At 49.8% G+C, this 209,935-nt stretch overlaps 5 protein-coding genes across 22 annotated transcripts in view; 3 read left to right on the forward strand and 2 right to left on the reverse strand.

Annotated features, from left to right (window-relative positions):
* Positions 1-13,438, reverse strand: part of Prkar1b (protein kinase cAMP-dependent type I regulatory subunit beta) — a 115,283-nt gene extending 101,845 nt beyond the window's left edge. The window contains exons 1-2 of one of the 2 annotated variants that reach the window (XM_029477559.2): positions 13,340-13,438; positions 10,743-10,941 (exon numbers count right to left, since the gene is read on the reverse strand). In XM_029477559.2, coding sequence (XP_029333419.1) covers positions 10,743-10,919 — 177 coding nt within the window. In that variant the 5' untranslated portion in view covers positions 10,920-10,941; positions 13,340-13,438. Of the gene's footprint in view, positions 1-10,742; positions 10,942-13,031; positions 13,179-13,339 lie in introns of those variants that run through there. The other variant, XM_021162955.3, reaches the window with a different exon arrangement.
* A 19,560-nt stretch (positions 13,439-32,998) lies between these two features.
* Positions 32,999-71,418, forward strand: Dnaaf5 (dynein axonemal assembly factor 5). The gene is made up of 13 exons (XM_021162954.3): positions 32,999-33,677; positions 34,324-34,508; positions 35,660-35,784; positions 36,177-36,295; positions 44,969-45,201; positions 46,428-46,640; positions 50,351-50,494; positions 54,796-54,964; positions 58,832-58,979; positions 62,704-62,854; positions 66,334-66,490; positions 69,397-69,588; positions 70,430-71,418. The coding sequence occupies exons 1-13, from the start codon at positions 33,089-33,091 to the stop codon at positions 70,564-70,566; spliced, it is 2,562 nt and encodes an 853-aa protein (XP_021018613.1). The 5' UTR covers positions 32,999-33,088; the 3' UTR covers positions 70,567-71,418.
* A 13,553-nt stretch (positions 71,419-84,971) lies between these two features.
* Positions 84,972-132,376, forward strand: Sun1 (Sad1 and UNC84 domain containing 1). Of its 15 annotated transcripts, none has more exons than XM_085837378.1 (23): positions 84,972-85,123; positions 99,109-99,205; positions 105,425-105,616; positions 107,710-107,894; positions 109,059-109,085; positions 109,188-109,367; positions 112,232-112,429; positions 113,660-113,725; positions 113,998-114,108; positions 116,371-116,472; positions 116,795-116,888; positions 117,412-117,470; positions 117,584-117,729; positions 118,387-118,626; positions 119,545-119,631; positions 120,941-120,984; positions 121,904-122,015; positions 124,103-124,357; positions 124,818-124,902; positions 127,713-127,828; positions 129,112-129,279; positions 130,662-130,754; positions 131,008-132,376. In XM_085837378.1, exons 2-23 carry the CDS (start codon positions 99,129-99,131, stop codon positions 131,119-131,121), a joined length of 2,751 nt encoding a protein of 916 aa, XP_085693504.1. In that variant the 5' UTR covers positions 84,972-85,123; positions 99,109-99,128; the 3' UTR covers positions 131,122-132,376. The 15 variants fall into 15 exon arrangements, with proteins under 15 accessions (XP_085693504.1, XP_085693506.1, XP_085693505.1 ...); XM_085837380.1 differs by lacking the exon at positions 84,972-85,123 and adding an exon at positions 94,968-94,990; XM_085837379.1 differs by lacking the exon at positions 84,972-85,123 and adding an exon at positions 96,159-96,277.
* Positions 132,377-134,955: 2,579 nt separating this feature from the next.
* Get4 (guided entry of tail-anchored proteins factor 4) lies at positions 134,956-152,077 on the forward strand. Of its 2 annotated transcripts, none has more exons than XM_021163547.3 (9): positions 134,956-135,203; positions 145,187-145,265; positions 145,585-145,666; positions 146,214-146,363; positions 148,349-148,487; positions 149,724-149,864; positions 149,947-150,022; positions 150,123-150,195; positions 151,739-152,077. In XM_021163547.3, the coding sequence occupies exons 1-9, from the start codon at positions 135,040-135,042 to the stop codon at positions 151,825-151,827; spliced, it is 993 nt and encodes a 330-aa protein (XP_021019206.1). In that variant the 5' UTR covers positions 134,956-135,039; the 3' UTR covers positions 151,828-152,077. The 2 variants fall into 2 exon arrangements, with proteins under 2 accessions (XP_021019206.1, XP_021019207.1); XM_021163548.3 differs by lacking the exon at positions 134,956-135,203 and adding an exon at positions 136,026-136,151.
* A 2,626-nt stretch (positions 152,078-154,703) lies between these two features.
* Adap1 (ArfGAP with dual PH domains 1) lies at positions 154,704-209,528 on the reverse strand. 2 transcript variants are annotated; one of them, XM_021162774.3, is made up of 11 exons: positions 209,295-209,528; positions 190,662-190,792; positions 184,969-185,060; positions 175,555-175,637; positions 163,387-163,499; positions 162,173-162,319; positions 157,700-157,783; positions 157,417-157,479; positions 156,545-156,616; positions 156,144-156,372; positions 154,704-155,903 (listed from the first exon to the last, which is right to left on the reverse strand). In XM_021162774.3, the coding sequence occupies exons 1-11, from the start codon at positions 209,374-209,376 to the stop codon at positions 155,875-155,877; spliced, it is 1,125 nt and encodes a 374-aa protein (XP_021018433.2). In that variant the 5' UTR covers positions 209,377-209,528; the 3' UTR covers positions 154,704-155,874. The 2 variants fall into 2 exon arrangements, with proteins under 2 accessions (XP_021018433.2, XP_029333882.1); XM_029478022.2 differs by lacking the exon at positions 190,662-190,792 and having other exon boundaries at positions 209,295-209,383.
* Between the last annotated feature and the right edge of the window lie 407 nt (positions 209,529-209,935).

A 209,935-nucleotide genomic window follows, 5' to 3' on the forward strand; every position in this document is an offset into this window, starting at 1 on the left:
AGAATGGAGAGTCACTTACCCACAACTCCTATCTAGATAGAACAGGACTCCAGCCAACTCATTTGTACGGGCATCTGTTTTACCTTGTTGAGCATAAGCCTCACACTGTCTCAGAAACACAATGTCAGGCCACTGTAAACACCAATGGAGAAAGTAAGTGAGTGAGTGCATGAGACTGAATGAATGAGTGCGTGACTGAATGAATGAGTGAATGAAAAGGCGGCATCTCATATCATATAGGCCTCACAATGCAAGCTACCACTCAGTCACCCAGCTACCCTGTAATCAGGATGATCAGGAATGAAGATGCAGAGGTCATAGTGGCCCCCCTGTGAGGGACCCCTGAAAGCCCTTCCAGGATCAATGGGAATTCAGAAAAGTGTCACCCCAAATCAAGACATGGGTGGCAATGGGTAAGTCATAATGGCCTTAGCTATGGGGTGGAGTCAGGGACAAATTCTGGTTTCACAAGTCCTTAGATAGTGGGGCTATATTAGCCAAGTCACCTCTCCCAGACCCATGGCAACTGGAAACATCCAGATGTTCATGGGTCGCCCTGTGCCTGTCAGTGGCTTCTATTGCAGGAGAGTGTGGCTTTGCGCCCCTAGGTCCTCCCCTGAAGACTCACACACACCATCACAAAGACAAGCCACCTCTCTTACGTTACCAGGGCCTCACCCTCTAGTTGACACTACTGGTCCTGGCAAAGAACATTTTTCCATCTCAGCAGACAGGGGTCAAGTTGAACAGGATACAGGTGTTTCAAAACATCAAAGCCATGGGTTTCTCGAGTCATCCGGGGAAAGCAGTGCATGGCTTTGTGCCAGCCAATCTCTCCTAACCTTGTCTTCTGCTTTCCCTCTGGCAACATACACACTTCCTGTCTCCTGTTTTTACTCTAAAGCAGGACAGTCAAGGTCAGGGGTTAGGACAGGCTTTCCCAGTCAAAGGAATTTTCCTAACAAGTGTGGGAACAAGTTTCCAGAAAGCTCCTTCAGAATGTGCTCAGAAATGAAGTGAAAGGGGACTGTCCCCATCCTGCCCCCCTGGGGACCAGTCAACTTCCTGGGCTCTGGAAATGGTGTTCTCCAACTGACCACAGTTTTCCTACACACCCAGGACAAAAACCACAGACGCCAAGGGGTGTGGCTGGACTCAACAGAGGTTTGACCCCTCTGAAGGAACTCAGCATACCCTTGGGAGACAGACAGAATTCCTCAGTCCCACCAACTTCAGCTGTCTATTTTTCTGCTCTGGAGAACAAGATTCAGGAGGGTCAGAGAGAGGCCATTTCTGAGGGGAGGCACCCCGACTTGACAAGAGCATCCACCTGGGACAGGGAAAGCATGGGGAGCCATTTGTGGGCAAAGCCCCAGAAGAGTTCCCCATATAAGCTCAAGGCTATCCCTCTGTATTCTGAAGCCCCAGGTCTAAAGGAGGGTATTTGAGGACCTGGTTCTCCTCAAATCCTACCAGAGTAGGATGGTCATAATCATGGCATCAGGAATCCCAAGAGCCTCTGGGATATAGGATGGGAAGCTACAAGTAGATCTGCCCATGTGGGGAAACTGAGGACAGAAGGGGTTAAGCACCTGGTTTGGGGGAGGGGGTGTTACCTCACCATTCAGCACCAAGAGTAAAAAAGACACCCAATTCTTCAAATATTTATGAAGCACCTACTGTATACCAATCCTCACATAGAAACTAAAACAGAGATGATGCAAGGGGAGAGAATCCTACCCCAGGTTTGGAAGAAGACAGAGGGATTCTGGGAAGACGAGCCTTCCAAATTGTCAACTGTCATCCTTAAAAAGAAGGTCCAGGAGTGCGGGGGTGGGGGGGGTGCCCAGCTGAGTAGTTTTAAGTCACAAAGGGCCACCTCCCTGCCAGCACTGTTCAGAAATTAAGCCTCTTTCCCCACCTGAGACACAGGGAGTTTCTGCATCACCTGACCACTCTTGCCAGACAGTTACCACTTCATTAGTCTCCTGTGAAACTTGTGTTTGACTGTGCAAATTACCACCATTTGTTCCTTCAATCTGCAGTGTGTGGGGGGGGGGTGGGGGGGAGTAGGATCTTTCTATGTAGCTCAGGCTAGCCTCAAACTTGAAGCACTTCTCCTGCCTCAGTTTTTCAGACAATTCTCAGGAATTACAAACCTGTGCCACAATGTCTGACATGCCTGTACCCTGCTTTGCTGTTCTGCTCTTTCCTTGCATCTCTGATCAGACACTGGAGGCTGATCAATGTCTCTCCTCCACATAAAATGTGACTTAATAACAGGGTGTTTGATGTGGCGCTTCAGGATGAGGGAAGAGTCATGAAGCGGTGATACCTGGGCACATGAACTAGCTTGTGCAAAATCTGTAAGACTGTTGGTAGTAAAAATTAGGACTGACTGAGGATGTAGCTCAACTATGCCTAGAATCCCCAGCTGGAGGCGTGGCTCAGTGGTAGAGCACCTGCCTAGAATCACCCAGTGAGGGGTTGGAAGTGTGACTAAGTGCTGTCTCCAGCATGCATATAACAAGCCAGATGTGAGGTCACACGCTTGTGTGGCTCACTGGCCAGCCACCTCTGGAACTCCAAGTCTCAGTAAAGAGACTGTGTCAAAATCAAGGTGAGAAGAACAGCTGAGGCTGACTTCTCACTACCATGCATGTGCAAACATTTGCGTGTGCATATGTATACACATACAAAACTTAAAATTAAAAAAAAAAATAGGTGCTAATAAGGGCTCGGCCAGGGAAGTGTTTATTGTGCAAGCCTGGGGACCTGAGTTTGGTCACTAGAAGCCGTATAAAAATGGAAAGAGACAAGAAGACAGGAATAAAGTCACAAAAACCAGAGATGACAAAGGAAAATAAATGGAAGGCTTAAACCAACCATATTGATTATATCAAATGCCTATGATCTACAAATGAAATGATACATGCACATCACTTAATGCCTATATAGGAATGAATGGGACTTAGTATTTTAATTGTAAATAATATCAACACATCAGATCAATGGTAGATATTATCATATTCAACTTAAAAACCTAAAACCAAGCCAGGTGCAATAGTGTGCACACCTCTAACCCCAGCACCTGAGAGGCTGAGGCAGAAGGATCATGTGTTCAAAACCAGGCTGGGCTACATTAGAAATGGGAATGTGACTCAGTTGGTAGAGGTCTAGCTACATTGAGTCCAGGGTGGATCCCCAGCACCACCTGACAGAGGGTGATGGTGGGGCCCACCATCTTTGCACTCAAGAGATCAAGGTTATCTATCCTCAGCCACATAGTAAACTTGAGACCAGCTATGGCTACAAGAGATACTGTCTCAATCAATCAATCAATCAATCAATCACTTAATAAACATAATTAAAGAAAGGGGAGAGATAAACACACAACTGATGCTGGAGTCTCAATAGTCCTTGTTATTGACAAAAGATCAAAAAACTAGCAAGAATGCAGAATGTGACTAGGGAGATGGCTCAGCTGGTAAAGATACTTGCAGAAGAGGAGGAGGAGGAGGGTGGAAGAGGAAGAGGGGAAGAAGGATAGGAGGAGGGAGAGGAGGGGAAGGGGAAGAGGGAGGGGAAGCAACTTCTCCAAGTTGTCCACTGACATTTACAAATATACCACTCGAGGCACCAAGCCCACACACATACATGCACACTCACACACAATAAATTTTAAAATAAAAAAAATTTAAATCTATATGTATGAGATGCACACCTTTAATCCCAGCACCAGCACGGCAGAAGCAGGTGGATCTCTGTGGATACATGGTACCACTGGTCTACTGAGTGAGTTCCAGGACTCCATAGTGAAACCCTGTCTCAAAAGCTCATTTAAAAACAAACAACCTTGGGCTGGAGAGTTGGCTCAGCGGTTAAGAGCCCTGACTGTTCTTCCAGAGGTCCTGAGTTCAATTCCCAGCAACCACATGGTGGCTCACAACCATCTGTAACAGGATACGATGCCCACTTCTGGTGTGTCTGAAGACAGCTACAGCGTACTCACTCATATGCATAAAATAAATAAATCTTAAAAAAAAAAAAAACAAGCCGGGCGGTGGTGGCGCACGCCTTTAATCCCAGCACTTGGGAGGCAGAGGCAGGTGGATTTCTGAGTTCAAGGCCAGCCTGGTCTACAGAGTGAGTTCCAGGACAGCCAGGGCTATACAGAGAAACCCTGTCTCGAAAAAACCAAAAAAAAAAAAAGTAAAAAACAAACAAACAAACAAACAAACAAAACGCCAATGCCGTAACCCTGAACTCTCAGTTAAAGCTGCACAGAGCTCTACCTGATCTCCTCAGGTGCACAGGGAGGAGCCACCCCAAAGCCACACTGTCATCGGCCAGAAAGCACACATTAATGAACTGAAAAGGTCTGGAGTCGTTCAGTGCTCTTGGACCACAGTGAAGCTAGACCTGAATCACGGAGTCCTCTGGAAAACCTCCAGATATTGCAAAAAAATTAAACAAAGAAAAAAAAATCTTAAGGAAGAAAACAAAGCTTAAGTCTCTGGAGAGTCAGGAGAGATCCTGGGCGGAGTGAGCCATGGAGAAGAGACGTCCGGCATCAGAGATCCTGAGCGGAGTGAGCCATGGAGAAGAAACGTCCGGCATCAGAGATCCTGGGCGGAGTGAGCCATGGAGAAGAAACGTCCGGCATCAGAGATCCTGAGCGGAGTGAGCCATGGAGAAGAGACGTCCGGCATCAGCACTGTGTCAGTGCTGTCAGCCTTCCCAAAACCGTGCTCACAGGAAATGTGTGCACTCCGATGTTTCCTTTCAAAAAGAATTAAACTGCTATTTTGGCATTTCACTTTAAGCTTTGGAACGGATATGGCCATCAATACAGCACAAAGAAGGAAATCATAAAAATAAGAGCAAACTCAACATCAAGTGTAAAAATAAATAAATAAATAAAATAAAATAAAATAAGATCTGGAGAGTGGATGAAACTGTCTCCTTGATGATACCAAGGGGCTGGCGCCATGGCTCAGTGTAAGACCAACGCTGGCTCTTGCAGTTGGCCCAGGTTCAGTTCCCAGCCCCTACACGGCAGCTCACAACCATCTTTAACTCCAGTTCCTGAGGATCCAGCGCCCTCTTCTGGCCTTCCAGGCTACCTGCCATGTGTTAACAATAGAGAGGCACTAATCGCCGGTATCAAGAAGGAAATGGGGGAATGGAGAGATGCTCAGATGGCCTCCCTGGAGGCTCTTCCAGAGGACCAGAAATTAGTTCCCAACACCCATATCAGGGGGCTCACAACTGCCTGTAACTTCAGCTCCAGGGGATTCAACACAATCCTCTGTGTGCAAACCTGGTAACCCAGTGCTGCCATGAACCTACATGTGTTGGTAATTTTAAATTTCTCATAGAATCATCTGGAAAGTCTCAAAAGTCTCAGTGAGGAATTGTCCAGATCAGGTTGACCTGTGGGTGTGTCTCTGGGGAACTGTCTTGATTTCCCTAATTTGGGCTGGAGAGGTGGGCTGGAGGGGGATGGGCAGGGAGGACGGGGCACGCCCACTGTGGGTGGGGCCGTAGTCTGGGATTAGAGCAGTGGTTCGCAGTCTTTCTAATGTCATGACCCTTTAATACACTTCCTCATGTTGTTGTGACCCCCTAACCATAAAATTATTTTTGTTGCTACTTCATAACTGTAGTTTTGCTACTGTTATGAATCATAATGTGAATATCTGTGTTTTCTGATGATCTTAAGTGAGCACTGTGAAAGACTCATTCAACCTCCCCTACAAGATGTCTTAACCCACAGGTTGAGAACCACTGGTTAGGATCAACAGAGAAGCCAGGTGACGTGGTGGCATAAACCTTTAATCCCAGTATTCAAGAAGCAGAGAAATAATATGTCTACATAGTGGAGTTCCAGGCCAGCTAGAACTACAGTGTGAGAACTGCATCCCCACCAAAAACAAAACCAAAAACCAGACAGAAAGAGTAGAGAAAGCTGGCTGAGCACTAAGCCTTCATGCATTCATGTTTCTCTCTATCTTAGATGTAGCTGCCCCCTCAACCTGCACAGGCACACAGCCATATATACTCACACACTCACACACTCACACACACACTCACACACACATACATGGAATGCTGACCCATTATACACTGAGCAGTCATTGGAAAGGATGTCCCCACAGAACAGATGACAAGTAGAGAAACATGTAGAATATAAAACTGCCACTGTCACATGGCCCCACCCAGCTAAAGATTGTTTAAACAGCACACCCAGCAGAGAAGGGGTGTGGAGGGAGGGTGGCTCAGCTGGCAAGAGGGTTAGCTTCGCAAGCATTGGGCCCTGAGTTCGAATCCCTACCTATGTAAAAAAGCTGGGTATGGTCTTTAAGCCCAGAACTCAGGAATCAGAGGCAGGCAGATCCCTGAGTTTGAGGCCAGCCTGGTCTTCAAAGCAAGTTCCAGGACAGCCAGGGCTACACAGAGAAATCTGATCTCAACAAAACAAAACAAAACAAAACAAAACAAAACAAAACAAAACAAAACAAAACAAACAAGCTGGGTGTGGCTGTAAGCTCCTGTAACCCAGCTCTGGGCTTGCTAGCTCCAGATTGAACGGAAGACCCTGTCTCATGGAACTAAGGTAGAGAATGACGGAGAAAGTGCCCTACATCTGTAGGACAGCACATGTGCATAGACACCATAACAAACACACAAACACAACAACGAGAATAAATAACACATTCGGTAAAGGCGGGAGCCTTAATGAAAGAGTTTTTATATGTTCTCTCTAATTCGAAACTTAAAAGATTTTCTTTTAGGCCGAGCGTGGTGGTGCATGCCTTTAATCCCAGCACTTGGGAGGCAGAGGCAGGCGGATTTCTGAGTTTGAGGCCAGTCTGGTCTACAAAGTGAGTTCCAGGACAGCCAGGGCTATACAGAGAAACCCTGTCTCAAAAACAAACAAACAAACAAAAGAGATTTTCTTTTATAGTGATGGATGCTTTGCTTTGTTTTTGTTTTGTTCTGAGTTCTATTTTCGTGACAGGGTCTCCCTATATAGCCCAGGCTGACCTTAAGATTTTGATCCTCCTGCTCAGCCTCCTGAGTGCAGGGATGACAGGCATGTACCGCCAAGCCAGGCTTATGAATTCTTTTTCAATATTTTGGGGGTGCTGAGAGGATGGCTCAGTTAGTAAGGTGCTTACAGCGGGAGCTTGAGGGTCTGAGTTTAGGTCTTGGGCACATTTGTAATCCCAGCACTAAGGAGAAGAGGCAAGCGACTCCCTGGAACTCAAGCCAGCCAGCCTAGCTGAATGGGTGAGCTCTAGGCTCAATAAGAAAACCCTATCACAAAGCAATAAAGTGGAACAGGATTAAGGAAGACACCAACACTGACCCCTGACCTCCACACACGGGTGCACACGTCATCGGTACCTGTGTGCATAGGTACACGTGAACACATACATTCACACAGATATACATTAATTAAATGACAATTAAAAAAATACATTTTGGGCTGGTGAGATGGCTCAGTGGGTAAGAGCACCCGACTGCTCTTCCTAAGGTCTGGAGTTCAAATCCCAGCAACCACATGGTGGCTCACAACCATCCGTAAAGAGATCTGACTTCCTCTTCTGGAGTGTCTGAAGACAGCTACAGTGTACTTACATATAATAAATAAATAAATAAATAAATAAATAAATAAATAAATCTTTAAAAATATATATATATATATATATATATATATATATATATATATTTTTTTTTTTAAGCCAGGCAGTGCTGGTGCATGCCTATAATCCCAGCACTCGGAAGGCAGAGGCAGGTGGTTCTCTGTGCCAGGCTGGTCTACAGAGTGAGTTCCAGAACAGCCAGGGCTACACAGAGAAAACCTGTCTCAAAAAAAAAATATGGATGGATGGATGGATGGATAGATGATAGATAGATAGATAGATAGATAGATAGATAGATAGATAGATAGGAAGGAAGAAAGGTAGGTAGGTAGGAAGGCAGGCAGTCAGACAAATAGACAGAGATTTTAAAAAGTGTTTTCAGAGCTGGGTATGGTGGCGCACGCCTTTAATCCCAGCACTGGGGAGGCAGAGGCAGGCAGATTTCTGAGTTCGAGGCCAGCCTGGTCTACAAAGTGAGTTCCAGGACAGCCAGGGCTACACAGAGAAACCCTGTCCAAAAAAAAAAAAAAGTGTTTTCAGGAGTTGGCTAAGTGGTTAAGAGCAGTTACTGCTTTACAGAGGACCCTAGCTCTGTTCCTAGCACAAATGCCTAAAACTCCAATTCCTGGGGATTTGACACCCTCTTCTGGCCTACAAAGCCACCTTCGGTTATGTGGCATACACACGCACACACACACACATACATAGTTAACAATAGCAATAACAATAAACTTTAAAATATTTTGATAAGTGCTATTTACTATGTTATTTTTTCCAGAGTTAGGGGTAAAGCCAAGGATTTTCACAGCTGTATGCCAGTTAAGCACTGGACCCTTCCACTGAGTACCACCCCTCCACTTGAGATGGAAAGACTGTCTTAAAGAGAAAAACGAGGTTCGGTCTTTTGAGTCAGGCATGGCAGTGATGTCTGTACTCCCAGCACTCAGGGGCTAAGGCAGGAAGATCATAAGCCTAAGACCAGCCTAGGCTACATAGCAAAACCTTGTTTCCAAAAAATACACAGTATGAACTAGAGATGTTTCAGCAGTTGAGAGCACTTATTCTTGCTTAGGACCTGAGTTTGATTCCCAGCACCCACATCTCACAATTGTCCATAACTCCAGTTCATCCAGGGGATCCAATACCCTCTTCTAACATGGTACACAGGCATGCATGCAAGCAAAATACTCATAAGTAGAATAAATAAATATCAACAAAATATTTATGTTAAATAAATTTATATTATGAACATAAAATAGAATATATATAATTCTTAAAAATTAAAAACATAATAATAAATAGTAGTAGTAGCAGTTGCTTTAGGTTGGAGCTATGATTACAGGAGGCCACCATGAAAAGTGCCTAGCAGCAGATGGTTCACAAATGCTCAAAAGCAAGTCGCAGCCTGATGAGACTCCCCACATTCCCATCTGGTCTCCAACACACTGGGACAAGGGATAGTTAAATGACCTCAGGTGACACTCAGCAATACTCTGGGTGGGGAGCTATGGTAAGGATGAAGCTGGTACCCTAGGAGGAAACCATGCGCTCATGATAGGAATCCTGCTAGCCACTCATCCCAAGCAGAGGAGGAGCCCAGGAGAGGGGCTGGGGGACTGTGAGGGATGTCATTCACTGAGGAGTCAGTCAGGAGCACCTGTGTGCTCAGAACAGTGGGGCTAGACCGGTAAGGTAGCGTGTACTGATAATCCTTGCACTCTGAACGCAGAACTCTGGATGCAGAAGGATTGTAAGTTTGAGGGGAGCCTGAGTTGCGTAGCATGACAGTACCACAAAGAAAGAGAGGGAGGGAGGGAGGGAGAGAGAGAGAGAGAGAGAGAGAGAGCGCACATGAAAGTGCTTCTTCCCATCAAACATGTCTGGGGCAAATTCCTCCATCCACACTTCAAGTCCAGCATGCAGATCAACATGGACCTGGACTACACACCCCAGCCCCATCCATCACTTGCATGATCAGCTGCTTGCCTTTAATTTGTTTTTATGTACATGTGTGTGTGTGTGAATGTGTGTGCACAGGGAACATATGTGTGCCAGTGGAAACCAAAAGAAGGCCCCGGATTCTGTGAGAATGGAGTTACATATGATTATAATCCACCAGGTGGGTGTTGGGAATCAAATCCGGGTGCTGTGGAAGAGCAACCAGTGCATGCTCTTAGCTGCTGAGCCAGCTCTTCACTCCTCTCCCTGGGATCTGGGGGCTTGGCAATCTGGCTCTGATGGCTGGCCACTAGACTTTAGGATGGTTTCTATCACTAGCCCTCAGCCAGACAAAGTGGTCCAGGCCTGTGATCTCAGCACTGAAGAAAATGAAGCAGGAGGATAGTGGCAGGTATCAGACGAAGCTGGACTACAACGTGAGATCTTCTTAAGACATACACACATAACCAGACTTCATCCCCATCTGGTCCATATGAAAACTGCCAGCGAGTCCTGGCTAACCAGGTTCAGATAAATAATCCCTGAACCAGTCAGAGTTCTGAAGACTGTAAACCTCAAAGAAATAGAAAGCGAGATTGTGGGACCCAAAGATGAAGCCAAGGCCAAACAAAGAAGAGTCAGTGTCAAGTCAATCGAATTAATGGGGATGTAGCCCAGGGCCTTATTCATGGGAGGCGAGGGTGGGGGTCCAGCCTCTCTCACTAGGGGATTGGAGGCAGGTGCTCTACCACTGAGCCACACCCCAGCCCCTCACTGGGGGATTCTAGGCAGAGGCTCTACCACTGAGCCACACCCCAGCCCCTCACTGGGGGATTCTAGGCAGGGGCTCTACCATTGAGCCACGCCCCCAGCCCCTCACTGGGGGATTCTAGGCAGGGGCTCTACCACTGAGCCACGCCCCCAGCCCCTCACTGGGGGATTCTAGGCAGGGGCTCTACCATTGAGCCACACCCTCCAGCCCCTCACTGGGAGAATCTAGGCAGAGGCTCTACCATGGAGCTTCAGCCCCAGCCTTGCTTCCCATGATCCTGACAGATCTGGGATATAGGGACATCACTATCTTGGAATTCCAAGGAGGGACTTGAAGCAGCTTTGCCCAGGCCACCTACAAAGGATACTAGGGACACTGACCTTCTCCAACTTCTCAAAGTGCTCCCGGAGGAATCGCAGTGGCCGGTCCGGCTTGGCAACACAGAGGTGCACAATGCATTCTTTGAGCACCTGCTGGATGCCATGTTTCTGCACGTACATCTCGCATCCTTTCAGAGAGTCCTCGTCCTCCGAGTGGAAGCATGATGGGGAGGCCATGGTCAGAATGTCTTCTATGCTCCTGTTACAGATGACACAATCAGCTTTAGGAGGTGTTGGGGAAGCCAAACTGTTCTACCATAAACTTTATAAAGTACACGTGGGCTGGGCCTGGTGGTACAGGCCTGTCATGCCAGCTACTCAGAAGAACACAGGAGGATTGTGAGTTCAAGGTCTGCCTGAACAGGACCAGCCTATACAACTTAGTGAGCCTATACAACTTACTGTCTCAAAGTAAAAAGTAAAAGAAGCCTGGAATGGGCTTAGAGACTATGACTTAGTTGGTAAAATACTAGCCTAGTATGCAGATTTCATCCCCTGCACCAATGAACTCCGCAGTGATGCATAACTATAACCCTAGCATTCCTCAGCACGGAGAGACATAAAGATAAGGAGTTTAAAGCCAGTCTTTGCTACATAACAAGTTGGAGGCTGGCCTGGTCTATGTAGACTTTGTCTTTAAAAAGAGGGAGGGCAAGCCGGGCGTGGTGGCGCACGCCTTTAATCCCAGCACTCGGGAGGCAGAGGCAGGCGGATTTCTGAGTTCGAGGCCAGCCTGGTCTACAGAGTGAGTGCCAGGACAGCCAGGGCTACACAGAGAAACCCTGTCTCGAAAAACCAAAAAAAAAAAAAAAAAAAAAAGAGGGAGGGCAGGGGAGATACTGGCAGGATGGTTCAGTAGATAAAACATCTAAGGCCCAAGCATGAGGACAGAAGGTCAGATCCACAGCACCCACAGAAATGCCAGGTGGGCATGGTGGCCTACAGTCCCAGTGTGAGTGAAGTGAAGCCAGGGTCCTTGGGGCAAACTAGCTAGCTAGACTATCTGAATCGGTGAGCTATGAGTTCAGGGAGAAACTCTGCCTCACTGTATAAGGTGGAAAGTGGTCAAGGAATGCACCCAAGACCAACCACTGGCCTTCTACACACACACACACACACACACACACACACACACACACACACACACACAGAGAGAGAGAGAGAGAGACACGAGAGAGAGAGAGAGAGAGAGAGAGAGAGAGAGAGAGAGAGAGAGAGACACGCACACAGAACATTTAATTTAAAAAAGAAAATTAACATAGGGTTGTACATCAGTGGAAGAGGGCCTCCCAGCATGTAAGGTTTATTGTTAATGATTAACTCCAGTGTGTATAACGCCAGAAGTCACATTTGTCAAAGGATTTTCTCGGTTGAGTTGGTTCATCGCTCAAAGGCTCAAACGCCTTCCTTACTTCCGAACAGATTCCTTCAGGGATGAAAAAGATCGAGTACGATTTGCATACGGTTCTCTCTCCATTTCTGAGAATTTTCAGGTGGAACAAGTTGGGTGTTTGGCGCCCCCACTATGCAAACCATGATGCTTCATTTTTTTCATCCACCCTCTCCCCACTTTTAAGGTTGATGTTGTCACGATCTAAGGCCCCAGCGAGGGTGGGTGGGGCGCGGGGGGGGTGCTGTCAAAGGATTGGGGTGGCTTGTTTCATGAGAAAGGCAAAGAGGGTAAAGAAAACAATGGAAGTGAGCTGAGGGGTGGGGGGGGGGGGGCTTGGAAGACAGTAACAGAGGCCCGAAGGCTCTAGAAGGCTCTAGTGAGTGTCCTGCGCAGTGTTGAGTCACAACGTCCAGGTCATCGCCCCGCCCCACACTGATTGGAATCATCCAGCCTAGAGGCCTTGGGGTTTGAGGGGACCCCATGGCGGATGAGGACGAGGAGGTACACCTAGCCTCAGAAGGATGGGGAATCATACACACACACACACACACACACACACACACACCGTGACTCGGTCCCCAAACCCTGGGCCCACCAGAGGAGAGTTGGGGACGCCCCCAGATGGTGGTGAGTGCAAGGCACCTCCAGACCTTGGTGGGTACAGGGGACCAGCCCAACCCTGTCCTGGGAGCTTTTACAAAGGCCTAGTACCACCTTGGACGCCAACAGTTCTCCTCCCCACCCCCGCCTCCACCCGCGTAGCCCCGCGGGGCTGATTGCGCCCCTCCCCAAATCCCTCGCGTCCCCGTGAGTCCCCCACCCCACCCCAGTTCCCGCTGACACCCAGCTCCAGATAGGGCCGGGTCCCTACACAGACCCCACCCCAGCCTGCGTACCTGTAGATGCGCGGTGCCCGAGGCCGGAGGCAGCTGCGCGAGGACGCGGGGACGCGGGGACGGCGAGCGGGTCCCCGCACTGCAGCGGCGCCGCCCTCCGCCCGCCCCCGCTGCGCGTCGCCGCCGGCCGCCAGGCCCCGCGCACCGCGCCCGCGCGGGTCGCCCACCGACCGCTGTCCTCCCCAGGGACCGCCCCACAGCTGTCTCTGAATGCCAGGGACACACCAGAGCCGCGTCCCCGCACACACACAGGTCCTGCCGCCCGGACCTCCTACCACCCCAGTCCTCTCTTCCTAAGCTCGCCCGACCTGGCTGGCGCCGCTCCTCCCGGGGCCCAGATGCTCTCTCTGCTCAGGGCACAGTGGCACGGTGCTCTGTCTGAGCTGTCACTCTGAGTCTCATTCAGTGCCTGCCCACTCTAAAGCTGAGGCCTGTAGCAAAAATTAGCCACCACGCACGCATCCTGTCCTGTGCCATCTGCTCCTGTGGGAACAGAGTCCATCTTCTCCCAGTGATCTGAGCTGCAGGAGGAAGGATGAGATTCGAAGGTGCTGGAGAAGACATCTCCAGTCTTCTGGCCTGTCTATATCCTCCAGTCCACCACTTATCCCCCCACTCACCTGTCCCGACTCACCTGTGCTCACACCCTGTTCCCCAATCTGTTCTTCCATTCACCAGCTCCCCCCCCCCCCCCCGCCCTCGTCTATCTACACTGACCAGCTCCCTGAATGTGTTCCTCCACTCACCTGCCCACATTCCCTATCGTTCAGGGGTGCCTCATTGCCCAGCTGCCTGATACCTCTTGCCACGTTCACCAGCCCTCCTCCTCCTGACACACATGTCTCCACATGGCCACCAACCTGGCCTGTGCTCTCAGCAGGCAGGGCTGGCGGTGGCCCACACCTCTTCCTGCCAATGTGAAGGGACCCTGCTATAAAAGGACTTGCTGCTTTGGAACAGAGCTCAGTTGATATCGTGCTTGCCTAGCATGCAGGAGCTCAGGGTCCCATCACCAGCAATGCACCAACATGGTGGCACACACCAGTGATCCCAGCACATGGGGTGTATCGATAGGAGGATCAGCGCAAAGGCATGTTTGCCTACAATAGCAAGTTTGAGGCCAGCCTAGGCTACATGAGGTTCTGTCTCGAAAAAAATCAAATCTAGAATGAAATTGATAATAAAACAAAACAAGTATATGGTAAAATAATAAAATAAAAAGAAGACGCAGCTCAGCCAGGCGTGGTGGTGCACGCCTTTAATCCCAGCACTCGGGAGGCAGAGGCAGGCGGATTTCTGAGTTCGAGGCCAGCCTGGTCTACAGAGTGAGTTCCAGGACAGCCAGGGCTATACAGAGAAACCCTGTCTCAAAAAAAAAAAAAAAAAAAAAAAAAAAAGAGAGAGAGAGAGAGAGAGAGAAGATGCAGCTCACACTTCCCCGGCCTTGCCCTCCAGCCTGCCTCCCCAGATCTGTCCACCTGAGTGACAGACATACCTAGTGGGAAAGGGCCTTTTTTTTTTTTTTTTTTCAAGAATTCAAGTTCCATCTTACCAAAACGAAAACTTGCCTTTCCTAAGTAACTCATGTGCTGGTACCTGCCAGCACTCGGATGGGGTCACCTGCCTTCTCCATCACCCACTTCCCTCTCTAGCCCCAACTTCTCCTGGCTCCTGCAGGGATGCAGAAAGCACTGAGCAAAGTCAGCAAAAAGGAGCCAATTTTTATCCTGGAACTTGGGCTGTATGGGGTTGAATCCTCCAGGGCTGCTCCCCACTCTCCTCCTCTTCCTTTGTTTGTTTGTTTGTTTGTTTTTGGTTTTTTGTTTTTGTTTTTTTGTTTGTTTGTTTTGTTTTTTGCTACTAACCCAAGGCTAATCTCAAAATCACTAAGGATGGGCCTTAAACTCCTGATCTTTATTCTTCTACCTCTGAAATGCTAGGCTTGTAGGCATGTACCACATGCATAAATAAGGACTGGGTTTTCTCCCCTGGGGGCCCCACCCCCACCCCTAAGGGGCTCTCTGTTTTTTGAAGTTCCCTCTAAGGACCACCCTTTGTGCTGTTCCTTGTGAGAGGTGGGGTGACCCTCTCCAGTGAACCTGAAGAACAGTCCTCAGATCACAAGGCACACACACGCGCACAAGCAGACGTCTACTGAAGTACACTGCCTGAGAGGCAAGTCCCCTTGGGTAGAACTGTCCTGTCACAACAAGAACCCTTGGTCAGGGGCTAGCCATCAGGAATTATGGAACCATCCAAGAACCAGGTCCCTGGGCCTTACAGCAATGTCTGCTGCTGTGGCCCCCTGGGAAGGCAGCTCCTGCCATTCTCGGTTATGTCTGGGTTACTCTAGTAACCTAGTCCAGGGACCTTGGCTTCTTCAGGTTCCCTTCCTGTAGTGCTGGGGATAGAACCTGGGGTTCCCTGGCCAGCCACTCTAGCCTACTTGGGGAATTTGGGCAAGGCTGGCGAGAAAATCCTATCTCAAAAAAGAAGATAGCTTTTAACTAAGAACTGGGAAGGTAGAGGCAGGGGCATTTCTGTGAGTTGGAGGCCTGGTCTATGCAGTGAATTCTAGGCCATCCACGGCTACACGGTGAGTCACCCCCCCCCCAACATGCCCCACCGCATGCCACAAAATGAACGTTGGTTCCCCAGCACCTGGAAACTGGAAAATAGAAACTTGAGCCTAGGCTACCTAGAGAGGCCCTGTCTCCAGATCGTAAGTAAAATAAATAAAAGGCAAAAGAAAAAAATGTCACTGAGGTAGAGTTGCTGATCTTATTTACTCATGGTGCATGGTGAGGGGCTGTTCTGTGGAGTTCAGAAAGGAAGATGGCTCATTAAACCATGGTCTTTACAGAGGCGGCATAGGCATGACTCTGTGACATGGGCCCTGGAGATGACAGTGTGGGTGTGGACCCCGTCTCTGGCCCAATTGTCCAGTGTACAGAACTCCTCCCAAAGGAGCAGGAAGAGATGACTGACACTCACCAGGGGATGCTGGGAAATGCTCATGTCAAGGCAGAGAACGTGTGCTGAGGGGATGCAAACCGAGGGGAGGTGCAGAGCACAAAGCCCAGCTTCTCCCACATTCAAAGTCTCAGTCTCAATTATATTTTTGGCTTTGTGAGGGTGGGAAAGAAGCACGAACCATGTGTGAATTGTACTTTAAAAATATTTACCTCTTCTGGGCTAACACGAGATAGAGTATCATTTTGTTTATTTTGATATTTTATGTATATATTCCTGAACACATATGTGTACAAGCATGAGGACGCCAGAGTTGGACCCTGTGTGTCTTCCTCTATCACTTTCCACCTCCCCCCCATATTTGTGTTATGTGCACACATGCATGCGTTTGTGCTCCCCCCCCCCCGCCGTGTGTGTGTGTGTGTGTGTGTGTGTGTGTGTGTGTGTATGGTATGGTATGTGAGTGTAGGCATGCATGTGCCATGAGGTCATGTGGAGGTCAGAGATCAATTTTGAGAATTTGGTTGTCTCCTACCAGGGTCCCAAGGATCAAACTCAGGCCTATGTAGTAAACTGCTTTACCCACGGAGCCATCTCACCAGCCCCATTTTTGATATCCTGAGACAGGGTTTTGCTGTGTAGCCCAGACCGACTACAAACTCAAGAACCTCCTGTCTCAGCGTCCTGGGTAGTGGGATTGCGGGTGTGCAGCACTGTGCCTGGCTCCTGATGCTCTTTCTTGATAGTGGGCAGCAGCAGCAGCAGCAGCACTTTCAGCAGGATCTTTGATTGATGGAAAGCCTGATACTGAGCAAGCGGTAATCAGGCTGTGTTGCTGGGAGTGGGGGTGCTGGCTAGGCTAGGGGGTGTTCTGTGCATTCTGTTAGTAAACCACAGGTTTCTCAGAACCTGAGTCTATGGCAGTCAAGTGGCTTGTGTCAGTTGTAACTGACAACTCGGTCCACTCCTTGAGAGTCACCTGATTCTTCTCCAGATACCTGGAATGCTGGGTATGCAAATGAGGCCACTGGGAAGGAGTCCCTGCTGAGGCAGGAAAACAAGCAGATGGGGGTGGGGGAAATACACCTTGATGTGCCATCAGGTTTTCTACCAGTGAGCCACACCCCAGCCCCTCACTAGTGGATTCTAAGCAAGTGCTCTACCACTGAGTCGTGTTTTCAGTTCCAGGCCTGGCTGGGTGTGGACCTTCTGCAGACATGTGAACTGGTGAGAAATGCCCCTGCAGCGGAGCAAATAAGACTTTGCTTGAGCAGCGCTTTCTAATACTTGAACTTTACACTGTTCGTTGCACTCATCTGGGAAGTGGATCCCACTGGGGACTCCTGGACACTGATCCTGTCTTGAAGGGGCAGGCTTCACGACAGCCCAATGGTAATCCCAGCACTTTTCTTGAAAAACAAAACAAACAGAAAGCCATCCGAGTCCCCATTGGTCCTAGCCCCCAGACTCAATCCCATCCCCCAAAGGGTACATGCTTTGGAGTTTTTCCCAGGGATGCACGGGACTTGGTTTTACTCCACCAATATGGTAAGATATCCACCCTGTGAACTAGAAATTTCTAGCTTCTTTGGAAAGTCATTATGTCAAATCATGTTTTGCTGGGGCACACAGGTGACAGGATGTCTTGCAAAAGCCAACATGACACGTGATGAAGGAGTATAAATATGACCTCACAGACAGTGAGCATTGTTTTGTGAGACTGGAGCATTGTTTTGGTTTGCTCTGCCTGGCTAGTCTTCGTTATATAGCATTGATGAGCTCTGCTTGTGGTAGGTAACCCAGCCATTGAGAGAAACCCAGCCAAAGAACTGCTCATGAGGTCCCTGAAACGTCTCACCACTTCAGTGAGCCTTGCAATTTCTTCAGAATTGAACTACAGCTGCTGGTCCGTGCTTGCTGTCTGTCTACCAAGGGGACTGGTCTACAGCTGCTAATCTGTATTTGGTGTTTGCTACAGGACTGAACTGCTAACAGAGAAAATTAAGTTCCCCCTCCCCCCTGTAAAGAACTATTGCTAAACAGGTCCACTTCCCCCATATTCTAACAACTTTTCTTTTCCACTCCCTCCGTGGGTGGTGAGCTAGAGGGAAGGTTGAACATTTATTAAAAGTAGGTTACAAAAATTCTATGCCGACAATCCCGTGTGTGGTCCATGTCTAGCTTACATGAATACTGATATCAGTCTGGCTGGGAGACTGTCTCCCTGAATGGTTTTAAAGATGCCAGCAGACCTGCTGTGAGCTCACGTGCAAAGAGTCATATGGCAAGGGACTGGTACAGTCTCTAAGGATAGCAAAAAAGGGGGTAGGGGGCCAGATCTAACTGCCAGGAAGTGATACTACCAAAAAGTATGGGAAAATACCTATCCTGGTCCTACCTAGGAAAGGACCCTGCACTGGCAGTGATGGGGCCTTCAGAAGACCATGCCAAGCTCTGCCTGGACATTAGCCTTCAAATACCATGAAATAGGTGCTGCTTCACACCACTAAATCTGTAGTCATATGTTATACAACTATAGAGATCCAATTCAAAGCAGGAATAGAAGAAAAGATGCTGGGAATGAAGTCTGTGTAGAATTCCTCTATAGGGGGCTGGGGTGTGGCTCAGTGGTAGAGCCCCTGCCTAGAATCCCCCAGTGAGAGGCTGGGGGCGTGGCTCAGTGGTAGAGCCCCTGCCTAGAATCCCCCAGTGAGGGGCTGGGGTGTGGCTCAGAGGTAGAACCAATGGCTTAGCATATGCAAGGTCCTGGGTTCCATTTCTTGCACTGAAAAACAACAAAAACAACAAAAGACTAATAAAACCAGTATAGGAATTCAACATATAATTTGAAGACAGGAAGTTTTAAAACAGCGATAACTAGCACAATTGGCAAATCGTTAAATTGGTTAAAGTGAAGAATGGTTTTAGAGGACTTTTACAGCACCTGAGTGATTATAAGATACAGCAAATTTCACTGATCACTGTAGTAAGATAATGCAGCCCATTCTTCCATAAAAGTCACATCCCCAGTGACATAGAACAAAATATGTATAATAGTGTTAAATGGGGACATGTTTCTAACAATGCAAAGGAACGGTTATCTATATACTTTTATTTAATAGTCAATATTTTTTACTTTGTTTTATAGCCTTTATTCTTAAGTTGTTATTGTTGCATACATACATACATACATATAAATATATAAATAAATCCTGCTGAATCAAAAAAAAAAGAGGTTAAAATAGAATTCAAGTGAAAAAAAAGCTAACCCAGTTACAAGATTAAGGAAATTCGTAATAGTGCAATAGAAGTCGTTAAACACATTACAGAAGTCACAAGTGTTAATACTTGGTAATCTGATGTATTACAGTAAAAAGTCATGCATTAGTAAAAAATTCCCACCAGTCAGAGTATGGCAGCAAACACCTATAAGCTCATCACTCCCAGGGCAGAAGGATCACAGGGCGGAGACCAGTGTGACCTCCAGAGTGAGATCATGATTTAAAACAAACAAACAAACAAACAAACAAACAAACAAAACACCCGAACATTTGAAAGGCAAAACGGAACTCTATTGCTAGACATGGTGGCTCATGCCTGGAACAGAAATAGAGACAGCAGGGGTGGGCATTCAAGGCCAGCCTGGGTTATATAAGATAGTCTCTATATAGAGTTGGTCTGGTGCTGCTTATATTCAGGAGGAGGAGCAGGAGGAGGAGGAGGAGGAGAAGGAAGAGGAGGGGGAGGGGGATGAGAAGGACAAAGTTTATATATACTTACATATATATAATACTTATCATAAAGGGGGGATTTTTAACCTCCCTGGATATTAAATAAAATTTGATTAAATCTGCAGAGACACCATTTGTAAAAGTATTTTATTTGTATTTTTCAATTTGTGTGTGTGTGTGTGAAAGAGAGAGAGAGAGAGAGAGAGAGAGAGAGCATGCAGTGCCCACAGAGGCCATCTCCCCTGGATCTGGAGTTAATAGTCAGTTATGCGCTTCCTGATGTGGGTACTGGGGCACTCAAGCCTCTGCAAGGGCAGTATAGGCAGTGGTGTAGAGACACCACTTTTAACCTATTGAGGAAAAATATTAATTGTAAAACAGGCTGGGAAGATGGATCCGTGGGAAAAGTGTTTGCTTTGCGGGCCTGAGCTCAGTCTCTAGAAGTTACACAACAACAACAGAAGAGATGGGCAGTGGCGCACACCTTTAATCCCAGCACTTGGCAGACAGATGCAGGGACATGGATAGAAACCAGAAGCCATCAGGGGCCAAGTCCCACCTTTTAGAGCCCATTCCCCCAGAGGCAGGGTCTCTAGGCCAGGGCCAGTGTCTTGGCCTGGCTGGAAACCAGCAAGCCCTAGAAGTCTGTCCTCGGAGCATTTGTGGGGATGCGGCTTGTCGTGAGGTGTTGTTGGGATCAGTGTTCCAGTCCTCAGAAAGAGCTCGTCAACACTGAGCCATCTCTCCAGCCCCATGTTAAATATTTATTGTGTGTGTGATTGTGCAAGCACATGTATGTCACAGAAATATGCCAGGCAGTGATGGTGCATACCTTTGATCCCAGCACTCTGGGAAGCAAAGTTGGAGGTCAGCCTGGTCTAAAGTGAGTTCCAGGACAACCAAGGCTACAACCAGCGCTACATAGAAATCCTATCTCCAAAAAACAACAATACCAAACCAAACCAAACCAAACAAAACAACACAGACAGGACAACACAGACAGGGACCTGGTGAGATGATGTCTCAGCACGTAAAGGCACTTGCAATCAACACTGCTCGTTTGAGTTTGATCCTTGGTACCCAGGTGGAAGGAGGGAACCAACTCCTGCAAACTGTCCTCTGACCCACACAGGCACACCATGGCATGGGGACACACACATCCAAGAACCTGATGATATGGCTTGGTGGGGGTTTGGGGGGAGACACAGGGCTTCATACTTAACATATGTATGGAGGTCAGTTTATAAACATCTTTAGAGTACGAATGCAAAGCTTGCCTTCTGTAGTGGTCCCCCATTGACTAGTCCTCATGAGTCCTGGATTATCTATGCAGTCCTGTATCTTTTTGCACATAAACCAACACAGCTGTTTACCTGTTTATATTGGCTTCTTTGTAAAAATGCATGAAGCCAGAAACACTGGGTGGGTGCTAGATAACCACAAGAAAGAGCTCATGAGGTTATTGTACGATGCTATGTGTCTGTTAAAATGATGAAACAATTCTGCATGAATTAAAATAAAACCATCTCTCTCTCTCTCTTTTTTTTTCCCTTCTCTGTGAGCTTCAACATTTTGGGATGGGTGATTCATTAAACAGCAATGTTACATAATCGCCACCACCTACTTCAGGATCATTTTGCCCCCAAACATGCATATGCCTTCCCCTGCAGCCTTGGTCATCTGCCAGTGTTGCTGTCTCTGTGACGGATTCCTCCATCTGTTCAGGATTGGCACCGGAGCCCGCCAGCCCTGTGGCAGCTTCCCTCCCCTTCAGTCCACTTACCCATGAAATAACTCAGCTACCTCACTCGCTCATGTGCTTTAGCCCAAGCATAAACCTTCATCCTGGGGTGAGCAGCAGCAGCCTTCGTCCTATTCCACTTCCCCAAACTTGGTCCTCCCTCCACAAAACCACCACTCTGCAGCAGCCACTGGACCTCGCTCTTTCCCCACCCCACAATTCCAGGCGATGTTTCCACCAGGCAGAGCCTGCTCTGTCCCCAGTGATCCTGTCCACTGTTCCACTGTCGTCTGTTGTGTGGCTTTTCCCAGGGAGATGAACATAAGTCTATCCATTCCAGAGAGGACACCAATGGACAGAGAGACCAAACTATCCCATCCACGTCTACTTCAGTGACTCAGTTGTTTTAACTGGTAATACACACGCTTGGGCAACTCAGAAGCCACGACACTATCACCATTACGTCCTCAGAGGGGAAGGGGACGACAATACATAACTGCCTTCATCAAGTCCGTGGCCACCTACAAATCCTCACAAGGGGCGGGGCCTCACAAGCCTCGCCCCTAGCAAGCATTAACTGCCTATAAAATCTTTGGAAGGGGCGGGGCCCCAGAGCCACACCTCCCTAGCAATCATTAACCATCTATAAACCCTCACAAAAGTGGGGCCTGCTGAGGCCCCCACCCTGCCTCAGGACTGAAAGTTGAGGATCCAGTCTTGTGAAGGTCTTCTGGTGATCACGCTGCTGACAGATGAAGAACACAAGGGCTATGTCGAAGCCAGAGGACGATGGTCTGTACTGCACTATCCCTGGACCCTGGACAGGCAACTCCCCAAGGCAAGGAGCATCAGCACCTGCTTTGACTCTGTGGTGGTTTGAATGAAAATGGCCCCCAAGGGCTCTCTAGGGAGTGGCACTATTAGGAAGTGTTGGAGGAAGTGTGTCACTGGGGGTGGGCTTTGAGGTTTCGATTGCTCAAGCCAAACTCCGTCCCATGCTCTCTTCCTGCTGCCCGTTGACCCAGATGCAGAATTTTCAGCTACCTCTCCAACACCATGTTTGCCTGTGTGCAGCCCTGCTTCCTGCCATGAAGACAATGGACTAAACCTCTGTGTCTTATAGTTAGGGTTTGACTGCTGTGAACAGACATGATGACCAACACAGCTCTTATAAAGGACAACATTTAATTGGGGCTGGCTTACAGATTCAGAGGTTCAGTCTAGTATCATCATGGTGGGAAACATGGCAGCATCCAGGCAGGCATTGTGCAGGAGGAGCTGAGAGTTCTACATCTTTACCTGAAGGCTGCTAGCAGAATACTGACATCCAGGCAGCTAGGACTAGGGTATTAGAGCCCACGCCCACAGTGACACACCTATTCCAACAAGGCCACACCTCCCAACAGTGCCACTCCCTGGGCCAAGCATATACAAACCATCACACTCTGACCCTGTAAGCCAGCCCCAGTTAAATGCGCTGCTTTATAAGAGTTGCTAAGGTCATGGTGTCTCTTCACTGCATTGAAACCCCTAACGAAGACACCCATCTTTCACTCAGTCTTAGCTGAACACCTGGAAAGTGTCTCTCACAACCCAATAAATGTATGTCAGGAGAAACAATAAATGAATGAACCTGAGTTAATTTTGCCAAAATCTGTTTACTGGTTGAGAAGACATACTTCTTGGAAGACACTTGAAAAGCCCTTTTCCTTGCTTTTTGAGGGTCTTTAAAATATATGCAGTGCAGGGAGTTAAGCAGAATAAATTTAGACGGCCTTGTTATATTTTGGCTGGAACATAATTTAAAAGTTCCATATTTACATTAAGATAGAAACCCAGTGTAGGTTTGGTGAGATGACAGTTCAGTGGCTAAAACTGCTTGCTTCCGAGCCTGATGATTTGAATTTGAACCAACTCCCAAAAGTTGTCCTCTGAACATCATACATGTGCTATGCCACACACACACATTAAAAAAAGAAGAAAGATATAACCCATAAAGATGTCAACTCCTACGTGCTAGAGGCCGTAACGTAAGGTCATTAAGATCACATCAGACTTGGGAGGAAAACATTTGTCTTCCTCCACGGGGCTGTTCTGTGGGATCCAAGGGACAGACCAACCTGCCCTCCCCCTTCTCACTCTGCCATCCCCTCCTCAGATGGCCAGTCTGCCCCCCAATGGAGCATACATGGCAACTCGGGTGCACAGCACCAAGTCCGCCATGCTGCTTGCCTTCTGTAAGCCTTACCCGTCTGTGCACGACTCACTCAGGAGTTGGTGAGCCATCACTTCCTAAGGTTGACTCATAGTCCTCTGTGCATCAGGTCAAATGTGCCTTTTTACCAGTGACAGACATCTGGGTTGTTTCATCTTGTGATTAATGCTACGGAGAACATGGGTGAGGGCGTAACCACGCAGCCATGGCAGAGTACTAAGGCTACTGGTAAAGACCCTGGGTCCCATCTCCCAAGACCAAATCAAACAAACAAAAGATGGTTGTGCAAATATTAATTCAACTCCCAGGTTCTGCTTGAGTTATTCAGAAAAGAGTTGCTCGAGGTCAAGGCGATCCTATGGCTTTTGTTTCTCCTGCAGCTGTGAACTGACCCAGTGCTTTAGGGCTGCAAGACAAGAGCCTTAACAACGTGCAGCACTCTCGTGCTCACGGTTGCTATTCTGGAAAGGGCTTCTTCACAGCAGCCAAAAGATAAAAGCAACCTATATCCCAAGAGATCAGCAAAACCATGCAGTATGCACCACCCCTCCAGAGGCCTGCAATCCAGCCCCAGAAGAGGACCAGGGCAGGAAGATACCTCCTCAGCTCCCTAGCTCTCTCCTACAAAGAGGATACTGGTTTGAACTGCAAAGTAGGAAGCTTTAAGCAGGTTCACCAGGCTGCCCCAGTACTGGAGAGTTCCAGCCAGAAGGTATCCTCCTTGTAATGTTGTCCTTTGGAGCTTGGATGCACCTGTTCTGATGGACAGGAAGCGGCTGTGCCAGGTCTCTTCAACTCAAGAGCTGTGAATGGCTGGGCATTCTCTTTCTACCACTTTCCACTGGCATGCCTGGAATCCAGCCCAGACTCCACAGCAGGTTTGCATGCATGGGGAAAACTGTTGCTGGCTACTTTAGCAAATACACTTCCAAGAGTTTTATAGATCTGATTTATGTGGTTCCCTTCCATTTCTAATTAGCTGAAGGCTTATCTGTGTCAATATCACCAAATGCTGCTAGCATCTATGGAATCTGATAGTTTTAAACCTCATTGCAGCTGAAGATGACCTTGAACCCCTGATCCTCCTGAGTGCTGGTTTAAATAGTGCTGGGGATGGAACCCAAGATTCATGAATTCCAGGCAAGCACTCTCCCAACTGAGCCACATTTGCAACCCTGAATTATTTTTATTAATTTGCATTAGTATCAGCTCAATTTGATTATGTCTTAACCCTTTTTTAAAAATTCATTATCTTGCCAGGCAGTGGTGGTTCATGCCCAGCACTAGGGGTCAGAAGCAGGTAGATCTCTGAGTTTGAGGTCAGCTTGGTCTCCAGAGCAAGTTCCAGGATAGCCAGGACTACACACAGAAGTCCTGACTTGAAAAACCAAAAATAAAATAAAATAGATAAAAATAATTATTTAAAAAATAACTATTTCTAGATTCACTTGTTAGTGTTTTCTTTAGGATCCTGGCATCTGTACTCCATTAAACAGCCCATCAGGACTTCTGTCTTATGACCCTGTGAGATTTCAGGTGTAATGCTGCTCTCATGAAATGAACTGGAAGCATCTCCTTCCAGCCTCCTTGAAAGATTATAATTGCTCATTAAATGTTTGAATTTCTTGTCAGCAAAACCACCTGGGCCACGCCTGGAGAGATGGCTCAGTGGTTAAGAGAACTGGCTGCTCTTGCAGAGGACCTGTGTTCAGTTCCCAGCACCTACATGGCAACCCACAACTACCTGAAACTCAGGTAGTATTCAGGGGGTCAGATACTCTCTTCTGGCCTCAAAGGGCACTGAACACACATGGTAGACCGACAGACAGACAGACAAAATAAATCTTTTAAAAACAAAAACATCTGAGGTATAATCTAGACTATGAGGAGCTTTTAAATTATGAATACCATTTCTTTATGTTTCTATTCCTTTATTATTATTTTTTTGAGATAGTCTCATTATGGAGCCCAGGACAGAATAGTGTCAGCAGTAGGTCATCCTCCTGCGTCAGCCCCTGAGCAGAAGGATCACAGGTGGGCAGCAACACACCTGGTTTCTTGTGTTCGAATGTTTAAAGTTTTGTTTAGTGTGTGTGTGCATGCATACACATGTATATGTTTGCGTGCATGTGTGTGTGTGTCGTTCAGTGGACAAATTGGAGCAGTCACTTCTTACTTCCCACCTTGTAAATCCTAGAACTGGAACTCAGGTTATCAGCGTTGCACTTTATCTGCTGAGCCATCTTGCCGGCCCAGGTATTTTAATCACAGACACCAGTAGGCTTCTAACTTATACAGGGTGTTGTAATGAGTTACCCTGAAGATGACAACATGGTGACATGCTCAAAAATGTTTCTGGCTGATGCTGGCACAACCAGTCACTCCTGGTTTCTGTTTCTGTGTTGTGTACTCCGCTGTCGCTGTTTCCTGAGTTTTCAGCTGACTCTCCCATCTCCACCTCAGATTTTACCCCTGGGGATACAGATACACAGTACCACACCTAGCCTTTTATGTGAGTTTTGGGGATTAGTTTTTTGTGACGAGCACTTCTGCCCACTGCACCATCTCACCAGCTCCACTCGTGGGTATTTTCCTGTTCCCATGATGCACCATTCCCGTGCTTGCCTGCTGCCCACTGTGTTCTTAGATTTCAAGGCTCAATGTGGAGCAGAACAGCACACAGCCAGCACTTTCTAGGGCTCTACTTTATAATGTCTTTGAGTCAACCACCACATTCAGTCCTGTTAGGGGCCACTCTACGCATTACTGTATCTAGGAGTGACAGAGCTGCCTACCAGTGTGTTTGCCCAAGTATAGCATGGAAAACTTAAAATTTAACTTTTCTTTAAATAGAACTATAACTACTTTCTACAGGAACAACCACCACCCCATGTTAAATATTTGTTTTTTTAATGTTTTGGGGCCAGTGAGATGGCTTAGCAGGTAAAGGCACCTAATACCAAGTTAAATGGGCCTGAGTTCATTCCATGACCCACACTGTGAGAGAACTCAGTCCTGCAAGTTGCCCTCTGACTTCCACACATGCTTGTGTACACGTACACACACACACACACAATGTAATTTAAGCATTTAATTATTTTACTAGCATATATTATACATTTCATATTTCATACATGTACATGGTGTAGTTCAATCAAATTTGCCAAAGACTATTAGCCTTATCTGTCTTCCACAACATTTTTTGCTTCAACTATCAATAATGAAGCAATCACACGAAGCTGGGATGTAGGTCTATTGTCAATGGCAGAAACCCATTTGAGTGAAGTCTGTAATGAATAGCTTGGCTTATGAATCTGGAGGCTGAAGGCCAAGACATTGCATCAAATGGCCGTCTGGTTGGCAGAATCCCACGGTAGCAACAACATCACTTGACAATACGAAGAGAATATTTCTGTTACAGTTTGGGATATGCAATATTTCCCACAGCCTCCTGTTAGCACATTTGGTCCCCAGCTGGTGGTACTATTCTGGGACATTCCAAAAACTAGGATGGGGAACTGATGTAGGACATCAGTAGGGGCATAGGTCTTGGGACCTTTTTTCCCTTCTGACTGTTTTCTGTTTGACAAAAGGTGACCAGTTCCCTCTGCCATATATCCTTGTTGCCTGATGGTCTTTCAAGCCCATGGAACCAAGCATGTATGGACCCAAACCCCTGAACTCATGAGAAAAATCAACCCTTTTTCCTTTAAGCTGTTTCTGTCAAGTATTTGGTCACAGCAATGAGAACAGTCTATATATGCATATTTTCCCTGCGTGCGTGCATGTGTATGCATGTGCGTGCATGCCCTGTGTGATAATTTAAGTGGGGAAAATGTCCCCCATAGGATTTGGTATTTTATACCTGGCCCCCAGTTGGTGGCGCTGTTGGGCAGGTAGAGTAGGGACCTGGAAGACAGTAATGTTGAGAGTAAAGGAGACTACAGAGGCCCAGCTCAAGGATAAATTTCAAAGAAATGGACTAATTTCTTTGGCAGAGCACATTTCAAGACAGCACAACACTGAATCTGCAGTGTGATTGTTACTGGTAACACTTATGCACGTCTATAGTGTAAGATGAGTGAGGCAGAAAGAAATACATAATGTATGGTCTGAAACGGAGAAAGACCATTAGGAGGCTTAATGTTACAGACAGCCCATGTCAGAGGAGATAAGCACCATTAGGGAGAGGCCTGATCCACACCAGAACAGAGGGAAAGGTACACTTGGGGGATGACCCCACCCAGCTAAGCTTTCAGATTGTGAAAGCAAAAGGCTTAAGTTTTCTACTCCTAGAAAGCAATAACAGGGGCTGGAGAAATGGCTCAGTGGTTAAAAGTATGGGTTGCTCTTCCAGAGAAACTGGGTTCAATTCCTATCACCGATGTGGTAGCTCACAACCATCCAGCTTTGGAGGATGCAATGCCCTCCCCTGGCCTCCCAGAGCACCAGCCACACTTCTGGCATACAAATGTGCTGGCAGGCAAAACACCTATACACACATTTTTTTTTTTTTTTTAAGTATCAAACAAAAGCAAATATGATTCAAGGAGGACAGGGTTTGTCCCAATCACTTGGCAGTGTCCTCCAGGAGGCGCTGACTTTAGACACATGGAAGATGTAAGACCGAAAGCCTGCAGGTTCTTCCTCTGTGGTCTCAGGGAGCCACTGAGACTAAGCAGTAAGTAGTAGGGAAGTCCCTGCGGGAAAGTCTAAGAGACCACCAGGTGACACTGCAAGTATGAAACCTAGGTTGGAGACCCTAAAATACTGGAGATGCCAGAGCCATGGGCTGTCAGAGAGAGAGATACAGAAAGGGAATGACATAGCCCAAGCAGCAGCAAAGCTGCCCATGAGAAAGTATGCCACAGGCAGCGGAGCTGGAGAAGCAGGGCCATCTAAGCCCTTTGACACCAGAGATGGAGGCTGGGTTTGAGGTCTAAAAGCCGTGGTCTACTTCCAGCTTGGTCTCCGCTTTGTGACTGTGCATATGCGCCCTCGGCTCCCTGCTCCTGACACCATGCCTCCTCACCATGATGGACTCATCCCTCTGGAACCAAAAGCCAAAATTATCTCTTCCTTCTCTAAGTTACTGTGGTGGTTTGAAGAGGTATGGCCTCTACAGACTCATGTGTGTGAATGCTTAGCCCTTGGGGAGCGGCATTATTAGGAGATGTGGCCTAGTTGGAATTAGTGTGTCACTGTGGCTTTGAGGTTTCCTATGCTCAAGCTCCACCCAGTGTGGCACACTGACCCCTTATGCTGCCTGTGGGGCAAGATGTAGAACTCTCCAGTCCTCCAGCACCATGTCTGCCTGCATGCAGCCATGCTTCCCGCATGATTGACAATGGAGTAAACCTCTGAAACTGCAAGCCAGCCCCAATTAAATGCTGTCTGTCATTAAGAGTAGCCATGACCATCGTGTCTCTTTGCAGCAATGGAAGCCCTAACTAAGACAGTTGCCTTGGTCATGGCGCTTTATCACAGCAACAGACAAGTGACTAATATACCTCTTCTCATAAAGTCACCAGGGTTCAGTCATGGGGACTCCTCCCTGGTGACCTTTTCTAAGCCCCATCACTTTCCCAGGTCACAACTGCATCACCATCCCACCTCTTTGTACAACACAATGGGGATTAAACTTCAGTATACAAAACTGGAAAACACTCATTATATTCTGCCACGTGCAGCCAGCAGCTTCTCTTCAGCCATTCTGCTGTGCTCCCCAGCTATCTGGCGATCAGTTTTCTCCTGTTTCCACTGCGCTTGGGGGAACTTCCTTTAGACGCCCTTGCAGACAGTTCTGTTAGCAACGTGTTCTACTGGCTTGTCTCTGTCCCTGAGAATGCCCGATTCCCCCTTCATTCCTGGAGCTTTTGCTTGACAGAATTCACAGTTAACAGTTTTCTTTGCAAGCGTGAAGAATCCTGTGCCCTTCCTTCTGGCTCCTGCAGCCACAGAGAAGCGGCCAGATCTGGTTGAGACTGCTTCTCTCCTACCTGCAATGTGTCATTTCTCGTAGAGAAGCAAGGTTTTCTTGAGTTGCCAAATGTTTAACTAAAGCCAGGTGTGATGGTTCATGTCCGTAATCCTAGCACTTGGAAAAGCGAACAGGACTGGCGAAAACTCAAGGACAGCCCACAGTGTAAGACCTTGTTTCAAAAATATAGAGAAGGTCATGCGTGCATGCCTTTAATCCCGGGACTCAGGAAGGAGAGAGGCAGCCAGCCAAAGTGAGCTAGTCAGTTCCAGATCAGTCTGGCCTATAGAGTGAGTCAGTTCTCTCTCTCTCTCTCTCTCTCTCTCTCTCTCTCTCTCTCTCTCTGTGTGTGTGTGTGTGTGTGTGCGTGCTACATGCACACCAATGGCAGGATAGATAAGAGGGAAATAAAAAGGCTAACTATGATGTACCTTGGTATGGGTTGCTGGCAGATTTACCATATCAAGGCTTCCTCAGCCTCTTGCATCTTTCTTTGACTCAGAGGCATCTATAGCCATTACTTCTTTTAGCCCCACAACTCCGCCTTAATGTTCTGGAGTGCTGACGAAATTATCCCACTAACTTCTGAGACTCAGGAGTTTGATTTTTATTTGAGACAGGATGTATATTCAGCCCAGAACCTTCCATCCTCCTGCCTTGGCCTCCTCAGCGCTGCAATCTCAGGCAAACGCCACCAAACTTGGCTTAGGCTCACACTTCGTACTATTTTCTTTGTTCTTCAGTTCCAAGAAAGTTCTAGCACTCCGTCATCTCCAGTCTACCACTGTATCCTTCTAATGATGGACAGTGTTATTCTGGTTGTTTTCTCAGATTCTATAATTTCAACTTGGCACTTTACAATTTCTTTTTCTTTGCTAAATTTTTTTTTTTATTTTAAATGAGTTTGTAATCACTTTTTCTTCTAATTGCTTCTGAAAGCGATTTTCATGGTTGTCGACAAGTCCTTGGCAGATGGCTCATTTTGGCATCCATTTCAGTGAGCAGCCTTTTTGCATTCACATTGCGAATGTTCTTGGAATGATAAGCGGTTTTTTCAAATGTACGCTGGACATTTGGGTTACTCTGTTTGGAGACTCCTGGTTCTTCTACGTTAGCAGGCAGCTAGCTGCTAATGCCAGCGTGTGGCTGTATGTCACATGTGCAATCTGGCCTGCCGCTGTGGCCTCTCGTTCCAATGCTGGCTTTGTCTCTGGCATCCCCGCTTTGCTCTCCTGGTCTGTTTGAGTCTCTGGCACGGGTGGGGCTCCTTGGTCCCTGCTGGTGTCATCTGCAGGGTTATGAAGGCATCTCTGGGGTCTATCCTACTGAGGATGTGGGTCTCCTGCTGACAGGCAGCTTCACAACACTACCTATGTGGTCCCCACCGGCACCCCCATGTGCAGGCAGGGTCAGGTGAGCCTACAGGTGCTCTGACACTGTCACTGGGGACAGACTGTGGACTGGGACTGGAACACTGGTTAAAGTCTCTGCTGGGCATTGTTCTAGGTCTCTCCTGCCACTGGCCAGAGAGAGGGGTTTCCCAGAAGACTTGCCCTGTATCTCTTGGCCATCGTGTGGGCCTCTCTGGGGCCCTGGCTCAGAAATCAAAGAAAAAGGAAACACAGCCCAAGTTCTGAGTTCCAGGCCAGTGTAGTTATTTTCAACTCTCAAGTCCTTTTCCTACTGGGTGTTTCTTGTGGGATATTTAGTTGTATTTAGATGGAGGGAACAGGAAAGGCGAACTCATTACTGCTCACAGGACCTACAGGCCATCCCTGCTGGTCCATCCCAGCCTTCACAGCAGCCACAGGCATCCTTAATAGTGCAGACTTAGCTTTCAGTGTTCTACTTAAAGCATCTTCCTTGGCTCCCTGCAGAGAGACAAAGGCTATCCTGGCTGTCCTGCACATTCCCTTGTTCCCTACAAGACACTTCTCCTTCCCCTAAGAGTTCCCCTGGCCACAGACAAGCACCATCAGCTTCAGCTGCCACGGCCGACCACAACCCTCACATACTGGGATGCTGGGCTAAGATGAAGTTGGGAGGGCTGCTTCCCTGGGCTTGCTGTCTGCCCACCTAACATTCACAAAGCCTTCTCAAGGCTTGCACATCTAGGCTTAAGACTTTGACATACGAGTCCATGACACCTCTAACACCAAGCCTTTGCTTGGCCAGGCACCTCTCTTCACAACTCTTTTGCTACCCCAAGCAACTTTACATGGTTTCCCTAAAGCTTCCACACCACATTCAAAACACCTTAGGGTTCACACCGATTTCCCACAAAACTAATGTCAACGACAAAAAAGGCCAAATTTGTTATAAAACCCAACCCCTAACATTATAGGCCTGTTCTCAGATGTGACTCATCTGGATGCCCAGGTCATGCAACACTGAGTCAGGACTAAGAAGTGCCCAGCGGGGGTCCTGACCACTGACAACCATCTCTGACCCCCCTAAAACACTTCCAGCCATCGAGGATACTGCATGTCTAAACTGAGGTCAGACAGCGTGGCAGATCCACACTTGACTTCTTAATGACCTCTGAGGAACCCAGTAAGGATCAGCCATATCTACACCATTAGAAAGAACCTCAGCTTAAGCTGCCCCTGGGGAAAGGAACCTAAAGGTGCAGGCTTGCAGAAGCTTGGCCACTCTGGCCAAGTTTCAGACTCAGGCACAGGCCAGCCCCACTCTTGGCCCCGCCCCTAGCCATTTGCCACGCCCTAAAGCCTGCGTCCCACCTGTCAACCCTTGTCTCGGGCCCCTCATTTCTCACACTTCACCTTAATCAGACCCACACCCCAACCTCGAGCTTTATGTCCCTTCTCCAAACCTGCACCCCACCTATTATTGAAACTTGTCGGCCAGCTCCGCGGCCCATGCCCCGCCCACCTACCCCCCATCCCAGTCACTACTCCTTGCCCCGCCTCCTTCCCGTAGACCCTTATTCTTCGCCCCGCCCACAAAAGCCAGGGCTCCGCCTGCCACCTCCTGCAAAGCTCCCGAAGTCCACACCCCGCCTATTTGGTTCTTTCCCCTCCCATTATCCCTTATTCCCCTCTCTTTACACTAAGCCCCTACCCAAGAGGCCCGTGTCCCACCTACCAACCCCCCCTCGTACCGCCCACACCTCCTTGCGGAATTTGCTGCCTTCTGCCTCGCCCTCAAGGTTCGCGCCTCGACTCCGGAACCTAGCCAATTACACTTGCTTCTCTTAGCCTTTCTTGTCCTCCGGCCCCGTCACTCCGCCCTCTAAGCCCTTTGCCCGCCCACTTCCCCTGGCCCCTCCCCCAGCGTCACTCCTAAGAGGCGCGCACTCAGCCTCGAGCAACCCAGGCAGCCGGAAGTCTTGCCGTAAAGCGTGCTCGGACCAACGTACTAGCGCCGGTTCCCTTGGAGACAGGCAACGCGCTCAAGATGGCGGCGCCGGCGGAGGCGGAGGTGGCCGCGGCCGCGGGCTTCACCGAGGCGGCTGAAGCCGCGGAACTGACCCGCGCGCTCGGCCGCCTGCTACCGGGGCTGGAGACGGAAAGTAAACTGGGACGGCGGCGCGCTCTGGAGGCTCTGGAGCAGGCACTGGAAGAGGCGGTGCGGCCCGGCGCGGATTCCGCGGCCTTCCAGGGCCCCTGGTCCCGTCTGCTGCTGCCGCGCCTGCTGCGGCTTCTGAGCGATCCGGCCGAGGGCTGCCGCGCGCTGGCCGCTCACCTGCTCGACCTTGGCCTGCGCCGCGCCGCGCGGCCCCGCGACGCTCTGCCGCGTCTGCTGCCCGCGCTCAGCGCACGCTTAGCCCGACCTGAACTCGCGCGGCCGCCGCCGGAGCCCTGCGAGGAGCTGCGTCTCGCCCTCGTGCAGCTGCTCCACCTCGCCGTGGACCTGGGCGGCGCCGCGCTCGCGCCCCACCTGGACGACGCCGTGCGCGCCTTGCGGGCCGCGCTGCTCGACCCCTTCGCTGCGGTGCGCCGGGAGGGCTGCGAGTGCGCAGCCGCTCTGGCCCGTGCCACTCCGGGTGAGCGTCGGATCCGCTTCCCTGGTTACCTAGATGTCCAGAAACTGAACTAAAGTGGGCTGGTTCCTTCGAAAGGTCATTTCAGATAGGAGGGGGCACGAGACAAGAGATCTCACCGTGTAGCCCTGGCTGGCGTCAAACTTAACGATGCTTCTGCTTCAGCCTAAAGTGCTAGACTCTCAGACCTGTGTCACACCCATTTCATGATCATTTTTATGCTGGGTTATGGAACTCATGTGGGAAAGGACAACTGAATTCAGTTTCTTTACTGCAGTGTCTTCTCTGTCTCTGACTCGGGTCACTAACTTCCTGGATGAAGGGAGGCTGCTTCTCGTTTATTTCTACCCTCTATCTACAGCTCTGCTTGATCAGGGCCTTTTCCCTTTTTTCCTTCTAGACTAGAGTTTGGAAAAGTAAGAGGCCCTGCCTAGTGTTTAAAGTCTTCCTGAGGGTAGGGGGGAGCCAACCTTTTGAAATAGGTGTATATATCCCTCCGGATGCCTGGAGCATAAGCAGCTCCCAGCACCACTGGAGAGGAAAAGTGGGAGCTGAGGCTAGCAGAGGCCAGAGGAAGGTTTGATGGTAGCCACAGAACAGGGCCCCATGAAGCTGTATCCCATAACCAGCAGCCTCCCTAATCCCACAGAGCACTTCCACATGCAGTCGGAGTCCCTGATAGGCCCCCTGATGCAGACCATCTCCCACCAGCACTGGAAGGTCCGGGTAGCCGTTATCGAAGCCACGGGCACTGTGATCCAGTTTGGCAGTGGGAACTCAGTGGATGATGTCCTTTCCCACTTTGCTCAAAGACTCTTCGACGACGTCCCTCAGGTACTGGGAGTTTTCTGCTTGACAGTCCTGAAACCATGTGCTTCTGTTAATAGAAGTGCCCTCGTGTGCTCATCCACTGGGAGGATTTCAGTGCAGGGCCTAGTGCTTAGGGCCTTGCCGGGAAGGACAGAACGGAAGTCCGGTGCTGGGGTGGTCTCCATGCTGGTGGGGGCAGACAGGAGCCCTCCAGATGTAGACAGAGCACTCACTGGCTTTCAGAACACAGGCCTGTCTCAGACCTTAAGCTGTTGTAGCTTATGGTAATGTCCCCTACAGAGAAAGGACTGGAGGTAGGCAGGCTCTGTCTCCAAGGGAGGAAACAAGTGAAGGGGGGAGCACATGACCCTGGCTAGGTGGGAAGAGGGGAAGCGGGCAGCATGCTCCAGAAGCTGTCCCCATCACAGTCAGACCCTCCACACAGTAACAAGTTGTGTCCCCTCCCTTTGATGACCACGTTGGCCTGAGTGTGTCAGGACCCTCCTGCCTCCACACCTGCGTCACTTGTGCAGGTGCCCAGCCTGCATGTCCTCCCCCATCCTGCTGTAGGCTCGCAGCCCATCTTTTTATCTTGTTTGATTGTATATCTCTCTATCACGTCATTCACATGTGTGTGATTCACCCACTCACCTCAAACTTGTGAATTGAGTTAATCATCTCCGGGTTGGGATAGTAGCTCAGACGTAGAGCACTTGCTCAGCATGTACGAGGTGCTAGAGCCCGTCCTCTGTACCACACACAGCCTTGTGAATTACAGCCACAGTGTTGGCACGGTTGTCGCCTGTACCCAGTTATCCTCGTTCCAGCCGTAAGCAGTTCTCCATGTATGCCTCTCCATTTGCTTGCTATAGAATTGTCATAGAGTCCTGTCACATGTCATACAAGGTGCATCTATCATCACTACAACCCATAAAACACCCAGGTATCATGGTGACAAGACTGCAAACGCAGTTATATTGCCAGGGGACAGTGAATCCACAGAGGACAGAGCTAGTGGGTGTTACGAAGGTCTGGATCAGCAGTGATTCTCTCATTTGTCGGGGGTGGGGGCGGCTGTGCCCACCCCTGTTTCAGGACTAATATCCCCACAGCAGGACTCTGAGCCACCCTTCCCAGGAACTCATGAGTGATGCTTCTCTATTCTCTTGCGGCAGGTCCGGCAGGCAGTGACCTCGGTGGTCGGGGGATGGCTGCTGAATCTCCGGGACCGCTACTCCTTCCTACACAAGCTCACCCCACTGCTGCTCAGCAGCTTCAGTGATGAAATGCCTGAGATCCGGTAAGTGTCCCGCCGGGCAGGTGGCTGGCGTGGTGTCCCCTACCTGATTTGGAACAAGAGCTTCGCTCCAGAGTTGCCCAAAGAATCTGCCTGTGCCCTTATTCCATGTGTTATGTGGTCTGTGTCATCTGACCTGTTTCCCATCATTAAGACCCTGTTGGACCTTTTTAGTATTTCAGTTGGGCCCATAGGTGGACATCAGGCCTCTGCTGGTGTTGTCACCATGTAGTCAGAGCTTGTCTGAAGGCCACTCCTGCCAAGTGATGTGTGTTACCTCCCCCTTCTCCCCAGCCCAGCAGGTGTTCCCTTGAGGCTTCTGTGGTCAGGGCCTTCATGGACGGGGTCTCCCGGCACCCAGACCTCACCGCCACTCCTGTGTTGCTGTGTTGCAGGCAGACAGCCACCAGCCTGTGGGAGAAGGTCGGGCTGCAGTGGCAGCAGGAGAACGAGGCAGATCTAAAGGACAAGCTGGACTTCGCCTCACCTCCTCCTCCCAACTACCCTGAGCACGGTGAGTGGTGCTGCTGCGGGCACAGCCCTGAGCACGGTGAGTGGTGCTGCTGCGGGCACAGCCCTGAGCACGGTGAGTGGTGCTGCTGCGGGCACAGCCCTGAGCACGGTGAGTGGTGCTGCTGCGGGCACAGCCCTGAGCACGGTGAGTGGTGCTGCTGCGGGCACAGCCCTGAGCACGGTGAGTGGTGCTGCTGCGGGCACAGCCCTGAGCACGGTGAGTGGTGCTGCTGCGGGCACAGCCCTGAGCACGGTGAGTGGTGCTGCTTCGGGCACAGCCCTGAGCACGGTGAGTGGTGCTGCTGCGGGCACAGCCCTGAGCACGGTGAGTGGTGCTGCTGCGGGCACAGCCCTGAGCACGGTGAGTGGTGCTGCTTCGGGCACAGCCCTGAGCACGGTGAGTGGTGCTGCTGCGGGCACAGCCCTGAGCACGGTGAGTGGTGCTGCTGCGGGCACAGCCCTGAGCACGGTGAGTGGTGCTGCTTGAGAAGGCACTAGTACCTGAGGTACTGCTGGACCCAGTGTTTGCTAGGTCCCTGTTTGGAGATCACAGAGAAGGGTGCCACCTTCCCTGGATGGCAAGCAGTCCCAGCCTCTGTCCTGTCTCTCAGGACCTGATTTTTTTTCCCCACCTCTGGGCTTGTTTTTAAAGAAGGGGAGGACTTCCCATAAACATCCAGATGTCCTGTCATCTGTCCACCACTCCCTTCTGAGCATGTGCAGGGACCTGTAGCTGGGCCAGGCCTCTATAGCACTACTGAGAGTTTCAGGAATGGCACCTGGGCAGGCTTCATCCTTTCATCGAGAGCCAGCTAAGCCTGCAGGTCAGGGATGAGTGGCATTTGTCTTCCTGTGTGTGTTCTGAACTCGGGGCAGTCTTCTAGTGGCACCTGTTTGTCCTCACATAGTCGTGACTTGAGCCCATGTTTGTGGCTGTCTAGCAAATTCTGCTGCGAGGAGGGTTTCTGCCTACAACCTGGCTTCTGCCTTATGGGCTTTGACCTCCTCTGTTGTCAGGCAAGCACATCTCAAAATCAGCCAGGGTTACATCCTGACAAGGACAGAAATGTAACCAATGACAGGCACTGTCCCCCAGCTCCTGGGTGGCTTCTTCCTAGCCCCAGAAGAGGGATCAAGATCTGGTGGGCTGTGGACATAGCAGTGACGTTGAGGCTGCTCCTGAATTCTGTTCTGCTGAGTTCCTGAGTCCGGGCCTCCCCCTCCAGTCAGCGTCTCTGCTCCTGAGGGTCTTCCTTGCCCTCAGAAGCTGGCAGAAGGAAACCAGTTCTGAGAAAGGTACAGGCAGCAGTGTAAGCTGGGTTTGTTCTCATTTGATAAGTTAGGTTGAGAGTGCAGTTTTCCAGATGTAGAGCTGAGGTGTGGAAGCTGTTTGTGTGTTTATCTTTTTGTGTGTGTGAGATGATGAATCAGTTTCAAGCTCGAGGCCTCACATGTATGATACCAAGTCTTCTGCCACTGTGTTACATCCCCATCCTGGTTTTTGTGCCACAGCTGAACAGCTCTGCCCTTGCTGTCCAAGGTTATGTCACAGAGTTGGCAGGCAGTCTAGCAGTGTCCACGGACAGACTGGCCTTGAAGTGCAAGGAAGTCCCTACCTCGACTGTAACATGAGCAAGGAGAGTGTGGGAGGTAGTGACTGTCTTGCAGAGATACCACGCTGGACTTGTGCTAAGTGAAAGACTTGGATGTAGCGGCGTGGAAGGCTTGCTTGTGTGCTACGTGTCTGCACTGACCAACTTCCCAAGCTCAAAGTCTGCAAGGCTCTCTTTGGTATAAGTTAGGGGCGAGCGAAGCTTGTTTCTGGCAGTGGTCACAGGCATCTCATGGTTCTGGTTCTGAACTGTTAGAGCGGCGCTGCTCAGCTCATTCTTTATCCGAGCAGGGTGGATTTAGAACTTGAGTCACCACAGCCAGCAACACAACACTGGGTTTCACGAGTTTGATCGTTACCCTTTGAAGTTACTTCAGTGTAGGATTAGAGTTGGAAGTTCAAGTTTTCATGATTGTGCAGCATTTTGTCCATCAGGCCTTACCACTTATACTCAGACCCTCACCCTAGTCTTCCTTGCTGTTGTCCCTCCCTCCCCTGAGCCTGGCCTCTGCCTACCTTCCTGAGACCTGTATTGTCCTTGACTGAGGGGCTGTGTACAAATACCCCTTACATCCCTAAACTGCCTGTTAGAGCTATGGATTTGTGACCTTCCTCAGAAAACATGCCTGAAACCAAGAAGGGATGTGTCCATCACTGGGTCATCTCTGGTGCCTTCCTGACTACGGCCACTGGGTGTCAAGTCATGCTCTCTTGTGGCCAGACATCTCTGCTTGGGGCAGCGCATCTTCTTGTCAAATCTTAGCCCCATCACTGCGCCTAGCAGTGACCCTCACTGCTTCCTAGGTGGGCTTGAGCTTGATTTGCCTCCACTCCAAGAGGCAACTGAAACAGTCAGTATTCAGGGTCAGAGGCACTCAGATGAGTGGCTGAGATATGTTCTCTACATTCTTCCTGCCGCGGAAGGGGGACTTGAGCATACCAGCATAAACTGCCTGACTACAGCTGAGCCACACGCGCTTACAGTTACCAGTGCCACACACACTGGGGTTAGCTCCTGGGTCAGTTTAATCAAGTTCAGGCTTCCCCGTGCCTAGGACAGAAAGGAAGCAATATCAATACCTCTACCATGGTTTATGCCCAACTTACAGACACATGGGAGGTTTTAAATTTTTTAAAGATTTATTTATTTTTATTTTATGTGTATGAGTGCTTGGCCTGCATGTGTGTATTTGTACCGTGTGCATGCCTGGTACCTGTGAAGGCCACAGTTGTGAGCCACCAAATGTGAGTGCTAAGAACCAAAATCAAGTCCTCTGGAAGAGCAGTGAACACTCTTAACGACTGAGCAGTCTCTCTGGCCCCTTGTTTTTGTTTGTTTGTTTGCTTGCTTGCTTAAGCATTACTTACTTTATTTACATGCATATACCGTCTTCAGACACACCAGAAGAGGGCATCAGATTCCATTAGAGATGGTTGTGAGCCACTGTGTGGTCCTGGGACTTGAACTCATGACCTCTGGAAGAGCAGCCCCTCTTCCCCCTTGTTTTTATTTTTAGTTGTATGTTGGCAGCATGGATTTGTGTACTGCCCTTGGAGTCCAGAAGAAGGTGTCATATCACCTGGAGCTGGAGCTACAGGTGGTTTTTCAACTCCTCAGCAGGGGTGCTGGGAACCAAAGTCAGGTCCTCTGCAGGAGCAGCAAGCACTCTAACCACTGAACCGCCTCTAGCACCTAAACCTCCACTTTGACCTATTTATTTCTTTTAACCATACTAGTGGCTGTGGCTGTGCACAGTGTAGGGGTGGACTCCTGTGCACAGGAGGTTAGAAGCCAACTTTGTGGAGTTGTTCTCTTCCATCCTTATGAGGGCTCTAGGGATTGAACTCCGGTCATCCGGCTTGCATGGCAGAGGCCTGTACCTACCCAGCCACCTTGCGTCCTCAAGTCCCCACTTTTACAATGACGCTGGGTGGGGCAGCAAGGAAGGCTGCATGCACTTCACTGCCTCCAAATCAGTTTTCACTGAATAAAGTGTCCTCAAGTTCCTGCAAACCGCCAGGGGCAGGGCTCTGGTGACAGCACCTGCCAAGTTTTTTAGTGATGGTGGCAGCAGCGGTTGCCTTTGAAACATCTTTCTCCTGGAATTGTTTGCTGGCCGTGCTCAAGTGCTGAGGGCACAGGGAGGACACAGGGTCTTTTTCTTTCTTTTTCTTTCTTAAAACAAAACAAAACAAAAGAGCTGGTCTGGGTCTGAGCAGGGTCCCTGTGAGTGTGTGTCATTGTGTCCATCCGTCGGCCTGCCCTGCCTGCATTCCATCCGGGTGTTTGGGATACAGATTTGAATAGGACTAGAAAAGGAAAAGCGGCTAGCACAGTAGGAGCTTTTTCCTCTTCCCAAGGGCAGGTCCTTCTGCCTTGGCAACACACAGTGCAGGCCTCGTAGACAAAAGGGAACATTTCCACAGAGGTCAGATTCCCCTGCTCCCTCTGAAACTGGGAACTTTGACCTCTGCACCAGCTTTAATCTTCCTGCCCCTCTCCCCAGTCCCTCCAGGTGGAATCCCCTTTGCTTCACTGAACCTGGCATGGCCTCACCTTCTCCATGGGTCCTGGCACCTGTACTGATGGCTGCCTGTTGCCATGGTGTCTGGCTTTGCAGATGTCCATAGCTGCTCTACTGAAGGGTCCATTTGCAGATGTGGCCTGCTATCATGTTGTAGTTAATCCCTCAAAGAAGGTTTTTTTTTTATACACAGCACTAAGGTCTCTGTGCTTCTGGACTTGGACTTGAGTAAATGAGACTGGGACCTTAAGGCCTTCCTCCCTGCTTACGTGTGCTAACAGATTTCTAGACAGATGCAGGACCACTGACCTAGCCTGCCTAAAAACCAACTGGTAAATAATGAGATCTCGGAGGGAATCTAAATTGAAACAAGCATGGCTGGCAGAAAACCAGCACAAGGACACTGAGAAAGTAGTGGAGGCTTCTTAGGATGACAGGCATGGTGCTTGTTAGCACCCACCCCACGGTAGACACTGGACAGTAATGAAACTCCCCCAGCAACATTCTCTATATGAGCTCCAGAGGAAAACAGCCCACATGTACCTGTCTGGGAGAGACTAGGTGAGGTGGCAGGATGGGACATTCCTCAACCCAAGTGGGGGAGAACACACGTGTCACAGCTGGAATGAATCCTAAGAGAAAGAAGCCTGTTTACATAGCAGTCCCTCCCACCCTCACCTCCCAGCCCCAAAGAAGGAAACATGGGCACATAGGAAACAGTGTCCTAAGTAATGCTGTCAGCCCAAGACAGAGGGGAGTCCTGACATTTGGGGATGTTGATGAGGGGGACTTCTGCATTCATTAGTCAGGGTTCTCTAGAGTCACAGAACTTATGGAATGACTCTGTATATTAAGAGAATTTACTGGAATGATTTACAGCTGCAGTCCAACTCACCCAACAATGGGCATCTGTGAATGGGAAGTCCAAGAATCTAGTCACTGCTCAGTCCCATGAGGCTAGTTGTTTCAGCAGGTCTTCTGTAGAAGTAGGTTCCAACAGACGTGCTGGCAAGGAAGTGGAAGCAGGGGAGGAGTGAGTCTTCCTTTTTCCGTCATCCTTATGTAGGTCTCCAGCAGAAGGTATGGCCCAAATTAAAGGTGTGGACCACAGGGCCTGGATTTGGTACTTGCTTTGTCCCAGGCTGGCCTTGAACTCAGAGATCTGCTTGTGTCAGTCTCCTAGAGTTAAAGGCATGTGCTACCTTGCTTGGGCCTAAGATTTTCATGGCCACTATGCCTCAAGATCTTGATCAAAAGCATGTGTCATCACTTGTCAAGATCAAGGTCAGAAGCCTGTGTCTTCCAACCTCAAGATGTAGATCACAGGTGTGCCCTCCATTTCTGGATTGTAGTTCATTCCAGAGGTAGTTGACAACCAGGACTAGCCACCACCAGCATCTACAGGAATGTGTAGAAGAGTTACTCGGTACTTGTAGGTAGGGAGGTAAGGTGTGAGAATTAGCTTGGGGTTTTCACATTGCATTTATTGGAGCTGGCGAGGCACTTCAGTAGGAAAAGGAACCTGCTGCCTGAGTTTCATCGCTAGGGCCCACGTGGTGGGGGAACCTGACTCCCACCAGTTGTCCTCTGACTGTCACCTGTGCTGTGGCAGGCATTCACACAATAAACCATGTGTGAGAATGTACAGGCACACAAAAGGCTTGGCACCCATGTATTGGTCATAGGCCGACTGTGGAGTTGGTCCTAGCCTCCCACCTTGTTTGGGAAGCAGGATCTGCTGTTTGTGCGTCTGAGTTAATTACTCCAGTTACTTGGCCCAGGAGCTTCTGAAGGAGACTCCTGTCTCTGCTTCTCATCTCTCCACAGACAGCTCAGATTACAGAAGCATGCCGCCAGATACGGCCTTGTTCTGCTTTTAAACATAGCTGTAGGGTTGGAACTCAGATCATCAGACTTTTACCCTCCGAGCCATCTCCTGGGCCTTGGCTTTTGTTTATTTGTTTACAGTGCTGAGAATTGAACCTAAGACCTCATACCCCTGCCCTCTTTTTACTTGTAGTTTTGGTTTTCTTTATGAGGTATAGCCCAGGCTGGCCTCAAACTCGGCCTGTAGCTGAGAATGACTTTTGACTTTTGATTCCCCTGCCTCCATGTCCAAAATGCTTACTGATATATACCACATTGCTCTCATTTTGTGATACTGGAAGTGGAACCAGGACTTCACGCATGCTAATCTAAGCAAGCAGTACCAAGTGAGACATATTTAGACAGGGTCTAAGTTGCCTGGACTGCCTTGACCTTGTGAGCCTTCTAATTCAGCCTCTAAAGCAGGCCTGGGAAACCACTGGCAAAACCCAAGCATTTTCAGGTGGTACTGAGTGTGCACCCTGCTTGTGCGAGAGTAGGTTAGTCAGTCCTGGTTCCGAGTGATGGCTCAGCTTGTGTTTGAGAACATTAACACGCATGCTTTTTTACTTAGTGTTTGACTTAGTTGTTTTTAACATTTATCTATGTTTGTGTCAGATTTATGACAATTATGTTTACAGATATTTGTTATAGTGATTATAAGAAAGTAAAAGTGGCTAGGCATGGTGGAGTTTGCCATCCTAAGTGTAGGAAAAGCTAAGGCAGGAGGATTGCTGTGAGCTTGAGGCCAGCCAGGGAAGCATAGTTAGACCTCTCTCAAAAAACATACTTAATCCTCCCAATAAACATAAATGGAAATAACTGGGCCAGTGATTCCCAATACTGGGTCTACATGGTGCTGAAGCATTCTGTAGGTTCCAATGTCCTGGAACCAGTGGAGTGCTCTGTATAGTGGAAGCATTCATACCCATGCTGTCCTGTAGAGCAGCCTGACCACAGCCCACCAGACTCTGAGATTAGCACAGCACGGGTGCTGAGCTGTTTAGTGTATGTAGACTACATGCTGGCAACTGCACACACCGAGAGCCAGTGCTAGCTGAGCTGTCCCGTCCTCCTCCTTGGCCAGGTTTGGTGGCAAATGCCTGAGGGCCGAGGCGGGAGAAGTGAGTGCAGTCTAGGCTATCAGGTGCAGTGCGTTCAGAGGGAAACTTAGGGAAACCTGCCTCAAAGAGGCTGAACATGTAGCTGAGAGACACAGCATTCATCTAGAATCCACCACTAAGGGCCTGGGCAGGACATGGCTCAGCAGTAAGACTTGACCAAATCCACCAGTGAGGAGCTTGTGGCTTAGCAGTAGACTACCTGCCTAGCATCCCCCATGAGGGACTGGGGATATAGTTCAGTGGTAGAGTGCTTACTTAGCAAATGTGAGGTTGTAGGTTCAATCCCTGATGCTCACGCGCACACACAGTATTCAGAAGATAAAAGACCAAGAAAGCAATTACTATTTGTGTCCAGAACATACAGAGAACTCTCAGAACTCAATAAGAAAAACAATTCAAAACTTTTAAACAGACAGTATTTGGAAAAACCTCACCCAGGATGGTAATACAGAACCACCCAGGATGGTAACAAATAGCACAGAGACTGTATGCGTGCTTGGTGTTGGCATTGGGGAATGGAAATTGGACCTCCAGAAGATGCTGCTAGATGCTTCCAGGCTACCTTGAAGGCTGGCTGTGGCATGGCAGGGGAGTCGAGCAGTGTAGAAGCTAGGCAGGTGCTCTCTTCTAAGGCCTACCTATGGTCTAAGGCCTACCTATGGTCTTAAGGCCTACCTATGGTCTAAGGCATACCTATGGTATGGTGTAACCAGACTAGGTACTGACACCAAGAAAGGTAAATAAACGCCTGACCCCATGAGGAACTGAGTGCTAGGGTCCAGCACAGCACCTTTAAAACAGCCCCAAGTCAGGACTGAGCTCTCGGGAGATGAATGTGGAAATGGGTGTATTCACGGCATAGATGACTCCCACAGAGTCTGCTGTACAAGTCCACTGAGTGAAGATGCCAGAGAGAACACTAGTGCAGGATGCAGGGCTATTGGGTCAGGCAGGGGAAGCCCTAGAGTTAAATTTACTTCAGGGTTTGTGGTGACCGTTTGCAGGTGTGTCCCACTGTGGTTTCTTATTGTCATACTTCAGTATAGCCTTACTTTTTTGTTTTGTTTTTTTGAGACAGGATTTTTCTGTGTAGCCCTGGCTGTCCTGGAACTCACTCTGTAGACCAGGCTGGCCTTGAATCAGAGATCCACCTGCCTCTGATTCTGGTGTGCTGGGATTAAAGGTGTGTGTCACTACTGCCTGTTGAAAAATACTTCACATCATGACTGTGACCCTCACACTTTTCCTTGGGGGGGTGTACGGTGGGTATTTTGATTTAGTTGATTGACTAATTTTTTTGTTGTTTTGTTTTGTTTGAAATGGTGTCTCACTTTGCACCCCAGGATAACCTGGAACTTGTGTAACTCAACATGGTCTCAAACTTACAGGAATCCTCCTGCCTCAATGCAGTTGCAAGCTGCCAAGACTAGCTCTCCTTTCTGTCTTGAGACATTCTGAACTCTCAGTCAGACTGAAGGTATAACTAGCCACTTTCTGCAGCACAGACCCTGAAGCTGGTTTTGTGGGTTCCCATTTTCTCCCTCTAGAGAGCCGCCCTGGCCTGGGCTGCCGAGAGCTGGTCTTCAGGAACCTCTCCAAGGTGCTTCCTGCCATCTGTCATGATATCACCGACTGGGTGGTGGGGACGCGGGTGAAGGCAGCACAGCTGCTGCCGGTGCTGCTACTGCATGCAGAGGACCACATCACCCAGCACCTGGAGATCATCCTCAGAACCCTGCATCAGGCGTGCACCGATGAAGAGAAGGCTGTGGTCAGCAGTGTGAGTGTCCTACCATGCAGTGGCAAAGCTCTCAGCCCTGTAGAAGCAGTTCTGTAGTCACCAGCTGGGTGAAGGTGTAGACCTCTCCTCCTGCCCTTCTCACCTCCCCCATAGTCAGCCACTAGCCTGGCCCTGGTGGTGCCCTCCAGGCAAACTTTGTTTCACCTTTGATTTCACAGGGCACATGCAGCAGGCTCTGCTTCCAGTGACCAGGCTGTCAGCAGCTGGCCTAAGAGACTGGCTTTTCCAGCCCAGGCACACTTATGTCATTTCCACACAAAACTTAGGGGGTCGGGGGAGAGAATCTGTTCATGTGTGTTTACATATGCATGTGCAGTTGTGTGCATGCTTATGGAAGCCCAAATCTAACACTGGATATTAGCTGCTGTCCACTGATTGCAGGATCTCTCACTAAAGCAGGAGCTCATAGATTCAGTTAGTCTTACCTAGCCAGCGTGCTCTACGGTCCCCTGTGTCTGTCTCCTGGGTACTGGGGTGACAAGAGGCTGTCATCCCTTCCCTCCTCCTGCATGGGTGCTGGGGGCCCGAATTCTGATCACCAGGCTTATGCAGCAAGCACAGCATTCTCTGAGCTTCCTCTCCAGGCATTACCAGGAAGTGTGTGAGCAGCTGCTTTATTGGCAGAATGAAGGATTTTCTATCTCCCAATATGGTTTATGAAGGAGTGAGAGGGACTGGTGAGAAGTGCTGTGTACAGGCGTGTCTGTGTGCTGCCCCTGTCTGCTCCATGATGCAGACCTGGCTGGGACCACAAGCTTTGTGCCTCCCTCTCCAGCGACTCCAGCCCCCTCACTGGCAGCCCTCACTGCTGCCCAGCTCTGTGTTGTGTCTTGAGTGAGTATTTTGTTAATGCAAACAGCAGCGAAGGGCCTGTGGGGCTGGTGTGCACTGCCCTGCATGTGCCCTGCATTTGGCCCTTGTCCTTGCCACTGCTGAATTCCCTAGGGTGCGGAGGCATTGGTTGTATGAATGAGACACTTAGGCTGCTGGTGTCAAATGAAGCAGGAAAGCCAGGTACTTCAGAGCCCTGGGTCCCATTTGCCTTGGTATCCCCCATGAGAGAAATGAGGGTGTATGCTTCCCCACAGGTCCTGTAACTCATGCCCTATGACAGGCGAGGCCCTGTCGGGTAAGCCCAGTCACCAGTGGGAGCCCTGGCTGTGGCCATATTTGCAGAACTCTGCATCTTCCCTTCTTTCTTGCAGTGCATAAGAGCCGCAGAGCTCATTGGCACCTTTGTCAGCCCGGAAGTATTTCTGAAACTGATCTTAGCCATGCTGAAGAAAGCACCCTCTGCCTCTGGCCTCTTGATCCTCGCTTCTGTCATCCGGGGCTGCCCCCGGAATGCCCTCCAGCCACACGTCAAGGTCATAGCCACAGAGCTGGCCCAGGAGCACATCTGCCAGGGGTCTGAGAATGTAAGTGGGTATCTGGAAGGGTGGGCATCAGGCTGTCCTAGTGCTGGCCACTCTCTGAGTGTAACTGCTGATGCTGGCTGATGCTGCCACAGGTGGCAGCAGCACACTCAGGTGCCAGTGGCAGCAGCCCCTATTCAGCCCTGTAGCCACCCACAACAGGCAGCCATTTAAGTTAAGATTTCCTCTTGTTAGTGTCAGTGGTTTGGGCAGCTCAAGATACATCCATCTCCCAGGAGAGTCCAGCCGGCCTTGCTGCTGTGGGTGGTCGTAGGTCAGGGACACGTGTCTGAGGGAGTCCGGGGACTACACAGCACATCATTGGTGTGAACACACATCCTCAGGGGTGACCAGGAGCTCATTCTTGTACGTGTCACTCAGCACTTGAATCCTATGTTTGAAGTAACCACTTGTGACCTGATGGAGAGGTTTGCTTTAAGCTGAGCCAGAGCAGCCTAACCTGGACTTGACCACTGGGATGTGTTCTGGTTGCTTCTACTCAGGGCAAAATGAAGGTTGCTGTGTTGAGGTATGTTAGGTATACCCTCTCCTCCAGCACCTTGATCTTCCTCTTGGGAAACTAGGTTCTGCTCCCTGGCCAGCATACCTGTTTAGGCCTTGGTGCACCCAGAGATGGCTAAGCTCTGAAAAAGCTGGGCTGGAGGGATGAGCACTGACTGACAGATGTCAGCCCTGATGATCTGTGCAGCCATTTCTGTTGTCTGAGTGAAAGACCTGTGGGTGTGGTGTCACATACTGGTGTCTTAGTTACTTTGTCAGTGCTGGGATGAAATCCTATGATCAAGGCAATTTACTATAGAAAGTATTGGGGTCTTATAATTTCAGGGGGTTAGAGTCCATGGACATCATGACAGGAAGCATGGCCACAGGCAGACATGACACTGGGGCAAAAGCTGAGAACTGGCATTTGATCCACAAGCACGAGGCAGCGGGAGAAAGTTAACTGGGAAAGCTGTGGACTTTTGAAACTGCAAAGCCACCCCAGTGACACACCTCCAACAAAGCCCTTCTTCCCAGCCCTTTCCAGACAGTCCACTAACTGGGGTCCGAATGTTCAAATCTATGCGCCTACGGGGCCATTCTCATTCAACCCATACACCTATAAGTCCAGAATTGAGGAGGATGGAGAACAACCTGGGCTACATAGTGAGAAACTAAGACATTTGACTTTTAAATAACAAGATAATAAGGGAGCCCCGTGGGAACAGGACTGGAGTCCGAGGGAGGAGTGAGGGCAGACTATGTTCCTGCACTCACCACTCGGTGTCCGTGTTTCCCAGAACTCATCTAGATAAATTGCCGATCTGTCAGCTGTGTGTTTCCCTGGATACACAGAACATTCCCCCTCTGGAAGGTGTGGCTTCAAGTCTTAAGGAAGTTGTGGCCACTTGATTTTTTAGTGTCGCTTCCAGAGAATGTAGATCTGGCCTGTCAGGCTCGTCTGTGCTGCCTCTTAGCTGACGGGAGAATTACTGTCCAGCCTTCTAGCAAAGGAGGTTGATGTCTTTTTTAAGGTGTATTCTGCTTTGTACATGTGTACATGCGTGCAGGTGTCCATGGAGTCCAGAAGAGGGCTAGGAGTCCCCTAGGGCTGGAGTTACAGGTGAGTGTGAGCCACTGGACAAGAACGCTGGGAACTGAACTTGGATTCCCTGCAGGAGCAGTACAGATTGTTAGCATTGACCATTGTTCAACCGAGAGGAAACTGACAAAGCTTGAGAGCAGGGTAGGACCCAAGAGGCCCTTCTCCTTCCAGTGTGCTAGCATGTCCTCTTCCTAGGTCCAGGGACTCTAAGGCATCAGAGAAACCTAGGCTGGGCATGTTACTTTCTTGCCAGATCGGAATTACTAGCAAGAAAGCACAGGTGTTTAGGTGGGCTCACAGCCCTTGAACTTGGAAGTTGACAGCTCCAAGTGCTTCCCTACCCACTTCATGTGAAGTTGTTTGGGATGTTGGATTTCTGGTCATGAGAACATGATAAGAACAAACTGAAGGCTGGTAAGATTTCTCAGCAGGTACACTCACTTCTCTGAGGGCTGGTGTGTACGTATGTGTGCTTTTATTTATGCCTGTCAGTGCCATTCCTATTTATTGTGCTCTGGAATAGACAAGGTAGAGGAATGATAAAGGACATGAATAGACAAGGTAGGAATGATAAAGGACATGAATGCAGGAGGAAGCCTGTGGGATTTCTGCTCCCTGCATCCTGTGGTGAGTGCTTCACAGGGTCCTACTGGCCACCCAGCCATGGGTCCACAGGAAATGCACCTGAAGCCAAGTGGAGCCAGGAATGTGCAGCTTCACCTTCAGCATCTACATCTGTTAGAAAGCTTGTGATAGGCATCTCTGGGGTGCAAGCTAGACAAGCACTCCGCCAGCCAAACCATAGCCTCACCCCACTGTAGGTAAGTGGATCAAAGACATCTGGTCATTTCAGCATGGGAATGTCACAGAGTTGTTCAATATGAGGTTTGGGGGGTGGTTGATTGGTTAGGTTGTGTTTTGTTTTGTTTTGTCGAGACAGTCCTGTGTAGCCTAGGCAGAACCTTAACTAGATAGCGAATTTTGGGCTTGAATTCTTGATCCCCCTGCCTCCACCTCCCTGATCATGAGACAACAGACCTATGAATGAAAAGGGGAAAAAGAAAAGAGAACAGGTCCTCTCCTAAGCGGCTGAGGTTTTATTGTACATTGAAGGGAGGGCAGAGGTAGAGACAGCTGGGGCGGCCTGAGTGAACATTTCCCGGCAGGCTGAACTGGGCCTTGTGAGGAAAGGGAGAAGAGAGCCTGGAGACCAAGAGTCCAAGCAAGAGGCCAGCATAATCGAAATGGCTAGGTTCTACAGCAATCAGAGATGTTGGGGGAAGGAGACTCAGCCCAATCCCTAGGCTAGAAAGTTTGGGGTAGGGAACGGGTATGCCAGCCAGAATGTCCATAACAGGTACTGGCGATGCTAAGGGAGGCTGCACTCACCTGCTCACCTGGGCTCTCACCCGGGAAGGTAGAAATCCCACAGACTGCTTTTCTGCATGTGTGTCCTTTCTCATTCTTTTTTTTTTTTTTGAGACAGGGTTTTTTTGTATAGCCCTGGCTGTCCTGGAACTCACTCTGTAGACCAGGCTGACCTCGAACTCAGAAATCTGCCTGCCTCTGCCTCCTGAGTACTGGGATTAAAGGCAGTGCACCACCACTGCCAGGCCTTTATTCTTATCCCATGTCTGTTTCACAGGTTCCATAAAGCACAGAATAAATACGAATGGCAGTTTTAATTTACCAGTGAACATTCACAGTGTGTATTCTTTGTTTTGTTTTGTTTTGTTTTTTGTTGTTGTTTTGAAACAGGGTTTTTCTATGCAGCTCTGGCTGGCCTGGAATTCGCTTGTAGATCAGGCTGGCCTCGAACTCCTGAGTTCACCTCTACTCCCAAGCGCTGGGATTAAAAGCATACCCCACACCATCTGCTGGCCCACGATATGTATTCTTTATCCCTCTGAAGCTTCCCTGTTGGCCCACTGTGCTGCCCTTCTCTGTGGCTGTGCTCAGGTCAGGGCCTGCAGCCCTCAGGTGGGGTGCAGCTACTTCTCTGGCTCTTGCTGGGTGTGTGTGTGTGTGTGTGTGTGTGTGTGTGTGTGTACCACACTGATAGTAGGCTGTGGAGGGAGGGATGCTGACTCCCACTGTTGTCTTCCAGAATCTCTACCTGGAGCATCTGCTGCTGTGTGTGCAGGCCCTGCTGTCTGTCTGTCAGGAAGACTGTCGTGCTGCCAGCCTGCAGCTCCTGGAGGTGCTGGTGACAATAATGTCAGTCTCCAATGCCGTGGGTCTTGAGAAGAAGGTAAGGGCACAGCACCCTGCAGCCGCAATCTCTTTCTACAGGAAATGTAGTTGTCTTCTGTTAGTCTCTAGCATGGCTGAATTTCAGACCTGGGGCAGGCTTGACTAGCAAAGGTGAACGAATTCAGAATATTTAGAAGGAGTCTCTCACAAGGTGGTCTCCAGGGAATGACCCCTTTATATAGTCATATTGGGATGCTGGACGGACCCTCGCTGCCCTTCCCTCTAATCTCTTGGTGCTTCAAAATGTTCCTGATCAGCCAAAAGCTATAGAGAAGGCTGATGGCTGTGCAGTGTAGCACAGCTCTTGGAGTTATTTCTGTCCCCTTGAACTCTGCATTTAAGTTTTAATTTTATTTATTTATTTATTTATTTATTTATTTTTGCTTTTGTTGTTCTGTTTTTGGTTTTTCGAGACAGGGTTTCTCTGTGTAGCCCCGGCTGTCCTGGAACTCACTTTGTAGACCAGGCTGGCCTCGAACTCAGAAATCCACCTGCCTCTGCCTCCCGAGTGCTGGGATCAAAGGCGTGCGCCACCACGCCCGGCTGTTGTTCTGTTTTTTAGATGGCCTTATTATGTAGCCCAGGCTACCCCTGAACTTCTGAAGGCAAACTTCTGTCTCACAAATAAGGTGGAGAGTAACTGAAGTAGGCACTCAGCGTCAGCCTGTTTTCCCATGCATGCGTGCGCACGCTCACGAACACATAAATCTCTAACATAGAATCCCTGTGAGCCTCAGTAACCATATGGGCCAGATGCTACTTCTTCAGAGTGAACCCAAGCAAGGCTCTCAGCCACCACCCTGGGCCTGCAGGAGGCTTAGGTTCCTGTGGAACCCTACCTGAGGGGGCCTTTTCCTCTCTTGTTGGGGACTTTCTCTATTCAGATTCTTCTCTGTGAAGAAACCTTTGCAGAGAATATGTGTCATATGTCATCAAAGACAGCTTGTCACTGATAGGACTATGAGTTCTAGCAAGGCTGTGCCTGTAGGCCGCAGAAAGGAAGCCAGACCCATCAGGTCAGGAAGAGATATATATGGCCCACTGCCCTGGGGAATGTCAGGGACTGCCTAGTGTATTAAACCCTCCTTCAGCCCCCCACTAGCTTTTGTGGTTGGTTCCAGAGCAGCCAGCGAGTAGTTTCTACCCTGAGATCTGCTCTGGGTAGGAGAGCTATGCGGGGAGGATGCAGGCAGTCTTCAGTGACCGATGTTTTACAGTTTGGGAGATTTGGGTGGTAGCTTTGTTGTGGGTGTGAGGGTGGAGGGTTGTTTGTAGCTGGGGGTGGGGCTAGGGCCTTTCATGTCAGCTTCAGTGTTGCAGGGCTTTTACTTTGGGTTTTTGGCTTTTTTAGCTGTGTACATACCTGTATTTGTATGTGGGCATGACCACATGTGTCCTGAGAGGCCAGAGACATCGGATCCCCAAGAACTATAGTAACAGATGGCTGTGAGCCCCCTGACATGGGACCCTAACACAGGACCTCTACAAGAGAGCATTGGGCCATCTCTCCAGACATGGGTTTTTGTGTTTGTTTTGGTTTTTTGGTTGGTTGGTTGGTTGGTTTTTTGACACAGGGTTTCTCTCTGGCTGTCCTGGAACTAACTTGGTAGAGCAGGCTAGACTCAAACTCATAGAGATCTGCCTGCTTGTGTCTCCTGAGTGCTGGGATTAAGGTATGCATCACCACGCCCAGCTGGACTTCTGTTTTTTTTGTTTTTTTGTTTTTTTCGGTTTTTCGAGACAGGGTTTCTCTGTATAGCCCTGGCTGTCCTAGAACTCACTTTGTAGACCAGGCTGGCCTCGAACTCAGAAATCCACCTGCCTCTGCCTCCCGAGTGCTGGGATCAAAGGCGTGCGCCACCACGCCCGGCTCAGACTTTTGTTTTTAAACGTGGTCTTTCTGTGTAGCCCGGGCTGACTTTGAACTCTTAATCTTCCTGCCAGAGCTATCTATAAATAGTAACATGGTTTTGGTTTTTTTTTTATGCTCATATGTGTGTGTGTGGGCATGTGTGCTTTTCCATGTGAGTATGTGTGTGAGTGTATGTGTGCATGTGCATGTGTGTATGTGTGAGTGTGTGTGAGTGTGCGCATGTATGTGTGAGAGAGTGTGTGTGTGTGTGTGTGTGTGTGTGTGTGTGTGTGTTGATGGCATTCCTCTGGCATCATCAGAGTTTGAAAGATTTTTTGATTTGTGTATGTGTGTGTACAAGAGTGCAGTAGCTGCAGAAGATGGACGAAAGCTTCAGATTCCATGGAGTTAAGAGTTGTGAGCTGGGGGCTGGAGAGATGGCTCAGTGGCTAAGAGCACTGACTGCTCTCTCAGAGGTCCTGAGTTCAAATCCCAGCAACCACATGGTGGCTCACAACCATCTGTAATGGGATCTGATGCTCCCTTCTGGTTTGTCTGAAGACAGCTGCAGTGTACTCATATACATAAATAATTTTTTTTTTTAAAATTCCTTTAAAGTTGTGGATATGACCTATTTATCATGGTGCTGGGAACTAAGTTTGGGTCCTCTTCGAGAGTAGTATGTGCTCTTAATTGCATAGCCATCTCTCTGGCCCTACCTATTTGCCTATCTGACAATCTTTTACTGGCTCACCAAAGAGACCAGGCCAGCCAGCAAGCCCTAAGGACCACCATACCCACTCCATCTCTGCCTCCATTGCTGAGATTATAGGCATACACCATCATGCCTGGCTTCTCATATGGGTTCTTGAGACCAGAATCAGGGCCTCATGCTTACAAATGACTAAGCAATCCTCCCCCTCTACTCCAAGCCCTGTCTTTAAAACTACTTTGCCCCTTGTTCATGTGTGGTCAAGTCCCTGTTAGCATAGGCTCTGAACTCACCTTTAGGAAACACATGCATGCACAAACATGCTTGCATGTGGGTTCGTAGACACACACAAATGAGCTGGGCACTTTGGGCTGCTGAGTGGATGGGTTTGTGTCTGTTGTTACCTGCTGGAGAAACAGCACTGACAGAGGCGGAAAGTGTTGTGGGGAGGGCTGATGCCCCGATGTAGCCCTGCTGTGGCCCCTGCCTGCTCTTTGGTGGGCTTGTTCTACAATACTTACTTCCTGGTCAGATGTTTCTGTTTAGCTGATGTTTCCTATATGTCTTAGACCTCAGATGACAAGAGAATCTCTAGGGATGGAAAGCTTTAAAAAATAGACTCCAAGCTGGGTGCTGCTGGTGCGTGTCTTTAGTCGCAGGTCTCCGGAGGCAGAGGCAGTTGGATCTCTGCGTTAAGAGGCCAGCCTGGTCTACAGACTGAGTTCCAGGACAGCCATGGATACTGTGAGAAACTGTATATCAAAAAAAAAACAAAAACAAAAAATAGGGCTGGAGAGATGGCTCAGCGGTTAAGAGCATTGACCGCTCTTCCAGACGTCCTGAGTTCAATTCCCAGCAACCACATGGAGGCTCACAACTATGTAATGGGAATCTGAAGACAGTTTATTCACATACATAAAATAAATCTTTAACAAGAAGTATTTTTTAAAAATGCTAGCCACTATGGGGACCGGTGAGATGGCTCCTCATGTCAGGTTGCTTGCCCCTAAGCCCGACAATTTGAGTTTGATCCCTGGATTCCAACGGTGAAAGAGAGCTGACTCCTTCAAGTCCTCTTCTGACTTTGACACATGCATACCCTCTTCCCCACAAAGAACATCAGTAAATGTAAATGGAAAGAACAACTGGACTCTAAAGTTAGGGCTATAACTCAGCTAATTTACCTAGTATGATATAGCATAAAACTGTGTGTTAGCACATACCTATAATTCCCATTCTCAAGTTAGAAGCAGAAGGTCATCCTGGCCAGCCAGGCTGCATGAGATCCTGTCTCAAAAAGTCAAAAATACTTTTTTGGTTTTTTGAGACAGGGTTTCTCTGTAGCCTTGGCTATCCTGGAACTCACTCTGTAGATCAGGTTGGCCTCGAACTCAGAGATCCAACTGCCTCTGCCTCCCGAGTGCTTCGATTAAAGGCGTGCACTGTTGCCACCACCACCCAGCCTAAAAATTAATTTTAATTTAAAAATCAGTCTGGGGGCTGGTGAGATGGCTCAGTGGTTAAGAGCACCGACTGCTCTTCCAAAGGTCCCGAGTTCAAATCCCAGCAACCACATGGTGGCTCACAACCATCTGTAACGAGATCTGATGCCCTCTTCTGGAGTGTCTGAAGACAGCTACAGTGTACTTACATATAATAAATAAATAAATGAATCTTAAAAAAAAAAAAGAAAAAAAAATCAGTCTGGTCCCATCCTTTGTGTCCCCTTTTGTAGGCCCAGAAGACCATGGACACACTGGCTGAGGTGGAGGATATCCCCAGCAGTCAGGACCTCTACCGAAAGCATGTGGGTGCACTCCTGGAGCGGCTGACAGCCTCGCATGGCGAGTGGGCAGTGCACTCTGTGCAGTTGCTGAAGTTCACTGAGCTCCTCACCCAGGCAGGTGAGCCGAAGGGCCCTGGCCTTGACCCCAGCGTAGTTCTTTTTCTTTTTCTTTTTTTTTTTTTGGTTTTTCGAGACAGGGTTTCTCTGTATAGCTCTGGCTGTCCTGGAACTCACTTTGTAGACCAGGCTGGCCTCGAACTCAGAAATCCACCTGCCTCTGCCTCCCAAGTGCTGGAATTAAAGGCGTGCGCCACCACCGCCCGGCCCCCAGCGTAGTTCTTGTTCCAGTGACAGGGCCTACATAGCTCAGGATGGCATCAAACCAGGTCTGCTCCTGCCTAGTCTTCCCACATGCTGGGATCACAAGAATGAGCCACTGAAGCCAGGAGAAATGTCTTCCTCGGGAAGCCTGGAGAATAGGGTGTGCCGTGGTTTCTTTGGCAGCTTGTGTTCTTTAGCTCTGTCTGGTTTACAGTGGGATCCAGCATCTCTAGCCACAGAGGCTTTTTGCGGAAGTGAGAAAGAAGCATTGTATTTTTATTTTGTTATTTTTTGTATTTTTAATTCCAAGAGATGCAGCCCCCTTCACAAAGCCTTCAGCTCTGAAGGAAAGGCTGTAGATACAAGAGGCACAGCCCCATTCCTGTGCTCCCACCATGCAGTGTGGCACATCTTTGTGCATATGCCAGAAGGTCTTGTTTGCTGCAGTGTTAGAGTATGGACAGTGAGAAGGCAGAGGTGGCACTTACAGGACTGAAGAGATGGCTTTCAGTCAGGTGCACACACATTCATGCAGTCATATGTATGTATAATATAAAATACAAAAATTTTAAAGGCCAGGCACGGTACCATGTTCCTGTAATCCTGGCACTGGGGAGACAGAGGCAGGATGGTCCTTGGGCCTCGCTGGCCAGCCAGTCTACTCGCTGGCCAGCCAGTCTAGGTGATTAAGGGCGCCCTGGGTGCAGTGGAAGGTGTTTCTAAAATGAAGTGACAAGCACTTGAGAACACCTGATGTCAAATGCTGGCTTCCATGTGCTTGTCCGCACAAGGAATGACAAGAGGCCATCCCACTCCCTGAGAGGACCTGCCTTGCTGGATGGGGTTGCTCCTGGCCCTGTGAGCCTGGATTATGGGAAAGTCCTACTCCATCCATCCTTCAGGACCCCCTACCCTTTCCACTCCTGGCATGGGTGGTCAGTAGAGGGGGCCCTTTGTACTCAGCCTGGCTGCAAGTAGGGACATTGTTACAGTTTTAGTGTGGCTTGGTGAGTGCCCTTGTGTGGCCTCCAGTTCAGTCCTTTCCGATTGACCCAGCTCCCTCTGGGGGCCATTTCCCACCACCCTCTGCCCCCTAAGCTCCTGGGTCTACTTAGTGTCTGGAAGGTGGAAGGTGGGCATCAGAGCCTACATGTCAAGGGCCTTTGAGACTTTCTGTTTTGACTTGCTGAGATATAAAGACCAGAAGAAGAACTCACTCAGTGCAGCAGCTCCTCCTGTCCCTGTCAGTGTCCCAGAACACTGAGGGGCACACTTCTCTGATGTGACCAATGGCAGAGTACACCCAGGTCTCCAGCCAGGAGCTGAGAGCGCAGCTCTGTCGTTGCCTGTTTGCAGTGTCCAGTCCCAGGAAAAGCTGGACTTGCACTGCAGCACATTTCTCTGGGTGGACTTGTTTGGTCGTGAGGACCTGGTCTCATGCAGCTGAGACCAGCCTCAGACTTACCATATAGTGGAGGATGAACCTGAAGTCTTCCTTTGCCTCCACCTCCTAAGAGCCGGAGCTACAGGTTTTCACCCTTGTGCCTGCTTTATGCAGTCCTGGGCTGGAATCTAGGACCATAGGTGTTCTAGGCGGGCACTCTAAGCACAGATAGCCCAGGCCTTCACTCAGTGGCGATTTTCTTGACAGACAGTTGCTTCTCACTGGAGCTGAGGTGAGAGTGGGCTTTCCTCTCCTGCATCCAAGCCCTTTATCCTCTGTGAATGAGACTCCAGCCTGAGCTCTTGCTTTTACTCTGAGTGCTGGCTCATCAGTTGCAGGTTTCCACACATCTGCCCTTTGATGTTGACAGTCTGGGCAAACCCCTGGCACTCTCCTGTGCCGCTTGGAGCAGTCCTCTGGTGCTCCTCCATGCTGGAGGGATCCTGCTTATCGTGTCAGACCGGCAGCTGCTTTCCCTGCTGCCATTTTTTGTTTCCCTTCTCCTCAGACCCTCAGAGCTGCAGGCAGATGACGCTGCTGCCGCCTCCATAGGCCTCTAGTGCCACTTTACAGACACTTAACCTACAGGGGTCTGAGAAACTGCATCTTGAAATGGGAGATTTAGATGACTTGCCGTGTTGTCTGGTGGTAGAATTAGCAAATTGTGACTGAGACTATGCTAAGTCCCATTTAGGGCCGGGGCATAGCTGAGAAGTGTCCGGGGGTGCGTTCTGGAGAGTTAGCTATATATGTCCAACTCTAGAGGCTGGGCAGTTCCAGTCACCAGGCAGTGAGCCCTCAAGTAAGAGTTTGCTTATGAAGTCTTTGTGACCTGAGGAAGGGTGGCTGCAGGGAGCAGATCCTGCAGTGGGCATGGGCATGCTTTGATTTTTTTTTTTTTTTTTTTTTTTTTTTAGATGTCTCTTGACTTTAGTTTTAGGAGTTTAGATAAGTAGGCCTTCATTGAGGACCATCCCAGGTCCTTGTAAAAATGCCAGGCATTTTGTTTGTTTGTTCATTTGTTTGTTTTGTTTTTCAAGACAGTGTAGACTGGGTAGCCCTGACTCTACTGGAATTTGTAGAGTCACTCACTCAGTGCAGCAGCTCCTCCTGTCCCTGTCAGTGTCCCAGAACACTGAGGGGCACACTTCTCTGATTCATTTATTTATTTGTGTAACCCAGGCTGGCCTCAGACTCAGAGGTCCACCTGCCTCTGCCTCCTGATTGCCGGGATTAAAACTGGGTGCCACCATGATGATGTAATCTTGCCCCTTGGAGAGGTAGAGACAGACCGATCTCTGGGACTCCGTGACCAATCAGCCTAGCCTAAGCATTAAGTCTCAGGTCCATGAGAGACCCTGCCTCAAAACAAGAAGGTGGATGGTCACTAATGAACAATTGGAGACTAAGATATTGTCTCAAGTTCAGGGCCAGTCTAAATCCTGTGTCAAAAGAAAAAGGGGGCTGGAGAAATGGTTCCACCATTAAGACCTCCTCCTGCTCTTGCTCTCAAGAGGCCTGAGGCTTGGCTCCTAGCATCCATGTCACGTGGCTCTAACGCCTGGGACCTCAGCTCCATGGGGGCCACAGCCTCAGGCACACATGAACAGTAGTAAAAATAATGAAGTTATTTTTAAAAAAGATTTATTTATTACGTATAGTATTCTGCCTGCGTGTATGCCTGCAGGCCAGAAGAGGACATCAGAGTGAGCCACCATGTGGGTGCTGGGAATTGAACTCAGGCCCTCTGCAAGAGCAGCCAGTGTAATCTCTGAGTTCTCTCTCTAGCTTCCCCAAGTTAAAAAAAAATTTTTTTTAAGAAAGAATTTAGGGGACTGGAGAGATGGCTCATCGGTTAAGAGCACTGACTGCATTTCTGAAGGTCCTGAGGTCAATTCCCAGCAACCACATGGTGGCTCACAACCATCTGTAATGAGATCTGACTCCCTCTTCTGGGGAGTCTGAAGACTGCTATAGTGTACTTATATAATAATACATAAATAAATCTTTCCAAAAAAAAGAATTTAGAAGTTGTAAAGAGAAGCTGGATTTGTCTTGGTCACATAGGGAGGGGGATGCTGGAGTTAATCCTTTGTTAGTGTCCTCAGCAGTTGAGAGTGTGGCATGTCAGGATGGCCTGGGGCTTGCAGGGCTCCTACCCCAGCAGTAAGGCCTGGGAAGCCATCGGTGGCCTGCTGCATCCCCTGTTCTCTTTCCTAGGCCCGGCTGTGGGAGAAGCGCTGCAGCATGTGATCCCCACCCTCAGGGCCTGTCTCCAGCCCTCCACAGACCCACACATGCGCCTGAAGCTCTTCTCGATCCTGTCCACGATGCTGCTGAGGCCTAAGGACACTGTCGATTCTCAGGGGTAGGTCAGCCCTCAGGTCTGTGTACAGCCCACGTATGTGTTGGATAGGTCTTCCCACGATGCCCTGGGCAGGGCCCCCGAGGTCTAAAGTCTGGGCTTCTTGGTGGTCTGTATCTCTAGAATCCACCCCACTAGGTAAACAGTGATCTTGGTGAGTATACCACAGAGACAGACACAGACAGTAAATCAAAGTCACTTTAGAGGAGTCATTAAAATTCCATCAAGTGAGAAAGTTTTAGGGCGCATTAACTATTAATGGTTTCTGTTTCGGCTGTTCTGTTTTAAAAGGCTTTTGGCACCTTTCAGACCTAACAGACCTGACTAAATTAGCATTGATGGTGAAGGCTTAAGGGTAGTCTGTTATCTCAGAAAAGCTCAGGGGCAGCTCTGCAACCTAAGAGCCTCCGATTTTATGGCTTTGAAGTAAAGGGAAAGTGGAACAAAGAGCTTAGGAAAGAACAGTCTCTCAGGGGGGGAGGGAAGCAAGCCAAGACCCAGCAGCTCATCCTGGAGAGGAGGGTAGAGCGAGGAGCTACACACACACACACACACACACTCCTTGGTTCATTGAACAGACTAAGATTCAAATCACTCTAGGACCTCCCAATCCTGACCCTTGGCATCCTGGGTCTTGTTGATGGAGACCTGAGAACTTAAGCCCTGTGCAAGCTCCTGGGATGCCACCTCTCCCCGCCCCCCACCCCCCAAAAATCAAAAAACAAAAACCTGTCACTGAAACCATAAAGTTCCCTATGAGTTTCTCGTTCTAACCTTTCTCATTCTAACCTTTCTCCACACTCTTAATGTGGGGCTGACTGCCAGCCTCTCACACACGGCAGGAAATTCTGTTTCCTGTGATCTAAAAAACCTCAGGGCTGAAAAGGGACCATAAAAAGGTATTAATGAGCGTCTTGGCAACAGGCCTTCAGGCAAGCGTGCACACAGGAGTGAAGTGAGAGAATGGCTGAGCTGCCACCAGGCTGTAGCCTTTTCCACACACCCAGTGTGCTGAGGAACAGTGCCACCCCTGATCCACAAACACAGCTGCCAGGTTTGGGCCAGGTTCCCAGTGACACACTTCAGACCTCTCCAGGGATCAGGTCAGTCTAGAGAATCCAATTATGCAGATGAGTTACTGAGTGAGAGATTGCTACTGTTTGGGTAGGGACAGTTTGAAAATAGCATTGTCTTTAGTAAGTTCTATTGCCGTGACGGAACACCATAATCGAAAGAGATTTAAGTTTATTTTACTTGTACACAGTCCATCACTGAGAGAAGTCAGGACAGAAACCTGGAGCTAATGTAGATGCCACTGAAGAGGGCTGCTTACTGACTACTTATTGGCTTGCTCTGCCTGCTGTTTTATAGCACATGAGCCCGGTGGAATGGACAGGTTCCTCCCATCTCAACCACTAATTAAGAAAATGCCCTGCAGGCTTGCCTACAGCTAGATCTTATAGGGGCAGTTTTTCAGTCGTAGTCCCCTTAGAATTAGTCTCTCAGCTGAGTCTAGTTTGTGTCAAGTTAACATAAAACTAGTCAGTACAAAATATTATTGGTTTTGATTTATAAATCACAGAATGATAGAATGAAAGGTTGGTTGTCCAGTCAAGACTCAGTCTAAGGCCAGGCGGTGGTGGCGCATGCCTTTAATCCCAGCACTCGGGAGGCGGAGGCAGGTGGATTTCTGAGTTCGAGGCTAGCCTGGTCTACAGAGTGAGTTCCAGGACAGCCAGGGCTACACAGAGAAACCCTGTCTCGAAAAACCAAAAAAAAAAAAAAAAAAAAAAAAATTGGGCCTGGAGAGATGGCTCAGCAGTTAAGAGCACTGGCTCTTCGCTCCTGAGGTTCTGAGTTCAATTCCCAACACCCACATGGTGGCTCACAACCATCTGTAACAGGATCCAATGACCTCTACTGGTGTGTCTGAAGACAGCTACAGTGTACTCATATAAAACAAATAAATCTTAATTTTTCAAAAAAAAAAAAAAAAAAAAAGCCGGGCGTGGTGGCGAATGCCTTTAATCCCAGCACTCAGGAGGCAGAGGCAGGTGGATTTCTGAGTTTGAGGCCAGCCTGGTCTACAGAGTGAGTTCCAGGATCAGCCAGGACTACACAGAGAAACCCTGTCTCGAAAAACCAAAAAAAAAAAAAAAAAAAAAAGACTCAGTCTAAGGATGCCATCTCTGGCAGGGAGTCAGGATTCTTAGAGAAGGCTCTCTCAGCGAGCCAGAGTGGTAGCACCACCACATCCCACTACCACACAACCGGAGACTCCCACTCCCGACCCCTTCCTTGCACTCTTGCCTGAGCTATGGAGATGCCTGTGAGAGAGTCGGAGGGGACTACAGAAAGCTCTACCCAAGCCACTGCCTTTGCAGATGGCCTTTGCTTCAGTGTTTGTGGTAGCCTTGAAGTAAAATTTGGTGTAAATTCTGGGCTAGGGCCCAGTGGGGTGATGCAGTGAGTAAAGGAAATGTAATGTAAAGTTAAGAAACAAAATTGGGGCCTATGGCCTAGGAATGTGGCTCAGCTGGTAGAGTGCTTCTCTAGCTCACAGGAAGCCTTGGGTTCCTTCTCCAACACTGCATAAACTCAGAGTGGTGGTGTCCGCCTGCAACCCCAGCACTCAGAGTGGTGGTGTCCGCCTGCAACCCCAGCACTCAGGAAGTGGAATCAGGGGGAGCAGGTATTCCAGGCTAGCCTAGACTACATAACAAGACCTTGTCTCAAAAACCAAACAGACAGACAGACAAACATGAGCTGGATGTGTGGCTCAGTTGGAAGAAGGCTTGCCCAGCATTCTCCAGCCTTGTACAAATTGGGTGTGGAGGAACACGCCTGTAGTTTCTGCACTCAGGCAAGAGAATAAGACATTTAAGATCATCATCTTCAGCTATATAGGAAATTTGAGTCCAGCCTGGACTACATGAGATCCCATCTTTTTAAGTTAAAAGTGAAAGTAGGTTATAGACCAGCAGTGGTGGGGAGAGAAGTCATGAGCAACTGGCAGACTGTCTGCTCTCTGAAGGGTGAAGCCCTGAGCAGTTTGTTAGAGAGGGCATGACAGACAGTTCCCCTTCAGGTAGCCTCACATTAGCAAGACCTGCTGGGCATCTTCTGTATGAGAGTTCTTGTTAATAAACGAAGATGTTTTGTGTGTGTGCAGGTACCTGAAGAGGCTCTTTTAGAGGACATTGTATTGCCCTGGAGCTGTAGTCACAGGGTTGTGAGCCACCTGACGTGGGTCCTAGGAACCAAACGCAGGTCCTCTAGAAGAACGGCAAGTGCTTTTGAGCACCAGGCCGTCTCAGCCCCGTGTTACTTCTTTTTTGGTTTTGTTGGTTTTTTTGAGACAGGGTTTCTCTGGTAGCCCTGGCTGTCCTGAAACTCACTCTGTAGACAGGTTGGCCTTAAACTAACAGAGATCCTCCTGCCTCTGCCTCTAGTGCTGGGATTAAAGATGTGTGCACCATCACACCCAGCCCTTATTTCTTGCTTCCTTTGTTTTACTGGCACAGATGGCAGTGGTCCAGTGGGTGGTGACGGAGATGCTATATGACCCACATAGATAATCATGGTTGGTGCAGCCCTAGAGCACAGAGCCCCCTGAAACCTACCACCTTGTGGAGAGGCACAGGGTCAGGTCCAGTTCCATTCCCAAACTGAAGCTTGTCCTCTAGAGTAGTCTGTTTATCCTTCCTCACTTGCCCTCTTGTTCCAGACAGTTCCATGGCTATTTGGATATGGTAATAAATGACATCCTAGCCCCCAACCTGCAGTGGCATGCAGGGAGGACAGCTGCAGCCATCCGGACGGCTGCTATATCCTGCCTGTGGGCACTCATCAGCAGTGACATCTTATCGGCCAAGCAGGTAAGGACAGCTGTGTCCACCCCAGTTGTTTGTCCATGTGTGTATCATGACCTTGCAGAACTGTGTCTTTCAATCAGCACAGAAAGCTCTAAAGGGCTGAGGTCTGTGGGGCCAGATCAGGGCAGGGCCCAATTCTCTTGCCCTGGTTCTCACATCTCCTTGAAGGATCTGGGATCTGGTCTATAAACTGTCTTAGTTTCTTATCCTGTTGCTGTGATAAAATACCCTGACAAAAGCAACTCAAAAGAGACTAGGGATATACAAGGTCACAGGTCTATGGGGAGATGACATGCCAACCATACCTAAGTTTGGATCCCAGCATCCATGTAAAGAAGCACATGGGTGACCAGCATTGTGAGAGCAGAGACAGGGTTCACTGACAGTCTAAGCTCTGACTTCGGGAGAGACCCTGTGTCCATATAGAAAGTGGTGGATGGATGGAGAGATGGCCCAGTGCTTCAGAGCCCTTCTGCTCTTGCAGAGGACCCAAGTCCAGTTTCTAGTACCCATGTCTGGTGGCTCACAACTGCAGAGAATCTGATGCTCTCTTTTGGACTCTGAAGGCATGCACATGGTGCATGTATAGACAAACAGACAACACACATAGAAAATTGTGTGTATGTATGAGTGTGTGTATACACGGTGGAGAATGATAATGAAAGATGCCTGGTATCAATTCCTGGCCTTCAAAAGCACATAAGCACACATATGCATTATGTCTGCTGCAACTGCACACACAGTGTAGCATGTATTATTAAGATTAGTGTCAAAGAAAGTTCTCCATCAGATACTGGGTGAATGGTCTCCGAAGTCAGTTTCTATTGAATGCTCTTCACAAAATTCCAAGCTTAGGATGAGGGATAGCCCTGGGCTCAGTTCTTACCACACACAGAGTGGCAGGCCAGGCCTGCATTGCTCTAAGTAGGGAAGTGAGCCAGGAGACTGACCCATGGAAAGCTGAGGCTTCTGCTTCTGCATGGGTCCTCTGCCTGCCATCCGCTCACGGTGTGTGAGCGCCCCCTGCTGACAACAGAAGGTTGTTACCTAACTCTCACATATTGCACTCCACAGTGGGTAGGATCTGAAGTACTCGACTGACCAAATTAAAGCAGAAATGGTTAAGATGATCTGAACTTTAGAGAAAATGCGGTATTTCTGTTCTAGAACAGCAAAGCTGCAGGCAAAGCCCTCCCCTTGTGTTGTGATCCCTTTCCTCCTGACATGGATGCCCTCCCCAAGATCCCCCCCATCTCCCACTGGTACCCTATCTAGTCAGCCCCTGCCGTCACCCTGCTGCCCCGCTGCTGTCTTGCATTTATTACTCCACTTGCAGAAGCCCTTCTGCTTCCCTGGAAAGTGTCACAGAGGCAGCCACTTGGTGGCAGTGCACTCATAACTCACCAGGTCCTCAGCCCAGGGCATGCACCACACTGCTTGTGCCCATCAGCACCTCCTTCACTGGCACCACCTACACTCCCATCCGTTTCACCTCCTCAGCAAAGGTGATTCCCTCTTGTTGATCACGAGAGCCCTGCTCAGGCTACTTACAGACCTGTGAACCATTCACTGGTTCATGCCTCCCTCATTCTCGTGTCCCGTGAAGCCTTATATATGCATCTAAATGTGGTTTATCTCCCAGGCTTGTCCCTATTACATGCCAGGCAACGGTTCTGCATTTGAGCCACGGGCCCAAGCCTCTGGGGGGGGGGGGGTGTTAAGCAAGTATCTGTGGCTAATCTGTGTTCCTAACGGATTTTACTTTTCATTGGGAGGCAGGGTCTCAGTAAGAGTCCTCAGCTGGCTTTGAACTTCCTCTGTAGTCCAGGCAGACTGAACTATGAATCTCCTGCCTCACTAGGCTATGACAAGGCTTTGCCCAGCTTTTCCTACTTTCAAAACAAAATTCCCTGTCATAGCCCTCACAGCTCCCATCATTCCCTGCCTCTTCTCGCCACCAAACCCCTGGAGAATTGCCTACACTTCAAATTTTATTTTAGTAGAGCAAAGGGTTCTTTTTTTTTTTTTCTTTTTCTTTTTTTATTTGTGGTGTGTGTGTGTGTGTGTGTGTGTATGTGTTCGTGTTTGTTCATGAGTGCCAGAATTAACTTTTTAATATCTGTCCTGGCTAGTTTTTTTTTTTTTTTTTTTTTTTTGGTTTTTTCAAGACAGGGTTTCTCTGTATAGCTCTGGCTGTCCTGGAACTCACTTTGTAGACCAGGCTGGCCTCGAACTCAGAAATCCGCCTGCCTCTGCCTCCCGAGTGCTGGGATTAAAGGCGTGCGCCACCACGCCCGGCCCTCCTGGCTAGTTTTATGTCAGCTTGACACAAGCTAAGATTCTCCCAAGAGGAGAAAACCACAATTGAGAAAATCCAGCTGTAAGCAGGCAAGCCTGTAGGACATTTTCTTGATCTAGGATTGATGTGGAAGGGTCAGTACATTGTGGTTGGGAACACCCCTGGGCTGGTGGCCCTGGGTTCTAAACGAAGGCAGGCTGAGCAAGCCAGTAAGCAGTATCCTCCATGGCCTCTCCATGCATCAGTCCCTGCCTCCCCATTGCCTCCCGAAGCAGACTGTGATTTAGGATATGGAAGCCAAATAGCCCTAACAAAAGCAGCATTGGAAGTCACTCCTCACATGCTGTCCACCATGGTCTTTGATGAAGGGTCTCTTCCTGGCATGGCACCGGAATGCAGATATACACCACCATACTCAGTACGTCCATGAGTGCTGGGTTGATCTCAATTCTTCAAAGTTCTCTACCATCTCAGCGAGTCTTCTTTCCAAGCCCCTTATGGGTTTTTTGTTAGTTGATTGGTTTTTCCATTGGGATGGTTTTCTGTAGGTCAGGCTGTCTTAGAACTTCCTGTTTAACAGAGCCTGCCCTTGAAGTGCTGGGATTACAGGTGAACTCTCTGTAATTCACATGGTCTGCTTGCCTTGTGTGGCCTGGCCTATCCTGTAGCACTCTGAGCCGATAATAAGTGACTGATGGTGGCCTGTAATCCCAGCCCTCGGGAGGCAGAGGCAGAGCTCTGAGTGTGAGACCAGCATGATCTACAGAGTGAGTTCCAGGACAGCCAGGGCTACACAGAGAAACCTCGAATCGAAAAACAAATAATTAATAAATTCAAGTGATTTAAGTGATTCAAGGGCCAATGAGGTGACTTGGCAAGTGAGGGCACTGACCATCAAGCCTGGCCAGTGTGCTGAGTGTGCTCCCCAGGAGCCGTGTGGTTAAGGGAGAGAACTGACTCTTGCAGATTGTCCTCTACACGTGTGTACCTGCACACTTGCACACCCACAGACGTACACACGGAAAATAAGCAAAACTTTTATTGTTACAAACAAAACCAAAAAGATTCAAATCTACTTGTAGGTGTGATTCGCAGCATTCGAGCTGCATTGCCTGGCCTTGAGCACTGGTGTGCTGACAGCATGGGCGGTCCCATGTTCCTCACACCCATTTGTGGCCTGCAGGTGCAAGAGGCACAAGAGACCCTGATGCCACAAGTGCTGGCCACGCTGGAGGACGACTCCCAGACCACACGCCTGATGTCCTGCCGCATCATCAACATGTTCCTCAAGAATTCAGGGGATACCATGGAGCCAGAGAAATTCCTCAAGGTCTATCCTGGTAAGACACACCCCAGGGTCTGATAGATGGTCCTCAGGACAGGTGGTCTTAGAGGGTTGAGGGCACACCCCTCATGGTTCTTATTTACAGTGGCTTGCTATTGTCTTAATGTGACACACCCCACATTATTTAGTAACTTCTTTTATAGTTAGACATAGAATATTTCTTTTTGACTCCTGATTAAGTTGGTGCTGGGTATCCATATGCCACCACAGTGACAGATGAGCCAGTACTGACTGAGCATCCCGCTTGAGAAGCAAGAGATGGGCATTATTGGAGATGGAGGCCAGGCTCTGTTTCCAGGACCAGTAGGGTGTAGCCAATAAAGGTGAGAGACCCTCCTTGAAGCAGAAATTGTCCAGGTTCCAGTTTAAAGTATATATATATATGAAATAAGGTTTCTATCTGCCATTGCTAGAGAGAGCAATCTACCTGGAGCTGGCATGATGTGGGCGGCTGCATTACCTGTCTAGAGCCAGCCTGAGCACCAAGCCAGTTAGAGACAGAGATAATGAGGCTGTCAAAGCCAACAAGATCCCAGGCGGTGACCCGGGACAGTACTGTACAGAACACAGCACAAAAGGAACAGACGCATCCTGAGGAGCAGTGAGTGTGAGGGAACGTGGGGGAAGCCAGCACAGAGATGCTTAAGTCTCCACACTAGCTTGCTGACATTCCCAGCACAGTGCAGGGCCTGATAGATGGTCCTCAGGACAGGTGGTCTTAGAGGGTTGAGGGCACACCCCTCATAGTTCTTATTTACAGTGGCTTGCTATTGTCAAAAACCAAAATAATAACATCCTTTAGAGGCAAGTCAAGGCCTGGCCATTCTTGCACACTGCTCTAATCCCAGCATTTGAGATTAGTGCCTGGGCAGGGGCACTGTTGCAAATCCTAGGCAGGCCACATAGAAAATCCAAGCCAGCCAGGTCTACACAATGAGACCCAGTCTCAAAACAAACAAGAAAGCCAGGCATGGTGGCACAAAACTGTAATCCTAGCACTTTGGAGGTGAAGGCAAGAGCATTGAGTTCAAGGCCAACCCTAGCTTCACTAGCCATTGTCTCAGAACAAAAAGCCCTAGGCTAGGCATGCTAGGTGTGTGCCTTTAATCCTAGAACTTCCAAGGCAGAAGCAAGCAGATCTCTGAGTTCAAGGCCAGCCTGGTTTACATAGCAGGTTCCGAACCAGCCAGGGCTAATCAATGAGATCATCTCCCCCACCACCACCCCCCTCCCCGACAGGGTTTCTCTGTGTAGACCAGGCTGGCCTCGAACTCAGAAATCCTCCTGCCTCTGCCTCCCGAGTGCTGGGATTAAAGGCGTGTGCCACCACCGCCCAGCTGAGATCATCTTTCAAATAAAAAGTCTCCCAAGAGTATTAGATAAACTCTGAAATGGCTGAAGGAGAAACGAGTGCGTTAAAGGCCTTTAGCTCCCTAACACAGCCTCTGGCAGGAGGAACCAAGGCGTATTTCTCCAGGGACGAAACGGTGGCTCCAGAAGAGATGGTGACCAGGGTTGAAGGCAGACTTGGATTCTCAGGCCTAGAGAACAGAATGGCTGAGGTGGGAGAAATCTCTACCAGAAAACCCCACAGACTCTGCAGGCGTCTCACATTAAGTTTCTGATTGTTTTGTTTTTGTTTCCACCCACAGTCTGTGTGGCTCTACTTTTTAGCAAGCTTGGCTAATGCTTGCTGCCGACTGCCAGGGCTGGTGGCTTCCCACTTTGGAGGGAGTGCCAGTGGGAGAGTGCACACATTGGGCACAGCTCCTGCTCTGCCATTATGGCAAGCAAGCACAGCGCTGCACCACATTGCGACTTCTTAGTGCACGGAGGAGGCTGTTGTGTAGGTGCCCTGGACCAACCCTGAACAGAGGACAGAGGGGACTGCTCATAAAGGGCAGTGTCAGCTGCCCCCAGCCTATTCACCCTTGCAAGTTAGCCCCGTGAACATCAACCCCCTGTAATTCCAGAATTGGTCTGGGTGCCCCCAAGCCTGGGATGGGTGAGTCCTTGCGCTCAGGTTTACGCCTCAGCTGGCCTTACTCTCGTGACTCGGACTCAGTTCTCTGTCATCCTGAGGTGTGTAGATGGTTTCCTTCTGTGCCTGTCCAAAGTATGTGAGCAAGAAGCAGCCAGAGCCCAGCATGTTAGGGACCCCCACGAGTCCTTCTTTCAGGTCCCTGTCCTAAAGCCTGTGCTCCTGGCAGGCAGCCTTGCACTCTGCCTGTGCAGTGATGCTTTTCATGCCTTCAGGAAGCCAGGGCCAGCCTGCTCATGATCAAGGGTGTCTGGCAACATAAACTCAATGTTCTGGTACAGGGCTAAGAGCCTTCCCAACTAACACTCAGCTGTTACCCATTTGTGCATTTTCCAGAGCGTTTGTATTATAAAAGTAGGTTCCAGCCAGGCAGTGGTAGTGCACGCCTTTAATCCCAGCACTTGGGAGGCAGAGGCAGGTGGATTTCTGAGTTTGAGGCCAGCCTGGTTTATGGAGCAAGTTCTAGGGTAACCAGGGCTACACAGAGAAACCCTGTCTTGGGACAAGAAGTTTCTGCCTGTCAGGAAAGGTAGATCTGGTTTTGGCAACAGGCAGCCTGGTGAAGGACTTCCCACAGAAACAAACCAAGGGTGACAGTGTGGTGGGGTTGCTGGCCTCAGGCTCGTGAGCCTGCAGCAGGTGTGAGGAAGGTCAGCCCCATGCTGTTTTCTGGTGTGCGCCTAGGTCGTCATGGGGGTCTCAGGGCTGATGGGACTGAACAACTTCAGTGAAGAGAGGGCCGTCAGTGAAGATGCCAGTGCTGAGGCCTCTCCTCTTCTGAGAGATGGATTCTTGGGCCCCAGAGAAAAGGCCCTCCACGTTTGCACCTTGGCCCTCACACCTACTCCCACTCCCCACAGAGCTCTTGAAGCGCCTAGATGATGTCTCCAATGATGTGAGGATGGCAGCTGCTTCCGCCCTGCTCACCTGGCTCAAGTGCATCGAGAGCTTGGATGGGAAGTCCGCCTATCAGAGTAGCGTTCAGTTTCTGTACCGGGAGCTGTTAGTCCACCTGGATGACCCAGAGAGTGCCATTCAAGACACCGTCCTAGGTGAGCTCTCCAGGCTACAGTCTGTAGGACCTGTAGCTTCTAGTGCCCTGAGACCAGGTATGTGTGCATGTGAGTGTTTGCCTGTGCACATCTGTGTATCCATACATGCAATAGCCATGAAGGCCAGAAGAGGGCATTGGATACCCTCGATCTTGAGTTACATTCAGGTGGTTGTGAACTGCCATGTAATATGAGAATCAAATCCAGGTCCTCTGGAAGAGCAGCCAGTGCTCTTAACTGCTGAGCCATCTCTCCAGCCCCCACTTTTTTATATTTAACACACACACACACACACACACACACACACACACACACACACGGGACGGGGTGGGGGTGGGGCATAAAGGAATAAAAATAGTAAGACTACTGTTACAAACAGCTTAGCATGACGCAGGAAGGCCAGCCTCTGGGTGCTGCTGACTGAGGGGAGAGTGGGAGTAGTGGTTGCAGGGGTGAGGGAAGACTCTGGCTACACTGAAGCCTCTTTGGCTTCCTTGGCTTAAGCACCTGCTGGAAGAGATGTGCCATTTGTTTGTTCATAATAAAATCACTTCAGGGCCAGCGAGATGGCTTAGCAGATAAAGGCACTTGCTGTCAAGGGTGGACACCTGAGTGCCATCCCCAGAACCCACATGGTAGAAGGAGAGAACCCTCAAAGGTTTCCCCTTGAGTTCTACATGCATGTAAGAAGGTGGTTTCAGCCCTGTGGGATCTACCCAGCAGCCAGAGAGAAAGACTGCCAGCTCTGTAAAGCTGGGAGATGGGCACCCAGCTCTGTAAAGCTGGGAGATGGGCACCCAGCCCACTGCTGCTGGACTCAGGGTTCTATGCTCTCTCCTAGAAGTCCTCAAGGAGGGCAGCGTCCTGTTCCCAGATGTGCTGGTGCGGGAGACGGAGGCTGTCGTCCACAAACACCGCTCAGCTACCTACTGCGAGCAGCTGCTGCAGCACATGCAAACCATGGCTGCCGCTCGGTGACCGTGTGCATCAGCTACTGAAGGCAGACAGTGGTGGCCTGCAGACCTCGCACTTAAGACACCGTGTCCATGGCCTCGGGCCATCCTTGGGCCCCTACCAGCCACCAGATGGTGCTTGAGCATCAGCTTCTGTGTTTCCTAAGCGGATTTCTGGGGTTTTGTAACATGCCTACTTTTCACAGAGGCCTCAGACAGCTAAAATTAAAGTTAAATCCCCCCCACCCCCACCAAACACACACACACACACATGCCAGCTTCCCAATTAGCTGCTTGAACATAATGTTTTTATCACAAGCCCCAGGGGTCCTGGGCTGCTTTCAGATTCACCATAATGCTCTTCACATTGCAGGAAAGCCAAACGATTGTAAAACAACCAACCATCCACTTCCTCTGGGCTCTGTCCCATCATCCTGTGCTGAGGACAATGTCCAGTCTTGACTCATTGATAAAGTTTCTCCCAACTATTTTGGTATTTGACACAGGGTTTTCTCGGTGAGGCTTTGGCTATTCTGGAACTCTCAGAGATCCACCAGCCTCTTCCTCCCCACACTGAGACTGAAGACTGCACCACTACCACCCTACTCCTCCCGGTGTTAAACACACTGGGATGCCTTGCAGTGTGGGTGCACTGTCCTGGGGTGCCCGTGGGTAAAGGATAGACTAGGAAACCAGCCTTCATCCCTACCACTTGCTGTAGCAGGCAGTAAGGTGGCCATCCTCCAGTGTCTTTTCCACCAAGTGCCTAAAGATTTCTATGTGGTTCTTAGCCGCAGCCTGTATTTTTGTTAAGACAATGTTGGGGAGGGGGGAGGGTATCCAACAAATTTTAACATTTCTGCTTTGCCATTTATGGAATTAAATTATTTATTGTAGTTATTTGTGTGGCCATCTGTGTGATTTGACTGATTACACTACATCCGTACAGACAGCTCCTGTCTCCATATGTTGGTGTTGGGGTGGTCCAGCCTGAGGGATGCTGGCCGTGGACTCCATGGGATGGGCCCCTCTAGTGACAGTCATCACTGGCTATGACCTGCATTCTGATATGAGGTAGCTGGAGGGCCGAATAAGGCCCAGCCATCACCAGGGTAAGCAGGGTACCCCAGTATGGTCCCGAGTCAGGCTGGGCATCCAGGTGGGTGAAGGTTGGCCTCAGAGTGCCTGGCCCAGGGACTGCAGCCTGAAGCTGCGTTCTTTCCATCTCCCATTATCCTTTCTGCCTGGATGTACAAGATTGTTCAGCTCTTTGTTTTATCTATTACAATCTTGTATTTGTCAGAGAGTGCACATAGGCTACAGCGTACATGTGGAAGTAGGACCTGAAGGACTCAGGTCTCTCCTTCCACCATGTGGGTCCTGGGGATTGAAGACGAGTTGACAGGATTGGCAGCAAGCACCTTGGCCTGCTGAGCCATCTTGTTGGCCGGAGCACCAGGCATTTTATTTTATTTATTGTGCATTACTGAGTATTGAACTTAAGACTTTGCCAATGTGTTCTACCCATAAGCCATGCCCCCAGCCCCTCACTTATTTAAGGCAGGAGTCACCTCCCTCCACCCCTAGCTCAGCATCTTTGCAAAGAGATATCCAGTAAGTATTTTAGGCTTCATGGATCTTCCAGATCAGCTGTTGCTGGGGCTCCAGCTGTACTCAAAAGCCTTGTGGATACATTGCTCATGGTGTAGACCTGTTTCCCATTGCTCCAAACATAATGGCTGAGTCAGATTGGGGAGGTAAGTCCCATAGAGTCGGGGGTTATTTGTAGCTGCTTTATTGATCTGAAGTTAGAGTGGGCAATTAGGTGACAGGCACACACCACAGCACCACCTCCATTGAGGCAGACCCGTTTTGAGGAGCCTGTGGGTGGGGCGAGCACTCTTAACCACCATCACATTAGCATCATATAGACACTTGTTAGCAGTGCAGACAGGCCATCTCACCAGCTGCCTCCTTAGAAGGGAAGATGCTCAGTTGGAAGAGAAGCCTCCCTAGGGTGGAGGTGGGAAAATGAGGTCAGGAGCTGTGTCCTATCCTCCTCATGCCCACCTTTCCTTTTGAAAAAATGAAAACCCTCAATGAAGCCCATGTAAACAACTGGATTTCTTTTCTTTCTTTTTTGAGACAGACTTTCTCTGCATAGTCCTGGCTGCCCTAGAACTCTGGAGACCTGGCTGGCCTCTACTCAGATCTGCCTTCAGAGGACTGGGATTAAAGATGTTTGCCACCTCTGCCTGGCTAACAAATGGGCTTCTTAATGTGTCAGAGCCAGTGAGACAGACAGCTCAGTGGGTGAAACGACTTGCTGAGCAAGCCCAGTGATGAAAGGGTCAGTGGAGAGAATGACCTCCATATATGCAATGTAGCATGTGTGCCCACATGGATGGTACACAGGAGTGTATTCAAGGGCAAAGGCACCTGTCACCAAGCCCGACAGCATGAGTTCAATCCCTGGGACACACATGGTAGCAGGGAAGAACTGACTCTGCCAAGTTATCCTCCGACACTCACAAAGACATGTTGCATGCCCTCTTTGCAACACGCAAATAAATACAATTTAATTTTTAAAAAGGAAAAAAAAAAAAAGGCCAAGTGGTGGTGGTGCGCACCTTTAACCCCAGCACTCAGGAGGCAGAGGCAGGCAGATTTCTGAGTTCAAGGCCAGCCTCGTCTACAGAGTGAGTTCCAGGACAGCCAGGGCTATACAGAGAAACCCTGTCTCAAAAAACATAAAAAAAATTTAAAAAAAATTTTTTTTTAAAATTAGAGGCCAGCCTGAGATATATACAGAGTGAGTTCAAGACCACCTAGACTTTGCCTCAATATAAAAAGTAAAACAGGCTAGGTGAGCCCAAAAGATGACTCAACTGAAAAGAGTGCTTGTCACTCAAACCTGACGACCTGAATCAGTCCCCAGGACCCATGACTGAAGGAAAGAACCAACTCATGGGAGTTTTCCTCTCATCATCTGTGTGCTGGGGGCGTGGCTCAGTGGTAGAGCCCCTGCCTAGAATCCCCCAGTGAGGGGCTGGGGGCGTGGCTCAGTGGTAGAGCCCCTGCCTAGAATCCCCCAGGGAGGGGATGGGGGCGTGGCTCAGTGGTAGAGCACCTGCCCAGAATCCCCCAGGGAGGGGCTGGGGGCGTGGCTCAGTGGTAGAGCCCCTGCCTAGAATCCCCCAGGGAGGGGCTGGGGGCGTGTCCCAGTGGTAGAGCCCCTACCTGCCTATCATGTGCTACCAGTGTACCTTTGGTTCAATCTCTTCCTCTCACCAAGATGTAAATGTTAGCTTGTAGTGGTGGTATATATAGGCTTGTCATTTCAGCTTCTCATAAGGCTGAAGCAGGAGGATTACATAATAAAGAATACAAAACCAGCTTGGGCAACTTAGTGAGAACCTACCTAAAAAAAAAGGAGAAGAAGGAGACGAAGGAGAAGAAAAAGAAAGAAAGAAAGAAAGAAAGAAAGAAAGAAAGAAAGAAAGAAAGAAAGAAAGAAAGAAAGGAAAGAAAGAAAGCCGGGCGTGGTGGCGCATGCCTTTAATCCCAGCACTCGGGAGGCAGAGGTAAGCGGATTTCTGAGTTCGAGGCCAGCCTGGTCTACAGTGTGAGTTCCAGGACAGCCAAGGCTACACAGAGAAACCCTGCCTCGAAAAACCAAAAAAAAAAAAAAAAGGAAGGAAGAAAGAAAGAAAGAAAGGAAGGAAGGAAGAAAGGAAGAAAGGAAGAAGAGGAAGATGGCTGGGGTGTGGGTATAGCTCTGAGTCAGAGTACTTGCCTAGCATTACAAGGTCCTGGGCTCAATCCCCAAAAGAGAAAAGAAAAACAGCCAGGGAGGTGGCTCAGTCCTGAAAATGCCTGTAGCACAAGCATGGGGAGCTGCGTTCCGATCTCCAGCACCCATGTAGAACAGTTCATCTTCCTCTCTATAACTCCAGCACTAAGGGACAGGTTAGAGGCAGGAGGAGCTCAGAGCTCGCTGACCAACCACTCTAGGCAAGTCTGTGAGCTCAAGATTGAGTGGGAGCTTTCCTATCTCAAAAAATAAGGTGCAAAAGAGCTAGAGAGATGGCTCAGGCCGAGGGTGATGGCTGCCCTTCCAGAAGACACCAGTTTGATTCCCAGCTCCAACACTGGGCAGTTCACAATCTCCTCTCACTCAGTCTAGGAGATCTGCCACTCTCTTCTGGACCCTGAGACCACCTGCACTGCCATGCACAAACCCACATGTAGGTACAGACATATAAATAATTAAAATTTTTAAATAATAAAACTTTAAAAAAAAAAAAAGGTGGATATAACCATGTGGTGGTAGCACAAACCTTTAATCCCAGCACTCAGGAGGCAGAAGCAGGTAGATCTCTTGAGTTCAAGGTCAGCCTGGTCTACACAGCGAGTTCCAGGACAGCCAGAACTAATTACAGAGAAATCCAGTCTCAAAAACAAACAATACCAACTAAGATGATGCCCGACAGTGGGCAGTGGTGGCTCATGCCATTAATCCCAGCACTTAAGAGGCAGAGGCAGGCAGATCTCTGAGCTCTTGAGTTTGAGGCCAGCCTGGTTTACAGAGAGTTCCAGGACAGCTAAGGCGACGCATAGAAATCCTATCTCAAAACAACAACAAGAAAAAAAGATTATACCTGATGTCAACCTCTGGGCTCAACAGACATGCACATGTGGGTTGTGCAAGCACACACACAGACACACACACATGCTCACATGCACGTGCACACACAGGAGGGAAGCAGTCGGCTACATTGCATCTGTAGCTTTATCAATTGTCCTGTGTCCAGTATTAAACTCCCGGCGTCTATCACTTCTGTGCCTTAGTTATGTAACATGCTAATGTTATAAGGAGTCAAGCAGAACAGACCAGAATGCTCTGTACCAATTTTTCTATTTTTGTGTTTAAGAAGTCCTAAAATATTTTCATGTAGGGATTAAAATACATACACAGATGGGCGAGAGCAACTAGAACACTCATCTTTCTCCTAAGTGGGTGAGCAAGCGCTGTCTGGCCCGTGTCTCAGGGAAGGGGAGACCCCTGTGTGATCAGGATGGTGCACTTTGGTGCCAGGTCTGTGGGCACCAACTGAGTTAAAATAAACGCCCTGGGGAGGAGTAAGCTTAGCAAGTTAGAGAAGTGGTAAGGAAGCCATCCCACAGGCCTCCACATGGGCTAAGGGAAAACAGGGAGAGCAGCCAGGAATAAAGTCATCAGGGGCCTCTACCTGCATCTGTTAACATCCCTCCCTCCCTCCCTTTTTTAAGAGAGTGTCTCTTTATGTAGCCATGGCTATCCACTACATAGACCAGGCTGGCCTGGAACCCATAAAGATTGGCCTGACTGTCCGCAGAATGCTGGAACTAAAGGCGTGCAAAACCCTGCCTGCCTTTGTTACCTTCCTCAAGTGCCTGGGTAGCAGGGAGCAACCCAGATTTGTGCTCCATCCTCATCCTCTGCCTCCCCACAATATCCCAGCCCCACACAGACCACCTTTCCCTTTTCATGGTCAAAGTCACGCCTTACAGTTAGAATGTGTTTAATATGTGTGTGTGTGTGTGTATGTGTGTGTGTGTGTGTGTGTGTGTGTGTGTGTATGTGTGTGTGTGTGTGTGGTGTGTGGTGTGTGTGTGTGTGTGTGCATGGTCAAAGTCACGCCTTACAGTTAGAATGTGCTTAATATGTGTGTGTGTGTGTGTGTGTGTGTGGTATGGTGTGTGTGTGGTGTGGTGTGTGTGTGTGTGTGTGTGTGTGTGTGTGTGTGTATTTTTGGTTTTTCGAGACAGGGTTTCTCTGTGTAGCCCTGGCTGTCCTGGAACTCACTTTGTAGACCAGGCTAGCCTCGAACTCAGAAATCTGCCTGCCTCTGCCTCCCAAGTGCTGGGGTTAAAGGCTTGTGCCACCATGCCTGGAGTGTTAAAAATATTAACATTTCAGTGGTTCCTATGTAAATTGATTTCAAAGGCTACAGCTTGACTAGACATTCTGCCTGCAAGTCCTAGGATGGTTCAGCAGGTAAAGTACAGAAACTGTAGGCTTGAGTTCATATTGCAGGAATCCATGAATAAAGCTGGAGTCCTATGTAAATTGATTTCAAAGGCTACAGCTTGACTAGACATTCTGCCTGCAAGTCCTAGGATGGCTCAGCAGGTAAAGTACAGAAACTGTAGGCTTGAGTTCATATTGCAGGAATCCATGAATAAAGCTGGAGTCTGTGTATAATCTCAGCACTCCTAAGATGAAATGGCAGGCTAATCCAAGAGAATATTCTACAAGCTCACAGGCCCGGAGTACTTAGTACAGCAGCAAACACCCAGAGGAACTATCTTTAAAAATAGGGTAGAAGGCAAGGACCAATACCCAAAGACAAACAAGAAACAAAAGAAATATAAGAAGGAGCTGATGAAGTGGCTTCATGGTCATAGGGACTTGTCACCAAGCCCGATGACCTAGTGTTCCATCCCAGGGACCCACATGGTGGAACTGACTCCTGAAAATTGTGACCACGTATGTACCATGGCACACATACACTCACATAGGCTATACTTCCATCAGAAACATTTTCTGCTTGTGGTTCATTTATCAATCAACTAGTAAAGTAACATTTTTCTTCCACTGATATGAAATGTCCTAAAAATGAATTAATTTATATGTATATATATTTTTCCATGATTTTCTCAAAATGCTGTAGTTTGGTCTACTATTTCCATTCATATTTGTTTGTGTATATTTATTTGTTTTGTTTTGTTTTGAAATACTCTCATGTAGTCCAGACTCATCTCACACCTGTTAGGTAGCTAAAGCTGACCTCTGATCGCCATGCCTCCCTGAGTGCTGGAATTATAGGCCTGCGCCATCTTTCCTGGTTTCTGTGGTGCTGGAGATGAAACTCAGGGCTTCCTAGGCAAGCACTTTACCAACTGAGCCGGATCCCAGACACATCAGAGGTGTGTGCTCAGTTTTGAAAGAGTCTCACTATGTAGCTCTAGTTCTAACTCTCGTTGAACTCCTGGAACTATGTAAAGCAGGCTAGCCTTGAACTCACAGAGATCCATCTACCTCCCAAATGGTGGGACTAAAGGCATACACCACTACGCCTAGCTATTCATTTTGTTCTGTTTTAACTTGAATTATAATTTGTATTTCCCTAAGACTGGGGATCTTGGCCACCTCTGTGTGTGGTAAGTTATTCTTAAGCATCTCATGGCATATCTGGTCAATTTTTTTCAACCCATTTCTGGTGCCTTTTACTAAGATAGCCAAGTCCCTCCACTCTCCCTGGGATTCTGATTAGCACATTCTCAAAAACCTTTCTGCACCCCCTTCCCTAGAAAGAAGTAAGCCCCTTGGTTCCAGAGACTTTGTTCTCCTGCAGGTTCCCTGGAGCCTCCCGTTTAGAAACCAGTGGCTCCCTTGGCTATTTTGGGTGACTTGGTTTCCTTGTCAGGCCTCTCTCCTGAGCTAGGTGTGCAAGCAGAGCCTTCCAGGCATCATCCATTCTAAGATGCTGGGACCTCCATAAGGGCCACACACAGGAATCAGCTGCTTGGGACACCTGGCCCTGCTCTGAGAGCCTGCCGGTTAAAGATGATGCCCTTCCTCTGCAGAGGAGGACCTGGCTCTTTGCACTTGGGCCGGAGCATCATGCCAGTTGCCAGTTGTTCTAGGCTCCAGTATGAGAGAGCACAGTTGTTTCAGCACAGAGATTAGCTTAATCCCTGGAGTGCCAGGCATGCCCCCAGCCTCACCCAGCCTCAATTCCATGCCTATTCTCGGATACTCCGCCTACCCACATTCTACAGCTTCCGGCCTACTGAAATTTGCCTGAGTCCTGTGGGTGTTCCTGTCCTTTTCTTCGGCCTACTTTATCCCCTATCTTCTCCACTTGTTGGGCACAGGCTTTTTAAACCCGGGGATGTTTGCCTGAGATGTTTCCTCTTCCTCTTAGGCTGTGTGCTGACAGGGTATAAGCCGTTAGGTCGAAAAGCAGTGTCTAACAGAAGTCACAGACACTACCTGTATTTAAAAGAAACAATGGCGTGGACCTCACAGTTACAGGAGCCAGGCTTGTTACCAAATGTCTGTGACCCCCATACTGGGGAGACAAGGGCAAAAGGCTCAGGAGTTCAAGGATAACCTGGGCTACATAAGATCCCATGCTAAAAACAAAGAAAGACCAAAACATGTCCAAAAGTAGAGTTCCTTCTGGGTGGTGAGATACAAGTGATTTTGTTCCTTTTCCTTCTCTCCTTCCTTCCTTCCTTCCTTCCTTCCTTCCTTCCTTCCTTCCTTCCTTCCTTCCTTTCTCTCTCTCTCTCTCTCTCTCTCTCTCTTTTTTCGTTTTTTGGTTTTTTTTTGGGTTTTTGTTTGTTTGTTTTTTTGAGATGGGGTTTCTCTGTGTAGCCCTGGCTGTCCTGGAACTCACTCTGTAGACCAGGCTACCCTTGAACTCCGAACTCTGTCTGCCTCTGCCTCCCAAGGGCTGGGATTAAAGGCGTGTGCCACCACTGCTGGCTCTTTCTCTTTCTAAAAGAATTTTAGGGGCTGGAGAAGTGGCTTAACAGTTAAGAGCACTTGTTGCTCTTGCAGAGGACCCAGGCTCAATTCCCAGTACCCACGTGGTGACTCACAACTATCTGTACCTCCAGTTCCAGGGGATCTGATTTACTCTTCTGACCCTTCAAGGCCACTGAGCATCGTGTATGGGAGCACATGCATGATGACAAGTGTGTGGAGGTCAGAGGACAAGTTGCAGGAGCCAGGAGCCATTCCCTCTTTTCGCTATGAGGGTTTCGGGATAGAATGAGACCATCAGACTTAGAAACAAACACTTTTTATTGGCTGAGCCATCTTACCAGCTCTCTCTCTCTCTCTCTCTCTCTCTCTCTCTCTCTCTCTCTCTCTCTCTCTCTCTCTCTCTCTCTCTCTCTCCCCTTTCTCTCTCTCTCCCCCTCCCAGGGGGAGTTCCCTATGTAGCTAAAGCTGGCTTTTAAGCAGTCCTCCTGCCTCAAGCTCTTGAGTACTATATTACAGCCCTGTACCACCCTGCCTGGCACTGTATCTGGCTGAGAAGGGACAACCAGTGCTTTACCCACGAGAGGGACAAAAGTCTTTTGGGTCACAGAGTAGAAGAAACTAGTTTTACTTAGTGAGGAAGACCCAAAGAGGAGAGGGCAAGGTGCATCCAGGAATTGAAACTGGAAGGCGTCAAGTTGGAGATCCCAAAAAGATCAGAGAGTGGCTAGGGTTTACCTGCAGCCAGCCAAAGTTCAGAGACACGAAATGTGGAGGTCAAGGGCCCAGGAGGAGCCTGGCATGATGGAGCTGCCTTCAGTCGTGTGGCTGGCCAGGTGCTAAGAGTGCAGCCAGGAGCTGAGGTCCAGGAGCCTCAGAAGGACCTGGAGCTGTCTGGCCTTTGGCAGCCTGGGCTCTGGCAAAGGGCTGGGGGTGGGGGGGTGGGGGGGCAGACATCCTTCTAGAGTTTCACTGAAAAGAGAAATGAGGAAGCCAGCAAGGGTTTATTTTGTTTCTAGGACACAAACCTTTTGTTGTTTTATAAAGTGTATGTGCATAAGTGTTGGGCCTGTATGTATACCTGTGCACCATGTGTATGCTTGCTGTCTGCAAAGCTCAGAAGAGGCCATCAGATCCCCCAGAACTGGAGTTGTGGATGGTTGTAAGCTGCTGTGCGAGTGCTGGAAATGAAGCTGTGTCCTCTGCAAGAACAACTGCCAAGCCATCTTTCTAGTCCTCTTTTGTTATTTTGAAATTAATATGTATATATTAGAATTATTTATTTTATTATTTTCTATGCATGAGTAGCTCCCTGGCAAAGGGACCAATCTAGAGTCTTCTGGTGCTGGGGCCTGTGAGACAGCTTAACAGGTAAGGGCTCTTGCTGTACAGGCTTAGTAAGCAGCCAGTTCTGCTGTGCTGTGAGTGTGTGTGTGTGTTTGTGTGTGCGTGTGTGTGAGAGAGTGTGTATGTGTGTGGTGTGTGTCTTGTTATTGTTGAGCCAGTTCCTGTGTGTGTATGTGTTTGTGTGGTGGTGTTTGGCTGTTTGTTTGAAAGTGGGTCTTAGTATGAAGCCCTGGCTGTCGCTGAACTCAGAGCTCTGCCTGCCATCTTCTTCTGACTGCTGGGATTACAGGCATGTGCCACCAAGCCCAGATGACATCAGTTCTACTTTTGGAATTCCCATAAAGGCATGAGAGAAACAAGTCCAACGACCGCAACAATAACACTAAAGAAATAATTTGGGCGTGGTGGTGGCGCACGCCTTTAATCCCAGCACTCCGGAGGCAGAGGCAGGCGGATTTCTGAGTTCGAGGCCAGCCTGGTCTACAAAGTGAGTTCCTGGACAGCCAGGGCTACACAGAGAAACCCAGTCTCGAAAAACCGAAAAAAAAAAAAAAAAAGCCGGGCGTGGTGGCGCACGCCTTTAATCCCAGCACTCGGGAGGCAGAGGCAGGCGGATTTCTGAGTTCGAGGCCAGCCTGGTCTACAAAGTGAGTTCCAGGACAGCCAGGGCTACACAGAGAAACCCTGTCTCGAAAAACGAAAAAAAAAAAAAAAAAAAAAAAAAAAAAGAAAAGAAAACAAAAACAAAAACAAAAACAAAAAAGAAATAATTTGAAAACAAGAATAGGGTGTGGCTCTGTAGTAGGGCACTTGCCTAAAATCCCCTAGAGAGAGGCTGGGGGCAGGGCTCCAGCTTATCTGGGGCTTGTGCGAGGCCCTGGGTTCCACCCCTAACACTGGGTGCTAAGATGGAGCATAAGTGTGGCGGAAGCTCCTCTGCAAACAACATCCTGTGAGCAGGGCTCTGGATCGTGGTTTGGAACTGCTGTCAAGGCTAGGCTTGTCTCAACTGACTTGCTGTGCCCCTCCCTGCCACACCCAGAACCACAGTGGGACTAGGAAACGCCCTTGACCTCTACAGGGAACCACCAAGAGCTTAAAAAAAAAAAAAAAAAAAAAAAAGTCCTTTGTGGTGCCTCCTGCCCCAAAGCCGAAAGCAGAAGGAAGGGAAGTCCGATTGCTTCCTTAAGAGAAAGGGATTTCCTGGGCTAAGTGGCTTTCCCTTTGGAGTCTCTGCTGGCCCCGCTTTCTGATCTCTTTGCTGCACCTGCCCCAGAGACTGGCAGCCTCCAGCTCCGGTGTCTAAGCCTCCTCACACCTGGAGTCAGGTTCTGTTTACCACTGAAAGACTGATAGGGTGCCAGAGTTGGTGTAAGCTCACAGGCACTAGCCTCCCAGCCAGCCAGCAGTGTCGGGCAAGGGGAAGCTACTCAAATGCTGCTCTAAAAAGCAAAACAAAAACAAGAAGAAATTCAACAACAACAAAAAAAAAAAGGAAAATGGGCCAGAGGGCAGAGTTCTCGCCAGCATACACAAGCACCAGGATCCATTGCCAGTACGCCATCCACCAGGTGTGGTGGCACACAGTATGTAATCCAGGATTTGGGAGGAGGAATTAGGAAGATCAGAAGTTCAGAGTCATCCTCAGCTTCATAGTAAATTCATGGCAAGCCTAGGCTATGTGAGACCTTGTCTCAAAAAAGAAAAAAAAGAAAGAAAAAGAAAAGAGGAAAAAAAAACTGGAGGGGGGCTGCACTGTTGGTTTGGCTATGGCTGTCGTTTTGTCAGCAGGAAGTGGCAGTGAGGACATCCCCTACTGTTGTAGGTCACACTGATGCTGGACAGCAGTGTCCTGGGGGTTATAATTATGGCAGCCCCTTTTGCTGTTGTTTTGCTGTTTTCAAAAGCCTTAATTCCTGACATTGTTGCCCCTACCTCTCAAGGGCTAGGATTCTCAGTATGTGCGACCATAGCTGGTTTATTACAATTCTTTTTTTTTGTTTGTTTGTTTGTTTGTTTGTTTTGAGACAGATTTTTTTCTGTGTAACCCTGGCTGTCCTGGAATTCACTCTGTAGACCAGACTGGCCTCGAACTCAGAAATCCACCTGCCTCTGCCTCCCAAGTTATTATAACTCTTATATATACCTAGGAAGATGGGTTTCCTCCATCTCTGGCAGAGACAAGTGAATCTCCAAGTTCAAGGCCAGCATAGTCTACATAGTAAAGTCCAGGACAGTTAGAGCTACATAGACTCCATCTCAAAACAAAACAAAACAAAACCTGGGCTGAAGAGACAGCTTATCAGTTAAAAGCATTTATTGCTCTTTCAGAGGACCCACGTTGTGTTCCCAGCACCCACAATATCGCTCACAGCCATATGTAACTCAAGCTCTAGGAGATCTGATACTTCTTCTGACCTGTGTGGACACCAGGCACACACATACACAATGCAAACAAACACTCATACACATAAACAAAATAAAACAAGTCAAATTAAAAAAGACAAAACCGCTAAATATCCACAAAGACACCTACCTCTGAATGCACAGAAAGCTTTAATCACAACAGTTCTGACAAAATCCAAATGTCCAGCAGCTGGCCCAGGCTTCAGCAAACAATAGGCTCTCTGGCCTGCGGAGCCAGCCAGCTGCCCTGCCAAATCTACCCACTTTACTAATGGTGGACTTCAATGTTTGCCACAAATATCCATGTGGCCCGAAAGCCTCTAACATTTATTACAGAAAAGTCTCTCAACTTGCCAGTGGAAGAAATCAACACATTGTCAAACGCTTGCCATATAAGGAGGCGAGTGTGTGCATCCTGAGTGACTCTCACAAGCTGCAGCAGCAGCCTATGTGGGCACATGCCTGTAATCCCAGCACTGGGCTGGAAAGAGAGGCATCCAAGCCATCAATGGCAACAGACCCTGTCTGTGTGTAGATGTGTGCACATGCATGTGCCTGTACTAGTGTCTTTCCTTAGGAACCACCATCCACCTTGTTTTCTGAGACAGGATCTCTCACTGGGTTGGTTCTCATCAAGTTAAGTTAGTTTGGTGGCCAGCAAGCTCTAGGGATTCCAGCACTGAGATGACAAACATACAGCACTAGGCTTTTGTTTATTTGTTTTTTGGTGGGTTTTTTTTTAGGGGGGGGGAGGTTCAAGACAGAGGTTCAAGACAGGGTTTCTTCTGTATAGCCCTGGCTGTCCTGGAACTCACTTTGTAGACCAGGCTGGCCTCGAACTCAGAAATCCGCCTGCCTCTGCCTCCTGAGTGCTGGGATTAAAGGCGTGTACCACCACGCCCGGCTTTCTTACTGTTTTTTTTTTTTTTTTTGGGGGGGGTGGCTTTTGTTTTTTTTAATTCGTATTCTGAGATTGAACTCAGGTCTTTATGCTTACAGTGCAAACATTTTACTAACTAATCCATTTTCTCAGCTCCAGACCCTTTCTAAAAAGTGTAAAACCAGCCAGGCATGGTAGTAAGTGCTACTGGTCCCAGTGGAGGCAGGCAGAGCTACATAGCAAGTTCCAGGGCAGCCAGGACTACATGGAGACCCTCTCTAAAAAAATAAAAACAAAAATTAATTAATTTTTTTAAAATGTAAAAGCCAAGGTCTGGAAGGACGGCTCAGCCATTAAGAGCACTTGCTGGTCATTCGGGGACTGTAGTTTGGATGCCAGCATCCCCTTTTGGATGCTCTGGGGCATTTGAGACCTTTGCAGGCACACACACACACACACACACACACACACACACACACACGTGCGCGCGCATTCATCATCCACTTCAACAGACATACACACAAACACACTTTTAGAAAAGAGTGAAAGCCAGCCAGCTGCCTGTGGCATATGGTAGTAATCTCAGTGCTTGGGAGGATAAAGCAGGAGGATTGTGGCAAACTGGAGGTCAATCAGGGCTATGTCGTGAATTCTAGGCCACAGTGAGACAGTTAAAAAAAGGAAAAACCAAGAGGGGCGTGGTGGCACACGCCTGTAAGTCCTGCTTCGCAGAGGCAGGCTGATCTCTGCGAGTTCAACGCCAGTCTGGTCTACTGGAGAGTTTTAGGGCAGTCAAGGTTACAGAGTAAAACCCTGCCTATAAACAAAACAAATGCAATTCAAGGTTTTGCAAAACTGCGCAAGTTGAGAGAGGGCCTGGTGGGTGGAGTCCCCAGGAGAAAAGGCTCTGGCTTCCAGCCCGCAGGGCAGGGCAGGGCAGGGCAGGGCAGGGCAGGGCGTCAGAGGTTTCCTGCAAACGCTACGCGGGGACAACAGAGAAGAGGATGTGTTTGGGAGCCCACCGCTCCTTCAGCAGGAGTCGGGTCTTCTGGGCCCACTGAAGCCCTGCCTGGAACTCAGCGCGCGCGGGCGCCTTTGCACACAATCCTAATTCTAACGCCACCGGAGAGGAGCAGCCTCCCTAGGTGCGGCCCCTCAAGTCCCAGCGCGCCCGCTCCGCCCACTGACGCCACACGTCCCGCCCTTTCCCCGCCCCCCGCAGGACCGCGGCGGGTCAGCGGCCGCCCCATTGGGCCTGGAGTTTCAGCAGACGCGCTTGGGATTGACGGACGTTCGCGTCGCTCCCGCCTCCGATCCCGGCGCGGCGCGCGATTGGCTGTAGATGTGGGGAGTCTCTGGTTCCCCGGCCTGGGCGGTGCGGACGAGGCCTGAGGCGGCGGCGCGAGGCAGGTGAGCTGCGGCCAGCGGGCCGGGGGGACGAGTAGGCGGGGGGCGCTGCGGACTCCTCTCGGGCACTGGGGACTGTCTCAGGGCGGGCCGGGATGTAGGTTGCAGGGTTCGGCCCCAAGTGGGAACCGCCAACTGGCCACGACGCGCGTGACGCCCTTCGCGTTGCCAGGCCGCGCGCCCCGGCGCCCTGAGTCCAGTTGTCTCGTGTGCCCGGGCACTCTGGTTCCCCCTCGCCCCGGACCCCTGCGTGTTGGGTTCCGGGGTCTCCTGCCACCCGTCGAGGCGCACCCACGCAGGCGCCAATCCGGGGGCGCTCCCTCCTGGGGCGCAGGTGTTGTAGGTGCGGCGATGGGTGCGGGCCGGGTAGCGAGTCCCTGGCCTGCACACCCTGCCACCAGCTTGTTATCCCGAGTTAGTTGCCTTCGCCCCCAGCCCGGCACGCAGGACGGTACCAAAGCTGGCCCGCTGGAGCTTTTTTGGATGCAGCCGGGGGACCCGATGCAGTCAGCCGGGCGAACTTTGCTGCTCCCCGCTGTGTAGAGTGAAGTGTAGTCCTGCGATGTGCGCCTCGCGCCTCCTGGACCAAATACTGATTAGATTTTACTATTCCGTCCATTGCACCGGTGTCGAATTTTAACCTGACTGTTCATACATTTTAGATCCCTCCTAAGGTCTTTTCTTTTTTCTTTCAGCGTCCCAACCTCATGTTCCTTTTCTGTCCTTTGTTTGTGTGTGTCAGGAGACAGGGTCTCATTACGTACTTCTGACTGTCTTCGGCTGTGTAGACCAGGCTGGTCTCACAAAGATCCGGACTGTCTCTGCTTCCTAAGTGCTGGGGTAAAAGGGATGTGTGCAACTAAGCTGGCATCTTGAAACAGGTCCTCAGGTAGCCCAGGCCCGCCTAGAATTTACTATATAGTAGAAGATGACCTTGAGTTCCTAACCCTCTTGCTTCCACGTACCTAGGATTAGATCACAGGTGTGCACAGCCCTGTGGGTCCAGCCCTGGGTACATGTTCTTGAGCAGAGTTGCAGTAACTTCTGGTTCTTCTCTCTTTTGGTTTCCTCGGTCAGGTCAGTCTTGAACTCTTTGGTTTTTCGAGACAGGGTTTCTCTATACAGCCCCGGTGATCCTGGAACACCCAGAGATCCACCTGCCTCTGTCTCCCAAGTGCTGGGATTGAAGGCATGTGCCACCACCGCCCGGCTCAGGCCTGCACTTTTATAGCATGCAGGCTGTGGAGAACTCTACCCAGGCTGTGGGTACTGCGCATGAGTCTATGCTCTAGTCACCTGAGGGTCTGATAGTAGGATCCTCTGCCTTACCTTTTTGGTCTTTTGGTTTTTGTTTGGGGTAGGCCTTTGGTAGCTCCAGCAGGCTCTTAGTTGAAATCCGGATGCTTGTGCTTCCAGCTCCCCACTGCTGGGATCACACGTGTGTGATACTGTGCCCTCACTGGAGAGTTGGGCCAGAGATTTGGAGAGATACTTTTTATTTCCCTAAGGTTGGTGGCCTCAGTTTATTTACCCTTTGTTTTTCCTGGGAGAGCAGAAAGGGGATGAATGTGAAAGCCAGCTGCTGTGTGTGCTTGCGTGCGTGGGTGGGTGGGTGACTCCCCTTTTAACTGTATACAGCGTTATACAACTATCACCATTATCTAGTTCCACGACTTTTCACCACCTTAAAGGTAAAGCCAGAGCCCACCCGTTTTCCTCCTCCCTGTCCGTTAGCTTCTGCTTACAGCCTGTGTGTATGCCTGTTCTAGTTATCTCATTTAAGGCTCATCCGTGCTGTGTAGCATGTGTCCCTATTCTATTACTTTCTGTGGCTGAATTGTTTCCCACTGTATTGCCGGACCTATAAAATATTTAAGAAATACTTTCTATCACATTTTATTCACATGAATGTTTGCTGAGGTCAGGGGACAATTTACTGGAGTCACTTGTCTCCTTCGCCTGTGTAAGTCCTGGGGGACTAAACTCAGGTCACCAATTGTGGTCGCAGTCACACTGAACCTCCTCGAAGGCCTGCTCCTCCTTACTAAATCCTGTTTATCCACATCAGTGGATTATTTAGTGCTGCCGGGAACATGGGAACAAGTTTGTGTTTGAACATCTGTTTTCGTGTGTGTGTGTGTGTGTGTGTGTGTGTGTGTGTGTGTGTGTGAGAGAGAGAGAGAGAGAGAGAGAGAGAAAGAGAGAGGGAGAGAGAGAGAGAGAGATTGTGGAGGCCTAAGGTTAATGATGTTGGGTGCCTATCTCAGTCATTCTCTATCTTTGTTTTAATCTTTTGTTTTGTTTTGTTTTTTATTTTCTTCAAGACAGGGTCTCACTTTGTAGTTCAGCTGTCCTGGTTCTGTAGACCAGGCTGGTTCCTGAACTCAAAGATTCTCCTGCCTAAACCTTCCAAATTCTGGGATTAAAGGCGTGCAGCACTTCCTTCCTTAATTTTTAAAACAGTGTCTCTCACTGGAACTTTAATTTTTTTCTTTTTAAAATTTTTCGAGACAGGGTTTCTCTGTGTAGCCCTGGCTGTCCTGGAACTCACTCTATAGACCAAGCTGGCTTCAAACTCAGAAATCCACCTGCCTCTGCCTCCCAAATGCTGGAATTAAGGGCGAGCGCCACACTGCCTGGCAATGTTTGTGTTTCTGACTCTTTACTGGTTAGGCCATGACTCCAGCCCCTGAACACCTGTTTTTAGTTCTTGGAGTACAGACCTAGGAGTAGACTTGCTGGCTCACATGGTAGCTCTATGTTTAACTCAGTGCAGAGCATCCAGTCTGCTTTTCCGCAAAGCTGCATGGTTTACACTCCCACCCACAATGTGGGAGACAGCCCACTTTGTCCATATCTTTCCTAATGCTTGGTTTCCTTCCGTCCGTCCACCCACCCACCCCATCTCAGTGAAGTATATCTTTGACTTTGGTCTGCATTTCCCAGATGACACAGGGATGTGTGTGGACTTTTGTTTTAGGTCCTCATTGGCCGTCTGTATGTCTTTGGAAAGATGCCTGTTCTGCCCTGTCCCAGTCCATGTGCACATGTGCATGTGTGTAGACCAGGCTGACTTGGAACACATGGTCTACTTGCCTCTTCCTCCCAAGTGCTGGGATTAAAAGTATGATCCATCATGCTTAGCCTTTCCCTGTCTTTTACTTAGGTTGTCTTGATGATGTGTGAAAGTTGTTTATACATTGCAGATACACATACCTGACTTGCAAGTACCACCCCACCTCTGTCTACATCGCTCTTTGAGGTAGCAGCTCACCATAATCTCAGACTGATTTCAAAGTCATGGTCCTTCTGCCTCAGCCTCCTGGGTGCTAGTATGACTGGAGTTTGCCATCATGCTTTGCTTCACCTTTGACTCCTCCCCTAATTATTACGTGTGTGTGATATGTATGGGCATGTGTGTGTATAGTCAGAGGCCAATTTTGTGGATTAAGTTCTCTTTCACTTTCCATTGGTCCTGGGGATGAACTTGGGCATCAGGCTTATGTTGCAAATGCTTTAACCATTGAGCCATTTGCCAGCGGTGGTCATCTTTTTGATAGTGTTTGTTGTGTTGCTGTTTATTTGTTTGAGGCAGGGTGTCATTGTATAGCCTTAGCTGGCCTGGAACTCACTCTGTACACCAGGCTGCCTCAAATTTAAGAGACTTCTCTGCCCGTGCCTCTTGGGCATTTTTAATGCTTGACGTAATAAAGTTCTGTTTTCTTTAGGTGGGTGTATTGCAAACCCTAGGTCATGAAGACTTGTCTTTTTATGTTCTTTGTAAAAGTTTGATAGTTTTTGTGGTTCTATTTAGGTTTTTGATCTGTTGTGAGTTCATTGTGGGCTATGATGTCTGAGGGTCTGACTTAATTCTTTCCATGGAAGCTCAACCGTTCTAGCAGCATTTGCAGAAAGAGACTTTCTTCCCTTGTCAGTTGGCCTCAGAAGGCAGGTTAACCTTTGACCCTGTATACTTTCTGTTGGAGTATGTCTGCCTGTATGCCACGGCTGTTTGGCCTGCAGTGGATTTCTCAGCTCAGCTCCTTTTTCCAGACTTACCTGTTCTCTGGAACCTTCTGCAGTTCTGTGTAAATGAGGAACTGCTTTGCCGGGGTCTGCAGAAACGGTCCTGGGATATTGACAAGGGTCACAGTACATCTGTGTATCCTTTGGGCAGCATTGCTTGTCAGGATAGTGGGTCTTTCTGCTCTTGGACTTTTTACATTTCCTTGTGGCATTCAGTGCCCAGCGCTGCCCTTGGGAGGTTAAATTGATTCCCAAGGCCTTTTCTTGCCTGTACGGTCGGAAGGAACTCTCAGTTCCACTTAGCCTTGTTCCTTGCTAGCATGAGAAGCACAGCTAGCTTTGTGTGGCTGTGCATCCTGCCACTTTGCTGAATTTGTTAGCTTTAGGCTATTCTGTCTATGAACTCCTGTCAGCTGAGAGTAAAGGCTGCCTCACTGTTACTGTCTTTCCGGTCTGTACCCCTTTTCTCCCCTTGTCTTGAGTAGTTGCTCTGGCTTGAACTTTGGGACACTGTGAGATCCACTGCTGCCTTGTCCTGTTCCTTCCTGCACTTGGGAAGTCTTTTCGCCTTCAGGTGTGATGCTGCCTGTGTGCTGCATTCAGGGAGTTCCCTTCCAGACTGACCTGGCTCGGGATAAATGTGTGCTCCTCCTGCCTCTACAGGATTACACCACCACACCTGGTTTATGCAGTGCAGGGATGCAGCCCAGTGCCTGTGTATGAGAAGTGTGCATTCTACCCCCTGAACCACACCCACACACTATGATATTTTAGCAAGGTGGGGTCAGCTTTGTACCTTTGGAGTTTTATCTTTAAAGAGCTGAGAATACAGATGTGAGCCACTGCACTTGGTTATTGAATATTGTGTTATTCATGAAGGGGTGTGGGGATTCTCTATACCTACTACCATGCACATGTGGTTTCGCCTGAGGGCATCTCCAACAGACTTCATGTCTGACCACCTCCAGACTCCTAGTTTCCTTAACACCCTCACTTCCACATGTCAAAGGGGTGTCACTAGTTCTCCAGTCTTTGGAGTTCTACAATGAAAACCAGGCACTTTTGCTGTTCCAAAAGCTCCATTTCTTTTGGCTCTTTTTTTCTGTTCCATGCATATTTGCCTTTCCAGGAAATCTGACACCTGTGTTCAACACCTAATTTGTTCCGTCTGTGGGTGCGTGTGCCATACGTAACACCTAGCTGGAGAGAGTGGAGAGGAGAGCTGGCCCAAGTCGGTTCTCTCCTCGCACCTGCATCCCAGGGATCCAACTCAGGTCACTAGGCTTTGTGACAAGTACCTTTGCTTACTTGAGCCATCTTGCTGGCCCTATGCTCATCTGTCACAAGGGGCATGCTGACTGGAGCTTACTGGGTGACCTGTTTTCAACGACCTGTTTAATTGGCGTGTGCTTCACCCTCTGTGTTTGTGAGCACAGCGCTCTCCCAAGAACTCTGCTCCTTTTGGGGGTCACATCCCATAAACCAGGCCACTCTACATTTGCTCCCAGCAAACAGTGGCACCAATTTAAAAGTCAGCCTCAGGACACTTGCCCTCCCTTAAAGGTCTCAAGTAAGGCAAGAGAGCCCCAGGGCTGGCAGGATGCCTCCCAGGGCACTAATCCCTCGGCTGCTACTCCTGAGTGCCTGGAGAAGGGAGTGCCTTGTTGTTCTGGTGAATGCTCAAGGGGATCCCGGCTGAAGGGTTGCCATGCCACCTTCTTGACTGAAAACATGCTCTTGTTTTCTCCTCCCTACTACTGTCCAAAGTCGGAATGCACTGCCGTTCTGGACCTCCTACCCCACTAGATTTTCCGATGGCGAATCTGAGAATGCTAGCTCTGCATCTGAAACCGGTCCCTTCCCAGGTGACAGATGAGCAGCTCTCACTGAGGTGCTGGTCTCTGATGGGTTCTGCTCATCAAGCAGTACAGTCTTCAGTGGTCAGACAGGTGCTCCCTATCTTTTGGAGGTGTGGGTCATAGATTTTAGTGTGGAAACACAATCTCTGACAGATGCCTCATGACCTATGCAGAATTAAACTGCAAGTCACAGACAGGTGGTATGAAAGGGCTTCCTGGACGGAGGTTCCCCAGCATCAGAGAGGATTCCCTCAGGGCTGGTGTGGTTTTAGAGTGCCACTGCTTGCCTGCCCTGGAGCTGCTGCTGCTTTCTGCTTTGTTCTTTTTTCAATGTTGGGCACTGAACCCAGGTCCTCACACACACTTACCTGCTTAGTCCTGTCGCTGAGCTGTATGCCCTGGTTGTAGTCTTTTTTATTTTATTATTATTTTTTTAAATTCCTTTGGGATGAGGTCTTAGTAAGTTGCTCGGGCTGGCTAAGTGTTCTGTAGGACAGGCAGAGCTACTTGAGATTGTCCTGGCTCAGCCTTTCAAGTAGCTGGTGTTACAGACCTTTCCCACCACACCAGGTTTTAGTACTGATGCTTTTTATTTATCTGTTGTTCGTGGTTTTCTGAGACAGGGTCTTCTTGTATAACCCTATCTGGGCCAGAACTGTCTGTGTAGACCAAGCTGACCTGAAATTCAGAGATCCACTGCCTCTGCCTTCTAGGGCTGGGATTATAGGTGTACACCACCATGCCTGGCTTTCATTTGTGTTTTTTGTTGTTTGTTTGTTTGTCTAAAGCAGAGCCTGACTTTATAACCCACACTGGTCTCTACTTCTCTGTTCCTACCTCAGCCTTCCTAATGCTTAGTTACAAGTATGCCCTATCCGAGAGAGAGAGAGAGAGAGAGAGAGAGAGAGAGAGAGAGAGAGAGAGAGAGATTTTTTTTCCCCAACAAATATGGCAGAATTCTTTATTTTTGAGGAAGGGGGGACTTTGCGATGTAGCCACACTAGCTTGAAGCTTGCAGTCCTCTTGTATCAGACTCTGTAGTTGTACTCTAGGCCTAGCAAAACTTGGTTTTGCAAGAGGGTTACTCTGTGATATTCACAGCCATAGTGCACTTTCATAGCATACAAAACCCCCTGGGTTTCATCTCCAGCATTGTAAAACCAAAGAAACAACAATTTTCAAGTGTTTTTCTTGACAGTGAACATACTCATTGAGCCTGCCAGGTAGCACCTAGCTAATGTGGAGAGCTAAGTGTCCTAGGTGATGGTGAGTCAGTAAGGTAGAGGTGAAAGATAAATGCACTGATGTGTGTGCTGTGTCTGTGTGTGGCTGTGCCGTCCTGGCTCTTGTAAAAGGTCCTATAGGTAGGGATCAAGTGAAGCATCTGTCTGGAAGGGCTAGGGGAGCACCCACCACCAGTTATGGTGTGATGGGGTTTCAGGGCACCACTGAGGGATGAGGCCTGTGACAGATGGTGCTTCCTATGAAGCTAGCTGGCATCCTGTACCCCTAACCCCTTGAATTAGAGTGGGGTGCACTGTCAGACCCGAGTCTTCAGGGTTTGATCTCAAATGGTAGACAAAGTGGTTTTAAGACATGCTGTGGTCCTCTTCTGGGGTAAGTCATCATGATTTCTGGCCAAATCTGTGGTACTGACAGAACCAGGAGGTGCCAGCCCCAATCGCAGCATCTTCCACCTTCCCAGAGTCAGAAGGAGGAGGTGCTGCCATCACTTTTCAGGTTTGCCTTTCAGGGTGTCTCTGACACCAAGTGTTCTGTTATTTTTCACATAGAGTTTCATCACCTTGGGTGCAGATCAGATCTCATTGTGTGGCCAACATCCTCAGGCCCAACCCAGACAGCTGTCCCCTGCTGTGGCTCTAAGTAGGGATCAGTAGAAAGATTGTGCTTGGTTTATTTGAGCTGCAGTTCTGTTCTGTGTCTTAGGTGTGTGTTGTTTGCATGAAGCTACATTTAATGTAGTCTTGATATTCTCCTGATGTGTTTTCTGTTTTGCTGTGAAGAAAGCACATCCTGTCTAGGTGGCAGAGATTTGGGTGATAGGGTGGAAGGACTGAAATTCATTCTTTTGGGCTGGTGAGATGGCTCAGTGGGTAAGAGCACCCGACTGCTCTTCCGAAGGTCCAGAGTTCAAACCCCAGCAACCACATGGTGGCTCACAACCATCCGTAACAAGATCTGGCGCCCTCTTCTGGAGTGTCTGAAGACAGCTACAGTGTACTTACATATAATAAATAAATAAATCTTTAAAAAAAAAAAAAAAAGAAATTCATTCTTTTGTTTGTTTTGTTTTTGTTTTTTCCAGACAGGGTTTCTCTGTGTAGTCCTGGCTGTCCTGGAACTCACTCTGTAGACCAGGCTGGCCTCGAACTCAGAAATCCACCTGCCTCTGCCTCCCAAGTGCTGGGATTAAAGGCGTGTGCCACCACGCCCGGCTCCTGAAATTCATTCTTGATGAAAGCATTCACAGGCAAGACCTGGGCTTTACATTTTCATCCTCAGTGTATGTGGATCTTGCAAGGAGAATGGTGGTGAGTGAGAAATCATTGTGCTGAAGGATCCTGCTGAGATACGCCTGCTTAGAAAAACACTTCCGGGGCTAGTGGTGTGGCGGTGGTTATGGTAAAGCGGTTGACCTAGCATGTGGAAGGCCCTCCTGTGGACAACTTAGAAGGCAGAGCTCCTGTGTCTGCTTTGTCTGGAGCCCTGGCTCTCCACCTTCTGTTCTCTGGGCCAGTGTACTAGGCTAGTGCTCTGGAGCCGGTGCTCAGCTCCTGTCTTTGCCCCAGCACAAGCTGACTTGAAGCAAATCCTTGTTTTCAAGACTGGGGAACCTGTGAGGAGCACAGTCTGAGCAAGGTCCATTTAGTGGTAACACTGGTTTAGGCAGCTAGACAGGCTGGAGGAGTGACAGGACCTCTGCTGACTAACAGGTTCTTGTCAGGTTTGGCTGATACTGTTGAAAACAGTTGCATTTCTTCACTTACGGTTTTGTTACCCTTCGGCCTATTGTTGCAGATCATTTCCAATCAGTCCCATAAGCTGAGACCCCACAGAACAACCTCTTCAGGGTGCGGCCAGGAGGCAGACTCTGGCTAGCAGATGAGAGGGGCCTTGGGAGTGGAACAGTATGAAGATGCTAAGCCCAGTTTTGGACACCAGGAGGAGCAGCAGATTATGTTTGGCCTGTTGGTGGTGACATGAGCTTGTGAGGGTCCAGGTGTGTCTGCGCCATCCATGATGATCATTGGACTTCAGTCTTCTGTTCAAGACAGGGCCGAGTTAATCTTCCAACTCTGAGATTGTTAGCCTAGGAGGAAATAGATCTTAAGTTTATTTTTTAACCTTCACATTCATTTATTGTTTCTCCGTGTCCGAGAGACACTCAGAGGGAAGGATGGAGTGTGTGTGTGTGTGTGTGTGTGTGTGTGTGCACACAGTCAGTTCTTGGTTCTTGCCTGTTATCACATGGGTTCCAGATATTTGAACTCAGATTGTTAGGCTTGACTCCAAGCACCTTGACCTGCTGAGCCATCTTAGGAGCACCCTCTCCCAATAGCTGTGAACCTACATCATTCTTTGTTTTTACTTACTGCATAGTTTGTATTCCTGCAAAGGAATTGCAGTGTGTGCCTATCAGTCTCTCTCTGCCTTACATGGACTTAACCCATTGTCCTCTCTGATTTGATTTTATGACATCATCTTATTCTCTTTATATAGCTCAGGCAACCTTGAATTCAGTCTGCCTCGGCTTCCTGAATAGCACTGACTGCAGGTGTGTGCCACAGAGTAAAATAAATCTTAATGGTGACTGTCGTCCTGTAACTCAGATCCGCAGTGAGCTTGAGAAGGACTGGGCTGTTCTCCTGTGTGCACTGCTGCTCATGTGTGTGGACCTGTGAATGCAGTCATGTTTTCTGGGGTCTGGGGTGATTGGCTGGATCATCAGTAGACCACTGGACTGGTGAGTTTGGGCCCAAGATAGCTGGTTCAGCATTCTGTGTTCTCACGTAGCAGTATTGAGAAAGAGGGAGAGTGGTGATCTGCACACACAGTGTTTAGTAGGCTTCTCTGGAGAATGTTATTCCAGAGCTCTCTAGATTCAAGAAGCATCAAGTTTAATGGAGGGGAGGGTTCAAGGTCTGTTCTGGCTTAATGTCGTCAGTTATTGCTTCCTCCCTGTCCAGACCTGGCTGCCTGGGCTCAGCATGTGTTCACACTGGTGTTCTGTGTAGCATCACCTTTGCATCTCAGTTCATCAAACACTTTCCAGCCCACCACCCTCAGCTGCAGGTCTCCTGCCCACTTCTGTGGACCAGCAAGCCTTTGACAGAGACCTGCCCTGGCCCCTGATTGCCTTTGCTCCTCTTGCAGATTTATGCTCAAAGGAAGTTAGGTTCTCCTTAGATGATGGCATGGTTGTTCCACTGACTGTGAGAACTGGGATGAACTGTGCAGTGGCCAGGTTGTATAGTGGATGTGTGGGCTTCTCTGTCCTGGAGCTTTGCGTGGCTCCATGGGTAAGAGCGTGCCAAGGTATTTCTTTTCATAGAAATGCATACATAGCTTCTTATATGTCCCTGCTTCCCAACTTTGGGAATCAAGTCTTGGCTGTGTGAGACTTTGTTGTCCCACATAGGTTGTATGAGTGGTATGACAAGGCCAAGTCTCTCTCTGCTATTACCCCCAGTGATTCCTCTGCCTTCCAAGCCTTATCAGGGCTTGCCGGCATTAGCTGTTGGATTTTGGCACTCTGTATGTCCTGGGGGTTGAGACAGGTCAAAAATGCCCCATCCACTAGAGCGTTTAGATTAGAGAAAGCTTGATAGATATCAGTGCTGTCTTTGGGCTCAGAATTGATCATGCCAAATAGTGCATTTGCCAGCATACTGGATAGTGAAAGTCCCTTTGGGGAGTGAAGGTAGGAAGTTGGATTTTGATGTTAAGAGAATAATGGGATGAAAAGAAGTAGAACACCTGTACTGAAGAAATAAGAATGGGGATGTGTACTGATGCTGTCACTCAGCACAGAATGTTCCGGTAACCTGGTCGGAATCCATTATTACATTCTGCCAGGGTGGGGCTCTATTGTGCGGGGGGGCGGGGGAGCAGTGTGCTTGAGTGAGGCCTTGGAGGCCAGCCAGGAGTTTGGAGCCAGTAAGGTGTTGTCAGGTTCTGTGCTTTGACGTTCTCCTCTAGGTCTGTGCAAGAGTCGCTAATATACAAAGAGGGGGATGGAGCAGCTAAGCAGGTATCAGGAATTATGTGGGTTCAGCAGTTACAGTTATTGTTATCTGTAGAAGGTTGTCCACGTGTCCCCTCACCTACCAGGAGTGTAGCTGGAACGTTGAAGTGTTTTCTCACAGGTGTGTCATGAAGTTCTTAGACCTGCTGGGTGTGATGACAAGTGCCTTCTGTCCTAGCTGCTGGCAGGATTGATTGAGCCATGATTAGAAGTCAGCCTCGGAGATATCATGAGACTTCATTTCTCAAAGACCAAAAGAGAATCAGTGCTGCAGTAAACAACAGTAGCAGTAGTGTGTGATACACCATATTACAGCACAGGCTGGCCTAGAATTTCCAATCCTCCCTCTTGTGTCTCCCAGATGTTGGCATGATTGGTAAGCCATGTATCACCATAGAGATACCATACAGATATAGTAGCTTTTATGAGTGTTTTCTTTTTAAGGAAATATTTGGGCTATTTTGAGGAAAATAGTGTTAGGATTGGCATGATGGATGGTTCAGTGGGTAAGAATACTTCCTGCTTTTGCAAAGGACCCAGGTTTCATTTCCCAACACCCATAGCCATCTATAAGTACAGTTCCAGGGAATATACCCCCCCCCCTTTATGGCTTCTGTGAGAACCAGTCATGTGAATGGCACACATGCGTATATGTAGACAAAACACTCATACACATAAAAAACTTAACTCCTTAAACAAAAGGCAAAATGATATAATGAAAGTGCTTTCAGCCAGGAAGTGGTGGCACATGCCTTTTATCCCAACACTCTTGAGTTTGAGGCCAGCCTGGTCTACATAGGACAGGACTATGTAAAAAGAAACCCTTGTCTTGAGAAAAACAAAACAAAATAAAAAACAAAAGCTTCGATGTGACTTCAAAGTGCCATTTGTGTGCAACACATTGTTCAGATTTTGTTATTTTCCATTTTAGTTTCTCTTCTATTAATTTGATTAACTCTGTTTTATTTGAAATAAGATTGCCCTCTAGTTCAGCAGGCTTCAAATTGGCAGTGTTCCTCTTTTCTCTACCTGCTGAGCTCTGGTAGTAAACCACCATGCCTGGCTTCCTCAGTTCTGTTTGTTTGGTGGTTTGGACTTGCTTTTGTGTCTCTCCTTTTAAAGGGGGTAGTAGGGGATGGGGAGTCTTACTATGTATATCAGGCTGGCCTGGACCTCACAGCATGCATCCTACCTCAGAGTGTCAGGGTTGCAGCTATCAGCCACCACTGCCTTTCCAATCTGCCACGATTCACATTACTATGAGGAATTGCTTTGTTTTGTTTGTTTGTTCGTTCGTCCTTCCTTCCTTCCTTTCCCTTTTTTTTTTGTTTTTGTTTTTTGTTATTGTTGTTGTTGTTTGTTTGTTTGTTTGTTTGTTTTTGAGACAGGGTTTCTCAGTAGCCCTGGCTGTCATAGAGCTCACTCTGTAGACCAGGCTGGCCTCGAACTCAGAAATCCGCCTGCCTCTGCCTCCCGAGTGCTGGGATTAAAGGCGTACGCCACCACTGCCCGGCTTATTTTGTTTTTCAGTTCTAGGGTGGAACATAGTAGTATACAGTCTCAAGCACAGTCCTACTGACTTGCATCCCATCTTTGTGAGGACTTTAATGCATTCCATGTAAACTGGTAGCTTGGGGGAAAGATAGAAAAGTCTTAAACTCCTTATTCTTCTTCCTTGCTTTGCGGCTGTGTTTTCTTTGGTTCTGAGATACCTGTGCAAACTTCAGCTTTGCAGCAGAGTATTGCAGTGCTGCTCTCTGATCATGGGATAAAAGTGTGTCCTTTTACTTAATGCCACTCCTTACTCCAGAAGAAGAGAACATGTGACACCTTCAAGAAATGGAAAGTCATAGGCCTAGTGTGGTGGCACAGGCCTAAAGGACACCCCAGCACTCAGGAAGCAGAGGCAAGGGATCTTTGTGATTTGTGAATTTGAGCCCATTCTGGTCTACATAGTGAGTTCCAGGACTACCTAAGAGACCTCACAATCAAACAATCAAATAAACAAACAAATAAGAGAGGGAAAGGTGGAAGGAAAGAAGAGAGAAAGGAAGGAAGAAAACTGTTTTAGCTTGGTGTGGTGGCTCACACCTTTAATTCTAGCACTTTGGAGGCAGAGACAGGCAGATCCCCGTGAGTTTAAGGCCAGCTTGATCTACAAAGTGAGTTCTAGGACAGCAGGGCTACACAGAGAAATGCTGTTTCCAAGTATCACCTCCCCCACAGCAAAAAAAGCCAATTTAAAAAAAAGCCTTTTGGAGTCACTGTTAAGTTTTTCTTAGAAAGTGCCCAATTTATATAAGCCTTACCAAGATTTCTCTTGTGACTTTATATTTTTGGAGAGGGTCTTGCTATGTAGACCATGCTGGCTTCAAACTCATGATGATTCTTCTGTATCCGCCTCTCTGGTGTTGGGATTATTATCATGCCTAGCTTGCTTGTTATCTTTTGGTTTTGCTTGGGGGTGGAGGGGGGCTAGTATATGATTGTGCATGTCCAAGCATGGAGGTCAGAGGAAAATGTCAAGTGTTGTTCCTTCCTTCCACTTTGAGACGGTGGTAGTGTGCACTAGGCTGGTGGGCTCCTGCACTTCCGACCTCCCATCTCACCATCAGAACACTAGGATTACAGATGAACTTCTGTGCCTGGCTTTATGTGGGCAAGCTTGTGTGGCCAGAGCTTCGTTTCCCTTCATTTGGAGGGAACACATGAAAGAAACTTTGACTTGGGACTAAGAAAAACTATGTCTTTTGTTATAATCAAAATGGGACTGCCAGCCCTGTCTCTGAAGTTCTGTTAACCCTTTAACACCCGGTCCTCTTCTGTCTCTTCTGCAGCATGGTCTGAGACGGTGAACATGGACTTTTCTCGGCTGCACACGTACACCCCACCCCAGTGTGTGCCGGAGAACACTGGCTACACTTACGCACTCAGGTGAGTGAGTGCTCTCTCTGGTGGGGTGCAGCACCACACCGCCTCAGGGCACACAGCATTGAGCTCTCAGCTTTTAAATGATCATGGAGGCCTTGAGTGGCTTCTATAGCTGTAGACTTCTGAGTCACCTCTTCCAGTGACTCAGCTGTTAGTCACTTGAAGTGACTCACTTTTGCAGGCTCTACCCTGTGGCCATGATTGGGAGCAAGTGGTTAGTATGGCCAGTGTTTTGTCACTTGCTTTAATAGTTTGAGCATCCACCAGAGACTCTGGACGATGGGCTGTCTTTGGGAGGCGCATGCTCCAGACAGGATGTCTGGGTCCTTGAGTCAGCAGATGCTTGCTCCTCTGTTCTTTCCAGTTTGCCTCCTCCAAGCTGTCCTGTATGCTAAGGAGAATCAGTTGTACTACTAGGTTAGGGCATGCCTGGCAGGCCGGAAAATTGGGTGCCTAGCAAGATGTGGGAGGCCTGTGAGATATATGTGCTGAGTTCTTCAATGGTTCCCCCTATGCAGGTGAATCCACAAGAAAACCTAAAGGAAATCAGAAAATATTTAAAAATAAAACTCTGTGTGTGTGTGTGTGTGTGCACATGTGTGTGGGCATGTGTGTGAGTATGCAGTGTGTGTGTGTGGAGGGTAGAGATGGACAAGTGGGTATCTTTGTTCTTACCTTTTTTATTCGTGTGAGATCTCGCTGAGTTCAGAGTTCACCATGTTTGGTTGGTCCGTCTAGCTAGCCGCTTTGTTCCTGGGATCTCCACTTCCTGAGCACTGGGATTATGGACAGGCTGTCATGGCTTTGACGGCATGTAGAGAACCCTTTTCTCCTGAACTGGCCCCAAGAGGACGCTTTTAGACAGCAGTGGTCAGCTGCGAGTGTGACTACTCTGTTTTCCATTTCCATCCTCAGTCAAGTTGCACTTGCTGGGCGCACGCAATCTTATGTTTTCAGACAGGTTGTCCCCACCTGATAGCCACATAGCCCATGTTTGAGGCCAATAATGTTTTAGCCTGGAGCCTGTAGTATGTCAGAAGTAAATGAGTGGCCAGCACAGGTGACTTCTGAGCCTGTCTGGGAACATAGAAACAGTTATTCTTGATGACTTATTTTTAGCCTTTATGACCTATTTTAAGTACAGTGCTGAAGAATCCATGTGGCCTGCAGTGAGGTTTGCAGTATTTGCTCAGTTAGGCTTGTGGAGCCTGTGATGGCAACGTGTTAGGTATGTAGACTAGAGTCCAACTGAGGATTGTAATCTATAGAGATGTGCTTAAAGTACATAGGACTGAGTAGGCCAGACCTGTCTAGGGATACTAAGGTGGGTGGGTGGTCAGTGAGAGCCATTAGTCTTCCCAACCTTAGTTGGCTCTTTGGGGTGGGTAGGATTGACAGTCAGGAGAGACATATGACTGGAGTTCTGAGCCAGTTACCAGTGGGTAGTAACTGGGCCCTAAAAGTAAGTAAGCATGCCTTAGGCCATGAACAGCAGGAGCCAGGCATGAGAGCAGGGTTGGGACAGTGGAGCTGGACTGGCAGAGATGCTGGGCACAGGGTTCTGTGGGTACAGCTCCAGGCTCCTGGTCCTAGCTTTTCTGATGGCTTATGCTCCCCAGCCAGATGCTCAGTGTAACAGGAGACAGAGCAGCTGCACCCTGCTTTCCTCCAGGAACACCTGCTAACCCATTCCAGCGCTGGTTCAGCAACTTTCCGATCTCAGTTCTCAGCCAGCTCAGCGACTATCCACACACTCCATGGGTTTAATTAAAATGTCTTCCTCTCAGAAAATGCCATCTACCATCAGATTTTGGAGCTCTATTTTGTACCAGCTCCATTTTTCAGTGACATTGGCTCTCTCTTGCCTCCACTGGTTTACACTGAATACTAGTCAGATACCAGTTTTGATGGAATGTGGTGACATAGGCCTTTAACTTAAGCACCCAAGAGGCACAGGCAGGTGGAACTCTGTTCGAGGCCAGCCTGGCCTATAGAGAGTTCCAGGGTAATTCAGACCCTATCTCTAAATACATACATACATACATACATACATACATACATACATACATACATACATACATTCCAGCCTGGCTTATAGAGAGTTCCAGGGTAATTCAGACCCTATTTTAAATAAATAAATAGGTTCCCAGATTCTTTTTGTGTTTATAGTGAGTTTTTTTAAAAGAGGATCCTCACCTTGTGTTTGGATAGCTTCTTTCTTTCTTGAGTCTACCAGTATTTCCTGTAAAGTGGTGTTAGCCCTACAACATTGAGCACTTACTGTTTCTCTATATGCACACACATCTCTGTTTTCATATTTGTGTGTGAACATAGACAGGAGGAGAGGGGTGTGTATGTGTGTTGATTGAGGCCAGATATCAATCTCAGGAGTCAAGACAGGGTTTCTCTGTGTAGCCCTGGCTGTCCTGGAACTCACTTTGTAAACCAAGCTGGCCTCGAACTCAGAAATCTGCCTGCCTCTGCCTCCCAAGTGCTGGGATTAAAGGTGTGTGCCACCATGCCTGGCTCTACCTTATTTTTGAGACAGGATCCTAACCTGAGACTCACTGACTGAGGTAGGCTGGCTGGCAGGGATCTGCCTGGTACTGGGGTTACACTCACAGGCTACCTATTCTTACTTTTTGTGGGTGCTGGGGATTGAACTGCCGCTTGTATTCCAAGCACTTTACTAACGGATTTATCTCTGCAGCTGCTGATTTTATTTGTTGAGAGGATCTCATGAGGCTGTGCTGCAGTTCAGTTATGTGTTGTTAGACTGGCATGGCTCCATGCCTAGTGCTGTGATAGAGTTTTGTGTCATTGTCTAGAGAAGACTTGAGGCTCCTCTTGGAGGATTGAGATGGCTTGTGTTCTTGGACCCACCTGTTGTCAGCCCAGTCAGCTGCTCAAAGGGTCACAGCAGCTGCCTTTGCCTCCCTCAGAGAGGAAACCTCTCCCAGAAGCTCTCTGGCCTTGAACTGTATGCTCTGTAGATAGTCCTACTTTCTCTCTGGGAGGAGGGAGGGAGGGAGGCTGCCTACAGGGTGTGAGGTGACTGCAGTTAGCCAGCCTCAGTGTGCCTGGGAGCCAGGAGGCTGTAGCAGGCCAAATACATAGAAAGCCCAGTGGTGGGACTGAACACTGAGTCAGCTGCTTGAAGCCAGGGCCTCAGGGATGAGTTGCTCTGCTGGACTGGGGCACGATGTGGCTAAGTATATTTGTTACTTTTCCCGTCAGGGCCCTGATAAGAGTCTGGATGCTGTGGTAGGACCCACAGGAGAACCTAAAGTGTGGAGAGTGAAAGATGTGACTAATAAGGAAGGGTCCCCGGAGGCTGGGAGGGACTCAGTATAGGGCACAGGACATGGCTTCAGGACGCTAGTTGCTACGGCAGGAAGGAAGGAAGGAAGGAAGGGTGTGTGTCAGGCTTCCCTCTTTGAGGAACTCTGTGTGTGTGTGTGTGTGTGTGTGTCTGTGTGTCTGTGTGTCTGTGTGTGTCTGTGACTGCAGCTGCCACTCAATAGAGCAGAGACAGTAGGTTAGAGACTTGCCTAGGCTACAAAGTGAATTCGAGGGTCTATGGACACCACAGGCTTAATGGGTTAAATCACATATTACTACTAAGTCCAATGAACTGACTCCAGTCCCTGGGAAACAGATGATGGGAAGAGAGAATTGTTGCTCAAAGTTGTCCTCTGACCTGCACATACAAACCATGCCAGCCCCACCCCTGCTCAATGTAAAATTTAATTTTTTTTCTAATAACTAAGTTCTTGAACAGTGGGTCTGTAAGAGCTGTTACTTTTCTCACGATAGTCTTTGAGACTTATAACTAGGGTCTGTGTCTTCATCTGCCACTTTGTTCTTCCTGTCCTGGATGGAGCCCGTAAACACAGCTACTAAAAATGCTTCAGGATTTAGGGGTTTATGCTGCCTGGAGTGGGGTGCAGGGTCCCTCCTGCATCTGGCTCTGGGTGTCCTTATCTAGGTTATTACCCTAACCTAATAGCCTGGACAACTTGGGTAGCTGGTGACACACTAAACTACAGTTCCTACAGAACTGGGGATACAGCAGATAAACAATAGAGACCTGGAAACTGTCAAGTCCAGTTCTTCATTTGGAGGTCAGTAGGGTAGCTGGTCCACTCTTTCTTCCCTTTCTGTTTGTATCTCTGTCCCAGACACTGCTGTGCTATCAAGATTTCGAATTCTTCATTGCCCAGCACACAGAGAACATGTGAGAACCTTCTAAACACTTCTGAGCTTATGTGTTATGTAGAGACTTATGTGAGTTTCTTTGTAGAACAGTGTGTCAACCTTCTCATCAGTGGGAAAATACGGGGCAGAAGCCTTTGAGGAAGGTGTAATTGGACTCACAGTTTTGCGGGTCTCAGGCTGTGGTCCTTGGCTGTTGATTCTGGACCATGGGATGTGTGATGGAGCTGAGTTGCTTACCTCATTGATGAACCAGGACAGAGAACATGGAAATAATTGGAGACCAAGCATAACTTTGAAAGGCACAGTCTCAGGCCCTACCTATTGTTTCCAGAATGCTTCAGATCAGCTCCTGCAGCTAGAGACGAAGCCTTTATCCGCATACCCTGCCTGTGGCGTCATTTCGTATCCAGCCCATAGTAAGCAGTGTGAGTGGGGCAGTTTCTGTTTTCTCTTAGCCTTCCGTGTGTCTCTTGCAGGACAGTCTGGTCCTTTGCATACAGAATAGCAGCAGATAGCCTGTGCTCTTCCTACCATACCACAGGATCAAACACTCCCTGAGCTGTGAGACTCCCTTACCCAGCAGCTAGAATCTGAGGGTGAATGTGTATTGAGGAAGGGGAACCTTAGTCACTGTTCTGTGGCTGTAAAGAGACACAGTGACCAAAGCAGCTCTTAAAAACACAAGCATTTAATCAGAGACTTGTGTACAATTTCAGGGGATTATTCCATCAACAGAGCCATTCTTCCTATTCCTTCTCAAATAGCTCTACTCCATGGTGACTAAGCATTGTATATGAGACTATGCAAGCCATTCTTAGTCAAACTATCACAGTTCTGGTCTATATCTGCAAGATTAATTCTGATGTAAAATATAATCTTTGTAAACTAAAGCCATAATTATATACAGTGCTTTGCTAGAAGGAAGTTGTCTGATTTTAGGGTTCACTGAAACTAGCTAGCTAGTGTTTTCATTGAACACATGCTGTCAGCTCCTATCTCATCCTGACTTGGCCTTTAATCTGGTACACCAGAGTATCCTAAAGTCCATGCCTGCTGAAGCCAATTGTATCGCCTTCTGAGGAGTCTGACTAGTGGTGCTTACCAGGCTGGCTTGGTATTCATTCCATCTCTAAGGTCTTACATCACCCAGACCCTCAAGGCTACAGAGCCCTGTGTTAACAGGACATAAGGCTTGAAAGCCTCGAACCTCATGGCTGCTAAGGTTGCCCATAAAGGAGTGTTCCCCAAGGTGTCTGCTGTTCCCTCACCTACTTTGTTCTCATGAGGTGTCCAACCGACAACACTCTTCTGCCTCTTCCCCTCTTCCCCCTAGCTGCCTCATGCTTATTGGTCGTCACCCTCATCACTGCAGCTTCTTCTCCAGTGGTACTAGGTTCCTTGTGTCTTGATGAAGATGGGTGCTGCTGATGGGGGTAGCATAGTCTTAACCCAAGAGTACCTGAGTGGGCAGCCAGCTGGCTTCTGGCCTAAACAAACTGGGTATCACTCAGAGTGAAAATACATTCTGTCCACTGCACTGAGCTGACAACTGCGAGGGAGGCATTGGAAGTAACAGGCTTTCCCATGACTCAGAGGGGTTTTCTTTTAATCTAGCTTCAGTTTATGAAGTGTGTGCTCTAGGGCTTTCCATTTTCTTCTCAAGAACATACTACTAAATTCTCTTTTAGTCTCTGCAGTGTCACTGTCTTGTTAGTTGCTCCATTGGGCCTGGTGTCTGTTTATACGGGTGCTCTGATTTTATCATGATACACAGACACCATTCCCATTCTAACAGTCTTGGCCTGCCTCAAATAACTGTTCTCAGCCAAAGTTCCAGGCCTGCCAGTCTGGGTCTGCAGGTGAAGGAGGTTGGCAAAGGCGCATGCGCAGCTGCTTACCTGACTGATACCTGTCCTTGCAGTGCAGTGAAGCTATAACTAAGGACTGTTGTGACTCCTTGCCTGGCTGGCGGCCAGTGCTTCCTCTAGCCATGTCTTCTTCCAGTTCTAGTTACTCTTCGGATGCTCTGGATTTTGAAACTGAGCACAAGTTGGAACCTGTATTTGACTCTCCAAGGATGTCCCGCCGAAGCTTGCGTCTGGCCACAACAGCTTCATACAGCAGTGGGGACAGCCAGGCCATTGACTCGCACATTAGCACCAGCAGGGCCACCCTCGCCAAGGGGAGAGAAACCAGGTGAGTATTATGTGGCTTGTCTTCACAGCTGTCACCCCCCCCCCCCCCCCAACCCGGCTTTTCAGATTGTCAGGTCAAGCTCTTCCCCTGGAATTGTTTGTGCACACATGTGCAGATCTGCCCTATGAACTGACTGAATTTGTTCTGGAGTACTCCAAGTATTTGCTGTCTACCTGCATAGTGGAGCTGATGGTAATATGCGTGAGATGGCAATACAGATGCACTTCTCATGGTCATAGTCCTCCTGGCATGAGCTGAGCTTCAGTGCCTACCAAATGGAGAGGAGTGGAGCCTTGCTGGGTCTGTGCTGCTGATCTGTCATAGCCAACTCAAGCCTGTCCGTGACATGTGGGAGCTGGGTACCTATGCACGCACAGTTGGATGGCCAGTGCATTTTGTCTCTATTCCTTTTTTTTTTTTTTTTATTACGTATTTTCCTCAATTACATTTCCAGTGCTCTCCCAAGAGTCCCCCATACCCTCCCCCCGACTTCCCTACCCACCCAGTCCCATTTTTTGACCCTGGCGTTTCCCTGTACTGGGTCATATGAAGTTTGTGTGTCCAATGGGCCTCTCTTTCCAGTGATGGCCGACTAGGCCATCTTTTGATACATATGCAGCTAGAGACAAGAGCTCCGAGGTACTGGTTAGTTCATATTGTTGTTCCAACAATAGGGTTGCAGATCCCTATTGGGTACTTTCTCTAGCTTCTCCATTGGGAGCCCTGTGATCCATCCAATAGCTGACTGTGGGCATCCACTTATGTGTTTGCTAGGCCCCGGCATAGTCTCACTAGAGACAGCTATATCTGGGTCCTTTCAGCAAAATCTTGCTAGTGTATGCAATGGTGTCAGCGTTTGGAAGCTGATTATGGGGTGGATCCCTGGATATGGCAGTCTCTAGATAGTCCATCCTTTTGTCACAGCTACGAACTTTGTCTCTGTAACTCCTTCCATGGGTGTTTTGTTCCCAATTCTAAGAAGGGGCATCTCTATTCCTTTCATGCCTTGTCTTCACTGTAGCTGATGGCAGAAGTTCTCACCATCTGTACCTTTTTGAGATTAAATAGAAGTTTATTTATTAATTTAGTTTCTTTTGCTCATATGAAAATTGCATTACCTTGGAGCTTGCTGGCACTTTGTTCACACTACCTGGGGCCCTGTGGGTAATGTGCTCCAGCCTGAGACCTGCAGGCTGTAAGGGAAAATGTCAGGCTATTGAGTTGTAGTAGCTGACTCCCAAGCACAGCTTCTGTCAGGCCACCCAGAGGTGTGGAGGTGTCCCGAAGCTACAGTCCCTCAGACAAGAGACCAGAGCAATGACTATGGTATATATTTGTACTGACCTTTATCACACCAGTTTCCTGGAGGAGGTTGGCTTGGGTGCCTTTGTCCTATGTGTACCTACTCAAGTCACTTGATGCAAGATACTTAGAGGACATTTGGATTTGTTGTTGTTGTTTGTTTGTTTGTTTGCTTGCTTGCTTTGAGACAGAGTCTTACCATAACCAGGGCTGGCCAGAACTCACAGAGTTCTGGTTACCTCTGTCTCCTGATGGCTGGAGTTAGACAAGTGCCACCACATGTAGTTGTCATTTGCTTTTGGGCTGCTCTGTTGTGTGATGAGAGTAAAGGCAGAAGTTCCTTCAGTTAACCATCACCTTTGCTGTGCCTGCTGACAGCTAGATGCAGAAAGCAGTAGGGCTGTTGGTGTGCTTGCTCTTTCTTGGTCAGAAAAGGAGGTGGTGTGCTTAAATGTATGAGCTCCAGCATTTGTTTAACTCCTAAGTCATTTTTTATTTTCAGGTTATTTCAAGTTTGAGCCAATGTTGGGTTGTCAGGCCCAGAAATAGTCTGAAATTATTTTGTGTTTATAGTTTTAGAACAAGTTCTTAGTCTTTTTTTAGAATGACTCCAGCTTAAAAAAAATTCCTTTTTGAGATTAATGAATGTTTAGATTGTACCAGACACAGCATAAGAAAATGACTTGTCCTAAAAAGTTGTGTATGTTCCCTGGCACAAATTTTATGTTAGTAAAAATCTAATGATTCTGTATTTTCTAAGCAAAGTCTAAAAATGTGTTTCTTCTTTGTAGGACAGTCAAACAGAGAAGAAGTGCAAGCAAGCCAGCTTTTAGTATCAACCACCTGTCAGGGAAGGGCTTGTCCTCAAGCACAAGCCACGACAGCTCTTGCAGCCTGCGGAGTGCCACGGTGCTGCGGCACCCTGTGCTAGATGAGTCCCTGATTCGTGAGCAGACCAAAGTGGACCACTTCTGGGGTTAGTCACTAGAGACGCAGACATCCTCATCCCCAGTGTGGCTGTGTCTGCACTTGTTCTGGGAGGGAGCCAGTGAGGTCAGGGTCTCCAGGGAGATGTGGATGCTGCCTTCATCTGCTGCCTCAGTGGCTTAGGTGAGCTGGTAGTACTGTTCTCTGAAACATGGCTGATTAAATAAATAAGCAGGCAGCAGTCTTACAGCCATTCTTAATATGGCACACTTAAATTTGTTATAAAATCCTGGTATGTTCTAGAAAACACTAGGCAACTAGACAGGGAAGATACGTTTGAGTCATTAGAAAATACTTAGTATAAGTTGGTCATGGCTGTGGATTCCTATAATCCAAACACCCCAGATGTGGAGGCAGGAGAATCAGAAGTTCAAGCCAATCCTAAGCTACATAGTGAGTTCAAGGCCAGCCTGAGCCCCAGAAAACCCTTTTTCAAAAAACAAAGGACTTACTGTAAAACAATCAATGTTGGAAGGCAAGAGGCTATGCCCGAGCTCAGATATAGAGACATCTGAACCCTCAAGGTGACCTGTGCCATGTTACCAAAGCTGTGCACACAGACACACAGCTCCTCCGCTGACTCACAGAGCTGCCTGCTAAGTTCAGCTTATGTTCTCCTTGCTCTACTGGGGGAGTTGGAAGAGCCAACTTAGTTCTAGAAGTCCTGAGTGCTTCACTCCGTGATGCCTCTGCTTTGCTCAGTCAGGGAGCCTTTCTTGGGCCCAGGGCCAGACATGCTGTAAGTTAGAAACCCAGAAGCTTTGGACAATGGTGCACACCTATAATCCCAGCTCTCAGGAGGCAGAGACAGGAAGAGCTCTTTGAGTTCAAAGCCTCCCTGGTCTACAGAGTGAGTTCCTGGACAGCTAGGGCTACACAGAGAAACCCTGTCTCAAAAAACTAAGGAAAAAAAAAAAACAAAACCCCTAGAGTTTCCATAAAGCTAGCTAGATCTTCCCCCTTGTCTGTCCTTGTGGGCCAGAATGTGCTGGAGTGTACAGCTCTCCATGCCACTGCCTTTAGGTGACAGGAGTACCAAGCATCTTGGAAATAGACCACAACAGTGCCACAGCATAGCATTGGCCTATCACCGGGTACAATTGTGGTGGGGTTGGTTGTATTTCTCAGTGTAATGTGTGTGTGTATGTTTCAGGTCTCGATGATGATGGTGACCTTAAAGGTAATTACTTTGGTACTTTGTAAACTTTTTAAACTAGAAGCCATGGCTACGTAATCTGTAGATAGTGATCAACAGCTTTCATTACTCCTTTGAAAACCTCAGGTGGAAATAAAGCTGCCACTCAGGGAAATGGTGAATTGGCAGCAGAGGTGGCAAGCAGCAATGGATACACCTGCCGTGACTGCAGGATGCTCTCAGAGCGCACTGACGCACTCACAGCCCACTCTGCCATCCATGGGACCACCTCCAGAGTGTACTCCAGAGATAGGACTCTCAAACCACGTAAGTCTTCTGCTTCTGTAGTTAGTAAAAAGGTTGGCCCCGCTCATTCTTTTCTTGTAAATCTGACTACGGGCCAAGGATGTGGCTCACAGTATAGTGTTTGCCTCGTACGTGCCAAGCTCTGCATTCCATCCCCAGCACAGGCCTTGGTGTCTTGCACTGTTTGCCTTACAGAGTTGAACTCGGTATTCTCACAGCGTTGAATAGGCTCACATTAACTCTGTCCTACTCGTCGCTTCCCAGTTTGTGGTTCTGTGGTTAGTTTTTTTGTGCCTGGAAGTAGTTCAGATTTGGTAAATTTGGACTTGACATGAACAAAGGCAAGTTCCCACTCCTGTGGCTTCTTACTGGGGCGCTTCTCTGTGTCACCCAGTACAGCCCAGATACTCAAGTAGCTAGAGCACCAGAAGTTGATGCTGCTGAGAGTGAGAGCTCTGGTGTGATGCTATGAGACAGGTGCTCTGGGAGGGCAACACGGAGCCTGGCACCTGGGTGGTGTCATCAGATCATTGAACATGATAGAGGTGGGTGCCAGCGTCTTGACCTTTCTACCTGGTATAGAGGTTATCACAAGTGGCTGAGCAGGCAGGTTGATTTGGACTGCTTGAACTTTCTCCTAAACATTGATAGACCTTTCTGTGTTCCAGGCGTGGTGCTGGGCCTTCCTCACCCATGAGTGTCACAGGAAGACCAGGAGCAGCATTGAAAATTCAGTCCTTATTGCTCGTGTCTAGTTTATTCTGTTACTACAGGCCTGTTCTTGTGTTCAAGGCTTTGTCAGCACTTTAGCATTAATGTCACACAGGGAGAATCATAGAAATGGAAGAGACAGGTGACTGGACCAAGTGACACTGCTTTTCTTTCTTATATGTGAGTGTGAGAGCCACAATGAACTTGGTGCCTCCCCCTGACCTTGCATCACTGAGCTCTCACTGAGTCAGGGCTCACCTCAGATGTTCCCAGCAGCTTCCTTTGCACAGCTGAGCACAGCTGACAGGGCAGGGGTCGGGCGAACAGGTATCCCTGTCACCACACTGCCCTGGACAGTGCTGTACTGTCCCAGTCAGTGGCAGGCGGTGCTGGTGTAGGCTTCGTAGTTCAGCCCTCCAGCAGCTTCTGCTTCTACTTAGCAAGACGAAACTTGTAACAGAAAGACCACTGTGTGGCCCCACAGTGTAGCCTGTACACTGAGTGTGCAGCTTTAAGAGTTTGTGTGCTAATTGGGATGGTTTGGTGCCTGTGCTGAGTGTGTTGTTTCAGGATACTCTCCTTCTAGGGCTGGAGAGACGGCTCAGTGGTTAAGAGCACTGACTGTTCTTCCGTTCTTCCGAAGGTCCTGAGATCAAATTCCAGCAACCACATGGTGGCTCACAACCATCCGTAATGAAATCTGACTCCCTCTTCTGGTGTGTCTGAGGACAGCTACAGTGTACTTGGATATAATAAATAAATAAATCTTTAAAAAAAAATTCTTCTAGCTGCCTTTGATAAAGGCTGGCCTACCTTGCTCTCCCTGCAGCAGATAAGGGTTCCTTCCCTTCTTTTACTTTTTGGTCCTGGGGATTGAGCCCAAGGCCTTGTATATGCCAAACACATGCTCTGCCACATGGCTCCAGCCTTGGCACCCTCCTATTCTTGCCAACTCAACATTTTTTTTCTTGCTCACATCTCAGCAGTGTGGTGAGTGTCTGATTATCTAGGAAGCCACCAAGCATGTCTCTAGCATCCCTCCAGCCTGGGAGGGCATGTGCACAGGTGGCCGGGGGAGCCTCTTGACCTTGGGCTTACTGCCCAGCTTTGTGATTTTGCAGTACAGTGTTCAGACTGGAAAATAGCTCTTTCACTATTCTTTTGGGGGAAAAAAAACAAACTAAGATTAATCATAATAAAATTTATTATTACTTTACATGTATAGGTGTTTTGCCTGCATATGTGTTTGTGTACCATGTGTGAGCAGTGCCCTGCAGAGGTCAAAAAAGGTTGAATCTCCTGGGACTGGAATTATGGGCGGCCATGAGCTGATCTGGGTCCTCTGGAAGGGCTCCTTCCTGCTGAGCTGTTTCTCCAGCACTCTTTGAAAATTTAAAGTTGTAGTATTTTCTTTCAAATCACACCACTCAGACTCACTGATTTCATGATGGCCTTCTACTCAACTTTTGAACATACTGAGCATATCTGGCCTTGGGAGAAAGTGGAAGAAGTACTTCGTGGTCCGTGGGTCTCCAGTGCCCCTCAGATGCCAAAGGGATGGCCAGCCACCACTGTTCCCAGTGTGCTCCATACTCTGTGAAAAAGCCATTTTCCAAGAACAGGGTTTTTTGTTTGTTCGTTTTGTTTGTTTGTTTGTTTGTTTTTGAGATAGGCTTTCTCTGTATAATCCTGGCTGTCCTGGAACTCACTCTGTAGACCATGCTGGCCTCAAACTCAGAAATCTGCCTGCCTCTGCCTCTTGAGTGCTGGGATTAAAGGCATGCGCCACCACTGCCCAACAACCAAGATCAGTTTTGAAGACATGGTTTACAGCATTTCCCTCCGCATACTAGGTTCACAGAAAGCCTTCTGGAGCCCAGCAGGGCAGGATCCAGGGAGCTGTCAGTGTGTGCCTCCATGGCTCAGCGTCCTCACTGGGTCGGACTGGAAGTGCTCAGCTGCTGTGCCTGAGATCTCAGTTATGGAGAGGCCACCACAGCGCTTCCTCTCCGTCTCCAGCTGGCTCTCTGGTTGATGTTCTCAGGTGGTCTCTTCCCAAGTGTCCAGTTTTAAAATGCTTTGCAACTTGGCTTTTCTTAAAAGTTTGGCCATCTGGTTCATTGGGTAAACAAGTATATGAGAAGAAGTGACGTGTGTTCATGGTTTTCCACTAGGCGGAGTGTCCTTTTACCTGGATAGGACTCTGTGGCTGGCCAAGTCCACCTCCTCATCCTTTGCATCATTTATAGTTCAACTTTTCCAAGTGGTTTTAATGAAGCTCAATTTTGAATCAGAAACTTACAAATTGAAAGGCTATGAATCCAGAGCTTATGAATCACAGAGCTATGAGACAAAGAGCCATGAGTCAGAAGGTATTTAAATATTTTTTTTTCTCCTTTCTCCACTGAATCATGCTTTCAAGGTGGAGAAAGCCCTGCTTCTTCTGAGGCTCTTCTGCATCTTCTGCGGGCTCCATGCTGCTCTCTCATCTGGTTTCTATGGCTCTTCTTCTTGTGGGAGCTTGTCAAGTGTTGATATGGCCTGTGTACAGTTCAGCTTCCTGAAAATGGGTCAGGATTTAGGCTTTAGAATTTTATTATTGTATGCATAAATACTCATGGAGTTCAAAAGACAACTTTGTGAAGTTGTTTCTCTCCTACAGATTCTAATGGCTTTACGTTTTTAAAAAAGTAGGTATGGGGGCTAGAGGGCTGGCTCAGCAGTTAAGAACACTTGTTGCGGGGCTGGAGAGATGGCTCAGCGGTTAAGAGCATTCACTGCTCTTCCAGAGGTCCTGAGTTCAATTCCCAGCAACCACATGGTGGCTCACAACCATCTGTAATGGGATCTGATGCCTTCTTCTGGTGTCTCTGAAGACAGCTACAGTGTACTCGTCATATATATAAAAACTAAATAAATAAAATCTAAAAAAAAGAAAGAAAAAAAGAACACTTGTTGCTCCTGTGGAGAACCTGAGTTTGGGTCTCCACACCCACATTGGAGGTGTGTACCCACCTGTAATTCCAGTATCAGGATCTGAGACCCTCTTCTGGCCTTCGGGTGTACCTGCATGAATGTACATGTAATTAAAAACATAGCTAAAAATAAGCCGGGCGTGGTGGCGCACGCCTTTAGTCCCAGCACTCGGGAGGCAGAGGCAGGCGGATTTCTGAGTTCGAGGCCAGCCTGGTCTACAAAGTGAGGTCCAGGACAGCCAGAGCTATACAGAAAAACCCTGTCTCGAAAAACCAAAAAAAAAAAAAAAAAAAAAAAAAACATAGCTAAAAATAAAATAAAGAAAGTTAATGAACTCAACTTTGACTTTTGCTTATTAATGTTAAGCAAAACCAGTTCATTTGCATGACATTTAGAATCCCACTTGAGAAAACTTTTAGGGAAGCCTGTCTTCCCCTGTGATTGCTAATGCATATTAACAGCCTGCAGCTTTCTGGTTTTCCTGGTGCCTGTGGTCACCTGTGTGGTGAGAGCCATCAGCATCTCTGACACTCCTGAGGCATGGTCTCTGGTCACACTGGCTTTATAGGGCATCTGGCCCTCAAGCTGACTGTGAGCTTCCTAAGCCCCTTCTGCATGTGTTGCAGCCCATCTCGGTCACTGTGGGAGGATGACTGCCGGAGAACTTTCCAGAGTGGACGGGGCGTCCCTGTGTGAGTACAGCTTCCTCTTTCAAGATGGTGCTGGTCTTGGAGGACCCCAGCTCCATTGTAATACTGGGCCTCCAGCCCACCCTAGCTTATGGCTTCACTGGCATGGCTGGTCTGGCTGCCACCAGCTCTCAGTACTGGCAGTGAGTCATCCCCAGACTGGGCCTGCTGTGATTTAGGGTGATAGTTTCCGAGGTTTTCGAACATTCTGTGCAGTATTCTGATTGAGGTTTGCATGTTAACCTGTCACTCCACTCCTTGTCACCACACCACAGGCGATGACTGTAAGGGGAAGAAGCACCTTGAGATACACACAGCCACCCACTTGCAACTGCCCCAGCCACACAGGGTGGCAGGGGCCGCGGGGCGCCTCTGCATCTATACAGGTTATATCTTGTACCTTGTTCTATTTGTTCTTGTTGAAAGCGCTGCTGTGTTTGGTTTATTTACACTGCCAGTGTCAGAAAGCACTATAGAAGGTGACAGTAAAAGAACAGCTGTGGGGCTGGAGAGATGGCTCAGCAGTTAAGAGCACTGACTGCTCTTCCAGAGGTCCTGAGTTCAAGTCCCAGCACCACATGGTGGCTCACAGCCAGCTGCAATGGGATCTGGTGCCCTCTTCTGGTGTGTCTGAAGATAGTGAGAGTATAGTCATGTGCATAAAATAAATTTAAAGCAAAACCAAAACTCAACAGCTGTGGTTTAGAGTACAGAGAACCAGCTGGGCATGTTGGCACAAGCCTGGGATCCCAGCACTCTAGGGGCCAAGGCAAGAGGACTATATGCACTCAAGGCCAGCATAGGCTATACAGTGAGACCCTGACTCAACAGCAGTAGTAGAAAACATGTACAGAATCCCTTTGGAGCACTTTGTGAATTTATTTAGTATGGGTTCACTGATGCTTGTGTTGGCAAGTGCTCTTTTTTTAAAAAAAAATTTATTTAATATATTTAAGTACAATGTAGCTGTCTTCAGACACACCAGAAGAGGGCATCAGATTCCATTAGAGATAGGTGTGAGCCACCATGTAGTTTCTGGGAATTGAACTTAGGACCGTTGGAAGCGCAGTCAGTGCTCTTAACCGCTGAGCCATCTCTCCAACCCTGGCAAGTGCTCTTATAGTGACTCCCCAGCCCCAGGAAGTACCCATAGAGTGTGTTTTCCAGCCCTGCTGACAACTATAACAGATACTATGTGGGAACAACTCTAAGGCAACAGTTTTTGGTTTGGTTTGGTTTGGTTTTGGTTTTTTAAAGATTTTTTTAGTTATTTATTTTATGTATGTGAGTATACTGTCTTCAGACACCAGAAGAGAGCATCAGATCCCATTACAGATGATTGAGAGCTGTCGTGTGGTTGCTAGGAATTGAACTCAGGACCTCTAGAAAGAGCAGTCAGTGCTCTTTAACTGCTGAGCAATCTGTCCAGACAATTTAAAACATTTTTAATCCTTTTAAAGCCACACCTTTTATTATCTGTTATGTTGAAATAGTTTAACTGTTATGAGGGCTAAAATGCAGATATTAAGTGACAGCCAGCAGCCAGGCTATGGTAGCCACATGCCTTTAATACCAACACTTGGGAGGCAGAGGCAGGTGGATAGCTCTGAGTGTAAGGCCAGCAAGTTCCAGGACAGCCAGGGCTACACAGAGAAACTCTGTCTGCCAGCAATCACTCGAGAAAATGGAGAAAAGTTGACTTAAAAACCCATGTGGTTGATAGCATGTACATACAGTTACTTAGGTGGCTGAGGTAGCAGATTGTCAGAGGCTAACCTGGCAACATAAGACTGTCTCACATGGGGCCGGCATGAGGAAGTGGTAGGTTTTCTGCTCTGTGTTGAATGCCCATTCATTTTAATACTTATCCAGTGGTGCTCTAAAACTTTAGTCTACTGGGGCTGTGGGGTGGGGGATAGTGGAGGTGGGTTTAAGTTTTGTTTTTTTGAGGCAGTTCTCTGTGTAGTCCTGGCTATCCAGGAACTCACTCTGTAAACGAGGTTGGCCTCCTCAGAGGTCGGCCTGCCTCTGCCTCCCAAGTGCTAGGATCAACGGTGTGGCCACCACTGCTCCAACAACTTCAGTATCCTACTACCTTCCCACTGCGAACACTTGAGGCACCGCTCATCTAGAAGGTCATGAACCTTCTAGACCCCCTGAAGTGTGTAGTGAAGAGGTACCTGCCTGCCTCTCTGTTAAGCAATTGATGGTAAGCTGGCATGGTGGCACATGCCTTTAATCCCAGTACTTGGGAACTTGAGAAGTAGAGGCAAGTGGATCTCTTGTGAATTCTTGACTATCCTGGTCTATCTAGTGTGTTCCAGGACAGCTAAAGAGTGGGTCCCAATCTCAACAGCCCCCTTCCCTACCAAAAACTAAAAACAACAACAAAAAAACTATGGTGAGTCAAGTATGATGGCTCGTTCACTTGGGAGACTTATCTTTGACTGTGTCCTGAGTTCAAAGCCAGCCTGAGTCTAAGTGAGGACAGTAAGGTTTTTTTCAAGAAGATGTGAATGTCCTCCTGGCTTAGTACAAGAGGGAGTTTGAGCAGAGTATACTGGCAGCCTTGCTCATTCTGCTGTCAGGATGTGCTGACCCCTACAATCTGTTTCACAGTGCCCTCTGCCATGTCTTCTCTGCCACAGGTGACCTCTTGGTTCAAGCACTTCGAAGGACTAGAGCTGCTGGGTGGTCTGTGGCCGAGGCCGTGTGGTCGGTGCTCTGGCTGGCTGTCTCTGCTCCAGGTGGTTATGTGGCTTCTGTGTTAGTGCTCTCACAGAGTCTGGGGCAGCAATAAGCAATGTACTAGACCAGGCTGGAGCTTCCTGCCAGGTCCTCACTGTGACGTGCTTGCTGTCTGCTTCGGGGGCATGGCATCTTGTGTGGGGTGTGTGGACCTCAGGCCGCATGATCCATACCCTGACCTGCATGGCAGTGGCGCTTCCCTCTGTTAGTCCTGTGTGTAGCTGGTGGCATTCACTCTTCTCCTGCCTGTGGCTTCCCAGAGACATCCGGCTCTGCAGCTTCTAAAGCGTGTTTCATGAGGACCCTTGCTCTCTTCTCTTGTAGGGAAGGCAGCCTCGGGAGCCTTCTGGTGGCTAGGGAGCGGCTGGTACCAATTTGTTACTTTGATTTCTTGGCTGAATGTGTTTCTTCTTACCAGGTAAGAAACTGAGGGGAAGGTCTTAGTCAATGTTGGGGGCTCCTGTGTCAAGGTCGGTGTGCCATGTCAGCATTGGAGCCTATGCTTGCATGGGGTGGTAAGCAGCTATTCTGTATCAGTTGTAGGAAGCTCTATAATGGCTTGGTTTACATTTGCAGTGTCGGCATCAATATATTGTTACATGTTTTACAACAAACCTTCTTATTTTGGTTTTTCAAATTAATGGAGGTGGAAAAGGCAGCTACCATTGTTAAGTACACTGGATGAATGTAAAAGCATACAGATAGATGGAGGGCCCAGTCAAATCCTATGCTCATACCCTAGTCTAGAGCAGTTCTCTGGGTACCAGCTCACCAAGGTGGGTGCTACCCCTAGGACAGGGCCTCAGGCCCTCTGTGTTTTTCTTGTGGTACAAGATAGTAGCTCTCAGGTGGCCAAGCAGGGGGTTAGTGTATGCACAGGTGGGCAGAATGGTATGCCACCTCTGTCTTTCCAGAGTTAATGGTCTCCTCTCTGTTCTTAGGTGCCTTCGAAATATTTGCAAGGTTTTTGTCTTGCTCCTCCCACTCCTACTTTTACTAGGTAAGACATGGCATGGTGACCTTCAGAGACCAGCACATGCCCACCTTGGAATCAAACAATCTGAATACATTGGGGCATGTGTACATTTGCATACAGCTATCTTTCCTCCCCAGGTGCTGGTGTCTCCCTGTGGGGCCAGGGAAACTTCTTCTCACTACTACCAGTGCTGAACTGGACGGCCATGCAGCCAGCACAGAGGGTGGACGATTCCAAGGGCATGCATAGACCTGGCCCTCTTCCCCCGAGCCCACCTCCAAAGGTAACCAGCAAGAGAGGTCTTGGTGCTCCCATGAGCATGTGTTCTTTAAAGCTTTTCAGGCCACTTGTGAACAGCCAATCTTAGATTCTGCCTTAGGGGAAAAGGTATTTTTGAGCAGACTTTCACTTTGTAGGCTGGACTAGAACTCACAGAGATCTATATACCTGTCTCTGACTCATAAGTGTTGGGATTAAAGGCGTACACCATGCATAGCCCTAAAAATGTAAAATAATAAACAAATAAATATGTGTACATATATATGTATATCACATAAAATAAGTAAATATGTATGTGTATGTATGTATGTACACACCACAAGTTTTATAGCTTTTCAGATGCAGAATTATATGTTCCATTCGATTATATAATCCACTTGATTATGAGTGTGAACACAACATGAGAGTAGAAAGAATGAACCACAGAAGCCAGGCGTGGTGGCACACGCCTTTGATCCCAGCACTTGGGAGGCAGAGGCAGGCGAATTTCTGAGTTCGAGGCCAGCCTGGTCTACAGAGTGAGTTCCAGGACAGCCAGGGCTATACAGAGAAACCCTGTCTCGAAAAACCAATTTAAAAAAAAAAAAAGGAACGAACCACAGCCCCTTATGTGCTAGAGTGTCCCTCTGGTTGTGACTTCAGCCTCCTGGTTCCATCCCAGGTTGATCACAAGGCTTCCCAGTGGCCTCAGGAGAGTGACATGGGGCAGAAGGTAGCTTCTTTGAGTGCGCAGTGCCACAACCATGATGAGAGACTTGCAGAGCTGACAGTCCTGCTTCAGAAACTACAGATACGGGTAGACCAAGTGGATGACGGCAGGGAAGGGCTGTCACTGTGGGTCAAGAATATGGTTGGACAGCACCTGCAGGAGATGGGCACCATAGAACCACCTGATGCTAAGGTAAGGCCCAGAAACTCCTTTGGACCTGTTGCACACATTGCTCCCAGCCCATGTGGTGCCTCTCCAGTGCAAAACACCTCCTGGCACCAGGAAGCAGAAAGGGAGGGATGGACCAGGACAAGATCTGCCCTTTGGGCACATCTCTGGTGCCTTACTGCTGCCATCAAAGTCCTTCAAGCATTGCTACCACCGCCCAGTGGTGTCAGCGCCCGGCGGGTAGCAAGTTCATCTGTAGCCTGATCTTAGTGACTGGGTCTACCAGGCTGAGGACCAAGCCTTCAACAAGCCTTTTGAGTGACATTTCTTATCCACAGTATAACACAAATCTTTTCTTTTTTTCTTGTGATGTGGTGCTGGGGTAGAATTAATCCAGGGCCTTGTTCATGCTAAGCAAGTGCCCATGGAAAGAAATCTATTTCACTTGATGCTTTCATTGATTATGGCCTTAATGAACCCAGAAAGGTTGGGTTAGAACTGAAAATCCTCCTGCCTCAGCCTCCTGAAGGCTGGGGTGACAGCTTGGCACCATCATCCTGTCCCTAGTCAGCTTCTGAATCAAGGACTTAATCACATGATGGAACCTTACTGTGAATGGTGCTTTTGGGTGTTGCTAGTGAGTGTGAACATACCATGTATTTCATATGGGTAAGAGGTGATAGAGGGGGATGACTGTGCCCTGGGTCTTTACCCATAGGGGTTTTATTTTAGAACTCTGAAGATCAGGAAGCCCACTTCCTATATAGAGGAAGCTGCTGGTATGATTTCTCTCAGGTTTGAGACCTCCAGCCAGAGACAGGGGCATGGCTAGGCCCTCAAGATGCTACACCACCCTGTGACTGCAGTAAGAATTACTGGCCTGCCCTAATGGCATATACGCGATGCTGAACTCTCAGCCACTCGTTCTGTATTCATTCTCAGACTGACTTCATGACTTTCCACCATGACCATGAAGTGCGTCTCTCCAACTTGGAAGATGTTCTTAGAAAACTGACAGAAAAATCTGAGGTATTTATTGTTTTGGGGTGTGTGTGTGTGTGTGTCTGTGTGTCTGTGTCTGTGTCTATGAGTGTGTGTGTGTTTACTTGGTGGGTACACATGCATGGGAGTGCACACATGGAGACAAACAAGGAGGGGATCCTGCCCTGTTTCTCTGCCTTTTTTTCTTTGAGACAAGGTCTTTTACTGTGCCTTCTTTCTCCACTCCTTGGAGCATTGGGTTACTGGCATGTGTACAGCCACACTCAGCTTTTTACGTGAATGCTGGGGTTTTGAACTTAGATCCTTATCCACCCAACCCTCTCCCCAGCCCTGAAGTATTTGGACCTGCCTTTATAACTGGAGCCCTCCAAGAAAACACTGAACTCAGACCATCAAACTTGGCACAAGTACCTTCACCCACTGAGCCCTTTTACCAGCTCAAACCAGTTTTTAAAATAAAGATCAACTGGAAGCCAATACTCTTAAAAGCCTGGAGCCCGAGGGTCTTGCTGTTGATCTGTACAACTGGAAGAGATGAGCCGGGCGTGGTGGCGCACGCCTTTAATCCCAGCACTTGGGAGGCAGAGGCAGGCGGATTTCTGAGTTCGAGGCCAGCCTGGTCTACAAAGTGAGTGCCAGGACAGCCAGGGCTACACAGAGAAACCCTGTCTCGAAAAACCAAAAAAAAAAAAAAAAAAAAAACAACTGGAAGAGATGTCTTACGGTTTTGTTTTCTGGGCACTTCAACTCTGTTGCTTAACTACAAGCCTGGCTAAACATAAGTGGCCGTGCTGGCTTTGAAACCCAGTCACCTCCTGCTCAAGAATCCCTATGAGCCCTTGATATCACTCAGCCTCCACCAAAAAGCTTAGACCATGGCTTACATCAAGTCAGCGTGAGTTCGAGAGTCTAACTATTGTGTGCTGGTAAACTGGGTATTGCTGTAGGTCTGAAGTGCCAACCATGTGACCCTTGGTAGATCTTAGCACCCTTAAGGCATAGGACCTAGCTAGGCATGGCAGATGCTTGTGTGCTCACTGAACTGAACTAAAGCATGAGTTACTGAGTCAGAGTAAGTAGATTAGCCCATGGTCTCTTGGGGCCAGCTTCTACTTCCTGATTGTTGAACAGAGCAGGAAGAGAGGGGCCTCAACTTGTCAGGGGACCCCAAACACACTTGCCCCGAGCACTCTGACTCTGAGTCGGACGGGGGCCCAGACACACTTGACGCCTTGCCCAAGCATCCACAAGCCTGAGACTCACCATTGATTATGTTACTTGGCATGATTTATGAACTCAATGCATAACTGTTTACAAAGTATCCTCCACTTCCCAGGCTATCCAGAAGGAGCTGGAAGAAACCAAGCTGAAAGCAGGCAGGTAGGTGACCTCAAGGAGCGCTGATTTGTCTCCCATGGTACCCTGCTCATTTGGAGGATGTTAACTATTTACTGGGTATTAAGGTTCAAATCATCACTTGCCACCTGAAGTTACCAGCTTTGGGGTATCTTTCTGGGAATCCTCTCAGGCCCATGCAAGAGACAGAGGCCCTAAGGAATTAGGACTTTCTTTAGACAGTTCATAGCTAGGTCCCTTCTTGGCCACGAGGAGCCACCTATGTTCTTGGGGGAGTCCCTCTGCCACTCTCTGTCCCTGACTTCATTGGCTCCATTGGTGTCTGAACAGACGTACATTTAGGTGCAGCCCAGCCTTTGGTGCCCAGCAGCCATGCATCTTTTTTCTATACCACACTTTCTATACCTAATGCTGATGGTCCTGTGCCCAGCATTGTATCTTCTGTGCACACTCTGGGATTGCGTGTAGTTGGGATTGTGTGTGCCTTTGTAGTTGCTGAGGTGGATGTGACTGGGTAGAGCTTTTGCTGGCTAATGGGCTCTCTGCATGTGGTGTGGGACATGTGGGAGTGTGGTACACATTGTTCTTCCCAGACCTGGTTTCAGTTAACACTGACTTAGTATGTGAATGTGTAGATGCAGAACATTTATCTGGAGAGAACTGTTTCTGCTGGGCAAAACAGTGTTTGTGGGTATCTCACAGCCCCTCCCCAAAGTCAGTCAGGAATCTTACCCTGACACCACCTTCCATTCCACTGTCTACCCCATAGACATAGAGCATAGAGCTGCAGATTCAGCCTCAAGGCTATGAGTAGACATGAGCTCGTTTTTGGTCTGTTGGTAATTTTGAGGACATAGACATGTTACCTTGTTTGGAGGTGAGGCTTTCTCTGAGTGCATCTGGGCCCTGACCCCTGTCTCCCTCCCCGGTTGATGACTTCCAGCCGGGATGAAGAGCAGCCCCTCCTTGACCGTGTGCAGCACCTAGAACTGGAACTGAACCTGCTGAAGTCACAGCTGTCAGACTGGCAGCATCTGAAGACCAGCTGTGAGCAGGTGAGTGCTGGTGTTAGGAGACTGCTACCTTGAAAAGAAAAGCTCACCTGGCTGTGTCAAAGTGATTCATTGTGGCTGCCTTCAAAACTTTTTTTTTTTTTAAAATGTGTGTATCTGCATGAGCAGACAGATAGAGGGACATGAACAGAAGTCAGAAGAAGCCATCACGGGTCAATTCCCATCTTTTAGAGCCCATTTCCTTGGAGGCAGGGTCTGTTCTTGAGGCCGGGGCTAGTATCTTGTCCTGGCTGGAAACCAGCAGGCCCTGGCAGTCAGTCTTATTTCTGTTCCCTCAGAGCTGGGGTTATAGGCGATTGTCATGTGGTGATGGGTCTGTGTTCTAGTCCTTAGTGGAGAGCTCTTCACCAAGTCATCTCTCCAGCCCTACCTTTTTTTTTTAGTTATATTTTAAATATTGTGTGTGTGTGTGTGTGTGTGTGTGTGTGTGACTGTGCAAGCACACGTAAGTCACAAGAATGTAAGAATGTGCCAGGTGCACGCCTTTGATCCCAGCACTCTGGGAGGCAGAGACAGGTGGATCTTTGAGTTGGAGGCCAACCTGATCTACAGAGTTGGATTCCAGGACAGCCAGGGCTCCACGGAGAAAGCCTGTCTTGGGGTGGGGTGGGGGTAGATAAGAAAGTGGAGGTCAGAGGATAGTTTGGAGGAGTTGATTCTCTCCTCCACCAGGTTGATCCTGAGAGTCAAGCTCAGGTGGTCTGGTCTAACGTCAGGCAGGCACCTTGACCTTCTGAGTTTGTGACTGTGACAAGGGCGGGTGGGAATGGAGTGGCGCACACCTTTAATTCCAGCACTCTGAAGGCAGAAGGCAGAAGCAGGCAAAGTTCTGTGAATTCCAGGCCAGCCTGGTCTACAGAGTGAATTCTAGGACATAATAGCCAGGGCTACACACATAGAAACCCTGTCTAGAACCTGCCCCCATTCTCCACCCCTCAAAAAAAGTGTTTGTTTATTTTTGTGATGCTGGAGATGAACCTGGAGTCTAAATAGTCCAGGCGAATGCTCTGTGACCAAACTGTGCTCCATTTATACTGGAATGCTGTAGAAATTCTCAAGTCACACATTGATGACTCCTGACTGTCCCAAACCCAGCAGCGTAGCACACTCACACCTCAGCTCACTCTGCCTGATCACACAGTACAACTGACATGTTAGGGATTATGAGAGAGAGTGTGTGTGTCTGTCTGTCCACAGTAGGCCCCCAGAATGCTTTGCCACTTGCCCATCCATGTCACAACATGTCACAGATGTTGCAAGGCCCATTATCCTAGGTCTATTGAGAATGTAAAGAGCCACCTTATTGGCAGAATCCTCACAAGCCATGTTCAGACCATAGATTAACATGTCTCAATAATGAGCTCAGAGACCAGGTAGCAGGGGAGCTTAGTTGGGATAACAAGGTTTGTGGACAGGACTCTGTCTCCTGTGTGGACTACCCTCCCTGGATGCTGGCAGGCTAGTGTCCAGTTACAGACGCACTCTTGGGTATTGTCTTTTGAAATGAATAGAGATGAGCAGGGATCAGGTGGTCCTGGGAGACTGAGGGAGGAAAAGTGCTTAATGTGGCTGTTTGAGGGGACGGAGAACAAGGTTGAAGGTATGGAGCCCTGCCAGCTTTGTGGTAGGAAGATGCATTTCCTGGGCTTTGCCCTGTGATTGTTTCGTTGGAGGCAAAAGAATTTTGTATGTGGTACATAGGACTCGGCCTCCTAACAGGCTAGATCTCAAGCTGTTTATAAGGAACAGTGAGGATGGCAGCCTGCCCAGGCCTCACTGTAAGGCTGGGTGGAGGGAGCTGCTGTGTAGACTCAGTGGGGGTCACAAAGCACACATCTCCTTTCTGTAGGTCCCTGTGCAATCAGCCTCTAGTTCCTGCAGCACTCTAGTTCATTCCTAGTCTGTTTAGAAGGTCCCAGAGGTTTGGGAAGAATCTTAAGTTGACTATGAAGGAGGCAGTTGTACTGCATTGTGCCCTGTGTCTTGCAGTTCCTTCTGGAGCTGAGTTGAACAGTTGGCTCCTCCAGTGCCACCTGCACACTTGTGTATTCTTCCCTCCACCTCACCAGGCTGGGGCCCGCATCCAGGAGACTGTGCAGCTCATGTTCTCTGAGGATCAGCAGGGCGGTTCCCTCGAGTGGCTATTAGAGAAGCTTTCTTCTCGGTTCGTGAGCAAGGATGAGCTGCAGGTGCTCTTACATGACCTTGAGCTGAAACTGCTGCAGAATATCACACACCACATTACCGTGACAGGACAGGCCCCGACATCAGAGGCTATTGTGTCTGCCGTGAATCAGGCAGGGATTTCAGGAATCACAGAAGCGGTAAGTAAACAGACAGGTTCAGCCTCCACCACAGACACGGAATATGTGTGCCAGTGTTCTGAGAACATAATGTTCTTAACCTTGCCCCAGATGAGGCACCACTGCTGCCATCACTGCGAAGCGAAGCGTTCCTTAGCTTTGCACTGAGTGAAGCCTTCTGTCCCAGGGCTTCCCATATGCCTGCGTGCTGATCAACTTCCAGCTGTGTGCAGTTTCCCTTACTTGTCACGTCCTAGCCCTGATGTCCAGCTCACCCTTCCCCAGTGATGGCGACAGTGCTCAGGACACCCTGGCTCTTGTACCTGCTGTGAACTCACATGCCCTAGTGATAAGAGTCTGGTCCTGCCCTGCTCATTTCCTGGATGGAATGTAGTATGTTTGGGTCCCGCAAGCATAGGCATACAAGGTCCTGAGCACTTGCTTGTATCATTAATGCTCATTTTTCCTTCTGGGCCACCAGCAAGCACATATCATTGTGAACAATGCTCTGAAGCTGTACTCCCAAGACAAGACTGGGATGGTGGACTTTGCTCTGGAGTCTGGAGGTGAGTAACCAATAGAAGAGGTGAGCAGGAGCATATGAGACCAGGACAGGAATCTGGGCAGGCCTACAAGACACTGCCACCCGTTCCCACTACCCTTAGGGTTTTCTTGTGTAGTCCTGGCTGGCCTGGAACTGAATCTGTAGACCAGGCTATCCTCAAACTCAGATATCCTTCTGTCTCTGCCTCCCAAGTCTGGGATAGAAGGTGTGCACTACCCCTGCCTGACCACAGCCACACTTTCAGGATGACAGTAGAGTTTTATTCTGGATGAGGTCCAAGAGTTTATATTCTTCCTGGGCTGCACATTCACAGGACACACCCAGGCCTAGCCCCAAGTGTTATAACTGAGGGCTGTTTGCCTTGCTTCCACAAAGTGGGGTTTATCATTGTAGGGAAGTCACAACTGCAGGGCCTTCCCATGTGCTTGTGCATTTGGGATTGCACACCTGCGTGAGACCTCTAAGCCCTTTCTGGAAATAGAATGCAGACACCCGCATCTTAGGAGGTTCTGCTACACATGCCATACAGAAACGGAACTTCTAGAAATTAGGACTTGCAGGTGAGATGCAGACTGACACCAACATGCGCTCCCTCCCCCCTCTTTTTAAGATTTATATATTTATTTTATGTATATGAGTATACTGTCACTGTCTTTAGACACACCAGAAGAGGGCATCAGATCCCATTACAGATGGTCATGAGCCACCATGTGGTTGCTGGGAATTGAACTCAGGACCTCTGGAAGAACAGTCATTATTCTCAACTGCTGAGCCATCTCCCCAGCCCTCTGATACAAATGACTTTTATTTTTAGATGATTTTAATTATATACTTTAAAATGAGCTGATGTCAGAAATTATATTTAGATCAGAGGTACTGAATGGCTGTTTGGGTTGGCAGCTGTCACTATTCTGGGGCCATGTTGGAGCTTGTAGACTTATGTCACCAGCTTAAATCCCCTGAGGCCCCAAGAGGTTGCCCCAGCAGCTGGTCTTAGACTAGGGAGAAGGTGTTTAAGAAGTTTGGCCAGTGTCCAGGAGCTCAGGTCTTCATCTGCAGTATCAGAGCCATGTTGTCTGCTGTTTTATTATCCACTGCCCCTCCTCTGCATGTCAGAGACAGCACTGAAGCTTGACTGAGGAGAATGAGCCCATGTGCTCTAGGACTGGGACCTGCTGTGTCTCTGGGAGACTTCTTTAGATTCCCCCCACACACACACCTTCTTTTTATGTTTTATATTTATTTCATGTTATGAATATTTTGCCTGCCTATATGTATATGTGTACCACATGCATGCCTGGTAAATATAAAATCAGAAAATAGCAAGAGATCCCTTGAAACTAGAATTATGGATGATTCTGAGCCACCCAGTGACTGCTGGGAACAGAACCCATGTCTTTGACAAGCATAACAAGTCCTGTTTAACTACGGAGCCGTTTCTCCAGCCCTGACCTCTCTGTTCTTGTGAGCCAGTGTCCGGGCTGCCTGCTCCTCTAACGGGTCAGGAGTCTGTCCCTCACCAGCTGTTCCTTCTCCCAGGGGACACTTGTAACAAATGGCCTGTGTTGACTAGGTAGGTAGCCTCTGAAAGTTACTTGTCCCCTCACACCAATGCTTGACCCTTATTCAGGAAACCATTAACAAGGCTTTGATAGCCACTGTCCCTCATAGTCACACACATACTGTGGTGAAGGAGTAAGATGAACCAGTATGAAAGACAACCCACTGAGTTGCTGAGTGCTCTATGCAGTGATTGGCTCAGGTGGTTACTGGGGGCTGATGAGCTAATAGCAGAGGAAAATGGTGCTGGGTATTTACACTGTGAGGCTGTGTGAGGCTGTGCTGAGTTCTTAAGGTGTGCCAGCCCCAGAGATAGAGGGAGGGGTGCAGTGTGTATGTGTTTGGGTCGCATGCATGTTTTTTCTTAGAATTTATTTTATGGGTATGAGTAGTTTTCTCTGCGTGTGTGTCATTCTACAATGTGTGTCTGGTGCCCTTGGGGTTTAGAAGAGAGCAATTGGAACCCTTGGAACTGGAGTTACAGATGGTTGTGAGCCATCAGGTAGGTGCTGGGAACTATACCCAAGTCCTCTGGAAAAGCAGCTAAGTGCTCTTAACCACAGAGCCATTTACTAATTTTTTTGTTTTAATATATCAGTTAATAAAAATGAATGCAGGCTGGGAAAATGGCTCAATGTGGAAGTGAGGACCAGTTTGGATCTGAAAACCCACATCAATTCTGGGTAAGCATAGCAGCTCTATTGGTTGGATAGCAGAGACAAAATCCCCAGAGTAAGTGAGTCTGGGAACTCAGTTGAAACATTCTGCCTCAAAGAATAAGATGGTGGGCAATCGAAGAAGACTGCTATTGTCAAAGTAAGGCCTTTAACTCTAACCCATCCCTGTGCTCACACAGATGGGAAAAAAGTCCACTTTGTAACAAAAGCAAAAAGATAAGGTTGATCAAGGTTCCTTTTACAAGTAGAGCAGGTACTGGGCAGAGGGAATGGGTTTGGGGGCCTGGAGAGATAGCTCACTGGGTAAGAACACTGGCTGTTCTTCCAGAGGCCCTGGGTTTGATTCCTAGCATCTATATAGTAGCTTACAACATCTGTAAGCCTAGTTCCAGAGGATCCAATTCTTGCCCTGTGGGCATCAGGCATGTATGTGGAGCACAGACATTCATGGAGGCAAAACACCCCATACGCATAATTAAAAAACAACAAAAACAAAAAAGCCCACTGTTAGCCTCCAGGTCTCACTTCCTAGCATGTTGCAGTGAGGTGTGATACAAGTGTCCCTGTGTTCCAGGTGGTAGCATCCTAAGCACTCGGTGCTCTGAGACCTATGAGACCAAGACGGCGCTGCTGAGCCTGTTTGGGGTCCCACTGTGGTACTTCTCACAGTCACCTCGAGTGGTGATCCAGGTGAGCTGCAGGGCCCTGCACCTTAGGCTGCTCGGCATTTCTTAGGCCCCCTCCCCACCTCCATGAAGGTAAAAAAAGCATTGAGAATTGGTAGGAACCTAGCACTCAGTGTGCAGCCTCACTGGGAGGCACCCAGCCATACTCCCAAGTTACTCCTGGCCCTGGACATGCACTCATGCAGCCTCTCTGTCTGATTTGAGACCCTGGTGGTCTGAGGCTTCCTGGTCCTACTGTGTGACTACAGAAAGGAGAGCTGAAGGGAGCATCATAGGAGGGCCACAGAGCCATGCTGGTTGCTTTCTGCCTGTGCTGTCTTGGGCCCTAGCCAACTGAGAACAGCCACTGTCTCCCCAGGCATGGAGCATCGGCTTCATCTGCACTGCTATGGCTTGCCTCTCGGGGGAAAGGGAACATTTGAATGGACAGGACTGAAGCAGTTTCCAGTACTTTTCTATGAAGCCCCAGTGAGTCTCTCTTTGACCTGTGTACACAGGCTCAGACTTTGCAAATTCAGGAAGTGGAGTTTTTTTTTTTTTTTTCAGCAGACCTGAGACTGAGGCCCCTAGTACAAGAGCCCACCTTGCTTTCAGTGTCTTCTAGCCTAGTCTGGACTCCAGCTCCCTATGTCATCACAGATGACCCTGAACTCCTCATCCCAGGATCTCTATCTGTATTTGTCCACGAGCATCTGTGTGGTCCAAAAGTAAAATGGAAAGTGCCAGAAATTCAGGCAGGTGTGTCATAATGCAGGACAATGAAAGGACATTGAACCAAGCTTTGGAGCTAGAGAAAAACTAAGGCAGCTGTCACTTTGAAATGTGTCTGTTGAGTAGTGCCGACAGGTGACAGTGTGTGGGGCCCTGGTTGTCATGACTGCAGGCTAGTCTGAAGTGCTCCCTGCTGCCAGTCAGGCTGTGAGGCTTACCCAGCAGACCCTGGGCTTTTGTGCATCTCATTCACCTGGATATAGGCAATGTCGTAATTTTTTATTTTTCTCAAAAACTGGGAAGACTGGATTTTTAGCTTTTCATTTGTGCCCATGGAAAATTAAAAGGCCTGGTATTCAGCATGGTATAGACAGGTCTCTGCTGTACACTCTACTCTGCTGTCCTTTTGGGTTTCGTGGAAGCCTTGCTGCATAGGCACATGAGTATACTATTGGCATGGCTATCAACCCCTCTGATTTTTCTGGAATTCATTGTCCCAGTCCTGTGATCCAGATTTGGTTCTCATGACAATTCCTGTCCCAGCCTGAGTTGAGTTGTACTGTTCTCTTTCCCTAGCCCGACATCTACCCAGGGAATTGCTGGGCGTTCAAAGGTTCCCAGGGGTACCTGGTGGTGCGGTTGTCCATGAAGATCTACCCAACCACATTCACCATGGAGCACATTCCAAAGACGCTATCACCCACTGGCAACATCTCCAGTGCCCCCAGAGACTTTGCAGTCTTCGTGAGTACAACATTGCTGACACTCGGGAAACAGCTTTCTCCTCTCCACATTAGAGAGACATTGCCTTTATCCACAGGGTTATAGTTTGAGATTATTTCCTGGGCAGCCCTTGGCCCTATCCTCTTTATCCTTCTAAGTCAGCATCACTGGAATGTCACACTGCAGTGCTAGCATGGCAGTGTGCTATCTTCAGTTCATGTATCTTGACAACAGATCAAGTTAGACACTTAACTTATGGCTTATATCCATCACTTTCATCTGTCCACTTAGCTCTAACAACTGTGAGGTATTGAACTAAAAAATGCTATTTTGCCTCAAACATGCTAGGCAGGGGCTCTACCATTGAGTCACACTCCCAGCCCCTCACTGGGGGATTCTAGGCAGGGGCTCTACCACTGAGCCATGCCCCCAGCCCCTCCCTGGGGGATTCTAGGCAGGGGCTCTACCACTGAGCCACGCCCCCAGCCCCTCCCTGGGGGATTCTAGGCAGGGGCTCTACCACTGAGCCACGCCCCCAGCCCCTCCCTGGGGGATTCCTGGCAGGGTCTCTACCACTGAGCCATGCCCCCAGCCCCTCACTGGGGGATTCTAGGCAGGGCCTCTACCACTGAGCCATGCCTCCAGTTCCTCACTAGTAAGCTCTAAATAAAAGCTCTGCTGAGCTACAACCTCAGCCCTTGAGTCAGTCTTGCTTGCCATGTACATGTCTGTATATACTTTGGGGGCACAGTTAAGGCCCTTTAGTGGTTATGCACAATACTTATGTTCTCTCTTCCTGAAAGCCACTTTGATCTCTTATAGCTTTTGGAACTCACCACCTCTCATAGTCATATTTCACTGTCAGAGTCCTGTTGTCACTCTCCATTAGTAGTTATTAATACCTGCTAATTGCCTTTGAAGCCCTTTCCCATTATAAAGTCCTTTACATTTCCTCTAATATAGACCCCATCATTTTAAGCATAAGTGACATGTCACCTTAGGGATGGTGACTCTTACCCACCTTTCCAACCATCTGTCTACAGATCTTCTCACATTTCTCACCTTGCTGCAGCCTGTCTGCTGCTCACATCCTGCTTGTGTCCCTTACTTGTAGCACCCAGAGTCTGCACAGGAGTTCTTGAGGGCATCTGGGCTGTGAGGGTGCTAAGAGTGATGACATCACCTCATCACAAGCTGGCCCTGTGTTGGCTAAGTGCATATTTCCCTAATGGGAGTAGCCATAGTTACTCTTGAATGATTGTGGGTTACAGGAAGTCAGTGACAGTGTGCCTGTCCAGGGAGGGCCTCTTCGGGTCTTTCTCAGGGAGATAACTTGTCACTCAGGGAAGCAGGGCTTGAGTAGTGATTGCTGTTATCTCTGTGATGACACATGGTCATTGCAGGGACTGGAAACCGAGTATCAAGAAGAGGGGCAGCCTCTGGGACGGTTCACCTATGACCAGGAAGGAGACTCACTCCAGATGTTCCACACACTGGTAAGCACAAGGGTCCGTCCTCTCTCATTCATGCCTTTGTGGGGCAGGCATGTGGAGACAATAGTGGGGGTCACCCCATGGCCCAGCTCTATGCCTCAGTAAAAGACCAAACACGCTAGTCCATGAGTCCCAACTGCTCTTGAGGCTTATTTAGGATATGGCTGCATCCTGTTACATATCTCACGGGGGCAAGGGATTGGTGGTGGTGGGTGGTCTCTGACTGCTGTGAAATAACTTATTCTCTCAACTTCAGGAAAGACCTGACCAAGCCTTCCAGATAGTAGAGCTCCGGGTCCTGTCCAACTGGGGTCACCCTGAGTACACTTGCCTCTACCGGTTCCGAGTCCACGGAGAGCCCATCCAGTAGAGCACTCCAGCCATGTACATGTCTGTATATACCAAGACGCCATAACACTGGAACTCATTGAGAAAGAGAGCATAGGAACTTGTCAGCCACCCTTCAATAAATGTGCTATGATCCTGAGGACATGCTGAGTCCTCTGAGGCTGTGCGTGTGTTCTCAAAGCCCAAAAGCCTGGGAGGCTTTTTTAATTCATTTGAATGTATGGTTCTCGGACACTCCCTTTGACTTGGGGATTTGCTTGAATGCATAAAGTCAGGAAGCAGATAGGCTGGCAGGTTTCCAGGCTTCTGACACAGAGGCTGAGAGCTCTGCATTGGCCATCCTCTGGATGTCAAGAAGGCAAAGTCCCATCTGCTAAACCCACGTTTCTTTCAGGGAAAACTGTTGCTCTATCTTCAGTCTGACCCCTTCCAGGTTCCCTGGTGGGGAGAGGCTGTGTCATGGGCTGTCTGCTTTGAGCTGGGACTCCTATGATTCCCCAGGGGAGTAGATCGGGCTTTGCAGAAGAGCAGTGGGGGTGTGCACACCATGAATGGTGCTCTTGGGTCTCAGCCAGGCCATTCCCGGCAGATCACAGAATAGACAGGAACCTTGAGAAGGGATGTTCTGCTGTCCTTGAGCTGTGAGTCTCTGCCGAAGGGGGAACACTAAGGTGGTGCTAGTGGTTGCCACACTTGGTCTTTACCATAGCAGCATTCTGTGCTGCCCTTGGGTTTGCCTCTGCACCATTATCAGCCCTTCTCACTGATTCAAATTTGGTTATATTTAATATTTAGACTTTTGTGAGCAGACTTTATAACTGATATATCATCTGGACACTTAAAGTGTTTAGATGTCTTACCTAAAGAATTGTTAAGTTTCATTGGTTAGACAGCGTTGGCAGAATACAAGCTCACCTGCTGGGGCTCAGAGTTCTGGGATTTCATGCATGTTGCAAGCGGTCCTTACAACAGTGGCCCAAAGCACACCCCACTCCATAGGGTTAGAGCCACTGCCTGTGTGGCCAGGTTGTGTGGCATGCACACAGTTTGCATACTCAAGGTTACATGCAGAAGTCAGAATTTCCTATATTAAACTAAATTGGGGAATTGGGGGTGGAGATACTTCAAATATTTATTTTTAAAGATGCAAGATAGGACTTTGTGCAATGTATTTTTGTAAATGCTTTTCAAAACACTTGTCTTTGGTAGTGCTTCTACTGCCACCAAATTAAGATGCTATTGAGATGTTTAAATAAAAGAGTTAATTTTTAAAAGTGCATGTGCTATTTCAAGTGAATAATAAAAGTGTGTATTTCTTTTCTCGGCTTGTCTTATCTCTGCCCATGTGAATGGGGAGGGATTGCCAAGTTGTATGCTTGAAGAGTTCCTGCTAAGTCCTGCAGGCACTGCCACTGTCACTCAAAGCCTCCACCAGCCTCTTCCTGCTTAGAGGAATCTGCTCAGAGACAGTCCAGTCAGGCTCAAAGGGAGTGGGCCCAGAGGCTTTGGGTCTGGATGTGGTCACAAGGCCTGAGCTCAGCTTCCAGAGCCAGAGCACTTTCTACTACAGCCTGCCAAATATATTTTTGGAGCATTTTTCATACCTTTTAACAGCTCTGGTTCCTATCATGTACACAGAAGTGTCACGTTGATTTAAGCATCCTCAGTTCATAGGCTTTCCTTTACTTTTTTCCCTCTCATCCTAAGACATGGTTTCTCTGTGTAACCCTGGCTCTTATATCTTAGAACTCATTCTGTAGACCAGGCTGGTCCAATCTGCCTGAGTGCTGAGCCCACACCATGCAGCTGTTTCTCTCTCTCTCTCTCTCTCTCTCTCAAAGATTTTATGTATATGAGTACACTGTAGCTGTCTTTAGACACACCAAAAGAGGGCATCAAATCCCATTACAGGAAGTTGTGAGTCACCATGTGGTTGCTGGGAATTGGACTCAAGACTTCTGGGAGAGCAGTAGGTGCTCTTAACCACTGAGCCATCTTTCCAGCCCCTAGCTGTTTCTGTTTTAAAGAGGAGCCTGTTTCTAGGGCTTTGCTCTCTTGAGGACCTGCTAAACATCTTGAGAGAATTCCAGCCAGGAGGGTAGTGCTCACCTTTAATCCCAGCAACTCAGGAGGCAAAGGCAGGTGGACCACTGTAAGTTCAAGACCAGACTGTTCTACATAGCAAGTTGGAGAACACTCAGCCAGAGAATTTAACAGGCCCTATCTAGGAGGGGAAAAAGTTCCAAAAAGAGTTTATGACAAACTGTATTACACTGTCCCACCCAGACAAGTCATCCCCTGATCGGACACTCATGCAGCATGAATCCCTTGCCCCTTTGTTACTAGGTGTCTGGATCATCAGGTGGAATGCTGTGTCCAGGAGGCCCTTCCCTTTGTGGTAGTGCCCACAGAGCATCATCCCTCATCACAGAACGGTGAGCATGGTACTGTCAGAGTGTTGGCTACAAGCAAAAGACATTTATTCTAAGTACTACCATCTTGTTTTCAGGCTCCATTTAATCATATCAAGAAACCAAGCTCCTAGGCCCTAGGGGAGCTAGGGACTTCCCAATAGCTTCCTTTGAACAGCTTCTGTTGTAAGGAAATAGTTGTCTTGAGTCCAGACATCTCAAGGACAACTTCATCTTGTTGGCAGGGTCAAACTAAGTTCATGTTTCCAGGCCTAGGAACCAACCTATCCTGATCCAGTGGGAACGCCCTTGTCCAACCCCTTACGTGGGATTAAGATTAGACAGTGCTACAGCCTGCCCACCCACCTCCCCCTCTCTCTATAGTTTCATCCTTTACGCTGTACAGTATCCCCTCAGGGTTATACTTCAGCTCTGTCTGTTCTGCGGCCCTGACCAATAGCGGCTTAATTACCTGCGTTGACCTGGTGTTTTGAGTTATGTTGGTTTTAGGTTGGATTTAAGCGGACCCCACAGCAAGAGATCATGTTTACAGACTTCTTAATCTGTTACCATGCTTTCAGCATGCACATGGGTGTGGTGCAGAAAATGCTAGTCCAGCTGGCCCTGGTGCAGGCATAGAACTGTGATAGTAGGTAAGTTGAGGCAGGAGAGTCACGTTCAAGGGCCAGAGTAAATGGAAGGCTGAGAGTGTGTAGCTGTTAACTAAACAAAAATGGACGCCCTGAACTTCATCTCCAGCATCCAAACTCATTATTTAAGGATATGTGTAGGGTTTTGTAACCTGAGTTTTAGATGCTGTCAGAGGACAATTCTGACCCTGGCCAGCACCTCCCGTCCTCCCCCAATTAATCATGACCTTCCTCCCTTCTCCGCTGTCATCTACTCCCAACCACAGCCAGGTCTTCTTGGAGACATTACAGGTTCTAGCCTGAGCATACTGCCCTGTCCCAGATGTCACTAAGGATGACTGCCACCTGGAGGGGCACTCCCCGGGCAGGTGTGAGACAGGCCAAAGCTTCTAAAATGTGTCTGCTTCATTCATGCGCTAAGGGTAATTTCAGGGGGCGCGCGAATAAGACGCCTGCCTCATCGCTGAGTCTTCTGCCCCAGCTTACTTGCGCAGCCTACGTGGCTGATTACATTGTGCAGTGACGACACCGAGCCGGGGACAGCTCAGCGTGTAGTCCCGCCCAAGACCTCGGTCCCGCCCGCTCTCGCAAGACTACTAACAAGTTCCCGCGATAGTCTGAGAGCCCCACCCCGTCGGCTTTTCCTGGCCTGTGTTCTCAGGGTCCTTCTCAGACCCCCCCCCCTCAGGGGCGTGTCCTCGCGCGGCTCCCGCGATCCCGCCAGGCTCCGCCTCGATCACGTGCGGCCCGCGGCGCGCCCGCCCTCGCACGGCTCCTCGCGGCCACCGTAGAAGGAGTGCGGCGGCCGCGGGGACGGAAGCCGGGAGGCGCCGCCGACCGCGCCTGCGACAGCGTCAGCTCTGCGCGGAACGCCGGCCCATGGCGGCGGCGGCGGCGGCGGCGGCGATGGCAGAGCAGGAGGGCGCCCGCAACGGCGCCCGCAACCGCGGCGGCGTCCAGCGCGTGGAGGGCAAGCTGCGTGCCAGCGTCGAGAAGGGCGACTACTACGAGGCGCACCAGATGTACCGGACCCTCTTCTTCAGGTGGGCGCGGGTGGCGGCTTAGCGCCGAGGCCCCACCTCCGCTGCTGCTCATTGGCTGCGCTGCGGCGCCCCGCACCCTCATTGGTTTGTGCGGCTGCCTGTCGCGGAGCAGAGCGGGGGCGGCGGGCTTGTACTACTCGGCAGGGCCTCCTCTTCTCTGCCTGGTTCCCCCTCCTCCCCTCTCGGCCTCGTCTTTCTGAGTCCCTGCCTTACTCTCAGAGCTGCCCTTCCCCCGTCCTTCCTTCCTTTTCCCAGGCCTCCTTCCCCAGCCAACTTCTTCTCAGGCCTCCCCTTCCCTGGCCTCAGTTTTATCACTAGCCTCTCTCCTCTCTCTTAGGCCTCCTCCCTCTTACAGGCCTCTCTTCCCGCCATTCCTTCTCTATCACACCCTCTTCCTCGCCTGGCCTCCCTTTCCCTGAAGGCTTCCGCTGGTTAGCGAGTCCTCCCTTCTGTGGCCAGTGATTGGAGTTGCACAGCCGGCTAAAGTGTGGTCACATGCTGACACCGTGGGCCAGCCTGGGGCCATCTGTATTCCTGCCTGTGTGCATCTGCCTGCTGATAATTCCTACGTAGAACTTTATTCCTGACTGCAGGACATCAGCATTTCTGCTCCATGTCCCTAGTGTGGGTTTGGCCCCTGTGCCCCTTAGACCTACTTTTCGTTTTAATAGGTTTTGTTTTAGGGCAATTTTAGGCCTTCAGTAAAACGAGTGGAAAGTGGTTATCTTGTGCCAGTTGCACATTATCATCCACCCATTACTGTCACCTAGGTCCCACGTGCTGTGGAACTCCTCCTACAGTCACTCCCTCTAGCTTGATCCGGGCACGGTGTGTTCTGTGGGCTGGATAAAGCTGCCATGACAGTGGATGACACTGTACACAGTGGCCTCACTGCCTTGAAGCCCTGTTGGAGGCTGAAGAATCAGTGCTCTGGGAACCCTCTGGCTCGTGAGTGATACTTGTTTACATCTGAGGACAATTCCCACTTCCTCCCCACATGCCCAGAGTGAGCCTGGCAAGTAGCCAGGTGGACATAAAGGGAGGGGCATGGTTAAGGCCACACGAAGTAGTTAGCAAGCCATCAGGGACCAGCCTTGCAGTATCTCCCTCCGTAAGTGCTCAGTCCAGGGAGCTGGCAGGTGTGGGATGAGCCTTGGCGTCCTTGGTGTCAAAGACTTCCTGTTTTCTTTACCTATTGGGCGCCCTGGATTCGGAGCAGGGGGTTTAGTCAGCTTATCGAAACATTAGCCCTTGCTCTAATCACAGGTTACCTGAAGGGCAGCCTTGTTGGGGAATTTTTCTGTAAACTAGACACTATAAATACAAACCAGTCTGGCAGCATCTAGTTTCATCACAGTGTCCCTAGTGCCTTTAAAAACAAAAACTAAAACTAAAAAACTCTTAATTATATTGGGAAGGCACTTGCTTTAGTCTTTAGATAAAAATCTGTAGCCACGTGTGGTGGCACACACCTTTAATCCCAACACTCAAGAGGCAAAGGCAAGCTGATCTCCCGTGAGTTGGAGGGCAGCCTGTTCTACAAAGTGAGGTCCAGGACAGCCAAGGCAGAGAAACCCTGTCTTTAAAAAATAAAGTTAATTTTTACATGTATAAACAACTACACAATGATTGATAAAGTAACTGGTTTTTGGTTTGGTTTTGTTTTGTCCTGTTGGGGATAGAGCCCAGGACATGTCACAGGCTACACTCCCTTTTGGTTTTTTCCACTTAAAATTTTGAGGTGGTGTGCCTTCGGGTCTGACTCAGGCAGACCTAGAATTCTTGATCATTACAGGTTGAGCTTCCTAAGTAGCTAGGATGACAAGCCTGTGTCATCGGGCCTGCTGAATGGTTAGTTTTTCCTCTGAGTTGAGCTGTCTATCACTGAATAGGATCAGCCAATTGGCCCAAGCAATTTTTGAGGGAAGAAACAAAGGATTAGAGCTTTGGATTCAGGGGTTCCTCTGTAGCAGGCCAGTCACTGTGTATACTTCTGCAGCACTCGGGGTACACCCTGGTGTCTTACATTTTTGTTTTATTTTACTGGAACTCTGCAAACCATGCTGGCCTCAAATTCAGGTTTACCTGCTTTCGCCTCCCTAACACTAGATTAAAGGCGTGCACCCCTACTGCCCCCACTCATTTTTTTATTTAATCAACAAAAGTGAGATCCAGAGAGTAAGCATGTCCTTGTTTTGAGTCAGCCCTGCTGTGACTGAGGACGTTCTTGTTGGTGTTATGTGACTAGAAGAGTTCCCTTGGTCAAGGTGGACTAGGGATGGTGATGGGCAAGTTCCTCCTCGTAACTGTTTGAAGCCACATGTTACCGTGTTATCGGCATACAAGGGACTGACCAGCAAGAGGACTGGGGTGCAGTGTGCTCCAGGGACACAGCATTTCAACAGGGCCCAGTACTTGTTACAGAACTTAAGTAGACCTCAGATTCTCTCAACACTATAGGCCCCAGGAGTGCCTATAGAGTTCCACATAGACTCAGGGTCATTCCATGGACAGAACTGCTAGAGACAGCAGAGTACTCGCTCACAGGCAATCGGGACAGCTTGCAGGAGTCACTTTTCGTCTCCTGTCATTTTGGATTGACTCTATTCATTGGACTGTCTTGGTGACAGCCACCCTTACCTACTAAGCTGTGTCGCATCACCAGCCCTGGCCTTTTATCTTCTTTGACTGGATAAGTGGTGTTCATGTATTTACAGTGAATATCTTCATACGGTTTTTACTTTGGGGATGCTGAAAATGCCCATGGTTGTGACCCCTGACTCCCTCTCTACTGATATCCCCGGGCAGTTTGTCCTTTTCACTTTGGGGTCTGTACAGAGATCAAGGGGCTCTCCATCTGTGTGGCTTTCTAGTTCACGCAACAAGATGTTCTAAATCTGATCCACATTTATGGAGTATTCTGTCCTATGAATGTGTCACAACCTCATTTTAACCTCAGCACTCCTAACCTGTATGGAAGAGAAGGGGCCAAGTAGCCCAGTGATCAGGCCTGTGTGGCCTCAGAGCCCCTGCCTAGCCATAGTCTTGCTGTGGCAAGTTACCTTGTCTCTGCCCAGAGCTCTGCCAGGAGGAGGAAGGAGCTCTGCCGGCCTGGTTGTTGGTATCTCAGATAGTTAGAAGCTATTTGTCTGTCCTGAGTGGCCTCAGCAGCACCATGCTGTCCTCCAGAACCCCAGTGTTGGTTGCTATGTACTTACAGGAATATAGGTCAGGGGTTACATACGAGAGCAGAAATGATTCAAGGACAGCTGCATCACCAAAAGCCTACCCCGGCATAAGTGGCAGGTGACAAAAGCTGGGGACCTGGAACACACTGCACAGCCTGCAGCCAGCTCCACGGGCGGGAGGATTCCCTTCCCAGGTCAGTTGCTCTGGGCCTCTTCCAGGCAGCTGGGTTTTCCCAAAAGTCTCAACCCGCCTTAAAATTTGTACTACTTGGGGAGGGAGGGGCCTAGTAAAGCTGGTGGGTTTCAGATTCTTCCTAAATCTATGAAGTTGTCTTCTTCTTGGGTTTAAGCAGCTTTCCAGCAGGTCGGAAAGTTTCACCTCCCTCTGAACATCCTGTTTCACTCCCTTTTAACAACCCGTGTGCTAGGAGCTTCCTTGAAGGTTGGGATGGATGTTCTACCTCACAGGAGAGTGTTCCACAACAGGTTCTTCCTAGGACCTGTTGGAGTTGTCCCTTGTGGCCAATAACCTTATTTGTCCAAGTCACATGAAGAAATGTTTGAAGAGAAATCCTACTGTGTGTGTTGTGACATCATAGTCTTGGGTCTGAGGCCACTAGGTCATGGTAGAGTGTCCCTAGGCCTTGGACCTGTGTGCTGGCTGAACATGTTAGCCCAGTCCCTATCCCTCCCTTTGTGTTGTAGGCATGTGCATTGGTTTGCACAAATGCGTGGAGGCCAGAGGCTGACTTCAGGTTACTTCCTCAGTTGCTTTTTACCTTTTTTTTTTTTTTTTTTTTTTTGAGACAGCCTAGTACTCACCATTGCAGCTGGGCTGATAGGCCAGCCAGCCAGCACTGGGTTACAAGTGCACCCAACCACACCAGTTGCTGTTGTGTCTATTTATTTACTTTGTGTATGGGTGTTTTGTCTGCATTAAAGTCTGTGTACCACAAGTGCTTGGTGCCCGCCCACAGAGGCTAGAAGAGGGTATCAGGTCCCTTGGAACTAGGATTACAGGTGACTGTAAGATGACATTTGGTACTGTTAATGAAACCCAAGTCAGCCAGTGCTCTTTACCACTGAGCCATTTTTTCAGCCCCCAAACACGGGTTTTGTGTGGGCACTAGAGATGTGAACTCAGTCCTAACTCTTACTTAGCATTCACTTAGCCCAGAGGCTAGCTTCTGTCCAGCTCCAGTTTCCTCTCTTCGTCCAGACAGCATTGATTGTGTAGTCCAGGCTGGCCTCAGATTCTGTATGTAATCGAAGATGACCTTAACTCTGCTCTTCCTGCCCCCCCCCCCCAAGTCCCAAGATTACAGAGACGTCCAGTCATACCCAGTGTTTGCAGTGCTATGGACAGAACCTGGGCCTCCATGCATGTAGGCAAACACTCTACTGAGCTCTCTCCTCGGACCTCCACCAGCTCAGCAGCAAGTGTTAGGGTGGCAGGAGTGACTGAGCCCATGTACCCAGCCAGTAAGAGCAAAATCATCTGGAACCCTGGCACAGACCTTCCTTTGTGGCTTTGTTGGGCTTTGTTGTTGAGTCTCTTTGCGACCAGCAGAGCTTGTCCCCCATCAAGCAAAGCTACCACTGTGTGTAGAAGGTGATTTTGGGTGTCACATAGGACCTTGTGCATGGAACTGAGTACCAAGGAAGGCTGACTGTCCCGGGGCCTTGGGACACCTAGCCTGCTTAGTCACCCAGAAAAGAACACCCTCTCTCCCCACCCCTCAGTTCCAGGAATTCTATGATGAGAAATTTGCATTATTGCCTGGAAATGTTTTTGTTTTTGGTTGTTTTTTTGTTTTGTTTTGTTTTAGGATTTATCTATTTATTGTATGTACATGAGTACTGTAGCTGTCTTCAGACACACCAGAAGAGGGCATCAGATCCCATTACAGATGGTTGTGAGCCACCATGTGGCGGCTGGGAATTGAACTCAGGACCCCTGCAAGAGCAGTCAGTGCTCTTAACCACCGAACCATCTCTCCAGGCCCCTGTTGCCTGGAACTTTTATCTTTAAAGCTTTCCTTGACCTGGCAGCAGTTGATTTCAATAAAGTAGGACATGGTCAGTGGGAGGTTGTGATCTCAGGAATTTGGTATGTCTTTAAAGAAATAGTTCTTTCTGTTTCAATGAGCATTTCTCTTGCCAAGCCTCAGATAAAAGTGCTTGGGAATCTAATGTCCTGTACAAGCCACTCTAGACTAATGATTGTTGCCATGGAGAGCACCAGTGGTCTCTGTTCATGCAAATAGCCACACAAGATTGCTTGCCTTGGAGTACTGCACTTGCTTTCCCAGAATGCCCTTCTGCAGTGCCAGTATTTTGTTGTTGTTGTTGTTTGTTTTTTTGGGGTTTTTTTTTTTTTTTTTTTTTGCTTGTTTGTTTGAGACAGTGTTAGCCCTGGCTGTCCTGGAACTCACTCTGTAGACCAGGCTGGCCTCGAACTCAGAAATCCTCCTGTCTCTGCCTCTCAAGTGCTGGGATTAAAGGCGTGCGCCACCACGCCCAGCTGCAGTGCCAGTGTTACGTGACCTTTCTGGGGAGATATGAATAAACATCTCTTCACCCAGTAGGGCACCAACAACAGACCGAAGTTAACAATTCCATAGTCTCACTTAGTGACTCGTGGGGGAGGGATACTGCGAGAAGCAGTATAGGATTCCCAGCATGACCTGCAGACAGTTTAGCGGATAGAAGTAGCTTCCTTACCCAGCAGTTACTGTTTCTGTCACCTGTGGGGAGAGCCATTGTGCGTCTTTTAAGTTGCAAGCACTTCTTGAGACTTGTGATGCTTGTGCACTTCTTGAGGTTTGTTGTTTTACTTCCTGAGTTTTAAGTGTCCCACCCCCACCCCAGCCCACCCCACCCCAGCCCACCCCACCCCTCAAGGAATGTTTCAATTCAGGAGGTGGCTGCAGGGTATGCCATACCTTTCTACTACTTTTAGAGTCTTTGCCAACTCCCTCTTCAGCAATGCTTGCTGAGGCTTATATGTGACTGGTTAACTATTGTGTCACTGCCACAACAGTCCATCCGAGAAGCCTGATCTGTTATAAGGCTCTACACTACATTTCCCATTGCAAAAAAGAAACTGCCTTCTATGACCATTTGATGGACCAGCAGCAGTAATCTGTGAGGAAAATACAAATGTTTAATTTGGCAGACACAATCTTTCCATTTATCAAAACAATAGCAATATCCTCCCATATGGGCCTATGACCTTGTTGGTTATGAACCTTTGCCCAGGCATATAGTACCAGGTAAGGTTTTTGAAAGGCTTTAAATCCCACCAGAAAGAGGTTGGTCACACCCTTAACACTGTGCCACTATTGTACCTGTGGGTACATCTCCCCTGGTATGTTGGTGGTATAGGTTGCAGGGTTTAAACCTTTCAGGACAGTTAGTAACAGTTCTTCCCTGGCAGCCTCAGTGCCTTCTGCCACTACAAAAGTCTGTTAGTGGGTAAAGAATGTTCAGTTGAGTTCCAGCCATACTTTTCCATGTCTTGCAGCCAAAGCATGTGGTTTCTTCAGCCATAGCAACTTTGCTGGGTCCATAGTATGTAGCCTTTATGGTTTATGGGACTTCCCTGCCAAAAACTTATCAGAAATAGTTCACACCTGAAATGCAGCTTTCATTTGACAATTCTACTGCTTCTGCTTTACCATGCAGTCAGGCTGCCTTTGTTTAAACAAAGCCTTAATTTCTGTTTCTCTCCTCTCTCAAACTCACAGAGATCCGCCTGCCTTTGCCTCCCGAATGCTGGGATTAAAGCCCAGCACCACCATGCCTGGCCTAGTTTCTCTGTTTCTTGTACTAGGGATACTCTTATACATCTGCAAGATACTTAAAGGATTAGCAGTCTCTAATAAACCTTTTAAGAGAGAGCGGGCAGGTTCTCTGGATGCCAGTCTTCCATCCATTCCAGATAACCCTCCATGGTCTTGAACAGAGAAGAGAATCCTAAAAAAGAGCTGTAGCGAGCCCAGACCAGTAGTAACAATCTCATAACTTCTATCAGGTGTTTTCTCACAAGGGAGATGTTGGGGACAATATAGTACCCAGTACCATGGTTGGGAGACAGCACGCTGCCCCCCAGAAGCCATTTTCCATGAACCATCTGACCTCGTCCAGGATTGCTGCTGCTCCAGGCCTGCTGTGCATCTCTGTTCCTGGTGTTCCGTCAAGCAGGCGTGTACTGCTTGCCTTGGCTTAGGCCCAAGGGAGGCAGGAGCTCCCTGGCTTGCCTTTGGACCTGGCTCCTTGGTTCTGACAGGCTCCAGATCACCACTTCTGAAAGGGGCCTCAGTCTGAGCAAACAGTCTTGATCCCAGTGTGCTTTGTGCTGGAGGCGGTAACTGCACCTTTTCTTTTTTTTTTTTTTTTTTTTTTTTTTTTTTTTTGGTTTTTCGAGACAGGGTTTCTCTGTGTAGCCCTGGCTGGCCTGGAACTCGCTTTGTAGACCAGGCTGGCCTCGAACTCAGAAATCCGCCTGCCTCTGCCTCCCGAGTGCTGGGATTAAAGGCGTTCACCACCACGCCCGGCAACTGCACCTTTTCTTACCTGCACTGTTTTAGCATTGATGTTGCCGGGCTGTTGCTCAGGTTTTAAAGCCTCTGAGATGCTCACTAGGACAGCGTTTGACTATTACTATTCTTCCACACAGATCTCACCAGGTCTGCCTTCATGTGGCTGGGCACAGCCTTTGGTTGTCTTCATTCTTTTTCATCCCTTTTAGGTTGCCATTTTATAAACCTGGTCTACATGTCTTTCAGTCTTCAGAGCCTCTCCTACCTCATAAAGATGACATCTTGTCATGGGGCGAGCAAAGCCCTGTCCTAGTGCATGGTCCCTGCTCAGTCAGCCTCTCCTGGCTGTCCTGTGAACACACTTCTGTCTGACAGCACTTCTCATGTGCAGTGTCCCCAGTAGTGCTTGTCTTTTCTCTTCCAGGCTCTGATACAGTCATGGGGACCTCATCAAGCAGCAGCCCAAGTGTCCCTCATGGCTTTAGGAGCCATGAGTATTCCAGGGCTGGTTCCCTCCTGTTCCCTTAGGTTGTGTGATCTTTGTCTCAAGGAGTGGTGGATTAGTATATTACCTAGTTTCTTTGCTTCCACTACACTCAGATTGATACATTAGTCCATGTATTTTACAGCCTTAGGATCTGTGGCTGACACAAGCCCTCTGATTATGTGTTTAAAAGTCTTTCCCAGTCAAGCAGTTCAGATGTTGAATGCTCTCTGGTTGTCATAGTTTCTTTCTTTGCCCATCTGCTTGTTGAATTGTGGGCTTTCCCTTTTAAAGACTGGACTTGTGGAGTCTCTTCTGTAATATCTTTCATGTTCTTTTCTTCATCTTGGTTTCTTCCCACAGATTTCCAAGTTTTTGGATCTCTCTTAGCCTCACTTTACTCTACTTTTCCTGCCCAGTGCTAGGGGGCTAATGTAGTGAGAAGCATCCTATGTCTTTTCCCACAACAAAAGCTATGCACTTGATACTACAGCTTGTCACTCATACATACGTGCTACATTCAAGGATTGTGATAAGTTCTCTACTTCATCAGTAGTTTGAGTGACATCCCATACCAAATAGAAGATGGCTACCCAGTGATTCTATCTAGGAATGCTTCACTTCTGATAGCTTGGCTTTGGTTGCATGTCCTATCACCCATGGCCAGGAGCATGCAGCCACCTCCAACAAGGAGATATTCAATTCCATCCCACGTGGGAAAAGGAAACCATGTTGGAATTGCCTTCCTAGACATGCCATCCTCAGGGGTCACCATCCATGTTGAGCCGTGCAACCACCCTTCCTCACCTCACCGGTCTGTCAGTTCCTGTGCTGTGTGACTTCCTGCAGAGACAGGAACGAATATCTGCTCACCCAGATAGGTCACCGCCAACAGACCAAAGAAATGATTGAACCCATGCCTTGCTTACTGAGTCATTGAGCTCACGTGGCTCACAGAACTGTGGATGACTTAAAGGCAGCTGCATCATTAGAGTTCCCTGTATAGCTTTCGGCTTGTGGGTGGTCTCTTCTCCCCACCAGTCGTTATACTGTTTGTGTAACCTTGGGGAGAGGCTATGTGAGGTTTGTAAGTTTCAGGAGCTGCCTAACTAACTGTTTATTCCTCCAGGCCTTAAGGAGCCTTTTACACCCTTTAAAGAGCCATCATTCTGGTGTTGTCACCTCATCCCCCACCCCCACCCCCCAGGCCTGAACTGAGGGCTGCTTGCACTGTTAATAATGCTTTTGTGTAGTCATCTTAAGCTCCAGCTTTGCCCATGGGGCCTTGGCTGCTTCTTGGATGATGGGGGTAAGGGCGTGTTCTCCAGGAGACTGTGCAGTACACAGGTTGTCTGGACAGTGCTGATTGAAGTTGGGCAGAGTTACTACAGTCAACATTATCATCATCTGCGAGGATCGATCCTCTCTTGTCCCCTACATGTAGACTGGTCCTTCTGTTTTGAAATGGGTAGTGCCCACCTCCCCTGCCCTAACACGGATGTTGCACTGGCTTCTCCCTGGGTTATTTACTGGGCCTTGAGTGGAGGGTACCATGCATGTTCAAGTGGGTATGCTGCTGATGGGGCCTGTGTCCTTCCATACAGCTGCTATTCAGAAAGTACCTAGCATACTTAGAAACAGTACTCCAAAAAGTTTCACCTACACATTTGTAGCCACCCTAGGGAGGACAAAGCAAGCCATGTGCATGGCACATGGCTGGGTTTCCCATTCATTCATGGCTGGGTTTCCCTTCTTTCCTGTCTGCAGATACATGTCTCAGAGCAAACATGCAGAGGCCCGGGAGCTTATGTACTCAGGAGCATTGCTCTTCTTCAGTCATGGCCAGGTAAGCAGTGCTACAGTGGGAAGAGACCTGGTCGGAGTCAGATATCAAGCTGCCCTGGGTTCTGGCCTCCAGTGGCAGAGGGTCTTAGTCTCCATAGCTGTTGCTGTGGAACCTTTGTGGCTGGAGCTCTAGGCTTGGCTCTGTATGTTTGCCAGTTGCCAGTGACCCTGCTGCATTGCTCATTGGCAAGGCACTATCCCGAGCTGTGCGTTTGCAGGCTGCCATCTGCAGAGCATGTAGCCACCTGCTTTACCTGGTCTCTTCTAAAGGCTTGGGGCCCTGTTGTTAACTGTGCTTTTGTGTGTTGGTTGTTCTGCAGCAGAACAGTGCGGCTGACCTGTCCATGCTGGTCCTCGAATCCCTGGAAAAGGCCGAGGTGGATGTAGCTGATGAGCTTTTGGGTGAGAACTCTGCACTGTGTGGTGCCTACTTACATGGCTTCTGTGACTGGTGTCCTTCAGAGTCCCTTTACTGCCTCCAGTCCCACTTGTGGTTGGTGGGGTTGGGCTTCACTTAAAAACTGATTATGTCATGATAGGCACACTGGCCATGCCCCCTGAGCTCATGGGCACAAACTGTGAACTGTTAGCAGTTGGCCCCACTGAGCCAGCATGTGGCTACTAGAGCCTTCATGCAAACTGCCCTGAAGCCTCTGCTGCTCTCACAGAGGAAGAAGCTGCTATCAGCTAGAGCCACCCTGTTGCTTCAAGCCTGCTCCCACAGAACTGCCTCCCAGCATGGGCCACCCACATCAACATAGTCACAAGGGAAGCGGGCAAACCAGCCATCAGAGACTGGGACCTGTGCACTATGTGTGGGCTATCCAGCAGCACTCCAAAGGCTTCTGGTCTTTCTTTTGAAGTTGCATAGTTGAGAAGTGTCTTATTATAGAGTGCTGGATTTTTATTCACCTCACCTTTAGTAAGGGTCTGATTGTGTCCTTTGCAGAAAATCTGGCTAAAGTGTTCAGTTTGATGGATCCAAATTCTCCTGAACGAGTAGCTTTTGTGTCCAGAGCCCTGAAGTGGTCCAGTGGAGGGTCTGGGAAACTGGGCCATCCTCGACTCCACCAGCTGCTGGCCCTCACACTATGGAAAGGTAGGTATGGAATCCCATCTCATCAGCAGCTGAATCCTCTGTGTGTCTGCCAGTTGATAAGTGAGAAGAGGCCATGGGGAAAGCATGCCAGCCTGTCTTTCAACATCTCTGCTTTGGTCATAGACCTCTGGACAGAACCTCCACAGGTCATAAGGGACCCCTGGATCATGACACTATCTCCTTTCCAGTCTCTGTCCTGGTTCTCCTACCTGGTTACCTGCTTCTCTTCCCACAACCTCCCATTCCCCCTCCTCCTTCCTCAGTGTGCCTCTACACTTGATGCCTTCACTGGCTCCCTGTGTGTAGTTCTTTTTTATTCAGTTTTGAGGTGAGCTCTGTTAGATTATACAGCCATGGGATGTATTGCAGGCATGCCTACTCTTCTTGGCTCTTGAGCTGGCTTGGGCACAAAGATGCTTGGTGACTGTCTGCTGGGACCTGAGCAGCTTCCACCCCAGGAGCATTCCTGGGAGGTGTGGAGCTGTACCTTGTGAGGGTGGAATTGTTGCTACAGCTCTCCTAATGGGTGGGCCGTGCCTAATGGATCCTCAGTGAGAGGAGGCCAGGCTTGGAAATGCACAGTGACCTGTGGAACATAAACTACCTTCCTTTGTGCCTCCCATTCTGAAGGTCGGAGCCAGAGGAGGTGTTCTCCAGAGTTGAGGATAGACTAGTCTGTGAGCAAGACCATGCCGTGGCAGTCATAGGGTGTACCTGGTCACATTCTTGGAGTCTAGCAGGGGTCCCCCCAGAGGTGCACCCTCATAGCAAATGTGCTGGGATAGACTTCCTTACATCCTGTGAGCTTATCGGGCCTTTTCTTTTCTTTCTCCTGGGTACTGTGCACTCTGCCTTCACCCCAGAGCCACAGTGAGACAATCAAGACTCTGTAGATTGAAAGATCAGAAACGTCAGGAAACTCCAACCCCAGTGTGTACCTCAGAACCCTACCGTTCTTTTGAGGGCTGTTCTATCCTTCAGGTTAGAGCAAGCTGTCTGTCACTCATGGGCCAGGCCTTCATACAGCCCGTGCCTGGTACATGGTGTGGAGACATCCGGTCTGCATGTTGTTGCTGCCGCCTCCGCCTCGCTGCCGCTGCTGCTGGCAGGGAGTCTCAGATTCACTGACTAAAGTCACTGAGAGAGATTGTAGTGCTGAGTGTCTTGGTGGTGGGTGAGGTACTGAGTCCAGACCACAGCCATTCCAGGGGCCATGACTACCTGGAAAAGGGGTTTCCAAATACTTGCTCCAGGGCCAAGTAGCCCAGGCTAGACTGTAATTCACTTCTTAGAGTGCCCTGCCCATGGGGTTTCACCAAGACAGGAACATGCAGGGCCAGGAACAAAGGTCTGATTTAATTCCTGCTCTCTGTCTCAGATACCCAAAAGCCTTGGGAAGAAAAGGTCTCTGTGGGTGGGTCAGGTTGGGGGCCTGAGTGTTTGGTGTTGACAGGCCCCTTTCCTTGTTGCTGTCAGGGTTCCAGGTATAGAAGGGATCCAGGGTCTGCCTTGACGCTTGCTCAGGGCTCCCAGCTTGCTCTATGAATAGGGTTTTGGTGTTGAGTGTTAGGGAGGTTTCTGCATTTAAACATAGCAGTCATTGGTGATCTTCGCTGTGTGCAAAGGAGCCTCCCTTAGCTAGAACTCCCTGAGTAGTTGGAAGTTCAGGAAAAGAAAGTTGCTTGTGGGCCCAGCTCACATGCACACGAGTGTTAGGTAGACAGCAGTTTCACATACGTAGAACGGAGGAAAAGGAGGTTGGATGACAGTGCCCATTGAGTTTGTTTAGTGTTTGTTCTCTGAGCACAAGGAAGCTGGTGACAGGCTAGGGGATAGCAGCTGTACAGACAGATAGCTCGTTCTAGGGTTACTGGCCTAGCAAAGGTGTGTCCAAGGCAAATGGATAGGAGCGGGGCAGAAGGAGTGGGTGGCTCTGTGCACGCTGTGCTCACGTGCGCCCATCTGCAGATTCTTTCCCTTCACAGAGCAAAATTACTGTGAGTCTCGGTATCACTTTCTGCACTCCAGCGATGGCGAGGGCTGCGCCAACATGCTGGTCGAGTACTCTACTGCCCGAGGCTTCCGAAGTGAGGTGGACATGTTCGTGGCTCAGGCTGTGCTACAGTAAGTGTTCATGAGGACTTTGTGGGGCCTTCGTGCAGTTCACAGCCTGGAGCAGGCCTCTTTGTCTCAGACTCCTCAGTGCTGGAGGGGGAACCTCAGGCCCAAGGCTGTCTTGATGTGCTCATCAGCCAGTCCTTTCTCTGAAACACAAGTGCAAGTGTCCACAGTTGCGCTCACCCTGCCTAGGGGCCTGCACCTTGTGCTTGCCAATCCTCATTATAGGATTGAGGTGCAGTCAGCTGGTGGGATGGCTCATCCTCACCTGCCTGCATCAGGAACACACCTGGGTTTGTTTGCCTTTTTAAACTACATATTTAATTTATTTAGTGTATGCATAGCGAGGGTTGCAGGGACACATGCTGTGGTGTGCACCTGTAAAGGCTGCAGTTTGCTGGAGCCCTTCCCCTCCCCTCAACCGTGTTGGTCTGGGATTGAGCTCATCATCAGGCTTGAGGGCAAGCACCTTACCTACCGAGCCATCTCCTCTGCTTCCTTGGGCCTCAAAAATGCTTGCTATGTGGGTAATGGCAGGAGGGTTTGCTGTGGGGACTCAGAGCACTTTATTTACCTTTGAGACAAGTTCTCACTATAAAGCCCAGGCTGACCTCAGACTTCCTTCTGTGTGAGCCGTCGAGTGCTGAAATTGCAGGCGTATACCACCACAGTTGTGATTTTAAAAAAGAAATTATGTGATACCTCAAGCTCGCCAGCCTGGCTCTGGGCATGTACTGCAGCTGTTGTCTCCTCACTGGAGGACTCTGGGCCACTTTGTTTTTTCTTGACAGATTTGGGACTGCTGGGGTAACATCTTCAGCAGAGGCCAAGACTGCCCAGACCCCAGCACAGCATGAGGGTCCCAGCCCCCTGCATCTTGAGCTTCTATGATAGATGCAGGCAGGTGTGGAGAAAGCAGAGGCCATAGTTGAGAAGTGAGCACCCACATAGCCCCTGTTTCCTAGTTCTGTTGACCTTCAGCAGGTCATGTCTCCCTTCTGAGACATAATCCCTTCATCAGTGTTTGAAAAGACTCACGCCCCATGAGGGGCAGCCTCGGGACTCTCCCTGGCCCTCCACTTGCCCTGCAGTCTATTAGGCCTGTGGAGACACCAGGTCTCCAGACAGAACTGTTGTTGCTGTCAGGAAAGTTCTTGTGTGTTGTATTGGCCTCTCATGAGCATCTGTGGAAACCTGAGTCTGCCTGTGGGGTTCACTCTTGGATATTCATGCCATGTGCAGGTTTCTCTGTTTGAAAAATAAGAACAGTGCACTGGTGGTCTTTACAACGTACACACAGAAGCATCCATCCATCGAGGATGGGCCGCCCTTTGTTCAGCCCCTGCTCAATTTCATCTGGTTTCTGCTGCTGGCCGTGGACGGGTGAGTCCATCTGTGTGGGTGCTGGGTGTGTGTCTGTGAGGCCATGGCTCTCACTGGGAGTTATCCCCGGCTCTTGTTGCAGTGGCAAGCTGGCTGTCTTCACGGTGCTGTGTGAGCAGTACCAGCCGTCCCTGCGGAGGGACCCCATGTACAACGAGGTGAGGCTCCCCACCCAGGCAGGAGGGAGCAGGAGCCCCACGCAGCTGGGTAGCAGCCGGGCACTGCTCACCTACTGACCCACTGTCCTGCCTTTTACAGTACCTCGACAGGATCGGACAACTCTTCTTCGGTGTGCCGCCAAAGCAGACATCCTCCTATGGAGGCTTGCTAGGTAAGCCATGTGTGCGGTCTGTCCCCAGCAGTCCCTCTGCCGTGTTCCCAGGTCGCCTGAGTGGACACAGGTTTCTGGCCTGCTGCTGAAGTCTGGTGACTGCAGTTTAGGCTGTTGACTGGGTACCACTCTGTGGGTCTGAACTCTAAATACTCCAAGTACTCCCTCTCCACCAAGTCAGGCCAGGGTGGTGTCGTCCTGTGCGTTCGAAGTGTCTAGTTTTCCTTTTTTCTCTGTTGCTGGCCCTTGAACTCATGAGTCAAGTTCCTTACCACTGTCCTGCATCCTCTCCCCAGCCCCTCCAATTCCATGCGTTAAGTAGCAAATCCCCTTTCAGGGTTCAGAATTCTGTCACTACTACCAGCAGGGGTAACCACAGGCATGGTGTGTGGCAGGAGCTGTTCTGTGGTTACCTGCTAGAGTGTGGAGCTTCTGTGCATGTGGTATGAAGACAAACACCCTGTGTTGTCCCATGAACAAGTCCACACGGGCTCTCTGGGCACTGGCTGTGCCTAGTAACTTGCTGTAGACTGTGACAGTGTTGCTCTAGTTTGTTGTTGATGGGTTGTTTTCTGAAACAGGGTCTCATCATATAGACCAGACTGGCCCTGAGTTCAGAGACATCCTTCTGCCTCAGCCTCTCGGGTGCTGAGATTAAAGGTGTATGCCACCATGCCCAGCTACTGTTGTTTTGTTTTGAGACAAGATCACTCCCTGCGACTTGTAATAGCTTCAAACTCACTTCACTCCTCCTGCCTCTGCCTCCTAAGTGCTGGGATCATGATGTGAGCCTGCACACCAAGCTTTTCTTCTGACCTTCATCTGTTTTGAGCCTGTTACCTATGGAGGGCATGAGCAGGGTTCAGCTGTCTCCACGAGTCTCTAGCAAAGCGCTTCTCCTTTTTCCTGTCAGCCCTCAGTGGCCTGAGCGTGTCTGTGGCGTCCCACAGAGCTTTAGAACCCGCAGTCCCCTGCCTCCTGCAGACACCCACTGCGGTGCTCAAGGGCCACAGGAAAGGGCAGGCAGAGTGTCTACATCCCCACACCCAAGCAGGACAGCCACTGGCTCTGCCACTCAGGAGAGAGAACTTTGGGGTCAGGGTTGGCATGTTTGTGGTCACTATAAGTCCCGTGCATTTTAGATGTGCACCCAGGAGACGGTTGTGAATGTCTCAGGTATGGCCCTAAGGCTCTGGTCTGCATGCTGTACCGCTTTCTCTTGTCTCCATGGGACTTGGGCTGCTCCTTCATCACTGCCAGATTCCCCTCCACTGTTGGTGGAGGTTTGGGGTTTGTCATTCCTACTGTGGCCTCCAAGACCTATAGCCACTGAGCCTCTGGGCTGTTTCCCTGCAAAGCATGGCCTCATCTCTGGGAAGGTGGAGCTTCCAGGGGAGCACTGCCTCTGGGCATTGACCACACACAGCAGGGTAGATCTTTGTCTAGGGTGGTGACCTGGGTGGTGGGCTCCTGGCGCAGGTTGGGCTTCCAGGGCAGCACTGCCTTTGTGTACTAACAATCACTGGCTGCTCTCTTCCTCCAGGGAACCTGCTGAGCAGCCTCATGGGCTCCTCAGAGCAGGAAGAGGGGGAAGAGAGCCAGGATGACAGCAGCCCCATCGAGCTGGACTGAAGCTGCCTGGCCAGCGTGGAGATGTCCATGGCCGGCACCGCTGGGACGGATTCAGTGCCAGGCCGGGCGCAAGGCCCCTTACCAGTGGGCTGCTGCTCTGTGGCTGAGGGGCCACCTATGCAGAGTCTGTCCCTATTTATGTATGGTGGTTGAGGGCTGTGTGGCCAGGACCAAGAGCAAGGCCCAGCTCCTGCTGGCCAATCGTGTTCCTTCAGATCACCCACAATAAAGCGCAGGCCTTGCTGCAGCACCCGCTGCCATCCTTGTCTCTGGTTCCTTGGGGAGGGCTGCAGGGTGGCACAGCAGCCTGGCGTCAGTGACTAGTACCCCTTCTCCTGTGTCCAGTGCAGCCATGGCATGAAGTGGCAGCTGCCGCTGTGAGCCACGCAGGATCCTGCGTCCTGCAGATGAGAGCGGCTTTCTTGTTTGTGTGATTTTGTTTGGACACAGAGTTGTTTTGCAATCATGGTGTGCTTCCCAGGGACAGAGAGCGTGTGCTGTGGTGACTAGGCTCCTTGGAGGTCACAAACAGCTGGCCAGGGTAATGTCCCTTGGTCCATGGGGCTGTGGCCCCTGCTGTAGTCTATGGGCTCCTCCATTCAAGCTGCAGCCCTGCTGGTCCCTTCAGCTCCACACTGCTGCTCTGGCGAGGTTTTAAAGGGTGCCATGGGCTCTCATGTCCTTCATGTTGCAGTATTTATTTTTACTGGGTGAGGGATTTTTCAACTTAACGTTTTAGGACTAAACCAAATAACCAGTCCATGAATAAGCAACCCCATTACCACAGATAGTACCCACGCTACCAGTCTGATTATAAAGGGAGACACTTTATTTTTTCACAATTAAATAAGAATTGTAGATTAATACACCTCTATCTTGCATGGGAAGGAGGGAAATATGCGTTATTTACTGTAAAAAAAATGGAATTTAAAGGAAGGCTTGTGTCACCTTTTGACTATAAATAAATCCTTTCTACTGGACTTTGCAGTAGTCCTTTCTGGGTGAGCTCTGGGCCGGGCATGGGCTGGCTTTGGGCTTTGGCATTTAGCCCCCACCTGTGGGTGCAGAGGCCTCGGGCAGGGTGGGAGAGGCCATGTGTCCACCTGGAAGGCTGTAGAGGACGCACATCCTGTGCTGTCCACACCATTTCCCTGTGCATCCAGGCTGTGTCTGCCAGAGTGGCTGGTATTAGTGTCGGCAGTGTCCAAGGTAACAGCTCCACCATGGTGTGTGTCTCGGCCTCAGGGAGCAGGAGAGGTGACTGGTGCATGGGAAGCTCAGTGGAGGGGTGACTTAGAAATAGGGAGGCCGCTGGGGCTGGAGAGATGGCTCAGCGGTTAAGATCACTGACTGCTCTTCCAGAGGTCCTGAGTTCAATTCCCAGCAACCACATGGTGGCTCACAACCATCTGTAATGGGATCTGATGCCCTCTTCTGGTGTGTCTGAGGACAGCTACAGTGTACTCACATTAAATAAATTAAAAATTAAAAAATAATAAGTAGGGAAGGTAGAGTTGGGCATGGCCACAGAAAGGAAGCTGCTGGCACTGGCCAGAGCTGCCTGTGTGCAGCTGTGAGACTTGCTGGGAATCATGAATAGGAGCCTGTTGTCACTGATGTATTTTGAAATAGAAATCAAATTTTGTGTATATATAAGGTTGGCCAGGATTAAGCCTAGCTGAGTACAGAGGAAAGCTGGCATTTGTGCAGGAACGTGATACACATGTGAGATCCTCCCCACACAGTGTCTCTTAACATGCACACACACACACAGTGCCTCTGCAACACACGCCTCTCACCCCCATGCCCCGCCATGCATCCTCTTCCCAGGATATCATGGCAACTGTTTACTGTGCCGTCTACATGCCTGTCACTGTCTACTGGGCTGTCACCATCCTCTTAGCCCTTGTACAGGCTGGGTCCTGGCTGAGCTGTGCTTCATCACCCCTTGCTGAAAGATGTCCAAGGACATAGCAGCAGCTTCTCTTGAGATGCCAGCTTTCAATCTAGTGAAAATCTTCCCCACGTCATTCTGTGGTTATCTGGGCACATGTCAGGGCGGTCAGTGTTGTTAGTAAACTTTTCCTGTTGCATGCAGAGACCAAAGCCATCAGTAAAGTGACACTGGTGGGGAAGCCTCTGCCTCCCTGGGGCCTCAGCAGTGGGAAAGGGACCTGGGTTGTAGCTCAGTGCTTGCCTGATGCGTTCACAGGCCCGAGGCTCCATACCCAGCGCCACATGCAAAGACAGTTTTAAGTGGGAGAACAAGAGAGGGCTGAGGGAACCCAGCTGGAAGCATGGGGACACACCTGGGCTTAGCATTGAAGACTTGACAAAGGCTGAGCACTTGGCCAAAGATGTCTCCAAGCATTCCTGCAAGCTGGGTGACTGGGCACTTGCCAAGAGGGTGCAACCTAGGGCCGCTGTCATAGTCTACAGGGGTTAGCAGATGTGAGCGGAGATAGCCTAGGAGGGATCCTAGGTGTATGGGCTGTGTAGGGGAGCCCTGGAGCTCTGCTAGGATTGGACAGTCCAGGGGCTGGGCCTTCCTGGCTCTCTCTCTCTCTCTCTCTCTCTCTCTCTCTCTCTCTCTCTCTCTCTCTCTCTCTCTCTCTTCCTGGCTCTCTCTCTTCCTGGCTCTCTCTCTCTCTCTCTCTCTCTCTCTCTCTCACACACACACACACACACACACACACACAGAGCATGGTGGGTGGGGACTATAGGACACAGGTTGCAGAGTCAGGCCAGCTCTGTCTCAGGCCTGTCATGGAAGTGACAAGGTTCTTCTCATGTCTCTTACTGCCCAAAGGGAGGCTGCCAGGGCAAAGGGAATACCAGCCAGCTCCTCCCCACATGAGCCATAAACACACAGAAGGGACAACGCCAGAGCCACACTTTATTCCAGGGGACATGACACAGGGCAGCAGAAGCCCAACTAAGGACCCCTCCCCCATTCCCTGGGGTGCAGCTTTGATGAGGGCCCAGGTCATTCACAGATGCGTTCCCCCACCAATGCTCCCCAGCTGTCCAGCGGCCAGGACCTGCCCATTGGGGATCCCATAGAAGGGAGCCCATCTGTTGGGGTGGCCAGAGGGCAGCAGGGAGATAAATACAGGTAGCTTTAACTACTGGCCTGCCAGCAGCAATCAGGGCTGGGGGCAGCCACTCCTGCCCATGGCCGCCTCTTGGCTTGGGCTCTCATTTATCAAGGGCTCAAAGACTGTAAGGTCAGGGCCAGAGGGCATGGGTTACAAAGCAGGGACAGCACCGAGCTGGGCACTGACGCCCAAAAGCAGATGGGGTGGGGCGCTCCCTGGCTCCCAAGGAAGCCACTACTGGGCTCCATGCACAGCACCCTGCAGACTAGGCTTCCTCCCGGTTGCCCCAGCCAGCTGTCCCAAGGAGACTGGGGCCCCAAACAGGTGGACGCAGGGCCTGTGCACACAGTTCTCTTGGAAAAATACCTGACCCCCAAGACCCCAGCTGGGTCAGCCCTAGGGGAAAAAGAGCTGACCCCTGACCCTTGATCCCTGACTGACACACAGCAGGTGCTCAATAAATACTTGTTGAGGTGGGGGGAGGAAAGGGGAGGCATGCGGCACGTCCCAGAGTGAGTCCCCAGCAGCCAGGCCAGCCCGCTGCCACAGCTATCCATGGCTGTCCATGGCTGTCCATGGCTGTCCACAGCAGCCCAGCACCAAGTCCTGTCCTGAGGCCAAGATCCCCTCAGGCCAGAAGAGTTAGTAGGGTCCTGCTCAAAGTTGGGAGGCAGGGCTTCCAGCAGCAGGAGAGTGGATGGGTCAGCTGGGCGTGGCTGGGAGCATCGTGACAGGGCCAGGGTCAGGTGAGGCCCAAAACCAAGTCTGCCTTCAACTTTAATGAGGTTCTGAAAAACTGTCTATCCAATGGGCTTGCCTGAGCCCCACCTGGCCATGCCTGGGCCACACCAAGGAACAGGGTGTGGCCTGGAGGACGGGCTCCCCTAATGTCCAGTGCGTCTGTCCAGCCACATGAGCGTAGAATCCTGGGGCCTCCGGGATTTCTTCCTTAGGGTTTATGCTTGAAGTGGGCTTCCACTAAAAATGGGAATGTTCTAACCTTGGGAGCTGCCAGCTCACCCAGCCTCCCCTCCTCCCCATATAGCCCATAAGCTCCTCCCTCCCCTGCCCCCCCCCCCCAGCCTGAGGCCTCCCCTCCGCAGCCTGTCCAGGGACCCCTGGCCAGCAGCGGGAGTCTGTCTGCTAGGGCGCCACACTATACTAAGGGCCTTCACCTACCTCACTGCTGCCCCCGTGCCCCATGCCTGCCCTTCTCACCTGCATACTCCTGAGGCAGCATGGGCCTGTCCACCACCTTCTGGAAGGCTGCAATCCACTCCCTCTGGTCTGACTCCGTCTCACACGTGAACAGGAATTTGCGGTCAGGGGTGACAATGGTTATGCCATGAGGCCAGTGGTGACCCTGGGTGGACAGTGGGAGGCCCTCCAGGACCGTGTAACCGCTTTCCTTGCTGCCAATGAAGACTTCCCCTCGGGCAAAGGCGTCCTGTAGGTGAGAAGAGGCTGGGGCATGAGGAGGGAACACCCTCCTCCTTGGCTGTCCTCTGTTTCCTCTCCTTGCACCGCTATCTAGGACCCGGAGGAATCCCAGCCCTGTTCCCTCACCAGTCAGTCCCTGAAACAGGTCACTCAGGGGGCCATAGTTGGACCTTCCTTACCAGGGGGTCTTTGAAGTACATGAGCCTTCGGTCATCCATGGTGAACCAACGCTTCCGGAAGCCTTCTGTCTGCTGTGGGTCAGGGAGGATAAGTGAGCATCAGCAGGCCCAGGGTGTACCTCTGCCCCAGGTGACTACCACCCAACAGCCAGTGGGCACCACTCTGGCCAACCAGTGCAGGAGGAACCCTGGCCATGCCTGAGATTCAGGTTGGAATCCACCACTTCCACATAGCAGAGCAAATGTGAAAGGTCCCTGCTGAAGAGGAGCCCGAAGGCTGGAGGCTCAGGTGGACTCAAGCCCTAGTGACCTGCAACCAGGTCACTCTCCTAGATCCTGGGTCCTCATCCCAGCACCAGAGCGACAGACAAGCCTCAGGAACCACCCTGAGCCGAGCGGTGGTGGCACACTCCTTTAACCCCAGCACTTGGGAGGCAGAGGCAGGCGGATTTCTGAGTTTGAGGCCAGCCTGGTCTACAAAGTGAGTTCCAGGACAGCCAGGGCTACACAGAGAAACCCTGTCACAAAAAAAAGAACTGCCGGGTGTGGTGGTGCACACCTTTAATCCCAGCACTCTGGAGGCACAGGCAGGAGGATTTCTGAGTTTAAGGCCAGCCTGGTCTACAAAGTGAGTTCCAGGACAGCCAGGGCTACACAGAGAAACCCTGTCTTGAAAAACCAAAAAAAAAGAACCACCCTGAAGTTCAAGGCCATAGGACGAAGTGGCCAGAGACAGGACACTTTGCGATGCACCTAGGAAAGGGCTGGCACTCAGTGATTCCAGTGACCTAGTGACCCCAAACCACCCCCAGACAGACAAAAGCAAGGTGTCTGACCTTGAAAAGGCCTGGAAGCACATTGCTCTCCCCTACCTTGGGCCCTGTCTTCTCCATGTAGCCTTCCTTCAGGTAGTTCCTAGAGAGCTTGGGCACCAGCTGGGACAGAACAGATGGTGATGAGGCCTACCCTGTGTCACCCCCCTAGACTGAACACAGCATGGCATGGTCTCCGGAAGCTGGGTTCCAACCCCAGAAAGAAGTACTACAGTCAACAGGGACCTGTTTATGCCCTTGTTCAGTCCTGTGACCTATCCCAGGTGGCTACCTCCCTCCCCACCCACCTGCCCTGCAGGGTGACTTTGGGACAGCCACTCACGTCTGCATCACTGGCTCCTGGGAAAGCCACCTGCAGGTAGTGGAATCGGGCTGCTCGAAGTGCATTGAACCAGTCCACGATCTCCTGAGGGCCGAAGTTGCAGTGAGTGGCGACTCCTGAGCCTCTGTCTCCTCCACAGACCCTCTCACCTGGGCTGGCACTCTGAGCAGCCTCACTGCGGGATGGGATGGACCCCCACTGCCTACCCCCACTGCCTACCCCCACCTTGTGCCAAGATGGGGCAGTTTAGAGGCCCCGATCAGGGAACAACAGGCTGAGGCCGGGGAATGAGTGGGGTTGACATCTGGGCTCTGCATGTCACAGCTATCTCTCTGCACTCAGCTTTCTGTCCTGGCTCAGATCCCAGCTGGCCCCTCTCAGATCCTGCACACATCTGGGGTCTCCCAGTCCTGGCAGGGGTTCACAGTGGCCTGGAGCTACTTAGGGTCCCGCCTTGCTGCCAGGCCACAGGAACCCCAACTGCCTCGATCAGAATCTGTCCATTTTTGTCTTCCCGATGCTTCTGGTAAAATCCACAGCACTGCCAACACCAGAATGCAGCAGAACCCAGCGTGTGCCACCTGCATCTACTCCCTCCACTACCACTGCCTCTCACAACCTGTCCACATGTTCCCACTCACAACTGGCCCTACCCACTTCCTCTTTGGTCCCACCCCCTCCAGCTGACTGACTTTCTCCACCCTAATTTTCCCTCTCTCTTGCTCTCCTGAGCTGTCTCCCATGCTGTGGGACAGACCTGAAGCCTCCCACAATTGCTGATCCCTCTTTCAATGCTTGCAATGGCTCACACTTAGCCCAGCATCAGCCTTCCCAAACCCCTTGGCTTTGGGCACACAGCCTTCTCCCTACAGGTGAGCCAGGGCACCAGGGACTCAGCCTTGACCTGTCTGTTGTCCCAACCTACCCTACCAAGCCCCAGGCTCCTTCTTCCTCCCACCTCTCTCCCTTCCCAGTTCAGATTGGGTTCTGGGCTGGGATGATGGTTGGGTTTGTAAAACCTGTACTTTACAAGCATGAGAATCTGAGTTTGAAGCCTGGTGTGGGAACCTAAGCTTGTAATCCCAGCACTGGGGAGGAGGAGACAGGAAATCTCCTAGGAATTGACACCCAGCCAACCTAGTTTAACCCATGCCAATGGGAGACCTTGTGTCTAAAAAAAATAATAAAAATTAAGCCAGACGTGATGGCGCACGCCTTTAATCCCAGCACTCGGGAGGCAGAGGCAGGCAAATTTCTGAGTTCGAGGCCAGCCTGGTCTACAAAGTGAGTTCCAGGACAGCCGGGGCTATACAGAGAAACCCTGTCTCAAAAAAAAAAAAAAAAAAAAAAAATAGAGGGCTGGTGAGATGACTTAGCAGCTAAGGGCAACGACTGCTCTTCTAGAGGCCATGAGTTCTAATCCCAGCAACTGCATGGTGGCTCACAGCCATCGATAAATAAAGAACCTATGGGCCGAAGTGAGCGAGGCTGGAGCAAGAGGGAGAAAGGGAAGGGGAAAATAATTACTAGATAGATAGATGATAGATAGGTAGATAGATAGATAGATAAAAATAAAAGTAGAGCTAGGCAGATGGCTTGGTGGGTAAGATAAGGTGCTGGTTGCAAAAGCATTTAGAACTGAGTGTGAATCCCTGGAACCTATGTAAAGCCAGCTGCAGTAGAAACAGACGTGTGCCTGCACTTACACATGTTGTACACACACACACACACACACACACACACATACACACACGGCTGCAAAACCTGGGACCTGAGACTTCCCACAGCACCTGAGAACCTGTACCCAGGTGGGATTCCACTTTCTCCTGCCCCAGGTCCTTTGCACACCCCCTCTGCTCTTGGAACACTATCTTCCCCATCACATGCCCCCCAGTTTTCATAGTTGGGGTTCTAGCCCACTGAGGTCTGTGCCCTCTCCTAGAGTGCTCAAGGGTGACACATGTCACCCTTGTGGCTCATCACAGCTGTCCTTGGAGAGCAGAAGGGATGCTGGGATCTCCACTGTGGAAGAGCATAGTGTCTCAGTGGCAGAAGGTTCCTCGTGTGTTCCCAAGGAACATGAAGCTGAAGGCCTGGGGTGAAATGACTCCTCTCACACCTAGAGCCAGGTCTTTCTGGAAACAGCTAACATCGCTTGAGAACTCTCTCAGTCTCTGTCTCTCTCTCTGTCTCTGTCTCTCTCTGTCTGTCTCTGTCTCTGTCTCTCTCTCTCACACACACACACACACACACACAGGGACAAATTGTGTATCCCTGGCTGGCCTGGAACTCACTTTATAGGCCATTAGGGTTCCCTATAAACACGTAGAGATCTGTCTGCTTCTGCCCCCACCCAAGTGCTAAATCAAAGACAAGTGCCACTATGTCCCGCTTATGCTTGAGGGATGTTTATTAAAAACCTAAAGCCACGAGACACAGAGAAGAGCCATGGGCTGGAAGCTAGCCAGCAGCAGATGAGGTGGCATGAGTGGGTAGGAACTCCAGGATAGCTACATGCCAGCTGCACATGAGATGAAATGTCTATGGGCCCATCTAGGTTCCTCAGGGCCTCCGGTGGCTTCCCTATAAGCTCAGCAACAGGACTCCCAGGGCAAGCCAGCTGCTAGCCGAATCATCGAGCCCTGGGTTCAACTGAGAGGAGCCCCCTCAGTGAATTAGGTGGTGAGTGATTGAGAAAGACTCCTAGCATGAAGCTTGGGCCAGCCAGCACATGAACGCAGGCACACCTGCACGTTCCTGTACCCACACACATGGACAAAACATACACATGCCACAAAGACATGCCAAAAAAAAAAAAAAAGGAATAACAGAAAGAAGTATAGAGAAAGATAAATGAGGGGCTGGAGAGATGGCTCAGAGGTTAAGAGCACTGACTGTTCTTCCAGAGGTCCTGAGTTCAAATCCCAGAAACTTGCCGGGCCGTGGTGGCACACGCCTTTAATCCCAGCACTCAGGAGGCAGAGGCAGGCGGATTTCTGAGTTCGAGGCCAGCCTGGTCTACAGAGTGAGTTCCAGGACAGCCAGGGCTATACAGAGAAATACTGTCTCAAAAAACAAAAACAAAAACAAAAACAAAAACAAACAAATCCCAGAAACCACATGGTGGCCCACAACCATCTGTAATGGGATCCAATGCCTTCTTCTGGTGTGTCTGAAGACAGCCACCGTGTATTCATATAAATAACAAATAAGTAATCTTTAAAAAGAAAGAAAGAGGGTTGGAGAGATGGCTCAGCGGTTAAAAGCACTCACTGCACTGACTGCTCTTCAAGAGGTCCTGAGTTCAAATCCCAGCAACCATATGGTGGCTCACAATCACCTGTAATGCCCTCTTCTGGTGTGTCTGAAGACAGCTTTATATACATAAAAAAAAAAATCTTTTTTAAAAGAGAAAGAAAGAAAAATAAACGAGCTAGAGAAATCTCAGCATAAGCATCTGAAAGGCAAAGCTTCCAGAAAGAAGAAGAAAGAATTCATAAAGAAAATAGCCACTGGCCTTGTGGACAGGAGTCACTAGATAAGAAAGCAGAGGCCCTCGAGCTGGGAAAATGCTAACCTGGATTCTCTTTCTAGCCAAAGTACAGTGAGCAAAAGGTCAAATTCCAGAGAGAAAGAGAGAGAGGGAGAGAGAGAGAGGGGGAGGGGGAGGGAGGGGGAGGGGGAGGGGAGAGGGAGAGGGAGAGGGAGAGGGAGAGGGAGAGGGAGAGGGAGAGGGAGAGGGAGAGGGAGAGGGAGAGGGAGAGGGAGAGGGAGAGTCAGTCTCAGGCCACCCACCTCCCAGGCACAGCTTCTCAGAACTCGATTGCAGAGTGTGTTAAAACAGCACAAAGCAGCACAGACTGGACTAAGACCAGGAAGGAAAAAGGTGAGGCCCAGAACAGCCCACCCACGTCCCTAGATGTTTATAGACAGCCCTGGACCTGGGGTGGACACTAGCCATGGCAGGCAAGCATGGCTGTTTAGCTCAGGTAAGTGAGGCAACATACTGTATAGAGGAGCTTGGATCCCACTAGACCCTAAACACGAGTGAATGAAGACCTCTCAGGTGTGAGGGCACAGGGGAGCAGCAGTGCAGGAGACCCTTAACTTCCCAGCAAACTGTAGCCAAACCAGACATATGACAACTTCTCAGGGGATCAGCCCAAACTCCGGCTTCCCTGGCCTTTCCGTACCCCCCCCCACACACACACACATGCATGCACACATGCACGCACACGCACACAAGCACTTTGAAGAGGTGCACATCAGAGCTACAAGACAAAAGTATACAGGCTCTAGTGTCTGCCTGGGCTATCCTTCCGCCCATACAGAGATGGCTGCAGCACAGAGGGCAGGGCTGGATTAGTGCGCCTTGGGGGCGGGGTGCATTGCCTTGCTTCTACACACTCACTTAGTGGTGCCCCACGATCCCAGCTAAAGTTTACTGTTCCCAGACCAGTCCATCCAGGTCACCTTGCCGTCTTCATGGTAGATAAAGATGTTGCGGGTGCTGTTGTCCTTCAAGTAGGTGACCTGCAGGCCATGGGGGTGGCCCATCTTGGCTGGCTGGAAGGTCGCATTCAGGTGCTCAATCTTCATGACAGCCTTAGGCTCCTTGGCCTGTGAAGGAAAGCTAGTGGGAATCCCAGACAGCGCTGTGGTCTAAACAAGGGAGGCCAGCAGTACACCTGCTGTGGATGCTGTGCAGCCTTAGGCCAGTTACTTAACCTTTCTGACCTCCAGATTCCTGGTCTGGCTGAAAGGTAAAATTTCTACTTCTTGGGTGATGGAGACTGAATGACACTTGGTGGCTGGGTAAAATGTCCCCAAATTTGCGACCCTTTGTGTTCTTTGTCCTGTCCTGACTCAGTTCTTGCTTGCCTATGCACCTGGAGCTTGTGATCTGGGATTGCTCACCAAGAACCCCCACACCCCGCTCCCAGATCTCTACTCTTCCCAGGTTACCTGCAGGCAAAGCAGGTTTTTCACTGGTCCTGGCTAGCTCCAGGGAGCTGTGTGACTAGCCCTATCCCTGACCCTCGGCCCCTAGGCATGTCTCCTGGTGTCCCCCACCCCAAAAGGTGGCCCCTTCTAGGTGTTAAGGAACTCAAAGAAGGGGCCACTACACACTTGGCTGTGTGGCCCTAGGGCGATTGCTAAATATCTGAGCCAATTCCCCACACATAAAGCAGGCCAGGAAGCTGCCATCTTGGACAACAGCACCACAGAGCTGGGCACACCTTCCATGCAGCCAGCCCCACAGCAAGGCAGCAGCCATCCACCTCCAGGTGGGTCCCGCCCTGCTCTGCAACTGCCACACAGCTGGCCTGCAGCTAAGAATTTCACCACTCCACACAGCTGCCCCAATAGGGGCATCCGATAGAGGGAGCCTCAGGCTTCCCAGGACCATTCGCAGCAAACCCACCCCAAGCCTGGCTCCTGGAGGCACCAGGAAGGGGCAGGGGTCAGTCCTGCGTGGGGGGTGGGAGTTCATGTGTGGATGCATACATGTATGGTATTTCCCCAGAGGGATCCATCATAAGGGCTGCTCCCTGAGAGGACTGATGGAAATGGAGCTGAAAGAAGGCACCCACACACAGTAGAAGGGCTAATCCCCAGCCCTGCAGACACAGTAGATGCCAGGACCCCACGTGGGAAGGTCACCCTTGGCTCCATGGTGGGCTTACATCGTTTTTGTTGAAGTATTTCAGGGCACCCTCTCGTTCTGTCAGCACAAACTTCCGGCTTAAGAACTGTCCGTTGTCCCGCCCACGTTTCCAGAGAAGGCCCTCACGGTAGCCTAGGGAGAGAGAGAGTTAGTCATGGAGACTCCACCTAGCTGACTGCATATCTATCCCTGTCCCAAGTACCCTCCACTGCAGGGTGGACACATCTGAGGGCTGCAGGTCTCATCTGCCTGTCTGCCCTGCCATTGGCCTGTGACCCACTTCCCAGAGAGGCCTTGAACCTCCCGTCACACCAAAGCAGGACCTGGGGTCATCGTTGGGAATAATGGATTTAAGGACGAGGTTGGAGACAATGGATTTGAGGTGGCCCAGGGCTGCCAGACAAGTCTAAGGTCATGGAAAGAAAAGGGTTCTTGGGCATGAGAAGGGACAGGAACAGCCAGAGTTACCAGCCCTATGACGCCAGAGGCCATCCAAAAGGACCCTCCCAGAGCCCTAGGTCTACGACGATGAGGTGGGCTAGCTTTGGGGACCTTGGTACAGTTCTGCCTCAGGTCTGCTACTTCCCTTTTGGCAAAAACAGGCACTCTCCCCGAGCTGTGGTGCAAGCCTTTAATCCCAGAGGCAGAGGCAGGTGGATCTTTGAATTCGAGACTGGCCTGGTCTAGAGAGTGAGTTTCAGTACAGCCGGGGCTACACAGAGAAACCCTGTCTCAAAACAAATGAACAACAACAAAGCAAGCAAGCAAGCAAACAAATGGTCACTCCCATACACTCCAGACTCCCTGCTGCCCAGCTTCCTTGTGCCCGGTCAGTCCATGCATCTACAGGGAGCTGATGTAGTTGGTCTCTTCTTGGCTCCCTGCCCTGCCCCCCTTCAGGGGACATCCCTTAGTGGTGCAGTAATGTTTTCTGGTGAGCTGCTGACGGATGGCTGCATTGCTTGAAGTTTGTAAGCAATTGTAAGCTTTTGGCTATTGTAAGACTCCCCCACCCGTGGACATTGCTGGGTGTCAGGGGTGGCTTTCATTGGCAAAGAGGGTCCTGGGAAACCTTGACTGGCAGCAGTGTGCTCAAGGGTAGGAGTGCAGCCCCTGCATCACAATCACACAGAAGCCAGACCCTGACAGCGGGGCCGGCTCACATCAACCTCCCCTGTGCTCACATCAGCATCTCCTCCTGTGCTGTCTGCTGCCAGGCAGCCCTGTCCCCATCACCAAACACAAGGGGCTATTTTCTGTGCTCTCACAGACATGTGGCCATAAAAAGGCAGCAGCCTGGCGTCAGGGAGGGGGCAGCTGGCGCCCGTGAGGCTATCAGTCTCAAGGCATGCCAGAAGAGGCCTGTTCCCTCCTCCGACTTCTCAAAGGACTGAGCCTCTCTGGGACCATGGAGTGGCCGCTGTGCCTTGTGTCTCTCCCTTGTCATAACTTCAACAGACAAATTTTTCTTGGATACCAGTTACCAAGACTGCCGTGACTGCCATGAGCCCAGGCAGGACCCACTTTGAATGTTTGTTGACTGGCTCATTAAATACCTTGACGGGCTTGGCCTTCTTTCAGCTTCAGGGACCAGATTATCTAGGCTTCAATATCTAGCTGAGCATGGACTCCAGACGTGGGGGGGGGTGTCAAGGGGCGACAAGACTGCAGCAGCTTTCCAGAACCCCCACCAACTAACTCCAGAACCATGCTTGATGGCTTGGAGCCTAGGAGCCATTGGGAACACGCTTCTCGCTTGCTGTTCTGATAGTTGTCAGCAGGTGGCAGGAGCACATCGGGAGCCGCCGTTTCCAAGTTCCAAACTGGGCTGGACTGAACTCTGCTGCCCCTCTGAGGTTCCGACAGGGCATCATCAGGCTTAGGGCCCTGAAGCAGTAGGTCCTCTGCTAGGCCAGGTCCGTGCACTGATACTCTATGGAACGGACCAGTATTCTGACAAGCTGCCACAATGCCTATAATTTAGGCTCCATAGTGGCAACACAAGAGATGGTCCCGTAACGACGCTGACCGTATCCCTGGCCCGACCTCTCTCAGAGCTCTGCTTCCTGCTTGGTACCATGGGAATCTGGCCAGCCGAGGGCTGACAGGTATTGAGCCTTTGCCCAGCCCCACTGGCCTGGCTGGATAGCCCTTGTCCACCCTAGCCCAGGGACCTTGCTCAGCAGCCCAGCCAGGCTACCCTTCTGGGCACACTTGAGATCAGGTAGAACCAGAAGTGACCATTCTCTCTGAAAGAACTAGCTGGTCCTGAGGTAGAGGCTATGAAGTTTAGTCAGCATTGATTAGATGCCTATGGTTTACAGGGCTGGGGCCAGCTGTGGAGGTTGGGAGTTCTTGGTCCACATCCCACAGGACACACATACAGAGGGCACAGTGTCACACATCCTGTGAGGTTGAAGTCACCATCCCCTGACATCACAAGCCTATTACAGTTGAAGCACACCTTTGGGGTGACACCTTCCTCGGGGTGACAACATGGAGACATGGGCTTTTCTGCACGACTGTGGCCATACAGTGGCATGGTCAGCATGCAATCCAGATTGGATTTCTTTCTGTTTCTTTTTGTTTGTTTGTTTTGTTTTGTTTTGAGTTGGAAGAGGGAAGTTGAGTATCACTATGTAGCCCAGGCTGCCCTTGAACTCATCATGATCCTCCTGCCTCAACCACTGGAATGCTGGGGTGACAGGTGTGAACCACACCTGATCTAGAGACTTTACTCTTGATCCTTACAAAGAACCTATTTTCCTTCAACTCTGGGACATTTAAGCAACCATGGTGCCCTGCCCTGAATAGATGGCCCTGCTACCCACAGGGCGAGCTCCCAGCAGCAAGGCAGGCAGGAAAGAGGTTGGGCCCTGGGGCATACCACATTGTGCATCTCCAGCAGGCAAACTGGGCTGCAGGGGTGGGGGAGGGCAATGCGGTACCTTCTGCACTCACAGTTTCATAACCTGCAAACTTCAAGAACTGCATTCCAAGCAGAATATGCAAAGTGTATGTAAATTGCATGGGCTATATGTAAATTTGTGCTTTTGTTTTTAATTCAAGGCCATGAGCGCATGGTCTCACTATGAGTGTGACAGGAAGCTTGCCAAGGTGTGAGCCAAGTCGGGTGTGTTCCATACTCAGGACTGCTGTGGGGACCCTTCTGAATGGGACAGGTATCCACACCATCAGGCTTCTCCCACTGTGGGTATAATGGAAGGTTCGGCACTGAGCCTGGCCTCAGAGACACCAGACAAACTGAGACTCCATGACTTTACCCAGACTGGGGCAACCACACCCAGCCTTCTGTCTGCTTCTATTGGCAACTACACCTATCAAACTGTAACTCCAGTTCTAGGCATCTGGCGCCCTCTTCTGGCCTCCACGGACACTGCACTCACGTTGCACACACACATACATGCAAGCAAACATCCAAGATGTTCGGATTCTATGTTCCCAGGGCTCAACCACTCCCTGCCCACTGCTCTGGCCACTTGGGCTCTGTCCTGAAGCTCCCTGGGTCTCTTCTGCACCGGTAAGAGGGGCCAAGGGCAGGATCCAGTGTGCATAGGTTCAGATTCTGATTACCACCTCACAGGGACCTGCCAGCTCCAGGTAGGACAGAGGGGCTGTGTGGATGACAGGGGCTGAGATCCATGTTTGTGAGTCCCATGCACCTGCAGGGCCTCCTTGGCATGTTTGGCCTGCACTCTACCTGCTCCCTGGAAGTGTTGCTTTCCATCTTTAGGAACCTGGGATCCCAGGAGCATGTGGGCAGCAGGTGACCACTCAGTCCTTCTTGCTACTTCCTGGCTTGGCTCTGGGAACAGATCTCTGTGTCTCCTTGGGAGGTCTTTTCTCTCTGAGAAGCCACACCAGGAAGACTTCCCGAATCCGGAGATGGATGGTCAGCATTCTGCACTAGTCCAATTGGGGCTCCCTGACTTGAGGTGGGGTCAGGTAGGGTCCCCCTTCAGGAGAATGCCTGATACCTTAGCCCTGGTGCAAGCTAACACCTCCCAGGGGCTGGTTTCCTTGGGACTCCATATCATGTGTCCTCAGTATGCAATGCTCCCTGGTGTTCTGGTTATACACAGGAACCCTTCAGTACGAGTGTCCCACATCCCCTAACCAGCAGAACACAGCCTGGTGGGGAGAGGGTGCTGAGAGCCAGCTCCAGACCATGGCTCCAGGAACTGGGGTTCTGAGCTGTGTCCCCATCATGTACATAAGCAATTGGTCTCCTGAAGATACTGCTCACAGAGTCACACAACAGCCACCAGGAAGCTCACTAGCTAGACCTCACAAGCTGTTCTCATGGACAAGGTGGCAGGGGACCGTCACTGCCACCCTTCTCTGGGCTTCAGTTCTGCCATCTTCCAAAGGGTCAGGGCTGAAGTGAAGCTAAAGGAGTCAAGACAGTTCCTGGGGTCCAGTAAGGCCACCAGACCTACCTACTGCACTCAGACTGTCTGGGACATGTGGCTCAGAAGAAGTTTTTTTTTTTTTTTTTTTTTGTCTTTTTGAGACTGGGTTTCTCTGTATAGCCCTGGCTGTCCTGGAACTCATCCTGCAGACCAGGCTGGCCTCGAACTCAGAAATCCACCTGCCTCTGCCTCCCGAGTGCTGGGATTAAAGGCGTGCGCCACCACGCCCGGCTAAGTTTTTTGGGGGTGAGCTTGCTCTTCTTTTATTTATTTTTTTAAAGATTTATTTATTTATTATATGTAAGTACAAATTTATTTATTTATTTATTTATTTATTTATTTATTTATTTATTTATTATATTAAGTACACTGTAGCTGTCTTCAGATGCACCAGAAGAGGGCATCAGATCTCATTACGGGTGGTTATGAGCCACCATGTGGTTGCTGGGATTTGAACTTTGGACCTTCGGAAGAGCAGTCGGGTGCTCTTACCTACTGAGCCATCTCACCAGCCCCCAGCCTGGCTGATCTTGCAAGTGACTCTCATAGGAGCCTGTCACATGGGCAGATCCAAGGCCACTATAGAACCCTTGGAGGCTTGACAGGAAGACAGGAAATGGGGTTATCTGAGTCCAGGAGTGCCCTACCTAGCTTCCACTGCCATCGTTTCAAATGACCTGACCCTCTCACCGTGCCAGCCACCCCAGGGTGCCTCATCCTGGCCATCCCATGATTTAACAGTACCCCAAACACTGTTGTGCTGAACACCCTGCCTTAGCACACAAGAAAAACCAAAGTCAGGCAGAGCTCTGCCGCTCAGGGAGGAAGGAAAAGGGGTTGTACCAAGTGGGGACATCCCGGTGCTGTTGCCTTCTTGACCTTTGACCTAAATGTCACTGTGCAAATAGGGAGAGAGGCTCCCAGAGGGACCCAGGCAGGACCCAGTCTGTTAGAGGAGGTGGTGGCCTGGTCCTGGGCAACAAAGGCCATTGTCTGCATGCCCTGTCGCCCACCCTCCCCTGTGAATGGCAGCCATTGAGGCTTGGGTGGAGGCAGGACAGTCTGGGGCAGGAGCCAGGGCAGCTGTCACCCAGTCACTTGCTGAGCAGTGGTGGGGAGGGGCAGATACAAAGCAAGGTGCACTCAGGTATGAGGGCACACCCAACACCCTGACATCTCAGAGTCAGAGGGGAACTTTAGACACTCCAGCCAACTGTGACCTAGGCTGAGGAATGACACACAGCAGAGAGTGTGGCAGGGCCCTATGGTCACACGGCTCCACGCACTGCTTATTCCTGCTGAGGGACAAGCATCTCTGTAAGCCAGGACATGCCCTCACAGAGGCAGCCCAGGCACAGGAAAGGATGGCCGGGATATAGGGGGGTCTTGACCCAGCAGCCTCTGTCTCTGGCAGGACAGGAAATGTGACAGGGGCTGTAAGTGAGCCACTGGCACCTGTCTGGTCTGGAACTCCAGGGGCTGCTTCCCTCCTGTAGCCCTGGATGACACTGTCTGAGAGAGACTTCTCCAAAGCCCAGTTCCAGGGAGCGTGTGCTCAAGGCCCCAGGTCTGACTTGCTCAGCCACTGCCCATGTCCAGAGAGAATAGGCAGCCATCCAGGTGGCTTCTCAGTCCTAGGAGTGTCATCCTGTAATAGGCAGGCCCCTGCACTAGGCCTGGACAAGAGGCAGACCTGATGTCAGTGGACACCTTAGCGCCAGAGACTCTGCTAACCAGTCTGCAGTGCTTCTGTGAAACTTCCTTAGACTTAAAAGAATTTTGAAAAAAACAAAGATAGGCTCCGCTGTGGGTGAGCAGCACAATGCTCTGGGCCAGAAGCCTAGCACAGAAGGCCACTCATCACGTCCAAGCTGGTGAACAGCGGGGAAAGAGAAAACCAGACGGCGGTGGCTGCTGGCATGCTGGCTCACAGGGACAGGGTCTCAGTCCTGGAATAAGTCTGGAATAAGCCTGGGGTTGTGTAATAGGGAGTGCGCTGGGGAGGGCAGGGCTATGACAAGGGTACTTCCCCACACAGAGACTTCACATGGATGACCCCTTGGCCTCCATGTCCCTCAATGCGGGGGAGGGGTGTGGACTGGATGTTCCCAGAGATGTCCCCATGGCTCCTTGGGCATTGTGGAGGGAACTGTAGTCACTGTCCCTGCTCAGTGTTAGTCCTGACTAACTAGTTGAGGATGTCCCTTGGTCTCTAGCTTGACTGTCACACTGTTGTTCGTCTCTCTCAGCCCCAACACTCCTGACTTCTTCCAGATAGTTTTGAAACCCTAAGGGAAAACAGATGCAAACTCCTCCATCTAGGGCCCCTGCTGAGCTATGAGGAAGGCAGAGACCCCAAGCAGCTAACATGGGACTCCTGTCCTGAGCTGGCTCCCTCAGCCTTCAGCCCTGATGACTCTTAGTCCCCAGTGACCATGCAGGGCATCTTGTCTGCGCCTGCTCACAGGCATGTAAGGAGACAGACCCTTGGAACCCACAGTTCCGGTTCGTTCTGGGCAAGCATGGGGCCACTCCTCTGAAGAGTCCCGGCCTCACCTCTTTTGAGGCCCCACATTTCCCCTTTCTCCATCTGAGGGGACTTCTGCATTTCCCAAAGATAGGCAGTGGGGAGTGTCTATGCCCAGAGTGAGAAAGTACTGTTTGGTAAGAGGAGGGGGCAGAAGTGCTGGACTAGTGGGGGTGGGGCACTTTGCATAGAATCCCCCAGTGAGGGGCTGGGGTGTGATTAGGATTTATCTAGCATTCATGGTTCCAAGCCCTGAGAAGGAGAGGAGGGAGAGGCAAAAGAAAGGAAAGAGGGAAATAAGGCTGATCAGAGCCACCCTGGGGTCCCATTGCCCTATGGGAAGTATGAGAGTTGGTGCAAAGAGGAAGAGGCCACAGTAAGAGCAGGTTGGATGTGATAAAGGCCTTTGGGGACCGGAGCAATGAACAGTTCCAGGTCCTCCAGTTCCCTAGGGGCTTCCAGTGGCTTTCTTACTGCCATGCTGGGTCCTTGAGTGTAGAGACTGTGGCTTTGAGCCTCACTCTTCTGGAGACAACCCTGAGGCGACATGGGCTAAGAGGGTGGGTGGAGGCAGGGTAGATCCAGATTGTGTCCCCCCCCCACACTAACTTCTGCCCTAGCCACTCACAGTGCAAAGTTCTTTAAAGAAAGAGACAAGCCTGAAAGGCCGTGCCAATAACCCCAGCTTTTCAAAACCCAGAACTCTCCTTCCAAAAAAGTGAATACATGGGGGTTGGGGGGTGGGGCTGATAGCTGGGATCCTGTCCCCTGGAAGGGTCCTATCTATGAGTCCTTCTGTAGTGTTGCTGGGAGTATGGGGCACAAGAAAATGGAGAAGTCCAAGTTGGGGCTCTCCTCAAACCCCATTTAGTTGTTAGTGTTCAGCCCCAGGCAAAGGATACCAGCAGAAACCACAGTGTCATCATAATGCCACCTCCTGCCACTCCATAGCTTATGGTGACGGCCCTCCAGCATTGTAGCTCAGAGCGCATGCCCGAGGAAGCTGTAGACACGGGACTCCCAACAGAAGAACGGCAGACACCTTTCCTTGGTCTCCTCTGCCCATACCTCTTCCTTCTGCTCCTTGGTCCCTTAGGCTCCTCACTGCTGAATTCTGCCTCCCCACGCTGCCATGGTAACAGACTCATCTGGAGCAACCCACACCTCCAACCCCTTGCCCAGGTGGCAGCCAAGGATGCCCTACCCCATTCATGCTCAGCTGGGCAGCTGAGAGGAGGGCTGCACACAGTAGCTGGCCTCACAGCTGAACTACATGTTGCCCAGCCAGGTCTAAAGTAAAGAGAGCCATGGCTTAACTGTGTCTATAGATCCCAGTGTGATCAGCTGGCTTGTGGCCCTCTGAGGGATGCCCTGAGAACTTCCAGGAGACTGCACTACTCCATGTTATAGCGCTTGCTTTCCTTAATGTGTGTGCATGTATGTGTGTGCTTGTGTGTGCATATAGAGGCCAGTGGACAACCTCAAGTGTCTCCTTATGTTCCACTTTAATTTTTAACATGTGTTTCATGTGTATTCATGATGAAGGGAGTATGGGTGTGTGGTGGCGTGCATGTCCCACGGCACGTGTGTGGAGGTCAGAGGACAACTTGTGGGAGCAGGTTCTTTCCTTCCAAAGATCAAGTCTATTCTTGGTGACAAACACCATTATTCACTGAGCGATCTCTCCAATTCTGCTATCTATCTATCTATCTATCTATCTATCTATCTATCTATCTTGAAAAAAAGGGTTTTACTGTGTAATTCTGGCTTGCCTAGAACTCAGAATGTAGACCAGGCTGGCCTTGAACTCACAAAAATCCACCCACTTTTGCCTCCCAAGCACTGGGCTTATGGGTGTGTGCCACTGTGTCTGGCTTTATTATCTTTTGATAGGGCCTCTCATTGGCCTGTAGTTCACTGAGGACTCTAGGCTGGTAGGTGGTAAGCCCCAGGAATCCTCCTGCCTCAGCACTAGGATTATAAGAGCCTGCTTTAAAATAGTGTATGTATTTGTGTGGTGTGGTATATCTAGGTGCCTTTAGAGTCCAGATGAGTTCTTGATCCCCAGAAGATGGCAGTTGTTAGCTACTCAATATGGGTGCTGGGAACTGAACTCCAGTCCTCTGAAAGAGCAGCAAGTCAGGTCTACTTTAAAATAAAAAAACAAAAACAAAAACACAAAACCAAAAAAATAAAACCAACAAAACAAAACAAAACATGGGATCTGGGGATCAAATTCATGCTCTCACTCTCAGAACGGAAACACATTTTAGCTGATCCAGCTCTCCACCACACCCAGTTCTAACAGGATTCTGAGTGGACCTAGCCTGGGGAGACCCCGAGTGACCATGATGCCATCATCTTCTGAGCTCTATCTATGACCTGGAGATTCTCAGGCCCTCACTGCCCTAAATGCTTGGCACTGAGACCTAAACATCTGCAGGATGCTTGCTAGTCCTCCAGCCTGCCTTGGTTTCTGTGGCCTGCGTACACTCCACTTCTAGAATCCACATCTCTATTCTGCCCAAACCAGCCCAGCTCCAGAGGCAAGCATGCGGCCTGGATACCCCAACTCCCCAATCGTAATGACAAGCAAACACATAATCAGGCCAGGCTGACCAATGAGACAACACTCCCTGATCTATACCCTCTGCTCACCCCCTCCTCTAAGCTCTTGGGGTCAAGGGGTCAAATTTGGGCCAGTTAGAGTAAAGCTGTCCCCAGAGAGCTCAGATGTTAACCCAGAAAAGCAGAACCAGAAGGCAGAGACACTGAAGTCTTTGACATTGCCGCTTAGACACCTAGATCAAGCCATGCCTGCTGCAGCTGCACTTATGTGAATCTATTCACATACGGTTTTGCACCCTCCCCCCATATTAAAACCAGAGGGTACAGATAACAGCAGAGGCAATATATTCAGTGGCATTTCCACCTCCGACATTAGGTTATATACTTTGTTATAAATGGCTCAAGTGGGAGCATGTGATGACCTATACCTTCAACCCAGCACCCGGGAGGCAGAAGCAGGCAGAGATCTCTGCATAGAGAGGGTCTGAGGCAGCAGCCAATGGGACCCCACCTGTACACAGCCTCTCTGCCTTCTCCCCAACAGAGCCAGACACCATCCTTTCTGCTAAGGTCAGATTTTCCAGTACCATCATGAAGTGGGCACAGTATCATGGGATCCACACCTTCAGTTCTAGAGCCTTCTGCTCACTCACCACACAAAGGAGCTTGTGTCAGCACAGACCCATCAAACCTGTCATTCTTGCAACATGACACTTCTCCGCCCCTCTCTATGATTGACAGACACGGCTCTGCTGGGATGGGGCTATACCATCTCTCCCTTCCTAGACGACAGCCATCAGGGCGCCTCTGCCTCATGCCTACACAGGAGTTCCACCGTGGACATCGTGCTTGGGGCTCTGCGGCTCTCCCCAGCTGCTTCTTCCTCTGTGGAGGGCACTGAAGAGTGAGGGGACTGTTGTGACACAGCAGCTTCTTGCCCAGTTGTTTTAGGGAGCACTGCCCGTACACCTGGGGGACACAGGTTCTGCAAGCAGAGAGCCATCTCTGGGACGGACATCCTTGGGTGTCAACTTGACTATATCTGAAATTAACCAAATCTCAAGATGCTGAGAAAACCGGTCGGGGATTTTTCTTGTTTGGAACATTCACGGTCAGAAGACCCACGTTATATCTAGATCCTTTGAGGTGGGAAGACCCACCTTTAATCGGGGCCACACCTTCTGCTGGCAGCCTGAATAAAGGACGTGGTCGGGGGAAGCTTGCTCTCTTTGCCTGCTTGCTCTCACTCTTCCTGGCAAGTTCATTCCTTCACTGGCATTACGGCCTACTTCTTTAGGATTCTGGTGTATACTGAAGACCAGCTGAGACATCCAGCCTCAAGGACTAAGCAACTACCGGATTCTTGGACCTTCTGTTAGTAGACAGCCATTGTTGGACTAGCTGGACCACAGACTGTAAGCCATTCTAATAACTGCCCGTTATATTTCTAGAGAGAGACTCATCCCAACAGTTCTGTTCCTCTAGAGACCCCCTGAATAATATAGTCCCCATACCAAGTTTGAGGCCCCACATGCCAATGGGCCTCCTCAAGCCCAGCAGGGCACAGCAAGGCAATGCAAGTTGCCAAATGAAGGGTTCCTCTCGGCCAGCCTTACCCCGTGAGCCACAGAAAATGAAGTGGTTGTGCTGGCCGTATGCCAGGGCAGAGCCTCAGAAGCAACCTGCCTCTGGAATGCAAAATCCAGTCAACCAAAAAAGGCTGGAGAAGGGCCTGGGAGATGAGTTTCAGAAAGTGCTTCTGTGTAGAGTTACGGTGTGGTGGTCTGAATGAAAATGGCCCCCTAGAGACTCAGAGAGTGGCACTATCAGGAGGTGTGGTTTTATTGGGAAAGGTGTGGCCTCGTTGGGGGAAGTGTGTCACTGTGGGGGTGGGCTTTGAGGTTTCAGAAGCTCAAGCCAGGCTCAGTGTCACCGTCTTTTCTTGCTGCCTACAGATCCGGTTGTAGGACTCTCAGCTCCCTCTCTAGCACTGTGTCTACCTGCACGCTGCCATGTTTCCTGCCAAGATGATAATGGACTAAACCTCTGAAACTGTAAGCCAGCCCCAATGAAGTGTTTTCCTTTGTAAGAGTTGCCGTGGTGGTCATGGAGTCGCCTCACAGCAATAAATTCCTAACTAAGGCAGATGGGGACTTTTAGAGCTGTCCAGGGAGCCATGGCTCAAGCCCCAGGTCTAATAGTCTCCACATACCAACTATATAAGCATCAAAATGCCCAGATAACCTAGGCTGGAGGTTCCACAGCAGCATGCAGGAGACTAGCTTTGACACATACTTAATAAATTAAGACAGTACTAGCCAGGAGCCCGTCAACTGAACCAGTGATGAGACGATGAACTCTGAATTCTCAGGCAACCCTGTCCTCTACTACAGGGTCCCATCATCCCCTCTCCATAGAGCCCCAGAGCCCACTGGAATCATGAGCACCAGGCAGGCCCAGGGGAGGCGGCGGCCACTGAGCTGGCTGTCTCCTCTGCCAGTGTGGGTGCTGGCCTACAGTAGTCCCTTTCAGCTCCCCAACATAAGCCCGCAGCCCTCCAGAGGCCCCTGAAAGGGAGAGGAAGGTCACGGGCCCCAGCAAAAAGACACAGGTTTGAAACATGGGGCCGGTTGAAGCTACTGGGGAGGGCACAGCTCACCTGTAGAATATGGTTCCTGCTTCTCCACATGAACGAATTCTTGCCTCTCATACTTGGCACGGACCCACTGCTCACGTAGGAGTCTACAAAGAGAGGGTGGAAGAATGGCTATCTGGACCCTAAGTTCTAGGCAGAGAGCCACCATGGTCCCAGCTACCCATGATAACCAACTTTCAGGAGCCAGAGGTCAGCATGGGTGGCTTCTCAGGCAACTGTCCACCTAGGATGCGCTCCATTCGATTCTCAGGAGTCCTTGCCATCTACCCCTCCTGGCCCCCCTTGTCCCCCCAGATCCTGCTTCATGATCACCAAAACAGTCAAGTTGGCAGGTGGGTGACCTGAGGTCTGTTCACCTCAAACACACCACAGGCCCTCTGACCCTGTGTGACGGCTAGTTTTTCATTGTTAACAACACTTAGAATCATCTAAGAAGAGTCTTAATGCAAGGATTGTCTAGATTGGGTTGGCCTGTGAGTGTGTTTATTGGGAATGATGCTTGAAGACCCTGTCCACTTCAGGCGATACCATTCCCTAAAAGGAGGCTGAGAGCAAGTGGGTAAGTGAGCATGCTTGCATTCCTTTCTGTCTGTCCTTGTCTGTGACTATATATGACTAGTTGCTCTGAGCTCTTGTCATTGTGACCTGGAATTGTAAGCCAAATGTCTTACAATTCTCAAGAGTGTTTCTCTTGCCGTAACAAAACACCAGGAGCAAAAGCGACTTGGGGATAAAAGGATCTATTTGGCTTATGCTTCCTCATTACTGTTCATCATTGGTGGTTGGAATTTAGGACAGGAACTCAAGCAGGGCAGGAACCTGGAGGCAGGAGCTGATACAGAGGCCATGGAGGGTGCTGCTTACTGGCTTGCTCCTCATGGCTTGCTCAGCCTGCTTTCTTACCTCAGCCCAGGGCTGGCCTTCTCCAGTCAATCACTGAGGAAAATGCTCTTTAGGCTTGCCTGATTTCTAGAGGATGCTGACTTTAAAGCAACATATAGAACCGGCTGGCACATCAAATAAACCCCTTTCTCCCATAAGTTTTCTGTCAGAGTATTTTTAACACAGCAACAGAAATGAAACCGGGATGCCATGTGACCCCCTGTGGTTTTGGCCACATCTCCATCCTCCCAAGCCTTAGGTCCTGTGTGGGACTTCCCACTGACAAGCTCTGCTGGACATCCCCTCCCAGAAGCCTTGAGTGCGGTGACTCTGACAGTCCCTTCAGCCCCAGCCTCTCATAGTGTCACTCTGGCTTTGTGAATGTAAGTTTCCAAACTCATAGTAGCACCACTATCTTGGCCTGTCACATCACTGCCTTCCCAACCAACACAAGGGCGGTAGCTCTCAGAAACAGAGGGCTGGGGAGATGGTTCAGTGGGCAAAGCACTTGCCTTGTAAGCATACTCCAAGCCCCAGTACCCACCTTACAATGTCAAGTGTATGCCTATAATGCCAGCACAAGAAGGTAGATGGCCTGTGGTACCCTACCCAGTCAGTCCAGTAGAATTGTGGATTACAGGCCCAGCAAGAGAAATAATGTGGACAGTCCCTGAGAAATGATGTCCAAGGTTGCCCTCTGGCTTCTACCCACACACATACACACACATGCATACACACGTGCACACACACACATATACACGTACACATGAACACTTACACACATACACATATGCAGATGTACATCTGGATGTCCCTGAAGTCTTTTTTTTTTTTTGGTTTTTTGAGACAGGGTTTCTCTGTATAGCCCGGCTGTCCTGGAACTCACTTTGTAGACCAGGCTGGCCTCGAACTCAGAAATCCGCCTGCCTCTGCCTCCCGAGTGCTGGGATTAAAGGCGTGCGCCACCACGCCCGGCTGTCCCTGAAGTCTTAGGGGAAGCTGTAGGATGAGGGGAGGTGAGCCAGAGAGACATGGTTCAATCATCAGGGCCATGACGGCCTTTCTCTGCCCCGAAAGCACTGATCAACAGGGCTGCCACCAGGAGACCCTATCACAAACAAACCCAGTCATAAGACTCAAGCTCTCTTCCACAGTGTCGCCATCTTGACCATTTATATCTATACCGGTCTTGTTCCAAAGACGCCTGTCTTCAAGGGTGCTGAGCCAAGCTGATGCAGCTTTGGCGACATCAGTAGGCTCCCACTGAGTACTTGTGGCCTGGGAGGAACCAGCTCCTTTCCTGGTTGAGGAATTCTTTGGAAACGTATCCACAAATATCCACTGTGAGGTCTCAGTGACCATAATTACCCTGACCCTGCCTGAGTCGTGAGTCTTAACCCAAGGCCTTCTATGTCAGGAGAGTCCATGTGTTGGATATTCCACATGTTACATAGGCTGAGTTAGGCCTGCACAAACACTTCTATGGTTATGAGGAAGTGAGGTTGGTACAGTGTGGGGAGGGTCTGAGTGGAGCCCATATAGAATCCCAGGGTCCACTGTCCCAGTTATTGAGTCCTCCACACCCAGGAAGACCACACCAGGCTGCATGGGCCTCACCATCACTCTTTGGTACCCCAGGACCATGATACGTCCTTGGTGGCTGCTATATCTGGGTCCAGAGGCGACAGAGGGCAGATGCACGGCAGTGCGCCTCTGTAGTGGTTGGATTGAAACTGATCCCCATAGACTCCTCTGTGTGAATACTTGGCCCTCAGTTGATGGAACAGTTTGGAAAGGATCAGGGGGTGTGGCCTTGTTGGATGAGCTGTGATATTAGGGGTAGGCTTTGGGGTTTCACAAAACTCAGGCTTTTGCCAGTTAGCGCTCTGCCTCCTGCTTGCAGATTAAGATGTGAGCTTTCAGTTGCTGCTCCAGCTGACTTTCGCTGTGCCTCGGCTCCGCCATCATAAACTCTAACCCTCTGAAACCAGGCCAATTAAATTCTTTAAAAAAAATAAGTTCCCTCCATCATAGTGTTTTGTCACAGCAATAGAAAGGAACTAAGACTGAAGTTGGTACCAGGGAGTGGGTTATTACTGTGACAGACTCAACCAAGTAGGATTTTTTGGAAGGAGTGTGGAAAACGTTGGGACTTTGGACTGGGAAAGCTGTTAAGTGCGCTATAAGCAGAGCTTAACGGACCATCCTAGTAGAAACCTGGAAGACAGTAGTGCTGAGAGCAATGTGGACTGTAAGGATCCAGTTCATGAGGCTTCAGATGGGGACGTGTGTGTGTGTGTGTGTGTGTGTGTGTGTGTGTGGGTGTGGGTGTGGGTGTGGGGATAGGGCAGTATTAGCAACTGACCTAGACACCATTCTTATGATATTTTTGGCAAAGAATTTGGGTATCTTCTGCCCTGCCCTAAGAATTTGCATGAAACTAAGTTGAAAAATTACAGACTGATATCTTTGGCAGAAGAGATTTCAAGACATCTCTGATGGTGACTCTATCAAGTGGTTATTGGTAATAACTTTTATGCAGGTCTATAATGAAAAGGAGCAAATGGGGCCAAAAGAAATACAAAATGCACAGAAAAAGAGCACCAGGAAATTAATGTTGGAGCTGAGAGCTGCACAGAGAGAGAAGAGGGGGTTAAGACCCTGATCTTCATTTCAATAAAGGGACAGGTACCCTCAGGGCAAGACCCTGCCCAGCTAAGCTCCCAGCTCATAAAGGGAAAAGTTCTCAGGAATTCTGCTCCTAAAAAGCAACAATAAATAAGATGGGGTGCAAATGTTATTCAAAGGGAGCCAGGCAGGGTTCACCCAAGCAAGTGGCTAAGCTCAGCAGCGTTTTGCTGTGTGGTTCTGGCTTTAGAATCCGGAAGGAGGGCTGGAGAGATGGCTCATCAGGTTAAGAGCACTGACTGCTCTCCCAGAGGTCCTGAGTTCAATTCCCAGCAACCACATGGTGGCTCACACCATCTGTAATGGGATCTGATGCCCTTTTCTGGTGTGTCTGGAGAGAGCAGTGGTGTACTCATATACATAAAATAAATAAATAAATCTTTAGAATCCAGAAGGATACACTGGTAAAGGAACTGTGACATCTTCTTCCACAGTTAAGTGTTAAGCTGTGAATGAAGCCTAGGTTGTGCTGGAGACCTGTGGTGTTGGAGATTGCAGGGCTGTGGGATACCTTCCAGAGAGAAGCTCAGAAGTAGCTAAGCGCCCCCAACATCGGACATGGAGCTCCAAGATTTGGAGTTTGCCCTGCTCTGTTTCGGTCTTGCTTTTTGGGCCACTATTTCCTCCCAGTGATCCTGTTCTTCCCTTTTTGGAATGGTAATGTAGATTCTGTGCCATTGTATGTTGAAATGGAATGGTAATGTAGATTCTGTGCCATTGTATGTTGGAATGGAATGGTAATGTAGATTCTGTGCCATTGTATGTTGGAAGTGTGTGATTTGTTTTTGATTTTTATAGGGGGTTACGGTTAAGAGACTGCCTTGAGTCTCAGAAGGCATGTCGGACTTTGAACTTTAAAACGTTGTTAAGACTGTAAAAGGCTTTGGGGACTTTTGAGGCTGGACTAAAGGCACATTGCATTATGAGATGGCCAGGAGCCTGGGGAGTGGTAAGGGAACGGACCGTGGTGGTTTGAGTGAGAATCGCTCTCATAGGCTCCCAGGGTTGAATGTTTCATCCCCAGTCGGTGGAATTGCTTGTGGATTAAGATATAAGCTCATAGTTGCTATTCCAGGGACCTCTCTCTGTCTGAAACTCTAACCCTTTGAAACCAGAGACTTAATTAAACTCTTTCTTCAATAAGTTGCCTTGGTCATGGCCTTCTGTCAAAGCAATAGAACAGTAACCAACCCAAGCCCTCAGGGTGCAGGTCCATGAGGGGACAAAGCCATGCTTCCCTGCCAAGGCCACCCTGCTCAGAGCCCTTGGGCATGCCTCCTCTGCTGGCCTCCCTGAGGCTCCCAGCCACTAGCAACCCCTTGGAGACTCTTACATCCCTAGGACAGATCCTTTCTTATTCTGGGAATACAGCAGAGGGGATGCCATACCTATAGCCTCATCTCTACCCATCCCAGGCTGGCCAACCTATGTAAATACCAAGGCAGGATTACAACCAAACTCCAGGTCTTATGCTATAGTCCTGAACCCCAGAACTGCTGAATCAGCCTCAACTTGGAAACAGATTAGACAAGTCAAATCAAAGGGAGGCCATCCGTTGGCCTTGGGCCCAGTGAAGTACAACCAGTGAGTCGGGCCCCCACAGAGAGACCACCACGTGAGAGCTCAGAAGTCCGGCCTGAACGGAGCAGCTGGAGGAGGCGCTCACCTGGACCTCAGGCTTACAGCTGAAGGAGCTGGGAGAGTGAATTATTTTTAATATTCGAAGCACTCATATTTTAATATTGGCCCCAGCTTGCCAGGCAAGCGCTCAGCCACAGCAGCATCTCTGAGCCCCTGCTACTTTCACTCCCATGGTTCTAGTCTGGGTGTTTGAGGGAGCACTGTCTGGATGTTGGGGATCCCTAGGATTTGTCTGTGGCCACTGAGTCCCCCCCAGTGCGCAGCGCCCTCTCAGGCCTCACAGGCAGAGGGTCTTGCTTCACAGGAAGGAGGATGGGAATGTGTGTGCTGACAGAGATCAGAACTCAAGAGCACAGGGAGGTCACAGCTAGCATGTCTCCAGGGACGGCCTTCTAACTAAGCTCCTGGTTCAAGCCTTGGGAAGGAGGGCTGGGGGAGTCCCCCTGAACACAGCTGTGCTTCTGACCTAGCTCATCACGGATTCCATTTCAAGGCACAGAATAACCCCCTCCCAGGCTTTCCCCAGGCCCATCAACAGAAGTCCACACAGCTTGACCACTGCACCTCTCAAGCAATGCAAGATGCAGTTTTATCTCCAAAGACACAAAGGGCTACAGGCCATGGCTGCTGCTATGCATCTTCCTGAATTGGGAGGAGGCAGACCCAGGCTGTGGCTGGGACATCCTGACTGCCCACAACCTGCTCTGACAGGCCCTAGTACTTCATTCTTGCACCGGATCGTGCCAGCATGTGGCACTGCCTCAATTAACCAGCACTCCACAGTTGTCACGGGCTTCTCCACTCCAGTTTTCACCGTTTGATGTCACTTCCCTGTCACACACCATCCTCACTAGCAATCCGTGGACAAATGTCCCTAACTCTATCACTGTATGAGCCCCAAAGTTTACAGTCTCCCCTACCCCACGATGACCCTCGACCCACGCAGACTTACACGCAGCTGCCCATCACAACAACCATGTCACACATTCACACACATCACACTTCGCAGAGGCTTGTGCACGGCAGCTCCCACGATCTGTGCGTGGGCCCCTATGGCACCGCAGGCAAGTGGGATCAAGACCCAAGAGACCTCAGTCTAGGACGCTCACTCAGCGGAGAGGGCCTGGTGGCCAGCACCACGGAGAAAGGATTGGTCTGGTGCCCTTCCTGTAGCAGTGTGGACCATTTCAGGCCAGGCCAGGAAGTGCTGGCAACAGAAATGCAAATGACCCTGACCACAGAGCAGTTGGTGACAAAAAACCACATCTCAGAATAGTTGGTTACAGCATGGGCTTCCTGACCTGTGCTGAGAGCCTAGAAGGTAGAGGGGTAGATCCCTGTTGGTGAGGGTGAGGTGCCCCCCTCCCCACTTCCCGGGGCATGTAGGCGTGAATGTGTGGCTTAGCCTCTGAGGCCTAACAAGAGACTCTGGTACCAGAGATTCAAAGAAGGCCCGCATGCTGAGAGTCTGTGAGTCGGGGACCTGCCATCCACAAGTTTAGTGGTGGTAAAAGAACACACAGATAAGGTTGCCTGGCACCTGGCACACCCAGCTTCCTCATGGTCCTCCCCTTTCCCTCTCTTTCCTTCCCTCCCCTTTGTCCCTCTCCTACACCCCTGCCTCCTCCTTTTCTCTCTTTCTTCTCTCTACTCCTCTCCCCTTCTTCCCTCTCCTTACACCCTACTCCCTCCTCTTTTCTCTTTCCTTTCCTCCTCTCTCTCCTCCCCCTCCCCCTCCTTCTCCCCACTCCACACCTTCCTCCCTCCCCTCTTCCAAGTCACCCATTCCCCCAGACATGCCCAGCTTCTCCTCTGCAATCAAGAGGTCAGGACTGTGACCTCCCCTCCCGTTCTTATTCTCACGCAGCTTCTTCTCTTCTCTCCTCTCTTCTCTTCTCTTCTCTTCTCTTCTCTTCTCTTCTCTTCTCTTCTCTTCTCTTCTCTTCTCTTCTCTTCTCTTCTCTTCTCTCCTCTCCTCTCCTCTCCTCTCCTCTCCTCTCCTCTCCTCTCCTCTCCTCTCCTCTCCTACCCTACCCTACCCTACCCTACCCTACCCTACCCTTTCCTTCTCTACTCCCCTACCCTTTCCTTCTCTACTCCCCTGCCCCCTTCCTCCTACAGATTCAAGGAGATCCCCTCCCCTCTCACTGTCCCAGGTTAGACCCTGCAAAACCTAACATAGGAATGCCAACACCCAGGGCAGCTATAGTTCCCACCAGCTCCTCCAGGGGGATATGGGTGGGGGCACAAGCTGTTGTGACCCCCAAAGTCAGGGCTGCAGAGGTGACCCTGGGAACTCACTAGGGAGCGGCAGCTTCCCTCCCATGCTAGGTGTTTGGAGGTTCCTCTCCTGGGGCGTGTTGGGTAGGTCACCCCAGGACCTTGGGTTTACAAAGTGAGTCAATCCAAGAAAAACGCTGAGCAAACATGAACCTGGGTGGGGCTCAGGTGGAGCCGGAGCTAAACCACAGGAGGCTTGGGGATGGGCAGGGGCAGAGGCAGAGGCAGAGCAGGGGCAGGGGCAGAGGGAGATGGAGCGGTGGCTGTACTCAGGAGTCAGGTCAGGCCAGGTCCTCATCCTGTTTCTATGAAAGAGAAAGTTGCTCCTGGAAAGTTCCAGAAGGGCAACCAACTTCCACGGCCGTGCGCTGTCTGGAGGCTGGCCTCTCCCTGACCCAAGGCAGGGTGGCTTCTGCCTGCCCACAGAGTGGGGCTTTCCAGCGTGGATCCCTGCCCTGCCCCCACATCCTCCAGGAGCTCTCTCAACCCCTCTGGGACCCAAAACCTCTTCTCAGGGGCTACGGTGGGTGTCCACACACTGGGTCTCCATGACAGTACACCGGTCATTAGAGCGGTGGGTATGACTGACCTCTGCCCCACTCTGCTTAGAGAGGATGTGAGCTAAGATGCTCCACCCTGCCAGGGAAAGGCAGCTGAGGATGGCCAGACCCAGAGACTCTCCAGGAGCTCAGAGGGGAGAGAGGACCAGCACGGAGGTTGGCACCCAGGCTGGGTGGACACTCAGGCCGGGTGGACACTCAGGCCAGGTGGACATGGGGCCTCATGGACAGAGCTGCCCCTGTGACCAGGCTCTGCCACTCTGCCTGATTTCCTGAGCCCTCAGGGGTGGCTCTCTGTGCCAGGTACCCAGAAGACAGACATAGTGGGATGTCCTGCCCTGCCCTGTCCTGCTCTGCTCTGCCCTGCCCTTCAGGAACCTTGAGACCACTAAGAAGTCAGTAGAGAATGTAAGGACTGAATCTAAGGGCCCCCAGCTCAGTAGGATTGAGAAATGCCACACAGGACCAAGCCCTGGGAGACAGACAGCTGGAAGGGAGTTCATGGGAATGTATCCCAAACAAAGCCAAGAGGGAGCCAGTTCCCCCACTCTCTGCTACACATGCCAGGAGAAAGGGCTTGCACAGGGAGCTAGGGCTGGGATCCTAGGAGAGAGGGAGGGAAGAACAAAGCCCACAGTTGTCACTGGCTTATTATGACTGTCCTTGTTAGCTTGGAAGGTGGGGAAACTGAGGCTGAGAGAAAGTAGCTAGCTAGTCTCTCTGTCCCTCTTCCTGCAATTTCTTGATACCAGGTGGTTGGTCCCATCCAAACCACCAGGAGCATCCAAGAGGCCCAAGGTTCGCTTAGGACCCTGAGAAGGGACCTTGATAGCTCCCCAGTGCTCTAAAACACACCCAGAAGCTACAAGCATAAAACCACGATGGTGGTTCATGCCTGTTTTCTAGTACTCAGGAGGCTGAGGCAGGAGGGTGAGGAGTTACAGGCTAGCTTAGGCTACCTACAGATCAAGACGCTTCCATAAAGGAAAAACACATAGATAGATAGATAGATAGATAGATAGATAGATAGATAGATAGATACATACATACATACATACATACATACATACAGTCATATAGTCATATATACAGTCATACATACAGTCATACATACATACATACAGTCATATATACAGTCATACATACATATATAACTACAGTCATACATACATAAATGGATAGAGGGCAGGTAGCAGAGATAGCCAAGGCCCCTTCTCACTGGGCTCCTGAGGGCCTGTCCCATAATCTTTCACCAAATACTAAAAGTCTCAGTCCCCTCTGAGTGTCCCATAGGCCCGCCCAGTGCCACCCAGGGCCAGGCCCAGTGCTGTTTACCAGTTCCTGACAGAGGCCTTTCTGTACTCACTGGCAGTCGGAGAACGTGGGCCGGTAGTAGAAGGGCGGTAATTTGGACTCAAATGTGGCTCTGGCAGCCTCGTTCCCATGAGATGCCATGAACTGCAAGAGAGAGGAGCAGGGTCAGAGCCAGGGACCCCTGGATCCTGGGACAGTGGTGGCTTCTGGGTAACTGCTTCCCTTTAGGCCACTGCAAGGTCATCTGACCCAGAATGTTGCGAGCTTAGCCGGCCCTTCGGATGGAACTCCTAGATCCATCCTGTCTCAGGATGGGCTCCCAGTAAGCAGGGAAGAATAGGATATAGAAGGAGTGCCCTAAAGAAAAGGCCCAGAGGGGCCGGTGATGTGGCCCAGCAGGTTAAAATACCTTCCACACCAACCAAATGATCCAAGTTCAATTCCTGGTCCTGTGGTAGAAGAAGTGAACTAAGTCTTGAAAGTTATCCTCTGATGGCCACATGTTCAGCATGGCACGTGTGAGCTTGCACTTATCCGCATACCATACAGGGATTTACACACACAATAATAAAATGCATTGAATTCAGGGGTCAATGATGTAGCTCAGTGTCACCAAGCCCAAAAACCTGAATTAGATCCTTGGAACTTACACAAGAGAGGATCAACTCCTGGATGTTGTCCTCTGACGTCCACACATGCCGTGCGCATGTGCACCCTCACACATACACATATGCACACACAAACGCAGAGGTACGTAACTGTAGTAACATTTTAAAAGCAACTCATATACCTGCAAGGTAGCTCAGTGAAGAAAGGCGCTTGCTGTTTATTAAATTAAAATTTTAAAACAACCCTCAGGGGTTGGAGATGGAGCTCAGCAGCAGAGCCCCTGCCTAGAATCCCCCAGTTAGGGGCTAGGGGCATGGCTCAGTGGTAGAGCCCCTGCCTAGAATCCCCCAGGGAGGGGCTGGGGGCGTGGCTCAGTGGAAGAGCCCCTGCCTAGAACCCCCCAGTGAGGGGCTGGGGGCGTGGCTCAGTGGTAGAGTCCCTGCCTAGAATCCCCCAGTGAGGGGCTGGGGGCGTGGCTCAGTGGTAGAGCCCCTGCCTAGAATCCCCCAGTGAGGGGCTAGTGATATTAGACTCCAGAATCCATAACTGATACTGAAATAAAACAAAACAAAACCCCAACTCTCAAGGTGAGGTGATTCAGCTGTTAAAGTTCTTGTCTCATAAACGTGATAGCTTGACCCCATGTAAAAAGCTGACGCAGAGACATTCCCTGGTAACCCAGCAATGGCAAGATAGAAAGCAGAGAGACACGTAGAAGATCAGCGGCCAGTTCGCCTAGCCTATTGGCAAAGTTACAAGCCAACCAGAGGCTCTATTACAAAGAGCAGGTGCCTGGGAAGGTGCAGACACCCAAGGCTGTCCTCTGACCTCTGCACACACGCTTGCACCCGTACACGCATATGCACTAGGTGACAAGCAGTCGCTCTCTGAGTCTGTCTGAGTATGCTGTAAACCACAAGAAAGGCTGATCAGTTTGACTAAGCCATAACAAAAAAAATTTCCATGTCAAAAACCACCATGAGTAAAACCAAGACACTTGTGAAAATCTATTTTCTATGAGCCTGCTTCTTGGTTGGGCGAGTTTCCTGAACAGGTCGAGAAACCCCAAGAGGGTAAAAGCAGTGGAGACAGCAGGGCCGCCAAGCAAGCATAGAGCAAGCTGAGGATAGAAAAACTCTCTCAGCCGCCGGGCAGTGGTGGCGCACGCCTTTAATCCCAGCACTTGGGAGGCAGAGGCAGGCGGATTTCGAAATTTGAGGCCAGCCTGGTCTATAGAGTGAGTTTGAGAGACAGAGAGAGAGAGAGACAGAGAGAGACAGAGACAGAGAGAGAGAGAGCAAAGCTCTCTCAGGACCTTCAGCTCAAGATGAGGACCCAATCTCCCCAGGAAAAGCGTACACCACCAGGTCCACACAGGTGCATCAGCTGGGGTGTGGCGCAACCTCTTCCACTTTCGCTGGAGTCCTCTATGGCAGGATCCGGCAAGACTCTCCCGAGCTGCCATGCAGCTTAGCCTTGGACCTTCCACCTCCACCTCCAAGAATAGGTCACCAGTGAGTTCCCAGAAGCACAAATGTCACACTGAGAAGCAGCTTGGGGGACCCAACCGTTACAGAGAGATAGGACTGAAAGCAACCCGAGGCTGGCCATCTTTATACTCAGGAGGCTGAGGCAGGAGGATTGTGAGTATGAGATTGCTCTGGGCTATAGAGAGAGACTGCGTCTCAAAACTGAAAGAGAAAAAGAAGTAGGGTGTGGTGATGTAGATGTAAGGTCAGCACTCAGAGGTGGAGGCAGGAAGATCAGGGTTCAAGGTCATCCTTGGCTACATAGTGAGCTAGAGCCAGCCTGGGCTACGTGAGACCCCTGTCTTTCACAACCTAAAAAGGGGACAAAGAAGAAAGATAAAAAGAAACAGGAAATAGAAGGGGAAAGAAAGAATGATCTAAGTGTGTCCATGCAGAGACCGTGAGCAAGGTCCTCATACTCTAGAGACCATGGCTGAATACAGAAAAGACAAAGCAGTCCTTGTATGTGGGCTAAAGACACGCATGCGCATATAGACAGACATTTTCCAAAGGAAGCACGAAGCACTGGTCACTGGTGGCCTCTGGGGTGAGGAGGGGGTGAGAAGCCAAAACCTCTCACACTGTCAATCCTCTGCTGAGCCTGGCAAATGTGCCCCATGCACAACAGTAGCAAATTATTAAAACACACCAAATAGCAGGCAGGCTTGGTGGTGATGCCGGTCATCCCAAGTACTCATAAGGTTGAGATAGGAAGACTGTAAGTACCAGGCCAGCTACAGAGTGAGATTCTGTCATTTCAGTGTGTGTGTGTGTGTTTGAGACAGGGTTTCTCTGGACAACAGAGCCTTGGTTGTCCTGGACTTGTTCTGTAGGCCAGGCTGGCCTCAAACCCACAGAGATCTATCTGCCTGCCTCTGCCTCCCGAGTGCTGAGATTAAAGGCATGAACCACCATGTCTGGCTATTTCACTTTTTAAAAGTCAGGGACTCCATACTGTAGCCCTGACTGGCCTGGAGCTTGTTGTGTAAATAAGGCTGGCCTTGAACTCAGAGATCTGCCTGCCTCCGCGGAATCAAAGGTGTGCACCACCATGTTCAATTTTATTTATGCTTCTTTGTTGGTTTACTGTGTTTCCGTGCCCACATGCTACAGCTCACACACAGAGGTGAATGCCGACCTGGAAGTCAGTTCTCTCCCTCCACCATGTGGGTCCCAGGAACTGAACTCAGAGACAGGGCTTCTCTGTGTAGTCCTGGCCGTCCTGGAACTCATTCTGTAGACCAGGCTGGCTTCCAACTCAGAGATCCTCCTGCCTCTGCCTCCCAAGTGCTGGGATTAAAGGCGTGTGCCACCACCTCCCAGTACAGAAAAAAACTTTTTAAAAGATATTAGACAAGAAATCTTGAAAAAATTAAGTCAAGAATGGTGACACACACTCACTATCCCACTGCTTGGGCCCCAGAGACAGGAGGATCAGGAGTTCCAAGTCGTCCTTGGACACACCACAAGTTCCAGGCTGGCCTGCACATGAGACCCTGTCTCTGAAACACAACCAAACAACTGAAGAACACTGAGGACAGTATACAAGCCTTGAAATGTGAAAGACTGCAGAGAGTGCTGGAAAAGTAGGAGAACCATCCTCTGGGAGGGCTCCTGTGGTCCAAGTCCAGACTCCTCCACAAGCCTGGGAACTGGCCTTTCCTAATCAGAGTCAGGCCTGGCCAGAGACAATAGCATCTTATCATTGTGTCTCTGCTGGTATTGCCTCATGGATTCACTGGACCAAGGCCAGCCTGCCCTTAACACAAAGATTGAGACCCTCTTCTTCTCTAGGATAGTGAAGAGGGTGACTTGGAAGGTTACTAAGTCTAACTGCCTAGAATCCCCCAGGGAGGGGCTAGGGGCATGGCTCAGTGGTAGAGCCCCTGCCTAGAATCCCCTAGTGAGGGGCTGGGGGCGTGGCTCAGTGGTAGAGCCCCTGCCTAGAATTCCCCAGTGAGGGGCTGGGGGCGTGGCTCAGTGGTAGAGCCCCTGCCTAGAATCCCCCAGGAAGGGGCTGGGGGCGTGGCTCAGTGGTAGAGCCCCTGCCTAGAATCCCCCAGTGAGGGGCTGGGGAGTGGCTCAGTGGTAGAGCCCCTGCCTAGAATCCTCCAGGGAGAGGCTATGGTGTGACTCAGTATTAGAGCCCATCATCCCAGCTAGGAATATGCTTCCCCAACCTGTCAGTGTTTGTTCACACTCTATGTGGGGATCTGTCCTATGCTGGCCACACACTCTGCCACACTAACAGCATCCCAGCAGCTATCCTGTGTCCTGGGCCTGTGTTCACACCCATTTCCCACCCCTGCCTTCTCAGAGGGCAGCAATGCCTATTCCTTGCTCAGCTCCCCCAGCCAGCTACAAAGTACGTGCCCATGTGAGGTGAATAGATAGATGTATGTAGGTATGGGTGCATGCATGGAAGGATGGGGGTGAATAGAAAGGCAGGTGGGTAAATGTATGGAGTTGTAGATGCATGAATGGATGGATACATAGCTGATGAGTGAGTGGATGGGTGGGTAGATGAATATATAGGTGGATATATATATATATAGCTGGGTGGGAGGATGAATGGAGGGATAGTTGAATATAAGGATAAATTGATACATGGGTGAGTGGATGAGTAGACAGATGGATGGGTGGATGAAAAGATGGATAGATAGATGCCTGGTTGGTTGGCTAGATGAACTGATGAGTGGGTGGATGGATGAGTGAACAGGTGGATGGATGGATGGATGGATGTGTGGATGGATGGATGGATGGATGGATGTGTGGATGGGTGGATGGATGGATGGGTAGATGGGTGGATGGATGGATGGGTGGATGGGTGGATGGATGGATGGATGGATGTGTGGATGGGTGGATGGATGGATGTGTGGATGGGTGGATGGATGGATGTGTGGATGGGTGGATGGATGGATGGGTAGATGGGTGGATGGATGGATGGGTGGATGGGTGGATGGGTGGATGGATGGATGTGTGGATGGGTGGATGGATGGATGTGTGGATGGGTGGATGGATGGATGTGTGGATGGGTGGATGGATGGATGGGTAGATGGGTGGATGGATGGATGGGTGGATGGGTGGATGGGTGGATGGATGGATGTGTGGATGGATGGATGGATGGATGTGTGGATGGGTGGATGGATGGATGTGTGGATGGGTGGATGGATGGATGGGTGGATGGGTGGATGGGTGGATGGATGGATGGGTGGATGGATGGATGGATGGATGGATGGGTGGATGGATGGATGGATGGGTGGATGGATGGATGGATGGATGGGTGGATGGATGGATAGGTAGGTAGATGGATGAAGAGTGTGGGTGGATGGATGGGTCGATAGCTAGATGGAAGAATGTGGGTGGATAGATAGACAAATGCTTTGATTTTTGTTACCACGTGGCTCCTCAAAGGATCAGCCATGAAACCGTCGGTTTCAGCCAGCCCAGGTTTCCTTAAAGCTTGTGCTCTATGCCACAGCCTATGACAGCCCAGACCCTGAAGGGGCCCATTGCCTGGAGATGAAGGAGCTAGGGTCATCCCCATATATGGACACAGGGTACCCATGCCCCTCTCTCCATCCAGTGCCCCTCTCCTGACTCATACCTCAACTTGGGCCTCATCCCAGGCATCCAGACGGACTGACTTCACCTTGCTGACCTGGGGGATGTTCCGGTGGATCCCAGAGCAGCTCAAACAGATGAACACACCCAGGGTGTAGGACGCCCAGTCAGGATCTAGAAGGGAAGGGCAGAGGTCAGGGAAGCTCACCTAGGAGTCCAGAGCACGCCCATGAGGAAAGTCAGGTCAGGAAGGTAGGACATAGAATCCAATAGAGGGCCATGACAGGGGGTGGCGGGGATAGAACTGAGGGCTTGAGCACACTGGACCAGAGCTCTACCACTGAGCCAAAGCCTAGCCACTCACCAGGGCAGCAGTTCTCAACCTGTGGGCCATGACCCCTTTAGGGGTTGAACTGGGGTCACATATCAGATATCCTATGTATGAGATATTAACTATTTATAACTATAGCAAAATTACAGTTATGAAGTAGCAGTGAAAAATTTTATAGTTGGGGGGGGGTGTTACCACAACATGAGGAATTGTATTAAAGGGTCATATCATTAAGAAGGTTGAGAACCACTGCACTAGGGCATTCTAGGCAGGTGTTCTACTTCTGAGCCACGCCCCCAGCTCCTCACTGGGGGATTCTAGGCAGGAGCTCTACCTCTGAGCCACGCCCCCAGCCCCTCACTGGGGGATTCTAGGCAGGATCTCTACCTCTGAGTCATGCCCCCAACCCCTCCCTGGGGGATTCTAGGCAGGGGCTCTACCACTGAGCCACGCCCCCAGCCCCTCACTGGGGGATTCTAGGCAGGGGCTCTACCACTGAGCCACGCCCCTGCCCCTCACTGGGGGATTCTAGGCAGGAGCTCTACCTCTGAGTCATGCCCCCAGCCCCTCCCTGGGGGATTCTAGGCAGGGGCTCTACCACTGAGCCACGCCCCCAGCCCCTCACTGGGGGATTCTAGGCAGGGGCTCTACCACTGAGCCACGCCCCCAGCCCCTCCCTGGGGGATTCTAGGCAGGGGCTCTACCACTGAACCACGCCCCCAGCCCCTCACTGGGGGATTCTAGGGAGAGGCTCTACCACTGTACCACACTACCAGGTCTCTTTACCTTTTATTTTGAAACACAGTCTCACTAAGTTACTGAGGATGGACTAGAACTCATTCTGTAACCCAGGAATACCCTGAACTTTTTGACTCTCTTACTTCAGCCTCCCAAAATGCTGAGATTACAGGCCTGCACAATCCTGCACCAGTTAAAAATCTGTAAAAAAAAAAAACTGTTTTTAATTACATTCTTTCTTTTTTTTTTATTTTAACAGTCTTCTGTGTGTGAGTGTTTTGCCTGCATGTGTGTGTACTTTGTGTGTTCCTGGTACCCAAGGAGGCCAGAAAAGGGTCTCAGATCTGGAACTGGAGTTATAGATGGCTGTGAGCTTCCGTGTGAGTCCTGGGATTAAGATCTGGGTCCTTCAGAAGAGCCGAGAGTGCCTGTAACTGCTGAGCTAGTGCTCTGGCTATCGGTTATTTACTTGTGTATATAATTATTTGAATGCATGTGTGTATTGTGCCATGGTGTGGAGGTCAGAGGACAACTTGTGCGGGTCGATTCTCTCCTCCCACAATGTGGGCCCTGGGAAATTAAACTCAAATTGTCGGGTTTGGCAACAAGTGACTTTACCCACTGAGGCATCTTGCCAGGCCAGAATGTCTCCTTATTTAAAAGACTGATGTAGTCAAGAGTTGACAAAGATGCAGACCGTCTGGGATGCTTATGTGTTGGGATAGGTATATACATTTGCTAGTTGCCTTGAAATCTGTTTGGCATTTCTTTTTTCTTTCCTTTTTTATTTAAAAAAACCCCAAAAACCAAAAAACAAAAACAGGCCTCATATAACTCAGGCTGGCCTCACAGTTTCTATATAGCCAAGGCTGGCCTTGAACTTGTGATTCTCCCAAATAACTGTGATTATAGGCATGCCCCACTAGGTTCACCAGCAACTTCTGATGTAGCTGCACATACATCTCCTGTACAAACCATTACCTTACTGCATTCCCACCTAAGAGAGATAAAGACATGGCCATGAAGAGACACTTATATCTGTAATTATTGGTATGTCTCATTTCACATGTGTTGTTTACATGTGTGTGCTTGTCCTTGCCTGTGCACGCACGTGACAAAGCAAGGGGCTGACATCACTATCTCTCTTGCTTGGTCTCCACCTTGTGTCTTACACAGGATGTCTTGCTGCACCTAGAGCATTGGCCATTTCAATTAAACTGCCTGGCCATCCAGTTCTGGAGATCTCTGGAAGGAGGGAACAGTGAATTCCACTGACAGAATATGGCTGTAGAGTCCTTTGCCCTTCGAAGTGCTGATTCGTAGCTGGGATTCTGGCCTGATAGCTGGACTGCAGCCCTCAGTGGGCCAAGGGTAGCAGGAGTGGGCAGCTCAAGACTGGAGGCTGGAGTTCTGTTTCACCAATGCATCAGGCGTTCATATGGGTGCTGGGGATTTGAACTCAGGTCCTCATGCCTTCATATACTTGTGGTAGTTAATTTTGATTTCCAACTTGAGTTCGTTACTTGCAAAGCCCACTTTGGTGTGTGTGTGTCTATGTTAGCATTGTTAGGATCTTAAGGGTTCTAATCCAGGCAAGTGATTCTTCATTCCTTGGTCCATTCATAACATGACACCATTACTGGGAGGTGGTAAAGAGCAGGAAATAGTCTTGATTAGAGGAAGCAGGTGACTCAGGGTGTGGCCTTGGGGACATATCTCACCCTGACCCCTTCTGACGTCCACCTCTTTCCTCGTTTCCTCCACTCCCTCCCCAGCATGATGGACAGACACTTCTGAAACCCAGAGCTTTGCTGATTTAAGATGCTTTTCTTGAGCACTTGGTCATGGCCACACAAATGCCTAAGACAGTATCCAATGATAAGGTAGGTAAACAATGTATTATTGAATTACAGTCCATAGACATCAAAAGCTTCAACCAGGAATTCAAAGCTGGTTTAACACTTGAAAATCAAGCACGGTAGCCCAGCAGTGGTGGCACACACCTTTAATCCCAGCACTCTGGAGGAAGAGACAGGCAGATCTCTGTGAGTTTGAGACCAGCCTGCTCTACAGAGGAAGTTCAAGGACAGCCAGGGCTACTCAGGAAAACTCTGTCTCAAAAACCAAAACAAACCAAACCAAACCAAACCAAAAAACAAAAACAAACAAACAAACAAAAACAAAGAAAAAAATCAAGAAAGAGAAACACCATTGAATCATCTTGATGCAGAAATAGCATTTGACGGTGCTCATACACACATGCAGGCAAACAGCCATACACATAAATAAAAATCAAATAAATATTTCTTAAATGTCGTTTTTGTTAGCTGTGGTGGTATACACTTTTAATCCCTCAGAGGCAGAGGCAGAAGGGTCTCTGTCTCAAAACAACAACATAACTATTTAAGTACTATAAAAACATGAAAGACTTAAGAATAACTATGACAATAGATGTAAAAGACAGTATATAGAAAAGCACGGAACACCGCATAGAAATTAAAGATCCACAGTGTGGAAAGAAGCTGAATCTGGGTTAGAAAAGGCAAGACTGGGGCTGGTGAGATGGCTCAGTAGGTAAGAGCACCGACTACTCTTCCGAAGGTCCTGAGTTCAAATCCCAGCAACCACATGGTGGCTCACAACCATCCATAACAAGATCTGACACCCTCTTCTGGTGTGTCTGAAGACAGCTACAGTGTACTCACATATAATAAAATAAAATAAATAAATCTTAAAAAAAAAAGAAAAAAAGAAAAGACAAGACTATCAACCCATAAATGCTTGGCAGATTAGTCTATGGGCTCACTGTAATCCCCACCAGACTGCCAATGGGAATCCTAACGAAGTGAAATGTCAGAAGGGCCTAGAATTCATGTGTGAGCTCAAAAGGCAGAGACTCAGGGCAGAGGCACGGCTCAGGGCTTCAAGCACTTGCCGTGGAAGGGTGGGGGGCCTGAGTGTGGATCCCCAGGACACACACAGAAGCCATTTACATGATGTGAGCCTCTTGATCCCTATGCTCCTGAGGGGGAGCTGAGACACAGAGTCAGGAGAATTCCCGTGAAGCAGACGGGCCAAGGACCTAAGGTGCCCTGCAGACAAACAGGGCCAAGATGAGGAGTGACAGCAGAGGCTGTCCCGGGACCTCCACATGCACGCCGTGGCATATGCACATACCTATTCACACGCATACATGCACCCTAAACCTACGCCCACATACTGCAAATAAATAATAAATAAACACTGTCAAATCATCAAAAGAACCTAAATAAGACACCAAGACAGAACCGGACAGCACTCTGTCTTCAGACCTCATTACTGAATTACAAAGCTCAGAACAGTGTGGCACTGGCCATAGAAACAGATAAACAGAGCAGAATCCCAAAGCCAGCCTGCCCTATGATGGCATCTGAGAACTTAACTGAGATAGAATCAGTGCGTCAGCCAAGAAGGAAGACTCTTCCCATGAGGCTGCGAGGAGGGGAAGACACTTTGCCATGACGTCACTCTCCAGTGAAAATCATGCAAATGCATCACAGTGTGGAGCACCAACATTGGAGGACAGCTAGAGCAAGAACGCAGCTGTGACTCTGCATTAGTCAGAGAGCTGTTTGCGGAGCATGTATGTGTCTGTGTGCACAGATGCATATGCCTCTGTGACATCAGGTCCCCTCACTGTCACTTTGCCCCTTATTCTCTTGACATGGGGTCTCTTGCTGAACCTGGAGCCCAGCTGGCAGCCAGCAAGCCCCAGGGATCCTCCTGTCCCCCCCCCCATCTCAGTGACAGGGGACAGACATGCATGGGGTACGCCTGGCTCTTTACACTGGTGTGGGAATTCGAACTTGGGTCCTCATGATTTCCTGAAAGCCCACTGAACTCAGCCTAGGGGGAGTGAGGTTAGGGAAGAGTTTACTTTTCTGTAACTTGAAAAAATATGTGGCCAGGCAGTGGTGGCACAAGCCTTTAATCCCAGCACTTGGGAGGCAGAGGCAGGCGGATTTCTGAGTTTGAGGCCAGCCTGGTCTACAGATCGAGTTTCAGGACAGCCAAGGCTTCACAGAGAAACCCTGTCTAGAAAAACATACAAAACAAAACAACTATGTGTATATATATATATATATGTATATATGTATATATATATATAAATAAAATAAACAAATACAAATATATATATATAACATATATATATGTATATATATATATTATATATATATATTATATAATATATATATTTGTTTTTTCGAGACCGGGTTTCTCTGTATAGCCCAGGCTGTCCTGGAACTCACTCTGTAGACCAGGCTGGCCTTGAACTCACAGAGATCTGCCTGCCTCTGCCTCCCGGGTGCTGGGATTAAAAGGAGGAAAAGGGGCAGGGGGAGAAATGTTGTAATTAAATTGCAGTCTCAGAATAACAGCAAAAGACACATTACTAAAAGCAGACTGGGGGAAGGGGAAATAAGCTCTCTTGATGAGATGAAGAAACTCTGCTGGCTCTTTGAAAACTCCTGTCAAGAGAAGGATAGGTGAAGGAGCAGCCACACCCACGGGAGGCCGATCCGATGAAAGCCTGGTTGGAGCTCAGCGACACAGCAAAGAACAGAGGACAAAAATAGGCAAAGTGGCAGATGCTTGCCCAAAGGGGTTCTGGAGGCTACGAGAAGCCCCCTCAGTCGCAGAGCTGCAAAGCATGTCGCTGCATTTGTGTGTGTGTGTGTGTCCGCACGTCCGTATGTATACATGTGTGTGTGGAGCCAGAGGACATCGCCCTCAGGCCCCATCCACCTTGGTTTTGACTTTTGAGCCAGGGTCTATGTAGCCCAGGCCGGTCTCAAACTCAGAGTGCCTCTGCCTCCCAAGCGCTGGGATTAAAGGTGTGTGCCACCACATCTAACTTCTTCCACCTCTATTTGTTTTGTTTTATTTTATTTTTTGTTTTTTCAAGGCAGGGTTTCTCTGTATGGCCCTGACTGTCCCGAAATTCAGCTCACAGAAATCCACCTGCCTCTGCCTCCTGAGTGCTGGGATTGAAGGCATGCTCCACCATCGCCTGGTTCACTCCTGTTTTGTTTTGTTTTGTTTTTTAACATGGGTTCTGGGGACCCAAATCAGGTCCAAATGCTTGCACCTCATGGTCTTAACTAACTGAGTCATCTCCCCAGCCCCTGAGGGTGTCCTAAGATCATAAAAATGATCAGCAGCTGAACTGTGACCGTAGTCACTTCCTCCAGCTGGACAGGACAGATTCACTACAGTGTGTTCCGTCTCAGCAAGGGCCCCCCCATGGGGGCTGCCGGAACACATAGCCTCCCTCATTCCTCCCCACCAGCCCAGGGCAGCCAGCTTGTCCAGATGCTGGCCCTGGGGTCAAGTCACAGCACAGGCTTTCTTGGAAGAAGTGCTACTGGTGTGACCGGTAGGTCATGTGACCAGTAGGTCATGCACCGATTGCCTGGAGACCCAGGCTGCTCCGATACAGCATCCGCAAGTCTTTTAGATAAAGCCGACACCCTCTTCCTCAGCCCTTCCTCCACCACATATGATAGATACTCACTGGAGTCCAACACTGAAGCACACCTCACTCCATCTCCATGTGACCATGTGCACGCATGTGCATGCATGTGTGTAGATGTATGTATGGTATATACCCGTGTACATGTTTGTGCCTGTGTGTACAGTACATGCCTGTGCACATGTTTGCGCATGTAGAGGCCAAAAGCTGATGCCAGGTGTCTTTCTCAATCACTCCACCATATTGACAGTGTCTCTCACTGAATATGGAGTCCACCAATCCAGCTAGCTGGCCAGCAAGACTCAGAGCCCCACACCTGCTATTTTACTTGGGTTCTGGGATCTGAAGTCAGGCCCTCCTGCCTGCCCAGCAAGACCTTCACCAACTGAACCTTCTCCCCAGACTCATCATACCCTTTTAAAGTGCAATCCTGCTTGTGGTTCAGTTTATGGAATAAAGCAAAGATAACTCAGGGTCAGATGCCTGCCTGGGGTCACTCTATGGTAGATCTGGGACTTGAATACCAGTAAAACGTCTTCCAGGACCCAACTCCGCCCTGGGGTCACCTTCCTGGTACCTGCGGCTGGTCCTATAGGAACGGGGGAAAGAGGACTGAGACCCGGAGGTAGAAGCAATTCCCTAACTGAGTCCTTTGGCCTGGTTACCTGGAAAGATTTTCTCACAGTCATGACCTCACAGGGGCCTATAAAGGCCACCAGCACCTGGTCAAAAGGCCAGAAACTCTTGTTTCAGTTCTGACAAGAGCCGACGGCAGAGATATGGGTGACCCCAAACCTCTGAATTCTTGTCACCTTGAAGAGTCTAGCCAGAACCCCCTGGTGTACCTGGAACCCCAGGCTTAGAATGGAAGGTGACAAGGCCCAGGATTGGACTCCAGCCTTGCCTTGTCCACTGTCTACCTTTCTCTCAGGCAGACAGGACCCAGCCCAGGACAAAAACACCAGTCTCCCTCTAGTCCCCACAGGTGACAGGACTAACCACCCTGACCTGCTGGCTCTCTGGTGGGAAGTGGGGGAAGGTAGAAGGAAGAGTTGCGCCCCAATGTCACATGGTGTCAGGGCTTAGAGTCACACTCGGGGTCCCTGCTGGGGAAGCCTAAGCCCAAAGAGGTCTCAATCCCAGAAAACTACATTTATTTACACTTAAGGAAGGTCACGGGCAGGTAGCTATGTTGAGGCCAGGAGCCAGCCATGGGAGGCAAGCGTGGGCAGGAAGCCAGGAGGCCTTCCTGGAGGAAGAATCTGAGCTCTAGCTATGGAAATGGGTGGTACTGGTTAGGAGGTGTGGAGTGCAGCAGCCAAGGACAGAGCTCGGCCAAGCCCAGGGCAGCAGGTGTGGCCTCCCGCCTTACCCCATTCTGAAATCCCCTCAGCAGAGACCTCGTACTGTAGGACTTGCAGAGATTCCGCCCAAGGGAAACCTGGTAGGTAAACAGGTTGGCCCGGAGGCAGCCCGGGCGGCGGCCAGTGGCCAGCGAGGTCAGTAAGGTAGGTTCCTGCCTCCAGCACACCGTTGGCCTGCCCAAAGCTCTGCGCCAGCCACACTTTGCCTTATAAACTGCTGTGAAAGTCTGAAGCACCTTCCCAGCTGGCAGGCCCTGGCTCTACAAAGTCACCACAGGGCCTTGTCCACAGGGCCTTGGAAGCTTTCCAACTGAAACTCTAATTGTGTTGTTAGTTTTTGTTTGTTTGTTTGGTTGGTTGGTTGGTTGGTTTTTGGTTTTTCCGAGATAGGGCTTCTCGGTATAGCCCTGGCTGTCCTGGAACTCACTGTAAACCAGGCTGGCCTCGAACTCAGAAATCTGCCTGCCTCTGCCTCCCAACTGCTGGGATTAAAGGTGTGTGCCACCACCGCCCGGTGTGTTGTTAGTTTTGAGACGGGGTCCCACTATGTAGCCCAAGCTGGACTTCAACTCACAATGATCTTGCCTCCCTAATGGTGAGATTTCACCTGGCATGTGTGTGTGTGTGTCTGTTTGTCTGTCTGTCTGTGTGTCTCTCTATATCTGATGGTGTCTCTCTATGTCTCTGTGTGTGGTATATGTGTGTGTCTGTGTGTGCATAGCATATGTGTGTCTGTGTGTGATGTGTATGTAGTGTGTGTGTGTCTATGGTATGTGTATCTGTGTATGGTATATGTGTGTCTATGTGTGCTTTGGTATAGGAGTGTGTGTGTATATGGTGTGTGTGTGTGTGTGTGTACTTACACAGAGGCCAGAGGAGGACATTGAAGGTCCTGCTTGATTGCTCTCTACCTTAATCCCTGAAGACAGGGTCTCTCACTAAAACTAGAGCTAACACTGGTGGCCAACAAACACCAGCGTTCCTCCTCTTTCTGGCCCCACCATTCACACACACCAAACTAGGGTTACAAGTATACAGATCCATGCTCGGCTTCGTACATGGGTATTGGATAGATCCTCACGCTTAAGCAGCAAGCATTCTTATCCATCAAGCCATCTCCCCAGCCTGAGACTATGATTTAAAACGGTCCTGACACCATTGTGGGTGACCCTGGGTAGCATAGCCCTGGAAGTGTCCAATACAGAAGTAGATTCCAGCCAGATAGCACCCAGACCAGCTCTGAAGGCAACAGCACCATGGGGTGGCTCCTGGACAACTAACTGTGTTTACCAGGTCAACTCTGGACTAACCTTGTGCCTTAGTTACTCACTGCCTGACATCTCCGTACCCACCAGAACAAAAGGCTCCAAGATCCTGGATGGGTGCCACAGAGTAAAGGGGTCAAGTTAAAACCCACACACAGGGGCTGGAGAGATGGCTCAGTGGTTAAGAGCACTGACTGCTCTTCCAGAGATCCTGAGTTCAAGTCCCAGCGACCACATGGTGGTTCACAACCATCTGAAATGAGTTCTGATGCCCTCTTCTGGTGTGTCTGAAGACAGCTACAGTGTACTCATATAAATAAAATAAATAAATCTTAAAACAAACACAAAACCTGAACACAGACCACTGGCTAGGTACCAGGAGAACTGACCAGGCCCCCCTCATATCCCAGAGAGGTCCTGGCTCCATTTCAGTGTACTTTCCCCACACTTACTGAGACTCATTGCTGCTACATGGGCCACACCTTAGCTGCCCAGGATCCTAAAATTCTCTGCCCATTAGCTTGGAAACTGTTCTAGGGCCCATGCCATCTCAAGACAGGCCATAAAAAATGGCCTGGGCTAAGAGTGTTCAGGGATGTGGAATGGTGAGCCAGAGATCACAGATCACAGATGCGAGGCTGAGTCCCCAGCACCCCACCAACACCCTGGTTCAACACCCTGATTGCCCAGTCCTCACTTCTCCTGGATCAACCACTCTGACTGCCCAAGGCCATGCCCCCTCCAGCCCCTGCCCTGCCTCTCCTGGTCCTTCCAAGGTGACTCAGCCCCTCGGTGCTTCCGGGAGCAGCTCTCAGGCACCTGAGCAGGTCAGGCGTGTTCTGGGGCTGAGCCAGGTGGGGCAGGTGTGTCCCCCTTGGTCAAGGCCTAGGCATGGGGAGGAGCGGAGCAGTGGACCCTATCAGTGGAATGTGACTCTGGCAGAACCCTGTGGCTCAGTTTTTAGAGACCTTTGCTCTTCCAAAGGTCAAGCTCGTGGCCAGATAGCCTGTTTGCTACCCAGGGTAAAGGCAGGTGGGCAGCTTCAAGCTGGAGGGTAGGAGGCCTTCAAAAGAAATAGAATACAAGGGTGTCTGGAGTGGCACATACACATAGCTGCCCCCAGCAATCCACCTGCATGGGGGTTCCTTTTCCTGACCTACCACTAGGGTTCTCTTTCCTACCCCACTGGAATGAGCATCAGGAGCTTCTAGATGGATGCTGCCGATTCCCACAATGAGGCTGTGCTTCCTATAGAATTTGCACTCAGTCAGTTCCAGGGCCCTAGATGCTGGAGGCAAGACAAGTGGAACTCCCCGCCCCCTCGCCCTTGTGCCTCCCCTCCTATTCAGATGAAGACACCATGCTCGCTGTAGTCTCTACCCTGACACTCCTCTTCTCTGGGTCCCCACTGCCACAGGGGCTCAGGCTCCCAGCTCTGCGCTCGACTGGGCTCGAAACCTATTTTAAGAACCAGCTAGAAGTGATGGCGCCGTAAAAGACTGGGTTTTAGACACCACTGTGTCTTCATGGAGTCGGTTAATTTTACCACATGCGGATTGTGCTGGGAGGGTTTTTAAAAAGGAGAAAAAAGCATCTACATGCTGGCGCGCCCCAGTTCTGCCTCTCCTCAGAGGCACACGCAACCCCACCCACGCATCCCAACACCCGCCCACGTTTTGAGTGGCAGCTCTGCCCTCCAATACCATCCAGCCCAGCTACTCTCAGATTATTTATTGATGGTGGTGGGGTGATATTTATTTACTTATTTATTTTATTCTTTTTCAAGATAAGATCTCACTATGTAGCTCCAGCTGTCCTGGAAGTCATTCTGTAGACGAGGCTGGCCTCGAACTCACAGGGATCCACCCGTTTCTGCCTTCCAACTGCTGAGATGAAAGGCCTGAGCCACTATGCCCAGCCGGTTTTAGTTTTGAGACAAGGTCTCTCTTTGTAACTCACACTGGCCTCAAACCCAGAGCAATCCTTCTGCCTCACAGCATCCTGAGTGCCAGGATGCAGACCTATGCCCACCACACCTGGTTTCTTGGATGCATCCGGTCTGTAACATCAGCGGTTGACCCTCTACATAGTCAAAGCTGGGACCCTTCTTGTCCGCTGTGCTTCATGGTTCCCACTGCTGCAGATAAAGCCAAGTCCCGCAGTGGCTGTTAAAGCACCCTCACATACGCTGGCCTTCTGGCTTCTCCGGCTCAAAGACTCCTAAGTACAGAGTAGAACTCATGGCTAAAATCCAGCCCTCTTTTCTACTTATTTGGAGACAGTCTCACTTGTGTTGTTTAGGTTAGCCACGAGCTTGGTCTGTAGCCTTGCTGCTTAGGGTTGAATTTGTGATCCTCAACTTCTCAAGTATTTCTCAAGGGTTATCGGCCTCTGACAGCAGCTACAAACCACACAGAAGGAACGGACTCTGGGTCAGTTTGTGCACCATCCATCTCTCTTCTTTTAATCTGTGCCCTCCCTGTGAGCATCATTTCCTGGTCCCAAGTTCAAGCCCCCAGAATCCTCTGCAACCATGACAACACTTGAGCCAGTAACCCCTGGGAGCACCTCTATGGTCCTCCCTATAGGTAGGGTGCTCCCAAAACCATGAATTAGTGCTTTATGGGAGAACCCTTCAAAGACCATCTTTAATAGCTGTGCATGGTGGCGCAGGCCTGATATCCCAGCACTCAGAAGACCAAAGAGGAAGCAAGGCGAGCTCCAGCCAGCCAGGGCTCTTAGTGAGATCCTGTCTTAAAAAGCAGGCTTGTAGCCTGGCGGTGGTGGCGCACGCCTTTAATCCTAGCACTTGGGAGGCAAAGGCAGGTGGATTTCTGAGTTCGAGGCCAGCCTGGTCTACAAAATGAGTTCCAGGACAGCCAGGACTACACAGAGAAACCCTGTCTCGAAAAAAAAACACAAAACAAAAAAACAAACAAAAAAAAAACAACAGCAAAAAAAAAAAAAAAAAAAAAAAAGCTCGTGGTGGAGAGCTTGCTTAACACGCACGGTGCCATTGGTTCCATTCCCAGCACTGCCTAAAACAAGGATGCTGGTGCATGCCTGTAATCCCAGCACTCGGGAGGGAGGTGCAGGCAGGAGGGTGAGAAGTTCAAGGTCACCCTTAGCTACACAGTGAGTTCCAAGCCAGCCCGAGCTACATGAGACCTTGTCTATGAATAAATAAAGGCAAGGCAGGTGAGGTGGCCCCAAGGTAATAGCGCCTACTGACAAACTTGATCCGAACTTGATCCCTGTGACCCACAAGGTAGAAAACAGACGACCAAGTCTTGCAAGTTGTCCTCTGACCTCAACCTGTGTGCTGTGACATGCATACCCATGCACACACACACCATAATAAGAGTTATAAAAAAAAATGCAATGCAACTGGCTGTTAAATTTAGACCATCCTACATCTCTGCGGAGCCTTCTATACACCCAACATGCCTTTTTCTTGTTCTTCTATCTCTCTGAACCAGATCAGGCGCCTCCACCAGCTAGCCCAGTGGGCCGTGTACCTCCCTAGCTACTGTTGGATACTGTGGAGTAATGTCAGGGTGTTGGCTCCCCTGCTCCCTACCAACTATGTGGCAGTAGCTGTCCACCATAGCAAGCTCCTGCTGCCAACTCCACTCACTGCATCTTCTGCTAGCTTCTGTGTGAAGTCCCTGACTGCCTCAGTCTCCCCGGGCCTGGGCACTGCACATGTGCATGGAGCTGGGGGTGAGGGGGTGGGGAAGACTGGCTCCATCCCAGAAAGGTTCAGCTCCCTCTCCTGCTGTGAGCAGCACGTGGCCTCCACACCCGTTGTCACACTTCTCAGGCCTTCAAGCCACGCTGCACCAGGCCACTCTCTGCCACCCTTGGATGACCTCCCTGCCTGGTGCCAAGAAAGAACTTGCTAAATGACACTAAATCTAAAGTTGTCAGTGGCCTAAGTGTCAGGGGCCTGAGTTTGAGATGCCATCATGGGCATTTAAGATACATGTGGGCGGGGCCGTGATGCCTGCACGCAGAGAGAAGCCTGCGGGTCTTGTGGTTGGCCCAGCAACCTAAGGGGTCCACTCTGGGAAAACCCCAGGCAGCAAGCACAACAGTATACTTCAGGGACAGAGGGCTGGGGACACTGCTTAGGTCCTAAACAGTGATTCTCAATCTTCCTAATGCCCCAACCATAAATTTATGTAATTGCTATGCTACAACTATAATTTTGCTACAGTTATGAATTGTAATATAAGTATTTGATATGCAGCTCACAGAGAGGTGAGGACTCACAGGTTGAGAAACACTGGTTTAGGTAGAAGGGAGGACTGGTCAGAGCTGAGGCAGAGGAACAGGCCTCCTTCAATCCTCAACCCTGAGTACAGATTGGCACCAGCACTGTCCCACCCAGGGACAGTGGAGCTTTAGCAACCAACATTGTCCCATACAGGTGAATGGCTAATGACAATATGGACACCATGTCTGCTCTAAAAAAAGCGAACATTCTGACACCTGCTCCAGCACTGCTGAGCCTTGCCATCACACGAGCAAATGAATCAAGCCAGACCCCGACCAGAAAAATGTGGTGTGAGTCTACTCAGAGAAGGCTCCTGGAGGGTCTGATCCCTTGGGAAACCAAGCAGAATGGTGGGTCTCAGGAATAGAGAAGTGGGGGGACAGCTAGTGTTTAATGTATAAAAGGAGTTCAGCTGAGAAAAATGAGGGTGTCTTGGTAGTGGATGCCTGTAACAGTTGCACAAAATTGTGAATATGCTTCGTGTCTCCAAACTGCATGTTAAAAATAGTGAAGATGGGGGCTGGAAAAATGGCTCAGTGTTTAGGAGCACTGGCTGCTCTTCCAGAGGACATGGGTTCGATTCCCAGCACCTACCTGGAAGTTTATAATTGTAAATTCCAGTTCTCCAGTTCTAGGAGATCTGACACAGACACAAACACAGGCAAAACACCAACCAATGTTCATAAAATAGAAATAAAGATGTTATTAAAAAAATAGAGGGCTGGTGAGATGGCTCAGTGGGTAAGAGCACCCGACTGCTCTTCCGAAGGTCCAGAGTTCAAATCCCAGCAACCACATGGTGGCTCACAACCATCCGTAACGAGGTCTGGCGCCCTCTTCTGGAGTGTCTGAAGACAGCTACAGTGTACTTATATATAATAAATAAATAAATCTTAAAAAAATAATAAAAAATAAAAAAAAATAGAGGGCTGGTGAGATGGCTCAGTGGGTAAGAGCACCCGACTGCTCTTCCGAAGATCCGGAGTTCAAATCCCAGCAACCACATGGTGGCTCACAACCATCCGTAACGAGACCTGGCACACTCTTCTGGAGTGTCTGAAGACAGCTACAGTGTACTTACATATAATAAATAAATAAATCTTTAAAAAAAATAGAATAGTATGTCTGTACATATACACACATATATATTTAGCCATATTCACACATATACACTACACTACACACACACACACACACACAAACACCAAGTAGGCTTGGTGGTATATACCTATAATCTCACCTACTTGGGAAAACAAGCCAGGAACATTACAGCTAGGCTATAAAGCAAATTTGTTGCCGGGACAGGACAGTCTCAAAATAAAAAGTTTAAAGAAAGAGTTACAAATATAAGTTAGTTAGCTGGGCGGTGGTGGCGCATGCCTTTAATCCCAGTACTTGGGAGGCAGAGGCAGGCGGATTTCTGAGTTCAAGTCCAGCCTGATCTACAAAGTGAGTTCCAGGACAGCCAAAGCTATACAGAGAAACCCTGTCTCAAAACAAACAAAAAACAAAACCAAAAACAACAACAACAAAAAACAAACATAAGTTAGTGATAGATCCCCTGCCTAGAATCGTCCAGTGAGGGGATGGGGCATAGCTCAGTGGTAGAGCCCCTGCCTAGAATCCCCCAGGGAGGGGCTGGGGCGTGGCTCAGTGGTAGAGCCCCTGCCTAGAATCCCCCAGTGAGGGGCTGGGGTGTGGCTCAGTGGTAGAGCCCCTGCCTAGAATCCCCCAGTGAGGGGCTGGGGTGTGGCTCAGTGGTAGAGCCCCTGCCTAGAATCCCCCAGGGAGGGGCTGGGGGCGTGGCTCAGTGGTAGAGCCCCTGCCTAGAATCCCCCAGTGAGGGGCTAGGGACGTGGCTCAGTGGCAGAGCCCCTGCCTAGAATTCCCCCAGGGAGGGGCTGGGGGCGTGGCTCAGTGGCAGAGCCCCTGCCTAGAATCCCCCAGTGAGGGGCTGGGGTGTGGCTCAGTGGTAGAGCCCCTGCCTAGAATCCCCCAGTGAGGGGCTGGGGGCGTGGCTCAGTGGTAGAGCCCCTGCCTAGAATCCCCCAGGGAGGGGCTGGGGGCGTGGCTCAGTGGTAGAGCCCCTGCCTAGAATCCCCCCCCAGTGAGGGGCTGGGGACGTGGCTCAGTGGCAGAGCCCCTGCCTAGAATCCCCCAGTGAGGGGCTGGGGGCGTGGCTCAGTGGCAGAGCCCCTGCCTAGACTTCCCCAGGGAGGAGCTAAAGGTATGGTATAATGGTAGAGCTCCTGCCTCATATATCTAGGGCCCTGAATTCTATCTGCAACACAAGAGGTAAAGGGGTGGGGGGAGAACCTCTGGGCCACTGCTTTAGACACAGGGAAGTCCGCCAGACCCACATCTCAGTCCTGGATTCTCCCTCTCTAAAACACACGCAGAGGGACCCTCTCCTAACCTGAACCTTATTCTGGAAACCTTTTGTACTGAGGGCTGGACCAGGAACCACTTCTGAGCTCCCCCAAAGCCTCCAAGTGTAATGAGGAACCCGCGTCTGAGTTCACCTCTTGCTGGCCCTAGGTTCATTCCCTTTGTCTGGGACCTCAAGAAGCTTGGATCGGCAGCCCAGGGGCAGTGTCAAGCGGCAGCTCCGGACCTAGTTAGAAGCAAGCACTTCCTTCCTCTCCCTTAGCCCCCCAGAGCTGCAGGTCAGGGCGCCTGGGAGTGCAGGTTTCACCAGCATCTAAGCAAGAATGAGTGATTCTAAAATCGCCCAGGCCATCCAATGGCCAGATGCTTGCAGAGAGAACCTGCCACCTTCACGGACAGCTTGGGAGGCGCACAACACACCCTCCCTCTCCTACAGCCTTTGGCAGGACAGAGATACCAATGGAGTCTTGAAAGAGAATGAGCTAAGCTCTGTCAGCACCCCACAATAGCTGAGGGTGAGTTATACACAGCCCTTGACAGGACTCCAATGGAGTCTTCAGGAAAAGGGCCCTCCCTGTCAATAGCCCACTATACCTGGGGTGAGAAAATATCTGTGGTGGGTGATGGATGGACCCCAAAGTCAAGATACAGACTGGAGTGAGGCTCACCGGGTGCTGTTTCCCACAGCAAGGCTTTCCCACAGCCGGGTGAGAACTGCTCAAGGCTGCCCTGGAGCCTTGATGGTCAGAGGTGACCTGGGCTTGCCATGATGTTCTGCTGTCTAAGAAGATGTCATTATTCCCCAAGGTACCCTTGATCCCACTGGAGTGGTCAAGAACACCCATGAGCCAATCCAGAGGACCACATGGAACACACATGTCTCCCCACCTCAACAAGGCCACCACAAGACAGGAGACTCCAGAACAGTATCGCAGAACACAGGAAGACCCAATTACCTACTAAGCACTGGGGGCCTGTGCGGGCCTGCCGTCGGGAGTCACGAGGCAGGCACTGTGGCTGAGCCCAGGAGCTAGGCAAAAATGGGAGGTTTGTATAGACAGTGCGTGTGGGCCCCGAGTGGGCATCAGGAAACCCGGGCAGCCTGTGGACACCCAAGTGAGTTCAAGCTGTTGAGGCCTCAGTTTCCCTGCTCACAAAATGGAAACAAGCCTCAGACTTAATCTGCCTCGCAGGTGGGGGAGGGGGAGAAACAAGCTGTTATTATAAGGCAAGTCTGAAAATGGGCAGCTTGGCTTACAGCCAGCAAGGGCTGGGCCCCAAGAGGGCAGTAGCTGCGGCAGCCAGTGGCCTGGGACTGGCTAAAGGGCTGCTAGGACATTACATAGGTGAATGGTGTAGGGTGGTTGCTACTGAGGGTTCCGAAAGCCCCTTCTTCCTCCTGCTCAGGCCAGGAGGTCTAGGGTATCTGGAGAGTAAAAGCTGCTCCTGGGCTGGGTAGCCAAGGAATACGAGGTCAGGTCAGCTTCTCTCGTGGGGTTTACTGCCCCCACACAAGTCAGGCTTGGAAGCTGGGCAACCCATCAGCCTTCCTTACAGGGGACTCCAGCATAGCCAGCTTTCCTAAACAAGTTGAAAGGCAGGTCTGAGAGAGGGAGGTGGGGAGAGTCCACTGAGCCAGGCCAGCTGGCAGCAGTACCACATAGCACCAGGGAGGCACCACCCCGCTGCACCACCGTCAGGGCCCTGCGTTGCCCCAAGAGACCAGGAAAGGGCTACTTCATCTTGCCTGCTTCCCACTGAAGCTTGGTCAATGTCTCCTCTCAGGGACACCAGGGCCCCTGGGGTGGCATGCACTTACTATTGGCTAGCAGATTCTCAGCCTCGGGCTGGCACTCTTCAGCCCAGAGGCGGGGATGTGGGGGAGAGATGGGAAGGAGGTCCTATTTACAGACTGCAGGCTTTCCGCCTGCATCTCAGGGAGATAGAGTTAAGTCCCCAAGGAATTGATTCCTGGTATGTTCTGAGGGGATCATGCTAGGGCCCCCTGATATCCCTGAAATGTCCTGTCCCCACCTGCATACCCAGATAGGATAGGCCTGGGAGGGTCAGCTCTCGGAGCCTGCCAGCTGGACAGAGAACCCGGCCCTTTTTCCATAGCCAATCCTGAGCCCCTGTGTTCTGGCTCCTACAAATCCTTCCAAACCAGGAGCAACCAAGGGACAAAGTCTGGAAGATGTCTGACAGATGCAGATGCGTCTGTGGCTCCCACCTGTCCCCGATTGTCCTGATCCCCGAGAAGCTAGGTAGAGAGTGCCAAAGGCACATGGCCAGAATGTCCTCACAGGGCCACCCAAGGCTCTGCATCCTCCCCCAGCCTTGAGTCTGTACAAGACGGTGGCCCCAGGCAGGGATGCCATGACGTCATCTCCAGGTAGCTGGGAACCAGGTGGACCCCATACTCCCTGGCAGACACCCTGGGCTCACTGGCCGCTTTCCTTGCAAGCCAACCGCCCCTGCTGATTTCCTCTTTTTTTTTTTTTTTTAATACCCCGAGACGCCAAGGTTTCGCAAGGCTGGGGAGGGGAGGCGGCTGCGGGTGACAGCGTGACACGCAGCCCGGCGGGGGAGGGGAGTCGGCGGCACAGGTCGCACGGAGCCCGCGAGGTGCCCTCCGGATGCTGCGCCTTGCCACTGCCAGTCCCTGACGCCGGCAGGTGCACCCGGGCCGCGCCCCAACCCAGCCAGGACCCAGCGCGTGGCGCGTCCCCATCCCCCGCGCCCCCCACACAGTCTTGTCCACCCGGCCGCACCCCGCGCCTCCGCCCGTCCCGCACCTACCCGGGGCTCCGCAGTCAGCGCAGCGCGTGTTCCCCGGCCGCGTCAGTAGCTCCAGCAGCGCCCGGCGCCGCTCCCCGGCCATGGCTGCGCGGCCACCGCGCCGTCCCGAGCACGCCCGCCCCGCTAGGGCCCCGCGCCGCGCGCCCGCCGTCCGCCTTGCGCCATCGCCACCGCTCAGCCCGCGCGCCGGCCCCGATCGTGTCGCCGCGCGGGGCCGCCCTGAGCGGAGCTGCGCGCGCGGGGACCGGGGAGCAACGCACGGCGCGCCCGGGACGGCGCGGCCCGCGGGCGGCCCCCAGCGGCGCGGTCAGGCAGCGGCCTCTTCGAGAGCCCGGCCTCACCGGGTCCACCTGGGGCGGGGTCGCAGGGAACCCGCGCTGCGGAAGGATGGGCCACCCAACACGCAAGCGTGCCTGTTGGGTTGAAGCTGAGGTCGCGGGTAGCTCAGGCTAGCCCTACCTAAGAATGACAAATTCCAGTACTAAAAGGATCGGAGGGCTCCACCCTCACACGTGTCCAAGTCTATAGTCTCATCTCCAAGAGATAGGACAAGAGCTGGCCACACCCTTCCTGATCTCTGGCCGGCTCCCTCCCAGAGCCGGGTGTCTGCTTCTTTAACTGGCCCTAGCATTTCTTTTCAA

This window comes from Mus caroli, unplaced genomic scaffold, assembly GCF_978045245.1.
Source record: "Mus caroli unplaced genomic scaffold, Mus_caroli_1 scaffold_4, whole genome shotgun sequence".
In the NCBI taxonomy this organism is placed as follows: Eukaryota; Metazoa; Chordata; class Mammalia; order Rodentia; family Muridae; genus Mus; species Mus caroli.

Coding starts and splice junctions, on each gene's coding strand:
- Dnaaf5 (XM_021162954.3), top strand. CDS start 33,089: ATGGCGGCGCCGGCGGAGGCGGAGGTGGCCGCGGCCGCGGGCTTCACC. Junction 36,296..44,968: donor TCCCAACTACCCTGAGCACG/GTGAGTGGTGCT, acceptor TTCTCCCTCTAG/AGAGCCGCCCTGGCCTGGGC. Junction 50,495..54,795: donor CCGTGGGTCTTGAGAAGAAG/GTAAGGGCACAG, acceptor CCCCTTTTGTAG/GCCCAGAAGACCATGGACAC.
- Sun1 (XM_085837377.1), top strand. Junction 117,471..117,583: donor CCCACTCCTACTTTTACTAG/GTAAGACATGGC, acceptor TTTCCTCCCCAG/GTGCTGGTGTCTCCCTGTGG. Junction 124,358..124,817: donor TTTCAGGAATCACAGAAGCG/GTAAGTAAACAG, acceptor CTGGGCCACCAG/CAAGCACATATCATTGTGAA.
- Get4 (XM_021163547.3), top strand. CDS start 135,040: ATGGCGGCGGCGGCGGCGGCGGCGGCGATGGCAGAGCAGGAGGGCGCC. Junction 146,364..148,348: donor GGCCCTCACACTATGGAAAG/GTAGGTATGGAA, acceptor TTCCCTTCACAG/AGCAAAATTACTGTGAGTCT. Junction 150,196..151,738: donor CTCCTATGGAGGCTTGCTAG/GTAAGCCATGTG, acceptor CTCTTCCTCCAG/GGAACCTGCTGAGCAGCCTC.
- Adap1 (XM_021162774.3), bottom strand. CDS start 209,376: ATGGCCGGGGAGCGGCGCCGGGCGCTGCTGGAGCTACTGACGCGGCCG. Junction 190,793..209,294: donor CGCTGACTGCGGAGCCCCGG/GTAGGTGCGGGA, acceptor CTTCCCTTCTAG/ATCCTGACTGGGCGTCCTAC. Junction 162,320..163,386: donor AATACTTCAACAAAAACGAT/GTAAGCCCACCA, acceptor TTTCCTTCACAG/GCCAAGGAGCCTAAGGCTGT.